Source organism: Eleutherodactylus coqui, chromosome 2, assembly GCF_035609145.1.
Source record: "Eleutherodactylus coqui strain aEleCoq1 chromosome 2, aEleCoq1.hap1, whole genome shotgun sequence".
NCBI classification, from domain to species: Eukaryota; Metazoa; Chordata; class Amphibia; order Anura; family Eleutherodactylidae; genus Eleutherodactylus; species Eleutherodactylus coqui.
The window spans coordinates 100,800,021-101,088,378 of NC_089838.1; positions in this window are offsets into that span (position 1 = coordinate 100,800,021).

The window sequence follows — 288,358 nt, forward strand, 5'->3', positions numbered from 1 at the left end:
ATTTTGTCCAGATAGGACCTATAAATCTTAATTTGCACCGAACGATACACGTTCGATGCGAATAGATACCTGTCTAATACGCTTCTTCACAGAGACAGAGTGGAGCTTAGAGATTCTAAAAAACTCTATCCGGGCTCTGGTACTACCACAATTAAATGAGCCCGTTTAACTTCCACTCTTGCTCTGTTGGGGTCTTTTAGATTCCTGTCCTAGTGGAGTGTTCGTAAACACTCATCGAGTGTCATAATCCAGGTCGCTACGGGTACCACTATTTGTTTCGTGGTCTACCTCACCTGGTTCCTTGTTTTTGTATGTTTGTCAGTGTTGTGCCCTTTCTTCGTTTTTTAATCGTATCTTATTAAAAATTTGAGTTTTAATATAAGTCACGTCTGTGAATTGGGCTTTAAATCTACCTAGTCTGACTTCAACTGCCTACCCTCTGTGAATCCTTGACCTGTGAACTTGAGATGCAGCCCAACATGTAGCCCCTCGCCTGCCCTATCCGTTGCTGTGTCGTTCCCATCACTTTCTTGAATTGCCCAGATTTTCACACATGAAAACCTTAGCGAGCATCGGCGAAATACAAAAATGCTCCGGTCGCCCATTGACTTCAATGGGGTTCGTTATTCGAAACGAACCCTCGAACATCGCGGGAAGTTCGTTTCGAATAACGAACACCCGAGCATTTTGGTGTTCGCTCATCTCTAATCTGGAACTGATTAGACTAATTAGCCTCTTCAATTGGAGCGTCTTTGTTTGCCATGCGTAAATGAACATGCCTTACACGCAGAAATATTATAGTAAATATGCTGATGCATGTGCAAAATAGCATAGTTCATTCTGCAAATTATGCATACGCTCATGAGAAGACGACCATAGGACACAAAATTTCAACCAATGAACCTAGAGCACTTCCAGTACCTACTGCAAGCCTTGCATGCAAAGTATCAGAAAAGCCCTTTCATTCTTTAGCCAAGAACAATCATGATTTTCTGGATCTGAAGTCTTAATTTGTTTCTGAGCAAAGATAAAAAGAGTTCTATGAAATATTTGCCTTGAAGCTTATTCAGAGTTGTTAGCGAAAAATAAAAGCACACAGTGCTGTCATTTATGAGTATGTTCATATGTGTTGGGGCAGGTAGAAAATGCTATGTACATATTACTATCTCTGTGGAGGTACGATGTTCTGTCCTTGGGAAATGTTCTTGTCAGGAGCTTCATTAATTGTAACACTCAAAATGTCATTTACGTAAGTTTACACAGAATAGATGTCTGAAGCAATATTTAGGCTTAACTTCATGTTCACTTAAGGAATGAAGCTGTAAATATAATAACACAGTTAGTAAAATGTATTTTCACCAGCTACTAAATATTTCTTCACTTGTCATAATAGCGATGTCATTTTATTAACCTTTCCAAGAATTGGGGATGTTATCCTAGATTGCATTTTCTAGCTACAGTTCCAGACTTGATTATATGATTTATGGCAGCCCGATTTTTCATTTTTATAAGCTATTTAGGGTCAGGTGGATGAAATCATTCAATACAGGTAAAAACACTCATTTCAAGGGGAAGAATCTAAATTGCATGGATTGTGTTTCAGCAGTAAGTAGTCTAAAAATATAATTAAATAACAGTTACTATTTTTTGTAGCACAATATCTTCTTGCTATAAAGCAAAATAATTTACTCCAAAAATATTAGGCCACTCTCACATATGCACTTTTTATTGCGATTACTGCAGCGTTTTGAATGTCGTGCTAATAGCGCTACAACGCTCCAATTGATTTCAATGGGGCCTCACAAACCTGAGCTTGAATGTAGCATTTTCTAACGCTCTATATGTAAGCGTTTTCGTGCTTTTTAATGCATCTCATCACCAAGCACAATGATAGGGAGCGTTAAAATATGTCAAACACAGTAACCTGCGTTCAAAAATGCTGATGAACATCGTGGTAAAATGCCGAATTAATTGAATGAATGGCCAAGCGCTGCCTGTGATTGGCTGAGTGCTGTGACAAATCACAGGCAGCACTCAGCTGTCATTCAATGAATGGCTGAGTGCTGCCTGTCATTGGCTGAACACTCAGCCAATCAGATACAGACCTTTCAGAGCAGTGCAGGGAGAAGGCAGGCTGAACGTGCCTGAGCCCCGGCAGCTGTGGAGAGGTATATATATATATATATATATATATATATATATATATATATATATATATTTTTTATTTTTTTTTTACACATTCTAGGGATGATTTTCAGGGAAGGTCTTATATTTAAAGCCCTTCCCTGAAAATCCCTGTAGGGGATGCCGGCAGCCCATTTCTATCAATGAGGCTGCAGAAGTGCCCGTCCCATTGAAAGCAATGGGAGAACATCGCAATCCTCTGCGACAGCTGTGACAGCTGTGGCAGGTGAATTCTTCAGCCCCGCAGAAATGAAGAAATCGTCTACCACAGCTGTCATAGCCATGGTTTGGGATTCTTTACTCCCTGCGGGGATGAAGAAATCCTCTGCCACAGCTGTGACAGCAGTAGCAGGGGATTCTTTTCCCCGCCGCGGGGAGTCCACTTGTCACTGAACACTGTGACAGTGTTGTTACAGTGTTCAGTGACAAGGAGATTCTCTGCTGGGGAATATTGACACACACCACAGACCTATGGTGCACGCATTTATATCTTTTTAACATTTAAAAAATATTTAATGTTCCATAGGTGACTTGAACTTGTGATCATTTAATCACTTTTACAATATACTGTTATATTGTGATCAGCAGCACTGACCATGGTATTTAAAGAGTTAACAACTCGGATCTCTGATTTAAACCATTGCCACTAAGTGTCAGTTGTATTTGATAGCTGGCACCTACAGCTTATGGAGTGGGCTCGATGCACATCCACTGTTTATTAACTTCACATTGCATGAAGGGGTTAAAGGGGTTGTCCCGCGAAACAAAGTGGGGGTATACACTTCTGTATGGCCATATTAATGCACTTTGTAATGTACATTGTGCATTAAATATGAGCCATACAGAAGTTATTCACTTACCTGCTCCGTTGCTAGCGTCCCTGTCTCCATGGTGCTGTCTAAACTTCAGCGTCTAATCGCCCGATTAGACGCGCTTGCGCAGTTCGGTCTTCTCCCTTCTGAATGCGGCCGCTCGTGCCAGAGAGCGGCTCCTCGTAGCTCCGCCCCGTCACGTGTGCCGATTCCAGCCAATCAGGAGGCTGGAATCGGCAATGGACCGCACAGAAGACCTGCGGTCCACCGAGGGTGAAGATCCCGGAGGCCATCTTCACAAGGTAAGTAAGAAGTCATGGGAGCGCGGGGATTCGGGTAAGTACTATCCGGTTTTTTTTTTTAAACCCCTGCATCGGGTTTGTCTCGCGCCGAACGGGGGGGTATTGAAAAAAAAAAAAAAAAAAAATGTTTCGGCGCGGGACAACCCCTTTAAGGTATTTAAGATTTTAAAATGTCTTTACGTAAACCATTGTAGCTGATGTGAGCTTTGATTCACTAACCAGAAAAAATGCTAACTTTTTTTGTGTACTACATTTATTCTTCTACTTCATAGTCCTTGGTCAGTTCCTCACATCATGGAAATTCTCAGATGCACAGAAATCGCACGTGAAAAGAATCTATTATTTTAAATGGGTGTACAGATGTGTTTTTCTTTAGCTTGATTCAACGTGATGTGATTTCATTGCATGCCATAAGGGTGCTTTATTAACACTTTCAATTACTTTACAGTGGATTTTGTTGTGTAAAGATAAGAGAACAATACCTTTTTAATGGGCTACAATATCACAATCAAGGTACAGCTTGTCCCATCTGTAATAATACCCCATTTACACTGACAGATGATCGCTCAAAAGTCACTCAAACGACAGTTTAAGTGACAGTTTTGAGTGATCAGCTTTGCATACAGCTATGCAGGCCCAGCAGGACACTGCCGCTATCTCTTGCCGAACACTACAGGTGTTCTGCATGAGCAAACAGCTGTAGTGTTCTCTGAGCTTACAGCCCGTGCCCCGCTGTGAATTCACAGCAGGACACAGGCACAGAGAATCTTATCAGTGCAGCCGGCTGATAATAGCTGATCACTCAATTCTAGCAAGCTAGAAATCAGCGATTAATGACTCGTGCAGGAGAACTCTACGATGTCCCTGCATTTAGACAGAATTGTCTCTCTTGAGCGAATTTTGAGCAATTTTCGTTGTGTCTAAATCAGCCTTCACATGGGCAATTTTTAACTGCTTGCCCTACTTTTGTGTGGTACTGTCCAAGACTCACCCATTCTTTCCTGTGGGAGCCCCCCAAAAAACCAACACACTCTTAAGTAAATCCCAGTTTAGTGCGGGTACAATGTGATTTTTCTTTTTTTAATATTGGAACAATTTCAGGCGGGTTTTCACATGTATGAACATCACAAGTGCTGCGATGTGCTTTTCTCGTAAAATGTTTTGCAATCATTGGTAAACTTGCATGTTTATGAACACAATATCACAATTGCCTGTGTAAATATGGCCTAAGGGTGCATTCACACGAGCGTGTACATATGCGTTCATAGGTGCGCACAAAACCGCTCACCCATGTACGTGCACAAACACATGTGAATGCAGGTCTATGCCCCATTAAAAACTAATTCAAAAATCTCATTTAAAATTCTTGCCTGCTGAAAGGGCTGTATCTGATTGTCTGAGCGCTCACCCAATCACAGGCAGCATTCAGTCATTCATTAAATGACAGCTGAGTGCTGCCTGTGATTGGTCACAGCACTCAGCCAATCACAGGCAGCACTCAGCCATTAATTGAATTCAATGAAGAGGTGAGGTCAGTATATAGCATTTTTAGTATTATTTGTGTATTCATTTAATGTAAGAATTTTACCAGGTTCTGATTTGTTTTGTCCCAAATCCAAATATTTACTTGCATTTGTTGTCTTTTCAATAAAGATCTGAATAAAAATTATACATGTTTTTCTTTTTTTTTTTACAATGGTCCAGGCTAGAAAAAACCTTATCTAAGTGAGCAGCACTGTTTCAGCTGTGGAAAACCTATTTGACTTCAATAAGCTAAAAAAAATTCAATATTAGGCCAGCTGCATACATCAGCCTCCATATTCCACAGTAAATACCGCCCCTAACATGCTATTGAAAAATACTTTTTCCTGCACACAAGCGGAAATCAATTGCGATTTTTCTGCTTTTATTTTTAAGTGGATTCCACATGGATAGATTCCGCTGAAGGCTCCTGGATGTGGAATCCCACCCGGTCGTGTGCAGCCGGCCTTAGGCAGGCAGGGGGTATACAGAAAATAGAGATGAGCGAGCGTACTCGGAAAAGCACTACTCGCTGGAGTAATGTGCTTTATCCGAGTATCGCTGTGCTCAGGTCTGAAGATTCGGGTGCCGCTGCGGCTGACAGGTGAGTCGCAGCGGGGAGCAGGGGAGAGCGAGCAGGAGAGAGGGAGAGAAAGATCTTACCTCCGTTCCTCCCCGCTCTCCCCTGCAGCTCCCCGCTCCATGCCGGCACCCGAATCTTCAGACCCGAGCACAGCGATACTCGAAAAAAGCAAATTACTTGAGCGAGTAGTGCTTTTCCGAGTACGCTCGCTCATCTCTAACAGAAAACAAAAAGAAAAATTGTCAAGTGGTGTACAGGACAAAAAAGTTTGGTAACTTCTAGAGATGAGCGAGCGTACTCGGCCCCGCCCCCTTTTTCGCCCAAGTACCGCGATTTTCGAGTACTTCCGTACTCAGGCGAAAAGATTCGGGGGGCGCCGTGGGTGAGTGGGGGGTTGCAGCAGGGAGTGGGGGGGAGAGGGAGAGAGAGAGTGCTCCCCCCTGTTCCCCGCTGCTATCCCCGCGCTGCCACGCCTCCCCCCGCCCCCCAGCGCCCCCCGAATCTTTTCACCCGAGTACTGAAGTACTCGAAAATCGCGGTGCTCGATCGAGTAATTACTCGAAACGAGTACGTTCGCTCATCTCTAGTAACTTCCCATCTAGGTAGAAAACAGGACAACCAGGCCTAGAAGAAGATAGAAAAAGAATTGTGAGACAGATTTTACTTTGGTCAGTATTTTGTTTCACTATTTTTAAGTTAAAAACAAAAGTAAAACCTACAGAGAGAGAAAGTATATTAACCATCTTAAATATTTTTATATTAACATTTGATTATTAATTTCTAGTTTACAGAACTAACCTGTCATATACTGTACAATACATTGTATGCAAACTTTCTCCTTTAGAGGACTTTGTTAAAGAACTATAATTCAACTTATTAAACTCACGTCCAATAATACCTCTTTTCTTTCTTTAACTTTCTCTTAAAGTTTAATATAAAAGCGTCACAGCTACCGCCAACCTCAAATCCCACAGAGAAAAAGGGACCATTAGAAAATACTTTTTTTTCATGAGGTTAAAGATTTATTTTTAGATTTCATTGCATCCTAGATCTTATTCTTAACTATTATTTCTATTTTCTGATTTAATCGTCAGCTATCAATATACATTTTTTGACCTCTTTAACTTCTTAATGATGCAGCCTTTTTTTTTCCGTTTCGTTCCTTCCTCCCCCTTTTTAAAATTCAAAACTTCTTTATTTACCCATCGACATTACTGTATGAGGGCTTGTTTTTTTGCAGGATGAGTTGTATTTTTCAATGAAACTATGTAATGTACCATATAATGTACTGAAAAACTTTTTTAAAAAAGTGGAGTAAAATGAAAAAAAAAAAACGAACCTCCGCCATCTTTCAGAGCATCTTGTTTCTACGGCGCACAAATTGCAACAAAAATGACATGATAAGTTTATTCTATTAGTCAGTACAATTACTACAATACAAAACATTTTTTTGCTATAGTACTTGTATTTTTTTTCAAGGACATTAATTTGTTTTATTATTTTCTGCCGCCATCTTCTGCACGCAAAAACTTTTTTATTTTTCTGTCAAAACAATTGTGCAAGGGCTCATCTTTTGCAGGACATTCTGTAGTTTGCAATTTATACATTTTTTTTATTCGCCTTTTGATCACTTTTTATTACGATTTTTCTTAAAGACAGGGGGAACAAAAAAGCGCATCTTTGGCGTTCTTTTTTTTCTGATGAAATTAATTGTACGGAGTAAATAATGCATCACTTAGATAGATCTGACTTTTATGGATGCAGTGATACCAAATATGTATTTTTGTTTTATTATTTAGATACTTTAATTGTAAATATAGCAACAGGGGTTTTTATTTTCCTTCCATTACTTTTTTTTGAGCAATCAGTAAAACTTTATTCTTCTTGTTTTTACTTTTTTTTTCCAGTCCCCCTAGAAGACCACACCAGCGATGCTTTGATTGAATGGATAACTAATAGAGATGAGCGAGCACCAAAATGCTCGGGTGCTCGTTACTCAGGACGAAATTATCGCGATGCTCGAGGGTTCGTTTCGAGTAACGAACCCCATTGAAGTCAATGGGCGACCCGAGCATTTTTGTATATCGCCGATGCTCGCTAAGGTTTTCATTTGTGAAAATCTGGGCAATTCAAGAAAGTGATGGGAACGACACAGCAACGGATAGGGCAGGCGAGGGGCTACATGTTGGGCTGCATCTCAAGTTCCCAGGTCCCACTATTAAGCCACAATAGCGGTAAGAGTGCCCCCCCCAACAACTTTTACTTCTGAAAAGCCCTCATTAGCAATGCATACCTTAGCTAAGCACCATACTACCTCCAACAAAGCACAATCACTGCCTGCATGACACTCCGCTGCCACTTCTCCTGGGTTACATGCTGCCCAACCCCCCCGCACGACCCAGTGTCCACAGCGCACACCAAAGTGTCCCTGCGCAGCCTTCAGCTGCACTCATGCCACACCACCCTCATGTCTATTTATAAGTGCATCTGCCATGAAGAGGAACCGGAGGCACACACTGCAGAGGGTTGGCACGGCTAGGCCGCGACCCTCTTTAAAAGGGGCGGGGCGATAGCCCACAATGCTGTACAGAAGCAATGAGAAATATAATCCTGTGCCACCGCCATCAGGAGCTGCACACGTGGGCATAGCAATGGGGAACCTATGTGCCACACACTATTCATTCTGTCAAGGTGTCGGCATGCCCCAGTGAGACCTCTGTTTTTTATAAATAGTCACAGGCAGGTACAACTCCGCAATGGGAATTCCGTGTGCACCCACAGCATGGGTGGCTCCCTGGAACCCACCGGCTGTACATAAATATATCCCATTGCAGTGCCCATCACAGCTGAGGTAACGTCCGATGAAATGCAGGTGGTCTTCGGCCCACACTGCATGCCCCAGTCAGACTGGGATTCTTTAGAAGTGGACACGTGCAGTTACAACTCCCTGTGGACCCACAGCATGGGTGGGTGCCAGGAAGCCACCGGCGGTACATAAATATATCCCATTGCATTGCCCATCACAGCTGATGTAATGTCAGTTTTAATGCAGGTGGGCAAAAAATTAATTGGATTACACTGTAGGCGAGGGCCCCAAAAAATTGGTGTACCAACAGTACTAATGTACCTCTGAAAAATTGCCCATGCCCAACCAAGAGGGCAGGTGAAACCCATTAATCACTTTGGTTAATGTGGCTTAATTGGTAACTAGGCCTGGAGGCAGCCCAGTTAAAATAAAAATTGGTTCAGGTGAAAGTTTCAACTCTTTAATGAGCATTGAAACGTATAAAAATTGTTTACAAAAATTATATGACTGAGCCTTGTGGGCCTAAGAAAAATTGCCCGTTCGGCGTGATTACGTGAGGTTTCAGGAGGAGGAGCAGGAGGAGGAGGATGAATAGAATACACAGATTGATGAAGCAAAAAGGTCCCCGTTTTTGATGATGATAGAGAACAATGCTTCCATCCGCGGGTGCAGCCTACGTATTGCTTAGGTATCGCTGCTGTCCGCTGGTGGAGAAGAGAAGTCTGGGGAAATCCAGGCTTTGTTCATCTTGATGAGTGTAGGCCTGTCGGCACTGTCGGTTGACTGGCGGGTACGCTTATCCGTGATGATTCCCCCAGCCGCACTAAACACCCTCTCTGACAAGACGCTAGCCGCAGGACAAGCAAGCACCTCCAGGGCATAGAGCGCGAGTTCAGGCCACGTGTCCGGCTTTCACACCCAGTAGTTGTAGGGGGCAGAGGCATCACCGAGGACGGTCGTGCGATCGGCTACGTACTCCCTCACCATCCTTTTACAGTGCTCCCGCCAACTCAGCCTTGACTGGGGAGCGGTGACACAGTCTTGCTGGGGGGCCATAAAGCTGGCAAAGGCCTTGGAGAATGTTCCCCTGCCTGCGCTGTACATGCTGCCTGATCTCTGCGCCTCCCCTGCTACCTGGGCCTCGGAACTGCACCTTCTGCCACTAGCGCTGTCGGATGGGAATGTTGCCATCAGTTTGTCCGCCAGGGTCCTGTGGTATAGCATCACTCTCGAACCCCTTTCCTCTTCGGGTATGAGAGTGGAAAGGTTCTCCTTATACCGTGGGTCGAGCAGTGTGTACACCCAGTAATCCATAGTGGCCAGAATGCGTGTAACACGAGGGTCTCGAGAAAGGCATCCTAACATGAAGTCAGCCATGTGTGCCAGGGTACATGTACGCAACACATGGCTGTCTTCACTAGGAAGATCACTTTCAGGATCCTCCCCCTCCTACTCCTCCTCCTCCGGCCATACACGCTGAAAGGATGACAGGCAAGCAGCATGGTTACCCTCAGCAGTGGGCCAAGCTGTCTCTTCCCCCTCCTCCTCATGCTCCTCCCCCTCCTCCTCAACGCGCTGAGATATAGACATGAGGGTGCTCTGACTATCCAGCGACATACTGTCTTCCCACGCCTCCGTTTCCAAGCGCAAAGCATCTGCCTTTATGTTTTGCAGGGAACTTCTCAAGAGGCATAGCAGAGGAATGGTGACGCTAATGATTGCAGCATCCCCACTCACCATCTGGGTAGACTCCTCAAAGTTTCCAAGGACCTGGCAGATGGCTGCCAACCAGGCCCACTCTTCTGTAAAGAATTGAGGAGGCTGACTCCCACTACGCCGCCCATGTTGGAGTTGGTATTCCACTATAGCTCTACGCTGCTCATAGAGTCTGGCCAACATGTGGAGCGTAGAGTTCCACCGTGTGGGCACGACGCACAGCAGTCGGTGCACTGGCAGATTAAACCGATGTTGCAGGGTCCGCAGGGTGGCAGCTTTCGTCTTGGACTTGTGGAAATGTGCGCTGACCCGGCGCACCATTCCGAGCAGGTCTGACAAGTGTGGGTAGCTTTTCAGAAAGCGCTGAACCACCAAATTAAAGACATGGGCCAGGCATGGAACGTGCGTGAGGCTGCCGAGCTGCAGAGCCGCCACCAGGTTACGGCCGTTGTCACACATGACCATGCCCGGTTGGAGGCTCAGCGGTGAAAGCCAGCGGTCGGTCTGCTCTGTCAGACCCTGCAGCAGTTCGTGGGCCATGTGCCTCTTCTCTCCTAAGCTGAGTAGGTTCAATTCGGCCTGCTGACGCTTGCCCACTGCTGTGCTGCCACGCCGCGCGACACTGACTGCTGGCGACGTGCTGCTGCTGCTGACACATCTTGATTGCGAGACAGAGGTTGCGTTGGAGGAGGAGGAGGAGGGTGGTTTAGTGGAGGAAGCATACACCGCCGCAGATACCAGCACCAAGCTGGGGCCCGCAATTCTAGGGGTGGGTAGGACGTGAGCGCTTAAACAGTTGCGCTAGTGACGTCTGGACGCTGCGCTGAGAGACATTGCTGGATGGGGCCGAGGACAGCGGAGGTGAGGGTGTGGGTGCAGGCCGGTAGGCACTCGTGCCTGTGTCCTCAGAGGGGGGTTGGATCTCAGTGGCAGGTTGGAGCACAGGGGGAGAGGCAGTGGTGCAAACCGGAGGTGGTGAACGGCCTTCGTCCCACATTGTGGGGTGCTTGGCCATCATATGCCTGCGCATGCTGGTGGTGGTGGCTCCCCAGCTGATCTTGGCGCGACAAAGGTTGCACACCACTGTTCGTCGTTCGTCAGGTATCTCTGTGAAAAACTGCCACACCTTAGAGCACCTTGGCCTCTGCAGGGTGGCATGGCGCGAGGGGGCGCTTTGGGAAACAGTTGGTGGATTATTCGGTCTGGCCCTGCCTCTACCCCTGGCCACCGCACTGGCTCGGCCTGTGCCCACACCCTGACTTGGGCCTCCGCGTCCTCGCCCGCGTCCACGTCCTCTAGGCCTACCCCTACCCCTTAGCATGCTGTATTACCAGTAGTGCAGAAACAGAACGCTGTAATTAAATGTGCCGCTTATTGGCCTGTGGTTGGAGGCTGACTTCGCTTACGGAACGCACAGCAGAGGCAGGAAAGAATTTTGCGCAAGCCTGCTGTAACACTTAGCTGGCTGCGTATGAATTAGGACAACTACCCCCAGCAGAGACCCAGTACACTTATGGACAGGAATACAGCGGTGATGTAAGAGGCAACACAGAGGCAGAAAAAATTTTGCGCAAGTCTGCTGTAACACTTAGCTGGCTGCGTATGAATTAGGACAACTACCCCCAGCAGAGACCCAGTACACTTGTGGACAGGAATACAGCGGTGATGTAAGAGGCAACACAGAGGCAGGAAAGAATTTTGCGCAAGCCTGCTGTGACACTAAATATGTCTTCTGTCCCTGCCTCACCACTACTGGCCCTGGACAATGTAAAATTACTGCAGGACGCAATGCTCTGCACGGCCGATATACAAAAAAAAAAGTGCAACACTGCAAAAAGCAGCCTCCACACTACTGCACACGGTTAGTTGTGGCCCTAAGAAGGACCGTTGGGGTTCTTGAAGCCTAAAATAACTCCTAACGCTCTCCCTATAGCAGCTCCGGCACCAGCAGCACTGTCCCTGATCTCTGTCAGAATGCATCTGTGGCGAGCCGCGGGAGGGGCCAATTTATATACTCGGGTGACACCTGATCTCGCCAGCCACTCACTGCAGGGGGGTGGTATAGGGCTTGAACGTCGCAGGGGGAAGTTGTAATGCCTTCCCTGTCTTTCTATTGGCCAGAAAAGCGCGCTAACGTCTCAGAGATGAAAGTGAAAGTAACTCGAACATCGCGTGGTACTCGTCTCGAGTAACGAGCATCTCGAATAGCTAATACTCGAGCGAGTATCAAGCTCGGACGAGTACGTTCGCTCATCTCTAGTAATTCTGTATGTATCTTTGTATTTTCCAACTGTTCAGCGATCATGTATGCATTCCCAACTATAGAACTTCATGTATTCGTATATATATATATATATATATACACATATATTTATTCATCATCCTTACAATAACCATTTTAATGGAGCTCTATCTATAGCTGGTATCAGGAATGTATTAATCAAACTATCATGCCAGTATTCTTTCAATTGACAGAATCACATGATCGGAACCACATGACAGGTGCTATGGCAACAGGAAACTGCTTGTTAGCTTAGAATACCTCGTCCAACGCCATCTTAATGGGCGTCACTGACTAATCACGGGTTTTAATGAGGTTTCATTATACACTCCCTTTACCATGTGAGTTATCATCATATAACCTCACATTATCATTGTTTGGCCACCACTTGGAAATCTAGGCGGCCAAGGGATGCGATTTGCATCATAACACATCTGTCTCGTCAATATGCAGCCTCCACATAAAGTTTAACATTATTGAAGGGGTGCGCTCCATGATCAGGTGACATGACACGTCATGAAACCCCACCCCTTCTCCCTCGGCACTGCTGTTAGAGGCTGATCAGATGGCACAATGACGCAGAACGCGTCAGAAACTCCACCTTCACCACCCGGCGACCGGATAGTTTCGGTACCGCTGTTGGGTTTTATAACATCAAACCAGCTACTTCATTTTATACTTACCAGGACGATCCAACCTTGCTCCAAGGAAGCCCCAATATGGGATTATATCACACGGAGACGCTGAACACGTCAGTGAGCACCGCCCCCATACTGCATGACGCCTTTGACGTCATCAGTATACGCCCACCCTTCGAGACGCCGGGAACACGGCACTGACAAGCATGTGAAGGGTATGTCTTTATTTTTTATTATGTATAAAACTATGCACTGTATACCTGTTTTATTTGTATGGCCTTAGAAAGGTGCTTTGCTTTGCACCGAAACGTGTTGCCTGATTAAAGTATTGCCTGATTTAAGCATCTTGTGCAGTACTATGTACCCTGGAACATATCACAGTTATAGACTAAAATGTATATACTTTAATGGAAATTTAACTTAAAAACATGAATGGGCTCACACACATGCGTATCGCATGGACGAACAAAACAACCACACAAAAACACAAAGGTCGCCTCTTCCTTATCTCAGGAAACTTATGGAGGCTAGAAAAATCAATATTGATAAAGGACTACTAATGTTATGTCCTTTTTTTTTTATTTATATCACATAGGAGGTAAGAGGAAGGCTCTATCTGCTGTAGGGCGCCTGTAAGTATAATGCCCCCCGCAGAGTATTTTAGGTAGGGAACCTCTTCCTAACAAAAATTCGCCCCTCTGTGATTACAGTATAGCGCTTAGCGCATGACGAGATGGTTCAAATAGGAGAAACTCCAAGAGAACTAGACCCTTATGCGCAAGAATTACGGCGCAGACCAGGGTTATTCAATTGCAGTATGCTCGGCTCAACGCGTTTCCCCACACGAATGTGGTTCATCAGGAGCACAAATATTTTGAAGAAAGAATGATAAATCAGGATGATAACTGATTCTGCTTTTTGTTGTTTTTTCGTGATAAATAGATATTTTAAAATATTAGAACAGGGTGGCTTGGGAAAGCGCAATTTATGTGCTCGATCATATATAGACTGGATCACAGCATCTGATTTATTCAGGACAATTTCGAGCACTAAATCGCCATGGCGTGTCTCTATAGCCAAGTTCTTGGGAAATCCACACAATGGATAGCTATAGTGACAAATAACAGTACAGCTAGGGCTGAATGCGATTCACCACAAAAAGCCCACAAGTAGATCTTGCCCAGAACTAGGTATTGATTGCCGCAGGCAAAAGAAGTTGTTGCAGAGATAAATGCAACAGCCCCAAAAAGGCTAATAAGCCCTAGAGATTTTTTGACCCTTATTTGGTGTATTAGCTGCAGATGGTGCAGCCAGTTTCAAGAGTCAGCAGCTCATGAACAGCAAATAGTTGTTGCAGAGATAAATGCAACAGCCCCAAAAAGGCTAATAAGCCCTAGAGATTTTTTGACCCTTATTTGGTGTATTAGCTGCAGATGGTGCAGCCAATTTCAAGAGTCAGCAGCTCATGAGCAGCAAATGGTTGTTGCAGAGATAAATGCAACAGCCCCAAAAAGGCTAATAAGCCCTAGAGATTTTTTGACCCTTATTTGGTGTATTAGCTGCAGATGGTGCAGCCAATTTCAAGAGTCAGCAGCTCATGAGCAGCAAATGGTTGTTGCAGAGATAAATGCAACAGCCCCAAAAAGGCTAATAAGCCCTAGAGATTTTTTTGATGATTATTTGGTGTATTAGCTGCAGATGATGCAGCCAGTTTCAAGAGTCAGCAGCTCATGAACAGCAAATAGTTCCTGTTCTAATATTTTAAAATATCTATTTATCACGAAAAAACAACAAAAAGCAGAATCAGTTATCATCCTGATTTATCATTCTTTCTTCAAAATATTTGTGCTCCTGATGAACCACATTCGTGTGGGGAAACGCGTTGAGCCGAGCATACTGCAATTGAATAACCCTGGTCTGCGCCGTAATTCTTGCGCATAAGGGTCTAGTTCTCTTGGAGTTTCTCCTATTTGAACCATCTCGTCATGCGCTAAGCGCTATACTGTAATCACAGAGGGGCGAATTTTTGTTAGGAAGAGGTTCCCTACCTAAAATACTCTGCGGGGGGCATTATACTTACAGGCGCCCTACAGCAGATAGAGCCTTCCTCTTACCTCCTATGTGATATAAATAAAAAATAGAGGACATAACATTAGTAGTCCTTTATCAATATTGATTTTTCTAGCCTCCATAAGTTTCCTGAGATAAGGAAGAGGCGACCTTTGTGTTTTTGTGTGGTTGTTTTGTTCGTCCATGCGATACGCATGTGTGTGAGCCCATTCATGTTTTTAAGTTAAATTTCCATTAAAGTATATACATTTTAGTCTATAACTGTGATAAGGGCCAAATAATTTAGTCTATAGACTTTTTCCGTCTCTGTGACAAGTACCCTGGAACATAGTTCTATATCCTGTGGAAGGCACTCTGAGGAGGGGGCATTTGTGCATCATACCCCCCTCCTTCCAAGTAAGTGTTATACCAAACCATTTCTTATATGTGAAGCTATCCTCAGTTCACTCCAAATTGAGCGCGGATTTTTTTCTGACGTCCCACAGGCCCAACCTGGCGCAGTTGCACTTCCCCCGGGACATAGGCCTCGGCCAGCAGCTTCAGCAATCGTAGGCATGAAGCGGACTTCGATGCTAGTTCATTTGCGACGGGCTCAGTAAATCAGTTACGTTTTCTTTCACTGCTCCAATGACTGGATTAGCCAGGAAAAAGTTCCACAGGCCCAACCTGGCGCAGTTGCAGTTCCCCCGGGACATAGGCCTCGGCCAACAGCTTCAGCAATCGTAGGCATGAAGCAGACTTCGATACTAGTTCATCTGCGACGGGCTCAGTAAATCAGTTACGTTTTCTTTCACCGCTCCAATAACTGCATTAGCCAGGAAAAAGTTCCACAGACCCAACCTGGCGCAGTTGCAGTTCCCCCGGGACATAGGCCTTGGCCAACAGCTTCAGCAATCGTAGGCATGAAGCGGACTTCGATGCTAGTTCATCTGCGACGGGCTCAGTAAATTAGTTACGTTTTCTTTCACCGCTCCAATGACTACATTAGCCAGGAAAAAGTTCCACGGGCCCAACCTGGCGCAGTTGCAGTTCCCCCGAGACATAGGCCTCGACCAACAGCTTTAGCAATCGTAGGCATGAAGCGGACTTCGATGCTAGTTCATCTGCGATGGGCTCAGTAAATCAGTTACATTTTCTTTCACGGCTCCAATGACTGCATTAGCCAGGAAAAAGTTCCACAGGCTCAACCTGGCGCAGTTGCAGTTCCCCCAGGACATAGGCCTCAGTCCACACCCTCAGCAAACTCAGGCATGAAGCGGACTTCGATGCTAGTTCATCTGCGATGGGCTCAGTAAATCAGTTACGTTTTCTTTCACCGCTCCAATGACTGGATTAGCCAGGAAAAAGTTCCACAGGCTCAACCTGGCGCTGTTGCAGTTCCCTCGGGACATAGGCCTCGGCCAACAGCTTCAGCAATCGTAGGCATGAAGCGGACTTCGATGCTAGATCATCTGCGACGGGCTCAGTAAATTAGTTACGTTTTCTTTCACTGCTCCAATGACTGCATTAGCCAGGAAAAAGTTCCACAGGCCCAACCTGGCGCAGTTGCAGTTCCCCCAGGACATAGGCCTCAGCCCACACCCTCAGCAAACTCAGGCATTAAGCGGACTTCGATGCTAGTTCATCTGCGATGGGCTCAGTAAATCAGTTACGTTTTCTTTCACCGCTCCAATGACTGGATTAGCCAGGAAAAAGTTCCACAGGCTCAACCTGGTGCAGTTGCAGTTCCGCCGAGACATAGGCCTTGGCCCACACCCTCAGCAATCGCGGGCATGAAGCGGACTTCGATGCTAGCACAGCATTGAATGTCTCATTAATGCAGTAACGCTCCTCTTCTTTGGCCCAAACCAGTGTATCAGATAACTGTGGTAACACAAGAGAAAATACATGATGCCCGGTGCTGATCCCCTGACCCCAAGCAGGAGGAGGAGGTGTCCTTACAAGGCCAAAAAACCATGACCAGGACCCACTGTAGCCTGTGTGGTAAGTATGTGAGCAGGCCCTTGGTACGGCTTGGTTCCAGCAAACACACTGTGGTACCCAAGGTGCCGCGAGTTACATAGCAATGAGCAATCTGGGTCCCCTCACACTATGCATTCTGTGTTGGTGTCGGATAGCTCAACTGACACCGCAAGGGGAAAGCCATCTGCACTCTGCACCCTACTCAAGTCAGTCAGTGACTTTGTACCAGACAGGTAAAACATCGCAATGGGAAGTCTCTGTGCACCCACAGCATGGGCGAGCAGAAGGAACCAAAAGAAAGTAATAAACATGAAGCAATTACAGTGCCCAAACATGGCAGACTTTCACTCCGCCGAGGACATAGGCCACTGCGCACACACTCAGCAAACGCGGGCATAGAGCGGACTCCGATGCTAGTACAGCTGTGAACATCTCATTAAGGCAGTAACACTCCTCTTCAGTGGCCCAAACGAGTTTCACAGATAACTGGGGTAACACGAGAGAAAATACATATTGGCCTCAACCCACATTTATGCCCTAGTCAGTCAGGGTTTTGGGCCAGATAGGTAAAACACTGCGATGGGAAGTCTGTGTGCACCCATAGTATAAACAGACCCCTGTAACTTTCCAGTAGAAAAGGTATAAGCAGACCCCAGTAACATTTCGGTTGCAGTAGTATAGGCAGACCCCAGTACTATTTCTTTAGTAGAAGTAAAGGCAGACGCCTGTAACATTTTGGTAGAAGGAGTATAGGCAGACCCCTGTAACATTTCGGTAGCATGAGTAAAGGCAGACCCCAGTAGTACCATTTCTGTACAAGTATAGGCAGACCCCTGTAACATTTAAGTGGCAGCAGTATAGGCAGACCCCTGTAACATTTCTGTAGCAGAAGTATAGGCAGACCCCTGTAACATTTACGTGGCAGAATTATTGGCAGACCCCTGTAACATTTATGTAGCAGCAGTATAGGCAGACTCCTGTAACATTTACATGGCAGTAGTATAGGCAGACCCCAGTAACTTTCTCGTAGCAGCAGTATAGGCAGACCCCAGCACCATTTCTGTAGTAGAAGTATAGGCAGACCCCAGTAACATTTACGTGGCAGAAGTATAGGCAGACCCCTGTAACATTTACGTGGCAGAAGTATAGGCAGAACCCTGTAACATTATTGTAGCAGAAGTATTGGCAGACCCCTGTAACATTTACGTTGCAGAAGTATAGGCAGACCCCTGTAACATTTACGTGGCAGAAGTATAGGCAGACCCCTGTAACATTTACGTGGCAGAAGTATAGGCAGACCCCTGTTACATTTACGTGGCAGCAGTATAGGCAGACCCCAGTAACATTCTTGAAGCAGAAGTATAGGCAGATCCCTGTAACATTTAAGTGGCAGCAGTATAGGCAGACCCCTGTAACATTTATGGAGCAGCAGTATAGGCAGACCCCTGTAACGTTTACGTGACAGAAGTATAGGCAGACCCCAGTAACATTCTTGTAGCAGCAGTATAGGCAGACCCCTGTAACATTTACATGGCAGAATTATAGGCAGACCCTAGTAACATTTATGTAGCAGAAGTATAGGCAGACCCCAGTATCAGTTCTGTAGCAACAGTATAGGCAGAACCCAGCACCATTTCTGTAGTAGAAGTATAGGCAGACCCTTGTAACATTTACGTGGCAGCAGTATAGGCAGACCCCAGTAGCATTCTTGTAGCAGCAGTATAGGCAGACCCCAGTAACATTCTTGTAACTATACTGGCAGCAGTATAGGTAGACCCCATATAACATGTACGTGGCAGCAGTAAGGCAGACCCGAGTAACATTTTTGTAACAGAAGTATAGGCAGACCCCTGTAACATTTAAGTAGCAGCAGTATACGCAGACCCCTGTAACATTCTTGTAACAGAAGTATAGGCAGACCCCTGTAACATTTAAGTGTCAGCAGTATAGGCAGACCCCTGTAACATTTATGGAGCAGCAGTATGGGCAGACCATTGTAACATTTATGTAGCAGAAGTATAGGCAGACCCCAGTAACCTTTTTGTTGCAGAAGTGTAGGCAGACCTCTGTAACATTTACGTGGCAGAAGTATAGGAAGACCCCTGTAACATTTTTGTAGTAGCAGTATAGGCAGACCCCTGTAACATTTACGTGGCAAAAATATAGGCAGACCCCTGTAACGTTTACGTGACAGAAGTATAGGCAGACCCCAGTAACATTCTTGTAGCAGCAGTATAGGCAGACCCCTGTAACATTTACATGGCAGAATTATAGGCAGACCCTAGTAACATTTATGTAGCAGAAGTATAGGCAGACCCCAGTATCAGTTCTGTAGCAACAGTATAGGCAGAACCCAGCACCATTTCTGTAGTAGAAGTATAGGCAGACCCTTGTAACATTTACGTGGCAGCAGTATAGGCAGACCCCAGTAGCATTCTTGTAGCAGCAGTATAGGCAGACCCCAGTAACATTCTTGTAACTATACTGGCAGCAGTATAGGTAGACCCCATATAACATGTACGTGGCAGCAGTAAGGCAGACCCGAGTAACATTTTTGTAACAGAAGTATAGGCAGACCCCTGTAACATTTAAGTAGCAGCAGTATACGCAGACCCCTGTAACATTCTTGTAACAGAAGTATAGGCAGACCCCTGTAACATTTAAGTGTCAGCAGTATAGGCAGACCCCTGTAACATTTATGGAGCAGCAGTATGGGCAGACCACTGTAACATTTATGTAGCAGAAGTATAGGCAGACCCCAGTAACATTCTTGTAGCAGAAGTGTAGGCAGACCTCTGTAACATTTACGTGGCAGAAGTATAGGAAGACCCCTGTAACATTTTTGTAGTAGCAGTATAGGCAGACCCCTGTAACATTTACGTGGCAAAAATATAGGCAGACCCCTGTAACGTTTACGTGACAGAAGTATAGGCAGACCCCAGTAACATTCTTGTAGCAGCAGTATAGGCAGACCCCTGTAACATTTACATGGCAGAATTATAGGCAGACCCTAGTAACATTTATGTAGCAGAAGTATAGGCAGACCCCAGTATCAGTTCTGTAGCAACAGTATAGGCAGAACCCAGCACCATTTCTGTAGTAGAAGTATAGGCAGACAAATGGTTGTTGCAGAGATAAATGCAACAGCCCCAAAAAGGCTAATAAGCCCTAGAGATTTTTTGACCCTTATTTGGTGTATTAGCTGCAGATGGTGCAGCCAATTTCAAGAGTCAGCAGCTCATGAGCAGCAAATGGTTGTTGCAGAGATAAATGCAACAGCCCCAAAAAGGCTAATAAGCCCTAGAGATTTTTTTGATGATTATTTGGTGTATTAGCTGCAGATGATGCAGCCAGTTTCAAGAGTCAGCAGCTCATGAACAGCAAATAGTTCCTGTTCTAATATTTTAAAATATCTATTTATCACGAAAAAACAACAAAAAGCAGAATCAGTTATCATCCTGATTTATCATTCTTTCTTCAAAATATTTGTGCTCCTGATGAACCACATTCGTGTGGGGAAACGCGTTGAGCCGAGCATACTGCAATTGAATAACCCTGGTCTGCGCCGTAATTCTTGCGCATAAGGGTCTAGTTCTCTTGGAGTTTCTCCTATTTGAACCATCTCGTCATGCGCTAAGCGCTATACTGTAATCACAGAGGGGCGAATTTTTGTTAGGAAGAGGTTCCCTACCTAAAATACTCTGCGGGGGGCATTATACTTACAGGCGCCCTACAGCAGATAGAGCCTTCCTCTTACCTCCTATGTGATATAAATAAAAAATAGAGGACATAACATTAGTAGTCCTTTATCAATATTGATTTTTCTAGCCTCCATAAGTTTCCTGAGATAAGGAAGAGGCGACCTTTGTGTTTTTGTGTGGTTGTTTTGTTCGTCCATGCGATACGCATGTGTGTGAGCCCATTCATGTTTTTAAGTTAAATTTCCATTAAAGTATATACATTTTAGTCTATAACTGTGATAAGGGCCAAATAATTTAGTCTATAGACTTTTTCCGTCTCTGTGACAAGTACCCTGGAACATAGTTCTATATCCTGTGGAAGGCACTCTGAGGAGGGGGCATTTGTGCATCATACCCCCCTCCTTCCAAGTAAGTGTTATACCAAACCATTTCTTATATGTGAAGCTATCCTCAGTTCACTCCAAATTGAGCGCGGATTTTTTTCTGACGTCCCACAGGCCCAACCTGGCGCAGTTGCACTTCCCCCGGGACATAGGCCTCGGCCAGCAGCTTCAGCAATCGTAGGCATGAAGCGGACTTCGATGCTAGTTCATTTGCGACGGGCTCAGTAAATCAGTTACGTTTTCTTTCACCACTCCAATGACTGCATTAGGCAGGAAAAAGTTCCATAGGCCCAACCTGGCGCAGTTGCAGTTCCCCCGGGACATATGCCTCGGCCAACAGCTTCAGCAATTGTAGGCATGAAGCAGACTTCGATGCTAGTTCATCTGTGACGGGCTCAGTAAATCAGTTACGTTTTCTTTCACTGCTCCAATGACTGGATTAGCCAGGAAAAAGTTCCACAGGCCCAACCTGGCGCAGTTGCAGTTCCCCCGGGACATAGGCCTCGGCCAACAGCTTCAGCAATCGTAGGCATGAAGCGGACTTCGATACTAGTTCATCTGCGACGGGCTCAGTAAATCAGTTACGTTTTCTTTCACCGCTCCAATAACTGCATTAGCCAGGAAAAAGTTCCACAGACCCAACCTGGCGCAGTTGCAGTTCCCCCGGGACATAGGCCTTGGCCAACAGCTTCAGCAATCGTAGGCATGAAGCGGACTTCGATGCTAGTTCATCTGCGACGGGCTCAGTAAATTAGTTACGTTTTCTTTCACCGCTCCAATGACTACATTAGCCAGGAAAAAGTTCCACGGGCCCAACCTGGCGCAGTTGCAGTTCCCCCGAGACATAGGCCTCGACCAACAGCTTTAGCAATCGTAGGCATGAAGCGGACTTCGATGCTAGTTCATCTGCGATGGGCTCAGTAAATCAGTTACATTTTCTTTCACGGCTCCAATGACTGCATTAGCCAGGAAAAAGTTCCACAGGCTCAACCTGGCGCAGTTGCAGTTCCCCCAGGACATAGGCCTCAGTCCACACCCTCAGCAAACTCAGGCATGAAGCGGACTTCGATGCTAGTTCATCTGCGATGGGCTCAGTAAATCAGTTACGTTTTCTTTCACCGCTCCAATGACTGGATTAGCCAGGAAAAAGTTCCACAGGCTCAACCTGGCGCTGTTGCAGTTCCCCCGGGACATAGGCCTCGGCCAACAGCTTCAGCAATCGTAGGCATGAAGCGGACTTCGATGCTAGATCATCTGCGACGGGCTCAGTAAATCAGTTACGTTTTCTTTCACTGCTCCAATGACTGCATTAGCCAGGAAAAAGTTCCACAGGCCCAACCTGGCGCAGTTGCAGTTCCCCCAGGACATAGGCCTCAGCCCACACCCTCAGCAAACTCAGGCATTAAGCGGACTTCGATGCTAGTTCATCTGCGATGGGCTCAGTAAATCAGTTACGTTTTCTTTCACCGCTCCAATGACTGGATTAGCCAGGAAAAAGTTCCACAGGCCCAACCTGGCGCAGTTGCAGTTCCCCCGGGACATAGGCCTCGGCCAACAGCTTCAGCAATCGTAGGCATGAAGCGGACTTCGATACTAGTTCATCTGCGACGGGCTCAGTAAATCAGTTACGTTTTCTTTCACCGCTCCAATAACTGCATTAGCCAGGAAAAAGTTCCACAGACCCAACCTGGCGCAGTTGCAGTTCCCCCGGGACATAGGCCTTGGCCAACAGCTTCAGCAATCGTAGGCATGAAGCGGACTTCGATGCTAGTTCATCTGCGACAGGCTCAGTAAATTAGTTACGTTTTCTTTCACCGCTCCAATGACTACATTAGCCAGGAAAAAGTTCCACGGGCCCAACCTGGCGCAGTTGCAGTTCCCCCGAGACATAGGCCTCGACCAACAGCTTTAGCAATCGTAGGCATGAAGCGGACTTCGATGCTAGTTCATCTGCGATGGGCTCAGTAAATCAGTTACATTTTCTTTCACGGCTCCAATGACTGGATTAGCCAGGAAAAAGTTCCACAGGCTCAACCTGGTGCAGTTGCAGTTCCGCCGAGACATAGGCCTTGGCCCACACCCTCAGCAATCGCGGGCATGAAGCGGACTTCGATGCTAGCACAGCATTGAATGTCTCATTAATGCAGTAACGCTCCTCTTCTTTGGCCCAAACCAGTGTATCAGATAACTGTGGTAACACAAGAGAAAATACATGATGCCCGGTGCTGATCCCCTGACCCCAAGCAGGAGGAGGAGGTGTCCTTACAAGGCCAAAAAACCATGACCAGGACCCACTGTAGCCTGTGTGGTAAGTATGTGAGCAGGCCCTTGGTACGGCTTGGTTCCAGCAAACACACTGTGGTACCCAAGGTGCCGCGAGTTACATAGCAATGAGCAATCTGGGTCCCCTCACACTATGCATTCTGTGTTGGTGTCGGATAGCTCAACTGACACCGCAAGGGGAAAGCCATCTGCACTCTGCACCCTACTCAAGTCAGTCAGTGACTTTGTACCAGACAGGTAAAACATCGCAATGGGAAGTCTCTGTGCACCCACAGCATGGGCGAGCAGAAGGAACCAAAAGAAAGTAATAAACATGAAGCAATTACAGTGCCCAAACATGGCAGACTTTCACTCCGCCGAGGACATAGGCCACTGCGCACACACTCAGCAAACGCGGGCATAGAGCGGACTCCGATGCTAGTACAGCTGTGAACATCTCATTAAGGCAGTAACACTCCTCTTCAGTGGCCCAAACGAGTTTCACAGATAACTGGGGTAACACGAGAGAAAATACATATTGGCCTCAACCCACATTTATGCCCTAGTCAGTCAGGGTTTTGGGCCAGATAGGTAAAACACTGCGATGGGAAGTCTGTGTGCACCCATAGTATAAACAGACCCCTGTAACTTTCCAGTAGAAAAGGTATAAGCAGACCCCAGTAACATTTCGGTTGCAGTAGTATAGGCAGACCCCAGTACTATTTCTTTAGTAGAAGTAAAGGCAGACGCCTGTAACATTTTGGTAGAAGGAGTATAGGCAGACCCCTGTAACATTTCGGTAGCATGAGTAAAGGCAGACCCCAGTAGTACCATTTCTGTACAAGTATAGGCAGACCCCTGTAACATTTAAGTGGCAGCAGTATAGGCAGACCCCTGTAACATTTCTGTAGCAGAAGTATAGGCAGACCCCTGTAACATTTACGTGGCAGAATTATTGGCAGACCCCTGTAACATTTATGTAGCAGCAGTATAGGCAGACTCCTGTAACATTTACATGGCAGTAGTATAGGCAGACCCCAGTAACTTTCTCGTAGCAGCAGTATAGGCAGACCCCAGCACCATTTCTGTAGTAGAAGTATAGGCAGACCCCTGTAACATTTACGTGGCAGAAGTATAGGCAGACCCCTGTAACATTTACGTGGCAGAAGTATAGGCAGAACCCTGTAACATTATTGTAGCAGAAGTATTGGCAGACCCCTGTAACATTTACGTTGCAGAAGTATAGGCAGACCCCTGTAACATTTACGTGGCAGAAGTATAGGCAGACCCCTGTAACATTTACGTGGCAGAAGTATAGGCAGACCCCTGTTACATTTACGTGGCAGCAGTATAGGCAGACCCCAGTAACATTCTTGTAGCAGAAGTATAGGCAGATCCCTGTAACATTTAAGTGGCAGCAGTATAGGCAGACCCCTGTAACATTTATGGAGCAGCAGTATAGGCAGACCCCTGTAACGTTTACGTGACAGAAGTATAGGCAGACCCCAGTAACATTCTTGTAGCAGCAGTATAGGCAGACCCCTGTAACATTTACATGGCAGAATTATAGGCAGACCCTAGTAACATTTATGTAGCAGAAGTATAGGCAGACCCCAGTATCAGTTCTGTAGCAACAGTATAGGCAGAACCCAGCACCATTTCTGTAGTAGAAGTATAGGCAGACCCTTGTAACATTTACGTGGCAGCAGTATAGGCAGACCCCAGTAGCATTCTTGTAGCAGCAGTATAGGCAGACCCCAGTAACATTCTTGTAACTATACTGGCAGCAGTATAGGTAGACCCCATATAACATGTACGTGGCAGCAGTAAGGCAGACCCGAGTAACATTTTTGTAACAGAAGTATAGGCAGACCCCTGTAACATTTAAGTAGCAGCAGTATACGCAGACCCCTGTAACATTCTTGTAACAGAAGTATAGGCAGACCCCTGTAACATTTAAGTGTCAGCAGTATAGGCAGACCCCTGTAACATTTATGGAGCAGCAGTATGGGCAGACCACTGTAACATTTATGTAGCAGAAGTATAGGCAGACCCCAGTAACATTCTTGTAGCAGAAGTGTAGGCAGACCTCTGTAACATTTACGTGGCAGAAGTATAGGAAGACCCCTGTAACATTTTTGTAGTAGCAGTATAGGCAGACCCCTGTAACATTTACGTGGCAAAAATATAGGCAGACCCCTGTAACGTTTACGTGACAGAAGTATAGGCAGACCCCAGTAACATTCTTGTAGCAGCAGTATAGCAGACCCCTGTAACATTTACATGGCAGAATTATAGGCAGACCCTAGTAACATTTATGTAGCAGAAGTATAGGCAGACCCCAGTATCAGTTCTGTAGCAACAGTATAGGCAGAACCCAGCACCATTTCTGTAGTAGAAGTATAGGCAGACCCTTGTAACATTTACGTGGCAGCAGTATAGGCAGACCCCAGTAGCATTCTTGTAGCAGCAGTATAGGCAGACCCCAGTAACATTCTTGTAACTATACTGGCAGCAGTATAGGTAGACCCCATATAACATGTACGTGGCAGCAGTAAGGCAGACCCGAGTAACATTTTTGTAACAGAAGTATAGGCAGACCCCTGTAACATTTAAGTAGCAGCAGTATACGCAGACCCCTGTAACATTCTTGTAACAGAAGTATAGGCAGACCCCTGTAACATTTAAGTGTCAGCAGTATAGGCAGACCCCTGTAACATTTATGGAGCAGCAGTATGGGCAGACCACTGTAACATTTATGTAGCAGAAGTATAGGCAGACCCCAGTAACATTCTTGTAGCAGAAGTGTAGGCAGACCTCTGTAACATTTACGTGGCAGAAGTATAGGAAGACCCCTGTAACATTTTTGTAGTAGCAGTATAGGCAGACCCCTGTAACATTTACGTGGCAAAAATATAGGCAGACCCCTGTAACGTTTACGTGACAGAAGTATAGGCAGACCCCAGTAACATTCTTGTAGCAGCAGTATAGGCAGACCCCTGTAACATTTACATGGCAGAATTATAGGCAGACCCTAGTAACATTTATGTAGCAGAAGTATAGGCAGACCCCAGTATCAGTTCTGTAGCAACAGTATAGGCAGAACCCAGCACCATTTCTGTAGTAGAAGTATAGGCAGACCCTTGTAACATTTACGTGGCAGCAGTATAGGCAGACCCCAGTAGCATTCTTGTAGCAGCAGTATAGGCAGACCCCAGTAACATTCTTGTAACTATACTGGCAGCAGTATAGGTAGACCCCATATAACATGTACGTGGCAGCAGTAAGGCAGACCCGAGTAACATTTTTGTAACAGAAGTATAGGCAGACCCCTGTAACATTTAAGTAGCAGCAGTATACGCAGACCCCTGTAACATTCTTGTAACAGAAGTATAGGCAGACCCCTGTAACATTTAAGTGTCAGCAGTATAGGCAGACCCCTGTAACATTTATGGAGCAGCAGTATGGGCAGACCACTGTAACATTTATGTAGCAGAAGTATAGGCAGACCCCAGTAACATTCTTGTAGCAGAAGTGTAGGCAGACCTCTGTAACATTTACGTGGCAGAAGTATAGGAAGACCCCTGTAACATTTTTGTAGTAGCAGTATAGGCAGACCCCTGTAATATTTACGTGGCAAAAATATAGGCAGACCCCTGTAACGTTTACGTGACAGAAGTATAGGCAGACCCCAGTAACATTCTTGTAGCAGCAGTATAGGCAGACCCCTGTAACATTTACATGGCAGAATTATAGGCAGACCCTAGTAACATTTATGTAGCAGAAGTATAGGCAGACCCCAGTATCAGTTCTGTAGCAACAATATAGGCAGAACCCAGCACCATTTCTGTAGTAGAAGTATAGGCAGACCCTTGTAACATTTACGTGGCAGCAGTATAGGCAGACCCCAGTAGCATTCTTGTAGCAGCAGTATAGGCAGACCCCAATAACATTCTTGTAACTATACTGGCAGCAGTATAGGTAGACCCCATATAACATGTACGTGGCAGCAGTAAGGCAGACCCGAGTAACATTTTTGTAACAGAAGTATAGGCAGACCCCTGTAACATTTAAGTAGCAGCAGTATACGCAGACCCCTGTAACATTCTTGTAACAGAAGTATAGGCAGACCCCTGTAACATTTAAGTGTCAGCAGTATAGGCAGACCCCTGTAACATTTATGGAGCAGCAGTATGGGCAGACCACTGTAACATTTATGTAGCAGAAGTATAGGCAGACCCCAGTAACATTCTTGTAGCAGAAGTGTAGGCAGACCTCTGTAACATTTACGTGGCAGAAGTATAGGAAGACCCCTGTAACATTTTTGTAGTAGCAGTATAGGCAGACCCCTGTAACATTTACGTGGCAAAAATATAGGCAGACCCCTGTAACGTTTACGTGACAGAAGTATAGGCAGACCCCAGTAACATTCTTGTAGCAGCAGTATAGGCAGACCCCTGTAACATTTACATGGCAGAATTATAGGCAGACCCTAGTAACATTTATGTAGCAGAAGTATAGGCAGACCCCAGTATCAGTTCTGTAGCAACAGTATAGGCAGAACCCAGCACCATTTCTGTAGTAGAAGTATAGGCAGACCCTTGTAACATTTACGTGGCAGCAGTATAGGCAGACCCCAGTAGCATTCTTGTAGCAGCAGTATAGGCAGACCCCAGTAACATTCTTGTAACTATACTGGCAGCAGTATAGGTAGACCCCATATAACATGTACGTGGCAGCAGTAAGGCAGACCCGAGTAACATTTTTGTAACAGAAGTATAGGCAGACCCCTGTAACATTTAAGTAGCAGCAGTATACGCAGACCCCTGTAACATTCTTGTAACAGAAGTATAGGCAGACCCCTGTAACATTTAAGTGTCAGCAGTATAGGCAGACCCCTGTAACATTTATGGAGCAGCAGTATGGGCAGACCACTGTAACATTTATGTAGCAGAAGTATAGGCAGACCCCAGTAACATTCTTGTAGCAGAAGTGTAGGCAGACCTCTGTAACATTTACGTGGCAGAAGTATAGGAAGACCCCTGTAACATTTTTGTAGTAGCAGTATAGGCAGACCCCTGTAACATTTACGTGGCAAAAATATAGGCAGACCCCTGTAACGTTTACGTGACAGAAGTATAGGCAGACCCCAGTAACATTCTTGTAGCAGCAGTATAGGCAGACCCCTGTAACATTTACATGGCAGAATTATAGGCAGACCCTAGTAACATTTATGTAGCAGAAGTATAGGCAGACCCCAGTATCAGTTCTGTAGCAACAGTATAGGCAGAACCCAGCACCATTTCTGTAGTAGAAGTATAGGCAGACAAATGGTTGTTGCAGAGATAAATGCAACAGCCCCAAAAAGGCTAATAAGCCCTAGAGATTTTTTGACCCTTATTTGGTGTATTAGCTGCAGATGGTGCAGCCAATTTCAAGAGTCAGCAGCTCATGAGCAGCAAATGGTTGTTGCAGAGATAAATGCAACAGCCCCAAAAAGGCTAATAAGCCCTAGAGATTTTTTTGATGATTATTTGGTGTATTAGCTGCAGATGATGCAGCCAGTTTCAAGAGTCAGCAGCTCATGAACAGCAAATAGTTCCTGTTCTAATATTTTAAAATATCTATTTATCACGAAAAAACAACAAAAAGCAGAATCAGTTATCATCCTGATTTATCATTCTTTCTTCAAAATATTTGTGCTCCTGATGAACCACATTCGTGTGGGGAAACGCGTTGAGCCGAGCATACTGCAATTGAATAACCCTGGTCTGCGCCGTAATTCTTGCGCATAAGGGTCTAGTTCTCTTGGAGTTTCTCCTATTTGAACCACCTCGTCATGCGCTAAGCGCTATACTGTAATCACAGAGGGGCGAATTTTTGTTAGGAAGAGGTTCCCTACCTAAAATACTCTGCGGGGGGCATTATACTTACAGGCGCCCTACAGCAGATAGAGCCTTCCTCTTACCTCCTATGTGATATAAATAAAAAATAGAGGACATAACATTAGTAGTCCTTTATCAATATTGATTTTTCTAGCCTCCATAAGTTTCCTGAGATAAGGAAGAGGCGACCTTTGTGTTTTTGTGTGGTTGTTTTGTTCGTCCATGCGTACGCAGACCCCTGTAACATTCTTGTAACAGAAGTATAGGCAGACCCCTGTAACATTTAAGTGTCAGCAGTATAGGCAGACCCCTGTAACATTTATGGAGCAGCAGTATGGGCAGACCACTGTAACATTTATGTAGCAGAAGTATAGGCAGACCCCAGTAACATTCTTGTAGCAGAAGTGTAGGCAGACCTCTGTAACATTTACGTGGCAGAAGTATAGGAAGACCCCTGTAACATTTTTGTAGTAGCAGTATAGGCAGACCCCTGTAACATTTACGTGGCAAAAATATAGGCAGACCCCTGTAACAATCTTGTAGCAGAGGTATTGGCAGGCAGACCCCAGTAAAATTTCTGTAGTAATAGTATAGGCCAACCTCTGAAACATTGGGGTACCATGAGTGTAGGCAAAGGCCGTACAAATTAGTTGGATAAGAGTGTAGGCGTGGGCCCGAAAAATTAGGGTACCAAGAGTACAAGTGTACCTCTCAAAAATTTATCAACCGACAGGGCAGGTGAAACCCATAAATATTTTTGGAAAGATACAGCTCGCTGTTGCTTAATTTGTAACAGAGCCTGGAGGCAGCCCTGTTGAAAAAAATTGGTTCATGTTAAAGTATCAGTACTTTTGAAACTTTTAAAAATTGTAAAAACATTGCTAGATGAGCCTTTTGGGCCACAGAAACATTGGCAGTTCAGCACGATGACATGTTGTTTCTGGAGGTGGAGTAGCAGGAGGAGGACTAATATCAGAGACAGATTGACAAAGCTAAATGCCCGATTTTTCCGGTGATTGAGAAGAGTGCTTTTATCTGCGGTTGCAGCGAAAAGAATCTTTAGGTTCCGCTGCTCTCCGCCGGTGGAGAAGAGAAGTCTGGGGAAATCCAGGCTTTGTTCATCTTTATGAGTGTAAGCATGTCAGCACTGGCAGTTGACAGGCAGGTACGCTTGTCCGTGATTATTCCCCCAGTGGCACTAAACACCCTCTCTGACAAGACGCTAGCGGCAGGGCAGGCCAGCACTTCCAGGGCATACAGCGCAAGTTCGTGCCATGTGTCCAGCTTTGACACCCAATAGTTGTAGGGAGGCATCACGGAGGACGGTGGTACAATCGGCTATGTACTCCCTCACCATATTTCTATAGTGCTCCTTCCGACTCAGCCTTGACTGGGGAGTGGTGATGCAGTCTTGCTGGGGAGCCATAAAGCTGGCAAAGGCCTTGGAGAGTGTTCCCCTGCCTGCGCTGAACATGCTGCCTGATCTCCGCGCCTCCCCTGCTACTTGGCCCTCGGAACTGCGCCTTCTGCCGCTAGCACTGTCAGATGGGAAGTTTAGCATCACTTTGTCCACCAGGGCCCTGTGGTATTGCATCACTCTCATACCCCTTTCCTCTTCTGGAATGAGAGTGGGTCGAGAAGGGTGTACACCCAGTAATCCGTGTTGGCCAGAATGTGTCTAACGCGAGGGTCACGAGAAAGGCATCCTAACATGAAGTCAGCCATGTGTGCCAGGGTGCCAGTATGCAAGACATGGCTGCCCTCGCTAGCAAGATGACTTTCAGGATCCTCCTCCTCTTCCACAGTCTATACACGCTGAACAGATGAGGCGCAAGCAGCATGGGTACCATCTGCAGTGTGCCCAGCTGTCTCTTCCCCCTCCTCCTGCTCCTCCTCCTGCTCCTCCTCCTGCTCCTCCCCATCCTCCAAAACGCGCTCAGATATAGACATGAGGGTGGTCTGGCTATCAAGCGACATACTGTCATCACCCGTCTCCTGTTCCAACCGCAAAGCGTCTGCCTTTTTGCCTTGCAGTGAACTTCTCAGCAGGCATAGCAGAGGAATGGTAACGCTAATGATTGCAGCGTCGCCGCTCACCATCTGGGTGGACTCCTCAAAGTTTCTGAGGACGTGGCACATGTCTGCCATCCAGGCCCACTCCTTGGTAAAGAATTGGGGAGGCTGACTACCACTATGCCGCCCATGTTGGAGTTGGTATTCCACTATTGCTCTACGCTGCTCATACAGCCTGGCCAACATGTGCAGCGTAGAATTCCACCGTGTGGGCACGTCGCACAGCAGTCGGTGGTCTGGCAGAATAAACCGATGTTGCAGGGTCCTAAGGGTGGCAGTGTCCGTGGTGGACTTGCGGAAATGTGCACAGATGCCGAGCAGGTCAGATAAGTGCGGGTACCCTGTTTCCCCGAAAATAAGACGCGTCTTATATTAATTTTTGCTCCCAAATATGCGCTACGTCTTATTTTCAGGGGGTGTCTTATTTCACCGTGGCAAATCCGTCTGTGGCCGCTAATCCCTCAATTGGCCAGCTTTGTGGACGAAATTTCTCAGAAATCTCGTCCACATGGGACAGCAAATCTGTCACGGCAAAGCTGGGAGAAGCCGGTGTTGTGGTGCGGATTCACCGGCCACAGAAACAGAAAAGCGTGCGGCCTGGTCGCTTCAAAACAAGCGGCTGAGTGCCGTGGGTTTTGAAGCAGCGCTTTCCCGGCGGAAATCTCGCTGTTTATCGCTGTGGCCAAACTGTGAGATTTCCACTGGAAATACGCTCTGTGAGAACCCAGCCTTAAGAATCACTCACAGGTTGCCTGACTAACACATAGAGCCATAAAAAAAAAATAAGGGCTGTAAAGTAACGTACCTGTCTGCAGACAGAAGTTCCTGTACCACTTGTAAGCAGGGATGGTATTGCAGCTTCCGGCCACCGGGGGGAGCTCATCACAGAAGACATGTACAGCAGGAACAGAACGTATAGTATGGACTTTTCCAGCCAGCAAGGGGAGCTCACAACAGCACACTCGTACAGTACAGCAGGGACAGGATAACAGCAGACTGTCTGCAGATCTACCTATACATCTGGAGGTAGGAGACAACGGGGATGGCAGCAGGGGACAGGCCTCTTGACTTGCCTGCACACTTTACTATGCCTTACTATCGGGGGTGCCTTATATTTGGGACTTCAGCAAATTTCAGGGGGTGCCTTATTTTCAGGGTGTGCCTTATTTTCGGGGAAACACAGTAGTTTTTCAGAAACCGCTGAACCACCAGATTGAAGACGTGGGCCAGGCATGGCACGTGTGTGAGGCTGCCGAGCTGCAGAGCCGGCACCAGGTTACGGCCATTGTCACACACGACCATGCCCGGTTGAAGGCTCAGCGGCGAAAGCCAGAGGTTGGTCTGCTCTGTCAGACCCTGCAACAGTTCGGGGGCCGTGTGCCTCTTGTCACCTAGGCTGAGTAGTTACAGCACGGCCTGCTGACGTTTGCCCAGCACTGTGGTGCCGTGCCTCCCCACACCGACTGCTGGCGACGTGCTGCTCACATTTCTTAATTGGGAGGTAGAGGTTGCGTAGTAGGAGGAGGAGGGGGAGGGTTTAGAGGAGGTGGCGTAGACCGCCACAGATACCAGAACCAAGGAAGGACCCGCTATTCTGAGTGTGGGTAGGACGTGTGCGGTCCCTGGCTCTGACTCGGTCCCAGCCTCCACCAAATTCACCCAATGTGCCGTCAGGGAGATACAGTGGCCCTGCCCACCAGTACTTGTCCACGTGTCCATGGTTAAGTGGACCTTCCCAGTAACCGCGTTGGTGAGGGTGCGATTGATGTTGCGGGAGACGTGCTGGTGTAGGGCTGGGACGGCACACCGGGAAAAATAGTGGCGACTTGGGACTGAGTAGCGTGGGACCACCGTCGCCATCATGTTTTTGAAAGCCTCCGTTTCCACAAGCCTGTACGGTAGCATCTCCAGGCTGATGAATTTTACAATGTGCACGTTTAAACCTTGAGCGTGCGTGTGCATGGTGGCATATTTGCACTTTCACTCCAATGCTTGCGCTAGTGACAGCTGGACGCTGTGCTGAGAGACATTGCTGGATGGGCTCGAGGACAGCGGAGGTGAGGGTGTGGGTGCAGGCCGGGAGGCGCTTGTGCCTGTGTCCTGAGAGGGGGGTTGGATCTGAGTGGCAGGTTGGGGCATAGGGTGAGAGGCAGTGGTGCTACCCGGAGGCAGTGCTTGGCCATCATATGCCTGCGCATACTGGTGGTGGTGAGGCTGGTAGTGGTGGCTCCCAGGCTGATCTTTACGTGACACATTTTGCACACCACTGTTCGGTTGTCCGCGCTCTCACTGAAAAACATCCACACCTTTGAACACCTAGGCCTCTTCACGGTGGCTTAGCATGAGGGGGTGCTTTGGGAAACAGTTGGGGGATTCTTCGTTCTGGCCCTGCCTCTACCCCTGGCCACCCCACTGCCTCTACCAACCTGTCCTGCTGCTGCACTTGCCTCCGCCTCACCCACTGAAAGCTCTTGAGACAGTTGCCGGAAGTCCCCAGCCTCATCACCCGGACCCCTGGAACTTTCCAAAGGTTGGGCATCGGTCACGACAAACTCCTCAGCTGAGAGAGGAACCATTTTTTCCCAATCAAGGCAGGGACCTGAGAACAGTTCCTGGGTGTCTGCCTGCTCATCAGAATGTGTCATTTTCATGAAGTGAGGAGGCTGGGAAGAAGAAGGAGCAGCAGCGAGAGGATTCAGAGTTGCAGCAGTGGACGGCGTAGAAGACTGGGTGGTCAATACATTGCTGGATGCATTTTCTGCCATCCACGACAGGACCTGCTCACACTGCTCTGTTTGTAATAAAGGTCTACCACGTGGACCCATAAATTGTGATATGAAGCTGGGGACCCCAGAAACTTGCCTCTCTCCTAATCCCGCAGCAGCCAGCTGCGATTCACCTGGACCAGAAACTCGGCCTGTGCCCACACCCTCACTTGGACCTCAGTGTCCTTGCCCACGTCCACGTCCTCGAGCCCTACCCCTACCCCTACCCCTCAGCATGGTGGATTACGAATAGAGCAGACACAGAGTGGTGTAAATAATTATGGAATTATTTGCGTACACTTTCACGCTGACAGCGGTATTGTAGCGCTAACTCCAGGCAGAAACAAAGAATACGGAAGGCTGCTAACAGGCCTAGCTGTGCAATAGTGATGCACTGTAACTCTCACCAGACACCCAGTAAATTGCAGACGGTCAGAGGTAGCCCAACGATGGATTTTTTTTTCTTTTTGAAAAAGAATACAGGCTATATAGTGTATATATGACTCTCCCTCTATCAGTGACTGTGGCCGTACGCTGTGCGTTAAGTTCACTGCAGACACAGACTGGTGTAAATAATTATGGAATTATTGGCATACAGTTTGACGCTGAGAGCCATATTGTAACGCAAACTGCAGCCAGAAAAAAATTATATGGAAGGCTGCAAACAGGCCTAGCTGTGCAATAGTGATGCACTGCAACTCCCACCAGACACCCTGTAAATTTCAGACGGTCAGAGGTAGCCCAACAAAGGAGCTTTTATTTAAATTTTTTGAAAAAGAATACAGGCTATATAGCGTGTATATGACTTTCCCTCTATCAGTGACTGTGGCCGTACGCTGTGCGTTAAGTTCACTGCAGACACAGATGGGTGTAAGAAATTTTGGAATTATTGGCAGACAGTTAGACGCTGAGAGCCGTACTGTAACGCTAACTCCAGGCAGAAACAAAGAATACAGAAGGCTGCAAACAGGCCTAGCTGTGCAATACTGATGCACTGCAACTCCCACCAGACACCCAGTAAATTGCAGATGGTCAGAGGTAGCCCAACGAAGGAGCTTTTATTTTAATTTTTTTGAAAAAGAATACAGGCTATATAGCGTGTATATGACTTTCCCTCTATCAGTGATTGTGGCCGTACGCTGTGCGTGAAGTTCACGGCAGACGCATACCGGTGTAAAAAATATGGAATTATTGGCGTACAGTTGGAGGCTGACAGCGGTATTGTAACGCAAACTGCAGGCAGAGAAAAATTATACGGAAGGCTGCAAACAGGCCTAGCTGTGCAATAGTGATGCACTACAACTCTCACCAGACAACCTGTAAAATGCAGACGGTCAGAGGTAGCCCTAAGAAGGAGCTTTTTTTAAACAAAATTTTGAAAAAGAATACAGGCTACATGGCGTGTAAATGACTTTCCCTCTATCAGTGACTGTGGTCGTACGCTGTGCGTTAAGTTCACTCCAGACACAGACCGGTGTAAAAAATTATGGATTTATTGGCGTACAGTTGGAGGCTGACAGCGGTATTGTAACGCAAACTGCAGGCAGAAAAAAATTATATGGAAGGCTGCAAACAGGCCTAGCTGTGCAATAGTGATGGGGTTCTTGTAGACAGGATCTTACACTACCACTGTTCCTGTCTCAGCACCACTTTCCTTACACTCTGTATTACAGACTGCAGACTTAGAACGCTATAGCTGTAATAGCCTGCACAGCCCTAGATGAAAAAAAAAATTTTTGGTGTAAAATTGCTCCCAGCAGCCACAACAGTAATGCACACGGTCAGATGTGGCCCTAAGAAGGACCGTTGGGTTTCTTGAGGACAGGATCCTACACTAACACTCTCCCTGTAGCAGCAGCAGCACTTTCCCTAATCTCTCCCAGTGTGTGTCTGAGGCGAGCCGCGGGCGGAACCGCTTTAAGTACTCGGCGATCACTTGATGTCAACAGCCACTCACTGCAGGGGGGTGGGATAGGGCTGGCACGTCACAGGAGGAAGTGGTAATGCCTTCCCTGCATGTCTATTGGCTAAAAAATGGTGCTAAACATGCAGGGAAGGAAATGGAATTGACTCGAGTACCGCGTGGTGCTCGTCTCGAGTAACGAGCATCTCGAACACCCTAATGCTCGAACGAGCATCAAGCTCGGACGAGTGTGCTTGCTCATTTCTAATTTCTAACACTTTGCATTGACATAGGTATTCAGTCTGTACTAATGAGTTAGTTGAAGCACCTTTGGCAGCAATGACAATCCCCAGTCTTCTTGGGTATCATGCCAAGGTTTACACACCTGGAGTTGTAGATTTTCTGTCATTCTTCCGTTGTTTTTTTTTCTTATTTTCACAAGGCCACAACATAACAAAATGTAAAACAGTGAAAGGGTCTAAAAATTTTCCGGACCCATTGTATGCGTTTATAGACTGTATAACAAAGCGTGTTGAATTTTTGCACTTCGGTAAGTTTACCTGCAGTCATATGTAAAAACAATTGATAATAACTGCGTAATATGAATGGTATATTTCCATCTAATTAAGTGCTAGCCCTGGAACACTCACTGCCAAAAAAGAAGGGGCAGCAGCACTGAATCAGTGCTGCAGCCTTTTTGCAGTCTTTACCTATAAAGCACATGGCCAGTTGCAATTCCCTGCATACTCAGCTGGCCAGGGTGTGTCCCTATATAGTCTGACAGTGTCCAATCATCATAGCTATAAGCTGCTTATAAATCTTATTGTCAAGGGAAATGGTAGCACCCATTTATCAATTAACCCTTTCCAATCCACTGTCTGACGTCTGAAGACATTATGACTTAAGGCTGTACAGCTCCTATAATGGAAGATGCCCGTCGGGGTTCTCTTACTGTATATTGCCAGCCTCTCTGCTGTTGGAGCCTTTCCAATGTGTCACCTCATGCATTACTGGCTTTAGCCAGCATATAGCGCCATTGTATAATGGCAGAAAAAGAGTAAGCCTCCTAGGCAAACCAGGATGCAAATTGGATTGGAAAGCGTTAAGGATGGTTTTGATGACTACTCCTGAAAAATGCAGAGTTTGATGCTCTGACGATGGTCCATCACTTCTGCAGCCATTCCTGCCCTCTATAGCAACACAAATATATTCAGAGCCCGTACCAAACTCTTAAATAAATACAGACCCCCTATATGAGAAAAAATATTATTAACATGCTGTTATTGAACAAAACTCAGCATACTAAGGCAAATATTACCAGTAATACCAATAAAACCAAGCCCCCAATGTATCCAGATCCATTGACAACTGTATTCTGTCGTTTATTGTTTTGTGTAATCTGCAAATATTAATATTTTACTGTACAACCCTTCTACCAGATCATTAATAAATATGTTAAAAAGAATAGGACCCAGGGGGCATGGCCTAGGCAGCAGAGGGAGCGGACGCACAGAGACCTCGCTCCTGCAACAGAGACAGGAAAACCAGATTATCGGTGCCCCTGTCACCTGGTTACCCCGCTCAACACAAGCCACAGCTTCTCCACAAGCTAGGGAGCAGATAGCGACGCTCCGGACCTCTCTAGACCGCGGAAGACTGTGGGGGCCTAGTGCCGCGGGAAAAGCCGGGACCTTGATTTTGGCACCAGTTCGGAGGTGCGCGGCGGCTCGGTGCCCAGACAGGCAAGAACAAGCGGCAGCAGTCCGGCAACCCCCAGAGGAACCCCCTACCAAGGTCTGACCAGAAGGGGCTGCGTGCAGAATGGTACTGCGCAGCGCTGCAGCAGCGGCTCTCACAGAAGCGGTAGACAAGGAGGGGGGCTTGCATAGCAGGGCTGAGAGGAGGCCTGGAAGATCTCTGCCCATACGGAACTGTTAAAACAGGGCATACCAGAGCCCACCACGAACTGACACCGCTGAGCCGACCGTGCAAATCGGCCCACAACCCCTCCGCATTATACCTCCCCCACCCCACCAAAACAGACTGCGCACCCTCCCAAGAGAGACCGCTGCTCCATCTGCCCCCCACCAACAACATCAGGCCCCGCGGCCCATGCACTGAGAGGAGCAGACTTAGAAGGACTTTTGGGTAAAAGAGCCTGACCCCCGCTCCCCCTCTCTCAGCCCTTATTTCCACCCTGAGAGGGCAGACACAGGGGCAATACCCACTGTTTGACAACTTAACAATTTTTCACAGGCTCTGCCTGAATTTTTTCATTGGGCTCCGGTCACGGAGCTCCCACGAACTGCCTTTTCTACTGGACACTTCTGGTGCTCCAGCCGCATTGCCCCTGCGCTACATCTGTGACCCACCGCTGCACCCCCTTGCGGCCCCCAAAAGAAAGAATCCAGCCACCACCAACGACCATTCTACAGTGGGGATATAGAGCCACAGTTAATTAATGGCCCCCTAAGAAGGCACACCAGGGGACGGGCCTCATCGTATGACTAAAACCGTAAGCCAACTCCAACGCGTTATGGGGAAACACAACAGAGACAGAAGTAGCGACATCTTGAGCACACCCCGACCAGCTAAGGGTCAGTCTGATATGCAAAAATTCCTTAAAAAAAGGGTTTCCAGATCCCCGCACCCCTCCTGCAAGAAGTCTCTGAATTTAACAGCTCCAACACCCCTGATCTCAGAAAGAGATGAGGAGGCCTTGTCGAAAGGAGAAGGAAACAAGCAAGTTTCTAGAAGTTTCATGAGGGACTTGATTACCAGGGCACTGCAACCGATTGTTTCAGACCTCTCTGAGATCAAAGAAGAAATCAAGTCCATGGGAAGGAGGATTGAGGATCTGGAATCCTCCTCAACCAATCTTATCTCACACTTAACATCGCTCGCGCAGGCGGTCAGAGAACACCCCACCAAATAAATCGCGCTCTGACCATGCAAGAAGATCTTGAAAATCGCAACAGGTGAAATAATAAAAGAATTAAAGGTCTTCCGGAAACATGGGCGACGGAGGCTCTGCCTAAGATTGCTGCAGAACTGTTTGCCCTCCTCCTAGGCCAAGAAAGAGCCTCACATGTTTCCATCGAGCGCATCCACAGATCCCTGAGACCACCACCCTCTGGGTCGGACCCGCCGAGAGATGTAATGATGCGATGCCTTCAAATCGAAAAATTGAAAAACTGAAACTGTTCTAGATGACCCCAACATCTACCAATGTTTGTTCTTTGAGTTGGCAATCCATTCGAATCAATCATAAGCCTCTCATAAATCATTTCTGCGATGGGGCCTGACCTTATGGGCCAGGTTCAACCAAATTTGTTACTGACTGTTAACCTTTTCTGGTTCTCCTTCAATTGAAGGACTACAGGGGCTCCGGTTGGACACTTCCCGTGCTTGCCCTCCTGAGACAGGACCGTGCGGACTGCGACCTTCCGGACATCCCCTTTGTGTGTTTCTGCACACTCTCCCCTGCTTTAACCTCATATTGTCCACCATACCCCTTCCTCCTCTCCCCTCACTTTACCCTCTCCCTCTTTTACCGTTACAAAAGTCTCCAACCCAAAAGCTTGCATAAGCAGAACAGGGCTCTTGTACCTCCTGGAAGCTAGATATCTCACTCTCTCTCTCTCCTCGCTTGAATTCATAGGCCCAGAACACTGCTCGTGGGACCGGTGTCGTTATGGTTCCTATATGTCTCACGTCGTTCAACATTCGAGGTCTAAACTCCCCGGGTAAGAGACACAACATGCAAGACCAAAACATTGATGCTACAAGAGACACACTTCAAAAATGACAAATATTTCCCCCTCCAGGGGCAAGGTTTCCTGCAATACTTTCACAATACCCACCCAAGCTCAGCCTCCAAGGGGGTAGCTATAGTATTCCACAAGTCAATCCCATTTAAACAGACACACAATTTCAGGATGGTGAAGGAAGAGTACTCTTTCTCAGAGGCTCAATCAACAACATTAAACTGACAATTGCTAATCTCTACGCACCCGACTCAGATCAAGTCCCCTGGCTAGTTAAGCAGCTAGAGATTCTTAAGCAGTTCGCCAAAGGACACATTATACTGGGGGGGGGGGGGGGTCTGAATGTTACCTTGAACCCATCGCTGGATTCCTCCATAGGTCGCTCCCAGGTCTCCCAGACAAAACTAAAAAGATTAGGTCGCTCCATGAAGAAACTGGGGGTCATGGACGCTTGGCGTTTCCTACACCCCTCCTCTAAAGACTTTTCCTACTTCTCTCAGGTGCACTCCTCTTTCCAAAGACTTGACTACCTCCTCATTTCGTCCGGCCTCTTAACTTACTTGAAAAAAGCCAGCATAGACCCTATTACTGTCTCGGACCATGCTCCTATTCATGTTGACATTTGCCTGTCCCAGCCTGCCCCCAGTGAATGGAGATGGTGTCTAAATGACTCTCTACTGGACTCCCCAGAAGAAAGATCCAACAAAGGGGATCTTTTGAAGGAATACTTCAAAAATAATTCTGATGGAAAAGTTGGGCTGCCCATGGTATGGGAGGCACACAAGGCCTTTGTGAGGGGCCTACTGATAGCTCTCGATTCGAGGGTAAAAAAAACAAAATCAGAAAGAAATTGATAAATTATTAGCCCAAATAGCAAAGCTAGAATACGTAGCAAAACTCTCACAGACAAAAAGCAACCTAAAAGAACTAGCCCCCCTAAGGCAACAACTCCGATGCTACCTTGTGGACAAATTTGCTGAGGCTCTTTTTAGACCATGGAATAAATAAAGGTTGTATCACTTTCTTTTTCCTATTTGCTGTGGATTGTGCTGCCTTACTTTGCATATTCTTGGATTGATTTTTGGACTCTCTGGATCCAGTCCCTTGGTTTAAGGCGTGCATTAAAAAAGCTTTTGTTGAAGCTTAGTAAGAGTATGAGCACTGCTGACACCCTAAATTTTTGCGAACATTGTGGACAAATTTAATAAGAAACACATGCACCTTAAACAGGTATCCTATGCCCATGGTAACCGAGGTAGTAAACTTATAACCTCACTTCTAAAGAAGGCAAGGACCAGGAACGCTATTCTCTCAATGAAAATGCAGACGGGAACTTTGGTCTCTTCCACCTTAGACATAGCCAAGGAGTTCCAGTTGTTTTACTCCCAGCTATATAACTTAAAGGAATTAGAGAACCCTCTATCTCGACAGAACACTAAGGATAAGATTGACGCATTCTTGAGATCCCTAAAATTGACCGAACTAGATGCAACAGAGGCATCTTCCCTACTAACCCCAATCACAGAAAGGGAAGTAGAGGAAGTCCTGAATTCCTTCCCACAAGGTAAAAGCCCAGGGCCTGATGGCTTGACACTAACTTATTATAAAGTTTTCAGGACACAACTAGTTCCCCAACTAACGGAAACGTTCAATGCCTTATTAAATAGAGCCGACCTCCCCAAACAAGCCCAAGAAGCACATATCACCCTCATCCTGAAAGAGAGTAAATACCCGGAACAATGCAGCAGCTATAGGCCAATATCGCTCATCAATCAGGATGTAAAAATCTGGGCCAAACTCCTGGCCAGGAGAGTGGGAGAGTTCATCCCTGCTCTAATAGACCCTGAGCAGACAGGCTTTGTTAGGTGCAGAGAGGGTAGAGAAAATTGCCTCAGATTACTCCATGCTGCCAAATATGCTCAAACCAGAAAAATACCAATGGCCTTCGTAAGCACGGATGCCGAGAAGTCCTACGATAGGGTGGACTGGATCTTCATGGAAAGGGTACTACTCCGATTTAACTTCCCCCCTGCTCTCATCTCAGCCATATTTTCTCTTTACTCAAAACCCCTCGCTAGATTAAAAATTAACGAATCTCTCTCCCCCCCATTTGACATCAGAAATGGGACACGCCAGGGCTGCCCTCTCTCCCCACCCTTTTCATCCTCACTATGGAACCCCTCCTCCAGTGGGTAAGACAAGACCCGGTCATTAAGGGCTTGAGCGTCCACTCACGCACATTATCAGTCAAAGAATCATTGGCTACAGCCCCATCCTTACTGACACCAACCCGAAGTCTACACAGGTTGCTAGAGATCCGCCCTGATCCTGGCTCCCTAAGCATTTGGAAGCAATTAAGAGGCAGTAAGGCGGGGGACATTCAGACCCAAGCCCATAAGACTCCGGAGGATATCCTGACTACACTGGCCCCCAACAATACCCTTTCCGTTTTACAACTAGCACACGTCAAAAAAGTCTTAAGCGAATTTCTGGTCAAGTACACATCTACCAGGCCTAAGACAAACTTCGAAAACACCATAGAAGTGAACAACTCGAATTCCAGAAAAATTTCTAATATTCGGAGGAGCTTCATAGCTCCCCCCCCATTAGCCAAACCCACTTTCCTAATCTCCTGGGAAAAGGAGCTAAAGGTCTCTCTGTCTACGGCAGACACCAAACTAATCCTAAGACTGGCATACGACCTATCTCCCTGTGTTCTTATGCAGGAAAGCCACTACAAATTACTAATTAGATGGTACAAAACCCCCCAGTGGCTCCACAACTATAAATTAGCCCCCCATGACAGATGTTGGAGATGCGATGCTGCAACAGGGTCCTATCTCCACATTTGGTGGGAGTGCAAACTTCCACCCCTGCAGAAACAAACTAATAGCCTACCTGATAGATGCCGCCAAAGCTCTAATCCCCTTGAATTGGCTCCAACAAGCCCTGCCCTCTCTAACCCAATGAAGAGAAAAAGCTGACTTGATCTGCAACCTCGAGGAGCTGACGAGCTGGTTGAGGGGCTCCCATGAAGACGTCACCTTAACCTGGTTCCCCTGGAGGGAACTGAGAAAGAAGAATTAGTATCAAGTGCTTTCCTACCCCTGTCGCAAAGAATTATGGCAAGAATCCCCCCCTGCTTGGGAGTTGTTGTCTCTACCGGATACCTAAAGGTGTGGGCGGTCGGATTGGACCCCGAACAGTGAACACGGATGCAGAATTTCCCTCCATGAGTAAGGCAGTCGTATTTACCTATTCTCAACTTACAATTTTTGCTATTTCTCATGATTCACCTCACTATATTCAATGTAGTGTACACTTGCCAAACTATTGCCTGAGGGCTTCCCCCTCATAGTACTAGCAGGTGCTTTGTTTGTTAGTGGCAAGGAGGCGCTCCCTGTGCTTTTGCTTACACGTCTCTTGGCCTCCCTTTTCACAGTTACTTATATTCACTCTTTATTCCTTCCTGCTTGGAGTGGGCTGAGGCCATAGAGAAATGATGATCAGCAAATAGAGGGACGTGACTTGACCCACCAGTTGTATGTTATATGTTAGAAGAAGTGCTTAATAGAGATGAGCGAACGCGTTCGTCCGAGCTTGATATTCGTGCGAATATTAGGGTGTTCGGGATGTTCGTTATTCGTAACGAACACCATGCGGTGTTCTGGTTACTTTCACTTCCTTCCCTGAGACGTTAGCGCGCTTTTCTGGCCAATTGAAAGACAGGGAAGGCATTACAACTTCCCCCTGCAACGTTTAAGCCCTATACCACCCCCCTGCTGTGAGTGGCTGGCGAGATCAGGTGTTCGCCTAATATAAAAGTCGGCCCCTCCCGCGGCTCGCCTCAGATGCGGTGTGAGTTAGATGAGGGACAGTGCTGTTTATACCGGAGCTGCTGTAGGGAAAGAATTGGTAGTTAGTGTAGGCTTCAAGACCCCCAAAGGTCCTTATTAGGGCCACTGATAGCTGTGTGTTGGCTGCTGTTAGCAGTGGAATTTTTTTTTTTCTCAAAATCGGCTCTGCAGAGCGTTGCACCTGGCATTAGGGACAGAAGTGCTGCATAGGCAGGGAGAGTGTTAGGAGTGCGTGTAGCCTTCAAGAACCTCAACGGTCCTTTCTAGGGCCATATTTATCCGTGTGCAGTACTGTCCAGGCTGCTGTTAGCTGTGCTGCATTTTTTTTGGGCTTCTCAAAATCGCCTCTGCAGAGCATTCCACCCTCCATTGATACTGCAGGGAAAGAATTGTATAGGCAGGGCCACAACACAGTTATTATTCATAGAATATACGCAGTGCTGCCTTTTGGTGGAAAAACAAGTGGAAACAAATCTATTTGTCCAGCCTGTGTCCGTCCTTACGGGCGGTGGACACGTGTGAGCTGCGTGAAAAACATTGCTAAATCATACGCACCCAGCTACGCTTTACTGCTGGCTTCGCCATTTGCTTTCCTTAATTGGGAAAAAAAATACCTGCTCTGCCAGAGTTATAATAACTCTGCTACCCTCACGTTCTGTGACACATAAGCAGGGACACAGCACAGTTATTACACTTCTCATGTTCATTGAATATACGCAGTGCTGCCTTTTGGTGGGAAAAAACTGAAAACAAATCTATTTGTCCAGCCTCTGTCCGTCCTAACGCCTGTGGACACGTGTGAGCTGCGTGAAAAACATTGCTAAATCATACGCACCCAGCTACGCTTTACTGCTGGCTTCGCCATTTGCTTTCCTTAATTGGGAAAAAAAATACCTGCTCTGCCAGAGTTATAATAACTCTGCTACCCTCACGTTCTGTGACACATAAGCAGGGACACAGCACAGTTATTACACTTCTCATGTTCATTGAATATACGCAGTGCTGCCTTTTGGTGGGAAAAAACTGAAAACAAATCTATTTGTCCAGCCTTTGTCCGTCCTAACGCCTGTGGACACGTGTGAGCTGCGTGAAAAACATTGCTAAATCATACGCACCCAGCTACGCTTTACTGCTGGCTTCGCCATTTGCTTTCCTTAATTGGGAAAAAAAATACCTGCTCTGCCAGAGTTATAATAACTCTGCTACCCTCACGTTCTGTGACACATTAGCAGGGACACAGCACAGTTATTAAACTTCTCATGTTCATTGAATATACGCAGTGCTGCCTTTTGGTGGAAAAACAAGTGAAAACAAATCTATTTGTCCAGCCTCTGTCCGTCCTAACGCCTGTGGACACGTGTGAGCTGCGTGAAAAACATTGCTAAATCATACGCACCCAGCTACGCTTTACTGCTGGCTTCGCCATTTGCTTTCCTTAATTGGGAAAAAAAATACCTGCTCTGCCAGAGTTATAATAACTCTGCTACCCTCACGTTCTGTGACACATAAGCAGGGACACAGCACAGTTATTACACTTCTCATGTTCATTGAATATACGCAGTGCTGCCTTTTGGTGGGAAAACAAGTGAAAACAAATCTATTTGTCCAGCCTCTGTCCGTCCTAACGCCTGTGGACACGTGTGAGCTGCGTGAAAAACATTGCTAAATCATACGCACCCAGCTACGCTTTACTGCTGGCTTCGCCATTTGCTTTCCTTAATTGGGAAAAAAAATACCTGCTCTGCCAGAGTTTTAATAACTCTGCTACCCTCACGTTCTGTGACACAAAAGCAGGGACACAGCACAGTTATTACACTTCTCATGTTCATTGAATATACGCAGTGCTGCCTTTTGGTGGGAAAAAACTGAAAACAAATCTATTTGTCCAGCCTCTGTCCGTCCTAACGCCTGTGGACACGTGTGAGCTGCGTGAAGAACATTGCTAAATCATACGCACCCAGCTACGCTTTACTGCTGGCTTCGCCATTTGCTTTCCTTAATTGGGAAAAAAAATACCTGCTCTGCCAGAGTTATAATAACTCTGCTACCCTCACGTTCTGTGACACATAAGCAGGGACACAGCACAGTTATTACACTTCTCATGTTCATTGAATATACGCAGTGCTGCCTTTTGGTGGGAAAAAACTGAAAACAAATCTATTTGTCCAGCCTTTGTCCGTCCTAACGCCTGTGGACACGTGTGAGCTGCGTGAAAAACATTGCTAAATCATACGCACCCAGCTACGCTTTACTGCTGGCTTCGCCATTTGCTTTCCTTAATTGGGAAAAAAAATACCTGCTCTGCCAGAGTTATAATAACTCTGCTACCCTCACGTTCTGTGACACATTAGCAGGGACACAGCACAGTTATTAAACTTCTCATGTTCATTGAATATACGCAGTGCTGCCTTTTGGTGGAAAAACAAGTGAAAACAAATCTATTTGTCCAGCCTCTGTCCGTCCTAACGTCTGTGGACACGTGTGAGCTGCGTGAAAAACATTGCTAAATCATACGCACCCAGCTACGCTTTACTGCTGGCTTCGCCATTTGCTTTCCTTAATTGGGAAAAAAAATACCTGCTCTGCCAGAGTTATAATAACTCTGCTACCCTCACGTTCTGTGACACATAAGCAGGGACACAGCACAGTTATTACACTTCTCATGTTCATTGAATATACGCAGTGCTGCCTTTTGGTGGGAAAACAAGTGAAAACAAATCTATTTGTCCAGCCTCTGTCCGTCCTAACGCCTGTGGACACGTGTGAGCTGCGTGAAAAACATTGCTAAATCATACGCACCCAGCTACGCTTTACTGCTGGCTTCGCCATTTGCTTTCCTTAATTGGGAAAAAAAATACCTGCTCTGCCAGAGTTATAATAACTCTGCTACCCTCACGTTCTGTGACACATAAGCAGGGACACAGCACAGTTATTAAACTTAGATTATTCATTCACTAGAGGCAGTGGGGCCTTTCGTTTTCCCAAAAGGGCAAAAATTATATTTGGCCTGCAGTCTTGCGCCAATTTATTTCCTGCCTGTTAAATCAAATCACTGGTAATACAGCATGCTGAGGGGTAGGGGTAGGCCTAGAGGACGTGGACGCGGCCGAGGACGCGGAGGGCCAAGTCAGGGTGTGGGCACAGGCCGAGCTCCTGATCCCGGTGTGTCGCAGCCGACTGCTGCGCGATTAGGAGAGAGGCACGTTTCTGGCGTCCCCACATTCATCGCCCAATTAATGGGTCCACGCGGGAGACGGTTATTAGAAAATGAGCAGTGTGAGCAGGTCCTGTCCTGGATGGCAGAAAGTGCTTCGAGCAACCTATCGTCAACACGCAGTTCTGCGCCGTCCACTGCTGCAAATCCGAATCCTCTGTCTGCTGCTCCTCCTTCCTCCCAGCCTCCTCACTCCACTACAATGACACCTGCTCAGGAGCGGGAACACTCCCAGGAACTGTTCTCGGGCCCCTGCTTAGATTGAGCAGCAGCGGTTCCTCTCCCACCAGAGGAGTTTATCGTCACTGATGCCCAACCATTCGAAAGTTCCCGGGGTCCGAGGGAAGAGGCTGGGGACTTCCGCCAACTGTCTCAACAACTTTCTGTGGGTGAGGAGGATGATGACGATCAGACACAGTTGTCTTGCAGTGAGGTAGTAGTAAGGGCAGTAAGTCCAAGGGAGCAGCGCACAGAGGATTCGGAGGAAGAGCAGCAGGACGATGAGGTGACTGACCCCACCTGGTGTGCAACGCTTACTCAGGAGGACAGGTCTTCAGAGGGGGAGTCAAGGGCATCAGCAGGGCAGGTTGCAAGAGGCAGTGCGGTGTCCAGGGGTAGAGGCAGGGCCAGACCGAATAATCCACCAAGTGTTTCCCAAAGCGCCCCCTCGCGCCATGCCACCTTGCAGAGGCCGAGGTGCTCTAAGGTCTGGCAGTTTTTCACAGAGACGCCTGACGACCGACGAACAGTGGTGTGCAACCTTTGTTGCGCAAAGCTCAGCCGGGGAGCCAACACCAACAGCCTCACCACCACCACCATGCGCAGACATATGATGGCCAAGCACCCCACAAGGTGGGACGAAGGCCGTTCACCGCCTCCGGTTTGCACCCCTGCCTCTCCCCCTGTGCCCCAACCTGCCACTGAGATGCAACCCCCCTCTCAGGACACAGGCACTACCGCCTCATGGCCTGCACCCACACCCTCATCTCCGCTGTCCTCGGCCCCATCCAGCAGTGTAGTTCAGCGCACCGTTCAGCCGTCGCTTGCGCAAGTGTTCGAGCGCAAGCGCAAGTACGCCGCCACGCACCCGCACGCTCAAACGTTAACCGTCCGCATAGCAAAATTCATCAGCCTTGAGATGCTGCCGTATAGGGTTGTGGAAACTGAGTCCTTCAAAAGTATCATGGAGGCGGCGGCCCCGCGCTACTCAGTTCCCAGTCGCCACTACTTTTCCCGATGTGCCGTCCCAGCCCTGCACGACCACGTCTCCCGCAACATTGTGCGCGCCCTCACCAACGCGGTTACTGCCACGGTCCACTTAACTACGGACACGTGGACAAGCACAGGCGGGCAGGGCCACTACATCTCCCTGACGGCACATTGGGTGAATTTAGTGGAGGCTGGGACAGAGTCAGAGCCTGGGACCGCTCACGTCCTACCCACCCCCAGAATTGCGGGCCCCAGCTCGGTGGTGGTATCTGCGGAGGTGTATGCTTCCTCCACTAAAGCACCCTCCTCCTCCTCCTCCTCCTCCTCTGTCTCGCAATCAAGATGTGTTAGCAGCAGCATGTCGCCAGCAGTCGGTGTCGCGCGGTGTGGCAGCACAGCGGTGGGCAAGCGTCAGCAGGCCGTGCTGAAACTACTCAGCTTAGGCGATAAGAGGCACACGGCCCACGAACTGCTGCAGGGTCTGACAGAGCAGACCGACCGCTGGCTTGCGCCGCTGAGCCTCCAACCGGGCATGGTCGTGTGTGACAACGGGCGTAACCTGGTGGCGGCTCTGCAGCTTGGCAGCCTCACGCACGTGCCATGCCTGGCCCACGTCTTTAATTTGGTGGTTCAGCGGTTTCTGAAAAGCTACCCACGCTTGTCAGACCTGCTCGTAAAGGCGCGCCGGCTCTGCGCACATTTCCGCAAGTCCCACACGGACGCTGCCACCCTGCGCACCCTGCAACATCACTTTAAGCTGCCAGTGCACCGACTGCTGTGCGACGTGCCCACACGGTGGAACTCTACGCTCCACATGTTGGCTAGGCTCTATGAGCAGCGTAGAGCAATAGTGGAATACCAACTCCAACATGGGCGGCGCAGTGGGAGTCAGCCTCCTCAATTCCTTTCAGAAGAGTGGGCCTGGTTGGCAGACATCTGCCATGTCCTTGGTAATTTTGAGGAGTCTACCCAGGTGGTGAGCGGCGATGCTACAATCATTAGCGTCACCATTCCTCTGCTATGCATCTTGAGAAATTCCCTGCAAACCATAAAGGCAGCTGCTTTGCGCTCGGAAACGGGGGCGGGGGAAGACAGTATGCCGCTGGATAGTCAGGGCACCCTCCTGTCTATTTCTCAGCGCGTACAGGAGGAGGAGGAGGAGCATGAGGAGGATGAGGAGGAGGGGGAAGAGACAGCTTGGGCCGCTGCTGACGGTACACCGGCTGATTGCCTGTCATCCTTTCAGCGTGTATGGCCTGAGGAGGAGGAGGAGGAGGAGGAGGATCCTGAAAGTGATCTTCCTAGTGAAGACAGCCATGTGTTGCGTACAGGTACCCTGGCACACATGGCTGACTTCATGTTAGGATGCCTTTCTCGTGACCCTCCCGTTGCACGCATTCTGGCCACTACGGATTACTGGGTGTACACACTGCTCGATCCACGGTATAAGGAGAACCTGCCCACTCTGATTCCCGAAGAGGAAAGGGGTTCGAGAGTGTTGCTATACCACAGGACCCTTGCGGACAAGCTGATGGTAAAATTCCCAGCCGACAGCGCTAGTGGCAGAAGGCGCAGTACCGAGGGCAAGGTAGCAGGGGATGTGCGTAGATCGAGCAGCATGTACATCCCAGGCAGTGCAACAGTCTTTAAGGGCCTGGCCAGCTTTATGGCTCCCCACCAAGACTGTGTCACCGCTCCCCAGTCACGGCTGAGTCGGCGGGAGCACTGTAAAAGGATGGTGAGGGAGTGCGTAGCGGATCGCACGACCATCCTTGGTGATGCCTCTGCCCCCTACAACTACTGGGTGTCGAAGCTGGACATGTGGCCTGAACTAGCGCTGTATGCCCTGGAGGTGCTTGCTTGTCCTGCGGCTAGCGTCTTGTCGGAGAGGGTGTTTAGTGCGGCTGGGGGAATCATCACAGATAAGCGTAGCCACTTGTCAACCGACAGTGCCGACAGGCTAACACTCATCAAGATGAACAAAGGCTGGATTTCCCCAGACTTCTGTTCTCCACCAGCGGACAGCAGCGATACGTAAGCAATACGTAGGCTGCACCCGCGGATGGAAGCTACGTTCTCTCTCACCATCCAAAACGGGGACATTTCTGCTTCATCAATCTGTGTCTAATATTCCTCCTCCTCCTCCTCCTGCTCCTCCTCCTGAAACCTCACGTAATCACGCTGAACGGGCAATTTTTCTTAGGGCCACAAGGCTCACTCAAATAATTTTTCAGAACAATTTTTATAAGTTTCAATGCGCTTAAAAGCATTGGAACTTTAACTTGAACCAATTTTTCGTTACACTGGGCTGCCTCCAGGCCTAGTTACCACTTAAGCCACATTAACCAAAGCGATTAATGGGTTTCACCTGCCCTCTTGGCTGGCCATGGCCAATTTTTGGGATGTACATTAGTACTGTTGATACAGCAATTTTTGTGGGCCCTCGCCTACAGTGTAATCAAATTAATTTTTAGGCCACCTGCATTACAGCTGACGTTACCTCAGCTGTGTTGGGCAATGCAATGGGATATTTTTATGTACCGCCGGTGGGTTCCAGGGAGCCACCCATGCTGTAGGTGCACACTGAGTTTTTAATACATCTGTACACTTCTAAAGAACCCGTCTGACTGGGGCATGCAGTGTGGGCCGAAGCCCACCTGTATTACGCACGACATTACTACCTCAGCTGTGTTGGGCAATGCAATGGGATATTTCTATGTACCGCCGGTGGCTTCCTGGCACCCACCCAGGCAGTGGGTCAACAGGGAGTTTAACCTACATGTGTCCACTTGTAAAGAACCCCAGTCTGACTGGGGCATGCAGTGTGGGCCGAAGCCCACCTGCATTAAGCACGACATTACTACCTCAGCTGTGTTGGGCAATGCAATGGGATATTTCTATGTACCGCCGGTGGCTTCCTGGCACCCACCCAGGCAGTGGGTCCACAGGGAGTTTAACCTACATGTGTCCACTTGTAAAGAACCCCAGTCTGACTGGGGCATGCAGTGTGGGCCGAAACCCACCTGCATTAACCCTTTCCAGTCCACTGTGTGACCTGTGAAGACATTAGGGTTTAAGGCTGTACAGCTCCGTTGTTGGTAGACGTCCGTCGGGGTTCTCTTACTGTATATTGCCAGCCTCTCTGCTGTCGGAGCCTATCCTACGTGTCAGCTCATGCAGTACTGGCTTTAGCCAGCATATAGCGCCGTTGTATAACAGCAGAAAAAGAGTAAGCCCCCTAGGAAAACCATATACAAATTGGATTGGAAAGGGTTAAGCACAACATTACTACCTCAGCTGTGTGGGGCAATGCAATGGGATATTTCTATGTACCGCCGGTGGCTTCCTGGCACCCACCCATGCTGTAGGTGCACACAGAGTTTTTACTACATCTGTACACTTATAAAGAACCCCAGTCAGACTGGGGCATGCAGTGTGGGCCGAAGCCCACCTGCATTAAAGGAGATGTCCCGCGCCGAAACGGGTTTTTTTTTTTTTAACCCCCCCCCCCGTTCGGCGCGAGACAACCCCGATGCAGGGGTTAAAAAAACCACCCGCACAGCGCTTACCTGAATCCCGGCGGTCCGGCGTCTTCATACTCACCTGCTGAAGATGGCCGCCGGGATCCTCTGCCTTCGTGGACCGCAGCTCTTCTGTGCGGTCCACTGCCGATTCCAGCCTCCTGATTGGCTGGAATCGGCACGTGACGGGGCGGAGCTACACGGAGCCGCTCTCTGGCACGAGCGGCTCCATAGAAGACTACAGAAGACCCGGACTGCGCAAGCGCGGCTAATTTGGCCATCGGAGGCCGAAAATTAGTCGGCACCATGGAGACGAGGACGCTAGCAACGGAGCAGGTAAGTATAAAACTTTTTATAACTTCTGTATGGCTCATAATTAATGCACAATGTATATTACAAAGTGCATTATTATGGCCATACAGAAGTGTATAACCCCACTTGCTGCCTCGGGACATCTCCTTTAAGCACGACATTACTACCTCAGCTGTGTTGGGCAATGCAATGGGATATTTCTGTGTACCGCCGGTGGGTTCCAGGGAGCCACCCATGCTGTGGGTCGACAGGGACTTCACAATAGGGAGTTGTACCTGCCTGTGTCTATGAATTAAAAAGCCCGGTCTGACTGGGGCATGCAGACACCTTGACAGAATGAATAGTGTGTGGCACATAGGTTTCCCATTGCTATGCCCACGTGTGCAGCTCCTGATGGCGGTGGCACAGGATTCTATTTCTCATTGCTTCTGTACAGCATTGTGGGCTATCGCTCCGCCACTTTTAAAGAGGGTCGCTGCCTAGTCGTGCCAACCTCTGCAGTGTGTGCCTGCGGTCCCTCGTCATGGCAGACGCAATTCTAAATAGACATGAGCGTGGTGTGGCATGAGGGCAGCTGAAGGCTGCCCAGGGACACTTTGGTGTGCGCTGTGGGGGGGGAGGGGGGGGCGGTTGGGCAGCATGTAACCCAGGAGAAGTGTCAGTGGAGTGTCATGCAGGCAGTGATTGTGCTTTGTTGGAGGTAGTGTGGTGCTTAGCAAAGGTATGCCATGCTAATGAGGGCTTTTCAGAAGTAAAAGTTGTTGGGAGGGGGGGGGCCCACTCTTGCCGGTATTGTGGCTTAATAGTGGGACCTGTGAACTTGAGATGCAGCCCAACACGTAGCCCCTCGCCTGCCCTATCCGTCACTGTGTCATTCCCATCACTTTCCTGAATTGCCCAGATTTTCACACATGAAAACCTTAGCGAGCATCGGCGAAATACAAAAATGTTCTGGTCGCCCATTGACTTCAATGGGGTTCGTTGTTCGAAACGAACCCTCGAGCATCACGGGAAGTTCGTTCCGAATAACGAACACCCGAACATTTTGGTGTTCGCTCATCTCTAGTGCTTAACCTTTTTCATGCAATGAAACTTGGAAATTAATATGAAAAAATTTAATAAAATTTGATAAAAAAAAAAAAGAATAGGACCCAGTACCGCCCCCTGTGGTACCCCACTAGTAATGATGATCCAATCAGAGGATGTACCATTTATAACCACACTCTGCTTTCTATCACTGAGCCAGTTACTTACCCACTTACACACATTCTCGCCCAGACCAAGCATTCTCATTTTATATACCAACCTTTTATGCAGTACAATGTCAAACGCTTTGGAAAAGCCAAGATCCTGTGTCCAGTCTAGAACTTACCTCCTCATAGAAGCTGAGCTGAACAACTTCTCATAAACCCATGCTGATATGGAGTTATACAGCTATTTTCCTTGAGGTACTCCAGGATAGCATTTCTTATATACCTATCAAACATTTTACACACAATAGAAGTATTTTATGCATACTCTTTCTTTACCCCACTAATGCCCTCTTTGTGTCAATGAAAATTATAATGATCTAACCCCCTTCCCATGATAAATGACTGAATCACTTTGCTGCTGCCTGCTCTCTGCAGCTGGGTGTACATGGCCAGCTAGGCCACCATGACGGCCATGTATGCTGCATTCAATGCTATGTTTTTGCAGCGCCTTGTAGGGTAACCCTGGACACATGGCATTCACTGAGCAGCTGAGGGGGCAAGATGCTGGCTTTTCATGGCAGCACTTACCATGCTTCTCCCTGGAGGGACGCACGTGGTCAAGGCCAGAGCATTGCTGGGCCTCTTCCGAAAACCCCTGGGACAGGGATGCCCAATAGATAGTAGAAAAGGGAAAGAGTTTGTCACGGGTGACACAACCATTCCGCTACCCACCGTCATGAACATCGGCTGAAAAATAATTGAACCACAGACATAGATATAGTACCTCAGGTCCCTGGGAACAGTCAGGGCCTGGAATAAACTTTACTTGGCAAACTCCAACATTACAAGGCACGATTTAGAGAAATGACAGCACAGGAAATTAATCCTTTCCAATCCACTGTCTGACCTGTGAAGACATTATGACTTAAGGCTGTGCAGCTCCGATGTTGAAAGACGTCCGTCGGGGTTCTCTTACTGTATATTGCCAGCCTCTCTGCTGTCGGAGCCTATCCAACGTGTCACCTCATGCAGTACCGGCATTAGCCAGCATATAGCGCCATTGTATGATGGCAGAAAAAGAGTAAGCCCCCTAGGAAAACCAGGATACAAATTGGATTGGAAAGGATTAATTGACTTGACCAATAGTACCTCCACACGGTGATCCAGACTTCAGAACAGCCGGGTGTGAAAGACAAAATGGGTCTTCTTCTATGCAGTGATCCTCAAGCTCCGGATGGCTGCGTAGGAAATTATATACTTAGACAGTACGTCTGACTGGGCCTTGGCAAGCACTCACTCATGGTTGCTCTTACTCTGTTTAGGTGGAGCTCACTCCTTCCTCCTCACATGTACATCCAAGCTGGGAAAACCTCTCTTCCTCCTCCATGCTTCACTACATGAGGGCTAAATGTGCCCCCATGTAGCTGGACCTACTGACTACGAAGTCCAGAAGACATGGACTCCTTTCACGCTCTCAAACAATCACTTCTATGATCTCTCTCATACCACATGACAGGACATAAATTGTTACATTTACGGACAGTCAGCTCACACTTTGCAGACATTTAACCCGTCACACGCTGCAGCTGTGCAATACACATAACAGAATGACAATACAGTTTTGCACGAGCATCTACATAAGACATACATGTATGACATTATGGAGGGGGCCAGGAAAGCATGTACTGGACCACTACATTTGCAGCCTGATCGTAGTGCTTCTGAGCACCTCCTGCCACATTCACTAGGACACGATAAACTGGCTCGATTCCATTGAGGCACTGTTCTCAGTGTGAGAAGGAGGAAATGAGGAGACAACCCATGGATAATAAGTTGAATACATCTTATGCCACTTACTTTTGTAGGCCACAAGCCTAAAAAGCGGTCTGTGGTTTACATGAATTACTGGCATGTTAGGGAACCAATGGCTCATTGCTCTGCCATAGTTTCCAACTGGATCCACTACCTGAAGATGCAAAAACAGTGGCACTTACCACTATTGGTTGATTGTAAATATTGTTGCAGCAATCAAAGGGATGTGATTAGTTCCTTCATTCCTGCTAAATCTGCCTCTGGTCATATGGAAGAGCTCAGTGACTGCCATATGATGCCATATTTGCCACATGTCAATTCCCTGCAATTTCTGATCTATTGGATTAGTCCCAATAAACTCAAAGTACTATTATTGTGAAGTGGAAGCATACTGGAGTTAAAACTGCTCAATCATGAAACACTGGATTATGCAAACTCACAGGAAGGGGGGGGGACTTGATGTTTGTACAGCACCAACTTATTCTGCAGCGCTTTCAGATAATTTGTTTATTACTCCCCAGCAAGCTGGGTACTCATTTAACGACCTCGGAAGTATGGAAGGCTGAGTCAACCTTGAGCCGGCTATCTGAACCATGCCAGAATCACTGAGTGCGGAACATCTATACTCTGTTGCACCAATCACTACAGAGTTCTAAATTGCCTCTAGCACATCAGCACAAGCTAAGCATCAGAAGCTTCAAGAAATGGGTTTCTATGCACACAAGCCTAGGATCACTATATGCAATGCCAAATGTTGGTTAAAGTGTTGTAAACCTTGCTGCCACTGGACGCTGAGCAGTTTGCAGTCTGATAAAAATCTTGGCTTGATGGATACATTGTGAATGCTAGCTAACAAAATGCATATTACATGCAGTAAAATTTGGTGGAGGCGGGATAATGGTTTGAGGCTGTTTTTCAGGATATTTCTACTGCATGCAAAGACTTTTTTGATAACTGCATGCTTCAAATTCTGAGACCACAGTTTCTGAAAGGTCCTTTCTACAGATGAGCGAGCACAAAATGCTCGGGTGCTCGTTACTCGAGTCGAACTTTCAGTGATGCTCGAGAGTTCGTTTCGAGTAACGAACCCCATTGAAGTCAATGGGCGACTCAAGCATTTTTGTATATAAATGGTGCTCCGCTAAGGTTTTCATTTGTGAAAATCTTAGCAAATCACCAAAGTCATGTAAAAAACACAGAAATGGATAGGGCAGGCGAGGAGCAACATGCAGGGCTGCATTTCGGGCTCCGAGGTCTCACTATTAAGCCACAATAGAGGCAAGAGTGAGCCCCCCCCCCACTGTCAGCATAACGATCGTTCTCCTCTGCCACAGCTGTAACAGCTTTTTCCCTGAAAAAGAATTCAGGTGTGCCAGTGGACAATTGTCTTCAATGGAGTTGCCGGCAGCAGCAGTGGCTCCATTGAAGAGAATGCCTGCATTTTTATTCTTTTTTACACTAAAATCTTTCTTTTTCAGGTAAGGGCTTATATATTTAAGCCCTTCCCGACAATTCATCCCGCGATCGCCGGCAGCCCATTGCTTTCAATGGAGCCGGCTGTATTGCCGGCTCCATTGAATTCAATGGTCACTGCTCGTTTAATCGAGACGAGTACCGCGTGGTGCTCGTCTCGAGTAACGAGCATCTCGAGCACCCTAATACTCGAACGAGCATCAAGCTCGGACGAGTATGCTCGCTCATCTCTAGTCCTTTCCTGTTGAAGTATGACTGTGCAAAATTGTGGTCCATGAATACTACATATAGTTTGATGAGTTTGGTGTGAATGAACCTGAGTGGCCTGCACAGAACACTAACCTCAACTTCATCAAACACCTTTGGGATGAATTAGTGCACTAATTGCAAGCCACACCTTCTTATCCAAGATCAGTACCTGACCTCTCATTTTTTTTCTTCTGAATGGGTAAAATTTTCCATAGACACCCATCAAAATGTTGGAGACCTTAGAAGAGTTAAGTCTGTTATAAATGCAAAAAGGTCCTAACTCCATATTAACACCCATGGCTTTGGGGTTAAAACAAATTAGTGTGTTTTTGACCCATTATGCATTCATGATTATCACGGCCACATAACAGGACAAAACAAGCCCATTGATTCCAATGGTTTCGTTTTCACTAGCAGTATTCTTGCCGGCTAATAGTACGGGCGAGAGAAGATAGGATTTGCCCTATTTTACCCGCATGGACTTAATACTACATGTGTGAAAGATAGGGCAGGACCTATCTTCCTGCTGTTTTTTTAAAACTCCAGCAAACCATCTGGCGCAAAGTTTGAACGTCCTGAGAAGGTAAAAAGAAAACCCGTTCATGCGCAACTAGTTGTGCATACGGCAGTAAAGCTGCACTTAGAATGAGACAACAATCTCATATATGTTTGAAGGGTCAAGGGTCTGCATACTTTGGATCATATAGTATATGTCTACACTGTAGTTCAGAATACTGATATTAACACATTGGCAAAATTTGCTGTCAAACACGAAGGAAAAACATGAAAGATCGTGGTTATGGTTTACTTAGCAGTACGCCAGAATAGTTCTCCAATAAAGCAACTCTAGGAACATGTTGCAGCAGAGGTGCAGTATTGTGCTGCATCAATGCCTAAAGCTTCTAAATGATTTGTTTCATTGCCATCAGGTTTTATGTATTCTTGTAGTGGCTGTCAGATTCAAAATACTTGCAATATCTGTTTGTGCACTCAAACACATTTAATGCAGGTATAGTTTTACTAGTTTCCCAACCTTAAAAAAATGTTATTTTCTAAAATTCTTTAACATTTATACCAGAACAATTGGGGTCACTAGCATGCAATCAGTTAAACAAATCCTGCATGCAATTTGTCTTGCTGAAAAGCTGGAAAAAAAAATTAAACGGAACATCTGTTACTAAAGTATGTAGACCAAAGCTAAATACCAGGCAATGGAACGTTTTATCAGTCCAGGGAGATTATGCTTCAAATCAAATGAAGAGCTGTAAAGTTCTGACTAGCTCTAAATGTTCACATTGGTTGATTTGAATTACATTATTGCTTGCCTACAGGTACTGTATGGCCATCTCCTAAACATATATCACAGCAATTGATTTATAAACATGGTGCCCATAACTGGATATGATGAATGCATGCTCTCACTCAGACCTGTCTTGCCTATGTTTCTGTGCTGCTGAAAGGGCTAACCTGTATTGAGTTTGAATGGGTTGCACTGTGCCCTAATTAAATGTTACAGAAAATTTTGGTGCAAACAAGAATGTTTACTTTTCTCACAAAGAGGCACTGGAAACTTGATGGTTACTGTTACTTAAAGCATTACACATGTATTTTGGTTTCAGTTTCTACATGAGGTATAAGGCTTCGTGGTTACACTCACGATTCTGGGCACAGTCTTTTGAACAACAGAATAATGGAACGGCTGCAGAATAGTTGTAAAGTCACTTGTGGGCCTCTAGGTCAGGTTGCACCACAAGATGACTGACTGCTTTTATCCACTGATGTGCAACTATAGGATCAAGAGAGGCTACACCCCACCACAGCATACCAATCTACGCAAAATAACAGGGTTGCACCAGTCTCTAATACGTTGATGCCCAGGTGCCCCCAAGGGTGTCTATGATGGCCAAGTTACTACCTGTTTTCAGAATTACCTTAAGCAGCCTAATGCAAGCCTATAGTGTGCATAACTGCAACAATACTTATAGACGAACAGAAGGGGGTCTATTTAATTCAATCTATGGTCTGTAATTGGGACACCACTAAAACTACCTCTTTAAGTACCTCTACCTTAGTGACCAAGCATTTTTTTTCCATTTTCGTCTTTTCCTGCCCCCTTTTTAAAAAAGCGTAACTCCTTTATTTCTTCATTTATATGGCTGTATGCAGGCTTGTTTTTTGCCAGACTAGTTGTATTTTTCAATGGTACTATTTAATATACCATATAATGTACTTAAGAGCTTATTCAGACAGGCGTATACTGGTCGGGTCTTCACACCTGGCCGATATACGCTGTCCCTCTTTGCAAGAGGAGGAGGCGAGCCTGACCTGGAGCTAGTGCACTGAGCTCCCGCCCCCTCTCTGCCCCTTGCTACTGCTTGCAATGGGAGGGGCGGGGAAGAACTGAGCTCCGCCCCTTGCCACTGCTTGCAATGAAAGGGTGGGACAGGGGCGGAGCTCAGTTCTTCCCCGCCCCTCCCATTGCAAGCAGTAGCAAGGGGCAGAGAGGGGGCGGGAGCTCAGTGCACTAGCTCCAGGTCAGGCTCGCCTCCTCCCCTTGCAGAGAGGAACAGCGTATATCGGCCGGGCATGAAAACCTGACCCATATGTGCCTCTCTGAATAAGCCCTAAAAATGTGAAAAATGGAGAGAAAAAAATTCTGAGATTCTGCCATCTATCGGTGTCTTGTTTCTATGGCGCACAAACTGCAATGAAAATGATATAACTTTATTCTATGGGTCAGTACGATACCAAACTTGTTGTTTTTTTTTTTGCTGTACTACTCATATTTGTTTTTTCAAAGATATATTTTTTTCAATAATTTTCTGCCGCCATCTGCTCAGCACAATAACTTTTTTTTATTTTTCCATCGATGTAGTTGTGCAAGGACTCATTTTTCGTGGGATATCCTGTTGGTATCATTTTGGAATACATACGATGTTTTAATTACTTTTAATTGAATTCTTTCTTGGAGACAGACTGATCAAAAATGCGCATTTCTGGTGTTCTTAATTTTTTTTTTGAACGACGTTCACTGTGCGGAGTAAATAATGTATTACTTTGATAGATTGGATTTTTATGAATGCAGCCATACTAAATATGTATTTTTGCTTCATTATTTAGATTATTTTATTATAAATATTGAAAAGGTTTTTTTTTTTATCTTATTATATTTTTTCTTTTTTTAATAATTAGTAAAACTTTATTAATTTTAGTTTTACTTTTTTTTTTTTAGTCCCCCTAGGGGACAACAACTTGCAGTACTTTGATTGCTCCTGCAGTATAATGTAATGCCATAGCATCGGGCATGGCTTGATAGGCATTCTGCCATGACAGCCCTGGGGGCCATTCAGAAGGCCCCTGGCTGCCATGACATCTGCACTGCTCCCTGGGATCCCTGAACATCGATAGGGGGTTTTTAAATGCCACTGTCGGAATTGACAGCGGCATTTGAAGGGTTAACAGCCCTGAAAAGCCGCACAAGAAACATATGGCACCCGCGGTGTATGGAGGGAGATATCTGCGCAATCTCTCTCCATACACGCTTTGCAACAGCAGGACGAAAAAACAGTATAGGGCGGTCACTAAAGGGTTAACAGCACACAAAAAAACTTAACAGTAACTTATTCATGAATGGGTGAGTGCTGCCTCTGATTGGCTGAGCACAGGGACCAATCAGAGGCAGCTCTCAGAGAGCTGCTCTGATTGATTATAGTGCTCAGCCAATCAGAGGCAGCTCATTCAGCAGGGGGGGGGGGATTCAAATCCCCGCCTGCTGAATACTCCTCAGAGCAGTGCAGGAGAAGAGCCAACTGGACGCAGCTGAGCCCCGGCAGCTGAAGAAAGGTGAGTATTTTTTTTTATCACCATTTTTTCTTGTTTTTCAGTGACGGGCTTATATTTAAAGCCCTTCCCTGAAAAACAATTACAGGATCCCGGCAGCTGGATCCCCTACCGCAGCTGTCATCTGTGACATCTGTGGTAAGAAATTCTTTATTCTCCGCAGGGATAAAGAATTTCTTTGCTGCATCTGTCAGAGATGTGGCAGGTGCAGGAGGGAATTCTTTTTCATCGTGAGGATGAAGGATGCGTTCTTCATCCCCGCGGGGGTCACGGCAGCGGTGGACAGGTAAGTATTTTTTTTTGCACTAAAATTCTTATTTTTCAGGGAAGGGCTTATATGTAAAGCCCTTCCCTGAAAACCAATGACGGGGTGTCGGCAGACCATTGTCTTCAATGGAGCCGCCGGCAGCAGCCGCGGATCCATTAAAGGTAATGCACGGACCTTCATACACGTGTGTTTTTGCACGTACATAGGAGGGTACCTATATACGCACAAAAACACACTCGTGTGAAGCCACCCTTAGGTTTAAATACCGATCATTCAGTCATTCTCATTCACTGGTACAGTGAATGTAAAGGACAGAACAATTTACAAGTGAATAAGCAAACTATTTATCTGTCTATATAAACAGGCTGCCCAAACGAACTCTGACATAGTTCACTTGTTTGTTTGTACAAACGAAAAAGCATGCTGACTTCCCGATGCAATCAGGTGCAGAAATGATTCTTCCATTCACAGCACATGTACTGTTTCCTAATCTTGCAAGTTGTTAGAAATTAAAGTTGAACCTGGTGCTGGTAAGAAGTTTGTAACAAGTGATAGCATATTACCTTTTTGAAGTCGATTAGAACTAAAAATATGTCAAATTGAGTTCTTGTGTAAGTGGAGGGGCTGTGTTTGAATAGACACACGTATTTGAGTAGTAGCTGAAAATGTGGCTATTCTCCAAAGCATACCTAACAGATAGGATTGTGGAATGTAACAGGTTGTGCTTGATGGACTGAAAAATATGATGGAACTCTGTTTACAAGTGCTAGTGTTCAACGGAAAATTTCTGACATCAATATGAATAATTTATTAAGACCTTCATTGAAGGCTAATATTAATGGCTGGAAGTATAAGAGTCAAATCATATTTTTCTGTTTAAAGGAACACTTTATAAAAGGAAAAAAATATATATCCCAGCAATTGCTTCCTTAATCTTAAACTTTCACTTTGCCCTAACCTGTCCCATATTGCAATATTGAATTCTGTCAAAAATGTATTCAAGATGATCAGCCATTTCTCACCTCCTTCTGCAATCCTGTGAATGTGTTTGTTTCTTAATTCAATTCTCATTCATTTCTAAATTTAGAGATGAATTTTTGTTCCATAAATTATTAATGCAGTACAGTAACATTTAAAAAAGGAAAGCACCTAGGCCATGTTAACCATAAAGCTGAAATATGAGAGGTGCAAACTATAAGGTGCAAAATAATCAGCCCACTATTTGGAGTTTTTTACACTTATCTATTTCACTTTTTAATTGTCTATTCCAAGTCAAATATGTTATAATGCACAGGGGTTATAGTGTGTGTCCATTCCTCTATGAATGTAGCTCAGTTGTAAGTGTAGTGGCCTGAAGTCTATATATCTGGCCCCTCAATAATAATCATACATATCATGTCTTCATTGTGGATGCACTGTGTAAATTGTCTTGTCTCTAATTATGTGTATTGCACAGCTGCAGTATATAAGAGGTTAATGTCTGAGAGTGGCTGGGAAATGTCTGGAAAATGTAACAAGTTTGTCTAGTCACATGATGTTGCCTTATATATGTGTTTGCAAAGAGTGAGTCTGGGTCAATTCATCTTTTTCAATGGTTGAGAGTGGAGTGAAAGTTCCAGCCACATGGGGGTATCTTCAACCCTCATGTGGTGAAGGGAGAGAAGCTGAGGAGAGGTACCCTGATGTTCCCAATTCCAGGAAACCCCTTTGAGGAGTGAGAGAAGAGATGGAGACTGCTGTGCAGCAATTAAGCTACTAATTTCCAAGTGAATGTCTGTGGAGTGTTATGTCCCCCTCCGGAATTATTCTGCATTCCGAAGTGTGTGTGTCCAGGAGCGAAGTCATACAGAGAACAGCTGTAGGCCCAGATTCATCCCGTGTCCTCCTCCCTGACCGTCTTCTAAACTGTCTTTTCTGCACTGGCATGTAAAGCTGTATTCTACAAGCGAAAAGTAAAGTTTTCCAGTCACTGTACGTTCCCACTGATTGAGTTTCCAAAAATAACCATGTGTGGACTCTATTATTTCTACTGCCGAAGAATCAACAGTGTTAAGGAATGGTAGCAACACAAGAGACAACTTCTTCAGTCCATTACACCACTATACAGGTAACCGCATTCCCAGCGTTGCATTGAAGAAGCCTAGCGGTGCCTTCGCCGAGGTTACATGCATCCCTCTGGGAAGGAGTCTGGTAAAGCCACCGTGGCAAATGCCATCTCTACCCCCACCTGCTCCTCGGTCACTTCATAAACACTGTTGGCTTTTAGTGCTAGGGTTCTAGGTTCAAATACCATCTACAAGGACTTTGAAAAACTCCATCCAGATGTTACCTTATCACTACACCTGTCCTTCCTGCTCCAGAGGATGAGAACAGAAAGAATAAGTACAAAGAGAACATAAAAACTCCATCCAGATGTTGCCCGGATTTGAACCATAAACTAAAGTACTGCAAGACAGCAACACTAACACTGAGCAATCAGCTGTCCCGATTCATGGTTCTTTTTTGAAAATCTGATCAGGCACTCACTTTAATAATGGTTCAACACTAGAGATGAGCGAACGTACTCATCCGATCTTGATACGCGTTCGAGTATTAGCGTGTTCGAGATGCTCGTTACTAGAGGCGAGTACCACGCGATGTTCGAGTTACTTTCACTTTCATCTCTGAGACGTTAGCGCGCTTTTCTGGCCAATAGAAAGACAGGGAAGGCATTACAACTTCCCCCTGCGACGTTCAAGCCCTATACCACCCCGCTGCAGTGAGTGGCTGGCGAGATCAGGTGTCACCCGAGTATATAAATCGGCCCCTCCCGCGGCTCGCCACAGATGCATTCTGACAGAGATCAGGGAAAGTGCTGCTGATGCCGGAGCTGCTATAGGGAGAGTGTTAGGATTGATTTTAGGCTTCAAGAACCCCAACGGTCCTTCTTAGGGCCACATCTGACTGTGTGCAGTACTGTTGAGGCTGCTTTTTGCAGTGTTGCACATTTTATTTATTTTTTGTATATCGGCCGTGCAGAGCATTGCGTCCTGCAGTAATTTTACATAGTCCAGGGCCAGTAGTGGTGGTGAGGCAGGGACAGTGAAAGACATATACAATCTATATAGGCAGTGGGCTTTTCCAAAAAAATTTGGGGAAAAAAATCTATTTGGGCTGCCTGTGACCGTCCTGACTGTACTGCGTCTCTGCTGGGGGTAGTTGTCCTAATTCATACGCAGCCAGCTAAGTGTTACAGCAGGCTTGCACAAAATTCTTTCCTGGCTCTGCGTTGCCTCTTACATCACCGCTGTCATCCTGTCCAGAGTGAAACAGTCTGCAGTAATTTTACATAGTCCAGGGCCAGTAGTGGTGGTGAGGCAGGGACAGTGAAAGACATATACAGTCTATATAGGCAGTGGGCTTTTCCAAAAAAATTTGGGGAAAAAAATCTATTTGAGCTGCCTGTGACCGTCCTGACTGTACTTCGTCTCTGCTGGGGGTAGTTGTCCTAATTCATACACAGCCAGCTAAGTGTTGCAGCAGGCTTGCGCAAAATTCTTTCCTGGCTCTGCTGTGCGTTCCGTAAGCAAAGTCGGCCTCCAACCACAGGCCAATAAGCGGCACATTTAATTACAGCGTTCTGTTTCTGCACTACTGGTAATACAGCATGCTGAGGGGTAGGGGTAGGCCTAGAGGACGTGGACGCGGGCGAGGACGCGGAGGCCCAAGTTAGGATGTGGGCACAGGCCGAGCTCCTGATCCAGGTGTATCGCAGCCGACTACTGCGGGATTAGGAGAGAGGCACGTTTCTGGCGTCCCCACATTCATCTCACAATTAATGGGTCCACGCGGTAGACCTTTATTAGAAAATGAGCAGTGTGAGCAGGTCCTGTCGTGGATGGCAGAAAGTGCATCCAACAATCTATCGACCACCCAGAGTTCTGCGCCTTCCACTGCTGCAACTCTGAATCCGCTGGCTGCTGCTCCTCCTTCATCCCAGCCTCCTCACTCCATTACAATGACACATTCTGAGGAGCAGGCAGACTCCCAGGAACTGTTCTCGAGCCCCTGCCCAGAATGGGCAGCAATGGTTCCGAATCCTCTCCCACTGGAGGAGTTTGTCGTGACCGATGCCCAACCTTTGGAAAGTTCCCGGGCTCCGGTGGAGGATGAGGCTGGGGACTTCCGGCAACTGTCTCAAGAGCTTTCAGTGGGTGAGGAGTACGATGACGATGAGGCACAGTTGTCTATCACTCAGGTAGTAGTAATTGGAGTAAGTTCGAGGGAGGAGCGCACAGAGGATTCGGAGGAAGAGCAGCAGGACGATGAGGTGACTGACCCCACCTGGTTTGCTACGCCTACGGAGGACAGGTTTTCAGAAGGGGAGGCAAGTGCAGCAGCAGGGCATTTTGGAAGAGGCAGTGCGGTGTCCAGGGGTAGAGGCAGGGCCAGACCGAATAATCCACCAACTGTTTCCCAAAGCGCCGCCTCGCGCCATGCCACCCTGCAGAGGCCGAGGTGCTCAAAGGTCTGGCAGTTTTTCACTGAGAGTGCAGACGACCGATGAACACTGGTGTGCAACCTTTGTCGCGCCAAGATCAGCCGGGGAGTCACCACCACCAGCCTCACCACCACCAGCATGCACAGACATATGATGGCCAAGCACCCCACAAGGTGGGACGAAGGCCGTTCACCGCCTCCGGTTTGCACCGCTGCCTCTCCCCCTGTGCCCCAACCTGCCACTGAGATCCAACCCCCCTCTCAGGACACAGGCACTACCGTCTCCTGGCCTGCACCCACACCCTCACCTACGCTGTCCTCAGCCCCATCCACCAAAGTCTCTCAGCGCACCGTCCAGCCGTCGCTTCTGCAAGTGTTGGAGTGCAAGCGCGCCGCCACGCACCCGCACGCTCAAGCGTTAAACGTGCACATAGCCAAATTTGTCAGCCTGGAGATGCTGCCGTATAGGGTTGTGGAAACGGAGGCTTCCAAAGGTATGATGGCGGCGGCAGCCCCGCGCTACTCAGTTCCCAGTCGCCACTACTTTTCCCGATGTGCCGTCCCAGCCCTGCACGACCACGTCTCCCGCAACATTGTACGCGCCCTCACCAACGCGGTTACTGTCAAGGTTCACTTAACAACGGACACGTGGACAAGCACAGGCGGGCAGGGCCACTATATCTCCCTGACGGCACATTGGGTGAATTTAGTGGAGGCTGGGACAGAGTCAGAGCCTGGGACCGCTCACGTCCTACCCACCCCCAGAATTGCAGGCCCCAGCTCGGTGGTGGTATCTGCGGCGGTGTATGCTTCCTCCACTAAACCACCCTCCTCCTCCTCCCCCTCCTACGCAAGCTCTGTCTCGCAATCAAGATGTGTCAGCAGCAGCACATCGCCAGCAGTCGGTGTCGCGCGGCACGGCAGCACAGCGGTGGGCAAGCGTCAGCAGGCCGTGCTGAAACTACTCAGCTTAGGAGAGAAGAGGCACACGGCCCATGAACTGCTGCAGGGTCTGACAGAGCAGACCGACCTCTGGCTTGCGCCGCTGAGCCTCCAACCGGGCATGGTTGTGTGTGACAACGGCCGTAACATAGTGGTGGCTCTGCAGCTCGGCAGCCTCACGCACGTGCCATGCCTGGCCCACGTCTTTAATTTGGTGGTTCAGCGCTTTCTGAAAAGCTACCCACGCTTGTTAGACCTGCTCGGAAAGGTGCGTCGGCTCTGCGCACATTTCCGCAAGTCCCACATGGACGCTGCCACCCTGCGCACCCTGCAACATCGGTTTCATCTGCCAGTGCACCGACTGCTGTGCGACGTGCCCACACGGTGGAACTGTACGCTCCACATGTTGGCCAGGCTCTATGAGCAGCGTAGAGCTATAGTGGAATACCAACTCCAACATGGGCAGCGCAGTGGGAGTCAGCCTCCTCAATTCTTTACAGAAGAGTGGGCCTGGTTGGCAGACATCTGCCAGGTCCTTGGAAACTTTGAGGAGTCTACCCAGATGGTGAGCGGCGATGCTGCAATCATTAGCGTCACCATTCCTCTGCTATGCCTCTTGAGAAGTTCCCTGCAAAGCATAAAGGCAGACGCTTTGCGCTCGGAAACAGAGGCGGGGGAAGACAGTATGTCGCTGGATAGTCAGAGCACCCTTCTGTCTATATCTCAGTGCGTTGAGGAGGAGGAGGAGGAGCATGAGGAGGATGAGGAGGAGGGGGAAGAGACAGCTTGGCCCACTGCTGAGGGTACCCATGCTGCTTGCCTGTCATCCTTTCAGGGGGAATCATCACAGATAAGCGTACCCGTCTGTCAACCGACAGTGCCGACAGGCCTACACTCATCAAGATGAAAAAAGCCTGGATTTCCCCAGACTTCTCTTCTCCACCAGCGGACAGCAGCGATACCTAAACAATACGTAGGCTGCACCCGCGGATGGAAGCATTGTTCTCTATCACCATCAAAAACGTGGACCTTTTAGCTTCATCAATCTGTGTATAATATTCATCCTCCTCGTCCTGCTCCTCCTCCTGAAACCTGACGTAATCACGCCGAACGGGCAATTTTTCTTAGGCCCACGAGGCTCAGTCATATAATTTTTGTAAACAATTTTTATACGTTTCAATGCTCATTAAAGCGTTGAAATTTGCACCTGAACCAATTTTTATTTTAACTGGGCTGCCTCCAGGCCTAGTTACAAATTAAGCCACATTAACCAAAGCGATTAATGGGTTTCACCTGCCCTCTTGGTTGGGCATGGGCTATTTTTCTGACGTACATTAGTACTGTTGGTACACCAATTTTTTGGGGCCCTTGCCTACAGTGTAATCCAATTAATTTTTTGCCCACCTGCATTAAAGCTGACGTTACATCAGCTGTGTTGGGCACTGCAATGGGATATATTTATGTACCGCCGGTGGGTTCCAGGGAGCCACCCATGCTGTGGGTCCACAGGGAGTTGTAACTGCATGTGTCTACTTCTAAAGAACCCCAGTCTGACTGGGGCATGCAGTGTGGGCCGAAGCCCACCTGCATTTAATCGGACATTACCTGAGCTGTGATGGGCACTGCAATGGGATACATTTATGTACAGCCGGTGGGTTCCAGGGAGCCACCCATGCTGTGGGTGCACACGGAATTCCCATTGCGGAGTTGTACCTGCCTGTGACTATTTATAAAAAAACGCGGTCTGACTGGGGCATGCAGACACCTTGACAGAATGAATAGTGTGTGGCACATAGGTTCCCCATTGCTATGCCCACGTGTGCAGCTCCTGATGGCGGTGGCACAGGATTATATTTCCCATTGCTTCTGTACAGCATTGTGGGATATCGCCCCGCCCCTTTTAAAGAGGGTCGCTGCCTAGCCGTGCCAACCCTCTGCAGTGTGTGCCTGCGGTTCCACCTTATGGCAGATGTACTTATAAATAGACATGAGGGAGGTGTGGCATGAGGGCAGCTGAAGGCTGCGCAGGGACACTTTGGTGTGCGCTGTGGACACTTAGTCGTGCGGGGGGGGGGGGTGGGGGGGGGTTGGGCAGCATGTAACCCAGGAGAAGTGGCAGCGGAGTGTCATGCAGGCAGTGATTGTGCTTTGTTGGAGGTAGTGTGGTGCTTAGCTAAGGTATGCATTGCTAATGAGGGCTTTTCAGAAGTAAAAATTGTTGGGAGGAGGGGGCACTCTTGCCGCTATTGTGGCCTAATAGTGGGACCTGGGAACTTGAGATGCAGCCCAGCATGTAGCCCCTCGCCTGCCCTATCCGTTGCTGTGTCGTTCCCATCACTTTCTTGAATTGCCCAGATTTTCACAAATGGAAACCTTAGCGAGCATCGGCGATATACAAAAATACTCGGGTCGCCCATTGACTTCAATGGGGTTCGTTATTCGAAACGAACCCTCGAGCATTGCGAAAATTTCGTCCCGAGTAACGAGCACCCGAGCATTTTGGTGCTCGCTCATGTCTATTCAACACTACATCCACTCCCTAGTTGAACTTGGTAATATGTTTTTTTCAACAATAATATCTTACTGCACCATGGCTAGAATGTTAGCATAAGCCAATATACTCACTTGTATAGACAACTGCATTAGGCTCATCACCATCAGCTGTTGCGTTGGGAACTTCAGTTTGGTCTTCAAAAACCATCTGCTTTAGACAGTTGAAGGCCTGTTGCTGACCTGCCACGTTCCAGACTTTAAGCTAAGTACCGGTTCATAGGTAATGAAAATATTGTTATCCTATACCAGTTTATCAGAATTTCCATATAATAATGCGCTGGATGAAAGGAATTTTACTATTTAAAAAATTGTCTGAATTCCCTTATACTAAGAGCATACTAGGGTCATTTTGTTGAATCTAAGTATTCCTTTTTAGCACAATTTGGGATTTTTGTAGTGGGTCTAATATGCATCGTAGCTGCTATCTTTGCAACACAGAATGCTGTCAATTATCTTAAGTATAACTTCTATAATGTCTATAAAATAAGCATAGTAAATTGCAGAAAAAAATATAATAGTAAAAATATGCATTTATCTACAAGAAATGTTGCTAACATTTATATTTAATGCATTCATAAATTTTAACTTTTAGTGAAATATTTTGGGCGAATATGCTAATCAACGATTTTTATTCAAATGGCATGTAAAACCTAGAGCGTAGAATCATTTTTCTAGCTAAAATAAGTAATTCCATATCTGAATAATCTGACTTATAACAAGCAGACCATTTTACTTGAATTTATTGTTTGTATTTAAAGTGATCCCACACCTTGGTCCAAAAGACATAGATTTGTTTAAGGCAAATATTTGCACTCATATCTCTACTCTCAGGGAGCTAGTAAAGCAGACTTTCTATAATTTATTTAGATGGCTTCATCCAGCATGTTTCTCATTTACTTATATATTTTCCTTCATTGTTTGACCTAGTTGCTTCCTGGGAAATTACACAAAAGAGTACAACATTAAAGATTTTGGACTTTCTATTTCACTTAGATGATTTTCAGTTAAATCATTTGAAAACTTTGCATGGCAAATAATAGTATATTTTACTAAAGTATTCAAGTTGAAATTAAATATAGCTATTGCATATTGCTTGTGCCGATATTAAAGGGGTTGTCCCGCGCCGAAACAGTTTTTTTTTTTTTTTCAACCCCCCCCCCCCCCCCCCCCCCGTTCGGCGCGAGACAATCCTGATGCAGGGGTTAAAAAAGAACACCGGACAGCGCTTACCTGAATCCCCGCGCTCCGGTGACTTCTTACTTACCTGCTGAAGATGGCCGCCGGCATCTTCTCCCTCGGTGGACCGCAGGGCTTCTGTGCGGTCCATTGCCGATTCCAGCCTCCTGATTGGCTGGAATCGGCACGTGACGGGGTGGAGCTACACGGAGCTACACGGAGCCCCATTGAGAAAAGGAGAAGACCCGGACTGCGCAAGCGCGTCTAATCCGGCCATTAGACGGCGAAAATTAGACGGCAACCATGGAGACGAGGACGCCAGCAACGGAACAGGTAAGTGAATAACTTTTGATAACTTCTGTATGGCTCATAATTAATGCACAATGTACATTACAAAGTGCATTAATATGGCCATACAGAAGTGTATAGACCCACTTGCTGCCGCGGGACAACCCCTTTAATGCTGAGTTTGTGCTAGATTGTAAAAGTCTTAAGTAAATTTTCCCATAGAGTTTGTAAAGGGTTACCAGTCAATTTGTCGATAGAGTTGCATGAGATTATGTTTGGTAGTGACAGGAACGTACACATGTAGCAAAGTTTAATTTGACTCTTTCTGTGCTGCAGTTTATTTGCCTTTTAAATATGTTTTGCTGTGCTACAATAACAATAGCAATAGCTTTTCAATGGCTTAAGATAAGATGACTTGTCTCAGTCAAATTAAACTTAGCTACATCTGTAAGTACTTGCATAGTATCTATAGAGGCTGCTAGAAGGCCCATAGTGCATAGTGTTCTGGGGGCTGTCATGTGTGACAGCTGCGGTAGAGAATTGAAGAATTCCTCTGCTGCATCTGTCACAGATGTGACAGATGTAGCAGCAGGGAATTCTTTTTACTAGCGGGGATGAAGGAAACATCTGCCACATGCGGCAGAAGTATTCTTCATCCCCGCGGGGGACACGGCAACGGCTGACAGGTAATTTTATTTTTCATTTTTTTACACTAAAATTTTTGTTTTTCAGGGAAGGGCTTATATGTAAAGCCCTTCCCTGAAAAACAATGCAGGGGTGCCGGCAGACCATTGTTTTCAAAGGACCTGCCAGCATTCTTTGCATTATTTTCCTGCAGGTCAGTGAAAGCCATGTCCCTGTGACATAGCCTTCACTGGCTAGGAAGGTATGCTGATGTATTACAGAGACAACACGCATGAGCAGTCTCTGCAATAGCTCAGCACTCCGTGCTGGGCTGTGAACTGTGACGTGATGTACATTGCTGGGCAGGAAGGAGACTGCCTGTGAATGTATGTAACCTCACAGGAAGCAAGAGAATCAGGCAGCTAGAGGTGAGGTGATTCGGGGGTGAGACTGCAGGAGCAGGAGAAGATACGGTAAGTAGACTGAGAGGGGAGCAATAAGTAAGTATAGATTTTTTTTTTTTTTTAATGACAACCGCTTTATCCACATAACAGTGACATTATGCTGATGGAAAAAAAATATATATATATATACTAGGATAGGCATTGTGTTTCTCCTGGGGAATAATACAATATAGTAAAAATAAATACCTAACAGAAACTCCTGTATACCAAGGGTTGCCTTAAAATAAAAATGTTTCTTCAAGAACCTCCTTAGTGGAAGAATTTATTGCAGGTAAAGCAGTAACACCTCAACACATTTTGGGAGCAGGTCAGAAGAAGCTGATGGATTCTAGCAGTATTCTACTGCACAAACAATGTAACTCTATGTTTGCTTGACAAAGGAGAACGTTTTCTCCAAAACACATTGCAGCTGTACCTGATTTCTGTGTATCTATAATTATAATAAATAAACTCTACACCATATGGATTGAGACCTCTGATATTGGTTTACAGTTCCTATTTTAGCGGACCGGGACATCAGGGGTTTTTCAGGTTGTCTTTGAAGCCCTCATTGCAGTAAGTACCCTATATTCAACTGACTACATATTCTATCTGTGCCTGTACTTGGTGCGCTGGAATTTATTAGTTCTTGGTAATGGTAGGGGAGCAATCGGATGAACCCTCACAATCTATGGTTTTTCACTGATAGTCATAAAACATTATGGTGCAAAAATTCCCACTGCTAAAACTCTAATAAAACAGTAACAAAGTCAGGAATATATCACACTGTGCTTCTACAGTGAAAATGCCAGGGTTACAGCCAATTAAGTAATGTAACTTAGCAGTAACTACACTATTAGCTAGCATAACAGACTAGAAAGAAATCTGAAAACTTTTAATTGCATTTCTCACATCCTTGGCCCCATCTTCAAATGTGTATTTGTGATCTGTATTACGTGCATATCATTTATGCGTTTAAGGGCTTATTCCCATTAGGGTAGGCGCAACTACGCTTGGCGGCACGGAGCATAGTTGCACCTGAACAAGGGGAATCCCTTCCCCTTTGCCAGCTTTTAAACTCTATGCCTGAGTGCAGGAGTTTGAAAATTACCATGGGAAGACAGGTGCTGCCCGATCTTCCCCGCATGTAGTTTAACTATGTGCGGGAAAGATAGGGCACATCCTATCTTTTCTCAGCCATTCAATTATCGGCCAAGAAAAAAGGTAATAAAAACAAAACCACTAAAATCCCATAGAGATCAGTGTTCCGTCTTGTCCTGTTATTCGGTTGTAATTATCACAGCCGAATAATTGGAGAAAACCACGCTCATCTGAATCCTCTCTAATACAGATAGCATAAATCCAGATTGCTAATTAAAGTCAATGGGATCATGTGAATATGCATAATACATGCATATGCAGTACATATTTATTAATGAAGGCTGGAAAAATCGGGGTTTTTTTTGCACACTTGAAAAATGCAGTGCATATGTGTGCAAAAAAGAACGCAAAAAGGACCAAATACACAGTAAATACATGCAGTTTTCGTCTGTGAAATGCTGCATATTTTACAAAACAAAACTGACTATGTCTGTGTGAATGCGGCCTGAGTCTTGGGTAGATATGCTACATTTATAGTCTACTAGTCAAAAAAATAATGTAAAAGTGCACTGGTCTTTTTGAGAAACTTTCCAGTGCTAGAACTTAATACAGCACATTATAAGAATTAGGGTGCATTCAGACGACCGTATATCAGCCGAGTATTCACGCCGGCCGATATACGGCATCTCTCTCTGCAGAGGGAGGAGGCTGGAAGAGCCGGGAGCAGTGCTCTGAGCTCCCGCCCCCTCTCTGCCTCCTCTCCGCATCCTATTCACGACCTCTCCGCCCCTCTGCACTATTTGTAATGAGAGGAGGCGGAACGGGGGCGGGGCTAAGCTTCAGGAATTAGCCCCGTCCTCACCTCTCCTCGTTGAAAATAGTGCAGGTGGGTGGAGAGGAGGCAGAGAGGGGGCGGGAGCTCAGAGCACTGTTCCCGGCTCTTCCAGCCTCCTCCCTCTGCAGAGAGAGATGCCGTATATCGGCTGGCGTGAATACACGGCCGACATACAATCATCTGAATGCGCCCTAAGAGCCTTAAGGACCAGACAATTGTTAGCCTTCAGGACCACATAAAATTTTACTGCCATCGCCTTGATGTAATAGTACAGATGTGTCGACTCTTACCTTTACTCAAATTTCCCTAAAGACTCTGATTTCTTATTATGTAGATGAAGTACAATATTGCAACAATCTAGCAAAACCATTAACTGCAATGTGCATAATAGCCACTGGATGGCCACACCTAGATAAACATTGCATATATATCTCCCAACTGAGTATCACAAAATCCTGTTCTTTTTTATTTTTCTAAGCCAGTCATCTTGTGTCACACATCTCAGGATATGTCAAACCCAAAAGAAAGGTGAGGCAGAACACACCTGTGAGTCCAAGTGCCTCAACTATCTGAAGCCATGGATATACTGCATTAATGTGAGAGAACAGGTTAAAACAAACCTTTATTTATTGTAATAGTATTAAAACATTTTATAGTGCTGTAATAGATTTATATATTTTATTATCTCCACCAGGGCTCACAATTAAAATTGTTACCTATTTTTTTTTTAATCTTTTTATGAAAGACCCAGCAGTATTCAAAGAACTAAAAACCCAGTACAGCTGGCATCTGGGCTGTGGGAGAATGAAGAAGGGTGGAATTATTGAGTACAATTCAAATTTAGATTGTTTTGTGTAATAGACTGCAGTAATGAGGTTTAAAAAAAAAAATCAAGTGTAGACAACCATTAAAAAAATTAGTTACATTGGTATGGCTGATTGTCATTTTGGCCTGTACTCAAAGCTTGCATTTTTTTCCATAGCATGGGTAGAGCATCCTTCCAGATAATTGGTATATCAGTGCTCTGTGCAGGAAGAAATCCAGGTTGTTCTTCCAATCTTTGACACATTCAGGGTATAGTTTTTAAGTTTACTTTTGGAGTTGTTGAGGTTTTGTTAAATCTATTTGCCTATTTTAGGGCTCGATAAGTTATTTTATTATGTGGTGATTATTTAGAAACAAATGTAACTAGTTACTTTGTAATGCCAAGGTGTCTGTTTTGATACACGTATAGCTAAACTAAACTGTGTAGGATACAAATAGCTGATATCCACAGAAATAAGTGTGCTACCTATAGATCTCTGACTAACATTCCATGTAGTTATAAGATGTTGTTTCTTATCTGTGTGGTAGCAGATCGTTGATGGCAATCAGTCTTATCCTCTAAGCAAGCCATACGTTTTCTGTGGTCATGCTATTTCGGATTTGTGTTGCCTTTTTAAAAACACCATCATATAAACCTATGTATAGATAGAGGCAGGTGAACTTTCGTACTGATAAAAAATAATGATATTTGGCTTGAAGAATTGATCTGGTAGCATTATTGGTGGAGAGGCAGTTGAGCAGGTTCTTGCTGGTATATAATAAGAAAAAACAGTCAGCTCAACCTTATAAGACATAAACAAACTGGAGCAAGTTCATAGGAGAGCTACCAGGATGGTGAGTGGTCTGTAAATCATGTCCTATGAGGTACGGTTAAAGGATCTGGGAATGTTTTGCTCGCAAAAAAGAAGGCTGAGAGGTGACTTAATAGCTGTCTACAAATATCTAAAGGGCTGTCACATTGCAGAGGGATCTGCCCTATTCTCATTTGCACTAGAAGAAATGGGATGAAACTGAAAGGGAGGAGACCCAGATTAGATATTAGAAAAACAATTCTGCCAGTGAGGGTGATGAATGAGTGGAACAGGTTACCATGGGAGGTTGTGAGTTTTCCTTCAATGGAAATCTTCAAACAAAGGCTCGACAAATAATATGTCTGGGATGATTTAGTGATCCTGCACTGAGCAGGGGGTTGGAACCGATGACCCTGGAGGTCCCTTCCAACTCTACCATTCTAGGATTCATATGAGGAAAACACTCATGTATGGACAATATATAAACTCTGTGCAAGGACTAATCTGGGACAATTCAAAAGGATATCCAAAACAGCAAAAATGTTCAGCAACAAGAAATGTAACTTGTATAAAGTAAGCACTTTATTAATCCATTAAAAACTCACAAACAAATTCTGAGCACTACAGAAATCATGTAGTTATGAGTATGGATTCTCATCCAAAACACAAACAGAACCTTCTCCAATATGTGACCCTTTTATTCAGTTTTTAATGCATTAATTAAGTGCCTATTTTTATGCACTTCATATTTATTGTTGCTGGGTATTTTTGCTTTTTGCTTGTTGGTATATGTAACATAGATCAGGCATACACTTCTGGTTATAGAACTTAGAGATGATTTTGTAGTATATGCTATGCTCTTTTAGATGGTACTTTCAGGTCTTGACTTTTTTTCAGAAAGATTCAAAACACGGTGTCTACTTGAAGACTGAGCAGCATTGTGGGACATTCTTTAGCTGTATTGTAGGCTGTGTACAAATATAGTGCTGGAGCTGCTCCATCCAGTACTTGTCCACTGTGACAAAGGAGATTGTTCATGCACTTGGAAATACCAGCTTTTCACAAAAGATGTCTCTTCCCTTGTCATGCGCGGCCTGTCACTTCAGGGACAGACTGGAGACAGGAACCCAGGAGCCCGGAAGCTAAAAAGGGAATCTCCCACTTCTTTTTAACAAGGCTTCTCGGGTGGAGCATATTGAAGCTGCTCCACATAAGACAGCCCTTCTTTACTGATCCTTTTCCAATACTATTGCCCTCTAGAGACTAAAAATCTACATTACAGTGTCTACACTACCGCACCACATTTAGACATTTTTATTTTGTCATCTTGGAAACCATTTTAGACAGTGAAACGGGGCCTCAGCCACTGTTTCAGGATGAGCATGGCTTTTCCGGGGAGGTGGGCTAGCTGAGCATGCTGGCCAAATACTCTATGACACATCCTCGCCCCCATCGACTCACCTACACCCCCAGGGCTTGAGCCCTGGCAAGCACTTGCTGAAGGCTCAGTCAGAGGGGCGTTTTTTGCGCGATTTGCGCATGCGCATGCGTCCGGCGATTTTATAAAACCATTGCTTTGCAATGGTATCGGACACATGAGCACTTTTTATGCGCTCGTCCGATAAATCATAGAACAGAAATCGCAGATCGCACCTATCTGCGATCTGCGATTCCTGTTCTCTTCTCTATATGCGCTCAATGGGGCCGGCGGCAGCAGCGCCGACCCCATTGAGAACACATAGTAGACAAATCATTCTCCTCTGCCACAGCTGTAACAGCTGTGGCAGAGAAGAATGATGTTTGCCCATTGAATTCAATGGAGCCGGCAATACAGCCAGCTCCATTGAAAGCAATGGGTGCCGGCGAGCGCAAGGGGTCACATATTGGAGAAGGTTCTGTTTGTGTTTTGGATGAGAATTAGAGATGAGCGAACACCAAAATGTTCAGGTGTTCGTTATTCGGAACGAACTTCCCGCGATGCTCGAGGGTTCGTTTCGAACAACGAACCCCATTGAAGTCAATGGGCGACCAGAGCATTTTTGTATTTCGCCGATGCTCGCTAAGGTTTTCATGTGTGAAAATCTGGGCAATTCAACAAAGTGATGGGAACGACACAGCAACGGATAGGGCAGGCGAGGGGCTACATGTTGGGCTGCATCTCAAGTTCACAGGTCCCACTATTAAGCCACAATACCGGCAAGAGTGCCCCCCCCCCCCTCCCAACAACTTTTACTTCTGAAAAGCCCTCATTAGCATGGCATACCTTTGCTAAGCACCACACTAGCTACAACAAAGCACAATCACTGCCTGGATGACACTCCACTGCCACTTCTCCTGGGTTACATGCTGCCCAACCGCCCCCCCTCCCCCCCCCCCCCACAGCGCACACCAAAGTGTCCCTGGGCAGCCTTCAGCTGCCTCATGCCACACCACGCTCATGTCTATTTAGAATTGCGTCTGCCATGACAAGGGACCGCAGGCACACACTGCAGAGGTTGGCACGGCTAGGCAGCGACCCTCTTTAAAAGTGGCGGAGCGATAGCCCACAATGCTGTACAGAAGCAATGAGAAATAGAATCCTGTGCCCACCTCCATCAGGAGCTGCACACGTGGGCATAGCAATGGGGAACCTATGTGCCACACACTATTCATTCTGTCAAGGTGTCTGCATGCCCCAGTCAGACCGGGCTTTTAATTCATAGACACAGGCAGGTACAACTCCCTATTGTGAAGTCCCTGTCGACCCACAGCATGGGTGGCTCCCTGGAACCCACCGGCGGTACACAGAAATATCCCATTGCATTGCCCAACACAGCTGAGGTAGTAATGTCGTGCTTAATGCAGGTGGGCTTCGGCCCACACTGCATGCCCCAGTCTGACTGGGGTTCTTTATAAGTGTACAGATGTTGTAAAAACTCCGTGTGCACCTACAGCATGGGTGGGTGCCAGGAAGCCACCGGCGGTACATAGAAATATCCCATTGCATTGCCAACACAGCTGAGGTAGTAATGTTGTGCTTAACTCTTTCCAATCCAATTTGTATATGGTTTTCCTAGGGGGCTTACTCTTTTTCTGCTGTTATACAACGGCGCTATATGCTGGCTAAAGCCAGTACTGCATGAGCTGACACGTAGGATAGGCTCCGACAGCAGAGAGGCTGGCAATATACAGTAAGAGAACCCCGACGGACGTCTACCAACAACGGAGCTGTACAGCCTTAAACCCTAATGTCTTCACAGGTCACACAGTGGACTGGAAAGGGTTAATGCAGGTGGGTTTCCGGCCCACACTGCATGCCCCAGTCAGACTGGGGTTCTTTACAAGTGGACACATGTAGGTTAAACTCCCTGTGGACCCACTGCCTGGGGTGGGTGCCAGGAAGCCACCGGCGGTACATAGAAATATCCCGTTGCATTGCCCAACACAGCTGAGGTAGTAATGTCGTGCGTAATACAGGTGGGCTTCGGCCCACACTGCATGGCCCAGTCAGACGGGTTCTTTAGAAGTGTACAGATGTATTAAAAACTCAGTGTGCACCTACAGCATGGGTGGCTCCCTGGAACCCACCGGCGGTACATAAAAATATCCCATTGCATTGCCCAACACAGCTGAGGTAACGTCAGCTGTAATGCAGGTGGGCTAAAAATTAATTTGATTACACTGTAGGCGAGGGCCCACAAAAATTGCTGTATCAACAGTACTAATGTACATCCCAAAAATTGGCCATGGCCAGCCAAGAGGGCAGGTGAAACCCATTAATCGCTTTGGTTAATGTGGCTTAAGTGGTAACTAGGCCTGGAGGCAGCCCAGTGTAACGAAAAATTGGTTCAAGTTAAAGTTCCAATGCTTTTTAAGCGCATTGAAACTTATAAAAATTGTTCTGAAAAATTATTTGAGTGAGCCTTGTGGCCCTAAGAAAAATTGCCCGTTCAGCGTGATTACGTCAGGTTTCAGGAGGAGGAGCAGGAGGAGGAGGAGGAGGAATATTAGACACAGATTGATGAAGCAGAAATGTCCCCGTTTTGGATGGTGAGAGAGAACGTAGCTTCCATCCGCGGGTGCAGCCTACGTATTGCTTACGTATCGCTGCTGTCCGCTGGTGGAGAACAGAAGTCTTGGGGAAAATCCAGCCTTTGTTCATCTTGATGAGTGTTAGCCTGTCGGCACTGTCGGTTGACAAGCGGGCTACGCTTATCTGTGATGATTCCCCCAGCCGCACTAAACACCCTCTCCGACAAGACGCTAGCCGCAGGACAAGCAAGCACCTCCAGGGCATACAGCGCTAGTTCAGGCCACATGTCCAGCTTCGACACCCAGTAGTTGTAGGGGGCAGAGGCGTCACCAAGGATGGTCGTGCGATCCGCTACGTACTCCCTCACCATCCTTTACAGTGCTCCCGCCGACTCAGCCGTGACTGGGGAGCGGTGACACAGTCTTGGTGGGGAGCCATAAAGCTGGCCAGGTCCTTAAAGACTGTTGCACTGCCTGGGATGTACATGCTGCTCGATCTACGCACATCCCCTGCTACCTTGCCCTCGGTACTGCGCCTTCTGCCACTAGCGCTGTCGGCTGGGAATTTTACCATCAGCTTGTCCGCAAGGGTCCTGTAGAGATGAGCGAACGCGTTCGTCCCGAGCTTGATATTCGTGCGGAATATTAGGGTGTTCGGATGTTCGTTATTCGTGACGAACACCATGCGGTGTTCTGGTTACTTTCACTTCCTTCCCTGAGACGTTAGCGCGCTTTTCTGGCCAATTGAAAGACAGGGAAGGCATTACAACTTCCCCCTGCAACGTTTAAGCCCTATACCACCCCCCTGCTGTGAGTGGCTGGCGAGATCAGGTGTTCGCCTATATAAAGTCGGCCCCTCCCGCGGCTCGCCTCAGATGCGGTGTGAGTTAGATGAGGGACAGTGCTGTTTATACCGGAGCTGCTGTAGGGAAAGAATTGGTAGTTAGTGTAGGCTTCAAGACCCCCAAAGGTCCTTATTAGGGCCACTGATAGCTGTGTGTTGGCTGCTGTTAGCAGTGGGATTTTTTTTTTTTTCTCAAAATCGCCTCTGCAGACCGTTGCACCTGGCATTAGGGACAGAAGTGCTGCATAGGCAGGGAGAGTGTTAGGAGTGAGTGTAGCCTTCAAGAACCTCAACGGTCCTTTCTAGGGCCATATTTATCCGTGTGCAGTACTGTCCAGGCTGCTGTTGGCTGTGCTGCATTTTTTTTTGGGCTTCTCAAAATCGCCTCTGCAGAGCATTGCACCCTCCATTGATACTGCAGGGAAAGAATTGTATAGGCAGGGCCACAACACAGTTATTATTCATAGAATATACGCAGTGCTGCCTGTTGGTGGGAAAAAACTGAAAACAAATCTATTTGTCCAGCCTGTGTCCGTCCTTACGCCTGTGTAGACGTGTGAGCTGCGTGAAAAACATTGCTAAATCATACGCACCCAGCTACGCTTTACTGCTGGGTTCGCCATTTGCTTTCCTTAATTGGGAAAAAAAATACCTGCTCTCCAAGAGTTATAATAACTCTGCTACCCTCACGTTCTGTGACACATAAGCAGGGACACAGCGCAGTTATTAAACTTCGCAGGTTCATTGAATATACGCAGTGCTGCCTGTTGGTGGGAAAAAACTGAAAACAAATCTATTTGTCCAGCCTGTGTCCGTCCTTACGCCTGTGTAGACGTGTGAGCTGCGTGAAAAACATTGCTAAATCATACGCACCCAGCTACGCTTTACTGCTGGGTTCGCCATTTGCTTTCCTTAATTGGGAAAAAAAATACCTGCTCTCCAAGAGTTATAATAACTCTGCTACCCTCACGTTCTGTGACACATAAGCAGGGACACAGCGCAGTTATTAAACTTCGCAGGTTCATTGAATATACGCAGTGCTGCCTGTTGGTGGGAAAAAACTGAAAACAAATCTATTTGTCCAGCCTGTGTCCGTCCTTACGCCTGTGTAGACGTGTGAGCTGCGTGAAAAACATTGCTAAATCATACGCAGCCAGCTACGCTTTACTGCTGGGTTCGCCATTTGCTTTCCTTAATTGGGAAAAAAAAATACCTGCTCTCCAAGAGTTATAATAACTCTGCTACCCTCACGTTCTGTGACACATAAGCAGGGACACAGCGCAGTTATTAAACTTCGCAGGTTCATTGAATATACGCAGTGCTGCCTGTTGGTGGGAAAAAACTGAAAACAAATCTATTTGTCCAGCCTGTGTCCGTCCTTACGCCTGTGTAGACGTGTGAGCTGCGTGAAAAACATTGCTAAATCATACGCACCCAGCTACGCTTTACTGCTGGGTTCGCCATTTGCTTTCCTTAATTGGGAAAAAAAATACCTGCTCTCCAAGAGTTATAATAACTCTGCTACCCTCACGTTCTGTGACACATAAGCAGGGACACAGCACAGTTATTAAACTTAGATAATTCATTCACTAGAGGCAGTGGGGCCTTTCGTTTTCCAAAAAGGGCAAAAATTATATTTGGCCTGCAGTCTTGCGCCAATTTATTTCCTGCCTGGGAAATCTAATCACTGGTAATACAGCATGCTGAGGGGTAGGGGTAAGCCTAGAGGACGTGGACGTGGACGTGGCCGAGGACGCGGAGGGCCAAGTGAGGGTGTGGGCACAGGCCAAGCTCCTGATCCAGGTGTGTCGCAGCTGTCTGCTGCGCGATTAGGAGAGAGGCACGTTTCTGGCGTCCCCACATTCATCGCCCAATTAATGGGTCCACGCGGGAGACGGTTATTAGAAAATGAGCAGTGTGAGCAGGTCCTGTCCTGGATGGCAGAAAGTGCTTCGAGCAACCTATCGTCTACCCGCAGTTCTGCGCCGTCCACTGCTGCCAATCCGAATCCTCTGTCTGCTGCTCCTCCTTCCTCCCAGCCTCCTCAGTCCACTACAATGACACCTGCTCAGGAGCGGGAACACTCCCAGGAACTGTTCTCGGGCCCCTGCTTAGATTGGGCAGCAGCGGTTCCTCTCCCACCAGAGGAGTTTATCGTCACTGATGCCCAACCATTCGAAAGTTCCCGGGGTCCGGGGGAAGAGGCTGGGGACTTCCGCCAACTGTCTCAACAACTTTCTGTGGGTGAGGAGGACGATGACGATCAGACACAGTTGTCTTGCAGTGAGGTAGTAGTAAGGGCAGTAAGTCCCAGGGAGCAGCGCACAGAGGATTCGGAGGAAGAGCAGCAGGACGATGAGGTGACTGACCCCACCTGGTGTGCAACGCTTACTCAGGAGGACAGGTCTTCAGAGGGGGAGTCAAGGGCATCAGCAGGGCAGGTTGCAAGAGGCAGTGCGGTGGCCAGGGGTAGAGGCAGGGCCAGACCGAATAATCCACCAAGTGTTTCCCAAAGCGCCCCCTCGCGCCATGCCACCCTGCGTAGGCCGAGGTGCTCTAAGGTCTGGCAGTTTTTCACAGAGACGCCTGACGACCGACGAACAGTGGTGTGCAACCTTTGTCGCGCAAAGCTCAGCCGGGGAGCCAACACCAACAGCCTCACCACCACCACCATGCGCAGACATATGATGGCCAAGCACCCCGCAAGGTGGGACAAAGGCCGTTCACCGTCTCCGGTTTGCACCCCTGCCTCTCCCCCTGTGCCCCAACCTGCCACTGAGATGCAACCCCCCTCTCAGGACACAGGCACTACCGCCTCATGGCCTGCACCCACACCCTCATCTCCGCTGTCCTCGGCCCCATCCAGCAGTGTAGTTCAGCGCACCGTTCAGCCGTCGCTTGCGCAAGTGTTCGAGCGCAAGCGCAAGTACGCCGCCACGCACCCGCACGCTCAAACGTTAACCGTCCGCATCGCAAAATTCATCAGCCTTGAGATGCTGCCGTATAGGGTTGTGGAAACGGAGTCCTTCAAAAGTATCATGGAGGCGGCGGCCCCGCGCTACTCAGTTCCCAGTCGCCACTACTTTTCCCGATGTGCCGTCCCAGCCCTGCACGACCACGTCTCCCGCAACATTGTGCGCGCCCTCACCAACGCGGTTACTGCCACGGTCCACTTAACTACGGACACGTGGACAAGCACAGGCGGGCAGGGCCACTACATCTCCCTGACGGCACATTGGGTGAATTTAGTGGAGGCTGGGACAGAGTCAGAGCCTGGGACCGCTCACGTCCTACCCACCCCCAGAATTGCGGGCCCCAGCTCGGTGCTGGTATCTGCGGAGGTGTATGCTTCCTCCACTAAAGCACCCTCCTCCTCCTCCTCCTCCTCTGTCTCACAATCAAGATGTGTTAGCAGCAGCATGTCGCCAGCAGTCGGTGTCGCGCGGTGTGGCAGCACAGCGGTGGGCAAGCGTCAGCAGGCCGTGCTGAAACTACTCAGCTTAGGCGATAAGAGGCACACGGCCCACGAACTGCTGCAGGGTCTGACACAGCAGACCGACCGCTGGCTTGCGCCGCTGAGCCTCCAACCGGGCATGGTCGTGTGTGACAACGGCCGTAACCTGGTGGCGGCTCTGCAGCTTGGCAGCCTCACGCACGTGCCATGCCTGGCCCACGTCTTTAATTTGGTGGTTCAGCGGTTTCTGAAAAGCTACCCACGCTTGTCAGACCTGCTCGTAAAGGCGCGCCGGCTCTGCGCACATTTCCGCAAGTCCCACACGGACGCTGCCACCCTGCGCACCCTGCAACATCACTTTAAGCTGCCAGTGCACCGACTGCTGTGCGACGTGCCCACACGGTGGAACTCTACGCTCCACATGTTGGCCAGGCTCTATGAACAACGGAGAGCTATAGTCGAATACCAACTCCAACATGGGCGGCGCAGTGGGAGTCAGCCTCCTCAATTCCTTTCAGAAGAGTGGGCCTGGTTGGCAGACATCTGCCATGTCCTTGGTAATTTTGAGGAGTCTACCCAGGTGGTGAGCGGCGATGCTACAATCATTAGCGTCACCATTCCTCTGCTATGCATCTTGAGAAATTCCCTGCAAACCATAAAGGCAGCTGCTTTGCGCTCGGAAACGGGGGCGGGGGAAGACAGTATGCCGCTGGATAGTCAGGGCACCCTCCTGTCTATTTCTCAGCGCGTACAGGAGGAGGAGGAGGAGCATGAGGAGGATGAGGAGGAGGGGGAAGAGACAGCTTGGCCCGCTGCTGACGGTACACCGGCTGATTGCCTGTCATCCTTTCAGCGTGTATGGCCTGAGGAGGAGGAGGAGGAGGAGGAGGATCCTGAAAGTGATCTTCCTAGTGAAGACAGCCATGTGTTGCGTACAGGTACCCTGGCACACATGGCTGACTTCATGTTAGGATGCCTTTCTCGTGACCCTCGCGTTGCACGCATTCTGGCCACGACGGATTACTGGGTGTACACACTGCTCGATCCACGGTATAAGGAGAACCTGCCCACTCTGATTCCCGAAGAGGAAAGGGGTTCGAGAGTGTTGCTATACCACAGGACCCTTGCGGACAAGCTGATGGTAAAATTCCCAGCCGACAGCGCTAGTGGCAGAAGGCGCAGTTCCGAGGGCCATGTTGCAGGGGATGTGCGTAGATCGAGCAGCATGTACATCCCAGGCAGTGCAACAGTCTTTAAGGGCCTGGCCAGCTTTATGGCTCCCCACCAAGACTGTGTCACCGCTCCCCAGTCACGGCTGAGTCGGCGGGAGCACTGCAAAAGGATGGTGAGGGAGTACGTAGCGGATCGCACGACCATCCTTGGTGACGCCTCTGCCCCCTACAACTACTGGGTGTCGAAGCTGGACACGTGGCCTGAACTAGCCCTGTATGCCCTTGAGGTGCTTGCTTGTCCTGCGGCTAGCGTGTTGTCGGAGAGGGTGTTTAGTGCGGCTGGGGGAATCATCACAGATAAGCGTAGCCGCTTGTCAACCGACAGTGCCGACAGGCTAACACTCATCAAGATGAACAAAGGCTGGATTTCCCCAGACTTCTGTTCTCCACCAGCGGACAGCAGCGATACGTAAGCAATACGTAGGCTGCACCCGCGGATGGAAGCTACGTTCTCTCTCACCATCCAAAACGGGGACATTTCTGCTTCATCAATCTGTGTCTAATATTCCTCCTCCTCCTCCTCCTGCTCCACCTCCTGAAACCTCACGTAATCACGCTGAACGGGCAATTTTTCTTAGGGCCACAAGGCTCACTCAAATAATTTTTCAGAACAATTTTTATAAGTTTCAATGCGCTTAAAAGCATTGGAACTTTAACTTGAACCAATTTTTCGTTACACTGGGCTGCCTCCAGGCCTAGTTACCACTTAAGCCACATTAACCAAAGCGATTAATGGGTTTCACCTGCCCTCTTGGCTGGCCATGGCCAATTTTTGGGATGTACATTAGTACTGTTGATACAGCAATTTGTGTGGGCCCTCGCCTACAGTGTAATCAAATTAATTTTTAGCCCACCTGCATTACAGCTGACGTTACCTCAGCTGTGTTGGGCAATGCAATGGGATATTTTTGTGTACCGCCGGTGGGTTCCAGGGAGCCACCCATGCTGTAGGTGCACACTGAGTTTTTAATACATCTGTACACTTCTAAAGAACCCGTCTGACCGGGGCATGCAGTGTGGGCCGAAGCCCACCTGTATTACGCACGACATTACTACCTCAGCTGTGTTGGGCAATGCAATGGGATATTTCTATGTACCGCCGGTGGCTTCCTGGCACCCACCCAGGCAGTGGGTCCACAGGGAGTTAAACCTACATGTGTCCACTTGTAAAGAATCCCAGTCTGACTGGGGCATGCAGTGTGGGCCGAAGCACACCTGTATTACGCACGACATTACTACCTCAGCTGTGTTGGGCAATGCAATGGGATATTTCTATGTACCGCCGGTGGCTTCCTGGCACCCACCCAGGCAGTGGGTCCACAGGGAGTTAAACCTACATGTGTCCACTTGTAAAGAATCCCAGTCTGACTGGGGCATGCAGTGTGGGCCGAAGCCCACCTGTATTACGCACGACATTACTACCTCAGCTGTGTTGGGCAATGCAATGGGATATTTTTGTGTACCGCCGGTGGGTTCCAGGGAGCCACCCATGCTGTGGGTCGACAGGGACTTCACAATAGGGAGTTGTACCTGCCTGTGTCTATGAATTAAAAAGCCCGGTCTGACTGGGGCATGCAGACACCTTGACAGAATGAATAGTGTGTGGCACATAGGTTCCCCATTGCTATGCCCACGTGTGCAGCTCCAGATGGCGGTGGCACAGGATTCTATTTCTCATTGCTTCTGTACAGCATTGTGGGCTATCGCTCCGCCACTTTTAAAGAGGGTCGCTGCCTAGCCGTGCCAACCTCTGCAGTGTATGCCTGCGGTCCCTCGTCATGGCAGACGCAATTCTAAATAGACATGAGCGTGGTGTGGCATGAGGGCAGCTGAAGGCTGCGCAGGGACACTTTGGTGTGCGCTGTGGGGGGGAGGGGGTGCGGTTGGGCAGCATGTAACTCAGGAGAAGTGGCAGTGGAGTGTCATGCAGGCAGTGATTGTGCTTTGTTGGAGGTAGTGTGGTGCTTAGCAAAGGTATGCCATGCTAATGAGCGCTTTTCAGAAGTAAAAGTTGTTGGGAGGGGGGGGGGGGGCCACTCTTGCCGCTATTGTGGCTTAATAGTGGGACCTGTGAACTTAGGATGCAGCCCAACATGTAGCCCCTCGCCTGCCCTATCCGTCACTGTGTCATTCCCATCACTTTCCTGAATTGCCCAGATTTTCACACATGAAAACCTTAGCGAGCATCGGCAAAATACAAAAATGTTCTGGTCGCCCATTGACTTCAATGGGGTTCGTTGTTCGAAACGAACCCTCGAGCATCACGGGAAGTTCGTTACGAATAACGAACACCCGAACATTTTGGTGTTCGCTCATCTCTAGTCCTGTGGTATAGCAACACTCTCGAACCCCTTTCCTCTTCGGGAATCAGAGTGGGCAGGTTCTCCTTATACCGTGGATCGAGCAGTGTGTACACCCAGTAATCCGTCGTGGCCAGAATGCGTGCAACGCGAGGGTCACGAGAAAGGCATCCTAACATGAAGTCAGCCATGTGTGCCAGGGTACCTGTACGCAACACATGGCTGTCTTCACTAGGAAGATCACTATCAGGATCCTCCTCCTCCTCCTCCTCCTCCTCCTCAGGCCATACACGCTGAAAGGATGACAGGCAATCAGCCGGTGTACCGTCAGCAGCGGGCCAAGCTGTCTCTTCCCCCTCCTCCTCATCCTCCTCATGCTCCTCCTCCTCCTCCTGTACGCGCTGAGAAATAGACAGGAGGGTGCCCTGACTATCCAGCGGCATACTGTCTTCCCCCGCCCCCGTTTCCGAGCGCAAAGCAGCTGCCTTTATGGTTTGCAGGGAATTTCTCAAGATGCATAGCAGAGGAATGGTGACGCTAATGATTGTAGCATCGCCGCTCACCACCTGGGTAGACTCCTCAAAATTACCAAGGACATGGCAGATGTCTGCCAACCAGGCCCACTCTTCTGAAAGGAATTGAGGAGGCTGACTCCCACTGCGCCGCCCATGTTGGAGTTGGTATTCGACTATAGCTCTACGTTGTTCATAGAGCCTGGCCAACATGTGGAGCGTAGAGTTCCACCGTGTGGGCACGTCGCACAGCAGTCGGTGCACTGGCAGCTTAAAGTGATGTTGCAGGGTGCGCAGGGTGGCAGCGTCCGTGTGGGACTTGCGGAAATGTGCGCAGAGCCGGCGCGCCTTTACGAGCAGGTCTGACAAGCGTGGGTAGCTTTTCAGAAATCGCTGAACCACCAAATTAAAGACGTGGGCCAGGCATGGCACGTGCGTGAGGCTGCCGAGCTGCAGAGCCGCCACCAGGTTACGGCCGTTGTCACACACGACCATGCCCGGTTGGAGGCTCAGCGGCGCAAGCCAGCGGTCGGTCTGCTCTGTCAGACCCTGCAGCAGTTCGTGGGCCGTGTGCCTCTTCTCTCCTAAGCTGAGTAGTTTCAGCACGGCCTGCTGACGCTTGCCCACCGCTGTGCTGCCACACCGCGCGACACCGACTGCTGGCGACATGCTGCTGCTAACACATCTTGATTGCGAGACAGAGGAGGAGGAGGAGGGTGCTTTAGTGGAGGAAGCATACACCTCCGCAGATACCAGCACCGAGCTGGGGCCCGCAATTCTGGGGGTGGGTAGGACGTGAGCGGTCCCAGGCTCTGACTCTGTCCCAGCCTCCACTAAATTCACCCAATGTGCCGTCAGGGAGATGTAGTGGCCCTGCCCGCCTGTGCTTGTCCACGTGTCCGTAGTTAAGTGGACCGTGGCAGTAACCGCGTTGGTGAGGGCGCACACAATGTTGCGGGAGACGTGGTCGTGCAGGGCTGGGACGGCACATCGGGAAAAGTAGTGGCGACTGGGAACTGAGTAGCGCGGGGCTGCCGCCTCCATGATACTTTTGAAGGACTCAGTTTCCACAACCCTATACGGCAGCATCTCAAGGCTGATGAATTTTGCTATGCGGACGGTTAACGTTTGAGCGTGCGGGTGCGTGGCGGCGTACTTGCGCTTGCGCTCGAACACTTGCGCAAGCGACGGCTGAACGGTGCGCTGAACTACACTGCTGGATGGGGCCGAGGACAGCGGAGATGAGGGTGTGGGTGCAGGCCATGAGGCGGTAGTGCCTGTGTCCTGAGAGGGGGGTTGCATCTCAGTGGCAGGTTGGGGCACAGGGGGAGAGGCAGGGGTGCAAACCGGAGGCGGTGAACGGCCTTCGTCCCACCTTGTGGGGTGCTTGGCCATCATATGTCTGCGCATGGTGGTGGTGGTGAGGCTGTTGGTGTTGGCTCCCCGGCTGAGCTTTGCGCAACAAAGGTTGCACACCACTGTTCGTCGGTCGTCAGGCGTCTCTGTGAAAAACTGCCAGACCTTAGAGCACCTCGGCCTCTGCAGGGTGGCATGGCGCGAGGGTGCGCTTTGGGAAACACTTGGTGGATTATTCGGTCTGGCCCTGCCTCTACCCCTGGCCACCGCACTGCCTCTTGCAACCTGCCCTGCTGATGCCCTTGACTCCCCCTCTGAAGACCTGTCCTCCTGAGTAAGCGTTGCACACCAGGTGGGGTCAGTCACCTCATCGTCCTGCTGCTCTTCCTCCGAATCCTCTGTGCGCTGCTCCCTCGGACTTACTGCCCTTACTACTACCTCACTGCAAGACAACTGTGTCTGATCGTCATCGTCCTCCTCACCCACAGAAAGTTGTTGAGACAGTTGGCGGAAGTCCCCAGCCTCTTCCCCCGGACCCCGGGAACTTTCGAATGGTTGGGCATCAGTGACGATAAACTCCCCTGATGGGAGAGGAACCGCTGCTGCCCAATCTAAGCAGGGGCCCGAGAACAGTTCCTGGGAGTGTTCCCGCTCCGGAGCAGGTGTTATTGTAGTGGAGTGAGGAGGCTGGGAGGAAGGAGGAGCAGCAGACAGAGGATTCGGATTGGCAGCAGTGGACGGCGCAGAACTGCGGGTAGACGATAGGTTGCTCGAAGCACTTTCTGCCATCCAGGACAGGACCTGCTCACACTGCTCATTTTCTAATAACCGTCTCCCGCGTGGACCCATTAATTGGGCGATGAATGTGGGGACGCCAGAAACGTGCCTCTCTCCTAATCGCGCAGCAGTCGGCTGCGACACACCAGGATCAGGAGCTCGGGCTGTGCCCACACCCTGACTTGGCCCTCCGCGTCCTCGGCCGCGTCCACGTCCTCTAGGCCTACCCCTACCCCTCAGCATGCTGTATTACCAGTGATTTGATTTCACAGGCAGGAAATAAATTGGCGCAAGACTGCAGGCCAAATATAATTTTTGCCCTTTTTGGAAAACGAAAGGCCCCACTGCCTCTAGTAAATGAATTATCTAAGTTTAATAACTGTGCTGTGTCCCTGCTAATGTGTCACAGAACGTGAGGGTAGCAGAGTTATTAACTCTGGCAGAGCAGGTATTTTTTTCCCAATTAAGGAAAGCAAATGGCGAAGCCAGCAGTAAAGCGTAGCTGGGTGCGTCTGATTTAGCAATGTTGTTCACGCAGCTCACACGTGTCCACCGCCCTTAGGAAGGACAGAGGCTGGACAAATAGATTTGTTTTCAGTTTTTTTCCACCAAAAGGCAGCACTGCGTATATTCAATGAACATGAGAAGTTTAATAACTGTGCTGTGTCCCTGCTTATGTGTCACAGAACGTGAGGGTAGCAGAGTTATTATAACTCTTGGAGAGCAGGTATTTTTTTCCCAATTAAGGAAAGCAAATGGCGACGCCAGCAGTAAAGCGTAGCTGGGTGCGTCTGATTTAGCAATGTTGTTCACGCAGCTCACACGTCTCCACCGCCCTTAGGACGGACAGAGGCTGGACAAATAGATTTGTTTTCAGTTTTTTTCCACCAAAAGGCAGCACTGCGTATATTCAATGAACATGAGAAGTTTAATAACTGTGCTGTGTCCCTGCTTATGTGTCACAGAACGTGAGGGTAGCAGAGTTATTATAACTCTTGGAGAGCAGGTATTTTTTTCCCAATTAAGGAAAGCAAATGGCGAAGCCAGCAGTAAAGCGTAGCTGGGTGCGTCTGATTTAGCAATGTTGTTCACGCAGCTCACACGTCTCCATCGCCCTTAGGACGGACAGAGGCTGGACAAATAGATTTGTTTTCAGTTTTTTTCCACCAAAAGGCAGCACTGCGTATATTCAATGAACATGAGAAGTTTAATAACTGTGCTGTGTCCCTGCTTATGTGTCACAGAACGTGAGGGTAGCAGAGTTATTATAACTCTTGGAGAGCAGGTATTTTTTTCCCAATTAAGGAAAGCAAATGGCGAAGCCAGCAGTAAAGCGTAGCTGGGTGCGTCTGATTTAGCAATGTTGTTCACGCAGCTCACACGTCTCCACCGCCCTTAGGACGGACAGAGGCAGGACAAATAGATTTGTTTTCAGTTTTTTTCCACCAAAAGGCAGCACTGCGTATATTCAATGAACATGAGAAGTTTAATAACTGTGCTGTGTCCCTGCTTATGTGTCACAGAACGTGAGGGTAGCAGAGTTATTATAGCTCTTGGAGAGCAGGTATTTTTTTCCCAATTAAGGAAAGCAAATGGCGAAGCCAGCAGTAAAGCGTAGCTGGGTGCGTCTGATTTAGCAATGTTGTTCACGCAGCTCACACGTGTCCACAGCCCTTAGGACGGACAGAGGCTGGACAAATAGATTTGTTTTCAGTTTTTTTCCACCAAAAGGCAGCATTGCGTATATTCAATGAACATGAGAAGTTTAATAACTGTGCTGTGTCCCTGCTTATGTGTCACAGAACGTGAGGGTAGCAGAGTTATTATAACTCTTGGAGAGCAGGTATTTTTTTCCCAATTAAGGAAAGCAAATGGCGAAGCCAGCAGTAAAGCGTAGCTGGGTGCGTCTGATTTAGCAATGTTGTTCACGCAGCTCACACGTCTCCACCGCCCTTAGGACGGACAGAGGCTGGACAAATAGATTTGTTTTCAGTTTTTTTCCACCAAAAGGCAGCACTGCGTATATTCAATGAACATGAGAAGTTTAATAACTGTGCTGTGTCCCTGCTTATGTGTCACAGAACGTGAGGGTAGCAGAGTTATTATAACTCTTGGAGAGCAGGTATTTTTTTCCCAATTAAGGAAAGCAAATGGCGAAGCCAGCAGTAAAGCGTAGCTGGGTGCGTCTGATTTAGCAATGTTGTTCACGCAGCTCACACGTCTCCACCGCCCTTAGGACGGACAGAGGCAGGACAAATAGATTTGTTTTCAGTTTTTTTCCACCAAAAGGCAGCACTGCGTATATTCAATGAACATGAGAAGTTTAATAACTGTGCTGTGTCCCTGCTTATGTGTCACAGAACGTGAGGGTAGCAGAGTTATTATAACTCTTGGAGAGCAGGTATTTTTTTCCCAATTAAGGAAAGCAAATGGCGAAGCCAGCAGTAAAGCGTAGCTGGGTGCGTCTGATTTAGCAATGTTGTTCACGCAGCTCACACGTGTCCACAGCCCTTAGGACGGACAGAGGCTGGACAAATAGATTTGTTTTCAGTTTTTTGGCACCAAAAGGCAGCACTGCGTATATTCAATGAATAACAACTGTGTTGTCGCCCTGCCTATACAATTCTTTCCCTGCAGTATCAATGGAGGGTGCAATGGTCTGCAGAGGCGATTTTGAGAAGCAAAAAAAAAATGCAGCACAGCTAACAGCAGCCTGGACAGTACTGCACACGGATAAATATGGCCCTAGAAAGGACCGTTGAGGTTCTTGAAGGCTACACTCACTCCTAACACTCTCCCTGCCTATGCAGCACTTCTGTCCCTAATGCCAGGTGCAACGGTCTGCAGAGGCGATTTTGAGAAAAAAAAATTTGCCACTGCTAACAGCAGCCAACACACAGCTATCAGTGGCCCTAATAAGGACCTTTGGGGGGTCTTGAAGCCTACACTAACTACCAATTCTTTCCCTACAGCAGCTCCGGTACAAACAGCACTGTCCCTCATCTAACTCACACCGCATCTGAGGCGAACCGCGGGAGGGGCCGACTTTTATGTTCGGGTGACACCTGATCTTCCCAGCCACTCACAGCAGGGGGGTGGTATAGGGCTTGAACGTCACAGGGGGAAGTTGTAATGCCTTCCCTGTCTTTCAATTGGCCAGAAAAGCGCGCTAACGTCTCAGGGAAGGAAGTGAAAATAACCAGAACACCGCATGGTGTTCGTTACGAATAACGAACATCCCGAACACCCTAATATTCGCACGAATATCAAGCTCGGAAGAACACGTTCGCTCATCTCTAATGAGAATCCATACTCATAACTACATGATTTCTGTAGTGCTCAGAATTTGTTTGTGAGTTTTTAATGGATTAATAAAGTGCTTACTTTATACAAGTTACATTTCTTGTTGCTGAACATTTTTGCTGTTTTGGATATCCTTTTGAATTGTCCCAGATTAGTCCTTGCACAGAGTTTATATATTGTCCATACATGAGTGTTTTCCTCATATGAATCATAGAATAGTAGAGTTGGAAGGGACCTCCAGGGTATTGGTTCCAACCCCCTGCTCAGTGCAGGATCACTAAATCATCCCAGACATATTATTTGTCGAGCCTTTGTTTGAAGATTTCCATTGAAGGAAAACTCACAACCTCCCATGGTAACCTGTTCCACTCATTCATCACCCTCACTGGCAGAATTGTTTTTCTAATATCTAATCTGGGTCTCCTCCCTTTCAGTTTCATCCCATTTCTTCTAGTGCAAATGAGAATAGGGCAGATCCCTCTGCAATGTGACAGCCCTTTAGATATTTGTAGACATCTATTAAGTCACCTCTCAGCCTTCTTTTTTGCGAGCAAAACATTCCCAGATCCTTTAACCGTACCTCATAGGACATGATTTACAGACCACTCACCATCCCGGCGGCAGTTCTCCTGAACTGCTCTCTGTAGTATTCAGCAGCCGGGGATTTAAAATCCCCGCCTGCTGAATGAGCTGCCTCTGATTGGTCACAGCCTGACCAATCAGAGGCAGCTCTGACTCACACCCATTCATGAATTCTCTGAATGACAGCTGAGAGCTGCCCCTGATTTGTCCCTGCGCTGAGCCAATCAGAGGCAGCACTCACTCACCCATTCATGAATTCATGAATGGGTGTGAGTGAGAGCTGCCTCTGATTGGTCAGGCTGTGACCAATCAGAGCAGTTCATTCAGCAGGCGGGGATTTTAAATCCCCGGCTGCTGAATACTACAGAGAGCAGTTCAGGAGAACTGCCGCCGGCCGCAGCTGAACTCCGTCTGCCGGGACCAGGTGAGTATATATATATTTTTTATTTTTACACATTTCTGGATGAATTGCAGGGAAGGGCTTATATATTTAAGCCCTTCCCGAAAATTCATCGTGAGATTGCCCGCAGTGCATTGCTTTCAATGGAGCCGGCTGTATTGCTGGCTCCATTGAATTCAATGCGCTGGACAGCGCTGCACTGCTCCAGCCCGTTTCTATTGAAATGCGGCTAGTAGCAGTTTTTTCGGGCGATTTTTCAGCCCCGGTCACGCGATTTGCGGATGCGCATCCGTCATGCGATCCGCAAATCGCGGGAAAAAACGCCCGTGTGACTAAGGCCTAAGAAGGAGGAATAAATCCAGTCCAGTGGTTGCATGTTCGTGAATTAGGAAACTATAATTTTCCTAAAAAATGTAATAGTTTAAGTATCTCCGATGTGGTCTCCAAAGCCCAATTCATCAACAACAAAGAAACATTTCAGCAGGCACAACCTCAAGCCTCAGGCTTTGGGCAAAACCAATGCAGCAGTATTCATAAGATGGCACAGTCTATGAATAAACCTCTGATCCCGTGGGCAATGTGGCGCAAAGTGGCGATGCTCAGCCTGTTATTGCAATGCGAGGGAGCATCACTCTAGAATTAGCCTAAAACCCTTCTTTACAGTCCAGTCTTTTGCAGTTTCTTTTCCTTCTCCTGATTCGGCATTCTTTTAGCTAAACCACCGATTCCTCATAGAATTACCAGTGTCACCAGTGCGGAACGGGAGTAACGCGAAGCATGTCTGCCCCATGTGATCTTCTCTTGTACTCTGATTCACAACATGGTACAGCTTCCTCTTCTGCTACACATCCAAATGAGTCTCCACCCTCTTATAGTAATAAAAAACATATGTATACAGCAAATTTTTATTACAAAACAGTGGGGTGGATATTGCATATGTAAGGGGAGGTCGGAGGGCACCTCCATCTTAACTGTACTGTATGGTTTCTTAATATACGGTTTCTAATTTAATAGATGCTTACAGGCTAGCAATACAAATGCTTTCTGCCTGATAGGTTCTTCTTGTGGTTCCTTGATTGCTTGTACTGTATATTTTAATGCTGATTATGCAAGATGTCAATAAAGACCTTTAAGTCAACTGCCCTGTTGTTTAAAGTTAACAGGCTGTCTATATATGGTAAGTAATCCACGTGAAGACATTTATACATAATATATTTGGTTGTTTCCACTCGATTTGATAGTAGATTATTTATCGGTGCATCAATAAAAGAAGCAGATAAGAATTTCCTTATCTCATCTTTTAGGAGAATAAAAGTATCTGCAAAGCACTGACCCATAGATTTCAGCTCTCGTGTGTATGTGGCACTTGTTTTCATTCCAGATTCTATATTTAGTATTGTACTGATGCATTTGGCTCTAAGCAGACCTCAGCTGCAGGATCCTTGCACTGGCTGGTCTAGCAGTATTCCTTAGCTAATGAACTCATGATTCATCCTTGCATTTCCACTACTTGCATCACTTGAGGGCCCTTAAGGCCGTCTTTGCTAAGGTGACTCCACAAAGACAGCCGGCTGATCTGAATTTACATTCACACGATTAGAAAAAAATGCTTATGCTAAACAGCTCTCTTGATTGGATTGTTATTTCTCATCATGCTAGACAGTGGTAGAAAAATCTAATCTGCTCTGAAAATATGCGTTGTGGAACATCCAACAGTTGAACTGTATTTTTCTTCTTTTGTTTGACATGTTTTTACGGAACACTACCCCTAGTGCTGCCGGCAAGAAAAGAGTCGCTGCTATTTTTCATTCGATTTTCAAGGTTCACAACCACAAGAACAGTTTTGCAGCATTTTAAGATCAGGGACATTAAACAAACCTTTTTATCTAATCCCTGTTAACTCTTCAGATGGATAACTATGTGTATCCTACCGTACATCCTGGAACTATCATTTGTTTCATTGACTACTTGAATTCATTGACTTCTTGGTGACTATATGTAAGCTGCATATTGCTTTGTCATATTTGTTGTTAAAAAAGCCCTAGGGTGTGCTCGTGTGAAAAGTTATATTTCCAAAGTAGTACTCCTCAGCGAACGGGAAGTCAGCTTGAAGCTGCAAGTAATATTTTAAGAAACAAATAATACAACTCTCTGGTACCGCCATTAAAGAATGTGAATGTGTACTGACTACACCGACCTGATACTAAATTATTAATTTTCCTCAGTTGTGATGAAGTAAGCAGTTTTGTATTTAACAGTCTGTTTCAAATTATCTTTACAATTTAACCCCCAAAACTCAGTATTGGTGATGCTAAGCACATCTATCTCTGTATCAATACTATGGGCTAACATAATGTACTTGATCTGTGAAACTGTAAGCATCTTACCGGCGCTAGATTGGAGCCCAGGTGTAGTAGCCAAAGCAGTCACTGGAGGGTAGTCAGAATAGCCAGGAGTCGTTATCAGGAAGTCACAGAATGCGGTACAAATGGATGAGATAGAAGCGTAGTCAATGGGAGCCAAAGGTCAGCAGCAGGAGGTATCGGTATGCGGTACAAATGGATGAGATGGAAGCGTAGTCAATGGAAGCCAAAGGTCAGCAGCAGGAGATATTGATATGCAGTAGAGGAGCAGGAGGACCAGGAACTTGATCACAGTGGTGAAATAAAATAATCACACATTGAGGGAGTGGCATAGCCAGGCTTTTCAAGAAAGTGTAATTAGGAACAGGGGAGTGGTAAGGAGGAGGGGGCAGGTAAGTTGAGGAATACACAACAAGGCTAGGTTTCAGCAAGGGAATTGTCCAAGTGCTAACTTAGCCTATCGGAGAGAGCTGCTGACAGAAACATTACTGCATATAAGAAACGTGCTTTCAACAGTAACATTTATAGCACAAAGCAGCATAGATAATAAATGTAATGATCATATAGTATTTTACTGAATTAATTTAGTCAAACCACTCAAAAAGAGTTTGCTTCGAAAAAGTGATTGATGAGTATATTGTAACTGCAGTCGGACAATTGGAATTCTTTAACATACCAAACCATGGACACTATAGAGCATGTGCGGTTAAACAGTAGACCAGACAATCAAATAATCCCTTCCCAGCTGCTATATATGTCCTAACTGCATATACCCCGTGCAGTTAGGTCGTATATAGATGTCCAGAGCATGTGCTACATATGGACCTGGCTTAGGAGCTGAGCCCGCACCATACACGGCAAGCCAACAAACGCCTTCTACAGCTATGATTAGAGATAATAGCAATCACAGTTGTTAACCTTTTGAATTCCACTGTCAATTCTGACAGCATCATTTAAATGTCCTGATCAATTGGGATTTACGTTTCCCAAATGGCCTGATCATGATAAAATCACAGGGGTGCATTACAAGGTGTCATGGCAGCCTAGGACCTTCTCAACGCCGCCAGAGCTCACATAACTGTTTTCCTATTGAGCTTGACCCATCTATTTGGGATTGCACTTGCACAGCCTTCTTAAAAGAGAAGCACTTGCTGTCTGTGCACTAACTTTGTTGGGGGACACCCTAGGAACAGAGGACCAGGTGAGTATGAAAAGAGGCTCCGCAGACTCAATGTCACCTAAACTATAAGCACCATAACAGTTTCCCTTTAACAATTTCCCTAGGATCGGCAGTAATGCAGTTGTATGATAAATGAAAAGCTTGACCAGGATTAAAAAAAGGGTCAACACCACTCTTGACCATGTTCTGTGTCCAGTAGTGAACTTTAGTCTCACTGAACTCATTTGGACTGAGTTGCCATATCAGATATAGCTCATGGATATTATTTCTTAAATTTCTGCACAATGCTTTGCTGCTGTTATAAATTATGGATATATATGCATTTTCAAACAATGACATCGGAGACAATATAGAAGCAGGAGCTTAAAGTATGAAAGGAATGTGTTCTAAATTTGGAGCAGCGAATTTCAGCTAACATGCAGACATGTTAGGGACATTTCACACAGAATGGAATAGACTACACAACACACCGTAAACTGTGGTCAATTCCACACCAAAATCTATAGGCTACTGCAGATTTTGATATTAAATTGAAAATAGACTAAAACCTGCCTGCAATTCTGCATCAAAATCCGCAGTTAAACCTGTGTGGAATTCCAACACTGCAGATTTGGTTGCCTTCTACAGTGTGATTCCATCCCATGTGAAGGTCCCTTACAATCCCATACATGAGGAAATGCGTTCACCTGGTGGATAAAAAAAATGGTGTGAGTTTCGCCCTTTGTAATTGACTCACTGTGCTTAGAAACCTAGTTTCTACATATACAGCATATTAATCTTTGTTAGCTACTGGTTGTTTTTTCCTATAATGTAACATGGCTCTTGGCTTGGGAAGTGCAACTGTGACCTCATTTGTCTCAATCTATTTCTGGTGCTTGTATTCGAAAGAAATTCTCAACAGACTTAACACCATTTAATTATTTAGTTTTATTCCTTTTGCTTTCTTCCGTTTCAAAAGATGCAAACACAATCCAGAAATAAACAAGATGTACGGGGAAGCCATTATGTGTTGTAGGGTAATAAATTAGGAAAGATGTTCTATCGTCACTCAGCCTCTGTGAGAGGACTGGCTTGTATTGATAGATGAAATGTAGGCTACGTAATCCCATCAGGATTAGCTTCTGCATGCCGACATGATGCGATTTACTATGTAAGAGAGTATATTTTATTAAGGTGATCCAGCATTTGAACTGCTGCACACTTAATACTAGTTATAAAAAGGTAAAGGATTCTCAAGGCACTTCCAAAAAAGTTATGGTACACTGAAAACCAAGACTGTGTAAAGAGGCAGAAATTGGCACACGTAGAAGAGTTTCATCACTTGTAAATATAAACTTCCGTATTTTACCCATTCTGAACATTTGTTTTAGATGCTGGGTCAACTGTAATACGTGAAAACACACCTGTCACGATTTAATCCTGCATGCCCTTGTGTTGATTACGTACAGACCTTGGTTTCTTCTCAATCGATTTTTGAGTTCAATTAACATCTCTTTCGAGAAATACTTCCAAAAAGTGTAATACATGTCACAGCATAACCCTGAAAGATAATGACAATTAAAGTGGATAAAAGAATTTCCTATTGTCAAACATCAGCAAATTGGTTCATATGGATAATTTATGAGGCAGTCGTAAATTAAATTTTTTTGGCTTAGTTTGCTCTGGATTGTGACTGAGCTCCACGCTACTGATGTGTATGGGGGGAATGTAAGGGATTGAGTTCCCTTTAATGTGCTTGCTTGTACATGGGTAGGACCTTCAGAAACAGAGGTTGTTAAGAAAATTGTAGATCAATGTATCAGTTAATTATTCTATATTGCATTGTAGAGCATGATACTAGTATGAGTAGTGAAAGGGTTAAATATAACCCTTCTTTAGGCCTCCATGTCTTCTCAGGAAAGATGAGAGTCTACTAGACCCCCCATGTATGCATATCTATAGACAGGAAACTATAGATTACAGGGGGTAGGTCTGTAAAGCATTACATGCATTCCTTTCTCCTGAATTCATAATGGTCTCATTGTATGTAATAGATACACCCTAGAAGGTGTAACTTATGTTAATCATTTTTTGTCTTAGCCAATTATAAATCTTATTCATCTTGAAGGTATATACTTTTTGCTGTGATGTCATTTAGGATATATATACTTTGTCCACCTCAGAATAAAGTAGAAATCATCTGATACAGCAAAGGCTGGTGTGATGTGTTTCTCCTGGGCCCAGACTTCTGCACGGGATCTGGGATCGTCTTCTCTTTGATAAACACATAAATTCTCCTTACATTTTTGGTCCTTCGAGCCGGAATCACTCACTGCAGAGGGAGAGGACAGCCTGGCTGTGAAAAGGTGGGTCTGAAGTACTCTCCGATCATTAAAAGACCTCCGTCTTGCTAAGACGTAATTAGAGGCCAGTCGGGCATCCTGTCTGAAACAGTGACGTTTTTTCGAACTAGCCGGAGAATTTAGAAGCCTCCCAGATAACGTGTAGTAAGTATAACAATGGTTAAACTTTTCTTCTCTCTTCTTCTTCTTCTTCTGTATACTTTAGTGTTAGTAGAATTTACAATGTGTATTGTAAATGAGAGGCAAGTATAGACGAAGGGACAATAGCAGTAGTCTATGTGAAATGTGTAAGGTAAATGAGAAGTATAGACGAATGGGTTGCCAAAGGGGCAATAGCAGTAGTCTATGTGAGACCATAGCCATTGTGAGAAGGCTACAGGAAAGAATTAACTCCGTGCGACACGTAAAAAAGTGGTTAGATGACGTCATGGGACACAGGGGTGTCCAGGAACTTTACTTCTTATCTTTCTATTACTTTCTCTTTGATATTGTGTTATAGAGTAACTAAGAATATGAAGAGGGCGGCCGCCTACTAACATAATGTACTATTTGTATTGCTGTCTTATATTGCATGAAGCGAATGTGTGAGTGATTGAGATGAGTGGAATAAATAAATAAATTAAAAGTCCTAGTTGTAAAGAATTATGTGATAAAATACGGACAAAATCAGCTAAAAGATCAGCAGAAATACAGATTATCCGCTGCTGAAGTCTGGTTAAAAGAAGCCCCAAACTGTCACGCCCATATAAAAATAGACGCCCGACAGTTTGATGAACAATTCAAAGGGTTAATGAGGAGTTCCAATTGAATGAAAAATAGAGAGAGCAGATAGAAGAATTCTATGGCTAGATTGGAGTTCTGTAGAAGGAATTTAGAATGGGAGGGGAGGAGATGGTGGACCCCTTCCATAGTATAATCAGAAGGGAATAGGAGGTTATATAGTGAGATACATGGTTACCATGAGGATGGGATCGTTGCAGGATGTTTTGCAATATGCAAAACATGTAGAAAAGTGTTACAAAGAAAAGGGTGAGAAAGTGGGGTTTTTTATATGAGAAGAATGTGATATGATGGTTCAAGAAAGTCAGAGAGGTCATTGGACAGCGAGAGGATGTGAAAGTAGAGACAGAGGAAGAAGCAGAGGTGGGATGCAGCTCGGGGATTTAAATGTGTGTTTGAATAATGGAAGTCTAGTGATTTTACCCAAGAGTGCCCTGAGAAACAATGTTCTCAGCCACCTTGGGGAAAAATGACTAGGAGGGGTCGATGTACAACACTTGGAGGATCTCATGGCAATCTCCACTGCCTGAGATAGATCTCCAGGTGAATGGGCGGATGATTACTTTCCTGGTGGGCTCAGGAGCGACCAGGGCATTAATACATCCCAATATGTACCCAATGTAAAATGTAGTAATAGTCATATCCTGGTAAGAGGGGTTAATGGCCGGACCCACAGGGAATCCCTCTCTGAACCAGTTATAAGAGTCCTAGAGACAAATAAGCCTGTGAATGTCAGATTATATAGTCTTGAATATGTCCAGTAAATGTGTTGTGATGAGATATTATAATAGAATTAGGTATACCTTCACCAGAGTACCTCAGGGCTGCTGTGAACCTCCAACAATTTTCTCCCAGGCTATGTCAGCACACTTAGCGCAGTTCCAGCCTCTTAGAGGTAGTCAGCTACTACTGTATGTTGGTAGCCAGCAGCAGACAGTGGAGAGAATTGTGGGGGGACACAGTCGCACTCTTGAGGTTTCTTTATGAGCAAGGCCATAAAGTAAACATGTAGAAACTCCAATACGGTCAGCAAACGGTTAAATATTTGGGGTATAACCTGTCAGATGAAGGTAGGCAAGCAACTCTGGAGGTCCCAAAACTATGAGCAAATGATGTCCTCTTTGGGAATGACAATGTTACGTGTGCTGCTGGGATTTGTTGTTCTATTGTGTTTCCAGCAGCACAGCACTCACAGGGTTAATGATTGAGCTGGCTGGGTGTGGTACTGTCTGCTAGCCAATCCCCTGGTCAGTCTATATGGCTCCTCAGGCGAGCAGTTATGAATGCTTGTCTGGTGAGGGTTGCAGTGTGATCAGGTTCATGTCCATTTGTACGTTTATATTCTGTCAGTTTTGTGTTAGTTTGCTGTGTGTCCTGCTATCTGTGTTCTGTCCTGTTGCAGCGTTCTGTGTGAACAGTGTCCGGTTCTGCTGGACTCCTGGTTAGTGTAGGGACTAGCAGGATAACCAGGAGCTGTGAAGTGGCCTGCTAGCTTTCAACATCTTGTACAACATGTCAACTAATACCTGGTATTTATATTCAGCTTCCAATCTGTTACTAGTGGTTGCATGTTGTATGCAGTGTATTCTGGGTCTGTCATGTGGCATGTGTATGTCTCCTGTTCTGGTGTGTGGCTCCTAGGATCAGCTAGGGCCCAGATCCGAAGACCGCTGGGCTGCCCTTATTAGGGCAATGTCCCCGCTTAGGTAGGGCCACTGTCATCCTCCCTTGTAGCACAGGGTCAGTTGCCTGAAACCGGTGTGAGTCCCGTGTGACCCTGGTGATACCCGTGTGCGTCCCCTTTGGTCATGATCATGTGGGTTCCGTGCTTTGCCTGCCCACACGATCGTAACAGACAAACTTCTACAGCTCCTGGATCTCAAATTCTGCATCTCTGACAGCGCTTCTTACCAGACTCATCTGTGATGAACTTCTGGCTGCAGTTGACCGGATCCAGTGAGATGGGCCTCTGAGGAAGCCTTTGTCAGGTTAAAACAGACTCTGGTGGGCACATCAGTCTGGGGGGATGCTGAACTAGAGCATGCCCTTTGTGCTAACTGTTGACTCAGGAGAAGGATATATCACCTCTGTGTTAACTCAGGAACACGGTGGGAAGCAGACTAGATCCAGTGGCCGAGCGCTCCCAGCCTGTGTACAAGCGGTAGTCAGACCTTCTGCCACTATAGTGCTGTCCCCCCACACACTGAGTACCGCACGCAGTTAGTTATACTCATATCTTAGTCCTTCTAGACCTCCCCCTGCAGGACACTACTGCTCACAGCCACACCTGACAACCTTGGGATGTACTACGCTCCATCCATCTACCTTACTGCCTATTTCTTCAGACGTTCCTCCATACAACTGTCTAGGAGAGATGGCACATAAGGTGTTACTCAGACCAGATCTGCAGGAGGTAACTCTTGTAGATGCTGAATACACTCTTGTAGATGGACTGTACATCTCCGTTAAAAAAAAAAAAAGCTATCTTACCTAAATTGTTCTTCAGATGTGCAGCAGTTTTGAGCCATGGCCTGTGTCATGTCTCAACAGGGGGGATGGTGGCACTCATATGGGAAGTATTCACAGCCTAGGGGTTTACAAACTACTCTAAAAAAAATTTTTTGTCTTGTATTATTTGTGCTAAACAATGCAGAAGGGAGTATAAGACCAGGAGGGGGCGCCGTCCGACACATGGGGGATGCTGGGAGAGCTCTGAGTGTAACTTCTATAGAAGGAGTGACGAGCGCCATACTGGTAGATCTGCTCCCTGACTTATTGACTGCAATCCCTGCTAGCCATCATAAACCGCTCATGCAGTCACACAGTTTCTGCCGTCACACGGCTAAATGTCTGACCATTTGTCTATGTGTATAGCATCCCTCACTCTTCACCCCGCCATACCGTGCACATCTCCACCCCGCCATACTGTGCACATCTCCAGCCCTTTACCCTCTGTATCACCCCATTACTTGTAGTATGTAAGCTCGTTGGAGCCGGACCCTCACTCCTATTGTCTCCATCAGCTGATTACTATGTAACCGTAGTTCTGTAATGTTTGTCCTTTTGTCTTTCTGTATCCCCCCTGTCTATGTAAGCGCTGCGGGATATGTTGGCGCTATACACAAAGATTATTATAGATGTGTGTCAGATGAGGGACTTGTTGGCATTGCACACAAAGGGGTAAGGCGTGGCTAGATGCTTGCCTGGCTTGATAGTACTCCTAGTCAGGCCACGTCCCTGGCGGCCATCTTAGTGCTAGTCATGGCCTGCGGCCATTTTAGTACCTGCTGTAATACCTTCGGCCGCCGCCCAGACGCCATCTTGGCTCCTTACATCCCATAGCTGTACCTTCTACCTGGCATCCCAATGCTTGCACTTGTAGTACACAACACCAGTGATTAGTGCCTTCTCTGAATTGCATAGGAATAGTCAGAAGCCTCCATCACTGTCCTCTGTGTGTTGATGATATGTTGTCTATCTTATTAAGGGTGTGCTATAAGATGGGGTCAGTATGATACTGTGGGATATTTAGTCGTAGCAGAGGAATATGTAAGGTCTCCTTCAGATAAGTGTCAGAGGGGACAGGTTGCTATGGGTGACGGTAGTGAGGGGACAGGTTGCTATGGGTGACGGTAGTGAGGGGACAGGTTGCTATGGGTGACGGTGTTGCTGACAAGGACCAGGGATAGTAGGCAGCAGGACAGAAGGGATGATTACATGATGCAGACAGTCCAGGGATCACACAGTGAAGGAATGAAGGTTTACAGCAGTATTAGATGAAGATGACAACGGCCTGAGTGCTGCTCTGTGTGGTGGGGTCAGCTCACAAATGGTTAAATCGTCTGTTACATGGGAATGCTTCTTTCACCCTCACCCCCACCTTTTAGCTTTAGAGTTCAGTGAGAAAAAGGGAGGGGGGGAGTGTGACTGACTCTAGCCATGCTCTGCTTGCTTGATATGAATAGACCTGTAATGAAGATGATCAGGAATGAAGTTTAGTATAAACCTGTGTGAATAGGGAACGTCCATTCTTGCTGTTATTTGTGTACATGTCAGTTCTGTGATTGGTTTGCAGTGATTTTGATTGTTAAATGGTGTTTTCAATGTGATAATGTCATGTAAGATATAATAATAATGAAGTTGTTGATAATGTGAGAGCTGAGTGTCCCTATTATGGGAAGGATAGCACAAGGATGCTGCAGTTATCTGTAGTAGTCCAGCCACAGCTAAAGCTCTGTTTATCTTACTCCATCACCTCTCCCTGATAAGAGAAATTCCTGAGGGGGGTTGTTAAGGTTGGAGGATCAAGCGACTGCAGATGATTGAAGTAGTAGTAGTTGTGAATCTTAATGTTATGCAGTAAATATTGTGTATAGAGAATGTTAATAATTATAGGAGATAGAAAGACTTGACCCCACGATAGATAAAAGTTAATGACAAGTCTTCAAGCTGTGATGAACGTAAAATGTGTGATTAAGCTTCTTAACTGTACCTACCCCCCACAGATAAGTGATCCATGTTATACATTGAGTTTGCTGTTTCCACCTGTGGGCGGGGACCAAATACCTGCTGTTGCCTCTGATCCTGGGGTTAGACTTGCTTCGCGCTACCTGGTAATGGGACTGAGGCAGACTACGGGAGACTGCCTGAGGGATGCTGTGCGGAGAGGAGAACCGTAAAGGGCACGCTGTCTCTGGGATATGGCCTGAGCTACAGAGAGCACGCACAGACGTGTGATGGTTGTGTGGTGACCGGGCCTAGAACAGGTGCCAGGTACGGCCCCTAACGGGATTGTGCTTGGTACAACTGATAATGCCTATGCACCTCATGACCTCCGAGGGCAACAGCAAGGGCCGTGTCTGGAGAACTAGGAACACCTCTCCCAAAGGTTCCTCTGACCCATCGGGGTCCCAAGGGGGGTACCGGACGAGTATGGGACGAGAAATCGGATGGCTGCAGGGGGTTTGAGTCTCTTCTTGTATGGTGGGTAACAGTGAATAAAGATGTAGACCGGATTAATTACACATACTATAACCAACAGAGATTTGTTAATTATACAAGAGATGCAATCAAGGGCCTAGAGGAACAACTAGGACATACCTTACACTCATTGCATGGTAACATAGAATGGCTCTTGTTATATGTTACTAGCAGAGTTTGTAAAATGATTGGAGGATATTGTTGTACTATCATTCCTAATAACACAGCACCAGATGATACCTGAGCACTGGAAGGGTTAAATGCATAATAAAATGAACTAGCTGATAACTCTGGAATAGACGATCCATTCACAGACTGGTTGGAAAACTTGTTCGGACACTGGTCACAAGTCATATACTCCACATTAGTCTCTATGTCAGTATTTGCCTCCATTCTAGTACTCTGCGGTTGCTGCTGTATCCGAGGACTGTTACAAAACCTTATTATTAACACTTCCGTCACCAAAACTATGTTCCAAAATATACAAGATGACGAAGAACAAGATGGCTTACTGGGTCAGGTGACCACCTCTGTCTGACAAGTGATGGGTAAAAGTTGTATGAAGGAAGCGCCATTTTACTTTGATGATTTTGAAGTGTGACATTTTGATTCCAGTGTGTTTTGATTGTACCGGAGGATTGCTCTAAATAACTGATGGACACTTCGATAAGTAAGATTTTATATCATGATGGACAATCATTTATATATGAAGAAAGGAGCATCAATCTCATAATAAATCAAGGCCAAGCTTCTCTTGGGGGCGGGCCTAATTGTGGGTACAATTGGTGGAATGACTTTATATATATATATCAATGTAATGCTTTTATATGAAATAATTATATACTTAGTCTTGAAGTGTAAACCCAGGCGTCCTGGTAATAAAGTTTCGGGCCTCAGCCAGGGGGTCTGTGGTAGAGTCATTATATATGTGTATTTACTATTATACTGTGTTGATGTATTGATCTAAAGTGGGGAATGTTAAGAAAATTGTAGATCAATGTATCAGTTAATTATTCTATATTGCATTGTAGAGCATGATACTAGTATGAGTAGTGAAAGGGTTAAATATAACCCTTCTTTAGGCCTCCATGTCTTCTCAGGAAAGATGAGAGTCTACTAGACCCCCCATGTATGCATATCTATAGACAGGAAACTATAGATTACAGGGGGTAGGTCTGTAAAGCATTACATGCATTCCTTTCTCCTGAATTCATAATGGTCTCATTGTATGTAATAGATACACCCTAGAAGGTGTAACTTATGTTAATCATTTTTTGTCTTAGCCAATTATAAATCTTATTCATCTTGAAGGTATATACTTTTTGCTGTGATGTCATTTAGGATATATATACTTTGTCCACCTCAGAATAAAGTAGAAATCATCTGATACAGCAAAGGCTGGTGTGATGTGTTTCTCCTGGGCCCAGACTTCTGCACGGGATCTGGGATCGTCTTCTCTTTGATAAACACATAAATTCTCCTTACAGAGGTCACATTACTAAAATCTGGAAGTCGCTACGACTAGCGTTGTGTGCTAAGGCTAGGGTTGCCACTGGCTGGTGCAAAATAACTGTCAACCAAGAATAGGGCCAGACAGCAACCCCACAACATCTAGTATTTCACTCACCCTCTCTGAAGCTCCTGTTCAGCCACCATTATCAGAGCTGTGATCCCTAACCTCTCTTCTTGGTGTCCTTCTGTGCATGGCAGACACCGGCAGGAGAGGTCAGGGGTCACAGCTCTGATTACAATGACTGGATGGGAGCTAAAGAAATAGAGGGAGGGCAAGCAGCCCTATTATTATTGAGGCCACCTGCGGAGTCACTATTACTATTGGCACCACTACTGGAGGCACTATTAACATTGAGGTCACTGAGGGGTGCATAATTACTATTGAGGCCAATACTGGGGTATTATTACTATTTGTGGCCACAACAAAAGCGCTATTACTATTTCAGCTACTGTTAAGGACACTATTACTATTGAGGCCACAACTGGGGGCATTACTACCACTGGGGGCAATGTTACTATTGGTGTCACTACTGGGGGCACAGTTACTAGTTGTGGCCACTAGAATAACTGAAGTAAAGACATATGTTGTGGTGACCCCAACACCTAAGCACACCCCCTTTCACCTTGACCAGCATTTTTTGTAACAAGGGTGGCGATTTTAGCTGTGGCTGTGTATGAAGACTAACCCTCACCCCAAGGTCATGTGTCAGTGGCCATCTTGGCCATATAAAGGATTATTAGAACTGCATAACACGAGAAGACAGAGAGCAGCAGCATGTGAGAGCATGCAGCAGTAGACAGTGTAAGGCAGCCCAGCAGCAGAAGCAGCGGTGCAGAAGAACATGTACAATAGATGCTAAAGGCAAATCAAGCAGCAAAAGGTGTATCAAGAAAGTGTATGTAGACTATTACCACCAGTACTGACAAAATGAAATCCCTGGCAAGAGAGGAGGTGATGCACTCAAGGAAACTGGAATTTATGGCACCATAGATGGGGAATGAAAAACCTTGCAAGGGTTAATTGCTGAATATTAATGTTTTATAGTTACAGTGTGAAGGGATGTTATGTATAGCATTGATATTGATGTAATGTTATGGAATGTAATGTATATAATGAGTTCATGACGCAGTGAGGCACATGGCATAGAGTGTAATACAGATTTGAATACAATAATGTATGAATTGTGATTTAAAGAGCACGTCTATGACGTGTTTAAGTGTTGTGCTTACAGGACGCTGGTCCTATGGGGGATTTGAGCCAACAGCCATAGATGATGCAGATAGCAGTTATGCCACAAATAAGTTAGAGGAGACACTGATATCAATGTGAAGTCATGTGACTTACTACTGCCAAGGAGGACAGACAGTCTGCAAGAAGATTACTCCCCATTCCCAACTGAGGTCATCTGCAAGCTCGACCAAGTGGAATGTGCAGGTGTAATGAGTGAGGTTGGGAGCAATCGCTGTTGGCCATCAGCTAACTGAGGTGTATGGTAGGTTTTAGACTTCATGCAAATAGCTAAGCCAATATGGTGGAGAACAGGTTCCTCATGGCTCTGCACTCACTCTATTTTTCGTATGGTGGTGCTGGAAGGCACTGTCCACTTTAGTCATCATAGTAATCACTGGAGTCCTAATATCAGAGTATGATTGATGTTAAAATACACTCACTAAAAGCGGCCATACTTACTGATAGAAAGGTACAAGGGCAGGTACAAAAATCAGTTCTTAGCAGCATTGCAAAATGTTATATGGGAGAGATAGCACAGGTGCAAAAAAACTGATGAACAACCACTTACACACCTACAATGTATTCAGCAGATGGCTGCTTATTATTATACTTGCACATAGATAAGGCTTGTATAGGGTGCCAGGTCTGTGTAGTGCACCATGCAGGCTTACACAGGGGTATAACTATAGCGGATGCAGTTGCATCCAGGCCCAGGACGCTTAGGGAACCCATAAGGCCTATCTTCTCCATATAGGGAGCCTAGTACCCTTAGGGGACCCATAAGGCCTATCTTCTCCATATGGGGAGCCTAGTACCCTTAGGGGACCCATAAGGCCTATCTTCTCAATATAGGGAGCCTAGTACCCTTAGGGGATCCATAAGGCCTATCTTCTCCATATAGGGAGCCTAATACCCTAAGGAGACCCATAAGACCTATCTTCTCCATATAGGGAGCCTAGTAGTATGAATAAAGCATTACAGTTGGGGGGCCCTGTTACAGATTTTGCATTGGGGCCCCAAATCTTCAAGTTATGCTTCGGGGCTTACATGTTGCTGGGAACTCATGTTTGTACCTGCCCTTTTAACTCTGTATTAGTACGTATGGCTGCTTTCTAGTGATTTTTGTATGGATTTTAGCCCTTTTTGAGGAATTGTATGATCGATAAAAGAATGGTGTGCATTCAGTAAAAAAAATGACAGATGTAAGCACATTTTGTACAATTGTTTGCAAACTTGAATAACTGAGGCCTTATATGTAAAGGGGCCTTTTGCCTCTCTAAAAAAAATATTGTATGTGGGGAACTGGGCTCATGAATTTCACAGCTTTCAGTTATATCAAAGGGTTGTATTACATGAAAGAAGTTGTATCAGTAAGTAAGGCCTGAGGGAGGGACTCTGATAAACTGTTGACAAGCAATAGGCTAATATTCCATTGCTGACTGTGTCCTTAAGTCATTTGTTCATTATAGTTGCTCTAAGATATACTAAGAAAACGTTTATCTTCTCAAGACTCATTAACCTTGACCTATGTTTACCTATTCCAGACTAGAAACCAGTAATTAAAGTCCTCCAGGGAAGTCTCCTCAGCTAAAAAGGCAATTGATTAAAGCTGTGAGTTTGATTACAGCTTAAATTCCAGTGTGGGCCATGGTCTGGTTGTCACAGACAGGTCCCAATAAAGGGAACTGAAAGAATCCATATACCATGGTGTTAAATTGTCGATTCCATTTTAAATCATGCTGTGTCTCGCATTTTGTCCTCATTGACTTTGATGGACAAAAACTTGAATTGAAATAAATACATAAAAAAAAATACTTATTTGTGACTTTATACTTTATCTCAAGAGGTAGATAACCTCTGATTAAAATTATAGACTTGATCATTTTATCTAATACAGTCTTTTCAATTATTAATTTAAAAAAATAGGTAATTTTTGAACTTTTTAAAAACTATTTTCAAAAAATGTTTATAGGGAAGGAAAAGACCGAGGATATGTCTTGAAGAAGCAAGTAAAAAAAGATTGGTGACAGTGACAGATGTCAGAAATTGTAATTTAACTTCCCTAGTGAAATAGACAAAGACTTGGAAACGTGTAAATTTGCTAAAGCATTCTTATTAATGGAACTTGCTAAATACCAAGATTTCCCACAGGTCCCTTCTCTTACCACATTCACAGACATAAGGAGTGTTAAGAAATTATTAAGAAAAATGTACAAATTTATAAATTCAGATGAGCGATTTTTAGCTGCGTGAAAAAATTGTGCCAGAAATAACAGGACATCGGCTACCGAAAACGGTGACCGATTTTATACGGTATGTGAAAAGATAGGTCTTGTCCTATCTTTTGCCGAGATACACTGGAGGCTGCTATAGGCTTTTATGGGAGCTGAAAAAAAAGAGAGGGGGATGGAGTTTAGCTGCGCCCATCGCTGGGAAACGAAGACAGCTGGCTCTTTTTAAGCATTAGTAGTCATTCTGAGGATTTCTGCCGACTAAGAAATTTCCACGCTGCAGTGTATTTTTTTGCCAATACACCACAGGCGCCCATATGAATAGATGAGAAAAATCGGCTAAAGCTCGTGACTTGATCTCGGCTATTCTTCATTTATCTTGATGCTGAGAATTCTCCCTGCTCACTTTTTCTGTGCTATGCTAACACTCTCGTGATGCATCAACACAGCATCACATGACCAGATAGAGTCAGTACCATCTCTGCCTGCAGAGAGTACACTGCCATTACCTAATATTCTGTATTTACCTAAATAAACTACAGACCATAAGTATACAGTCAGGAGGATGAGCTGTGATCTCCTCTACTATAACAGTGTGACAGTTGTGTGATCAACACCAGTAGCTGTGATAGGAGTGTCTGTGCACCCTTCTAAAGAGTATGTGTGATAACGTCCATCTCAGGAATTACGCAGACTGCAAAACTGACTGATTTGAGAATACATAAATCCAAATAAATTTCAGCGAGTCAGAACTGAGATCCCATGATCACTTGAGGAGAAAGAGGCCAGGCATTTCAAATAGAAAAGAATAAGTAACCAAGCTAATACTAGCTGACAGACTGTATATACTAGGGAAGTAGCTACATAATGAATGGGGGGAAAAAATTACCGGAGTGCCTCTTTAAGAGTAACATAATGATATATTTCCACTGATAAAATGTAACTCAGTCAGAAATCTTTCTAAAACCACAAATCAGGCAGAATTTTTCTTTTTCTTCATAATGATATGAACATGTTGTGACAGAATCATCTTATAAGATTTGCAGACCAAATTTGCTATTAACATTATATCAGGTAAATGTTTACTGTGCATTTGTCAGAATACATTTATGGTGATACCAGTAAAAAAAAAACGTTAATTAGCAGCCAAGATCATGCATCACTTGTCCTGCTTTACATAATTGCTCCTGATATCATCCACATTGCTCTTTTCTTCATAGACAAGAAATCATGTAAATGACCAATGGTAATTATTTCTCAGACACCTCAAGGTTTTCACAGGAGTTCACTTGTACTCAGAGCTAAGAATTATGATAATTAACTAGGGCTCCTTAAAGGACTATTAATTGCAGATATAACAGCAATAAAATTCTATATAAAATTGTGGAATTGCATTTTTATGAGTATACTAGCTGATATACCCAGCTTCGCCTGAGTTAATTTGATGCAGGTATTTAGCTGTTGTTCACACAGAAAATTTTATGAAGTTGTGGTTACTTCAGATGAACCAAGAAATAAAATATGTACACACATAAAGGAGCATTAGATTCTTCTCAGGCTGCATGTACTGATGTCCCTCTGCAGAATGTGCCACCCCTCCCACTCTCTTCACTTTTTATCCTTAAATGTAACACCTCCTTTATTCAAATTTAACCCCAAACAGGTGGTTGTAGTCCTTTCTTAGTCTTAAACGCATGCTCCATCCCTGCAGTCCATGGCCGCTTCCTTATGTAATTTACAACCTTTCAGTATAGACACATAGAGGTGAAGTAGAGTGTTCTCAGTATACACACATAAAGGTGAGGTAGATTCTCCTCAATATATACACATAAAGGTCAGTTAGATTCTCCTCAGTAAATACACATAGAGGGGAGGTAGGTTCTCCTCAGTATATGCAGACAAAGGTCAGTTAGATTGCTGTGCCAAATTTCACGCTTGTACGACACTGGGAAGTTACATTGCATAGGGGTGCACTTACTTTTGCTCCTAGCATTGAATAATCGAGTAGTGACCCCATTACGTATCCTATTTGGGACCTAAGGAATGCTTGTGCCAAATTTCACACTTGTATAACACCGAAAAGTTACATTACATATGGATGCACTTACTTTTCCAATAAGCATTGAGTAGTTGAGTTCTGATTTTACCTCAGGAGTATAACAAGTGAAAGCTGAACTGTGATTGGTTGCTATTGGCAACAAAAATTACAGGGGAAGTTGGTGAGTTTTAAATTTTTAATTACGCCAGTATTACACAGGCCTCCTGATCCTCAGATACTAATACCTTACACAGACAACTTCCTCCTCCTCAAATACTAATATTATGCAGACGACCTCCTCCTCATACAGTAAAATATTACACAGACGACCTCCTCCTCATGCAGTAAGATATTACACAGACGACTTCCTCCTCATACACTAATACATTAAATCAGTACACACATATATCTACACACACACACATATATTTAAATTCTTTTTGTGTCTAAAAATAAAATACACGGGCAACGCTGGGTAATCGGCTCGTAAGTTTATACAATCTGCAAGCATGGTGATATCAGCGCCATTTTCTGAGTTGATGCTTTTGCTGAAACTTCACTTTGGTTATGAAAGAGTGAACATCTAGTAAATACTTCCTTTGCGTCTTCCTGATCTTTGATCAGGGCACAATAACATTGGTGCCACCTGAGAACTTAGTTCCCCAATAATCTATCCACACAGACTCTGGTAAAAAGGCCACGAGTTCCCAAGACATGCGTTAGCCAATTGCTGACAATGAGACATGGCTGAGCGAACCGGAAAATCAAGGTTAGTGAAATATTAGGGGAGCAACATTCCTTGCCTGTAGGAGTTTTCCTGCAAGTTATACCTTGGGTCTGAAGGCTATTTCAGCACAATGAGTTCTCCACCTCCCATTCCTAATCCTTAGTGGTAGTTTTACTTTAGTTTGGTTCTAGCCCTGCCTTGTTATGTTGACAAAGAAAAAATACCCCTAAAGGAACCGCCGTCCAACAGTTGAAAAAAGGCAGAAAACCCTTTTAAGCCACAAGTGTACCAATCTATGCCAGGGATGTCCTCTGTCTTAACGCCATTGCAACAGCGGGGTCCAGGGCCAAAGCCTAAATGTGTATTTTTAAAAAATTATTTATCATTTCTTTTAGGTCAGACTATACTTGTGCCTAGGCCGAGATCTGTGCAGAGAGATCATGGAAGACCTTTCACCAGTGATGGACATCAAAGAGACGGAAATACTGTTATTGAGAGGAGAAGGAGATGGGCTAGAGTTTCTTCTTCATCCTCAGTCAGCTACAAAGAATGGGTGTGATGACAACACCACCACAGGTTTAGTCACCTGCACAAAATTTACATCTGCAGAAGAGATGGAGGCATAGGCAAAGTAGGAGAGCAAAGCAAAAATTTAAAATCTCCCAACAAAGGGTATGTCATCACGGGAGGAGGCCCAGTCATGTGTTATCTGCATGATTGAGTATGAGATTGGGATGTTATATGGCCCAAAGCCTATATATCTGCCCCCTTCATAATTTTCATACATGTCATGTCTTTCATGTGGATGCTCTATGCAAATTGTCCTGTCACTAGCTATGTGTATTGCACAGCTGTAGCATGTAAGAGGTTAATGTCTATGAATGTCTGGGATATATCTGGAAATTGTAACCAATTGTCATGTCACATGGGTATGTAAGATATAAATATGAGTGAAAGGTGAAAGAAAGGGGTCCATTGCTTTAATGGATGAGTGTGGAGGGAGAGTACAGGCCACATGGGGGTACCTTCGAACCTCATGTGGTGGATGGAAGAGGAAGAGAGGTACCCGGATGACTTAGTCCCTGAATCCCCATCCTAAGAAAGAGAGAGAGAAAGAGACCCCGTGCAGTGTTCAGCAGCCTGCTTAAACGTGAGTGTCAGTGGAGTGTGTTGTGCTCCTTCACTGTGTGCATCCAGGAGTTGAGTCATACAGATAACCTGGACTGTAGGCCCGATTTCATCCAGTGTTTTCCTCCCTGACCTTCGTAATTTGACTTTCCTGCACGAGTGTGAGAATTTGCCTATTCTTCAAGTAAAGTTCCGGTCACTGACTGTTTCTAGCGACTGAGGTTGTCAAGTACTGTAGTGGCCCAATACATGCTTTCCTGGCCTCCTCAATAATGTCATACATGTATGTCTTATGTAGATGCTCTGTGCAAAACTGTCTTGTTATTCTGTTTTGTGTATTGCACAGCTGCAGCAAGTGAGAGGTTAATGTCTGCAAAGTGTGAGATGACAGTCTGTAAATGTATTAATTCTATCCTGTCACGTGGTTTGAGAGAGGATATAAATGTGAATGTATTTTTCCATTTTCTGGAGTTGAGAGAGCAAAGCACAGAGGCACATGGGGGTACCTTCAGCCCTCATGTGTTGAAGATGGAGGAGGAGGACAGATTTCTTGAGCGCAAGGATCAGCATGAGCAGTAAGTGAGCCCCACAGAGAGACAGAGAGAGCATGAGCCAATACTAAGGTTTTTCTAACTCAAGGCCGAGTGCAGAGGTAGTCTTCTTCTCAACTGTTCACGCCCAAGCGTCCTGAAGCCTGGCATCGCTGTGTGAAGGTATTCATCTTCAAGTCTGTCTATATATATTTCTAATTCTGCCTGCACTTGGAACACTGTCTATTTTTGCCTTGTATCATTGGAGTGTCTATTCAAGTAAAGTTTTTGCAGGCCCTGACCGTTCCTGGGGACCTGAGGCACTATACTCCTATCTGTGGCTTGTTTATTTCTCCACCGATGTTCATGCTAGGAGGTAACAGAACGATGGCATCACCCGTGACAAACTCTGCACCTGTTCTAATGTTTATTGGGCATCCTTATCCTAGGGGTGTCCAGAAGAAGGCCAGCGCTGCCCTGGCCTTGGCTGCGTGCATCCCCCTGGGAGGGAGTGTGGTAAGTGCTGCCGTGACAAGCCAGCATCTTGCCTTCCCAGCTCCTCAGCATATGCCATGTGTCCAGGGACACCCTACGGGTGCAGTATTTATGTGTCGACTGTGCTATTCTTCTTCCCGTCTGACATCCTGTGTAGTAAGTAGAGATGAGCGAGCACCAAAATGCTCGGGTGCTCGTTACTCGGGACAAACTTTTCGCGATGCTCGAGGGTTCGTTTCGAGTAACGAACCCCATTGAAGTCAATGGGCGACCCGAGCATTTTTGTATATCGCCGATGCTCGCTAAGGTTTTCATTTGTGAAAATCTGGGCAATTCAAGAAAGTGATGGGAACGACACAGAAACGGATAGGGCAGGCGAGGGGCTACATGTTGGGCTGCATCTCAAGTTCCCAGGTCCCACTATTAAGCCACAATTGCGGCAAGAGTGGGCCCCCCCCCTCCCAACAACTTTTACTTCTGAAAAGCCCTCATTAGCAATGCATACCTTAGCTAAGCACCACACTACCTCCAACAAAGCACAATCACTGCCTGCATGACACTCCGCTGCCACTTCTCCTGGGTTACATGCTGCCCAACCCCTCCCCCCACGACCCAGTGTCCACAGCGCACACCAAACTGTCCCTGCCCAGCCTTCAGCTGCCCTCATGCCACGCCACCCTAATGTCTATTTATAAGTGGGTCTGCCAGAGAAAAAGCAGGCACACACTGCAGAGGGTTGGCACGGCTAGGCAGCGACCCTCTTTAAAAGGGGCGGGGCGATAGTCCACAATGCTGTACAGAAGCAATGAGAAATCCAATCCTGTGCCACCTCCATCTGGAGCTGCACACGTGGGCATAGCAATGGGGAACCTATGTGCCACACACTATTCATTCTGTCAAGGTGTCTGCATGCCCCAGTCAGACCGCGTTTTTTTATAAATAGTCACAGGCAGGTACAACTCCGCAATGGGAATTCCGTGTGCACCCACAGCATGGGTGGCTCCCTGGAACCCACCGGCTGTACATAAATGTATCCCATTGCAGTGCCCTGGACAGCAGAGCTAACGTCAGATTAAATGCAGGTGGGCTTCGGCCCACACTGCATGCCCCAACCTGACCGGGGTTTTTATTCATAGACACAGGCAGGTACAACTCCCTATTGTGAAGTCCCTGTGGACCGACAGCATGGGTGGGTGCCAGGAAGCCACCGGCGGTACATAAATATATCCCATTGCATTGCCCATCACAGCTGAGGTAATATCATGTTTAATGCAGGTGGGCTTCGGCCCACACTGCATGCCCCAGTCAGACTGGGGTTCTTTAGAAGTGGACACATGCAGTTACAACTCCCTGTGGACCGACAGCATGGGTGGGTGCCAGGAAGCCACCGGCGGTACATAAATATATCCCATTGCAGTGCCCAACACAGCTGATGTAACGTCAGCTGTAATGCAGGTGGGCTAAAAATTAATTTGATTACACTGTAGGCGAGGGCCCCCAAAAATTGGTGTACCAACAGTACTAATGTACCTGAGAAAAATTGCCCATGCCCAACCAAGAGGGCAGGTGAAACCCATTAATCGCTTTGGTTAATGTGGCTTAATTGGTAACTAGGCCTGGAGGCAGCCCAGTTAAAATAAAAATTGGTTGACGTGAAAGTTTCAACGCTTTAATGAGCATTGAAACGTATAAAAATTGTTTACAAAAATTATATGACTGAGCCTTGTGGGCCTAAGAAAAATTGACCGTTCGGCGTGATTATGTGAGGTTTCAGGAGGAGGAGCAGGAGGAGGAGGAGGAGGAATATTATACACAGATTGATGAAGCAAAAAGGTCCCCATTTTTGATGGTGATAGAGAACGATGCTTCCATCCGCCGGTACAGCCTACGTATTGCTTACGTATCGCTGCTGTCCGCTGGTGAAGAAGAGAAGTCTGGGGAAATCCAGGCTTTGTTCATCTTGATGAGTGTAAGCCTGTCGGCACTGTCGGTTGACAGGTGGGTACGCTTATCCGTGATGATTCCCCCAGCCACACTAAACACACTCTCTGACAAGACACTAGCCGAAGGACAAGCAAGCACCTCCAGGGCATACAGCGAGAGTTCAGGCCACGTGTCCAGCTTCGACACCCAGTAGTTGTAGGGGGCAGAGGCGTCACCGAGGACGGTCGTGCGATCGGCTACGTACTCCCTCACCATCCTTTTACAGTGCTCCCGCCAACTCAGCCTTGACTGGGGACCGGTGACACAGTCTTGCTGAGGAGCCATAAAGCTGGCAAAGGCCTTGGAGAATGGTCCCCTGGCTGCGCTGTACATGCTGCCTGATCTCTGCGCCTCCCCTGCTACCTGGCCCTCGGAAATGCGCCTTCGGCCACTAGCGCTGTCGGATGGGAAGTTTACCATCAGTTTGTCCGCCAGCGCCCTGTGGTATAGCATCATTCTCGAACCCCTTTCCTCTTCGGGAATGAGAGTGGAAAGGTTCTCCTTATACCGTGGGTCGAGCAGTGTGTACACCCAGTAATCCGTAGTGGCCAGAATGCGTGTAACGCGAGGGTCACGAGAAAGGCATCCTAACATGAAGTCAGCCATGTGTTCCAGGGTAACTGTACGCAACACATGGCTGTCCTCACTAGGAAGATCACTTTCAGGATCCTCCTCCTCCTCCTCCTCCTCCTCCTCCTCTGGCCATACACGCTGAAAGGATGACAGGCAAGCAGCATGTGTACCCTCAGCAGTGGGCCAAGCTGTCTCTTCCCCCTCCTACTCATGCTCCTCCCCCTCCTCCTCCTCTGGCCATACACGCTGAAAGGATGACAGGCAAGCAGCATGTGTACCCTCAGCAGTGGGCCAAGCTGTCTCTTCCCCCTCCTCCTCATGCTCCTCCCCCTCCTCCTCCTCCTCCTCCTCAACGCGCTGAGATATAGACATGAGGGTGCTCTGCCTATCCAGCGACATACTGTCTTCCCCCGCCTCCGTTTCCGAGTGCAAAGCGTCTGCCTTTATGCTTTGCAGGGAACTTCTCAAGAGGCATAGCAGAGGAATGGTGACGCTAATGATTGCAGCATCCCCGCTCAGCATCTGGGTAGACTCCTCAAAGTTTCCAAGGACCTGGCAGATGGCTGCCAACCAGGCCCACTCTTCTGTAAATAATAGAGGAGTCTGACTCACACTACGCCGCCCCCAGTTTGGAGTTGGTATTCCGCAATAGCTCTACGCTGCTCATAGAGCCTGGCCAACATGTGGAGCGTAGAGTTCCACTGTGTGGGCACGTCGCACAGCAATCGGTGCACTGGCAGATGAAACCGATGTTGCAGGGTGCGCAGGGTGGCAGCGTCCGTCTTGGAGTTGCGGAAATGTGCGCTGACCCGGCGCAGCTTTCCGAGCAGGTATGACAAGTGTGCGTAGCTTTTCAGAAAGCGCTGAGCCACCAAATTAAAGACATGGGCCAGGCATGGCACGTGCGTGAGGCTGCCGAGCTTCAGAGCCGCCACCAGGTTACGGCCGTTGTCACACACGACCATGCCCGGTTAGAGGCTCAGCGGCGCAAGCCAGCGGTCGGTCTGCTCTGTCAGACCCTGCAGCAGTTCGTGGGCGATCTGCCTCTTCTCTCCTAAGCTGAGTAGTTTCAGCACGGCCTGCTGACGCTTGCCCACCGCTGTGCTGCCATGCCGCGCAACACCGACTGCTGGCGACGTGCTGCTGCTGACACATCTTGATTGCGAGACAGAGGTTGCGTAGGAGGAGGAGGAGGGTGCTTTAGTGGAGGAAGCATACACCGCCGCAGATACCACCACCGAGCTTAGGCACGCAATTCTGGGGGTGGGTAGGACGTGAGCGGTCCCAGGCTCTGACTCTGTCCCAGCCTCCACTAAATTCACCCAATGTGCCGTCAGGGAGATATAGTGGCCCTGCCCGCCTGTGCTTGTCCACGTGTCTGTTGTTAAGTGAACCTTGGCAGTAACTGCGTTGGTGAGGGCGCGTACAATGTTGCGGGAGACGTGGTCGTGCAGGGCTGGGACAGCACATCGGGAAAAGTAGTGGCGACTGGGAACCGAGTAGCACGGGGCTGCCGCCGCCATCATGCTTTTGAAAGCCTCCGTTTCCACAAGCCTATACGGCAGCATCTCCAGGCTGATCAATTTGGCAATGTGCACGTTTAACGCTTGAGCGTGCGGGTGCGTGGCGGCGTACTTGCGCTCGCGCTCAAACAGTGGCGCTAGCGACGTCTGGACGCTGCGCTGAGAGACATTGCTGGATGGGGCCGAGGACAGCGGAGGTGAGGGTGTGGGTGCAGGCCAGGAGACGGTAGTGCCTGTGTCCTCAGAGGGGGGTTGGATCTCAGTGGCAGGTTGGGGCACAGGGGGAGAGGCAGTGGTGCAAACCGGAGGTGGTGAACGGCCTTCGTCCCACCTTGTGGGGTGCTTGGCCATCATATGCCTGCGCATGCTGGTGGTGGTGCCTCCCCAGCTGATCTTGGCGCGACAAAGGTTGCACACCACTGTTCGTCGGTTGTCAGGCGTCTCTGTGAAAAACTGCCACACCGTAGAGCACCTTGACCTCTGCAGGGTGGCATGGCGCGAGGGGGCGCTTTGGGAAACAGTTGGTAGATTATTCGGTCTGGCCCTGCCTCTACCCCTGGCCACCGCACTGGCTCGGCCTGTGCCCACACCCTGACTTGGGCCTCCGCATCCTCGCCCGCATCCACGTCCTCTAGGCCTACCCCTACCCCTCAGCATGGTGTATTACCAGTAGTGCAGAAGGCCCTGGAGTATGTCAAAGAACTGCAGAGTGTTGCACTGTGAACTGCAATACAGCGGTGATTTCACAGCCCAGACAGAGCCAGGAAAGAATTTTGCGCAAGCCTGCTGTAACACTTAGCTGGCTGCGTATGACTTTGGAGAACTACTACACCCAGCAGAGACCCAGAACACTGAGGACAGTGACAGGCAGCCCAAATAGATTTTTTTCCCCAAATTTTTTTGCAAAGGCCCACTGCCTATATTCAATCAATATGTCTTCTGTCCCTGCCTAAGCGCTTCTGGCCCTGGATTATGTTAAAGAACTGCAGAGTGTTGCACTGTGAACTGCAATACAGCGGTGATTTCACAGCCCAGACAGAGCCAGGAAAGAATTTTGCGCAAGCCTGCTGTAACACTTAGCTGGCTGCGTATGAATTTGGAGAACTACTACACCCAGCAGAGACCCAGAACACTGAGTACAGTCACAGGCAGCCCAAATAGATTTTTTTCCCCAAATTTTTTTGCAAAGGCCCACTGCCTATATTCAATCAATATGTCTTCTGTCCCTGCCTAAGCGCTTCTGGCCCTGGAGTATGTCAAAGAACTGCAGAGTGTTGCACTGTGAACTGCAATACAGCGGTGATTTCACAGCCCAGACAGAGCCAGGAAAGAATTTTGCGCAAGCCTGCTGTAACACTTAGCTGGCTGCGTATGAATTTGGAGAACTACTACACCCAACAGAGACCCAGTACACAGAGGACGGTCACAGGCAGCCCAAATAGATTTTTTCCCCCAAATTTGTTTGCAAAGGCCCACTGCCTATATTCAATCAATATGTCTTCTGTCCCTGCCTAAGCGCTTCTTGCCCTGGAGTATTACTGCAGGGCGCAATGCTCTGCACGGCCGATATACCAAAAAAAAAAATGTGCAACACTGCAAAAAGCAGCCCCCACAGTACTGCACATGGTTAGATGTGGCCCTAAGAAGGACCGTTGGGGTTCTTGAAGCCTAAAATACTCCTAACACTCTCCCTATAGCAGCTCCACCAAGATAGCACTTTCCCTCCTCTATGTCAGAACGCATCTGTGGCGAGCCGCGGGAGGGGCCGATTTTTATACTCGGGTGACACCTGATCTCGCCAGCCACTCACTGCAGGGGGGTGGTATAGGGCTTGAACGTCGCAGTGGGAAGTTGTAATGCCTTCCCTGTCTTTCTATTGGCCAGAAAAGCGCGCTAACGTCTCAGAGATGAAAGTGAAAGTAACCCGAACATCGCGTGGTACTCGTTACTAGTAACGAGCATCTCGAACACGCTAATACTCGAACGAGTATCAAGCTCGGACGAGTACGTTCGCTCATCTCTAGTAGTAAGGAATGGTGGCATCACCAGTGACATAATTCTTCAGGTCCACCACACTGTTTATTTAGGTAACTGCTGCCTGGAAGTGGCCTTGCAGCATCTTGGCAAAGATCGCATGCGTCCCTCCGGGAGGAGTTGGTAGAGCCGCTGTGACAAGTGCCATCTCTACCCCCATCTCCTCAGCGTTGGGCCTTGCATCTGCATGACTGAGTATGAGATCGGGGAGCAGGTAATCCTGCTACCATGCAACCACAACTTCCATCAGGGTTGCATCTCCACTTGGCTCCGCTCGAACCCTTGTAGCCCATTATGCCACAGTTACTGCTTCCATTGAAGCAGTAAAAGAAGCTTTTTGGGAGAATTAAGAAGGAAATAAAAATTATGGAGCTGACAGGGAAAGAGAATATCTTATATTCCAGGTAAAGAATTTGCACTAATACTAAAGCAGCATTATTTTCCAAGCTGGAAAAATAATTCCCTTTTATCTCCCTGCCATTCCCACCTTAGTTTACCATCAGCTTTAACATCTCACCAAACATGAAGGACATTGCATGGTAAGTCATCTATTATTCCCTTGTGTCCATCAGCTCTGTGAATTGTTTATTACTAGAGATGAGCGAGCATCAAAATGCTCAGGTGCTCGTTGCTCGAGTCAAACTTTTCGTAATGCTTGAGAGCTCGTTTCGAGTAACGAAACCCTATTGAAGTCAAAGGGCAACTCGAGCATTTTTGTAAGGGACCGATGCTTCGCATAGATGATGACTTGTGAAACACCAGAAAACATCGGAAAGTCATGGAAACACCACAGAAACGGATAGGGAAGGGTGAGGACAGCATGCATGGCTGCATCTGAAGCTCCCAGGTCCCACTATTCAGCCAAAATGGGGGCCACAGCCTGGCAGTCACCCCCCTAACAATTTACTTGAGACAAACCCTCATTAGCAAGGCACACCCGCTGGCACATTTTAGCTAAGCACCACACTACCTGCAACCAAGAACAATCACTGCCTGCGGGTGACACTGCTGCCTCTTCTCCTGGGTTACATGCTGGCATTGCTGTCCACCCCCCCCCCCCCCCGCATGACCCTGCGTCCACAGTGCACCCAAAATTTTCCCTGCACAGCATTCAGCAAGAGTATAGGTGAACCCCAGTAACATTTCTGTAGCAAGAGCATATGCGGACCCCAGTAACATTTATGTAGCAAGAGTATAGGCGAACCGCTGTAACATTTCTGTAGTAAGAGTATAGGCGGACCCCAGTGACATTTCTGTAGCAAGAGTATAGGCAGACCCCAGTAACATTTCTGTAGCATGAGTATAGGCGGACCCCAGTAACATATATGTAGCAAGAGTATAGGCGGACCCCTGTAACATGTCTGTAGCAAGAGTATAGGTGGACCCCTCTAACATTTCTGTAGCAAGAGTATAGGCGGACCCCTGTAACATTTCTGTAGCAAGAGTGTAGGCAGACCCCAATAACATTTCTGTAGCAAGAGTATAAGCGGACTCCAGTAACATTTCTGTACCAAGAGTATAAGCGGACCCCAGTAGCATTTCTGTACCAAGACTATAGGTGAACCCCTCAAATCTTTCAGTACCAAGTGTATAGGCGGACCCCTGTAACAATTCTGTAGCAAGAGTATAGGCAGACCCCAGTAACATTTCTGTAGCAAAAGTATAGGCAGACACCTGTAACATTTCTGTAGCAAGAGTATAGGCGGACCCCTTTAACATTTCTGTAGCAAGAGTGTAGGCGAACCCATCAAACATTGGTGTACTAAGAGTATAGGCGAACACCTGAAAAAATTTGGTTACCAAGAGTGTAGGCAAAGGTGGAAAAATTGGTGCACCAAGAGTACAAGTGTACCCCTGAAAAATTGCTCAACCGTGAGGGCAGGTGAAGGCCATAAACATTTTTTAAAGATACAGCTCGCTGTTGCTTAATTTGTAACAGGGCCTGGAGGCAGCCCTGTGAAAAAAAATGGTTTCTGTTAAAGTATAAATACTTTTAAAACTTTGAAAAATTGTAAAAAACTTTTAAACAGAGCCTTTGGGCTGCAGAAATATTGCCAGTTCTGCGTGATGACATGATGTATTAAGAGGAGGGGTAGGAGGAGTAATAATATCTGAGAGCAGAGGTGTAACTTGAAGCTTCTGGGCCCCAATGCAAAACCTGTAACAGGGCCACCAACTATAATGCTTTATTCATACTACTTGGTTCCCTATATGGAGAAGAGAGGCCTTATGGGACCCCTAAGGCTCCTGGGCCCGGGTGCAACCGCACCCCCTGCACCCTCTATAGTAACGCCCCTTTCTGAGAGTGATTGACAAAGCAAATTCCACCTTTTTTTGTGGTGATAGAGGATGCATTTTTCTCCTATTGCAGCAAAAAGAATCATTAGGTTCCGCTGCTTTCCGCCAGTTGGAGAAGAGAAGTCTGGGGAAATGTAGCTTTTGTTCATCTTTATGAGTGTAAGCATGTCGGCACTGGCAGTTGACAGGCGGGTATGCTTATCCGTGATGATTACCCCAGCTGCACTAAACACCCTCTCTAACAAGACACTAGCGGCAGGGAAGGCCAGCACCTCCAGGGCATACAGCGCAAGTTTGTGCCACGCGTCCAGCTTTGACACCCAATAGTTGTATGGAGCAGAGGCATCACGGTGGATGGTGGTATGATCAGCTACGTACTGCCTCATAACCTTTTTACAGTGCTCCATCTGACTCAGCCTTGACTGGGGAGTGGTGACACAGTCTTTCTGGGAAGCCATAAAGCTGGCAAAGGCCTTGGAGAGTGTTCCCCTGCCTGCGCTGGACATGCTGCCTGAGCCCCGTGCCTTGCCCACTACTTGGCCCTCGGAACTGCGTCTTCTGCCACTAGCGCTGTCAGATGGGAACTTTAGCATCAATTTTTTCACCAGGGCCCTGTGGTATTGCATCACTCTTGTACCCCTGAGAGTGAAAAGGTTCTGCTTTACCGTGTGTCGAGAAGGGTGTGCACCCAGTAATCCATGTTGGCCAGAATGCATCTAACGCGAGGGTCACGGGAAGGGCAGCCTAACATGAAGTCAGCCATGTGTGCCGGGGTCCAAGTACGCAACACATTGCTGTCCTCACTAGGAGGATGACTTTCAGGATCCTCATCCTCCTCCTCCTCCACAGCCCATACATGTTGAACAGATGAGAGGCAAGCAGCATGGGTACCCTCTGCAGTGTGGCCAGCTGTCTCTTCCCCCTCCTCCTCCCCCTCCTCCTGCTCCTCCAAAACACGCTGAGTATAGACATGAGGGTGGTCTGGGTATTAAGCGACATACTGTCATGCCTGTCTCCTGTTCCAACCGCAAAGCGTCAGCCTTTATGCTTAGCAGCGAACTTTTCAGCAGGCAAGGCAGTGGGATGGTAACGCTAATGATTGCCGCATCTCTGCTCACCATCTGGGTAGACTCTTAAAAGTTTCCGAGGACCTGGCAGATATCTGCCATCCATGTCCACTCCTCAGTAAAGAATTGCGGAGGCTGACTACCACTCCGCCGCCCATGTTGCAGCTGGTATTCAACTATTGCAATACGCTGCTCATAGAGCCTGGCCAACATGTACAGCGTAGAATTCCACCGTGTGAGCACGTCGCACAGCAGTCGGTGCTCTGGCAGCTGAAACCAACATTGCAGGGTCCTCAGGGTGGCAGCGTCCGTAGTGGACTTGCGGAAATGTGTGCAGATGCGGCGCACCTTGCCAAGCAGGTCAGACAAGGGGGGGGGGGTAGTTTTTCAGAAGCCGCTGAACCACCAGATTGAAGACGTGGGCTAGGCATGGCACATGTGTGAGGCTGCCGAGCTGCAGAGCCACCACCAGGTTACGGCCGTTGTCACACATGACCATGCCCGGTTGGAGGCTCAGCGGCGAAAGCCAGAGGTCGGTCTGCTCTATCAGACCCTGCAGCAGCTCGGGGGCCATGTGCCTCTTGTCACCTAAGCTGATTAGTTTCAGCACGGCTTGCTGACGCTTGCCCACCGCAGTGCTGCCGCGCTGCGCGCTACTGACTGCTGGCGACGTGCTCACACTTCTCAATTGAGAGGTAGAGGTGGCAGCGGAGGAGGAGGGGGAGGGTTTGGAGGAGGTGGCATAAAACGCCACAGATACCAGCATCGAGTTAGGACCCGCTATTCTGGGTGTGAGTAGGACGTGAGCGGTCCCAGGCTCTGACTCGGTCCCAGCCTCCACCAAGTTCACCCAATGTGCCGTCAGGGAAATACAGTTGCCCTGCCCACCAGTACTTGTCCACGTGTCCTTGGTTAAGTGAACTTTCCCAGTAACCGCGTTGGTGAGGGCATGATGTGTTGTAGAAGATGTGCTGGTGTAGGGCTGGGACGGCACACCGGGAAAAATAGTGTCGACTGGGGACCAATTAGCGTGGGACAGCCGCCGCCATCAGGTTTTTGAAAGCCTCCATTTCCACAAGCCAGTACGGCAGCATCTCCAGGCTGATTAATTTGGCAATGTGCACGTTTAAAGCTTGTGCATGCAGATGGGCGTATTTCCTCTTGCGATCCAACGCTTGTGTTAGCGACAGCTGAACGTTGCACTGAGAGACATTGCTGGATGGAGTGAAGGACGATGGAGGTAGGGTGTGGGTGCAGGTCGGGAGGCGCTCGTGCCTGTGTCCTAGGAGGGGGATTTGATCTGTGTGGCAGGTTGTGGTACAGGGGAAGAGGCAGTGGTGTGACCCGGAGGTGGTGAATGTCCTTTATTCCACCTTGTGGGGTGCTTGGCCATCATATGCCTGCGCATGCTGCTGGTGGTGAGGCTGGTAGTGGTGGCTCCCCGGCTGATCTTGGTGTGACACAGGTTGCACACCACTGTTCTACGGTCGTCCGCGCTCTCACTAAAAAACAACCACATCTTTGAACACCTAGCCCTCTGCAGGGTGGCATGGCGCGAGGGGGTGCTTTGGGAAACAGTTGGGGGATTCTTCGCTCTAGCCCTGCCTCTTCCCCTGGCCACTCCACAACGTCTTCCAACCTGTCCTGCTGCTGCACTTGCCTCCCCCTCTGAAGCCCTGTCCTCAGTAGGATTAGCAAACCAGGTGGGGTCAGTCACTTCATCGTCCAAAAGCTCTTCCTCCGAATCCTCTGTGCGCTCCCCCCTTGGACTTACCGCCCTTACTACTACCTCACTGAGAGACAACTGTGTCTCATCATCCTCATCCACAAAAAGCTCTTGAGACAGTTGCCGGAAGTCCCCAGCGTCATCACCTGGACTCCGGGAACTTTCCAAAGATTGGGCATCGGTCACGACAAACTCTTCAGTTGAGAGAGGAACCTTTTTTTCCCACTGAGGGCAGGGACCCAAGAACAGTTCCTGGGAGTCTGCCTGCTCAGAATATGTCATTTTCATGGAGTGAGAAGGCTGGGAGGAAGGAGGAGCAGCCAGAGGATTTAGAGTTGCAGTCCCTAGGCGGGGTGTAGTGGACTGCGTAGAAGACTGGGTGGTCGGTACATTGCTGGATGCATTTTCTGCCATCCACGACAGCACCTGCTCGCACTGCTCTGTTTGTAATAAAGGTCTACCACGCGGATCCGTAAATTGTGATATGAAGCTGGGGTGGCCAGAAACTTGCCTCTCCCCTAATCCCTCAGCAGCCAGCTGTGATTCACCATGCCCAGGAACTGTGCCCACACCCTTATTTGGACACCCGCATCCATGTCCTTGACCCTTACCCCTACTCCTCATCATGGTGGATTAAGAATAGAGCAGGGCCCAAATAATTTACCCCACTGTACAGCGCTTAAAACTGTGGCTAATTCACCGCACACAGAGACTTGTAGATGCCAGAGGCTCTATGCTGTGGATTTAAAAAATTAACCCGCTGTCTTGCGCTGATACCTAGGGGTAATTTACCACTCGTAGAGACTTGTAGATAATAGAGGCTGTGTGGAGTGGGAGAAGACTCTAAAGCCAGTGGATAGTGCTGGTAACTTCGGCTATCTCAACTACCCCAAGGAAAGGGTATTGTGAGATGCTCTGCACAGTGGCAGAGCTGAAATAGTTTGGTGTTAAATTACCTCGGTGTAATGCACTGCAGCCTGAGAACGCTATAACTGAACAGGCCTAGATGCGTAATATAAAAGTTGGTGCACTACTGCTCCCAGCCAGCCACAACTATAATGCACACGGTGAGATGTAGCTCTAAGAAGGACCGTTGGGGTTCTTGTACAGAGGATCTGGAGGACTGTATAACTTTCCCTATAGTAGTCGCTGTATCCCTACACTCTGCGTTATGCACTGCACATACAGAACGGTATAAGTGAAATAATTTGCAATAGCCTAGGAAATTTTAGAGTGCAGATTCACCGTTAGAGCTCGTTGTAAGGCACTGCAGGCTGAGAACGCTATAACTGAACGGGTGGGAACAGGCCTAGGTGCGTAATACAAAAGTTGGTGCACTACTGCTCCCTGCCAGCCACAACTATAATGCACACGGTGAGATGTAACCCTAAGAAGAACCTTTGGGGTTCTTCTACAGAGGATCAGGAGGACTGTAAAACTTTTCCTATATAAGTAGCTGTGTCCCTACACTCTGCCTTATGCACTGCACACACAGTACAGTATAACTGAAATACTTTGTAGTAGCCTAGGAAATTTTAGAGTGCAGTTTCACGGTGAGAGCTGGTTGTACGGTACTGTAGGCTGAGAACGCTATAAATGAAAGGGTGGGAACAGGCCCATATGTGCACTGCAAACACAGAACGGTATAGCTGAAATGGCCTGCACAGCCCTAGGTACTTAAAAAAAAATTGGTGCACTACTGCTCCCAGCCAGCCACAACATTAATCCACACTATGAGGAGTAGCCCTAGGAAGGTGTGTTGGGGTCCTTGACGACAGGATCCTACTCTAACACTGTCCCATGAATTCATGAATGGGTGTGAGTGAGACCTGCCTCTGATTGGCTCAGCGCTGAGCCAATCAGGGGCAAGTCTGACTCACACCCCCTTCACACCCACTGCAGGCCGGCCGCGCTGAACTCCATCTCACAAGGTGAGTATATATATTTTTTTTATTTTTACACTTTTCTGGATGAATTGCAGGGAAGGGCTTATATATTTAAGCCCTTTCCGACAATTCATCCTGCGCTCGCCGGCAGCCCATTGCTTTCAATGGAGCCGGCTGTATTGCTGGCTCCATTGAATTCAATGGGCAAACATCGTTCTTCTCTGCCACAGCTGTTAGAGCTGTGGCAGAGAAGAATGATTTGTCTTCTATATGTTCTCAATGGGGTCGGCGCTGCTGCCGCGGGCCCCATTGAGCGCATATACAGAAGAGAACAGGAATCGCAGATCGCAGATAGGTGCGATCTGCGATTTCTGTTCTATAATTTATTGGACAAGCGCATAAAAAGCGCTCATGTGTCCGATACCATTGCAAAGCTATGGTTTTAAAAAATCGCCTGACGCATGCGCATGCGCAAATCGCGCGAAAAAACGCCCCTTCTGACTAAGGCCTAACAGTGCCACATGTCACAGTTTTACTGGAAGAGAGTCTTTGGAATATGGGAACACTGGTGTAAACATTATCCATGTAGAGGTGGTAACCCTGGTCCAGTAGTTAATGCACCAATTCGCATACAAAGTTTCCTGTAAGTCCTAGCAGGAAGGGGGGGGGGGGGGGGCGTTCTGGTGCTTAATTGTGGTGTCCTTTCTTTCATAAATCCAGAACGTATGGGTGTACCTTGATGTACTCTCGCACAGCTTGTACATTTTCATGCCATACCATGCCATCTTACTGGGCAGTTGCTGGCAGAACCGAAATCTCCCTTTGAACTACCAGGGACTCATCTTCAACAGTAATTTTCTCAGGGATGTATGCCTGGGCAAACTTAGCATTAAAATGCTATAGTACTGGCCTGATTTTATAGAAATGATCATAGTTGGTGTCATCCCTAGGTGGGCACTGTGCCCACCAAGTGCTAATGCAGGAATTTTATGATTGCTTCAGAACAAGCCTTTGCCATAGCCATGTGGAACATTGGGATGTGGTATAAAGTATCCCTACTCCAGTAGGCCCTAATGCTCGGCTTCTTTAATAGTCCCATACATAATAAAATGACCCCAAATGTTGTGATTTCTGGTGCATCCACAGGGGTCCATTTGTGAGGTTTTTTTTTAAACTGGAGTTGGGTTTTTTTTGGATGGAATGCTAGGTATATAAATTAGTTGGGTAACAACATGGGTAATAAAATCATCTGCAGATAAAAAAACTTTAAAAAGTCCACCTCTCGGAGCTCTTTTGTATTAAAGTGTATCCCTGTGTTTCCAGTAAAGTCAAGGAACTGGGATATGAAATTTTCTGGTGTAATCCACTTTTTTTGTGCTTTTTTTTTTTTTTTACACTGACAGGATCAGACAATACAATAAATATGCTGACTAAACTAACTCTACGACTAATTACACTTTACTAATATATTGACAGCTCACTCTACACTAGCATTACACTGACTGACACACTGATCACACTTTACGAACTACACTAGAATATTAATCACACTATATTAATATACAGATCACACTGAACCTACACTAAAGGCCCATTTACATGCAAAGATAATCTTTCAAATGATCATCTTTTTGCATAAAGTGTTAATGGCCAGTAATGTTTATTAACACTTTATAATCTTCATTTGCATGTAAAAGGGCCTCCATGAGCTGTTTGCAGAGCCCAGCATGGTATTAATCATACGCCTAGCTGTGCAAACAGCTGCATTGTTTTCCCATGGAGAACACAGCATGCGGTCTGTTGATAGATACTTTATCTCTCTGTGGCTGAATGATGGATTTTAAGTTCACCTAAAATCATTCAAATGAAAAGTGCACAATGGCAGCGTTTGCATGTAGCTATTATCAGTCAGTTCTCTCTCTCCAACCACTGATAACACACTGTGGTAGTTGGAGAGAGAGATTACGTCCTTCTCACAAACTTCCTGTCTGCTGCTGCTACTACATTTCCCACAATTCTCTTGGCTCCATCTCAGATAGTATTCAGCTCCTACACCTCAGGACTGCCGAACCTCACCCATGATCTACACACATGATCATTCTGCTCTCCAGTTTGGTCCCACTGTAGTTTATGATAATGATGACAGCTGGACATGTCTATGCTGAGATGACAAACTCCCAGTGTGAAATCAAATTAAGTCATCTGAGATGTTATGTATTATGAGCTATACGTGGAGCTCCTTTGCCATGCCCACCATGTGCCATCCTGAAACAGATCAGTGTAACCGCTGCACAGAAGTCCTTGAAATTTGTGTCTAAATCTCCTCTATCCAATCCAAATAACATGACTATGAAAAGTAAATATTCGCTCAGGAAAGAGATAAGGACTTCCCTGTTATAGATTTCCATTCCTGGAACACAATAGCCAAGTTTGGGCCTTCTTCAAGGAACAGCTGTAAAGCTAGAGCTGTTTCTTGTGCTTTAGAAAATGTTTGTTTTGGTGGAATAAGGAGGAAGAAACATGGCAGAAGTAGGAAAGGAAGCGCAGGAGTAGTTCCACCAGTAGCAGCACCTTGAGGGCACAATATGGCCTTTAATATAAATCTATACTCAGTCATATGTGACCAAAACCTTCTAGCGAGCTAACTAATCAGTGGAATCTGCCATAGGGGTGCAGAAATCAGGTAAAATCGAAGTCTCGTTCATCTTTATAAACATCAGGTAATCCACATTGTCTGTGGACAGTTGAATGCTTCTGTCAATTATCTACCCCCAGCTGTGCTGAACACCCTTTTTGATATCAAACTGGTAGTGGGTAAAGCAAGCACCTCTAAAGCATGTTGTGCAAGCTCTGGCCACTTATTCAGCTTAGACACCCAGAAATCAAACTGGCCAATGCCATGTCTGAGTACATCCACATGGGAGCTGACATACTCTTGAACAATCATGGATACGTGCTGCCTGTGACTGTGAGTCTTACCCTGTACTTTTGCTGCAGGCTGCAACAGGAAGAAAAAACCATGTCACACCTCTGTTAAGGCCCTTTTAACAGGATGATCATCATTCTGGTTATTCAAAACCCATAATCCCGCAGAGTTTTGAATGATAATCGTCCCATGTAAAAGCATGCAGAAACTGAATTACTGAACGAGAATCGTCCAGTCGTTTAGTTTTAAACATGCTTAAAATCTGAATGACCATCGTTCAGTGTAAGCAGCAGCCTTCAATACTGAACAGCTGCTGCTTCCAGTGCATGGAGAGGGGCAGGAGGAAAGCAGGGAGGAAACTCTCAAGGGAGATGAAACCTGCGAATCTCACATGGGTGATAATTATCTTTAATTGTTCTCAAGAACCTATCTTACTCAACTTGTATAGGAGCCAACTAGAGGGAGGGCCATTCTGGACTTATTATTAACCAACAGACTAGACAGAATAATGGGGGTGCAAGTTGAGGGACACTTGGGAAATAGTGCCCAAAATATAATTAATTTCCTGTTGTCATTTAATAGGAAGCATTATCAGGGAGTGACAAAAAAAAACAAAAAAACAAATAAACTTTAGTAAAGCTACCTTTGATCAGCTCAGAATTACTCTCGGCAACATTAATTGGGACAATGTCCTGAAAAATAACAGTATAGGCGACAAGTGGGAAAAGTTTAAAAATGTACTAAATACCTCCAGTGAGCAGTTCAAAATTAAAAGAACTACGAATAGAAGGAAACAATGTGGCTCAACAAGACTATAATGGGGGCAATAAGTGAAAAAAAGAAAGCGTTCACATTACTAAAACAGGAAGGCAGTGAAGAAGCACTAAAAACACACAGGGAAAAAAAAAATTATGTAAGAAAAAGATAAAACCTGGAACAGAGGAGGCAGAGAGACTCATTGCCAAAGAGAGCAAGAATAACTCTAAACTATTTTTCAATTGTATAAACAGTAAAAGGATTCACACTGAAAGTACTGGCTCTTTATCAAATAATGCAGGAGAAGCAATAGAAGATAATGGGGGGTAGGGAAATCTATTAAATAGTTTTTTCTCCAGTACATTCACTAGAGAAAAAGAAATGTCACATGAGATGCAAGGGGATAAAATGACCCCCCACTTAATATCACCTGCCTAACACAGGAGGAAGTGCAGTGTCAATTAAAAAAGATTAAAACCGACAAATCACTGGCTACAAATGGAATACACCTAAGTATTCTAAGGGAACTAAGTGACGTGATAGACAAACCTCTTTTTGTGGTTTGAATATAAAAAAAGGGGTCAAAAAGAGAGCCTGGTAACTACAGGCTGGTAAGTCTCACTTCAAAAATTGAAAAAATATTCAAGGGGTTTCTGAGAAATGCCATCATGGAATACCTCAAGGAAAACAACCATATAACTCCTTATCAGCATGAGCTTACGAGAGGTCGATCATGTCAAACGAACTTGATCAGATGGTACAACAAAGTAAGTTCTAGGCTAGACTTGGGAGAGTCTATTGAGCTCGTATATTTGGATTTCTCTAAAGCATTTGACACCATGCCGCATAATAGTCTGATAGATAAAATGAGGCAGCCTGCTCTGGGTGAAAACTTATGTATCTGGGTAAATAACTGGCTCAGAGGTAGAAAACAGAAGGTGGTAATAAATGGTTCGTACACTGATTGGGCCAGCGTTGCTAGTGGGGTGCTACAGGGTTCATTATTGGGCCCCATTCTGTTCAATATATTTATCAATGACCTGATAGAGGGGCTGCACAGTAAAATGTCAATATTTTTAGGTGATACAATGGAGGACAATATGCGGCTGCAAATGGACCTAGATAAGCTGGGGGCTTGGGTAGTAATATGGCAAATGAACTTCAACATTGATAAATGTAAGGTTATGCACATAGGCAGGAGAAACAGATGTCACCAATATACACTAATAAGTATAGAAATATGAACAGCAGCAACTGAAGACTCCAAAGGTCTTCTGGTGTTGTACAAGCCTGATTCTCAAGGCAAGGAGAGCAAAATGCAAAGGCCGGTTTGAGGTCAGGATCAAGACCAAAACGTCATCCAGGAAAAATATATACAATCCAGGCAGCAGGAGATTAAGTAAAAAAATTGTATACTTTATTCCTCCATAGTAAAAAAACCCACCAGCGACGTTTCGACCCGTCAATGGGTCTTAATCATGCTAGAACTGCATGAAGGATGATTAAGACCCATTGACGGGTCGAAACGTCGCTGGTGTTTCTTTTACTATGGACGAATAAAGTATTCAAGTTTTTTACCTCATCTCCTACTGCCTGGATTGTATGTATTTTTCCCAATATACACTAATAATGATATTCCTGCTTCTGTGCATTTTTTTTAAGTTTTCGATGTTTGGTGTTTTAGATAACAGTCTCTTTGAGTTGCATTTCTGTGGCATTTTCTACATTGACTTTTATATATAATAAAAAAATTAATGTAAAATTAGAAAATTTGAAAATAGAAATTTCTTTGTAGTAATGTTTTTTATTCAAAAATGTATTATATCTAGAGATGAGCGAGCATACTCGTCCACGCCCCTTTTTCGCCCGAGTACCACGATTTTCGAGTACTTCCGTACTCGGGCGAAAAGATTCGGGGGGCGCCGTGGGGGGGATACAGCGGGAAGTGGGGGGGAGAGGGAGAGAGATAGGGCTCCCCCCTGTTCCCCGCTGCTATCCCCCACGCCGCCACGCCTCCCCCCGCCCCCCGGCGCCCCCCGAATCTTTTCACCTGAGTACTGAAGTACTCGAAAATCGCGGTGCTCGATCGAGTAATTACTCGAAACGAGTACGTTCGCTCATCTCTAATTATATCACATCAGTATTTCAGTGTTAATATTATAGATTTGCAATCTAAAAAAAAAAAAAAGAACGGCGCTCCATAGTGGACCCTGTATACTGAAAAAAACTGTCTTTACAGGTAAATGAAAATGATAATGCGCTCACCTACAAAACGAGTACAATTCTGCTGAAAACTTTGAATATGAAGTACTCCACTGCTACTCTGCCTGCTAATCGGAGTCCTGAGACACATGTTCGTAACGCAGGAATACACAGAAAATAATGAGATAGCAGGTGCTTCAGGCTCTGATGGAAGTAGTTCCCTGAAGTAGGACTGGTTCAATTAGTACATTTATTGATACTATGTATTAAGATGCTGGATCTACACCTTCATCAGATATGTATTACAGATTTAACACCCAAACCATCCTCCCTTCCACGGTTCTACTGAGCTAAACTTATGGTAATTGGTTTGGTTTATTGAAATGTCATGGGGTCCATATGTTGCAGCTATAATGCTGACCTTAAAAATGCAAACTGAGAAAGAAACTAAATGTTGATTTTGAAGAGTGGCTATGCTTGAATAACTGCATATATATTAGCCATTATGTTTCATTTAGTAACAAGAGACTTTCATGTTACTTAGCTTTAGATCTCTATCTTGCATGTTTAGGAACAACTACTATATGATTTAGGCTGCTTTCATAGTTCAGGATTTCCGTCTCTCTGTTCCATTTTTGGAAGAGAGAAGCTGAAATAAAATGAAACAAAATAGATGTTTTTTCCCATTGATTTCAATGATGCTTCAAAAAAGCAGAAAGCAAACAGGCTTCAGTTTACTTCTGTATGGTTCGTTTTCTGCTTCTTTTTAAGGAAAAATAGCACTGTCCACAGCATTATTTTTCCTTTAAAAAAATGGAAATCTAATGGAATCGATGCAAACTGAAGGCTATCTGTTTGGCTTTCATTTTTTTTAAACTCCATTGAGATCAATAGGGAAAAAAAACGGATCTGGGTTTTTTTAGTTTTTTTTAGTTTCTCTCCTCCAAAAATGGTGTAGAGAGACAGAAACCCTGAACTGACCCTAACGCAGTATGAAAGCAGCCTCAGAAAAATTCCAAGCCTATTGTTGCCACAACTTCAAAGCTTGCAATTTAAATGTTTGTGTCTTGCCTTAAACACTATCGCAGAGGAGAAATTTAGAATTGTCTTTTTTTCTCTCTTCTCTCACTGCAAGAATTCCCCGATTTGCAGTATGCTTTTATCTTCCTTTCTATTGCAAGTTGATTTCCTGCTAAGTACGGCTATCAGTGTTCAGCAGTAACTCCCTCCACTACTTTTAATGTCTGATTTTTAAATTATACTCATTAAAAGTTATGTTTTAACTTCCTTTCTTTGAATAAGGAGCATGCTGTAAGAGCTGTCAAGTGTATTAAGATTCCATCTGCTTAATGTGATACCGAGGTGTTACCATTTCCAATGTTTCATAGTTATCTTTCCTTATATTAAACAATGGTGATGTTTACAACTATTTTTGCTTCCTACATATGGTTATATGTGGCTGAGAGTTGCATTGGGAATTGAAGGTTTTATTGAATGCATAGTATAATTCCAGCTTTATATATAAGCGACAAATAAACTAATAGCTAGGAGAATGAATACACAGATTACATCGTTCTCTATTATAATAACAATCTTTTTTTATATAGTGCCAACATTTTCCACAGCACTTTACAATCGGGAAGATACACCACTAAATAAAATAGATGATATGGAGTAACAAACTAATCAACAATAGAAATGAGGGCCCAGCTCACAAGAGCTTAATATGTACTATCTATAGGGGAAAATTGGTGTTCATATGGCATCTAGTTTGGCATGCCATGGACAGGACAAGGACTAGGAAGTGTTGGTGGTTACCTAGGGCACCATCGAGATGATGGGTGTGGGGGTTGGGGGATTTACTGATTTAAAAAAACCTATATGGTCATCATAACACAAGATAAGTTTTCATCCACTAGAAAAAGTGAAAGTATCTGTTGAATGACGGCAATCAGAGATTTTAAAGCCCACGACGAGCTGACTCAGAAAGTACCCTGGAAAACTGTATAAATCTTAATTATTCAAGGGGTTTATTTTCAGAAACTATACTAAGTCATCTACTCTTGAACTAAAGCCATTTGCAGGTACTGATGAAATAAGCATCATTTCTTTGGGAGTTACAGAAACAACATAGAACAGCAAGCATGACTGTTTCCATAATCCCGGCCACAGGCATATGGGCTGATATTCAGCCATGTTTGGCTGAGATGAGAATACCTTTTAAACCCCTTAACACCAAAGGACATAAGTTTACGTCCTAGCAGGGTGGTAGTTAATGCAACAGGACATAATCTTATGTCCTGTGGATGGTGCAGGCTGAGAAATAAGCCTGTGCCATCCCGCAGCGGGAGCCGGCTGTAATTTATAGCTCCTGTTGCAACAGTTGCGATTGATGAGAACACCAATTCCCACTCTTAAGCCCTTACATCAAAGTACATTGCGGCATGTAAAGGGTTCACAGAGGGAGCGTGCTCCCTCTGAGACATCATCGGCCCTCCATAATGTAATCACAGAGAGCCGATGGGTTGCCATAGCAACTAGATACCATATACTAGTGTCCAGGCTTGCCATGATCTGTGATTACTATTGTGAGCGATAATAGGTTATCATAGCGTTCGGTACTTTTATGGTTCAAGTCCCCCACAGAAACATAAAAAATATAAAACTATTGTAAAAGAACACGTAAAAATTTACAAAAAAACCCTTTTATTGCGTACTTTCCCATTTGTATATTAAAAAAAGAAACATCTTTTAAAACCCTACATATTTGGTATTATCCTATCTGTAACAACCTGCACAATTAATTGAACACAGTATTTAACCTGCATGGTAGAATAGGTAAAAAAAAATTACAGCAAAATGCTTATTTTGTTAATTTTACTTCCTAAAAAAACTATAAAAGTAACCAGAAAAGCTGTGTATACCCCAAAATATTACCTAGAAAAACTGTAACTCATCATGCAAAAACAAGTCCTCAAATAGCTCTGTCTATGGAAAAATAAAAAGTTATGGAGCTTTGAATGAAACAATGTAAAAAAAAATATTTCCAAAAAAGGGGTTTACTGTAAAGCAGACAAGTCTAAAAAAAATTATTTTAGTATCATTGTAATCATACCAGGGAGAGTGCACTTTCCTGTTTAACATCCTATGAAAAGAAAAAGATAAATGAAAACTAAATGTATTCTAGCTGTAAGTTCAAAGACTGCATTTCAGATTCCTTCTAAAATGTCAAAATAAATAAAAGAAAAAACTCTACTCTAAGTTATCAAAACCATAATTATAAAGCTCCAAATGGAAAAGCAAAGTTGTGCCTAAGAATCAAGTATATGACATGTCTAATGTTGTCTGTTTTTATAACATATATTAATAGGGAGCTATGAATGTTTCTCACAAGAAAGCAGCTTTTAGATGTGATGTTTGAAAACAAATAATCCTTTGATTTAGAGCTGTGTCCCCAGGGTCCACTCTAGAGGACAGGACTTTTAGAGTATATATAAAAAGTTTGAGCACATCTGAACTTTGCTATTTATGAAATATTGATGCCCTTTAACCCCTTCAGGATGGGTACAATTATAGCCTTTAGGAGAGGCCTGCACAACTTGCAGAAAGTCAGGAACAAAATTAAAATCGGCAAGCCTCTTGGAGCGGCAGATTAGATTTTTAGCTGTTCACTTTGTATAAGTTACTATTTATTGTTATATAATAGGTAGGTATAAGTAGTTTACTACAACTACTTACTACAGCAGTAAGGCTAGGCCTCCAGAATAACTGTTATCATCGGGCAGCATTCAATTCAGAAAAGGCCCCAGGAGTGCTGATGTGCTGAATCTTTATATATGATAAGTATAAATATATTGTGTATCACTTTTAGGGCCTTCTCTGAATTGAACGCTGCCCAATGATTAAAGTTCTGGAGGTCTAACCTTAGCATAAGTGTTATGTTCGTGTGGGCAAACAAGCACCAGGCTCACACAAATGTGACCAAAAAGACACAGATTTAGGAGAAACTAACCCTGTGCTGAAGGGAAAATGGCGAGGCCTTACCTAACAAGTGGAGCTATCGCCTCAATAAAGGCGGCCCCATGCTGGAACCTCGGCACTGGCTGTTCCAGAATAGGTGGTACACGGAACCAGGACAAGTACGGACAAACCAAATGCCCAATCACACTTACTACACAACCTTGTACGCTAAAGCAGATGATAACGCTGAATATAAAGACAAGGTATGGGTTCATGCATTGGCCAATGAATTTAAGCTGCAAGGCCGCGATCAAGGCTCCTCGTGTCTTGCAGTCTCTACTCTAGCAAGACACAAAACAGGCAGCACAGGATACCAAACATACAGCAAGCTGCAAGCTGAAAGACACTACACACACAGCAAGCTGACATGACACAAACACAAACCAACCAGACTGACAAACACCAAACAAAGGAGATACCAGCTTCCTCTTTCAAAGGAGCAGGAGTATATATTTACACCAAGACCCTGGGGATTGGCTGAACTGAGCTAACCACACCCAGCAGCCAAATTATCCCTCCCCTGTGCAGGTGTGCTCCTGTAACCCTGTAGAACAACAAACTCCAGCAGGACAACCTAATAGTACCTCCCCTTTAACAAAGGGACCTCTGGACCCTTAGGGATAAACAAAATGTATGCAACTCCTCCAAACCACCCATGTGAACAGGATTTACAAAGGCCCTGATACAAATGGCAAAGTAAAAAAAAAATGGGATGGAGAAAAGAATAGTGCACCTAAAAACAGGATTACTGCACCTTACACCACCAGCCTTAGTCCCAGTAGCCTGCAAGAAAAAGTGCACCAATCCAGAGGAGAAAAATGGTAACCCTCGCTACTGACATAGTGTGCACAGGACTTATCACTACGGGCCTGATGCAGACGCCAGCTAGTCAGCAGGAGAAGGGATGAAGCACCCAGATACATAGTGCACAGAACTCTGCAGCAACGGTAAAGACTTGTCCTTCATTATGTCTGTTGGGCACACCATGTCGCAGCACGGACGCGGATCCGGTATCGCGATTCTACAGAATGCGCTTGCTGGAACACCACTCAGATGACCTGCTTGCCACCGAAACTGTATGGAGCAACCACAACACCCGCTGTACAAGGGGAAGGAACACCAGAACACCTATCTGGCAAATAAGGAAAATCATGGCCGGCAACACCAGCCCGCACCAAGCACAAGAAATCAGTTGTATGGAGGCCGCACCTGCCAAGGGAAAGTAGAAACCTGCAAGTGGCTGCACCTGTGCGGTCACCATATCACACACTACTGGGTGCACCAGCCCAGAACGCCAGGAGGGGAGGAACAGCAGGTGTCCAAACCATCTTTAGGGAATATGGGGGAACTCGCTTCAACAACCACATGCGACGACACCCCAATCTGAGCACCACCAGGAACAAATGCATAACACCACATACCCACATAGCAGGACCACTGCGCCTTAAAAAAAAAAAAAGGCCACCGAACAGTAGCCTGCAAACATACCATAACATATGCATGCAACATACTCCAACATAATGCCTACCAACACAATATATGCCAACATAATCCATACAACATATGCATACAACATAATGCATGACACCATAATCCACATAATCAACATAGTCCAACATATGAATACAACATAATCCAACACACTCCATAACAACATAATGCATCCCCTTTTGTAACTGGGGGGCATTATGTTACATTCGTGTGGGTAAGAAGCACCAGGCCCACACAAATGTGACTAAAAAGATACAGGTTTAGGAGAAACTGACCCTGTGCTGAAGGGAAGATGACAAGGCCCTACCTAACAAGCGGAGCGATTGCCTCAATAAAGGTGAAACCTCGCCCCTGGCTCTCCCAGAATAGGTGGTACACGGAACCAGGACAAGTACAAACAAACCAAATGCACAAACACACTTACCACACAACCTCGCATTCTAAAGCAGATGGTAAAGGTGAATATAAAGACGAGGTATTGGTTTGTGCATTGGCCAATGAACCTAAGCTGCAAGGATGCGATCAAGGCTCCTCGTGTCTTGCAGTCCCTACTCTAGCAAGACACAAAACAGGCAGCATAGGACACCAAACACCCAGCAAACTGCAAGCTGGCCGGACACTACACACCACAGCAAGATGCAAGCTGGCATGACACAAACACAAACCAACCAGACTGACAAACACCAGACAGAGGAGATACCAGCTTCCTCTTTCACAGGGTCAGGAGTATATATTTACACCAAGACCCTGGGGATTGGCTGAACTGAGCTAACCACACCCAGCAGCCAAATTATTCCTCACCTGTGCAGGTGTGCTCCTGTAACCCTGTAGAACAACAAACTCCAACAGGACAACCTAATAGTACCTCCCCTTTAACAAGGGGGCCTCTGGACTCTTAAGGGATAAACAAAATGTATGCAACTCCTCCAAAACACCCATGTGAACAGGATTTACAAAGGCCCTGATACAAATGGCAAAGTTAAAAAAATGGGATGGAGTAAAGAATAGTGCACCTAAAAACAGGATTACTGCACCTTACACCAGCAGCCTTACTCCCAGTAGCCTGCAAGAAAAAGTGCACCAGTCCAGAGGAGAAAAATGGTAACCCTCGCTACTGACATAGTGTGCACAGGACTTATCACTACGGGCCTGATGCAGACACCAGCTAGTCAGCAGGAGAAGGGATGAAGCACCCAGATACATAGTGCACAGGACTCTGCAGCAACGGTAAAGACTTGTCCTTCATTATGTCTGTTGGGCGCACCACGTCGCAGCACGGACACGGATCCGGTATCGCGATTCTACAGAATGCTCTTGCTGGAACACCACTCAGATGACCTGCTTGCCACCGAAACTGTATGGAGCAACCACAGCAGGAATATATATATATATATATATATATATATATATATATATATATATATATATATATATATATATATATATATACATACATATACATCCAGACCCTGGGGATTGGCTGGACTCAGCTAACCAGACCCAGCAGCCAAATTATCCCTCACCCGCTCCTGCAAACCTGTAGAACAACAAACTCCAGCAGCACAGCCTAAGTACTTGTTGTAAGCTACTTATACTTACTATAAAGATTCTGCATACTGTCTCTCTGCCAGAGCCTTTTCTGAATGCTATAGTTACTACTCTCATAACCTTCTCTAAATGCCATTATTACTACACCCGTAGCCTTCTCTGGATGCCATAGTTGCTACACCCGTAGCCTTCTTTGAATGTCATAGTAACTACTCCCGTAGCCTTCTATGAATGCCGTAGTCACTACTTCTATATCCTTCAATGAATGCTATAGTTACTACTCCCGTAGCCTTCCCTGAATGTCGTAGTTCTCTGAATGCTGTCTTTACTACTCTCAGAGCCTTCTCTGAATGCCATAGTTACTAATCCCGTAGCCTTTTCTGAATGCTGTAGTAACTACTCCTGGAGAGTTTTGTTAAAGCCATAGTTACAACTCATGGAGCGTTCTCTGAATGCCGTAGTTAATACTCCAATAACGACAAAGGAGTGCCAGGAAAACCTTTTTTTTTGCAAAAAACAGAGCGCACCTCTCCTGCAATGCCTCAATGTGCTGGTTAAATATGTAATGGGAGCTGAATAGTCATAGAGCTGTCGGCAAGCAGCAGAAGTACAATAAAGAGCACAGAAAAAAGTGGAAGATAGCTGCAACCATACAACTTCTCCTTTATTAGCAAAAGAGCATTGAACACATGGATGTGAAATGTGAGGGCGCTGAACGCGTATCGACCATCAGGTCTTTCTCAACAGCAATACAATGTTTCACCTTCATCACATATGTAGCAAATGCATAAATTAAAAACAACATACATCTGTGTAACAAAGACACATGAGACATACTAAGGTGGAAGGAAAAACAGGAGGGACAAAAAAACAAAAAGCAAATCTTCTACAGATATTGCTGTTGAGAAAAACCTGATGTAAAATGATATGAAATGCCTCACTAGAGACACATGTCGTTGTTTAGCATCTTTTTGTTGGTGGGGAAGGAGTTTAGCAGTGGAGAGCACCTGTCATTGTTTAGCAGCACTCCCTGCTGCTAAACTTCCTCCCCCTCCCTTTGCCGGATGGCTCCCATAGACTCCCATAGGAAGTAGCGTTCACTGCCTAGCAAGGGATACCGAATCCTCGGCAGTCTGCTTTATCGTGCAGGCTATTGCCACGCCTGCGCATGCTATACTATATGAATACGATGATTCAGCATTCCCGGCTAGGCAGTGAACGCTATGTCACTTCCCTGCATGTAGTGACTTGTAGCAAATGGACGCTACATAGCAGGGAGAAGAGGATCCAGCTGGCTGGAGGTGACCTGTCCCGGGGGACTGGAGGACCCAGGAGAAGATCAGTGAGAAGATAATAATAGCATTAAAAGAATACCTGTTCCATGTAGTCTGCCATTATATTATTTCCTTTTTATTTCTCTCTTAGGTTAGATATATGCTCATCCCAGCCACACTTGAATTCATTTGTTGCTGAGTTTCCATCCACATCTTCTGGATGTTTGTTCTAAGCATCTACTACTCTTTCAGTAAGATAATTTTTTCTGACATTGCTTTTCATCTTCCTCTTTCCAATTATGCGGCTTTGTTCTTAAGTTTAATGTCTCAACAAAAACTTTTTCCTCCTGACCTTTATTTATACCTTTAACATAATTATGATGTAACTTTATATCTATCTTTTAACCAACTGCAAATCCACCAGACTATCAAAGGTTTAAGCCCAATTTTCAATAACCTATCTATGAGCTTTTTATGTGCAGCTGTATCAAAGGCTGAAAAACAGAGAGGTAATATCCATGGCATCACCTTCATGCACCACTTTTGTGACAGTCATAGAATTTACTGAGATTAGTTTGACATGATCTGCCCTCAAAAAAGCAGTACTATTTGGATTCCAAAACGTTGTTATTTTTAAGTGGCCAAATATCCTCTTTTTCAGGAGAGTTTAGCTACTACAGATGCCTGTATTTGCCTTTTACTCACCAGGTCATGCCAAAGCATATAGATATTTGCTATATTTTCTATCAATCCAAGTATTTCTGTAGGAAAGTACCCATGCAACAATGTATTAAGCTGAATGTGGTGGATCATGTTAAGACATTTGCAACAAGCTTTAGCTGCTGGGAACCTTTATAATTGTCTATACTGTTATCCATGTATTAGAGATGCAAAGAATCAAAAAGTTATAGAAAGATTAAAGTAAGTTAATAGTGTTTAGGTCTTTCATAGTATATATAAATATATCATGCTGCAGGGTAAGAACATGTGCCAGCTCATTTTTGAACATTTTCAACTAAAACTAACAGACTTGACTTTTTCTTGAGCAGCAAATAAAAGATAAGAAAGAAATACGGTATAAAGTAAAATTGACTTTGGGGATATGTCCTCCTGAAGCAAGTAGGCAGTGATACAGGTAAAACCAAAAACGGAATGCTGTAAATGGAAAATCTGAATTTCAATCAAAATTTTTTTTGAATTAATCATATTCTAACAATTTATTTAATGTATTAAATCTATTTCTGCTCAGATACATTAAAATTTATATAGTTAAAATTTGGGGTTAACAGAGGAAATTAACTTTCTGTGTTGTTATTGGGCCTCCACCATCCAATTGCGTTGCCATAGGTTGATAGGTTGTCATAGCAATTGAATGCCTTACAATGGCCTCTCGGTCTGACATAGCTTGTAATGCCAAAGAATAGAGATTATACACTGCAGTTCAGAAGTACTGCAGTGTGTTATCTGAATGATCATAGAATTGCAGGCTCCAGTCCCCTATAGGGATGTAGAAAAGGGTAAAAAAAGGACTGGCGAAGGAAATTCCGGTTGAAAAAGCTTCCTTTCTTGCACAATTAGTTTTTAACTTATAAAAAAAAATATAAATGTTCAGTATTGCAACATCTGTACTTGTCTGTACAGTAAAATGAACACACCTTTTATACTGCATGGTAAATGCTATGAAAAAATGAGACAAAATGCTTTTATTTTTTTGCTAATTTTGTCTTCCAAAAAATGAAAATTTGTGATTAAAAACCTCATGTGTAACCCAAGATGGTAGCAATTAAAACTAGCTTGTCATGAAAAAAACAAGCTCTGCATGAAAAAATCAAAATTGATCTTTAAATATAGCGATGCCAAAACAAATTATTTTCCAAAAAAAGGATTTTTTTTGTGGAAAAGACTAAAAAAAATAATAATAATTTTAGTATCAGGATAATTGTACCATTCAACAGAAAAACTTATCATGTGAATTTTCATCACTTAGTGAACAGCATTAAAAAATTATGGCAGAATGTATGTGTTCTTTCACCCTGTCCCCACAAAATCATTAATAAAAGTTATATAATACATTATATATGTATTATATGTACTCATAAAATATGCAGTTTGCCATACAATGAATACGCTCACATACTGCTATATTGACAGAAAAATAAAAAAAAGTTATGACTTTTGAAGAAAATCTGAAAAATGTTGCCATTAAGTACGAAAACTACCGTAGACTGTGTCCTTAAAGGATTAAAGGGCATTGCCATAAAAATGTTTTAATTGTTCACATACAGATTTAGAAATCATCTTCTTGCCTAACAGCATGCTGTGCAATTATTCTTGGTGTATAATATTTTTCTATTGTATGTGTCATATATCTAAAGAGAATATTTTTGTACTAGACACTTTTTGTTAATTTTTATTCCCCTTTCTATATTTGCGTTTCACAAAATCTCACATTTATAGTTTTTAATTATCATTTAGTTCATTTCAGCTTCAACAAATGTACAGTTATTCTTCTACTTTGTTGGTATAATTAATAATAAACTGTTTTGGAACATTCCTCGTGGTTTTGTAATGATTAGCTGTTTCTGCTCAGTAGTTTTGCACATTTATTTAACTTTTAATTAATGTTTTGCAAAATTTCTCGGACTTATAGTGTTCAAAAAGTTTATACTTTTCAGTCTGAACTATTTCCAGAATGGTTTATATCATGCTGTATATTTCTCCTGGACATCCATTTATTTTTTCTAACTACAGCGTGGGGCCACCTAGATGATGGAAATGATGTAATAAATAGAGATGAGTGAGCATACTCGCTAAGGGCAATTACTCGATCGAGCATTGCCCTTAGCGAGTACCTGCCCGCTCAGAAAAAAGGTTCGGCTGCCGGCGGCGGGCGGGGAGCGGCGGGGGAGAGCGAAGAGGAATGGAGGGGAGATCTCTCTCTCCCTCTCCCCCCCCCCCGCTCCCCTCTGCTCACTGCCGCAACTCACCTCTCAACCGCGCCGGCAGCCGAACCTTTTCTTCTGAGCGGGGAGGTACTCGCTAAGGACAATGCTCGATCGAGTAATTGTTCTTAGCAAGTATGCTCACTCATTTCTAGTAAAAAAGTTTTAGTTTTAGAAGTCCCTCTAGCTCTTACATATACCCAAGCTCACAAACAAATTAAAATCCAACAATCCACTTTCTGAAATGTCAAGACCATGAAAAAGGTATGTATTCCAATCTTACTGCACACTGATTAGGGGCAAACACCCTAAGGCCTCATGTCCACGGGGAAAATCAGATCCGCTGCAGATTCTACATGGAGAATCTGCAGCGGGTCCCTCCTGCCCCACGGACATGAGCGCTGAAAATAAGAATTTAAAAGCATTTACCCATCCGTAGCGGGCGGGGAAAGCCTTCTCTTCCTCACGGCCGGATCTTCTTTTCCGGTCGGCGGATGAATTCGTCACGCCGGCGGCACGTCGCCGGCACGTCGGCGACGTGCCGTGCGCATGCGCCGGGCACATCCGCCGAGCCGAAGCAAGAAAGATCCGGCCGTGAGGAAGAGAAGGCTTTCCCCCCCGCTCCGGTTGAGTAATTCTTTTAAATTCCTATTTTAGGTCTCCCGCGGATCCGGACGGCTTCCATAGGCTTCAATAGAAGCCCGCGGGAGCCGTCCCCGCGGGAGACCCGCATGAAAATGGAGCATGGTCCGGATTTTTTCATGCTCCATTTTTTTTTAAATCCCTTTTATTGACCATCCGCGGGTATTTATCTACCCCGTGGGTGGTCAATGCATCCCTATGGGGTGCGGATCCGCGGGCAGAAGAAGAGTTAAAATCCGCTGCGGATTTTAATTCTTATTTTGCCCGTGGACATGAGCCTTAAAACAGCTGTCTGTGTATGGATTCTGGCTTGGTGTTCAATTTCCAATCATTATTCTAAAGACATGTTTAAAGGGTCGGACATTGCTTTACAGGAATGCTGCCATCCAATAGGTGGCGCTGAAGAGGTATTGTTCCATCTTCCTTATTTGCATATATTTCCCAAAGGAGTATGAATGGCCTTATAAGTCTCCTCACTCACATTCTAGGTGCTCTACTTAACTAAGTTAGTTGAAAAAAGACAGAAAGGCAAAATACCAATCCACTTGCCAGTTGTTGCCAGCCAGCCAACATTGCTTCACAGTATATGGACAGCTTCCTTGGAATGATTATGTATAATTTATTGCTTAATTAATTAAAACAATCAATCTCATTTATCATTAACTCTTTTTGAATTATGTGATTATATCTGCCTCTAGTATACCGTAGTTTGATTAATCTAAAGAACCCTTTCCTACATGGATCTTCGAATTGCCTTCTTGGTTGGGTTTCAATAGCTCTAACTATTGGACGTCAAGCCATATAAATGGCTGAATGCAATAAACTAGTATTTAGAAGAAAGCCAAGGATCACATCAAAGAGCTGAAGATAGCCAGGAAATAGCCGGGGAAGGTAAAGTGGTTCTTGTATACTAAGGAATGTTTCTAATCTAACACATATTTGTGACACCATACTTGTGGGATAACCCATAAAGTGCAAGAAACAGCAAGGGACACATTGCAGATAGGATTACAGATTTGATTTACTAATGATGGTGTGCAGCCTTTACCATAAAACCTAATGTCCATGGGTGTCTCGGATTCCGCCTGCGGGAGCCCACAGTGGGAGCCAACCCTACCCACGGCCATGGCTGTTTTTTTTTTTGCCTGTCCGGGTCTTCTCCCTCTTGTCCGGATCTTCTTTCTTCTGCACTGTGGATGCGTGTGGGCGGACTGCGTGCATGCGCAGTACAATTTTTTTCTTTTTTGGAACTCCTTCTTTCCCGGGAATCAGTGGCACATCTGCAGTGTCAGCAGCGGGTGTGCTGTGGATCAAACAGCTTCTATTGACTTTAATAGAAGCTGTCTGTGCGGGTTCAACACAGAAATGAAGCATGCTGCGATTTGTTTTCTGGACCAAAGGGCCACAAATCAAATCTGCATGCTTTAATAAATTTGAGGAAGCCCATGCATCCCTATGGGCTGCTTGATTTGCGAGTGCCCTGCGTAGATTTCGCAAATCAAATCCGCCTGTGGACATAAGGCCTAACTGTAAGACTTCCTCAAGTAAATAATCACCTGTGTTCCTTCATCTTCTGTACAATTTCAATTTCTTTCTCTCCTCTTTCGCATACACTTGTGTCTTCAATGTGTGCATTGTCTTTGTTCATTGGTCATGTGCTCAATGCCTGAAAATATGTCATTAGGAAAAGTAATACTTTATAAACATATGCTGTGATTCATTAGTTATGTAACAATTAGAACAAAGTCTATCCAATTACCTTATCATGAATAATAAGTTTGGAAAGAAGAAAAGTAATGTTTTCACACCCAGGACATGTCCCATTCATACACACCCAGGACATATCTTCTATATTGATCATTTCTATTGCATTTTATTTAAAAATCAAAGCCAAGTGGACTAATGGACTAAACCAGCCTGCTGATTTTTATTTTATGTACCAAATGCCAGTTTTAATTAATCAACAGGCCATGTTTCTACATAATACAATGAAATCAGAGGTGACAGATTTTTGCTGAAGGATAACATTTATTCTAAGGATAGATCCATGCTGTTGAATTCAATTTAGTTGACTAGGTAATGTACAGCAGCAACCCGGGCAGAAGAGTAAAGGGACAAAGTAGATAATGGCTGGCATTCCAAACAAAATATGTAATCAAGATAGTGCTAATATTAAACTTTGTATCGCCATTCAAAAAGTTGTCAATATCACTTATATTTCTCATAGTAAAACTACTTATATTTCTATACGGAAAAGCTTTATCTTTCTCTTCTTCTCTCTCCATATACATATATGTATATACATTACTGTGCAAAAGTTTAAGGTAGGCGTAGAAAAATGCTGCAAAGTAAGAATTCTTTTCAAAAATAGGAGGCGTCTGATTGACCCCAAACTTAAAGCCAATGTCATAAACAACTATCTTCAGTGTAAAGAAGAATAAGAAGTCCTGGAAGCAATGATATGTCCCCCACAGATTATTGATCTCAACATCATTGAGTCTGTCTGGGATTACATGAAGAGATGGAAAGATAAATAAAATAAGTAAATCTTATTTGTATAGCGCCAACTTCTTCCACAGCACTTTTAGGTAATATATTTATTACTCCCCCACCAAACTGGGTACTCATTTTTCCAACCTCTGAAGGATGGAAGGCTGAGTCAACCTTGAGCGGGCTACCTGAGCCATTTGGGTATTGAACTCGCAACCTTCAGGTCGTGCATGAGAGCTTAGGACTGCATTTTTGCTGCCTTAGTACTCTGCACCACATGAGGTTCTATTTGAACAAGAGTAAATCCACAGAAGACCTGTGGTTATTTCTCCAAAGATTTTGAAAAAGTGCCAAGCCAAGTTCCTTCAGAAACGATGTGCAAGTGTATCCAGACTAGAGATGAGCGAGCATACTTGTCCGAGCTTGATGCTCGTTCGAGTATTAGGGTGCTCGAGATGCTCGTTACTCGAGATGAGCACCACGCGGTACTTGTCTCGATTAAACGAGCACTGACCATTGAATTCAATGGAGCCGGCAATACAGCCGGCTCCATTGAAAGCAATGGGCTGCCGGCGAGCGCGGGATGAATTTTCGGGAAGGGCTTAAATATATAAGCCCTTACCTGAAAATCATCCTAAAATCTGTAAAAATAAAAAAAAAATAAAATGTCAGCATAAAGATCGTTCTCCTCTGCCACAGCTGTAACAGCTGTGGCAGAGAAGAACGATGTTAGCCCATTGAATTCAATGGAGCCGGCAATACAGCCGGCTCCATTGAAAGCAATGGACTGCCGGCGAGCGCGGGATGAATTTTCGGGAAGGGCTTAAAAATATAAGCCCTTACCTGAAAATCATCCTAAAATGTGTAAAAAAAAAGAAAAAAATGTATACTCACCTTTCCGCTGAAGCCGGAGTTCAGCCGCGTCTGGCCGGCAGTTCTGAACTGCTTTCTGTAGTATTCAGCAGGTGGGGATTTAAAATCCCTGCCTGCTGAATGAGCTGCCTCTGATTGGTCACAGCCTCACCAATCAGAGGCAGCTCTCACACCCATTCATGAATTCAGGGCTGTGACCAATCAGAGGCAGCTCATTCAGCAGCCGGGGATTTTAAATCCCCGGCTGCTGAATACTACAGAGAGCAGTTCAGGAGAATTGCCGGCCAGACGCGGCTGAACTCCGGCTTCAGCGGAAAGGTGAGTATACATTGTTTTTTTATTTTTACACATTTTAGGATGATTTTCAGGTAAGGGCTTATATTTTTAAGCCCTTCCCGAAAATTCATCCCGCGCCTGCGGCAGCCCATTGCTTTCAATGGAGCCGGCTGTATTGCCGGCTCCATTGAATTCAATGGGCTAACATCGTTCTTCTCTGCCACAGGTGTTACAGCTGTGGCAGAGGAGAATGATCTTTATGCTGACAGTGCGGGGGGGGGGGGCACTCTTGCAGCTATTGTGGTTAATAGTGGGACCTGGGAACTTGCGATGCAGCCCAACATGTAGGCCCTCGCCTGCCGTATCCGTTTCTGTGTCGTTCCCATCACTTTCGTGAATTTCCCAGATTTTCACAAATGAAAACCTTAGCGAGCATCGGCGATATACAAAAATGCTCGAGTCGCCCATTGACTTTAATGGGGTTCGTTACTCGAAACGAACCCTCGAGCATTGCGGGAAGTTCGACTCGAGTAACGAGCACCCGAGCATTTTGGTGCTCGCTCATCTCTAATCCAGACGAATTGATGCCATTCTGAATGCATCTCTTTTGCAATTCACTTTGCATTTTGTAAATTGACCAAAGAGCTAGTAAGATTTCTATTTTTAAAGGCATCCTTACATTGCAACATTTTTTCCACATCTGCCTAAAACATTTACACAGTACTGTTTATATATATCCCATATAACTAGCTGGTAACACTTGTTTAGTGTTCTAATAGTATAGAAATGGATGCTAGTTTATTATATGAATGATACTAAATTATGAAGACTGCTTTAATCAAACCATACAGTCTGTTGAAGTTCACACTGTAATTGCATATATTACTAAAGAAGATTTTTCTGCATTACAGTAGAATCATCAGAATCTGGGCTACAGTCATGGTGAGCTGATACTTCTAACTATTCTGTTATAGTAAATGGAGATACTGCTGTGGCTATTTGAGTTTGAGACATGAAAAAAAATCAGTGATTCTCATCTTAAGGGGCCTTTCACGAGTGTATTTCGGCCGCCGTTTTCACAGCCGGCTGATACACCGTACGATTTGATGGGTAAAAACTTGTGACCGGGCGCACAAATGTAACGATGGGCCCGGTGCATATATGCCGAGGCCGCCATGCTGTTGCCCCTTCCCTCCCCTCCTCCGGCTGTTTGCAATAGGAGGGGGCGGCGCTAAGCTCCCGCCCCTTGTCTGCAGCCAGCAATGGGAGGAGGTGGGATGGGGCGGAGCTTAGCTTTCCCCCATCCCGCCCTCTCCCATAGCAAACAGCCGGAGGGGAGGAGAGAAGGGGGAGGGAGTTTAGCAGTCACTCTGCTAATCTCCCTCCCACCTCCCTTCTCCTGCTGCTGTCATTGGCTCCCATAGGAGTCAATGAAGCGGCCGACATATTCCGGGTCAAAAGTTAGTTCCAGGACTATCTTTTCAGGCCGACATAAAAGCGCCAGGCACTATATTGGCTGAACAGGCGCTCCTACGTCATGGGAGTACGACCATGCGATCTGATGCATTAGAATCCAATGCATCAGATCGTAGCTAGAGATGAGCGAGCATACTCACTAAGGACAATTACTCGAGCGAGCATTGTCCTTAGCGAGTACCTGCCCGCTCGGAAGAAAAGGTTCGGGTGCCGGCGGGGAGTGGGGAGCGGCGGGGAGAGCAGGGGGGAACTGAGGGGAGATCTCTCTCTCCCTCTCTCACCCCCCCTTTCCCCTGCTCACTCCTGTAAGTCACTGCTCACCCGTGCCGGCACCCGAACCTTTTCTTCCGAGCAGGCAGGTACTCACTAAGGACAATGCTCGCTCGAGCAATTGTCCTTAGCGAGTATGCTCGCTCATCTCTAATAATAGCGTATATCGGCCAATATACACTCATGTGAAAGAGCCCTTAGTTCGTTTTACAGGGTTCAATTTGAGCTGTGTTGCAAGCGCTTATCAACTAGATCAGTTTAAAAGGCTTTTAGACAGGCCAATGCATTCTGCATTGTGGGGGAATAAACTTTAATGCAATTGTTTGTTCCCAGCAGAGTATAATCGCTGTCGGCAGCACATCCACCATTCACATGGAAAGATGGACTGCTGATGATAATTTTTTGACTGCTCTACAGATGCATTAGCTTGTTTATTGGCTGACTGGATACAGCTTCATATGGCCTTATGATTGGGGGGAACAAAATGTCCCTACAAAGGTTTTTTCCCAATCATCGACCCATAAAAATTGGCCTTTAGATAGGAAAAAAACGTCTGGATGACAAGTAAGGAGGGCAGCTGCAGATAAGTGAATTCTCTATAAAATGAATGCACTGAACTAAGTGTCATATACCGTGGTCCCTGTGTGTGTGGATCGAGAGGATGAAACAATGTGTCACATAAGTAGTGTAGTATTAGTTTTCTTCCTTATACAGTAGATGTCCTTTTGTAGATGTTCATTCATTTGACAGCTAAATCTATTTATCTGTCAATCAAATGAGCAGCCACATGGTGCCAAGGAAGCTAACTCAAACCACACTAGCCGCATTGCCTGATGTGGCCTAAGCCATTTGTTTGACTGTTCTGGAGATGATGTAAGAACATACGTGACTCCTGGACTTTGAGACTTTAACATAAGAGCTGAGACACATCAAATTTTCTCTTATAAATGCCTTTTGGTTTTGTTCCTGTATTGAGGAGGATCAAACCCCACAATTTTAAAGAGAAATAATGGACAAAAGCATTATTGGTACTGCTTTTATGGTTTGCAATGTCTTATTTAGCTCCTGAATACTCCTGTAGAGAAATGTCATTAAAAAAAGATGCAACGAGAGGTAATAGGCCATGACCAATCGGGAGCCAAGTAAACTATATAATATCTTCTTGAGAGGATAATCGCCTGGTGGCTGTAGGTCATTGGCAGAGACAGACAATGTGACCCTACAGGTGATTTGCTAACTATAGGAAATAATCCTGGATTCTGGGCATTTGTTAGGAGAAGACTTTTTTTCAAATTTGGCGCAGTGCAGGCTTTCTTGTGTTTGTCTCTGTAATTTCTATTATTTTCCTACTAGAAAATCAGACTTTAAAGATGTCAAAAGGTCTACTGAGTTTGTTATCCTACTAACATCTACTAGTGGCTCGATGGCCAAGTTTTACCCCTAACCACAGTGTTCTCGAAGCTGAGAATTTCACATAATCTGGCCATAGCAATCTAAAAACAGTATTTCTCCGAATACTGTTTTAAGGTCTTTAAAAAGGAAAAATTGTCATTGATTTGAGGGTAGAGAAGTAGATATAGGTAAACTTTCTGCTATTCTTGCTAATATGAAAGAGGACAGATGAGAGATGCTATTAATATTGTTAAGCCTTCGAAAATAGTGGTAACAATCAAAAAAGATCTCAGAGGTCTAGAAATTCAATTGAAAAATTGCTGTATCACAGGATTGGGCCTAAGGCCTCCCTCACACATGCATTGCAGAAATCGCCGTGATTTAAATCGCGGTGCTTTGCCACGTTTTACTTTCAGCTTTGGCCGCAGCTATGCACTAAAGGCTGTAAAAAGCGGTGTGTGAGAGAGGCCTAAAACATTTATTTAATAATTTCTAAAAACAATGTGTATATATATATATATATATTAGAGATGAGCGAGCACACTCGTCCGAGCTTGATGCTCGATCGGGTATTAGGCTATTTGAGATGCTCACTACTCGAGTTGAGCACCACACGGTACTCGAGTACATTTTTGTTTCCCCTCCGCGCATGTTTAGCGCCATTTTTTAGCCACTAAACATGCAGGGAAGGCATTACTACTTCCTGCTGTGACGTGCCAACCCTGTGCATGTCTATAGCAGTGAGTGGTTGGCGGGATCAGGTGACTGCCAAGTACTTAAACTGGTGCCACCGGTGGCTCTCCTCAGATGCATGCTGGCAGAGGTTAGGGAAAGAGCTGCTGCTGAGATAGGGAAAGTGTTAGAGTAGAGATCCTGTCTTCAAGAACCCAACAGTCTTTCTTAGGGCTACTCCTCATTGTGTGCATTACTTTTTTGGCTGGCTGGGAGCAGTAGAGCACCAATTTTTTTTTCAAGCATCTAGGCCTGTGCAGAGCATCTCACATCTACTATTCTCTGTGTGCGGTGAATTAGCCGTAGTTTTTATCGCTAAACAGTCAGTTAATTTTTGGCTGGACCAGTGCAGAGAATCTCACATCTCCCATTTGCTGTGTGCGGTGAATTTGCCATAGTTCTCATCGCTAAACAGTCGGTTAATTTTTCCTGGGGCTGTGTAGAGCATCTCACATCTCCCATTCACTGTGTGCAGTGAATTAGCCGTAATTCTCATAGCTAAACAGTGGGTTTATTTTTTTCTGGGGCTGTGCAGAGCATTTCACATTCTTTGTGTGGGGTGAAGTAGCCACAGTTATCAGCACTATCCACTGGGTTAATTATTTGTGCCCCTGTGCAGAGCATTTCACATCTACCATTCTCTGTGTGGGGTGAAGTAGCCGCAGTTATCAGCACTATCCACTGGGTTAATTATTTGTGCCCCTGTGCAGAGTATCTCACATCTACCATTCTCTGTGTGGGGTGAAGAAGCCGCAGTTATCAGCACTATCAAGTGGGTTATTTTTTCTGCCCCTGTGCAGAGCATCTCACATCTAACGTTCTCTGTGTGGGGTGAATTAGCCTCAGTTCTCAGCACTATACAGTGGGTTAATTTTTTCTGCCACTCCATACAGCCTCTCTTATCTACAAGTCTCTGTGAGTGGTGAATTACCCATAGGTATCAGCGCAAGACAGCGGTTTAATTTTTTCAGTCATAGCATAGAGCCTCTGGCATCTACAAATCTGTGTGCGGTGAATTAGCCACAGTTGTCAGTGCTGTACAGTGGGGTAATATCTTTTATCCGACATGATGAAGAGTAGGAGTAAGGGTCGAGGTTGAAGACGTGGATGTGGACGTTGGCGTCCAAGTTGGTGTGTGGGCAGAGGCCAAAGTCCTGGGCGGGGTGAATCAGAGCCTGCTGCTGAGGGATTAGGAGAGCACCACGTCTCTCCACTCCCCAGCTTCATGTCCCATTTTGCGGGTCCGTGTGGTAGACCTTTATTACGAGCACAATAGTGAGATCAGGTGCTGACGTATATCGCGGAATAACGCGTCCAGCAATTTATCCAACACCCAGTCTTCCACGCAGTCCACTCCTACCGGCCAAGGGACTGCACCTCTGAATCCTCAAGCTGCTCCTGCTTCCTCCTAGGCTGCTCACTCCAGGAAAATGGGAGATTCTGAACAAGCATACTCCCAGGAACTGTTCTTGGGTCCCTGACCTGAGTCAGAAAAAATGGTTCATCAGCCACCTGAGTAGCTTGTCATGACCAATGCCCAACATTCGGAAATTTCCCTAAGTCCGTATGATGAGGCTTGGGACTTCCAGCAACTGTCTCAAGAGCTTTTTGTGGATGAGGATGATGAGACACACTTGTCTGTCAGTGACGTTGTTGTAAGGGCAGTAAGTCCGAGGGAGGAGCAGACAGAGGATTCAGAGGAAGAGCTGCTGGACGATGAGGTGACTGACCCCACCTGGCTTGCTAAGCTTACAGAGGACAGGGCTTCAGAGGGGGAGGCAAGTGCAGTTGCAGGACAGGTTGGAAGAGGCAGACTCGGCAGACTTTTTCATCTCGGCCTGTGCAGGCTATTACAGCTATAGCGTTCTAAGTCTGCAGTCTGTAATACAGAGTATAAGGAAAATGGTGCTGAGACAGGGACAGTGGTAGTGTAGGATCCTGTCTACAAAAATCCCAACGGTCCTTCTTAGGGCTACCTTTGACCGTCTGCATTTTACAGGGTATCTGGTGGGAGTTGTAGTGCATCACTATTACACAGCCAGCCCTTTTTGCAGCCTTCCGTTTAATTTTTTTCTGGCTGCAGTTTGCATTACAATACGGCTCTCAGCCTCAAAGTGTACGCCAATAATTCCATAATTCTTTACACCGGTCTGTGTCTGCAGTGAACTTAACGCACAGCATGCGGCCACAGCCACTGATAGAGGGAAAGTCATATACATGCTATATAGCCTGTATTCTTTTTCAAAAAAATTAAAAAAAAGCCCCATCGTTGGCTACCTCTGACCGTCTAGAATTTACAGGGTGTCTGGTGGGAGTTGTAGTGAATCACTGTTGCACAGCTAGGCCTGTTTGCAGCCTTCCGTATAATTTTTTTCTGGCTGCAGTTTGCGTTACAATACCGCTGTCAGCCACAAAGTGCACGCCGATAATTCCATAATTTTTTACACCGGTCTGTGTCTGCTCTATTCGTAATCCACCATGCTGAGGGATAGGGGTAGGGCTCAAGGACGTGGACATGGATGCAGGCGAGGACGCGGAGGTCCAAGTGAGGGTGTGGGCACAGGCCGAGTTCCTGGTCCAGGTGAATCACAGCCGGCTGATGCGGGATTAGGAGAGAGGCAAGTTTCTGGGGTCCCCAGCTTCATATCACAATTTATGGGTCCACATGGTAGACCTTTATTACAAACAAAGCAGTGTGAGCAGGAACTGTCGTGGATGGCAGAAAATGCATCCAGCAATGTATCGACCACCCAGTCTTCTACAACGTTAACTGCTGCAACTCTGAATCCTCTCACTGCTGCTCCTCCTTCCTTCCAGCCTCCTCACTCAATGAAAATGACACATTCTGATGAGCAGGCAGATTCCCAGGAACTGTTCTCAGGTCCCTGCCTTGATTGGGAAAAAATGGTTCCTCTCTCACCTGAGGAGTTTGTCATGACCGATGCCCAACCTTTGGAAAGTTCCCGGGGTCCGGGTGATGAGGCTGGGGACTTACAGCAACTGTCTCAAGAGCTTTCAGTGGGTGAGGAGGACGATGATGATAAGACACAGTTGTCTATCAGTGAGGTAGTAGTAAGGGCAGTAAGTCCGAGGGAGGAGCACACAGAGGATTCGGAGGAAGAGCCGCTGGACGATGAGGTGACTGACCCCACCTGGTTTGCTAAGCCAACTGAGAACAGGTCTTCAGAGGGGGAGGCAAGTGCAGCAGCAGGACAGTTTGGAAGAGGCAGTGGGGTGGCCAGGGGTAGAGGCAGGGCCAGAGTGAAGAATCCCCCAACTGTTTCCCAAAGCACCCCCTCGCACGAAGTCACCGTGCAGAGGCCTAGGTGTTCAAAGGTGTGGATGTTTTTCAGTGAGAGCGCGGACGACCGACGAACAGTGGTGTGCAACCTGTGTCATTCCAAGATCAGCCGGGGAGCCACCACTACCAGCCTCACCACCACCAGCATGGGTTGGCATATGATGGCCAAGCACCCCGCAAGGTGGGATGAAGGCCGTTCACTGCCTCCGGGTCGCACCACGGCCTCTCACCCTGTGCCCCAACCTGCCACTCAGATCCAACCCCCCTCTCAGGACACAGGCACGAGCGCCTCCCGGCCTGCACCCACACCCTTACCTCCGCTGTCCTCGACCCCATCCAGCAATATCTCTCAGCGCAGCATCCAGCTGTCGCTAGCGTAAGCGTTGGAGTGAAAGCGCAAATACGCTGACACGCACCTGCACGCTCAAGCTTTAAACGTGCACATTGCGAAATTAATCAGCCTGGAGATGCTGCCGTACAGGCTTGTGGAAATGGAGGCTTTCAAAAACATGATGGCGGCGGCGGTCCCACGCTACTCGGTCTCCAGTCACCACTATTTTTAATGGTGTGCCGTCCCTGCCCTACACCAGCACGTCTCCCACAACATCAATCGTGCCCTCACCAACGCGGTTACTGGGAAGGTCCACTTAACCACGGACACGTGGACAAGTACTGATGGGCAGGGCCACTATGTCTCGCTGACGGCACATTGGTTGAATTTGGTGGAGGCTGGGACCGAGTCAGAGCCTGGGACGGCACACGTTCTACCCACACCCGGAATAGCGGGTCCATCCTTGGTTCTGGTATCTGCGGCGGTCTATGCCACCTCCTCTAAACCCTCCCTCTCCTCCTCCTCCTACGCAACCTCTACCTCTCAATTAAGAAATGTGAGCAGCATGTCGCCAGCAGTCGGTGTGGCGCGGCGCGACAGCACTGCGGTGGGCAAGCGTCAGCAGGCCGTGCTGAAACTACTCAGCCTAGGTGACAAGAGGCACACAGCTCCTGAAATGTTGCAGGGTCTGACAGAGCAGACCCACCTCTGGCTTTCGCAGCTGAATCTCCAACCGTGCATAGTCATGTGTGACAATGGCCGTAACCTGGTGGCGGCTATGCAGCTCGGCAGCCTCACACACACGTGCCATGCCTGGCCCACGTCTTCAATCTGGTGGGTCAGCGGTTTTTGAAAAACTACCCACACTTATCTGACCTGCTTGGCAAGGTCCGCTGCGTCTGCGCACATTTCCGCAAGTCCACCACGGACGCTGCCACCCTGAGTACCCTGGAACATCGGTTTAATCTGCCAGAGCACCGACTGCTGCGCGACATGCCCACACGGTGAAATTCTACCCTGCACATGTTGGCCAGGCTCTATGAGCAGCGTAGAGCAATAGTGGAATACCAACTCTAACATGGGTGGCGTAGTGGTAGTCATCCTCCCCAATTCTTTACCGAGGAGTGGGCCTGGATGGCAGACATCTGCCAGGTCCTCCGTAACTTTGAGAAGTCTACCCAGATGGTGAGCGGCAACGCTGCAATCATTAGCGTTACCATCCTGCTGCTATGCCTGCTGAGAAGTTTGTTGCAAGGCATAAAGGCCGATGCTTTCCAGTTGGAACAGGAGACGGGGGGTGGCAGTATGTCGCTTCATAGCCAGACCACCCTCATGTCTATATCTCAGTGCGTTTTGGAGGAGGAGGAGGAGGAGGGGGAAGAGACAGCTGGGCAAACTGCAGAGGGTACCCATGCTGCTTGCCTCCTATCTGTTCAGCGTGTATGGGCTATGGAGGTGGAGGAGGTGGGGGAGGATCCTGAAAGTCATCTTGCTAGCGAGGACAGCCATGTCTTGCGTACTGGCACCCTGGCACACATAGCTGACTCCATGTTAGGCTGCCTTTCTCATGACCCCTGCGTTAGATGCATTCTGGCCACTACGGATTACTGGGTGTACACCCTTCTCGACCCACGTTACAAGGAGAACCTTTCCACTCTCATTCCAGAAGAAGAAAGGGGTACGAGAGTGATGCAATACCACAGGGCCCTGGTGGACAAAGTGATGCTAAACTTCCCATCTGACAGCGCTAGCGGCAGAAGGCACAGTTCCGAGGGCCAAATAGCAGGGGAGGCACGGAGAACAGGCAGCATGTTCAGCGCAGGCAGGGGAACACTCTCCAAGGCCTTTGCCAGCTTTATGGCTCCCCAGCAAGACTGCGTCACCACTCCCCAGTCAAGGCTGAGTTGGAGGGAGCACTGTAAAAAGATGGTGAGGGAGTACGTAGTCGATCGTACCACCATCCTCCGTGATGCCTCTGCTCCATACAACTATTGGGTGTCAAAGCTGGACAAGTGGCACGAACTTGCGCTGTATGCCCTGGAGGTGCTGGCTTGCCCTGCTGCTAGCGTCTTGTCAGAGAGGGTGTTTAGTGCAGCTGGGGGAATCATCACGGACAAGCGTACCCACTTGTCAACTGCCAGTGCCGACATGCTTACACTCATAAAGATGAACAAAGCCTGGATTTCCCCAGATTTCTCTTCTACAGCGGAGGAGAGCAGCGGAACCTAAAGATTATTTTCGCTGCAACCACAGATAAAAGCACTCTTCGCAATCACTGGAAAAACGGGGCATTTAACTTTGTCAATCTGTCTCTGATATTAGTCCTCCTCCTGCTACTCCTCCTCCAGAAACAACACGTCATCGCGCTGAACTGCCAATTTTTCTGCGGCCCAAATGGCTCATCTAACAATGTTTTTAACATTTTTTAAATTTTCAAAAGTATTAATACTTTAACATGAACCAATTTTCTCAACAGGGCTGCCTCCAGGCTCTGTTACAAATTAAGCAACAGGGAGCAGTATCTTTCAAAAAATATTTATGGGTTTCACCTGCCCTCTCGGTTAATACATTTTTCAGAGGTACACTTGTACTCTTGGTACACTAATTTTTCTGGCCCTCGCCTATACTCTTATCCAACTAATTTTTTCGGCCTTCGCCTACACTCATGGTACCCCAATGTTTCAGAGGTTGGCCTATACTATTACTACAGAAATTTTACTGGGGTCTGCCTTCCTACCCTTCTGCTACAAGATTGTTACTTTGGTCTGCCTATACTTCTGCCACGTAAATGTTACAGAGGTCTGACTATACTGCTGCTCCATAAATGTTACAGGGGTGTGCCTATACTTCTGCCATGTAAATGTTACAGGCGTCTGCCTATACTTCTACTACAGAAATGGTGCTGGGGTCTGCCTATACTGCTGCTACAGAACTGATATTATGGTCTGCCTATACCGCTGCTACATTAATGTTACGGGATCTGCCTGTACTTCTGCCACGTAAATGTTAGAGGGGTCTGCCTATACTGCTGCTCCATAAATGTTACAGGGGCTTGCCTATACTTCTGTCACATAAATGTTACAGGGGTCTGCCTATACTTTTGCTACAAGAATGTTACTGGGGTCTGCCTATACTGCTGCTACAGAAATGATACTGGGGTCTGCCTATACTGCTGCTACATAACTGTTACTGGGGTCTGCCTATACTTCTGCCACGTAAATGTTACAGGGGTCTGTCTATACTGCTGCTCCATAAATGTTACTGGGATCTGCCTATACTTCTGCCACGTAAATGTTACAGGGGTCTGCCCATACTTCTGCCACGTAAATGTTACAGGGGTTTGCCTATACTGCTGCTACAAAAATGTTACATGGGTCTGCCTATACTTCTACTACAGAAATGGTGCTGGGGTCTGCCTATACTGCTGCTACAAAACTGATATTGTGGTCTGCCTATACCGCTGCTACATTAATGTTACCGGGGTCTGCCTATACTGCTGCTCCATAAATGTTACAGGGGTTTGCCTATACTTCTGCCACGTAAATGTTACAGGGGTCTGCCTATACTTCTGCTACAAGAATGTTACTGGGGTCTGCCTATACTGCTGCTACAGAAATGATACTGGGGTCTGCCTATACTGCTGCTACATAACTGTTATGGGGGTCTGCCTATACTTCTGCCACATAAATATTACAGGGGTCTGTCTATACTGCTGCTCCATAAATGTTACAGGGGTCTGCCTATACTTCTGCCATGTAAATGTTACAGGGGTCTGCCTATACTGCTGCTACAGAAATGATACTGGGGTCTGCCTATACTGCTGCTACATAACTGTTACTGGGGTCTGCCTATACTTCTGCCACGTAAATGTTACAGGGGTCTGTCTATACTGCTGCTCCATAAATGTTACTGGGATCTGCCTATACTTCTGCCACGTAAATGTTACAGGGGTCTGCCCATACTTCTGCCACGTAAATGTTACAGGGGTTTGCCTATACTGCTGCTACAAAAATGTTACATGGGTCTGCCTATACTTCTACTACAGAAATGGTGCTGGGGTCTGCCTATACTGCTGCTACAAAACTGATATTGTGGTCTGCCTATACCGCTGCTACATTAATGTTACCGGGGTCTGCCTATACTGCTGCTCCATAAATGTTACAGGGGTTTGCCTATACTTCTGCCACGTAAATGTTACAGGGGTCTGCCTATACTTCTGCTACAAGAATGTTACTGGGGTCTGCCTATACTGCTGCTACAGAAATGATACTGGGGTCTGCCTATACTGCTGCTACATAACTGTTATGGGGGTCTGCCTATACTTCTGCCACATAAATATTACAGGGGTCTGTCTATACTGCTGCTCCATAAATGTTACAGGGGTCTGCCTATACTTCTGCCATGTAAATGTTACAGGGGTCTGCCTATACTGCTGCTACAAAACTGATACAGGGGTCTGCCTATACTTCTACAGAAATGGTACTGGGGTCTGCCTATACTCCTGCTACCGAAATGTTACAGGGGTCTGCCTATACTCCTGCTACCAAAATGTTACAGGGGTCTGCCTATATGTCTACTAAAGAAATGGTACTGGGGTCTGCCTATACTCCTGCTACCGAAATGTTACAGGGGTCTGCCTATACTCCTGCTACCAAAATGTTACAGGGGTCTGCCTATACTTCTACTAAAGAAATGGTACTGGTGTCTGCCTATACTACTGCAACCAAAATGTTACTGGGGTCTGCTTATATCTTTTCTTCTGGAATGTTACACGGGTCTGTTTATACTATGGGTGCACACAGAGTTCCCATCGCGGTGTTTTACCTATCTGGCCCAAAAACACTCACTGATTAGGGCATGAATTGTGGGCCGAGACCAATATGTATTTTCTCTTGTGTTACCACAGTTATCTGTGAAACTCGTTTGCGCCACTGAAGAGAAGCGTTACTGCCCTAATGAGACGTTCACAGCTGTACTAGCATCGGAGTCCGCTCTGAGGGTCTTGCTGAGGGTGTGTGCAGTGGCCTATGTCCTCAGCGGAGTTAAAGTCTGCCGTGTTTGGGCACTGTAATTTCTTCATGTTTACTACTGTCTTTTGGTTCCTTCTGCTCACCTATGCTGTGGGTGCACACAGACTTCCCATTGCGGTGTTTTACCTGTCTGGCACAAAGTTACTGACTGACTTGGGTAGGGTGCAGAGTGCAGATGGCTTTACCCTTGCGGTGTCGATTGAGCTATCCGAAAGCAACACAGAATGAATAGTGTGAGGGGACCCGGATTGCCCATTGCTGTGTAACTCGCGGCACCTTGGGTACCACAGTGTGTTTGCTGGGACCGAGCCAGACCAAGGGCCTGCTCACATACTTCCCACACAAGCTACAGTGGGTCCTGGTCATGATTTCTTGGCCTTGTAAGGCCACCTCCTCCTCTTGCTTGGGGTCAGGTGATCAGCACTGGGCATCATGTATTTGCTCTCGTGTTACCACAGTTATCTGATACGCTGGTTTGGGCCAAAGAAGAGGAGCGTTACTGCATTAATGAGACGTTCAATGCTGTGCTAGCATCGACGTCCGATTCATGCCCGCGTTTGCTGAGGGTGTGGGCTGAGGCCTATGTCCCAGGGGAACTGCAACTACGCCTGGTTGGGCCTGTGGAACTTTTTCCTGCTAATCCAGTCATTGGAGCGGTGAAAGAAAACCTAACTGATTTACTGAGCCCGTCGCAGATGAACTAGCATCGAAGTTCGCTTCATGCCCGCGATTGCTGAAGCTGTTGGCCGAGGCCTATGTCCTGGGGGAACTGCAACTGCGCCAGGTTGGGCCTGTGGAACTTTTTCCTGGCTAATCCAGTCATTGGAGCGGTGAAAGAAAACGTAACTGATTTACTGAGACCTTCGTAGCTGAAGTAGCATCGAAGTTCGCTTCATGCCCGCGATTGCTGATGGTGTGGACTGAGGCCTATGTCCTCGGTGCAGTGAAAGTCTGCCATGTTTGGGCACTCTGATTTCTTCAAGGTTCATGTCTTGGGTCGCCTAGGACCCACCTATGCTGTGGGTACACACAGACTTCCCATTGCGGTGATTTACCTGTCTGGCACAAAGACACTGACTGACTTGGTTAGGGGGCAGAGTGCAGATGGCTTTCTCCTTGCGGTGTCGATTGAGGTATCCGACACCAACACAGAATGAATCGTGTGTGGGCACATGGATTCCCCATTGCTATGTAACTCGCGGCACCTTGGGTCACACAAGATGGAGGCTGGGAATGAGCTTGACCCTGGGCCGGCTTACGTGAAGATCGAACATCAATTTCTCATCAATTCTTAACAGCATTGTGGGCTATTGCACCCCCTTTCGAAGAGGGTCACTGCCTGGCCCTGCCAACCCTCTGCAGTGTGTGCCTCCGGTTGCTCCTCATCGCAGACGCACTTAGAAATAGACATTAGGGTGGTGTAGCTATGAAGCGAGTGTGTGGCATGAGGGCAGCTGAAGGCTGGGCAGGGAAACTTTTGTGTGCGCTGTGGACGCAGAGTCAGGCGGGGGGTTAGGCAGCATGTAACCCAGGAGAAGAGGTAGTGGTGTGACCCGCAGGCTGTGATTGTGCTTGGTTGCAGGTAGTGTGGTGGTTTGCTAAGGTGTGCCTTGCTAATGAGGGTTTGTCCAAAGTAAAAAATGTTGGGGGGGGGGGGCAGACTCTTGCCGCTATTGTGGCTTAATAATGGGACCTGAGAGCCTGAGATGCAGCCCCGCATGCTGCCCCTGCCCTGCCCTATCCGTTTCTGTGGTGTTTCCATGGATTTTGGATGTTTTCTGGTTTTTCACAAGTAAATACTAGAGATGAGCGAGCACCAAAATGCTCGGGTGCTCGTTACTCGAGACGAAATTTTCGCGATGCTCGAGGGTTCGTTTCAAATAACGAACCCCATTGAAGTCAATGGGCAACTCGAGCATTTTTGTATATCGCCGATGCTCGCTAAGGTTTCCATTTGTGAAAATCTGGGCAATTCAAGAAAGTGATGGGAACGACACAGCAACGGATAACAATAAACTGTTAAAAAAACTCTGCGCTGCCAGAGATGGTGAGAATAAAAAGATTTTTTTGTCTCTATTTCATAAGTAAGATGGTAAACAAACACTTACTCTATAGGAGGGGGGTATATGATGCAGAATCCCCCTCCTTGTAGTGAAGACTCCGAATGATAAACCAATCTTCCTACGACCAATGTATAAGAAAGATTCTTCACAGGTTTACTATCCTTCTCCAAACACAGATGCCGTATGTGTGCAACACACACGTGTAGAGCGGACAAACACAAATACCGTATGCGTGCAACACACACGTGTAGAGCGGACAACGCGTTTCAGTACCTCCTTGGTACCTTTCTCAAGTCCAGTAAAAGCAGCAACGGATAGGGCAGGAGAGGGGCTACATGTTGGGCTGCATCTCAAGTTCCCAGGTCCCACTATTAAGCCACAATAGCGGCAAGAGTGCCCCCCCCAACACTTTTTACTTCTGAAAAACCCTCATTAGCAATGCATACCTTAACTAAGCACCACACTACCTCCAACAAAGCACAATCACTGCCTGCATGACACTCCGCTGCCACTTCTCCTGGGTTACATGCTGCCCAACCCCCTCCGCATGACCCAGTGTCCACAGCGCACACCAAAGTATCCCTGCGCAGCCTTCAGCTGCCCTCATGCCACACCACCCTCATGTCTATTTATAAGCGCGTCTGCGATGAGGAGGAACCGCAGGCACACACTGCAGAGGATTGGCACGGCCAGGTAGCGACCCTCTTTAAAAGGGGCGGGGCGATAGCCCATAATGCTGTACAGAAGCAATGAGAAATCCAATCCTGTGCCACCGCCATCAGGAGCTGCACACGTGGGCATAGCAATGGGAAACCCATGTGCCACACACTATTCATTCTGTCAAGGTGTCTGCATGCCCCAGTCAGACTGGGGTTTTTTATAAATAGTCACAGGCAGGTACAACTCCGCAATGGGAATTCCGTGTGCACCCACAGCATGGGTGGCTCCCTGGAACCCACCGGCTGTACATAAATAAATCCCATTGCATTGCCCATCACAGCTGAGGTAACGTCAGGTTTAATGCAGGTGGGCTACGGCCCACACCGCATGCCCCAGTCAGACTGGGGTTCTTTAGAAGTGGACACATGCAGTTACAACTCCGTGTGGACCGACAGCATGGGTGGGTCCCAGGAAGCCACCGGCGGTACATAAATATATCCCATTGCAGTGCCCAGCACAGCTGAGGTAACGTCAGGTTTAATGCAGGTGGTCTTCGGCCCACACTGCATGCCCCAGTCTGAGCGGGGTTTTTAATACATAGACACTGGCAGGTACAAATCCCTAATGTGAAGTCCCTGTGGACCCACAGCATGGGTGGCTCACTGGAACCCACCGGCGGTACATAAATATATCCCATTGCAGTGCCCAGCACAGCTTAGGTAACGTCAGCTTTAATGCAGGTGGGCTAAAAATTACTAGGATTACAATGTAGGCGAGGGCCCAAAAAAATTGGTGTACCAACAGTACAAATGTACTTCAGAAAAATTGCCCATGCCCAACCAAGAGGGCAGGTGAAACCCATTAATCGCTTTGGTTAATGTGGCTTAATTTGTAACTAGGCCTGTAGGCAGCCCAGTTAAAATAAAAATTGGTTCAGGTGCAAGTTTCAATGCTTTATTGAATTGAGAATTGAAACGTATAAACATTGTTTACAAAAGTTATATGACTGAGCCTTGTGGGCCTCAGAAAAATTGCCCGTTCGGCGTGATTACGTGAGGCTTCAGGAGGAGGAGGAGGAGCAGGAGGAGGATGAATATAATACACAGATTGATGAAGCTAAAAGGTCCCCGTTTTTGATGGTGATAGAGAATGATGCTTCCATCCGCGGGTGCAGCCTACGTATCGTTTAGGTACCGCTGCTGTCCGCTGGTGGAGAAGAGAAGTCTGGGGAAATCCAGGCTTTGTTCATCTTTATGATTGTAAGCCTGTCGGCACTGTCGGTTGACGGGCGGGTACGCTTATCCGTGATGATTCCCAAGCAACCACCTCCATGGCATACAGCGCAAGTTCAGGCCACGTGTCCAGCTTCGACATCCAGTAGTTGTAGGGGGCAGAGGCGTCACAGAGGATGGTCGTGCGATCGGCTACGTACTCCCTCACCATCCTTTTACAGTGCTACCGCCGACTCAGCCTTGACTGGGGAGCGGTGACACAGTCTTGCTGGGGAGCCATAAAGCTGTCAAAGGCCTTGGACAGTGTTCCCCTGCCTGTGCTGTACATGCTGCCTGATCTCTGCATCTCCCCTGCTACCTGGCCCTCAGAACTGCGTCTTCTGCCACAAGCGCTGTCGGATGGGAATTTTACCATCAGTTTGTCCGCCAGGGTCCTGTGGTATAGCATCACTCTCGAACCCCTTTCCTCTTCGGGTATGAGAGTGGAAAGGTTCTCCTTATACCGTGGGTCGAGCAGTGTGTACACCCAGTAATCCGTAGTGGCCAGAATGCGTGTAACGCGAGGGTCACGAGAAAGGCATCCTAACATGAAGTCAGCCATGTGTGCCAGGGTACCTGTACGCAACACATGGCTGTCCTCACTAGGAAGATCACTTTCAGGATCCTCCTCCTCCTCCTCCTCCTCCTGCTCCTCAGGCCATGCACGCTGAAAGGATGACAGACAAGCAGCATGGGTACCCTCAGCAGTGGGCCAAGCTGTCTCTCCCCCTCCTCCTCATGCTCCTCCCCCTCCTCCTCCTCCTCCTCCTCCTCAACGCGCTGAGATATAGACAGGAGGGTGCTCTGACTATCCAGCGACATACTGTCTTCCCCCGCCTCCGAGCGCAAAGCGTCTGCCTTTATGCTTTGCAGGGAACTTCTCAAGAGGCATAGCAGAGGAATGGTGATGCTAATGATTGCAGCATCGCCGCTCACCATCTGAGTAGACTCCTCAAAGTTTCCAAGGACCTGGCAGATGTCTGCCAACCAAGCCCACTCTTCTGTAAAGAATTGAGGAGGCTGACTCCAACTACGCCGCCCATGTTGGAGTTGGTATTCCACTATAGCTCTATGCTGCTCATAGAGCCTGGCCAACATGTGGAGCGTAGAGTTCCACCGTGTGGGCACGTCGCACAGCAGTCGGTGCACTGGCAGATTAAACCGATGTTGCAGGGTGCGCAGGGTGGCAGCATCCATGTTGGAATTGCGGTAATGTGCGCTGAGCCGGCGCACCTTTCCGAGCAGGTCTGACAAGCGTGGGTAGCTTTTCAGAAAGCGCTGAACCACCAAATTAAAGACGTGGGCCAGGCATGGCACGTGCGTGAGGCTGCCGAGCTGCAGAGCCGCCACCAGGTTACGGCCGTTGTCACACACGACCATGCCCGGTTGGAGGCTCAGCAGCGAAAGTCAGCGGTCGGTCTGCTCTTTCAGACCCTGCAGCAGTTCGTGGGCCGTGTGCCTCTTCTTTACTAAGCTGAGTAGTTTCAGCACGGCCTGCTGACGCTTGGCCACCGCTGTGCTGCCACGCCGCGCGACACCGACTGCTGGCGACGTGCTGCTGCTGACACATCTTGATTGCGAGACAGAGGTTGCGTAGGAGGAGGAGGAGGGTGGTTTAGTGGAGGATGCATACACCGCCGCAGATACCAGCACCGAGCTGGGGCCCGCAATTCTGGGGGTGGGTAGGACGTGAGCGGTCCCCGGCTTTGACTCGGTCCCAGCCTCCACTAAATTCACCCAATGTGCCGTCAGGGAGATATAGTGGCCCTGCCCGCCTGTGCTTGTCCACGTGTCCGTTGTTAAGTGGACCTTGGCAGTAACCGCATTGGTGAGGGCGCGTACAATGTTGTGGGAGACGTGGTCGTGCAGGGCTGGGATGGCACATCGGGAAAAGTAGTGGCGACTGGGAACCAAATAGCACGGGGCCGCCGCCGCCATCATGTTTTTGAAAGCCTCCGTTTCCACAAGCCTATACGGCAGCATCTCCAGGCTGATCAATTTGGCTATGTGCACGTTTAAAGCTTGAGCGTGCGGGTGCTTGGCGGCGTACTTGCGCTTGCGCTCAAACACTTGCGCTAGCGACGGCTGGACGGTGCGCTGACAGACATTGGTGGATGGGGCCGAGGACAGCGGAGGTGAGGGTGTGGGTGCAGGCCAGGAGATGGTCGTGTCTGTGTCCTGAGAGGGGAGTTGGATCTCAGTGGCAGGTTGGGGCACAGGGGGAGAGGAAGTGGTGCAAACCGTAGGTAGTGAACGGCCTTCGTCCCACCTTGTGGGGTGCTTGGCCATCATATGCCTGCGCATGCTGGTGGTGGTGAGGCTGGTGGTGGTGGCTCCCCGGCTGATCTTGGCGCGCCAAAGGTTGCACACCACTGTTCGACGGTCGTCTGCACTCTCAGTGAAAAACTGCCAGACCTTTGAGCACCTCGGCCTCTGCAATTACTACTACCTGAGTGATAGACAACTGTGTCTCATCGTCGTCGTCCTCCTCACCCACTGAAAGCTCTTGAGACAGTTGCCGGAAGTGCACAGCCTCATCCCCCGGACCCCAGGAACTTTCCAAAGGTTGAGCATCGGTCACGACAAACTCCTCCGGTGGGATAGGAATCATTGCTGCCCATTCTGGGCAGGGGCCCGAGAACAGTTCCTGAGAGTCTGCCTGCTCCTCAGCATATGTCATTGTAATGGAGTGAGGAGGCTGGGAGGAAGGAGGAGCAGCAGCCGGAGGATTCAGAGTTGCAGCAGTGGACGGCGCAGAACTCTGGGTGGTCGATAGATTGCTGGATGCACTTTCTGCCATTCACGACAGGACCTGCTCACACTGCTCATTTTCTAATAAAGGTCTACCGCGTGGACCCATTAATTGTGAGATTAATCTTGGGACGCCAGAAACGTGCCTCTCTCCTAATCCCACAGCAGTCGGCTGCGATACACCTGGATCAGGAGCTCGGCCTGTGCCCACATCCTGACTTGGGCCTCCGCGTCCTCGCCCGCGTCCACGTCCTCTAGGCCTACCCCTACCCCTCAGCATGGTGTATTACCAGTAGTGCAGAAACAGAACGCTGTAATTAAATGTGCCGCTTATTGGCCTGTGGTTGGAGGCTGACTTCGCTTACGGAACGCACAGCAGAGCCAGGAAAGAATTTTGCGCAAGCCTGTAGTGAGACGTAGGTGCGTATGACTGAGCTAGTGGAATTCACAGCGCAGAAGCAGTCAAGTGTCCAAAGGCCACTAGTAGGCCTTAAGTGTTTTGCTTCTATTTTTTTAAAGGCTGAGCTGAGACAGCAGACAGATACTGTAGGCAGCGTATATATGTATACTGTTTCCCTCTGGATGGGATGACGGCGGTGATGTAATGGGCAACGCAGAGCCAGAAGAGAATTTTGTGCAATCCTGCTGTAACACTTAGCTGCGTATTAATTAGGTCTACTACCCCCAGCAGAGACGCAGTACACTCAAGACGGTCACAGGCAGCCCAAAGATAGTATTTTTCCCAAATTTTTTTGAAAAAGCCCACTGCCTATATAGACAGTATATGTCTTTCACCTTTCCCACTGTCCCTGCCTCACCACTACTGGCCCTATACTATGTAAAATTACTGCAGACTGTTTCCCTCTGGACGGGATGACGGCGGTGATGTAACGGGCAACGCAGAGCCAGGAAAGAATTTTGCGCAAGCCTGCTGTAACACATAGCTGCGTATTAATTAGGACTACCACTCCCAGCAGAGACGCAGTACACTCAAGACGGTCACAGGCAGCCCAAAGATAGTATTTTTCCCAAATTTTTTTGAAAAAGCCCACTGCCTATATAGACAGTATATCTCTTTCACCTTTACCACTGTCCCTGCCTCACCAGTACTGGCCCTATACTATGTACAATGACTGCAGACTGAGGATGCAATGCTCTGCACGGCCGATATACAAAAAAAAAAATGCGCAACACTGCTAAAAGCAGCCTCAACAGTACTGCACACAGTCAGATGTGGCCCTAAGAAGGACCGTTGGGGTTCTTGAAGCCTAAAATAACTCCTAACACTCTCCCTATAGCAGCTCCAGCATCAGCAGCACTTTCCCTGATCTATGTCAGAATGCATCTGTGGCGAGCCGCGGGAGGGGCCGATTTAAATATTCGGGTGACACCTGATCTCGCCAGCCACTCACTGCAGGGGGGTGGTATAGGGCTTGAACGTCGCAGGGGGAAGTTGTAATGCCTTCTCTGTCTTTCTATTGGCCAGAAAAGCGCGCTAACGTCTCAGAGATGAAAGTGAAAGTAACTCGAACATCGCGTGGTGCTCGCCTCGAGTAACGAGCATCTCGAACATGCTAATACTCGAACGAGTATCAAGCTCGGACGAGTACGTTCGCTCATCTCTAGTAAATACCTATCCGGAGCATCGGTCATATTCAAAAATGCTCGAGTCGCCCATTGGCTTCAATGGGGTTCGTTACTCGTAACGAACCCTCAAGCATCGCGAAAAGTTCGACTCGAGCAACGAGCACCCGAGCATTTTGGTGCTCGCTCATCTCTACTCGTTAACCCTTCAATCATGCGGGGTTTAGGAGAGAGGTGGTGGGGTACAGTCGACTCCTTATTTTTTAATATTTTATATATTTATGTTCTCTGTTTTTAGAAATTATCAAAAAAAAATGTTAACGTAATCAGGATCGTTCATATGTATGAAAAGGAAGCTCTGAGATTGTTACAAAATACATCTTCCTACCATAAAAAAATCAATTTCTTTGTTTCAAAGATTTTTACAAATAGAGTATTATCAAAAGCTAAAAAGAATGAGATTATCGCACAAAAAAACAAAGCTGGGTTTTTACATTATAGAGAACTTAATAGTAGCAACATTTTACATGCTACCTAAGATTCAGAAATCTTCAATGTACCCATCAGGGTACCCAACTACTTCAGAGGTCAATGATTTTTGTACGCCTGTCTGTAGACCTCATGAGGGGTGTAGGTAGGTATAGGCGGCACAGAGGTAGTAGTTCCTACAGGATCCTAGAGCGTTCGGTTGGCTTCTCACGAGCATAGTAGCGGAATAAACAATGCCTCTTTGTGCGAGCATCAGTGTATTTAACTATACGTTTTGCCCCCGCCAGGCATGTTCATTTGTATGCAGCAAGTAAACACACCACTTTGAAATGGCTACTTAGTCCGGCGCAATTACACAATGTTTCACGCATCTCCTTGCATATTGCGTGTTTTTGCACACCCTCATTCACTTTTATGGGGTCCTTTGGTGCGCAAATATGCAAAAAAAAAGAACATGCTCTCTTTTTTGTGCAACTGAAATGCGCAAGACAAATATGTGCATAAATATGCCAGCCCTAGGGGGCCCAAAGGCCTCCATCACATAAGCAGACACCAGTTTTATAAATGCATATGCTAGGTAGGGGACTCTATTACAGAATTTGCATGGAATCCCAAGAGCTTCTAGTTAGGCCTCTGCATCCCCTATTTAAAGGCCAATTAAGACACAACGGTTATCGCTTGGAATTCGCTCAAAAGCCATCTTTTGAGCAAAAATAGCTGCGTCTAAACGCCCGTCGTACACAATTCGCTCAACACTGACTCCAGCTTGAAAACCGTCATTCCTACTTGTCAGGACCGTATGCTGAGTTCTCTGCGGGATAGCGCTGATAGTATTCTTTCAGCTGCAGACCCACTGAAGAATAATGGAACTGATTGCAGATAACAGACCTCCAGCTGTTATCTGCATTCAGCAAAAGGCTTCATTTGCACGCTAATAAGCTATTAAGTAGCTGAGTAGCTACTTAGTAGTTTATGCAAAATGATTGCTCAAAGCTGTCACTCAAACTATCGTTTGAGCGATTTTTGAGCAATGATCGTTGTGTCTAAATGGACCTTAAGCCATTACATTATATCACAAAGATAACGGTGGCATTCTACGAAAGAAGGATGGCATCCAACTTCAGCATGGCATGACACTTGTGGCCTGTCATGCTGAATCTCTATATCTCACATATTCTGAAGGCTTTACTGCTGTTCGCATCTTCCAGATGATGTCGGAGTTGGACAACAACGTAACTGAGTTTATTTTGGAATTGTTAGTGCTTCTTCTGTGGAACAATTTATTTTTATTCAGGGAGTCCTTTAAGCTGCAGTACCAGGGGACTGCAATTAGGACGAGTAGTATATGCAAATCTTTTCCTGGGGCTGTGAGATAAGAAAACTTTCCTTACAGGTACACTGCAAGTGATTGGAAGTACTAACTATTATGCTGATATACAGAGGTTACTGTCTTTAAGTTTCATCTTGGCTCAGCATATCCCGAGATAAGGAGTGTGCAATGACCTGATTTGAAAAATAAAAATGACTTCGCATCACTCTATTGCAGAATTTGTATGCTACTTTTTTATATTTTAATATCATGCATATTACAGCCTGTCAAGGATTTTGCTAGCATGTCACGAGAATATACTGAACTTTTATTATGAGGATTTGTAGTTCTTAATGCTGTTTTCAGAAGGTAAGGGTGGGCTCATCTGTATAAAAGCTGTGATTATGATCTGGCAGGGATTGGCAGAAGACTTTACATCTATGCACCCTCTGAGCCAGAATAATCTGAGCACACTTTGAAATCATGCTCCTCTTACATGAATATCTATCTATATCAGGATGGATATATGAGATAGATAGATAGATAGATAGATAGATAGATAGATAGATAGATAGATAGATAGATAGATAGATAGATAGATAGATAGATAGATAGATAGATAGATATGCTTTTGGTGGTGATGACAACCATCAATGCACCATGATTTGGCACTCCGTTCAGACATTATCTTGAAAGCATGTTCTGAAACGCCAAAGTATTTCAATAATAGTGAAATATGCTGTCACACAACATAAAATTAGGTTTATAGGCCTAAATAAAATTATATATTACATACTGTATCCTTAGTATATGTGCATTCACCATTTTATCATATTAGCTTCATTATCTGCAGTATTTTCTTTATTATTTATCATTACCTATGTTATTATTTATTAATATGGTTTCTTCTTCATTCCTAGAGACATTTTCTCATTGTGCTCTTGGGACTTGTAGTTCTGTGGGTTTCCAAGAGCATCACTGCTGCAGGTATGGTTGATTTGACTGGCTTATGATATGGAGTTCTCCAGCTAATCACCATTGGTCTGTGCATATAAATACCAGCCCCTCTTATTAGAGGGTGCTGGTCACTTTATTCCTTTCCCACTCAGTACTTGATGGCATGCATGCTGCTTGTTTGAGTTGCTTTCTCCACCTTCCCTGTAGATGGTCTGGACACCTGATCTCCTTGTCTGCATGTTTTATGGGCCCCTGTTACCTTTACTTTTATCCCTTTTATCAGGTGCAACCTCTAGACATTTTGATGTCCAGTACATGTCAGATGGGTGATATCTGACAACATCTTCCTCTTACGTTAGTTTGGTGTCTCTATCCCTTTTCTTGGTGTGTGGAAACTTGAACTAGCTCCTGTTTTATCTATATATGCATGAGGTTTTGGGTGGGGTTTCCTTCTGTCTATCAGGTGATCCGACTTTAGGTGTGTACAATGACTTGTTCAGTGTATGCCTGAAGCTGTGGACTACACTTGCAGTGAAGGAGGTTCTGTTCAGTGTATATCTAAAGGTGTGGACTACACTAAGTGTGAACTATGACTTGTGTGGTGTTCCCTTTATGTTGCAGTAATTTGGTGGGAACAGGGTTGTGTTCTGTGTATGTCTGTAGGTGTTTACTACGCTTGGTGTAAACTGTCCTGTTCAGTGTGTATGTTATATTTCACTTGTCTAGTGTTCCTGCCTGTTACCATCTGGGGTGAGCCAGGCCCCTAGATCACATCTTGGGTCTGTTACTAATGGGACAATTGACCCACTTGTAGACAGGGTTCTCTTTTTGTGGTTCTAATTCTCTCATTAGTGTAGGAACTCACAAGACAATGAGTACCCTTGATGTGGGCTTGTGAGCTTACATATTCTGGCCAAAATACAAACCAATACCTCATATGTACGTATACATATTTCCATCTTTGAGTTAGTACATTTAGTAGGTATTTTGGCATCTGTTGTCTTTGTGATTGTTTGTATGCACATTTGGTTTATGTTTGTTGTTGATTTCCGGTCCTATATGCATGTCCCTATTCTTTTTTTTTTTCTTTTCAGCTTATAGTTAGGTAGCATTCGTGTAGGTCGCTGTTCCCACGGCCTGCATGGGCGTAATAGGTATGAGTACTAATGTTATCTTTGACATTTATAAGCCTTGAATTGTAAAGGTTTTCTACATTGAAAAAGATAAGAACAATAGAACACCGTAATGAAAATGTTGGCATTGTGATAAAGAAAGCTTCTTGCACTGTTTTCCCTTATCTTGGCTCATGTTTTAAAGCAAAAGTTATTTGGCGAGTTAATTCTTACACTTCTTGTGGTTTACATTATTCATTAGTTGTCGTTTTGCCATAGTTCCACTCCTCAGTTTTTGCACCTACTGTATTTAAACAGCTATGTAAAGAAGACACTTAAACAGCATGTTGTGAATTATTGATGAGCATGTTGGATTCTGAATTCACTGATGATGATTGGCTGACTAAGCATGAAATCTATTACTTCTTACATCCACCAGGCAAAGCACTGTAAACCTCTTACGTTGCACTGTTTATTGAAGAAAAATCGTAAAAGGTTATTTATTCAAACATTATTAGAGTGCCTTTCAAAGTACAGGTAGCATAGTGAACTTACCCTACTTTATAGAGCTGCTGCTCCAACACTTCTAATGGGATTTTTAAAAAAAACACAAGATTTACCAAGTTATGAAGTCATATTAACGACATTTTCCAGACCTCAAATATTGATGACCTATTAATTGAATAGGTCATCAATATCAGATCAGTGAATTTCCAACTTCTGTCAGACCCACTGATCAGCTGTTTGAAAGAGCCACAATGCTCTAGTGAGCCACTTCTCGGCCTCTGATATTGCGTTCCTTGATCACATGGCCTATGTGCACCTTAGTCCCACACAAGGCAGTGAGATTAAGCTGCAATACCAGGCACAGACACTATGCAATGTACAGCACAATACCTGCTTTACAATGAGGAGGCTGCAGCACTCAACCGAATGCTGCAGACCCTTCAAACAGCTGATTGGTGGGGGTGCTGAGTGTTGGACTCCACTTGATCCATTTGATATGCCTATCCTACAGATAACCCATCATTATTTAAGTCCTGGAGAACCCATTTAAGTAAACTACGTCATCAATTAATTTGCTAATTTCTTTCTAACCTTATTTACCTACATTTTGAAAATATACAAGTATAATCTGACATTACAAGTGTATACGCTTTGTCTATACGTCTTAACTTTGAAGTCTTCTTCGTATTTACTCATTACTGCAGCTTGTTGATGGTTTCTTTTTTTTCCTTACTTCATTAGGTTTTTTTATTTAAAGCAGAATTTAAAGCAGAGTGATACATAACAGCAAAAGTAATCACATTTTAGTAATATTACAGTATTAACCAACCGTACACTCCATTAACCACTTGAAACATTTTCCATACTGTTTTATCTGGCAATACAAATATTAATCTTTATTGCATGTAATCTGTTCTATATATATGAAATATATGATTGTCAACTGTTTTCTAGTTTCACATGAATTGTCTATATGTGTTATAATATATATAAAAAAAGAGATTAAAAAAAAGGAAGAGAAAACATCAACTAGTTAACTTGGCATCTGTGCATTAAGCATTTATATCACAAATTTGAATAGTTTCTTCACGTGTCCCAAGATTCATTAACCCCTTAACGACCAGCCCATAGTGTTTTTATGTCCTCCCGAAGTGGGCTCTATTCTCTGAGGACGTAAAAACATGCTTCCTGCAGAGAATAATGCCCCTCGGGCTGTGGACGTGACAGCTCCATGCTGTCGGTGTCCGCAGGTAGCTGACAGCATGGAGCTGTCATCCCGGGCTGTTCGGACACCCCCCCGGCATTGCGATCGGCGCTATGCAATGGATAGCGCCGATCGCAAAAAAAGTAAATAAAAGTACACAAAAGTTAAAGATTCAGCTGCTCTGATGGATCGGATCCATCGGAGCAGCTGAAATTACTCACCCAGGTCCGGCACGCTGCTCCCCGCTCTCCTGCCGCTCCGGGGCCCGAAGCCGGTCTTCTGCGCATGCGCGCCAGGCGGCATTACGTCAGCCGCATGCGCAGAAGGCCCGGCGGCGCGGGAGATTTAAAATCTCCTGGCTCCCGGCTCCTGTAGGTAGCCGGGAGGCAGGAGATGTCAGCGGGGACTGCGGTGAGCGGTCCCCGGTACCGCGATCGCCGTTATCCAATGGTTAGCGGCGATCGCGAAAAAGTTTAAAAAAAGTTTTAAAAAAGTCAGTTTCACCTCCCCTCATGGATTGGATCCATGAGGGGAGCTGAAAATACTCACCCCCAGTCCTCAGCGGTGTCCCGATGTCCCGGGACCCGAATCCCCGTCTGCGCATGCGCGCCCGATGATTGACATCGGGCGCGTGCACAGACGGGCTCGAGCCCCGGGGAATTTAAAATCCCTCTGCTCTTGGCTGCCATGTGTAGCTAGGAGCAGAGAGATTATACCGGGGACATGATCACTGTCATCCAATGGATGACAGGATCATGTAAAGTGAAAAAAAAGTGTAAAAAAGTTAAAAAAAAAAAAAGTAAAAAAAAGTTTTTAAAAGTTTAAAAAGCGTATGTTTCATCTCCCCTCATGGATCATATCCATGAGGGAGGATGAAAGTACGTACCTAAGGCCCCCAGATTTATCCGCGGACCTTACCACAGCTTCTGTACACGCGCCCATCGCCAAAATGGCGGGCGCATGCGCAAAAGCTGTGGATTGCCAGGATAATTTAAATTCTCCCTGCTCCTGGCTACAAAACGTAGCCAAGAGCATGGAGATTTAATGGGGGTCCGCGGTGAGCGGTTCCTGGTCACGTGTTCGCCATTATCCAATAATGCCGATCACGTAAAAGTAAAAAAAAAATTTGAAGTTTCATCTCCCCTCACTGATGCGATCGGTGAGAGGAGATGAAACTTTTTACCGGAGGCCTGCGTATTTGAATCCCGACGCGATCTTCCTCCGTGGACCTTCCAGGATTCTGCACATGCGATTGCCGGCAAAAAGCCGGACACATGCGCAGGAGTCAGGGAGCCCAGGAAACTTAAAATCTCCTTGCTCCCAGCGACCAACGGTCACAGAGAGCCTGGAGCAGTGACGGGTGGCCTCGTTGAGCGGTCCCCGGTCACGTGATAAAAAGGTAGCGATCTACCTTAGGCCGGTCTCACATGACCGGATAGGAATTATGGATTCTGCATGCTTCTGATCCACGGTATTACGCAGATCAATCGCATTGGATTACACAATTCCGCTCACATTAGCGGGTCGGAATTGCGTAATCCACTCGCAGAAAAGAGAACGCAGCAGGTTCTATTTTACTGCGGATATCGGCAACATAGAGCCCATTGTGCTCCATGGTCGCGGATATACCCACAGCCCATACGCAACTACGTTGTATACGGGCTGCGGGTACCCGCGTCATCGCTAAGCGATGGTGCGGGAAATACAAACAAAGGTGTACTGTGCATGACCGCCTGTGTGAGTAGGCAGTTATGCGCAGTACATTACGCAGCCGTACGCAGGGTCACAGCCAGGCTCACAGATGGGATCCGCTGTGGGCCTCCGCAAGCGGATTCCGCCTGCACCCGCGTGAGCCCGGCGTTATTCAAACCGCTACCTGTGATACGTATTTTACAAGAAGCCCCGGGAACGCTCGCCTTCCTGCAGTTCCAGGAGCACCTTGTTGAACGCCTTCTGTGTGAGACCGCCGCACCTCATCAAGCTTACGGAGACTCACGGAACGCCACTTTTTACACCCCATACCCGCCACTGAGGTCATGAAATACCCCCAAAAAGCATGAGAGGAGGGGGGGGATACCCGGTTTTATAGCCCCATGGGCCCATTCCAACCAGCCTCCATAATTACCCCTGTCTTCGGAAATACTACACAGTTCACATTTTTACTTTTATCTAAGATTTGCGAACGCCAAAAAGGGCGCGGAGGGGGAGGGGGGAATTTTTAGGGAGTCAATCTTTATTCTGTACAAATAAGCAATGGGGCCTGGAATTTATTCAGTTGTGCCCTAAAATCCAACAGGTGTTCCGTCCTTTATAGGCCTTGCCATGCGTCCTGTAAGTAGATTAGGGCCACAATGGGTATGTTTCTGAACTCGGGACAAACGGGGGGATCCATTTTTGGGTGAAGGTCTTCATTCCTATGTGCACTGTACAAAAAAACTGTTTTTAAATTGAAAAAATTGCCAAAAAAATTGAAAATCGTAACTTTTTCCTTCTGCTTTGCTTAGATTCATTCAAATACTGTGGGGTCAAAATAAGCAGTATACCCCTAGATGAATTCGTTAAGGGGTCTAGTTTTCAAAATGGGGTCATTTGAGGGGGTTCTTTATAGTTTTGGCCGCTCAATGGCTCTATAAGTGGGCAATGGGGCCTGAAATTTATTCAGTGGTACCCTGAAATCCAACGGGTATTCCTTTCATTGTAGGCCTAGCCATGGGTCCTGTAAGTCTATTAGGGCCACAATGGGTATGTTTCTGAACATGGGACAAACAGGGGTATCCATTTTGGGGTGAAAGCCTTCATTTATATGTGTGCTGTACAAAAAAAACTGTTTTTAAATTGACACAATAGCCCAAAAAATGAAAATCCTATTTTTTTCCTTTTGCTTTGCTTGAATTTATTCAAAAACTGTGGGGTCAAAATATGCAGTACATCCCTAGATAAATTCGTTAAGGGGTCTAGTTTTCAAAATGGGGTCATTTGTGGGGGTTCTATATGGTTTTGGGCGCTCAAGAACTCTACAAGTGGGCAATGGGACCTAAAAGGACTTCAAGCAAAATCTATGTTCTGAAAGCCACCGATTACTCCTTTTATTTTGGGCCCCGTTGTGCATGCGGACATAAGATTAGGGCCACAATGGGTATATTTCTGAAAACAGCACAAACAGGGGTATCCATTTTGGGGTGTAAGTCTTCCTTCATATGTGTGCTGTACAAAAAAGCTGTTTTTAAAATGACAGAATTGCCAAAAAAACAAAAATCCTAATTTTTTCCTTTTGCTTTGCTTGAATTTATTCAAAAACTGTGGGGTCAAAATACGCAGTACACCCCTAGATAAATTCGTTAAGGAGTCTAGTTTTCAAAATGGGGTCATTTGTGGGCGTTCTCTATGGTTTTGGGCGCTCAAGAACTCTACAAGTGGGCAATGGGGCCTAAAAGGACTTCAAGCAAAATTTGTGTTCCGAAAGCCACCGGTCGCTCCTTTCATTTTGGGCTCCGTTGTGTATCCAGACATAAGATTAGGGCCACAATGGGTATGTCTCTGAACACGGGACAAACAGGGGTATCCATTTTTGGGTGCAAGTCTTCCTTCATATGTGTGCTGTACAAAAAAAGCTGTTTTTAAAATGACAGAATTGCCGAAAAAACGAAAATCACAATTTTTTCCTTTTGCTTGGTTTGAATTCATTCAAAAACTGTGGGGTCAAAATATGCAGTACACCCCTAGATAAATTCCTTAAGGGGTCTAGTTTTCAAAATGGGGTCATTTGTGGGGGTTTTCTATGGTTTTGGGCACTCAAGAACTCTACATGTGTGCTATGGGGCCTAAAAGGACTTCAAGCAAAATTTCTGTTTTGAAAGACACTGACTACTCCTTTCATTCTGGGCCCCGTTGTGGACTCAGATATAACAATAGGGCCACAATGGGTATATTTCTGAACACGGGAGAAATAGGGGTATCCATTTTGGGGTGTAAATCCTGATTTTCATGTAAACTATAGGAAAAAAATATGTCTTTAAAATGACAGATTTGCAAAAATATGAAATTTTACTTTTTCTCCTCTAAATTGAATTAATTCCTGAAAAAAAACTGTGGGGTCAAAATACTCATGACACCCCTCAGTGAATACATTAAGGGGTGTAGTTTTTAAAATGAGGTCATTTGCGGGGGTACCTATTATTCTGACACTCATGAGCCTTTCCAATCTCGGCTTGGTATAGGAAAACAAAGTGTTCCTCAAAATGCTAAAAAGTAATGTTAAATTTGTACGTCTCCTAAATAGTTAAAAAAACAAAAGTTTTTCCAATGTGCACCCAAAATAAAGTAAACGGGTGGAAATATAAATCTTAGCAAAAATTTCTATATTATGTTTGCACATATTTAAGATATTGCAGTTGGAAATGTGAAAAAATGACGATTTTTTCAAAATGTTCCCAATTTTGGCGCTTTTAATAAATAAACACAATTTCTATCGGTCTATTTTTTCCGCCTAAATGAAGCACAACATGTGGCGAAAAAACAATGTCAGAATCGCTTGGATATGCAAAACCTTTCTGGTGTTTTTCCATGTTAAAGTGACACATGTCAGATTTGCAAAATTTGGCCTGGTCATTAAGGCGCAAACAGGCTTGGTCACTAAGGGGTTAAATTGAGTTGCTACGAAGAACTAACCATTTTTCAAATAAATATTGTTCTGCCATACGGTTCTTGAACTCGCCCAATTCCGGGGGAAAGAGATCCTCCAGTACTTTGCAATGATTGTTTTAGCTGTCATTAAAGAGTATGCTAATAGGTATCTGACTTTTTTTGGGAAATTTTCCAAATCTATTACTGGTAGAATTAGTTTGGCCTCTCTAGGTATGTGGAATCGTATTATATCTTGTAGAAGTTTAAGTGTGTTTCCCAGAAACATTTAAGCTTAGGACATGACCAGAATATATGTGACAGGGAGCCCCCTTGTCCGCATTCCTCTCCAGCACAAGCTATCGCCAATATTTGATCTATTAATTAGCAGTGAGGGAGTGTAATACCATCTCAGTTATAGTTTTGTTTGGGTTTCTAGTATAGCTATTCCTCTAGTGGATTTTGATATTGACCTAAACGCCCTAGCCCAAGAATCCACAGGTATCTTCTCTTTCAATTCAATTTCGAAGCTCATCATATACGATTTTTTCACCATATTTGTGTTGTTAGTCAGAATATCGTAGAAGAGTCTTGTGTCTGATTTGCCTATAGTAGGTTCTGAGATTGCTTTTGTTATTGATTGTAATGGGAAGGTTTAGTTTGTGGATAGGAGATGTCTGCAGAAAGGATCTAATTCTAAAGTATTTGAAAATTTCATTAAGGGGTAGATTAAATTTGAATTCTAATTCATCAAATGGTCTGATACCCTCTGAAGACAACGGGTCCCCTAACCATTTCACTCCCCCCTGCCTTCCACAATCTCATCTCTAAATCAGGTAAGAGGAGGCTTAAGACTTCAATGGGCAGTGAGGTTTCTTTGTAACCCCAGACAAATCCACTTTTTGTGAGAGATCTCTCCAAGCTTGGACTGAAGCTAGTGTAAGGGGAAACGCCTCTGGAATTTGCAGTTTTATTTCTATGGGATTTGATAGGCACTCCATTGATACTATGTATAATAGTGCTTGTCCAGAAATACCTTCTATACAGCTTCTCTCCATGCCTGTCCAACCTACAACATTCTCTCCAATTACCAATTGTCTGGTTTGGTTTAATAAAATGGCTTTGTGATACATTTTCAAATTAGGGACGTCAGCGCCACTACTTTTACGATGCAACACTAGTACTTACAAAGCTAAGTATGGTCTCTCCCCCCCCCCCCCCCCCCAATGTAATTATTAGAGATGAGCGAGCACCAAAATGCTCGGGTGCTCGTTATTCGGGATGAACTTTTCGCGATGCTCGAGGGTTCGTTTCGAGTAACGAACCCCATTAAAGTCAATGGGCGACCCGAGCATTTTTGTATTTCGCCGATGCTCGCTAAGGTTTCCTTGTGTGAAAATCTGGGCAATTCAAGAAAGTGATGGGAACGACACAGCAACGGATAGGGCAGGCGAGGGGCTACATGTTGGGCTGCATCTCAAGTTCACAGGTCCCACTATTAAGCCACAATACCGGCAAGAGTGGGCCCCCCCCTCCCAACAACTTTTACTTCTGAAAAGCCCTCATTAGCAATGCACACCTTAGCTAAGCACCACACTACCTCCAACAAAGCACAATCACTGTGCGTCCACAGCGCACACCAAACTGTCCCTGCCCAGCCTTCAGCTGCCCTCATGCCACACCACCCTCATGTCTATGTATACGTGCGTCTGCCACAGGAAAAGCAGACACACACTGCAGAGGGTTGGCATGGCTAGGCAGCGACCCCCCCATAAAAGGGGCGGGCTGATAGTCCACAATGCTGTACAGAAGCAATGAGAAATCCAATCCTGTGCCACCTTCATCTGGAGCTGCACACGTGGGCATAGCAATGGGGAACCTATGTGCAACACACTATTCATTCTGTCAAGGTGTCTGCACGCCCCAGTCAGACCGCGGTTTTTTATAAATAGTCACAGACAGGTACAACTCCGCAATAGGAATTCCGTGTGCACCCACAGCATGGGTGGGTGCCAGGAAGCCACCGGCGGTAAATAGAAATATCCCATTGCATTGGCCAACACAGCTGAGGTAGCAATGTCGTGCTTAATGCAGGTGGGCTTCGGCCCACACTGCATGCCCCAGTCTGACTGGGGTTCTTTTCAAGTGTACAGATGTAGTAAAAACTCTGTGTGCACCTACAGCATGGGTGGCTCCCTGGAACCCACCAGCGGTACATAGAAATATCCCATTGCATTGCCCAACACAGCTGAGGTAGTAATGTCGTGCTTAATGCAGGTGGGCTTCGGCCCACACTGCATGCCCCAGTCTGACTGGGGTTCTTTTCAAGTGTACAGATGTAGTAAAAACTTCGTGTGCACCTACAGCATGGGTGGGTGCCAGGAAGCCACTGGCGGTACATAGAAATATCCCATTGCATTGCCCAACACAGCTGAGGTAGTAATGTCGTGCTTAATGCAGGTGGGCTTCGGCCCACACTGCATGCCCCAGTCTGACTGGGGTTCTTTTCAAGTGTACAGATGTAGTAAAAACTCCGTGTGCACCTACAGCATGGGTGGCTCCCTGGAACCCACCGGCGGTACATAGAAATATCCCATTGCATTGCCCAACACAGCTGAGGTAGTAATGTCGTGCTTAATGCAGGTGGGCTTCGGCCCACACTGCATGCCCCAGTCAGACTGGGGTTCTTTTCAAGTGTACAGATGTAGTAAAAACTCTGTGTGCACCTACAGCATGGGTGGGTGCCAGGAAGCCACCGGCGGTACATAGAAATATCCCATTGCATTGCCCAACACAGCTGAGGTAGTAATGTCGTGCTTAATGCAGGTGGGCTAAAAATTTATTTGATTACACTGTAGGCGAGGGCCCACAAAAATTGCTGTATCAACAGTACTAATGTACCTGAAAAAAATTGGCCATGGCCAACCAAGAGGGCAGGTGAAACCCATTAATCGCTTTGGTTAATGTGGCTTAAGTGGTAACTAGGCCTGGAGGCAGCCCAGTTTAACGAAAAATTGGTTCAAGTTAAAGTTCCAACGCTTTTCAGAGCATTGAAACATCTAAAAATTGTTTAGAAAAATTATGAGTGAGCCTTGTGGCCCTAAGAAAAATTGCCCGTTCAGCGTGATTACGTGAGGTTTCAGGAGGAGGAGCAGGAGGAGGAGGAGGAATATTAGACACAGATTGATGAAGCAGAAATGTCCCCGTTTTGGATGGTGAGAGAGAACGTAGCTTCGATCCGCGAGTGCAGCCTACGTATTGCTTACGTATCGCTGCTGTCCACTGGTGGAGAAGAGAAGTCTGGGGAAATCCAGGCTTTGTTCATCTTGATGAGTGTTAGCCTCTCGGCACTGTCGGTTGACAGGTGGGTACGCTTATCTGTGATTCCCCCAGCCGCACTAAACACCCTCTCCGACAAGACGCTAGCCGCAGGACAAGCAAGCACCTCCAGGGCATACAGCGCTAGTTCAGGTCACGTGTCCAGCTTCGACACCCAGTAGTTGTAGGGGGCAGAGGCGTCACCGAGGATGGTCGTGCGATTGGCTACGTACTCCCTCACCATCCTTTTACAGTGCTCCCGCCGACTCAGCCTTGACTGGGGAGCGGTGACATAGTCTTGCTGGGGAGCCATAAAGCTGGCCAGGCCCTTAAAGACTGTTGCACTGTCTGGGCTGTACATGCTGCTCGATCTACGCACCTCCCCTGCTACATGGCCCTCGGAACTGCGCCTTCTGCCACTAGCGCTGTCGGATGGGAATTTTACAAGCAGCTTGTCCGCCAGGGTCCTGTGGTATAGCAACACTCTCGAACCCCTTTCCTCTTCGGGAATGAGACTGGGAAGGTTCTCCTTATAGCGTGGGTCGAGCAGTGTGTACACCCAGTAATCCGTAGTGGCCAGAATGCGTTGAATGCGAGGGTCACGAGAAAGGCATCCTAACATGAAGTCAACCATGTGTGCCAGGGTACCTGTACGCAACACATGGCTGTCCGCACTAGGAAGATCACTTTCAGGATCCTTCTCCTCCTCCTCCTCCTCCTCCTCCTCCTCCTCAGGCCATACACGCTGAAATGATGACAGGCAAGCAGCATGGGTACCGTCAGCAGTGGGCCAAGCTGTCTCTTCCCCCTCCTCCTCATCCTCCTCATCCTCCTCCTCCTCCTCCTGAACGCGCTGAGATATAGACAGGAGGGTGCTCTGACTATCCAGCGACATGCTGTCTTCCCTCGGCTCTGTTTCCGAGCGCAAAGCGGCTGCCTTTATGGTTTGCAGGGAACTTCTCAAGATGCATAGCAGAGGAATGGTGACGCTAATGATTGCAGCATCGCCGCTCACCACCTGGGTAGACTGATCAAAGTTTCGAAGGACCTGGCAGATGTCTGCCAACCAGGCCCACTCTTCTGAAAAGAATTGAGGAGGCTGACTCCCACTGCGCCGCCCATGTTGGAGTTGGTATTCCACTATAGCTCTACGCTGCTCATAGAGCCTAGCCAACATGTGGAGCGTAGAGTTCCACCGTGTGGGCACGTCGCACAGCAGTCGGTGCACTGGCAGATTATAGCGATGTTGCAGGATGCGCAGGGTGGCAGCGTCCGTGTGGGACTTGCGGAAATGTGCGCAGAGCCGGCGCACCTTTACGAGCAGATCTGACAAGCGTGGGTAGCTTTTCAGAAAGCGCTGAACCACCAAATTAAAGACGTGGGTCAGGCATGGCACGTGCGTGAGGCTGCCGAGCTGCAGAGCCGCCACCAGGTTACGGCCGTTGCAACACACGACCATGCCCGGTTGGAGGCTCAGCGGCGCAAGCCAACGGTCGGTCTGCTCTGTCAGACCCTGCAGCAGTTCGTGGGCCATGTGCCTCCTATCTCCTAAGCTGAGTAGTTTCAGCACGGCCTGCTGACGCTTGCCCACCGCTGTGCTGCCACGCCGCGCGACACCGACTGCTGGCGACGTCCTGCTGCTGCTGACACATCTAGATTGCGAGACAGAGGTTGAGGAGGAGGAGGAGGAGGAGGGTGCTTTAGTGGAAGAAGCATACACCGCCGCAGATACCACCACCGAGCTGGGGCCCGCAATTCTGGGGGTGGGTAGGACGTGAGCGGTCCCAGGCTCTGACTCTGTCCCAGCCTCCACTAAATTCACCCAATGTGCCGTCAGGGAGATGTAGTGGCCCTGCCCGCCTGTGCTTGTCCACGTGTCCCTAGTTAAGTGGACCTTGCCACTAACCGCATTGGTGAGGGCGCGTACAATGTTGCGGGAGACGTGGTCGTGCAGGGCTGGGACGGCACATCGGGAAAAGTAGTGGCGACTGGGAACAGAGTAGCGCGGGGCCGCCGCCGCCATCATAGCTTTGAAGGACTCCGTTTCCACAACCCTATACGGCAGCATCTCAAGGCTGATAAATTTGGCTATGTGGACGGTTAACGATTGAGCGTGCGGGTGCGTGGTGGCGTACTTGCGCTTGCGCTCCAACACTTGCGCTAGCGACGGCTGGACTGTGCGGTGCGAGACATTGGTGGATGGGGCCGAGGACAGCGGAGGTGAGGCTGTGGGTGCAGGCCATGAGACGGTTGTGCCTGTGTCCTGAGAGGGAGGTTGGATCTCAGTGGCAGGTTGGGGCACAGGGGGAGAGGCAGCGGTGCAAACCGGAGGCGCTGAACGGCCTTCGTCCCACCTTGTGGGGTGCTTGGCCATCATATGTCTGCGCATGCTGGTGGTGGTGAGGCTATTGGTGGTGGCTCCCCGGCTGATCTTGGCGCGACAAAGGTTGCACACCACTGTTCGTCGGTCGTCAGGCGTCTCTGTGAAAAACTGTCAGACCTTAGAGCACCTCGGCCTCTGCAGGGTGGCATGGCGCGAGGGTGTGCTTTGGGAAACACTTGGTGGATTATTCGGTCTGGCCCTGCCTCTACCCCTGGCCACCGCACTGCCTCTTGCAACCTGCCCTGCTGATGCCCTTGCCTCCCCCTCTGAAGACCTGTCCTGAGTAGGCGTTGCACACCAGGTGGGGTCAGTCACCTCATCGTCCTGCTGCTCTTCCTCCGAATCCTCTGTGCGCTGCTCCCTTGGACTTACTGCCCTTACTACTACCTCACTGCAAGACAACTGTGTCTCATCGTCATCGTCCTCCTCACCCACAGAAAGTTCTTGAGACAGTTGGCGGAAGTCCCCAGCCTCTTCCCCCGGACCCCGGGAACTTTCGAATGGTTGGGCATCAGTGATGATAAACTCCTCTGGTGGGAGAGGAACCACTGCTGCCCAATCTAAGCAGGGGCCCGAGAACAGTTCCTGGGAGTGTTCCCGCTCCTGAGCAGGTGTCATTGTAGTGGAGTGAGGAGGCTGGGAGGAAGGAGGAGCAGCAGACAGAGGATTCGGATTTGCAGCACTGGACGGCGCAGAACTGTGGGTGGATGATAGCTTGCTCGAAGCACTTTCTGCCATCCAGGACAGGACCTGCTCACACTGCTCATTTTCTAATAAAGGTCTCCCGCGTGGACCCATTAATTGGGCGATGAATGTGGGGACGCCAGAAACGTGCCTCTCTCCTAATCGCGCAGCAGTCGGCTGCGACACACCTGGATCAGGAGCTCGGCCTGTGCCCACACCCTCACTTGGCCCTCCGCGTCCTCGGCCACGTCCACGTCCACGTCCTCTAGGCTTACCCCTACCCCTCAGCATGCTGTATTACCAGTGATTTGATTTCCCAGGCAGGAAATAAATTGGCGCAAGCCTGCAGGCCAAATATAATGTTTTCGCTTTTTTGCAAAGGGAAGACCCCACTGCGTATATTCAATGAACAAGAAGTTTAATATCTGTGGTGTGGCCCTCAAAAAGTGTCACACAAGTATAGTGTAGCAGAGTTATTAACTCTAGCAGAGCAGGTATTTGCCAGTCAGGAAAGACAATGGCGCTAGGCTGCAGTAAAGCGCAGCTGGTTGCGTCTGATTTTTGTACGTTGTACACGCAGCACACATGTACACGGAGACCTTAGGACTGACACAGGCAGGCAAAATATAATTTTTTTCCTTTTTAGCTTAGGGAAGACCCCACTGCGTATATTCAATGAACAAGAAGTTTAATATCTGTGGTGTGGCCCTCAAAAAGTGTCACACAACTATAGTGTAGCAGAGTTATTAACTCTAGCAGAGCAGGTATTTGCCAGTCAGGAAAGACAATGGCGCTAGGCTGCAGTAAAGCGTAGCTGGTTGCGTCTGATTTTTGTACGTTGTACACGTAGCACACACGTACACGGAGACCTTAGGACTGACACAGGCAGGCAAAATATAATTTTTTTCCTTTTTAGCTTAGGGAAGACCCCACTGCGTATATTCAATGAACAAGAAGTTTAATATCTGTGGTGTGGCCCTCAAAAAGTGTCACACAACTATAGTGTAGCAGAGTTATTAACTCTAGCAGAGCAGGTATTTGCCAGTCAGGAAAGACAATGGCGCTAGGCTGCAGTAAAGCGTAGCTGGTTGCGTCTGATTTTTGTACGTTGTACACGCAGCACACACGTACACGGAGACCTTAGGACTGACACAGGCAGGCAAAATATAATTTTTTTCCTTTTTAGCTTAGGGAAGACCCCACTGCGTATATTCAATGAACAAGAAGTTTAATATCTGTGGTGTGGCCCTCAAAAAGTGTCACACAACTATAGTGTAGCAGAGTTATTAACTCTAGCAGAGCAGGTATTTGCCAGTCAGGAAAGACAATGGCGCTAGGCTGCAGTAAAGCGTAGCTGGTTGCGTCTGATTTTTGTACGTTGTACACGCAGCACACACGTACACGGAGACCTTAGGACTGACACAGGCAGGCAAAATATAATTTTTTTCCTTTTTAGCAAAGGAAAGACCCCACTGCGTGTATTCAATGAATAATAAATGTCTTCTGGCCCTGCCTACACAATTCTATCCCTGTAGTATTAATGCCAGGTGCAATGGTCTGCACAGCCGGTTTTGAGAAAAAAAAAAAAAAATGCAACACTGCTAACAGCAGCCTGGACAGTACTGCACACGGATAAAAGTGGCCCTAGAAAGGACCGTTGGGGTTCTTGAAGCCTACACTAACTCCTAACACTCTCCCTGCCTAACCCCCACTTCTGTCCCTATTGCAGGGCGCAATGCTCTGCAGATCCAATTTTGGACAAAAAAAATAAAAAAATACTGTGCTAACACAGTACTGCACACTAGTAGATGTGGCCCTGAGAAGGGCCGTTGGGGTTCTTGAAGCCTACACTGACTCCTAACGCTCTCCCTACAGCAGCACCAGCAGCAGCACTTTCCCTCAGCTAAGTCACAAGGCATGTGTGGCGAGCCGCGGGAGGGGCCGATTTTTATACTCGGGTGACATCTGATCGCCCCAGCCACTCACAGCAGGGGGGTGGTATAGGGCTTGAACGTCACAGGGGGAAGTTGTAATGCCTTCCCTGTCTTTCAATTGGCCAGAAAAGCGCGCTAACGTCTCAGAGAGGAAACTGAAAGTAACCGGAACACCGCGTGGTGCTCATTACGAGTAACGAGCATCCCGAACACCCTAATATTCGCACGAATATCAAGCTCGGACGAGTACGTTCGCTCATCTCTAGTAATTATTCATTTGTCTCTGTGGTTTAGTAAGAGTGAAATTGGAAATTGAAATCAGCAAGACTCTAAAATAGTACAGTATTTTTGGTAGAATCTTTATCTTGTAGGACATGATCCTACCAAACCATGTTAAATTCAACCTGGACAAATGATCAATCTCCTTCTGGGCAGAGTTTAGCAGTGTTGGGAAGTTTTCATGTTCTATTTCTTTAATAGTAGATGTCATAGCTATTTCCAAGTATTGTATGTTTTTTTTCCCCACCCGGATTGCGGCTCCTAGATTGTTCGGAACATTTACACAAAGAATAAGAGACTTATCCACATTTAATTATACAAGGAGACTTTACTGAAGTGCTCCAAAATTTTACAAGCAGATCTCAGAGACTCCAGATGCTGGGACAACGTCAGAATTATTTCGTCAGCAAAGAGTCCTATTTTATACTGTCAGAAATTCATGGGAACACCTCTCACATCAGAAGTTCGAATTAGTTCTGCCAGTGGTTTCACTGTTAGTACATATAGGATCGGAGAGAGAGTGGACAGCCCTGTTTTGTACCGTTTGTTATCACTAAAGGGGTCAATAGCGTTCCATCTACCAACACCCTAGCTGTAGGAGATGAATATAGGGCCCGGATGGCACAGATCACGCCTTCCCCAAATCCGAATTTTTTTTAATGTTTCAAAGGCATAGCCCCAATGAGCTCTGTCAAATGCCTTTTCAGTGTCTAGGGCCAACATGATTGTTGGCATCCGAGAGATCTCAACTAAGTGTAACAGGTTTAAGAGTTTCTGCGTGCCATCCAAGGCCTGTCTACCCCTGACAAATCCTATCTGGTCTGAATGGACTATACCTGGGAGGATTTTCAGCAGTCTGCGAGCAAGTGTTTTGGCGTAACTTTTTACGTCTGTGTTAAGCAGCAATATTGGTCTGAAATTTGCCAGAATATTTGGTTCTTTCCCAGGTTTGGGCAAAACCACTATCGTGGCCTGAAGCATCTCCTCGGGAAAAGTACCCCTCCACATAGCTGCATTAAACATATTAGTTACATATGTTGTTATAAAGGCTTTATAATATTCCGCAGAGTACCCATCAGGTCCTGGGGCTTTTTTGTTTTTTAATGATATAGCTTCTACTATCTCAGGAATTGATATCGGTGTATCTAGAGATTCAGCTTGAGAAGGGTCTAAAGATGGAAGGTTTACTTTCTGTAAGAATTCCTGTATTGAGGCACTGTTTGGTTGTTCTGTATGAGTCTCACCTTTCAAGTTGTATAACTTACTATAATAGGAATGAAACGTATCTGCTATTTGCTTTGGGTGTGTTAGTTTGTATTTTTTATCTTGCGGGTTCCATAAGTAGGGTATATTAGCTCTTATGTTTTTCTTTTTTAGTAAATTAGCCATCCACCTCGAGGGTTTATTATGAGACAAGTAAATGTTTGCGCCCTGGGCATTCACCTCTCTATCAAAATCACCCAATATCACTTTACGTAGTTCTAGTCTCAATTTGTGTAGTTCATCATGGGTTTTTAATGAGGGGGATTTTTGTAGTTCAGTTTCTTTAAAGCATAATTGGGAGAAGGCATCATCTACTTTTTTAGTTTTGTTTTTTTTTATATTTAGCTCCTAGTTTAATGAGGATACCTCTCATGTAAGCTTTGTGGGCGTTCCAAAGACTCATAGGGTCTATATCCGGAGTGGCATTGAATTTAAAGTATTCTAACAAAACTCCATGAGTTTCTTTCTTGTAGTTTGGTAGGCTCAACAGATACGTATTGTTCCTCCATGTTCTATTTGGTTGTCGAGTTCCCTCAAAACTTAATGACGTTATAACCAGGGCATGATCAGACCATGTAGCAGTACCTATCTCTGCTTTAGATACCGAAGTAAGTAGGCTTCTCTCCATCAAACACAGGTCTATTTGAGAGAATGTCTTGTGCCTTGGCGAATAATACGAGTATTCCCTTGCAGAAGCGTTGACACAACTGAAAATGTCGTATAGTGCAGTTCTAGGCATCCACTTCCCCAGAGTGGCCCCCCCTTTTGTTCTTTGGTCAAAATTATGTAATGTCCCTAGGGGTCAAAAACTTGTTTGTCTATAGTGAATAAAACATTTTCCCTGAGCGCTATCATTACCCCTGCATGTTTTTTTTTTTTTTGTGCACAAGCAAATATAGTTTGTGGAAAAGAACATCCTTTTACAGTCTACTTCTAATAAATGAGGCTCCTGGATACATACAACATCCTCCAGGTGGAACGCCCCTAAATGCAGAGTTCAAGCCGTTGGCATTTAGAGAAAGGAGTTTCGTAGCCATTGCAATAGTATCTGCAGATAGCTCCAAGGACACAGGAGATATTGGAGAATGTTGATGTCTGTAAAAACATAACAGTCTAAAGAAACAATAGCCTCCTTCAATGCTACCCTCCAAGGCAAGGGCAAGTCAGATACGGGATCTAAATGGTGGAGAAGAGAGGCACCATCTAACTTAAGAAAAAAAAAAGCAAGACATTGCTTGCATATTCAGTGGGAGGTGAAAGGTCCAGCTGTATCGGGCAGGCAGTCCATCTAGTATTGTCACTTACTCAGCAGAGATAAGATGGTAAAACTTATTTCAAGGTGGAGGTGTTACAATCTTCATTTTGTTGTCGCCTCTTGGGTCCGGCATTCGCGTGAGGTTGAGAGACATCTTGTATTAGTATTCCTCAGGATTCCAGAGCACTTGTTGCAATCTCTGGGTTTTGAAAGATGTGGTTTTCACTATCTTTAGTAGCTATTACTTTTGTAGGAAACCACCATCTGTATGGGATAGTCGCCTTCCTCAAGGCTGCGGTTACTCCTGCAAAGCCTCTTCTCGTCTCCAAGGTTGCTTGTGAAAGGTCGACGAAGAGTTGTATATCGGTATATGGGCTCGGCAAGGGGTGCGATTTCCTGGCCACATTCATAAGAGTTTCTTTGGTGCGATAATAATGGATGCGTACAATGATATCCCTGGAGCTGTCTTCTTTAAGAAACTGTGGACGTGGTAACCTGTGAGCTCTATCCATTTTTAGCTCTTGAACAGGTGTATTTGGAAGGAGTGTTTGCATGAAACGCGTAACATAGTTTAAAATTTCATTATTTGAGATTTTTTTGAGGAAAACCGTGCATCTTAACGTTATTGTGCCTGTTCCTATCTTCTAGGTCTGTTAGCTTATTTTGTAGTTTGGCGACTTTTTTCCAACTCATAGTGAGCATCAATCAGTGAATTATGCGACCCAACTACTTCTTCCATTTTCTTTTCAGTTTTATCCAATTTGTTATTAATATGAAGAACTGAGAAATTTACTTAAAACTAAGAAGTCATTCTGAATAGTGTCTCTGAGAACCATTATCGCCTCCGTTATGTATAACTCAGTCACTGGCTTATTAGATGCAACGAGATTATCTAAACCTCCTTCTCCAGCTTTCTTAAGTGCAGGAGCAGTGGCAATTTCTGCTCCTTCTGCAGTTGACATCCTCTGCCTTTGTGTCTCTGAGCTTCTAGTTGGTGATTTGCAGCTCTGTGATAGCGTGGCTGACGCCATCTTGGATATTGGGAGCCCTGTGTTAGTGTCCCCCTTACTCACCGACCTCTCTTTGTCTGGTGATTTTACATCTTACTGGGCATTGCCGCTGGCTCTGCTGACCCCTCCGGTGTCTCCTTTCTCTCTCGCCTCTTCAATAACATGCTGTGTGCAGCTGCTGTGTTCTTTCTTCAGGGAGCCGGAAGTGAGAGCTTCTCCCGCGGCCATTGCAGATGAGGACCCGCGCGCTACAAAGAAGGTCTCCAGCCTTGTCGGAGTGGGTCTGGAAGCTCTTCTCCTGGACATAGCCATGATCCTGAGTGCCTCCTGGACCCCTTGAGCAGCTATAACTCTCTGGTGAGTGCTTTACACGCCGAGGAGGGCCCTTGCCGAGCGGAGCTTAGAATGCCGCTCCAAGCCATGCCCCCCCCTTTTTTTGAACTTTCAATTTTTATTGAAAAGGTTTCTCAATGAAGTTACAGGAATAATAAACAAATAACAGAACCTCGTTAAATTAGTCACCTTACAATTTCTTATATAGAGGTAGAAGTAAGACAAAAACAAAACTTTGATCAAGTCATCGGTCAGCACATTGAAGAAGAAAACAGGAGTAGAGAGCAATCAGAACAGATAGGATCCTGGCATGTAGCAGAAATTACTTTTAATCCAGACTTCCCAATTCTTCATGAATTTTGCCTTTCTGTTAGTTGCGCAGAAGTACATGTATTCGAACCAGCCATTATTGTTCACTACCTTATTTATGTCTGTTATAGAAGGGATAGAGTTACCATGCCAGGATTGAGCTACAGATAATCTGCCAGCTACCAGAACATGTAGCAAGGGGGTATGCACATTATGAGTCATGATCGGAATTTAGGTTTAATCGGGCCATAGCTGGGTTTGGGGATATCTGTATACCACAAAGAGTAGTCATTAATTGGAAAGTCTGGGTCCACAAACCTGAAATGTATGGGTGGTTTCTTTTATATTCTTAAAAGGAATTGGTCACTCTGCCAAACAAATAATGCTGGTGAAAAAGTTTGTGCCTTGTCTTTCTCTTAAATGAGGCAGTGATAACTATTTTCATGTAACCAGACCAGCCTTTAAACATGTGTAGGTTTAAATGTGTTGCAGACTTTAACACCCCCCCCCCCCCCAACAGTCACATTTAAATAGGAAAAACCCTCTTGAAAATGTCTTATTTTAAATTGTAGATTTTGTATCTCTCATGTAGATATATTTGACATAGAAATCACTTGCCTTAAATGCATTTTTAAACCCTTAGGGCTTATTCACATGAGTGTATATCGGCCGGCGTTTTCACAGCTAGCCAATATACGCTACCATTAGAGATGAGCGAGCATGCTCGTCCGAGCTTGATGCTCGTTCGAGCATAAGCATATTGGAAGTACTCGTTACTCGGGCTAAGTACCACGCGGTGCTTGAGAAAATTTTGTCCCTCTCCTCCCCACGTGTTTTCAATGGAGCCGCGGCTTCGGACGGCGGCACCACTGAAAACAATGGTCTGCCAGCACCCCTAATTGTTTTCATGAAAGGGCTTTACATATAAGCCCTTCCCTGAAAACCAATAATTTTAGTGAAAAAGGATGTTTCCTTCATCCCTGCTAGTAAAAATAATTCCCTGCTGCTAGATCTGCCACATCTGTGACAGATGCAGCAGAGGAATTCTTCAATTTCCTACCGCAGCTGTCACACATGACAACTGTGGTATAGGATCCTACTGCCAGCACCCATCAATGGATTTCTGGGGGTCCATATAGACCACTTTTGAACCCTCTGTTTTAGACCTATAGCTGTCATTAGCTTGCTTATTACTAGGCTGGTGGGCTGATATCATCCTGGTCATAATCGAGGGTTACTGTTATAGTTAGGACTCTTAAACTGTTCTATGCCCTTTCTATTCGCGACTCTCTCCTATATATTAACTAAGTGGAATATTGACATTCATCTAATATTTTTGTTCTACATTATATTAGGGGTATGAGGGTCTTTCAGAGATTTCATTGCCTCTGATATTGGGTACACTCTTATATAAGAGTCCTTTTGGATGCATGTGGGTGGTTTTATTAAACTATGGTCACCCCCTTACATGATCTGGGACCTTTTATGTTCTATTATCTCTAACATCCTTTCACTAGAACCTACTACTAGAACTACACTAGAACTAACTCTCCATCACCTTCTATGTGTTAATTTATTTTGTTGGGTTTTTTTTGTATGATTGTTTGGGGTTCATAAAAGTTGGTGTTTCCTTTTGACCTCCTTTTAAATTTTGTCTTTAATAAAAGTTATGCAGAAGAATGCAGAACATACATTTTCACACAACAGATGAAGGAAAGACACAATACAATACGCAATTGAGAACACACAATGTATTAATAGCCATGGTATTGCTAACATACAGTAGCACATTTCTTTATTACCTATATATCAATTTAAGTTTACTTAAAGCCAACTTATCCATAATAGACAAGTAATAATGGCTTCATTCTAAGAGCAGTTCTAATTTTGTACTAGCAATACATAAACTCTAAACAGAAGTACTGAACATTTTTATACATATAGATTGGCCTTGAGCATTTTTTGTACTCTGAAATTTCAGTGCATCAGCTAGAGAGTGGCAGTCTGTCAAGTAAATTAACATCAGTTTATATGTATGATCCCTATTTTTTTAATTGGAACATCTGGGGAAGTATAAATGGAGGAAACAATACCACTATTTATTATACCTCTACAATAGGAAATCTATTGACTAATCAACATTTATAATTTACTGTACAGAGAACCTTAGGCACAACAAATTATTTAATTAGCACTTTATTTACTTGGCCTATCAATCAAAAGTTTATATTATGGTAATCAAACCTACCCATAATACTAAGGTGAATACCATCAAAAGGGCTAAAAATTAGTAATAAGTAGAGATGAGCGAGCATACTCGTCCGAGCTTGATGCTCGTTCGAGTATTAGGGTGCTCGAGATGCTCGTTACTCGAGACGAGCACCACGCGGTACTCGTCTCGATTAAACGAGCACTGACCATTGAATTCAATGGAGCCGGCAATACAGCCGGCTCCATTGAAAGCAATGGGCTGCCGGCGAGCGCGGGATGAATTGTCGGTAAGGGCTTAAATATATGAGCCCTTCCCTACAATTCATCCAGAAATGTGTAAAAAGTTAAAAAATATATACTCACCTTGTCCCGGCAGAACGATGTTAGCCCATTGAATTCAATGGAGCCAATAATACAGCCGGCTCCATTGAAAGCAATGGGCTGCTGGCTAGCGCGGGATGAATTTTCGGGAAGGGCTTAAATATATAAGCCCTTACCTGAAAATCATCCTAAAATGTGTAAAAATAAAAAAAATATGTACTCACCTGGTCCCGGCAGACGGAGTTCAGCTGCGGCCAGCTGGCAGTTCTCCTGAACTGCTCTCTGTAGTATTCAGCAGCTGGGGATTTAAAATCCCCGCCTGCTGAATGAGCTGCCTCTGATTGGTCACAGCCTGACCAATCAGAGGCAGATCTCACTCACACCAATTCATGAATTCATGAATGGGTGAGTGAATACTGCCTCTGATTGGCTCAGCGCAGCTCTCAGCTGAATGACAGCAGTTCAGCACCACAGTGCAGGGGACAGCAGGAGAAGATGCGGCTGTGCCCCGGCAGCTGAAGGGAGGTGAGTATCTATTTTTTTTGTTTTTTAAATCACTTTTAATTCATTTCCAGGGAATGGCTCATATGTTAAGCCCTTCCCTGAAAAAGAATTCAGGTGTGCCAGCGGACCATTGTCTTCAATGGAGTCGCCTGCAGCAGCAGCGGCTCCATTGAAGAGAATGCCTGCATTTTTATTCTTTTTTACACTAAAATCTTTCTTTTTCAGGTAAGGGCTTATATTTTTAAGCCCTTCCCGAAAATTCATCCCGCGCTCGCCGGTAGCCCATTGCTTTCAATGGAGCCGGCTGTATTGCCGGCTCCATTGAATTCAATGGGCTAACATCGTTCTTCTCTGCCTCAACAGCTGTGGCAGAGGAGAACGATCGTTATGCTGACAGTGGGGGGGGGGGGGCTCACTCTTGCCACTATTGTGGCTTAATAGTGAGACCTCGGAGCCCGAAATGCAGCCCTGCATGTTGCTCCTCGCCTGCCCTATCCATTTCTGTGTTTTTTACATGACTTTGGTGATTTTCACAAATGAAAACCTTAGCGGAGCACCAGTCATATATAAAAATGCTCGAGTCGCCCATTGACTTCAATGGGGTTTGTTACTCGAAACGAACTCTCGAGCAACACTGAAAGTTGGACTCGAGTAACGAGCACTCGAGCATTTTGGTGCTTGCTCATCTCTAGTAATAAGATATTCTTGGAATAATTGGTCAGGAGCAATTTTCCCAAACAATTGGAAATCAGGAAGACACAATCCCAATTACCGTTGAAGTCAATCGGAGTACAAATTAGGTTTATTATTTTGACTTACAGAAAGTCCGTAATGCAGCCAAATGGCCAGGAATTACATGGGAATACAACCACATATCAGGGGGAAACTATGCTCATCAAAACATTTGGTAAAAATAGTTTACAGTGGTGTGGGGATCACTCAGAGAAAAGGGGTGCCACAGAATTTGTCTGTGTCCATTAGCCTGAAGAACAACATTTCCATCACCACCAGCTACGCAATGCTTCAGGCTCTATGTTCAGGAGTTGGGGTTATACTTTTTGTTTGCTCCCATAGCTTGGGGATAGAGGGCTTGATAATGACCTGGGACATCTGTAATATGGGGTATATGGCAATGTTTGGGAAAATGGTGGAGGTCAAGGATACACATCTGCTCTCTGTTTCTAACTCCAGACTCTGAAGCTTGCAGCCTGATTGTCAGTGCTGGAGAAGAATCCTGAACTTGCCCTGCTACTGCTAGTAGACAAGACTGATTGTCAGTGCTGGAGGAGAAGCCTGAACTTGCCATGCTGCTGCTTGTAGACAAGACTGCCTCACTGTGCTCAGAGGCTACTGCATGAACAGGAAGGGAGATGGCTGGTCAACCAGCTGGAAGCCTAGCTCCACCAGTTTTGCCATGTTCGCTCATGCAGTGCAAGCGGAGGTGTTGTCTTGCAGGAACAAGATTCCTTTGGACAGCTTGCCGCGCCTTTTGGCCTTCAGGGTTGCCTTCAATTGGTCCAAAAGCTCAATGTAATACTTTGCTTTCATGATGAAACCATTTTGAAGGTACTCCACTAGCAGCACGCCCTCCTTATCCCAGAACACAGACGCCATCACCTTAGTGGCTGATTTTTGCACCCTGAACTTCTTTAAGCGAGGAGAACCACTGTGCCTCCACTCTTTTGACTGCTCCTTGGTTTCATAAAAATAATTCCAGGTTCCATCCATAGTGACCAGTCAATCCAGGAAGTACTTATCAGTCCGGAAACGTTGACAAATGGACCGGGAAGTTTTCACTTGCATGCTTTTCTGATCTGTTGTCAGACATTTGGGGACCCACTTTGCAGATTGCTTCTTCATGTTCAAATGTTCATGGATAATGACTCGAGATGAGCGAGTATACCCGCTAAAGGCAATTGCTTGAGCGAGCATTGCCTTTATTGAGTACCTGCCCGCTCGAGACAAAAGGTTCGGGTGCCGGCGTGAGGGAGCGGTGAGTAGTGGCAGTCAGCAGGAGGAAGCGGGGGGGGGGGAGGGAGAGGGAGAGAGAGACCTCCCCTCCGTTCCTCCCTGCTCTCCCCCGCAGCTCCCTGCCTGCCGCCGGCACCCGAACCTTTCATCTCGAGCGGGCAGGTACTCGCTAAAGGCAATGCTCGCTCGAGCAATTGCCTTTAGCGAGTATACTCGCTCATCTCTAATAAGGACACAAACACGTTCACGAGAAATCCCCATGATATCTGCTATTCCTTTAGCTGAAATTCGCTGATTCTCCAGTATGAGGTTATGCACAGCATCGACGATCTCCGGAACAACAACCTCTCTCGGTCGTCCAGGCCGTTCCTCATCATTGGTGCTGAAGTGGCCCATTTTAATTTGGCAACCCAGTTCTTAACTGTAGAATATAAAATATAAAATAGAATATAAAACAGATATGTGGCCAATGTCTGCCACATATCACCATGAATATCCTTTGTGGAGTTTCCTTGCAGAAACAAGAATTTTATCACTCCTCTTCTCTCATTTGCTGTGAATATCGCCTTAGACTCTGCCATTTTGTTTTCCCGCATGCCTAGATCACTGTTGCCATAAGCTACAAACACAAAATTTATATATTAGACACATAAGGCTTTCATGTGATGTAACATTCGTTACCATAGAAACAAAAAAAGAACACAAAGCCAAAGACTTATCAGGAGCCCCTCCTATATGGAACTTTTTAGCAAATGATTGTTCATGTCTCTTCCAGAATGAATTTACACATTTGAAACTTGTATGAGGTGATATACTAATTGCCTTCAAAAATGATCAAATCATGACTGATAGAATAACATTTCTTTTTATTACCTTTTTACAAATTGTTAAATGTTTTACTTTTCAGCCATTTTAAGTGGCTTGATTATTCCTAAACTATACTTACAGGATAGGTATATGTCCTTGAATGGTTTCTTAAAAAGTAACTGACATATTACCATGTGCTAATTACATTACATCTTAAGCTAGGCTGAGGTCTGTGATTTGTAAAGGGGCCAAACTCGGCAATGAGCCTCATCCATTACAAAACTCTTCATCGACTTTTAAAAGTACATTGCAGGGCAAATTACTTCTTTTAGAATTAAGTTTAGAGTTATTGCATTCCTTCAGCCTGCTTGAGGACAGTACTATAAAAACTTTAAAAGGTCATTTATCCAGTTATCAAATATAGGGAAAAATGACAAAAGTAATCAGATATGTTATAGGTTTTCTGCTAAAGTTCTCATGAAAGCATACGCATCAGCATGATAGAAAAATGTTCACTTCTTTCATTTATAAAAGAAAAAGAATAGCAGGCTTTTAGTTCAGCTCAAAATACAGAAATCTGGTATTTATAACAGAAGACATTCTTAGTTTAAGTGATTGGTAGCTAATTACTTTAAAATATTGATGATTGTCGAATAATCTAATTGGCTAGTAATCTAGCCAACACTCTTTCACAAAATTATACCCCACTGTCTAAATTTCTATCAAGCAAGGTATAATTGGCTTCATTTTGTCCAGTAACCTTCGAACAGTTCTGAAACTAATACCGAGTCCTCCTGACAGCCGCCAAATGGATTTTTGAGGACTTTGTAACATCAATGCCCGTAAGTCAGCAGCCTTTTCTTCTGTAGGTGCTGAACTCATCTTACTGATCTTTTGGCATCAAATTTTTACACAACAAATGAGCAGTTGCTGCTCCATTGCACCTTCACACGCTGTTCCCTTGTTAGTCGATGGCCATTTAACTTCAGGGAACCTAGAACACAAAAGATTACTAAAGTTACTCAGACATTTTAGTTTATACCATGCTACTTAAAAAAAGGTTGTTACTTCTGCCAGATCCTGTAGTTCTACAGATAGCTATATATGTGTATAATCATTGGTATAGAGTAAGACTGGCCATACATTTTAGATAGCTGTCACATGGTCAGCTATTTCATCTGACACCCACATGCACATGGTCCAGGCAAGTGTGCAGGTTCTCTGTATGATAAGAGAGAATAAAACTACTGTTAGACTACTCTGGCAACAGCTTATCTCCCCAAGAACAAGTCTCAGGGACTGTGTGTGTGTCCAAGCATAGCTTAAAAGGAAAAGAGTGTAAAATTATTTTATCATTCCATAAGTGGGAAAGGAGCCTTTTAATGGCACAAAGGACCACAGGCAGGTTTGAATCTAAGGGACTGGTGATAACATGACATTCTATGTTGAGTCTGCTGAGACTGCCAATGGCGAGATGGACTTTCGACCCAAGGGATGGTTTCTAATGTGGCAGCATGTGGACCTCACTGTAGGCCATATCACACATAAAATGTCCAGTAGCAAGGCTGTAGAAGAGTGGCCAAGGGCTTGCGACAATAACCAAACACTGGCACGTGTTTCCTCGCAAACTTTGCTGAACAATATAACTGGAAAGTCTGGCACATAAAGCATGGTTAACAGAAATGTCTCACCAAACCGATGTATTTGGCTCAGTAAAGTCAGGCAGTGAAGATGGAGTCTATGCTTAGTCTTTAACCGGGTGCCATTTCCAGTAATAGAGTCACTCTTGCTGAGGATAAACCCCGTTCCCCATGCTTGTTACCAATCCATGGTACCAAGGTGTGGTGCCAACTGGTGTACAGTGAGACTAATGTAGTACTCCACTGTCACCATCTGCTGGCTTAGACTGACTCTAGAAGCATCTACACGTATCTGAGAGCTAAGTGGACTCAGTGGAACTACTGACCTAGATAAACCTACAGAACTTTAAACATTAGACAAAGAGCTACCCATAATCATAATTAGTTGTAATGTTTGCTCTTTGTTTTTCTTTAAGAATAATTTTTGGACAACACTTTTTAAAGGTCTAATTACAGACTTATTAGAGAATTTAGTTCAGCAGCCTTTATTGAATGAAGCTGAATTTTGCAACCTAAAACAGACAATGGTATATATTATAACAGGACCAGATCTTACATTACTTCTAATTAGTGCTAATCAACTGCAGTTTTAGAGACAATTATTTCAAAGTAATTAGAAACCAATAAGTTCAACAGAAAAAAAATAATTGTGGAAAACATAATAAAGAGGAAAATTATTTTTGTATTCATTCTCTTGACAAGGGTAAAACTACTAATAGTAATTAAGTTTTTTCTACAGGTCACAAAATCTGTAAACTAATTAGCTATAAAGAAAACATAATATAATTTATTAATACTGATGTCATTACTATGCAGGTCTGTGGGGATTACTGCTGTATGTCAGTCGGTTCTTTCATGTCTTACTTATATGTAATGTTTTTACATTTAATTGCTAAGCTGCAGTGACCAATATGTCTTTTTATAGAAGTTTGTAGCTTATATCACAGCATGCAAAAGTTTAATTATAATACAAAACTGACATTTTTTTCTCTGTAAGCCTTCAAAAAGATATCCTAAATGACAATTTCAGAACACTGTAAGGGGGTGCTCGGAGCACATAACTGCCCCTTTTCAACAAACCATATGCTTGAACTGTAACCACTAGAGATGAGCGAGCGCACTCGTCCGAGCTTGATACTCATCCTCCTGTGATGTTCCAGCCCTATCCCACCCCCCTGCAGTGAGTGGCTGGCGAGATCAAGTGACCCCCGAGTCTTTAAATCAGCCCCGCCCGCGGCTCGCCACAGACACACGCTAAGAGAGATCAGGGAAAGTGCTGCTGCTGCTGTTGCGATAGGGACAGTGTTAGCGTCTTCAAGAACCACAACGGTCCTTCTTAGGGCCACAGTTCACCTAGTGCATTACTGTTGTGGCTGCTCTGAGCAGTTTTGCACATTTATTTTTTTTTATGTATATCGGACGTGCAGGCTATAGTGTTCTCAGGCTGCAGGCTGTACTTGAGTATAGGGGCAGTATTGGTCAGGCAGGGACAGTGGTAGTGTACAATCCTGTCTACAAGAACCCCAACGGTTCTTCTTAGGGCAACCTGTTACCGTGTGCATTAAACTCCGTGGTTGCTGGGAGTTGTACCTGTAGTGGCTGCTGTGAGCACTTTTGCACTATTTTTTTTTTATGTATATCGGGCGTGCAGGCTATAGCGTTCTCAGGCTGCAGCCTGTACTTGAGTATAGGGGCAGTATTGGTCAGGCAGGGACAGCGGTAGTGTAGAATCCTGTCTACAAGAACCCCAACGGTTCTTCTTCGGGCAACCTGTGACCGTGTGCATTAAACTCCGTGGTTGGTGGGAGTTGTAGTACCTCAGTATTGCACAGTAGAGCCTGCGTGCAACCTTCATTTAAATATTTTTCTGTCCGCACTTTGCGTTGCGTCAGCTCAGTCTGCCTCTAAGTGTACACCAAGAAACCACAAATTTTCTACGCCGCTCTGTGTTATACGCGTGCTGTCTTGTCTGACAATTGCAGGGTGTGTCAGGCGCCCATACATTGAAAGTGCAATACACACTGCAGAGCCTCAGCCTGCATTGCCTAGAAAAAACAGGAGATTTAAAAAAGAAATCCTTTTTACGGCTACCGGTGACCCAGTGCATTTGCCTGCGTGGCTTGTGGGACTTCACGTCCATCCAAACTGCATAGTGCACAGCAAGGCCTAAGTGCAGCCTTCATTTAAATATTTTTCTGTCCGCACTTTGCGTTGCCTCAGCTCAGTCTGCCTCTAAGTGTACGCCAAGCAACCACAAATTTTCTACGCCGCTCTGTGTTATACGCGTGCTGTCTTGTCTGACAATTGCAGGGTGTGTCAGGCGCCCATACATTGAAAGTGCAATACACACTGCAGAGCCTCAGCCTGCATTGCCTAGAAAAAACAGGAGATTTAAAAAAGAAATCCTTTTTACGGCTACCGGTGACCCAGTGCATTTGCCTGCGTGGCCTGTGGAACTTCACGTCCATCCAAACTGCATAGTGCACAGCAAGGCCTAAGTGCAGCCTTCATTTAAATATTTTTCTGTCCGCACTTTGCGTTGCCTCAGCTCAGTCTGCCTCTAAGTGTACGCCAAGAAACCACAAATTTTCTTAATTCACAAACATTTTTACACCGCTCTGTCTCTGCTCGATTCTTAATCTAGCATGCTGAGGGGTAGGGGTAGGGGTACAGGATGTGGACGCGGTCGCGGTAGAGGACGCGGAGTCCAAAGTCAGGGTGTGGGCATAGGATGAGTTCCTGGTCCAGGTGAATCGCAGCCGGCTGCTGCGGGAGTAGGAGAGAGGACAGTTTCTGTGGTCCCCAGCTTCATATCGCAATTTTTGGGTCCACGTCGTAGACCTTTATTAAAAAATGTGCAGTGTGAGCAGGTCCTGTCGTGGATGGCAGAAAGTGCATCCAGCAATCTATCGACCACCCAGTCTTCTACGCCGTCCACTGCTGCAACTCTGAATCCTCTGGCTGCTGCTCCTCCTTCCTCCCAGCCTCCTCACTCCATGAAAATTACACATTCTGAGGAGCAGGTAGACTCCCAGGAACTGCTCTCGGGCCCCTGCCCAGATTGGGCAGCAATGGTTCCTCTCCCACTGGAGGAGTTTGTTGTGACAGATGCCCAACCTTTGAAAGGTTCCCGGGATCCGGGGGATGAGGCTGGGGACTTCGGCAACTGTCTCGAGAGCTTTTTAGTGGGTGAGGAGGACGATGACGATGAGACACAGTTGTCTATCAGTGACAGAGTAGTAAGGGCAGTAAGTCCGAGGGAGGAGCGCACAGAGGATTCAGAGGAAGAGCCGCTGGACGATGAGGTGACTGACCCCACCTGGTGCGATAAGCCAACTGAGGACAGGTCTTCAGAGAGAGAGGCAATTGCAGCCGCAGGACAGGTTGGAAGAGGCTGTGGGGTGGCCAGGGGTAGAGGCAGGGCCAGAGTAAATAATCCACCTGCTGTTTCCCAAAGCACCCCCTCGCGCCAAGCCACCGTGCAGAGGCCACCACCACCAGCATGCGCAGGCATATGATGGCCAAGCACCCCACAAGGTGGAACGAAGGCCGTTCACCGCCTCCAGCTTGCGCCACTGCCTCTCCCCCTGGGCCCCAACCTGCAACTGAGATCCAACCCACCTCTCACGACACAGGCACGACCGTCTCCTGGCCTGGACCCACACCCTCACCTCCACTGTCCTTGGCCCCATCCAGCAATGTCTCTCAGTGCAGCGTCCAGCTGTCGCTAAGAGAATCATTGGAGCAAAAGCGCAAATACGCCGCCACGCACCTGCACGCTCAAGCTTTAAATGTCCACATAGCCAAATTGATCAGCCTGGAGATGCTCCCCTACAGGCTGGTTGAAACTGAGGCTTTTAAAAACATGATGGCGGCAGCAGCCCCGCGCTACTCTGTCCCCAGTCGCCACTATTTTTCACGGTGTGCCGTCCCAGCCCTGCACGACCACATCTCCCGCAACATTGTACGCGCCCTCACCAACTCAGTTACTGGCAGGGTCCACTTAACAACGGACACGTGGAAAAGCACAGGTGGGCAGGGCTACTATATCTCCCTGATGGCGCATGGGTGAATTTAGTGGAGGCTGGGACAGAGTCAGAGCCTGGGACCGCTCATGTACTACCCACCCCCAGAACTGCGGGCCCCAGCTCGGTGCTGGTATCTGCGGCGGTGTATGCCACCTCCACTAAACCTTCGTCCTCCTCCAACACAACCTGTACCTCGCAATCAAGACTTGTCAGCAGCAGCACGTCGTCAGCAGTCGGTGTCGCGCGGCATGGCAGCACAGCAGTGGGCAAGCGTCAGCAGGCCATGCTGAAACTACTCAGCTTAGGAGAGAAGAGGCACACGGCCCACAAACTGTTGCACGGTCTGACAGAGCAGACCGACCGCTGGCTTTCGCCGCTGAGCCTCCAACCGGGCATGGTCGTGTGTGACAACGGCCGTAACCTGGTGGCGGCTCTGCAGCTCGGCAGCCTCACGCACGTGCCATGCCTGGCCCACATCTTTAATTTGGTGGTTCAGCGGTTTCTGAAAGGCTACCCACACTTGTCAGACCTCCTCGGCAAGGTGCGCCGGGTCTGCGCACATTTCCGCAAGTCCAACACGGGTGCTGCCACCCTGCGCACCCTGCAACATCGATTTAATCTGCCAGTGCACCGACTGCTTTGTGACGTGCCCACACGGTGGAACTCTACGCTTCACGTGTTGTCCCGGTTGTATGAGCAGCGTAGAGCTATAGTGGAATACCAACTCCAACATGGGCGGCGAAGTGGGAGTCAGCCTCCTCAATTCTTTACAGAGGAGTGGGCCTGGATGGCAGATATCTGCCAGGTCCTTGGAAACTTTGAGGAGTCCACCCTGATGGTGAGCGGTGATGCTGCAATCATTAGCATCACCATTCCCTTGCTATGGCTGTTGAGAAGTTCCCTGCAAAGCATAAAGGCTGATGCTTTGCGCTCGGAAACGGAGGCGGGGGAAGACAGTATGTCGCTGGATAGTTAGAGCACCCTCATGTCTATATCTCAGCGTGTGGGGGAGGAGGGGGAGGAGCCTAAGGAGGAAGAGACAGCTTGGCCGACTGCAGTGGGTACCCATGCTGCTTGCCTCTCAGTCATTCAGCATGTATGGCCTGAGGAGGAGGAGGAGGAAGATCCTCAAAGTGATCTTCCTAGTGAGAACAGCCATATGTTGCGTACAGGTACCCTGGCACACATGGCTGATTTTATGTTAGCATGCCTTTCTCGTGACCCTCGCGTTAGACGCATTCTGGCCACTACGGATTACTGGGTGTACACACTGCTTGACCCACGGTATAAGGAGAACCTTTCCACTCTCATTCCCGAAGAGGAAAGGGGTTTGAGAGTGATGCAATACCACAGGGTATTTGTTGTATTGTTTTGCATTTATCCATGCCTGAAAGCGCTGCGGAATAAGTTGGCGCTATACAAATAAAGTTTATTATTATATATTATTATTATTACAGGGCCCTGGTGGACAAACTGATGGTAAACTTCCCATCTGACAACGCTAGTGGCAGAAGGCGCAGGTCCGAGGGCCGAGTAGAAGGGGAGGCGCGGAGATCAGGCAGCATGTACAGCGCAGGCAGGGGAACACTCTCCAAGGCCTTTGCCAGCTTTATGGCTCCCCAGCAAGACTGTGTCACACCTTCCCAGTCCAGGCTGAGTCGGAGGGAGCACTGTAAGAAGATGGTGAGGGAGTACGTAGCCAATCGTACCACCGTCCTCCGTGACGCCTCTGCTCCGTACAACTACTGGGTGTCAAAGCTGGACACTTGGCCCGAACTCGCGCTGTATGCCCTGGAGGTGTTGGCTTGCCATGCGGCTAGCGTCTTGTCAGAGAGGGTGTTTAGTGCAGCTGGGGGAATCATCACGGACAAGTGTACCCGCCTGTCAACTGACAGTGCCGACAGGCTTACACTCATAAAGATGAACAACGCCTGGATTTCCCCAGACTTCTCTTCTCCAACAGCGGACAGCAGCGCTACCTAAAGACCTTTGTCAATCTGTGTATGATATTCGTCCTCCTCCTCCGGCTCCTCCTCCTGAAACCTCTCGTAATCACCGCGAACGGGCAATTTTTCTGTGGGCCAAAAGGCTCATATAACTTTTCTAAATAATATTTATCTGCTTCAATTCTCATTAAAGCATTGAAACTTCCAACTGAACCAATTTTTATTTTGACTGGGCTGCCTCCAGGCCTAGTTAAAAATTAAGCCACAGTACGCTAAGCGATTAATGGGTTTCACCTGCCCTCTGGGTGGGGCATGGGCAATTTTTCTGGGGTACATTTGTACTGTCGGTACACCAATTTTTCGGGCCCTCGCCTACAATGTAATCCGAGTAATTTTTTTGGGCTTCGCCTGCACTCATGGTACACCACTGTGTCTGGGGTTGGCCTACACTTTTGCTACAGAAATGTTCTGCCTACCTATACTTCTGCCACAGTAATGCTACAGGGGTCTGACTATACTTCAGCAACAGAAATGTTACTTCGGTCTGCCGATACTTCTGCTCCTGAAATGTTACCTTGGTTGGTGTATACTGTTACTACTATAATTTTACTAATACTGGGCTCTGCCCATAATGCTTCAACGGAAAAGTTACTGGGGCATGTCTATACTGCTATAACAGAAATGTAACTAATAGTGGGCTCTGCCCATACTGCTTCTACATAACTGTTACTGGGGTCTGACTATACTGCTACTACTGAAATGTTACAAATACTATGCTCTCCCTACACTGCTGCCAGGGAAATGTGAATCTGCTGCTTTGCCCATAATGCTTCTACGTAACTGTTACTGGGGTCTGACTATACTGTTACTACTGAAATGTTGCAAATGCTGTGCTCTCCCTACACTGCTTCCAGGGAAATGTGAATCTGCTGCTTTGCCCATACTGCTTCTACGTAACTGTTACTGGGGTCTGACTATACTGCTACTACTGAAATGTTACAAATGCTGTGCTCTCCCTACACTGCTGCCAGGGAAATGTGAATCTGCTGCTTTGCCCATACTGCTTCTACGTAACTGTTACTGGGGTCTGACTATACTGCTACTACTGAAATGTTACAAATGCTGTGCTCTCCCTACAATGCTGCCAGGGAAATGTGAATCTGCTGCTTTGCCCATACTGCTTCTACGTAACTGTTACTGGGGTCTGACTATACTGCTACTGCTATGTTACAGGGTTGTGGAAATGGAGGCTTCCCAAAGACATGATGGTGGCGAGGCCGTGCTAATAGGTCCACAGTCGCGACAACTTTTTAGCGACGCGGTCACTGGGAAGGTGCATATAACCACAGACACAGGGACAGGACACATACTGCCTCAAAAACATCCCCGTCCTCCTCCTCCAAGAATGAAAACATTCATGGCAAATGCTTTCGCAGTTGTCCGTCTGGCGGCAGTCCAAGAATTTCACCTTAAACGACACAATAAAAAAGCCCCCCCACCACGGCCCACTTAATCCTGGCCACATTCTGAAAACCACCTAAATAAAACCGCACTAATAGGTCCACAGTCGTGACCACTATCCCACCAACGCGGTTACTGGTAAGGTGCATATAACCACTGACACGGAGATAGGACACGTACTGCCTCAAAAACATCCCCGTCCTCCTCCTCCAACAATGAAAACATTCTTGGCAAATGCTTTTGCAGTGGTAAGTCTGGCGGCAGTCCAAGAATTTCCCCTTAAACGACACAATAAGAAAGCCCCCCACCACGGCCCACTTAATCCTGGCCACATTCCGAAAACCAACTAAATAAAACCTCGCTACTATATCCACAGTCGCGACCACTATCCCACCAACGCGGTTACTGGTAAGTTGCATATAACCACGGACACGGGGACACGACACGTACTGCCTCAAAAACATCCCCCTCCTCCTCCAACAATGAAAACATTCTTGGCCGAAGCCCACCTGTATGTAATCAGACGTTAGCTTTGCTGTCCAGGGCACTGCAATGGGATATATTTATGTACCGCCAGTGGGTTCCAGGGAGCCACCAATGCTGTGGGTCCACAGTGACTTCACAGAGTTGTTCCTGCCTGTGTCTATGTATTAAAAACCCCGGTCAGACTGGGGCATGCAGTGTGGGCCGAAGCCCACCTGCATTTAATCTGACGTTACCTCAGCTGTACTGGGCAATGCAATGGGATTTATTTATGTACCGCCGGTGGCTTCCTGGGACCCACCCATGCTGTGGGTGCACACGGAATCCCCATTGCGGAGTTGTACCTGCCTGTGTATACTTATAAAAAACCCAGTCTGACTGGGGCATGCAGTGTGGGCCGAAGCCCACCTGCATTGAATCTGACGTTAGCTCTGCTGTCCAGGGCACTGCAATGGGATATATTTATGTACCGCCGGTGGGTTCCAGGGAGCCACCCCTGCTGTGGGTCCACAGGGACTTCACATAGGGGAGTTGTACCTACCTGTGTCTACTTATAAAAAACCCCTGGCTGACTGGGGCATGCAGTGTGGGCCGAAGCCCACCTGTATTTTATCTGACGTTAGCTCTGCTGTGCAGGGCACTGCAATGGGATTTATTTATGTACCGCCGGTGGCTTCCTGTGACCCACCCATGCTGTCGGTCCACACGGACTTCACATTAGGGAGTTGTAACTGCCTGTGTCTACTTATAAAGAACCCCAGTCTGACTGGGGCATGCAGTGTGGACCGAAGCCCAACTGTATTTAATCTGACGTTAGCTCTGCTGTCCAGGGCACTGCAATGGGATATATTTATGTACCGCCGGTGGATTCCAGGGAGCCACCCATGTTGTGGGTCCACAGGGACTTCACATAGGGGAGTTGTTCCTCCTGTGTCTATGTATTAAAAACCCCGGTCAGACTGGGGCATGCAGTGTGGGCCGAAGCCCACCTGCATTTAATCTGACATTACCTCAGCTGTGCTGGGCAATGCAATGGGATTTATTGATGTACCGCCGGTGGATTCCTGGGATCCACCCATGCTGTGGGTGCACACGGAATTCCCATTGCAGAGTTGTACACGCCTGTGACTACTTATAGAAAACCCCAGTCTGACTGGGTCATGCAGTGTGGGCCGAAGCCCACCTGTATTTAATCTGACGTTAGCTGTACTATCCGGGGCACTGCATTGGGACAAACTTCAGGAGCAATACAGCGCTAATGAGACGTGCACAGCTACGCTAGCATTGCAGTCCGCTGTAGGCCCACGATTGCTGAGGGTTTGTGCAGAGGCCTTTGTCCTGGGTGCAGTGAAAGTCCGCTTCCTGCCTAGGATTTCTGAAGCTGTGGGCCAAGGCCTATGTCGTGGACGCGGTGCAAGTCTGCCATGTCTGTCCGCTCAGATCAATTTTTGGTTCATGTCTTGGGTTTCCTAGGACCAACCTATGCTGTTGGTGCAAACTTAGTTCCCATCGCGGTGTTTGACCTGTCTGGCACAAAGACACTGACTGACTTGGGTAGGTGGCAGAGCGCAGACGGCTTTCCCCTTGCAGTGTCGATTGAGCTATGCGACACCTTGACAGAATGAATACTGTGTGGCACATGGATTCCCCATTGCTATGCCCACGTTTGCAGCTCCTGACGGAGGTGGCACAGGATTGCATTTCTCATTGCTTCTGTACAGCATTGTGGGCTATCACCCTGCCCCTTTTAAAGAGGGTCCCTGGCCCTGCCAACCCTCTGCAGTGTGTGCCTCTGGTTCCTCCTCATGGCAGATGCACTTATAAATAGACATGAGAGTGGTGTGGCTATGAGGCCAGCGTGTGGCATGAGGGCAGCTGCAGGTTGTGAACGGACACTTTTGTGTGCGCTGTGGACACTGGGTCGTGCGGGGGGGGGGGGGGGTTGGGCAGCATGTAACCCAGGAGAAGAGGCAGCGGTGTGTCCCACAGGCAGTGCTTGTGCTTAGTTGGAGGTAGTGTGCTTAGCTAAGGTGTGCCTTGCTAATGAGGGTTTTTCCGAAGTAAAAATTGTTAGGGGGGGGGCCCACTCTTGCCGCTATTGTGGGTTAATAGTGGGACCTGGAAACCTGAGATGCAGCCCAGCATGTTGCCCCTCGCCTGCCCTATCCGTTTCTGTGTCGTTTCCATCACTTTCTTGGGTTTTCCAGATTTTCACCAATGAAAACCTTAGCGGAGCATGGGTCATATACAAAAATGCTCGAGTCGCCCATTGACTTCAATGGGGTTCGTTACTCGAAACGAACCCTCGAGCATCGCGGAAAGTTCGACTCGAGCAACGAGCACCCGAGCATTTTGGTGCTTGCTCATCTCTAGTAAGCACCAGTGATGTAATCAATGACTAATGTCACATAATATTGTACTATGTTATGCTGTGTTAGGCCATATTATGATGTGGCTTTGGACATAGGAATGTGTTTGATAGCAAGCATGCAATTTATTGCCGGCATTGTACTATATATCTGAATTGTTGAATTAATATGAACTGTGGCTTTAAGGCACTAATGCTGTGTAGCAATAGGCACTCAGGTTGGTTTAGAGCAGAGCTCACAGGTGCAGGATATATAAATGCTGTAGTGTTGTGCCATGTTGGCTGCGTCCTAGAAGGAGCTAGGTCAGCTTAGAGCAGTTAGAGAGTGCAAGGGAAGAGTGTGGCTGACTTTAGGCACACTTGCTGGGAGCTTGTTTGCATTGAAGAGCACCTGCGGTTAGACCTGCGCCTCCTGAGAAGAATGGTGACCTTGAGATCTGACAATGCAGTTTTGGACAGTTGCTTATGTTATGGATCTGTTCTAGACTGTTGATGCTGATTAGGCCTGCTTGAGTGCATATCTGTTCAATTACTAAAGACCACCCTGGATATCACAAGTGGTTCCAGACCACTTCTGGCCTAGAGACTGCAATGTGTTCATACATTTCTAGGAGGAACAACAGAAGAATGTCATACCACAGAATCCTAAGTAAGGATGCTCCAGAATTGTTGTGTCATGGGCACCACAAGGATCAGTAAAACAGACAAGCCAGGAGAGCCAACAGGTCCTCCATGCATCCAGTGACTCACAGGTGATTGTAAATGCTCCTACTGTTTGTTCTCCAACTGGCTCAAACCACAATTATGGCTTTTCCTGATGACTGCAGAGTTTGCTGCAAATAAATCTTTGCTCTCCACCCTCCCTGTTCCTGCAGCCATCCTCAACCTACCTTTGAATAAATTCAGACTCCAGACTCCCAAATTATTTAAAAACTCTAAGTTAATTTAGACACCAGGGTAGACCGCTATATAAATTCAAACCTCAGACCAGACCACCAATTCAGACTTCCGACCAGACCCCCAAATTAATTAATACGCCCAACCTGACTGTTAATTACTTCAGACTTTAGAAAACTGAAAAAAAATTAGACCCATAAATTAATGCAGACCCCCATACTCCTAAATAAATGTAGACGCCAGACCACATTTTTCTTTATATTTGTCCTTATTCCTCTTGGACTCCTCTTTATCTCCAGATGTCACAACAAACATGGTCCTATGGTCTTAATGTTGACACCTGTGGGATGTTGTGTTCATCTCGGCTCACTATGTCCTAACACTGGATAGCATCAGGACCTACTATAGCAACTTGTGGAGGAATATGTGAGCGAGGAAGAAAAAAAAAAAATCAGCGCAGTGGTCTCAGGGCGAAAGGGGCATTGGGGGCGGGAATCAAACTCCTCCCAAATCCACTTTTGAGCCTGTGTATTCAATAAAAAGCCATCAGAACAAATTCCTCTGATGGGCTCAATGTATCTGTTCATCACTATCCTACAACCTATTACGGTTATTAAAAAATAGTTGCAAAGATTTGTGATTTATTATTTTGACTATAATTTCCTTTTGAAGCCTGTAAAATTGTTAACCTTTCTTTTACTATCTGCAATATATTAAAGAATAGATATGTTAACACATCTACACCAGTTGAACAGTATATAACTATCTGCCTGAAGGAATACCGTTATACAATCCATTCAAGGCTTTGGTACTTTAGGAGACATCTTCTGTTTTTAATTTAAACTTTCCTTATAATTCAACTTTTCTTCACAGCTAGAAACTGTTTACAGTTCAACTAAGGATCAAATAGCTTAAGCACTTGCATTCAAAATTTATTATTGTTTGCCATTTGATCTTCCATTTTCTTAGTGAAAGATGTATCCCCAAGCACTGTGTAAAAAAATGCTAACATTAAAAAGAACAGCGGCACATTGCAACTCAAAAAATATGTTGGCTGCTATTCTCCCCAGCATACATTGTGCTGGTGCTAAGTATTCAGCGCATATTTTTTGACAAGATGCTATTTCTCACATAGAAAGTGATACACTATGTTTAAAGATGCCATTTGTGTTGAATGACAAAAGGGAACCAGTACATTTTGGTTTATCACCATGAAAAATTAGTTGCCATCCATAATAAATTTTTCGTATACCATGTACTATATTATAACATATAGTGAGTGCATTCCAATAAATGTTGCATTCAGCATCCCCATGTTAACTCCAGTGTCTGGCAATAAGTGGTTAGGGCATTCACTGGCTTATTCGGACATACCGCAGACAGCCAGTAAAAGTAAATTAAAAAAACTATTTAGAAATATAAAGGATAATGAAAGTTTAAAAACCTTTTTCCCATATTTGTAAGCAAAAAAAAACCCAAACCCCAAAACATTTTTAATTGGTGCATCCATAAAAGTCCTACCTATCAAAGATCTGCATTATATATCCTGCACAGTAAACATTATTTAAAAAAAACACACAATGCCAAAATTGTAGTTTTTCTTTGGTCACCTTGTCTCCAAGTTGTATGTACTGCAAAATGGTACTAATAGAAACTCCAAGATGTCCCGCAAAAAAATGAGCTCTCACACAGGTATTTCTATAAAAAATGTTAAAAATGTCCCTTTAAAGAATGTGCCACCCCTCCCACTCTCCTCACTTAGGACCTAAAGAATGCTCGTGTCAAATTTCACACTTGTACAAAACCGGGAAGTTACATCACATAGGGGTGCACTTTTGCAATTAGCATTGAAAAATCAAGTTGTGACCCCATTACTTTTCTTATTTAGGGCCTAAAGAATGCTCGTGCCAAATTTCATGTTTGTACGACACTGGGAATTTAGAGAATTAAATTAGGTACATTACATAACGGTGCCAATACTTTTGCACTAAGCACTGAATAATCAAATTGTGACCCCTTTACTTTTCCTATTTAGGACCAAAAGATTGGTTGTGCCAAATGTTTATGTTTGTATGACACCGAGAAGTTAGAGAATTAGTGGCGAGTCAGTGAGGGCTTTCACCTTTGTATATATACAGTGGGGAAAAAAGTATTTAGTCAGATCCCAATTGTGCAAGTTCTCCCACTTAAAAGGATGTGAGGCCTGTAATTGACATTATAGGTAGACCTCAACTATGAGAGACAACATGAGAAAACACATCCAGAAAATCACATTATCTGATTTTTAACAAGTTTATTTGCAAATTATGGTGAAAAATAAGTATTTAGTCAATAACAAAAGTTCATCTCAATAATTTGTTATATATCCTTTATTGGCAATGACAGAAGTCAAACGTTTTCTGTAAGTCCTCACAAGGTTGGCACAGACTGTTGCTGGTATGCTGGTCCATTCCACCATGCAGATCTCCTCAAGAGCAGTGATGTTTTGGGGCTGTCATCTGGCAACATGGACTTTCAACTCCCTCCAAAGGTTTTCTATAGGCTTGAGATCTGGAGACTTGCTAGGCCACTCCAAGACCTTGAAATGCTTCTTACGAAGCCACTCCTCCGTTGCCCTGGCGGTGTGCTTGGGATCATTGTCATGCTGAAAGACCCAGCCACGTTTCATTTTCAGTGCCCTTGCTGATGGAAGGAGGTTTGCACTCAAAATCTCACGATACATGGCCCCATTCATTCTTTCATGTATACGGATAAGTCGTCCTGGTCCCTTTGCAGAGAAACAGCCCCAAAGCATGATGTTGCCACCATTCTTCACAGTAGCTATGGTGTTCTTTGGATGCAACTCAGCATTCTTTCTCCTCTAAACATGATGAGTTGTGTTTCTGCCAAACAGTTCCACTTTGGTTTCATCTGACCATATGACATACTCCCAATACTTTTCTGGATCAACCAAATGCTCTCTAGCAAACTTCACTCAGCCCCGGACATGTACTGGCTTAAGCAGGGGGACACGTCTGGCACTGCAGGATCTGAGTCCCTGGCGGCGTAGTGTGTTACTGATGGTAGCCTTTGTTACATTGGTCCCAGCTCTCTGCAGGTCATTCACTAGGTTCCCCCGTATGGTTCTGGGATTTTTGTTCACTGTTCTTGTGATCATTTTGACCCCACGGGGTGAGATCTTGCATGGAGCCCCAGATCGAGGGAGATTATCAGTGGTCTTGTATCTCTTCCATTTTCTAATTATTACTCCCCCAGTTGATTTCTTCACACCGAGCTGCTTGCCTATTGCAGATTCAGTCTTCCCAGTCTGGTGCAGGGCTACAATTTTGTTTCTGGTGTCCTTCGACAGCTCTTTGGTCTTCACCATAGTGGAGTTTGGAGTGGGACTGCTTGAGGTTGTGGACAGGTGTCTTTTATAATGATGACAAGTTCAAACAGGTGCCATTACTATAGGTAATGAGTGGAGGACAGAGGAGCCTCCTAAAGAAGAAGTTACAGGTCTGTGAGACCCTGAAATCTTGCTTGTTTGTAGGTGACCAAATACTTATTTTCCACCATAATTTGCAAATAAATTGGTTAAAAATCAAACAATGTGATTTTCTGGATATGTTTTCTCATGTTGTCTCTCATAGTTGAGGTCTACCTATGATGTCAATTACAGGCCTCTCTCATCCTTTTAAGTGGGAGAACTTGTACAATTGGTATCTGACTAAATACTTTTTTTCCCCACTGTATGTGAATGCTTGAAAAAGAGAAAGGTGGAACTAACTGTTGTGGTTTTTCTTAGTAAGCTGAGTACCAATGGCTGGGATTTATTGGTGGTGGATGTACATATGTGAAAGTGTTGCCAACCAGTCTAAACCTGTGAACAGCAGGTCAAGCAACATATTGTATGGGAGTTGGTGAAAGATCTGGCACTAGGCACAACACTCTGGTGAGGAGAGGTAATAATTAGAGATGAGCGAACGTACTCGTCCGAGCTTGATACTCGTTCGAGTATTAGCGTGTTCGAGATGCTCGTTACTAGAGGCGAGCACCATGCGATGTTCGAGTTACTTTTCACTTAGATCTCTGAGATGTTAGCGCGCTTTTCTGGCCAATAGAAAGACAGGGAAGGCATTACAACTTCCCCCTGCGACGTTCAAGCCCTATACCACCCCCCTGCAGTGAGTGGCCGGCGAGATCAGGTGACACCCGAGTATATAAATCGGCCCCTCATGCGGCTCGCCACAGATGCATTCTGACAGAGATCAGGGAAAGTGCTGCTGATGTCGGAGCTGCTATAGGGAGAGTGTTAGGAGTTATTTTAGGCTTCAAGAACCCCAACGGTCCTTCTTAGGGCCACATCTGACCGTGTGCAGTACTGTTGAGGCTGCTTTTTGCAGTGTTGCACATTTTTATTTTTTTTTGTATATCGGCCGTGCAGAGCATTGCGTCCAGAGCATTGCGTCCTGCAGTAATTTTACATAGTCCAGGGCCAGTAGTGGTGGTAAGGCAGGGACAGTGAAAGACATATCCAGTCTATATAGGCAGTGGGCTTTTCCAAAAAAATTTGTGAAAAAAAAATCTATTTGGGCTGCCTGTGACCGTCCTGACTGTACTGCGTCTCTGCTGGGGGTAGTTGTCCTAATTCATACGCAGCCAGCTAAGTGTTACAGCAGGCTTGCGCAAAATTCTTTCCTGGCTCTGCGTTGCCTCTTACATCACCGCTGTCATCCTGTCCAGAGTGAAACAGTCTGCAGTAATTTTACATAGTCCAGGGCCAGTAGTGGTGGTGAGGCAGGGACAGTGAAAGACATATCCAGTCTATATAGGCAGTGGGCTTTTCCAAAAAAATTTTGGAAAAAAAATCTATTTGGGCTGGCTGTGACCGTCCTGACTGTACTGCGTCTCTGCTGGGGGTAGTTGTCCTAATTCATACGCAGCCAGCTAAGTGTTACAGCTGGCTTGCGCAAAATTCTTTCCTGGCTCTGCGTTGCCTCTTACATCACCGCTGTCATCCTGTCCAGAGTGAAACAGTCTGCAGTAATTTTACATAGTCCAGGGCCAGTAGTGGTGGTGAGGCAGGGACAGTGAAAGACATATCCAGTCTATATAGGCAGTGGGCTTTTCCGAAAAAATTTGGGAAAAAAAATCTATTTGGGCTGCCTGTGACCGTCCTGACTGTACTGCGTCTCTGCTGGGGGTAGTTGTCCTAATTCATACGCAGCCAGCTAAGTGTTACAGCAGGCTTGCGCAAAATTCTTTCCTGGCTCTGCGTTGCCTCTTACATCACCGCTGTCATCCTGTCCAGAGTGAAACAGTCTGCAGTAATTTTACATAGTCCAGGGCCAGTAGTGGTGGTGAGGCAGGGACAGTGAATGACATATCCAGTCTATATAGGCAGTGGGCTTTTCCAAAAAAAATTGGGAAAAAAAATCTATTTGGGCTGCCTGTGACCGTCCTGACTGTACTGCGTCTCTGCTGGGGGTAGTTGTCCTAATTCATACGCAGCCAGCTAAGTGTTACAGCAGGCTTGCGCAAAATTCTTTCCTGCCTCTGCTGTGCGTTCCGTAAGCGAAGTCAGCCTCCAACCACAGGCCAATAAGCGGCACATTTAATTACAGCGTTCTGTTTCTGCACTACTGGTAATACAGCATGCTGAGGGGTAGGGGTAGGCCTAGAGGATGTGGACGCGGGCGAGGACGCGGAGGCCCAAGTCAGGGTGTGGGCACAGGCCGAGCTCCTGATCCAGGTGTATCGCAGCCAACTGCTGCGGGATTAGGAGAGAGGCACGTTTCTGGCGTCCCCACATTCATCTCACAATTAATGGGTCCACGCGGTAGACCTTTATTAGAAAATGAGCAGTGTGAGCAGTTCCTGTCGTGGATGGCAGAAAGTGCATCCAGCAATCTATCGACCACCCAGAATTCTGCGCCGTCCACTGCTGCAACTCTGAATCCTCTGGCTGCTGCTCCTCCTTCCTCCCAGCCTCCTCACTCCATTACAATGACACATTCTGAGGAGCCCCGCGCTACTCTGTCCCCAGTCGCCACTATTTTTCACGGTGTGCCGCCCCAGCCCTGCACGACCACATCTCCCGCAACATTGTACGCGCCCTCACCAACGCGGTTACTGCCAAGGTCCACTTAACAACGGACACGTGGACAAGCACAGGCGGGCAGGGCCACTATATCTCCCTGACGGCACATTGGGTGAATTTAGTGGAGGCTGGGACAGAGTCAGAGCCTGGGACCGCTCACGTCCTACCCACCCCCAGAATTGCGGGCCCCAGCTCGGTGGTGGTATCTGCGGCGGTGTATGCTTCCTCCACTAAACCACCCTCCTCCTTCTCCTCCTCCTACGCAACCTCTGTCTCGCAATCAAGATGTGTCAGCAGCACGTCGCCAGCAGTCGGTGTCGCGCGGCACAACAGCACAGTGGTGGGAAAGCGTCAGCAAGACATGCTGAAACTACTCAGCTTAGGAGAGAAGAGACACACGGCCCACGAACTGCTGCAGAGTCTGACAGAGCAGACCGACCGCTGGCTTGCGCCGCTGAGCCTCCAACCGGGCATGGTCGTGTGTGACAACGGCCGTAACCTGGTGGCGGCTCTGCAGCTCGGCGGCCTCACGCACGTGCCATGCCTGGCCCACGTCTTTAATTTGGTGGTTCAGCGCTTTCTGAAAAGCTACCCACGCTTGTCAGACCTGCTCGGAAAGGTGTGCCGGCTCTGCGCACATTTCCGCAAGTCCCACATGGACGCTGCCACCCTGCGCACCCTGCAATATCGGTTTCATCTGCCAGTGCACCGACTGCTGTGCGACGTGCCCACATGGTGGAACTCTACGCTCCACATGTTGGCCAGGCTCTATGAGCAGCGTAGAGCTATAGTGGAATACCAACTCCAACATGGGCGGCGCAGTGGGAGTCAGCCTCCTCAATTATTTACAGAAGAGTGGGCCTGGTTGGCAGACATCTGCCAGGTCCTTGGAAACTTTGAGGAGTCTACCAAGATGGTGAGCGGCGATGCTGCAATCATTAGCGTCACCATTCCTCTGCTATGCCTCTTGAGAAGTTCCCTGCAAAGCATAAAGGCAGACGCTTTGCGCTCGGAAACAGAGGCGGGGAAGACAGTATGTCGCTGGATAGTCAGAGCACCCTTCTGTCTATATCTCAGCGCGTTGAGGAGGAGGAGGAGGGGCATGAGGAGGATGAGGAGGAGGGAGAACAGACAGCTTGGCCCACTGCTGAGGGTACCCATGCTGCTTGCCTGTCATCCTTTCAGCGTGTATGGCCAGAGGAGGAGGAGAAGGATCCTGAAAGTGATCTTCCTAGTGAGGACAGCCATGTGTTGCGTACAGGTACCCTGGCACACTTGGCTGACTTCATGTTAGGATGCCTTTCTCGTGACCCTCGCGTTACACGCATTCTGGCCACTACGGATTACTGGGTGTACACACTGCTCGACCCACGGTATAAGGAGAACCTTTCCACTCTCATACCCGAAGAGGAAAGGGGTTCGAGAGTGATGCTATACCACAGGACCCTGGCGGACAAACTGATGGTAAAATTCCTATCCGACAGCGCTAGTGGCCGCAGGCGCAGTTCCGAGGGCCAGGTAGCAGGGGAGGCATGGCGATCAGGCAATATGTACAGCACAGGCAGGGGAACACTCTCGAAGGCCTTTGACAGCTTTCTGGCTCCCCAGCAAGACTGTGTCACCGCTCCCCAGTCAAGGCTGAGTCAGCGGGAGCACTGTAAAAGGATGGTGAGGGAGTACATAGCTGATCGCACGACCGTCCTCCGTGACTCCTCTCCCCCTACAACTACTGGGTGTCGAAGCTGGACACGTGGCCTGAACTCGCGCTGTATGCCCTGGAGGTGCTTGCTTGTCCTGCGGCTAGCGTCTTGTCAGAGAGGGTGTTTAGTGCGGCTGGGGGAATCATCACAGATAAGCGTACCCGCCTGTCAACCGACAGTGCCGACAGGCTTACACTCATCAAGATGAACAAAGCCTGGATTTCCCCAGACTTCTCTTCTCCACCAGCGGACAGCAGCGATACCTAAACAATACGTAGGCTGCACCCGCGGATGGAAGCATTGTTCTCTATCACCATCAAAAGCGTGGACCTTTTAGCTTCATCAATCTGTGTCTAATATTCCTCCTCCTCCTCCTCCTGCTCCTCCTCCTGAAACCTGACGTAATCACGCCGAACGGACAATTTTTCTTAGGCCCACAAGGCTCAGTCATATAATTTTTGTAAACAATTTTTATACGTTTCAATGCTCATTAAAGCGTTGAAACTTGCACCTGAACCAATTTTTATTTTAACTGGGCTACCTCCAGGCCTAGTTACAAATTAAGCCACATTAACCAAAGCGATTAATGGGTTTCACCTGCCCTCTTGGTTGGGCATGGGCAATTTTTCTGACGTACCTTAGTACTGTTAGTACACCAATTTTTTGGGGCCCTCGCCTACAGTGTAATCCAATTAATTTTTTGCCCACCTGCATTAAAGCTGACGTTACATCAGCTGTGCTGGGCACTGCAATGGGATATATTTATGTACCGCCGGTGGCTTCCTGGCACCCACCCATGCTGTCGGTCCACACGGAGTTGTAACTGCATGTGTCCACTTCTAAGGAACCCCAGTCTGACTGGCGCATGCAGTGTGGGCCGAAGCCCACCTGCATTAAACATGACATTACCTCAGCTGTGCTGGGCACTGCAATGGAATATATTTATGTACCGTCGGTGAGTTCCAGGGAGCCACCCATGCTGTCGGTCCACACGGAGTTGTAACTGCATGTGTCCACTTCTAAAGAACCCCAGTCTCACTGGGGCAGGCAGTGTGGGCCGAAGCCCACCTGCATTAAACATGACATTACCTCAGCTGTGATGGGCAATGCAATGGGATATATTTATGTACCGCCGGTGGGTTCCAGGGAGCCACCCATGTTGTCGGTCCACACAGAGTTGTAACTGCATGTGTCCACTTCTAAAGAACCCCAGTCTGACTGGCGCATGCAGTGTGGGCCGAAGCCCACCTGCATTAAACATGACATTACCTCAGCTGTGCTGGGCAATGCAATGGGATATATTTATGTACCGTCGGTGAGTTCCAGGGAGCCACCCATGCTGTCGGTCCACACGGAGTTGTAACTGCATGTGTCCACTTCTAAAGAACCCCAGTCTCACTGGGGCATGCAGTGTGGGCCGAAGCCCACCTGCATTAAACATGACATTACCTCAGCTGTGATGGGCAATGCAATGGGATATATTTATGTACCGCCGGTGGCTTCCTGGCACCCACCCATGCTGTCGGTCCACAGGGACTTCACAATAGGGAGTTGTACCTGCCTGTGTCTATGAATTAAAAACCCCGGTCATGCAGTGTGGGCCGAAGCCCACCTGCATTTAATCTGACGTTAGCTCTGCTGTCCAGGGCACTGCAATGGGTTACATTTATGCACCGCCAGTGGGTTCCAGGGAGCCACCCATGCTGTGGGTGCACACGGAATTCCCATTGCGGAGTTGTACCTGCCTGTGACTATTTATAAAAAAACGCGGTCTGACTGGGGCATGCAGACACCTTGACAGAATGAATAGTGTGTGGCACATAGATTCCCCATTGCTATGCCCATGTGTGCAGCTCCTGATGGCTGTGGCACAGGATTATATTTCTCATTGCTTCTGTACAGCATTGTGGGCTATCGCCCTGCCCCTTTTAAAGAGGGTCGCTGCCCAGCCATGCCAACCCTTTGCAGTGTGTGCCTGCGGTTCCTCCTCATGGCAGACGCACTTATAAAACGACATGAGGGTGGTGTGGCATGAGGGCAGCTGAAGGCTGCGCAGGGACACTTTGGTGTGCGCTGTGGACACTGGGTCGTGCGGGGGCGGGGGTTGGGCAGCATTTAACCCAGGAGAAGTGGCAGCGGAGTGTCATGCAGGCAGTGATTATGCTTTGTTGGAGGTAGTGTGGTGCTTAGCTAAGGTATGCATTGCTAATGAGGGCTTTTCAGAAGTAAAAATTGTTGGGGGGGGGCCCACTCTTGCCGCTATTGTGGCTTAATAGTGGGACCTGGGAACTTGAGATGCAGCCCAACATGTAGCCCCTCGCCTGCCCTATCCGTTGCTGTGTCGTTCCCATCACTTTATTGAATTGCCCAGATTTTCACAAATGGAAACCTTAGCGAGCATCGGCGATATACAAAAATGCTCGGGTCGCCCATTGACTTCAATGGGGTTCGTTACTTGAAACGAACCGTCGAGCATCGCGAAAATTTCGTCCCGAGTAACAAGCACCCGTGCATTTTGGTGCTCGCTCATCTCTAGTAATAATATTGTTTATTATAAAAACTTAAAAAACCATCAACCTCTTCTTCATTTAAGCTGGGTGCTACCATAAAAATGATATGTAAAAATCAGTGTAAGAAATTGGAGGAATTGACTTACCAACCTGAAATATCAAAGTAAAATGTCTTATACTAAGCAATATGTATATATAGACATCTATTGGTATATGACCCTGGTCTATATGCGACTAAAGATTGTGTATAGACTTCAGTAGTGTAAAAAATATTGGACAAATTGACTTACCAACCAGCTATTGATTGGATAATTGGTTGTGCCTATTTAACCAACATGGTAGAACATCTGAAATGGCAATGTAAAAGGACTTGTACTAAGTAATGTGCAATATGTATATATAGACGTCTATTGGTTTATGCCCCTAGCGTATATGGGACTAAAGATTGTGTACTGTGGATGGATGGTGTGTACACTGTATGAACTAAAAGGACAGTAAGTATGTCTCCGGGATGATGTTGAGGCATACAAGATAGAGTGGAGTGGAAGGGTTAAAAGCTGGTGGAGGGAAAGGGTTTTATGGGTGGCTAATGGTAGATATAGCGTGGCAGAGGACTATGGTGTGTTAAAGAGTAGTGGTCAGAGAGGGATTAACACAGACTGATGTGGGAATGTGGCTGGATAAGGGAACCATTACACTTACCGTCAAAGTAGAAGGAAAGGGTTCAGAAGAGCGGAATCACGGGTGTTTCCTACTCCAGAATCTAGGCTGTCATGAGGCTGGCAGCCTGTAATATAGCCAGACAAGGCGGAAAAAAGGCACTGTGTCCATGTCAGCATACTAGGCTGGAGAGCTGCACCTAGCTCTAGTTTTTTAACGATTTCCCATACTTTTTATTAAAGAAGTATGTGTATCTTAGCAAGAAGTAAATACTGTTTACTCTTAGGCCTCGGTCACACGGGCGATTTTCCATGCGATCTGCGCATGCACATGCGAAGTGCGATTTTAGAAAACCATTGCTTTGCAATGGTTTTATAAAATCGCACATCGTCACATTATAAAACCATTGCTTTGCAATGGTATCGGACACATGAGCGCTTTTTATGCGCTCGTCTGATAAATTATAGAACAGAAATCGCAGATCGCACCTATCTGCGATCTGCGATTCCTGTTCTCTTCTGTATATGCGCTCAATGGGGCCGGCGGCAGCAGCGCCGACCCCATTGAGAACATATACTAGACAAATCATTCTCCTCTGCCACAGCTGTAACAGAGAAGAATGATGTTTGCCCATTGAATTCAATGGAGCCGGCAATACAGCCGGCTCCATTGAAAGCAATGGGCTGCCGGCGATCGCACGATGAATTTTCGGGAAGGGCTTAAAAATATAAGCCCTTCCCTGAAATTCATCCAGAAATGTGTAAAAAGTAAAAAAAACAATATACTCACCTTCTCCCAGCAGACGGAGTTCAGCCGCGGCCGGCCGGCGGTTCTCCTGAACTGCTGTGAGTAGTATTCAGCAGCCGGGGATTTAAAATCCCCGCCTGCTGAATGAGCTGCCTCTGATTGGTCACAGCCTCACCAATCAGAGGCAGCTCTCACTCACCCATTCATGAATTCCTCTGATTGGCTCAGCGCGGCTAGGAGCAGATTTTTAGGGCGATTTTTCGGCCTTGGTCACGCGAATTGCGGATGCGCATCCGTCATGCGATCCGCAAATTGCGGGAAAAAACGCCCGTGTGACCGAGGCCTGAACCTGCATAATCTTTTTTGTTTCAGCTTCTTTTTCTCATAGTAAGCTCATTCCTTGTGGACCCTGGAGGCATATTGTTCTTTTTCCTTGAAACAAAGTATGGAAATCTTCCAATACTTCAAGGGTCATGCTGTACTCCTATTCTATTTCCCTCTACAATCTTCCATCCGTAATTTGGATTTTAAATCAGTTTAATCTAAGATTGAAATGGGTAATACAAAAATCAGGGGAAATATATTGTTAAATTCTTTCTAGGAAGAACAATATATAATTTGGTTAACAGGAAAATTGCCCAGAGTGTACTCCATCTAATCTACAGGCTTTGACGTGAATGTAGAAAGTGTCATTTCAAGATATTTCACTGTCAAGCTTTATACCTAACATTTATTCACAAAGACAGCAACAAATAATTTGCTTGAACAACTAGAGATGCACGGTACATTCAAAAAAAATTTCTTACATAAGTTCAAATCCAACACCTGTGTGTATGGACGATTGGTAGAACTAGAGACCAAGTATATCACAACATGAGAAATAGCCTTACCCTCCTATTGGTGTTCCTACCACGAGAGTGGTTACAGGTGGATCGCTTAATACCAATTTCTCTGTAACCAACCACAGCATGAATGATGAAGGGGATCCACCCCAAAACATGTTTTGGATACCACGTCTACTTTTGCGTTTGCTCTGTAACACCAGTTTTTTTGTGCACCCATATATTTTGCAATGGATGTAGATCAGTATATATATTTTATATATATATATATATATATATATATATATATATATATATATATATATATATATATATGTGTAAAATATGTGAAGAAACTAATAGTGTACACAGCCCTTTGTCAATAGGTTATGTCCCTACACAGCCTAACACTGGAAGCACTGATTCATTCAGGCCAGATTGTTGTGTATATATATATATATGGAAAAGTTGCTACTCACACAGTCAAGTTTCTCCATATATTTTATAAGGGTACAGTACCATCAAAAATGATAGTACTGAAGTGAATCGGACTCAGCCTACAACGCAAGCCCGGTACACTATGCAATATACAAAGCTGTCTGTTTCAGACAGTAAGACAGCTCTGTACACTAAAACACTGGCCCAGGAAATGGCTCATTGCCAGGAGTCTGGGGCAGAGGATGCCCACCAATCTGCTATTATGGAAGAAGTGAGACAACCCCTTTAATGAACTCACTATTACAACATTCTTGAACAGAGAGTTCAACTGGTATAATTGTTGCTACTATAATGGGGTCTATCTGGCTTCTGTTCTGCCTTCTGTCATTTTCCAGATGAAATAATGTAGCATACTGCACTTTTTTGGTCTGGAATTTTAAGACAGAGGTCCTGAATGGAATCTCTGGTACATATGCAAACAGGGGCGTAACTATAGGGTATGTAGTTGCCCAGGAGCCTTAGGGGGCCTATAAGGCCTATTTTTTTCATATAGTAGGCCTAGTACTATGAATAAATCATTATAGTTGGGGCCCTGTTACAAATTTTGCATTGGGGCCCAGAAGCTTCAAGTTATGTCTCAGTTAGGCCTTGTTTTTGTGGCAAGAGGTGTAGTTTTTATTTGTACCGTGGGGTATATGTGACTTTTGGATTGTTTTATTGCATTTTTTGGGAGGTAAACAAAACAAAAATAGTAGTTCTAGCATTATTTTTATAAGATAAATAATGCATTTTTATCTGGGTCATTACCAAAGCGGTAAGACCGGTTAGTTGTTGCTTTTTAAAAACTGGTTTTGGTATTTTATCCATTTAAAATGTTTTTTTTTTGTGGGAAAATGTGTATTTTTAATGGACTTTTTTCCTTTAAATTAAACTTCTTTGCACTTCTTTGACACTACCTTTTAGTCCCTCAAGGGGACCTGAAGATGTGATCCTTTGATGGCTAGGATAGTACACTGCAATACTTGTAATGACAGTAACCTATAAGATTCTTCCAGAAGCAGTGGCTAATTTACATGGCAGACATGGAAGCCTTTGTCTGGCTAGCAGCTGCCATAGAAAGCCATTGGTACCTTGCAATCATACTGTGGGGTGCCGACTGGTGACAGAAAGAGGCCCCTTCTCCTGCCATCTGCTTACATGCTGCTGTTGCTATGGATTGTGTCATGCAAGGAATGAAATTGCCCTGCTGCGAGGTTTCTTCTTTCCTAGGGGCTAAAGCAGGAGCCTGGCTGTCAGCAGTCAGCCAAACCACCCTCTTAAAAAGATGTATAGATATAGGCGCAGGTTAAAAGCCCATTAGTAAAGTTAGTAAAATCTGTATTGGCCGTAACTAAGGGGTTAACAAGTCTCCACCACAGTCTCTCCTGTAAAATAGGGTTTATGGACTGAGACCAGAGCTATTTTTCTTTAAAAAATCCCTTTGTGGCTAAATATTATCATATTCCATAGTGATGACGGAGTATGTTTTGTTGGAAATAATATGGGTCACATTACACAGAGGATAAAGTCGAAAACAACAAGGCTGGATTAAATAAAATCTACCAGTTCCTAACATTTTTGTTTTGAATCTAGGACATGTTTCCCTTTTGTGATAAGATATGTTCTAACTCATCCTCTTCTGTCGCTAAAGAGAAATCAATGGCTGTGCATACTCAATGTCTGATGAAAAGAGCTGATCGAGCGAAGTGGAACACAATAAGAAATTTGACTTGTTTACATATTCATTTCTGTGGCAGAGACTTCATGGTAAATAAGTGTCAAGACAAAGAAGCACTACTTAAGGCCTTTTAGTTTATAAAGAGAGCATAAAGCACTTTTTTTCGCAGCCAGTGAAATGTTGCTTTCTTTTCACTGTCATTATAGGATTTTTCATTCTGATGGTCCATTTGTTTCAGCAACACCTCAACAAAATAGTAAGCTTGAGGCTATCAAAGTACACTACATAGCTGAAACAAATCGGAAAAATAATGGTATCCGTAATGGAGGTTTGATTCTTTGTTAACCGTGCATTTCAGAGTCTGCTTTTCAGATATAAAAATAAAATTTAAAAAAAAAAACACTTTACAATTTTTCATATAAAAAAAGTAGAAAATAAACAAAATGAATACCACTGTCTGTAAAAGACTAATTTAGTAAAATATTGCAATATATTTATTCCATGCAGTGAACACTGTAAGCAAATAAAGCTTGAAATGTGTTTTTCGAACACACCCGTCTCCTAAAATAATTGAATAAAAAGTGCTCACAATGGTGTGTATACTCAAAAATGGTACAAATAAAACTATAGCTTGCCCCACAAAAAACAAGCCTACATATACTCCAATAGATGGAAAAATAAAAAGTTGTGGGTCTCAGAGAATGCACTATTTATCCTGCATACTGAACACCGTGAGGAATAAAATTTGCAACGTCAGATGTGTATATTGGACACCCTGTCTCCTTAAAAATCCTGAATAAAAAGTGATCAAAAGCTGTTCGCACTCAAAAATGGTACCAATGTAAACTACAGCTTGTCTTGCAAAAAAAAAAACAAGCCTCCATGCAGCCCAAATGAAATAAATGAATTTTTAAAAAGAGTAAAACATTAAAAAAACATTCTAGGTATCTTTGTAAGCATACAGACCCTTAGAATATAGTGTACATGTCAATTTTACTACACTATGAACACCATACAAATTAACCCCTCCCCCCAAAATCGTCCAGTTGCATTTTTTTTATTTCACCTCACTAAAGTGTTTTAAAGGGAATCAGTCATCGCCAATGAGCCCAAAGACTAAGTTATGGTGCTCATAGGACAAGTTTTAAGGAGTCCAGGGATGTAGCTTTCGTAAGGCGCATTTACATGTAGCGATTATCATTCAAAATTTGTTTAAAGGACCAAAAATGAGTGATAATTATTACATGTAACAATTGTGCACTTTTCATTTAAGGTGAACTTAAAATCCATCTTTCATCTACGGAGAGATAAAGCAAACACATTTATTTCTCAGTAGACTGCTTGCTGTTATCTCCATGGGAGTTGGCAGATAACAATGTGAGTTGTGAGCAGAACAATGCAGCTGTTTGCACAGCTGGGCGTGTGATTAATCCCACACTGGGCTCTGCAAACAGCTCCTGGAGGCCCTTTCACATGCAAATGAAAATAATAAAGTGTTAATGGCCATTACTAGAGATGAGCGAGCACCAAAATGCTCGGGTGCTCGTTACTCGGGATGAATTTTTCGCGATGCTCGAGGGTTCGTTTCGAGTAACGAACCCCATTGAAGTCAATGGGCGACCCGAGCATTTTTGTATATCGCCGATGCTCGCTAAGGTTTCCATTTGTGAAAATCTGGGCAATTCAAGAAAGTGATGGGAACGACACAGCAACGGATAGGGCAGGCAAGGGGCTACATGTTGGGCTGCATCTCAAGTTCCCAGGTCCCACTATTAAGCCACAATAGCGGCAAGAGTGGGCCACCCCCCCTCCCAACAATTTTTACTTCTGAAAAGAACTCATTAGCAATGCATACCTTAGCTAAGCACCACACTACCTCCAACAAAGCACAATCACTGCCTGCATGACACTCTGCTGCCACTTCTCATGCTGCCCAACCCCCCCCCACACACACACACGACCCAGTGTCCACAGCGCACACAAAAGTGTCCGTGCACAGCCTGCAGCTGCCCTCATGCCACACGCTGGCCTCATAGCCACACCACCCTCATGTCTATTTATAAGTGCGTCTGCCATGAGGAGGAACCAGAGGCACACACTGCAGAGGGTTGGCAGGGTTACATGCTGCCCAACCCCCCCCCCCCCGCACGACCCAGTGTCCACAGCGCACACCAAAGTGTCCCTGCGCAGCCTTCAGCTGCCCTAACGCCACACCACCCTCATGTCTATTTATAAGTGCGTCTGCCATGAGGAGGAACCGCAGGCACACACTGCAGAGGGTTGGCATGGCTACGCAGCGACCCTCTTTAAAGGGTGCGGGGCGATAGCCCACAATGCTGTACAGAAGCAATGAGAAATATAATCCTGTGCCACCACCATCAGGAGCTGCACACGTGGGCATAGCAATGGGGAACCTATGTGCCACACACTATTCATTCTGTCATGGTGTCTGCATGCCCCAGTCAGACCGCGTTTTTTTATAAATAGTCACAGGCAGGTACAACTCCGCAATGGGAATTCCGTGTGCACCCACAGCATGGGTGGCTCCCTGGAACCCACCGGCGGTACATAAAAATATCCCATTGCATTGCCCATCATGCTGTGGGTGGCTCCCTGGAACCGGCTGTACATAAATGTATCCCATTGCAGTGCCCTGGACAGCAGAGCTAACGTCAGATTAAATGCAGGTGGGCTTCGGCCCACACTGCATGCCCCAACCTGACCGGGGTTTTCAATTCATAGACATAGGCAGGTACAACTCCCTATTGTGAAGTCCCTGTGGACCGACAGCATAGGTGGGTGCCAGGAAGCCACCGGCGGTACATAAATATATCCCATTGCATTGCCCATCATAGCTGAGGTAATGTCATGTTTAATGCAGGTGGGCTTCGGCCCACACTGCATGCCCCAGTCAGACTGGGGTTCTTTATAAGTAGACACAGGCAGGTACAACTCCCTATTGTGAAGTCCGTGTGGACCGACAGCATGGGAGGGTCCCAGGAAGCCACAGGCGGTACATAAATAAATCCCATTGCATTGCCCAGCACAGCTGAGGTAATGTCATGTTTAATGCAGGTGGGCTTCGGCCCACGCTGCATGCCCCAGTCACACTGGGGTTCTTTAGAAGTGGACACATGCAGTTACAACTCCGTGTGGACCGACAACATGGGTGGATGCCAGGAAGCCACCGGCGGTACATAAATATATCCCATTGCAGTGCCCAGCACAGCTGATGTAACGTCAGCTTTAATGCAGGTGGGCAAAAAATTAATTGGATTACACTGTAGGCGAGAGCCCCAAAAAATTGGTGTACCAACAGTACTAATGTACTTCAGAAAAATTGCCCATGCCCAACCAAGAGGGCAGGTAAAACCCATTAATCGCTTTGGTTAATGTGGCTTAATTTGTAACTAGGCCTGGAGGCAGCCCAGTTAAAATAAAAATTGGTTCAGGTGCAAGTTTCAATGCTTTAATGAGCATTGAAACGTATAAAAATTGTTTACAAAAATTATATGACTGAGCAAAATTATTGCCCGTTCAGCGTGATTACGTCAGGTTTCAGGAGGAGGAGCAGCAGGAGGAGGATGAATATTATACACAGATTGATGAAGCTAAAAGGTCCACGTTTTTGATGGTGATAGAGAACAATGCTTCCATCCGCGGGTGCAGCCTACGTATTGTTTAGGTATCGCTGCTGTCCGCTGGTGGAGAAGAAAAGTCTGGGGAAATCCAGACTTTGTTCATCTTGATGAGTGTAAGCCTGTCGGCACTGTCGGTTGATAGGCGGGTACGCTTATCTGTGATGATTCCCCCAGCCGCACTAAACACCCTCTCTGACAAGACGCTAGCCGCAGGACAAGCAAGCACCTCCAGGGCATACAGCGCGAGTTCATGCCACGTGTCCAGCTTCGACACCCAGTAGTTGTAGGGGGCAGAGGCGTCACGGAGGACGGTCGTGCGATCGGCTACGTACTCCCTCACCATCCTTTTACAGTGCTCCTGCCGACTCAGCCTTGACTGGGGAGCGGTGCACAGTCTTGCTGGGGAGCCATAAAGCTGTCACAGGCCTTAGAGAGTGTTCCCCTGCCTGTGCTGTACATGCTGCCTGATCTCTGCGCCTCCCCTGCTACCTGGCCCACGGAACTGGCGCTGTCGGATGGGAATTTTACCATCAGTTTGTCCGCCATATTCCTGTGGTATAGCATCACTCTCGAACCCCTTTCCTCTTCGGGTATGAGAGTGGAAAGGTTCTCCTTATACCGTGGGTCGAGCAGTGTGTACACCCAGTAAGCCGTAGTGGCCAGAATGCGTGTAACGTGAGGGTCACGAGAAAGGCATCCTAACATGAAGTCAGCCATGTGTGCCAGGGTACCTGTACGCAACACATGGCTGTCCTCACTAGGAAGATCACTTTCAGGATCCTCCTCCTCCTCAGGCCATACACGCTGAAAGGATGACAGGCAAGCAGCATGGATACCCTCAGCAGTGGGCCAAGCTGTCTCTTCCCCCTCCTCCTCATCCTCCTCATGCTCCTCCTCCTCCTCCTCAACGCACTGAGATATAGACAGGAGGGTGCTCTGACTATCCAGCGACATACTGTCTTCACCTGCCTCTGTTTCCGAGCGCAAAGCGTCTGTCTTTATGCTTTGCAGGGAACTTCTCAAAAGGCATAGCAGAGGAATGGTGATGCTAATGATTGCAGCATCGCCGCTCACCATCTGGGTAGACTCCTCAAAGTTTCCAAGGACCTGGCAGATGTCTGCCAACCAGGCCCACTCTTCTGTAAAGAATTGAGGAGGCTGACTCCCACTGCGCCGCCCATGTTGGAGTTGGTATTCCACTATAGCTCTACGCTGCTCATAGAGCCTGGCCAACATGTGGAGCGTAGAGTTCCACCGTGTGGGCACGTCGCACAGCAGTCGGTGCACTGGCAGATGAAACCGATGTTGCAGGGTGCGCAGGGTGGCAGCGTCCGTGTGGGACTTGCGGAAATGTGTGCAGAGCCGGCGCACCTTTCCGAGCAGGTCTGACAAGCGTGGGTAGCTTTTCAGAAAGCGCTGAACCACCAAATTAAAGACGTGGGCCAGGCATGGCACGTGCGTGAGGCTGCCGAGCTGCAGAGCCGCCACCAGGTTACGGCCGTTGTCACACACGACCATGCCCGATTGGAGGTGATGTAAGAGGCAACGCAGAGCCAGGAAAGAATTTTGTGCAAGCCTGCTGTAATACTTAGCTGGCTGCGTATGAATTAGGACAACTACCCCCAGCAGAGACGCAGTACAGTCAGGATGGTCACAGGCAGCCCAAATAGATTTTTTTTCCCAATTTTTTTTTGAAAAAGCCCACTGCCTGTATAGACTGGATATGTCTTTCACTGTCCCTGCCTCACCACCACTACTGGCCCTGGACTATGTAAAATTACTGCAGACTGTTTCACTCTGGACAGGATGACAGCGGTGATGTAATAGGCAACGCAGAGCCAGGAAAGAATTTTGCGCAAGCCTGCTGTAACACTTAGCTGGCTGCGTATGAATTAGGACAACTACCCCCAGCAGAGACGCAGTACAGTCAGGACGGTCACAGGCAGCCCAAATAGATTTTTTTTCCCAAATTTTTTGGGAAAAGCCCACTGCCTATATAGACTGGATATGTCTTTCACTGTCCCTGCCTCACCACCACTACTGGCCCTGGACTATGTAAAATTACTGCAGGACGCAATGCTCTGGACGCAATGCTCTGCACGGCCGATATACAAAAAAAAATGTGCAACACTGCAAAAAGCAGCCTCCACACTACTGCACACGGTTAGATGTGGCCCTAGGTAGGACCGTTGGGGTTCTTGAAGCCTAAATTACTCCTAACACTCTCCCTATATCAGTTCCGGCACCAACAGCACTTTCCCTGATCTCTGTCAGAATGCATCTGTGGCGAGCCGCGGGAGGGGCCGATTTTTATATTCGGGTGACACCTGATCTCGCCAGCCACTCACTGCAGGGGGGTGGTATAGGGCTTGAACGTCGCAGGGGGAAGTTGTAATGCCTTCCCTGTCTTTCTATTGGCCAGAAAAGCGCGCTAACATCTCAGAGATGAAAGTGAAAGTAACTTGAACATCGCGTGGTACTCGTCACGAGTAACGAGCATCTCGAACACGCTAATACTCGAATGAGTATCAAGCTCGGACGAGTACGTTCGCTCATCTCTAACTGTCTTATATTAATTTTTGCCCCAATAGATGCACAGTGTCTTATTTTCAGGTGGTGTCTTAATACTTACCTTGCCAGTGCCGTCCCTCTTGCTGCTCTCCAGGAGCGCCATCATTCTTCCTTGTCATCCTCAGTGCTGAAAGAGCATTCTCTTCCTGGTAATGTGGGTTGAATACCCCGCCTCCTGCAAGACATTGCTGTGATTTGCTCAGGACCGCTTGATGAGCCAATCACAGCCATTCAATGAATGGCATCAGGATGTTAGGGGTGTAGTTATACCGTAGTTATGGCTTTTTTGAATGTCAATATTTTCTAAAATCCATTATATATGGATATGGGTATTTAATAAAAATAATCTTTATTTGTAGAGCGCCAACTTATTCCACGGCACTTTCAAAACACAGGGGAACACAAATGATACAAGTTACATGTAGTATTCAATTATTAGAAAAACAATAGGGTGGGGGGTCTGCACGAAGCAGCTTACACACAAAAAGGAGTAGGGCATGCAGGAGGCACAGGGGCAGGAGATGTACGTGGTAGGCAAAGTGGAGCATGTAGGGTGCCATAGGTAGGCAATAGTCAAGGTGTGCAGTGGGAGAGGTAGAAGGTGTGTTGCAGTGGGTGAGGTGGATTAGTTCAGGAGATTTTATATGCTTCCTTGAAGAGCTGCATTTTTAAGGCGCGTCTAAAATTCTGTGCGTCGGGGATTGTCTGCATGTTTTGGTTTAGTGCTTTCCAGAGAACTGGTACTGCTCTGGATAGGAGATGACAGCATTCCAGGCATATCCAATCAAAATATAGAATTTATTCCTGCATAGACATGACGTTTCGACCCGCTCGGAGTCTTTGTCAAGCAAAGACCCCGAGCGGGTCGAACGTCGTGTCTATGGAGGAATAAATTCTATATTTTGATTTGATATGCCTGGAATGCTGTCATCCTCTCTATGTATACTAGATTATCCATAGGAGTCTTGGGCTCAGACTCCCAACCTTGACATGCATTCATAGACCTGAAGGTCTGAACGTATGATTGATAATCCCTGAAGTGTGCTGTGAATTACTTGTGTTTTATTACTGCTCTGGATAACTCCTGGAGGTGAGAATGTGAGGTTTGTATTAGGGTGGTGTTTATCTGAATGTGTTGGCTGATTGGAGTGTGCCAGCTGGGTGATGTATGAACAGCAGGGAAGTGATGTATGGTGGTGCAGTGCCATGGAGATCTCTGTGGGTGAGGGTGGTGAGTTTGAGTTGAGTTCTGCAGTGTATGGGCAGCCAATGCAGTGATTGGCAGAGTGCAGAGGCATCCGAGAAGCAGCTGGATAGGATTTATTAAACATTCAGATATGTTTATGGCTCTAGAGATAAAATATAATTGTCTGGTCTGCTGCTGTAGATACTGCAATTCAATTGTGAACACCAATACAACATCATCATTTTCTGCGAAACATATTTAAATATTAAAAAGATTGTTACAAACATAGCGCTAAGTTTGGGTTAACCTTCAATATATGCAAAGTCGATCATCATCGCCAAAGTTATAGCAATATTTTCAGCAAGGTAAATATTTGAAAATAAATGTAATGTGTTGTTATTAGAGATGAGCGAGCATACTCGTCCGAGCTTGATGCTCATTCGAGTATTAGGGTGCTCGAGATGCTCGTTACTCGAGACGAGCACCACGCAGTGCTCGTCTCGATTAAAGGAGCACTGACCATTGAATTCAATGGAGCCGGCAATACAGCCGGCTCCATTGAAAGCAATGGGCTGCCGGCTAGCGCGAGATGAATTTTCGGGAAGGGCTTAAAAATATAAACCCTTACCTGAAATTCATCCAGAAATGTGTAAAAAGTAAAAAAAAAATACATACTCACCTTGTCCCGGCAGAACGATGTTAGCCCATTGAATTCAATAGAGCCGGCAATACAGCCGGCTCCATTGAAAGCAATGGGCTGCCGCGAGCGCGGGATGAATTTTTGGGAAGGGCTTAAAAATATAAGCCCTTACCTGAAAATCATCCTAAAGGGCTCGTTCAGACGAGCGTGTTTTGGTGCGTGCATACGCACGCACAAAAACACGCTTGTATTTACAACACTGCATTCCCTATGGTGTGTGCACATGTCCGTACTTTGCAGGTGCGTGCCTGCAAAGATAGGACATGCGTGCACCATAGGGAATGCACGCATTGTTTTCAATGAATGACAGCTGAGCTGAGCCAATCAGTGGCAGCACTCACTCACCCATTCATGAATTCATGAATGGGTGTGAGTGAGAGCTGCCTCTGATTGGTCAGGCTGTGACCAATCAGAGGCAGCTCATTCAGCTGGTGGGGATTTTAAATCCTTGGCTGCTGAATACTACAGAGAGCAGCTCAGGAGAACTGCCAGCTGGCCGCAGCTGAACTCCTTCTGCCGGGACAAGGTGAGTATATATATATTTTTTTATTTTTACACATTTCTGGATGAATTGCAGGGAAGGGCTTATATATTTAAGCCCTTCCCGAAAATTCATTGTGCGATCGCCGACAGCCCATTGCTTTCAATGGAGCCGGCTGTATTGCCGGCTCCATTGAATTCAATGGGCTAACGTCGTTCTGCTCTGCCACAGCTGTTACAGCTGTGGCAGAGGAGAACGATCGTTATGCTGACAGTGTGGGGGGGTGTCTCACTCTTGCCACTATTGTGGCTTAATAGTGAGACCTTGGAGCCCGAAATGCAGCCCTGCATGTTGCTCCTCGCCTGCCCTATCCATTTCTGTGTTTTTTACATGACTTTGATGATTTGCTAAGATTTTCACAAATGAAAACCTTAGCGGAGCACCAGTCATATACAAAAATGCTCGAGTCGCCCATTGACTTCAATGGGGTTCGTTACTTGAAACGAACTCTCGAGCATCACTGAAAGTTCGACTTGAGTAACGAGCACTCAAGCATTTTGGTGCTCGCTCATCTCTAGTTGTTATCCAACTATTTATCTTTTGACAACATTTTTAATTTATGGATCATTGTGTTATGTCATTTTTATTATTGTGCATATCATTATGAATAAGTCAATGTAATAAATACAAAGAGCTTTATGCAATTAGTTAATGATGACCTAAGTATGACTTAGTCTAATTGTGTCACCCCTAGTGCCTATTAACAACTCACATACTTGGATTATATTTGCAATTTCAAAAGTTCAGTATCTGTGTTTTTAGTTTCTCTTGCATTATAAGATATACTGGCTGAGGGCTTATGTACACATTGCATATGGTACTATCTATTTATTAGTGTTTTGCTTTCATTTTATGTTAGCTTACAAAGTTCTGTGTCACAGGATTGTAGAAAACCACCCTGATAAGGGTACTTTGTTATACATGAAAATGTGAATGTTCTAAAATATTTTATTTTTTAGTAGTCCTGCCAGGCAATAGTGGTCATGGACACCATGCTACTATAGTTATACTACCCATGGTGCACCCTAAAAAAAATAGCTGGGACACACAGCACCGCTAAAAATATTTTGCCCAGAATGTACATGAAAATATTAGCCCTACCTATAATGTCCTGAAAATATTTGTGCCTTACAAATAAACGTTGAAAACTTCATTGCCACCCATAATGTCCTCTGAACATGTGTGTCCTCATTGTTCCCCTGTAAATAGTGCAACAGATAATGCCCCCTTAAAATAAGTCCTGCCCAGTGTGCACCCTATAAATATTAAGCATAAATAAACCTCCTATATTGACCCCTAAAAGAAAAGTGAATCCTATAATGCCCCTTATAAATATTAATGCCACAGATTTTGCTCCTGAAAATAACTGTGCCATGCATATTGTCCCCTGATAAAAAGAATGCCAATCCCTTATGTGAACTATACTTATCAATCCCATGTTCCCATACTGTCTTATACTTTTGCAGGCCAGTTCTCCAAGGAATGGTGCAGGTGATGTGATAATAGCTGGACTGCTTCTGTTCAGTTCCACAAACTGTCTCTGTTTTTAACCAGGGAGAACCTGTTGGATACCACCCACGATCTCACCCCTGTGCTTGATTCACAGCTACACTGCTCAGTACTGCTGCATAATGTTTTCTATGGTTGATGATTCTGAATGTGTACTACAGAGAACTAGGAAATTTCCTCTGCATCTGCTGTGTATGGGAGACATCACAACCACTAGTGTCTACCCTGTAGCTCAGAAAAATCTAAACAATTGTGAAAAAAACCCTGAAAACTAGTTCAAAATTTGATATGCGAGTAATCCAATGGCATGAAATAGTGCTACTGCTTATGTACTCATATGACAAATTATTCTGAAGTCACCTGAAATGGCAGTTACAGTATATATTGTAACAGGGTGAGAGGTGTGGTCTGGAGTGGAAGGTATATGTCACAGAGGTTATTAGCCTCTGTGATGTAGACCAGTCCTCTTTTACTCCAGGCCAGATCTTACAACTCAACCAGCATGCTATTTAAGGAGACAGTTGGAAGTGAGAGGCAGAGGTGTGTGTCTGTGAGATCCAGGCTCAGTTTAAACGTGACTTTTCTTGTGAGCAGAGTAGCACTGTGGTCGAAGCGCTACGTGGTTCCAGCAGGACCCCTGGGGTAAGCCTGCCCTTGGACTAAGGGTCTGAAGATACTAAAGACTTAAGGACCAGTTGCACTCTGGACATCCGCAGGTCTGTGCAAACCAACGGACTTGCTACTGTTTCCTCAGCTGAGGATTTACTTGTTCCTCCTGCAGACTGTGGAGGGTTAAAATTGAAAAGAGACTTTGTTGTTGCAAACGTTTATTATTTCTCTGGAGACCCAGTTGTCTATGTTTCTGTTAAAGATTGTGTGAATAAACCAACCAAGAAGCAAAAGTGACCGTTTGGCGTGCTCTTTAACCCCCGTGTTGCTACAATATCTTAAAAGGGGTTTGTCCCCTTAAGCATTATTAGGGTACCTTCACACAGGATAGAATATCCATAGTACCCTGCAGAATATTCCACTGTCAAAATCTGCAGATCTAAATGCAGATTTTGACCCAGGATTGCTCACAGAATTCTACCACGTTAGACATGCAGATTGTACAGCGGATATTTTTGCATGGTAGAATATTTCACAGTGCCCAACGAAATATTCCACCTTGTGTGAATGCGGTCTTATCAGACAAGCTCTTAAAAGAAACCTTTCACCATTTTAATGTAGACTACCTGTAAAAAGCTGTAGTAAGGCTATCTTTTTTAAAAGAGGTATTATAGGGCATTAGATGTCATAGAATTGCACGAGGCTTGTACTCTAAATCTACATGCCTAAATTACATGTGGGAGCATGCATCTGATTCCATATGAAAGATGTATTATATATATATATATATATATATATATATATATATATATATATATATATTGTATATCTTCTTTACTTCTATGACCACTAGGAATTAACACCATGCATCATGTCAGGGTATATATTCTATGCTTCATTGTCCATGTAAGTATATACATTCTGAATTTCACTAAGTTTTTCTCATTATTGTTTCAAATTTTAGAAATAAAATCCTGAAAATGCATTTTTTTTCTGTTTAATACGGTATAATTTCCTGTTTAAAATCCTGTTTAAGAGAGGATAATACTAATTGGCCTGCAGTTTTGAAACTGTGTTTTTGGCCAAGCAACATGGCAGCTGTGCAGAAATCCGAGCCAGAGGACATTTACTTTGCAAATTGCCTGCAGGAATATAGTCAAACACAAATATGAACATGTCAGATGAAGACCTTTGTAAAAATTCCATTTAGATAGCATACAGTATGTATGGAATACATAAATCTAAATACCAAAGTCAAGGCATTAAATCAGAAAATATGTGCCTAAGGAAATATTTTTTATTGCATTTCATACATTAATGGTCCGCAGTATGCAGTGTAGAATACATAAAATCTTTATATATGTAACAGGTAACATTATACAGTTTTTTAAACTCTTTTCACGTTTGTATTGGAGCCTTGGTCACACATTCCATCATATTTAATGGGAAAATAATGCTGCATTTGGCCTCATTAAAACCTGCCGGCGTCCATTATGAATTAATGGGGTCTGTTGGGCACCAGTGGTATCTATTGTATGATAGATCCAGCCAAGCGGTGTGACTTTGGTTATGAACCGAAGTCTCAACAGTTGTGTATCTATCTATCTATCTATCTATCTATCTATCTATCTATCTATCTATCTATCTATCTATCTAATACCTATCTATATACTATCTATCTATCTGTCTCATACCTATCTATCTATCTATCTATCTATCTATCTATCTATCTATCTATCTATTGCATCCCCAAATCATATACTGTAAATCTTGGAAGGATTGTGAAATTGTGGTCTTTGACTTAATAGCCTGAGTGGGGAGGTAACTTTTATCATCCGTTCTGCATTTTAATCTAGTAAACCAGCAGTACTGGTAGGCTATAAAATTCATTAAAATGAATATTTGAGGAGTTTGATGGGGGTAGAAACACCTTGGGAGAGCTGAATTTCACATCTCATCACTAAGAAAGTAAATTCTTGTCTGTCTGAAACTTGGTGAGAATTATGCATTTTCAGATGTGCAGGCCGAAATGAAGATGATTTGTGTTGCCGCTTTTTTCTGATGAAGGAATCACATGACCGCTGCCATCTTGCATCCTATAGATATGAAGGATACCAGTCTTCACTATTTACATTGTTAATACCCCAATGCCAGTACAGCCAAGAGCCTTCAGTGTCCCTAACATTACAATGTTATACTCTGGCATAAAATTGTAGAAGGTTTTGGACTTTGACCAACCTCTTTAGCCGTCTGTACATCACTAGTAAAATGCTATTTTTTAACTACTATTCCATGGCTCATATAATAACAAAAATTGCATAAATTCAATTTAGAATAAATAGTAGAAAATATTTTTCATGGGGTTTTTTTTAGGAAAGGAAGAGTTAGTGCATTGTACTGTTCATTATCTGTTGTCTTATCCAGTTGTATTATGAGTTATTTCAACTGGAAGGATCAGTTTAATGAATTGATATTGGGTTTCCCAGCTGGAAGTATGTAGACGGTATCTCATTTTTGGCAGCTATGCTCATTTGTATATCATATATTTATAGAGGGTGATAGAGCATGATAATAAAACATAGTTATAAACATTACACCAGATCCCCTGTGATTTATCTCAGAAGAGTCATTTTTCTTTCCTTAAAACAACATACGAGAGCCACATATCTATATTAGAAATACTGGTTTAGAACTTGTCAGTGATGTCTCATTATACTTTATAATTTTATGAGTTTTATGTCATTTTTAAACCATTTGAAAAAAAGATAAACACATGGTTACAAAATACACTTATTTAGGGATGTCAAGATGTTCTAGATAAGGAAACTGATTTTGAACGTATGGCACATGATTTTTCTCATGAAGCATTTACATAATATCTGTCTAAAGAGATATTTTAAATTTCAAGCATTGAAAGCAAGTTTTGTACAAACAGGACATAAAACTTTATACTGCAATTATGCAATATTGGGTTGTTTGTTAGAGATGAGCGAACACCAAAATGTTCGGGTGTTCGTTATTCGGAACGAACTTCCCGCGATGTTCGAGGGTTCGTTTCGAACAACGAACCCCATTGAAGTCAATGGGCGACCAGAACATTTTTGTATTTCGCCGATGCTCGCTAAGGTTTTCATGTGTGAAAATCTGGGCAATTCAAGAAAGTGATGGGAACAACACAGCAACGGATAGGGCAGGCGAGGGGCTACATGTTGGGCTGCATCTCAAGTTCCCAGGTCCCACTATTAAGCCACAATACCGGCAAGAGTGGCCCCCCCCCCTCCCAACAACTTTTACTTCTGAAAAGCCCTCATTAGCATGGCATACCTTTGCTAAGCACCACACTAGCTACAACAAAGCACAATCACTGCCTGGATGACACTCCGCTGCCACTTCTCCTGGGTTACATGCTGCCCAACCGCCCCCCTCCCCCCCACAGCGCACACCAAAGTGTCCCTGCGCAGCCTTCAGCTGCCCTCATGCCACGCCACACTCATGTCTATTTAGAAGTGCGTCTGCCATGAGGAGGAACTGCAGGCACACACTGCAGAGGGTTGGCACGGCTAGGCAGCGACCCTCTTTAAAAGGGGCGGGACGATAGCCCACAATGCTGTACAGAAGCAATGAGAAATAGAATCCTGTGCCACCGCCATCAGGAGCTGCACACGTGGGCATAGCAATGGGGAACCTATGTGCCACACACTATTCCTTCTGTCAAGGTGTCTGCATGCCCCAGTCAGACTGGTAATATGCACCTTAACAGTAGCCGCGTTGGTGGTAATGTGGTGGTGACTGCGGACCTAGTAGCACGGTTGTATTTTGTTGGTTTTCGGAATGCGGCCAGGATTAAGTGGGCCGTGGCGGGGGGATGGTGTGGGGGCTGTCTTGTAGTGTCGGTAAAGGTGAAATTCTTGGACTGCCACCAGACGAACCAATGCAAAGGCATTTGCCAAGAATGTTTTCCCTGTTGGAGGAGGAGGGGGATGTTTTTGAGGCACTACGTGTCCTCTCCACGTGTCCGTGGTAATATGCACCTTAACAGTAACCGCGTCGGTGGGAAATGGCCTCGCCGCCATCATGTCTTTGGGAAGCCTCTGTTTCCACACCCCAGAGACATACCATTAGCAGCGGTATAGGCAGAGCCCAGAATTCGTAACATTTCAGCCGTAGCATTAGGACAGGCCCCACTAACATATCAGTAGCAGCATTATAGGAGGAGCGCAGTCTTCATTCCATGTCAGCAATAGTAGCACTCAAGACAGGCCCCAGTAACAATTCCGAAGCAGCAGTATAGCGGGAGCGCAGTCTTCGTTCCATGTCAGCAATAGTAGCACTCAAGACAGGCCCCAGTAACAATTCCGAAGCAGCAGTATAGCGGGAGCGCAGTCTTCGTTCCATGTCAGCAATAGTAGCACTCAAAACAGGCCCCAGTAACAATTCCGAAGCAGCAGTATAGCGGGAGCGCAGTCTTCGTTCCATGTCAGCAATAGTAGCACTCAAGACAGGCCCCAGTAACAATTCCGAAGCAGCAGTATAGCGGGAGCGCAGTCTTCGTTCCATGTCAGCAATAGTAGCACTCAAGACAGGCCCCAGTAACAATTCCGAAGCAGCAGTATAGCGGGAGCGCAGTCTTCGTTCCATGTCAGCAATAGTAGCACTCAAGACAGGCCCCAGTAACAATTCCGAAGCAGCAGTATAGCGGGAGCGCAGTCTTCGTTCCATGTCAGCAATAGTAGCACTCAAGACAGGCCCCAGTAACAATTCCGAAGCAGCAGTATAGCGGGAGCGCAGTCTTCGTTCCATGTCAGCAATAGTAGCACTCAAGACAGGCCCCAGTAACAATTCCGAAGCAGCAGTATAGCGGGAGCGCAGTCTTCGTTCCATGTCAGCAATAGTAGCACTCAATACAGGCCCCAGTAACAATTCTGAAGCAGCAGTATAGTGGGAGCGCAGTCTTAGTTCCATTTCAGTAGCCTTAGTATAGCCAAGGCACAAGTTACATTTATGTAGCTAAAGTGTAGGCCAACCCCACACACCTTTCTGTACCATGAGTGCAGGCGAAGAACATAGAAATTACTATGATTACACTGTAGGTGAGGGCCCCAAAAAATTGGTGTACCAACAGTACTAATGTACCTCAGTAAAAATTGGCCATGCCCAACCAAGATGGCAGGTGAATCGCTTTGGTTAATGTGGCTTAAGTGGTAACTAGGCCTGGAGGCAGCCCAGTGTAACGAAAAATTGGTTCAAGTTAAAGCTCCAACGCTTTTAAGCGCATTGAAACTTATAAAAATTGTTCAGAAAAATTATTTGAGTGAGCCTTGTGGCCCTAAGAAAAATTGCCCGTTCAGCGTGATTATGTGAGGTTTCAGGAGGAGGAGCAGGAGGAGGAGGAGGAATATTAGACACAGATTGATGAAGCAGAAATGTCCCCGTTTTGGATGGTGAGAGAGAACGTAGCTTCCATCCGCGGGTGCAGCCTACGTATTGCTTACGTATCGCTGCTGTCCGCTGGTGGAGAACAGAAGTCTGGGGAAATCCAGCCTTTGTTCATCTTGATGAGTGTTAGCCTGTCGGCACTGTCGGTTGACAAGCGGCTACGCTTATCTGTGATGATTCCCCCAGCCGCACTAAACACCCTCTCCGACAACACGCTAGCCGCAGGACAAGCAAGCACCTCCAGGGCATACAGCGCTAGTTCAGGCCACATGTCCAGCTTCGACACCCAGTAGTTGTAGGGGGCAGAGGCGTCACCGAGGATGGTCGTGCGATCGGCTACGTACTCCCTCACCATCCTTTTACAGTGCTCCCACCGACTCAGCCTTGACTGGGGAGCGGTGACACAGTCTTGGTGGGGAGCCATAAAGCTGGCCAGGCCCTTAAAGACTGTTGCACTGCCTGGGATGTACATGCTGCTCGATCTCCGCACCTCCCCTGCTACCTTGCCCTCGGTACTGCGCCTTATGCCACTAGCGCTGTCGGCTGGGAATTTTACCATCAAGGGTCCTGTGGTATAGCAACACTCTCGAACCCCTTTCCTCTTCGGGAATGAGAGTGGGCAGGTTCTCCTTATAGCGTGGGTCGAGCAGTGTGTACACCCAGTAATCCGTTGTGGCCAGAATGCGTGCAACGCGAGGGTCACGAGAAAGGCATCCTAACATGAAGTCAGCCATGTGTGCCAGGGTACCAGTATGCAACACATGGCTGTCTTCACTTGGAAGATCACTTTCAGGATCCTCCTCCTCCTCCTCCTCCTCCTCAGGCCATACACGCTGAAAGGATGACAGGCAATCAGCCGGTGTACCGTCAGCAGCGGGCCAAGCTGTCTCTTCCCCCTCCTCCTCATCCTCCTCATGCTCCTCCTCCTCCTCCTGTACGCGCTGAGAAATAGACAGGAGGGTGCCCTGACTATCCACCGGCATACTGTCTTCCCCCGCCCCCGTTTCCGAGCGCAAAGCAGCTGCCTTTATGGTTTGCAGGGAATTTCTCAAGATGCATAGCAGAGGAATGGTGACGCTAATGATTGTAGCATCGCCGCTCACCACCTGGGTAGACTCCTCAAAATTACCAAGGACATGGCAGATGTCTGCCAACCAGGCCCACTCTTCTGAAAGGAATTGAGGAGGCTGACTCCCACTGCGCCGCCCATGTTGGAGTTGGTATTCGACTATAGCTCTACGTTGTTCATAGAGCCTGGCCAACATGTGGAGCGTAGAGTTCCACCGTGTGGGCACGTCGCACAGCAGTCGGTGCAGCTTAAAGTGATGTTGCAGGGTGCGCAGGGTGGCAGCGTCCGTGTGGGACTTGCGGAAATGTGCGCAGAGCCGGCGCGCCTTTACGAGCAGGTCTGACAAGCGTGGGTAGCTTTTCAGAAAGCGGTGAACCACCCAATTAAAGACGTGGGCCAGGCATGGCACGTGCGTGAGGCTGCCGAGCTGCAGAGCCGCCACCAGGTTACGGCCGTTGTCACACACGACCATGCCCGGTTGGAGGCTCAGCGGCGCAAGCCAGCGGTCGGTCTGCTGTGTCAGACCCTGCAGCAGTTCGTGGGCTGTGTGCCTCTTATCGCCTAAGCTGAGTAGTTTCAGCACGGCCTGCTGACGCTTGCCCACCGCTGTGCTGCCACACCGCGCGACACCGACTGCTGGCGACATGCTGCTGCTAACACATCTTGATTGCGAGACAGAGGAGGAGGAGGAGGAGGAGGGTGCTTTAGTGGAGGAAGCATACACCTCCGCAGATACCAGCACCGAGCTGGGGCCCGCAATTCTGGGGGTGGGTAGGACGTGAGCGGTCCCAGGCTCTGACTCTGTCCCAGCCTCCACTAAATTCACCCAATGTGCCGTCAGGGAGATGTAGTGGCCCTGCCCGCCTGTGCTTGTCCACGTGTCCGTTGTTAAGTGGACCGTGGCAGTAACCGCGTTGGTGAGGGCGCGTACAATGTTGCGGGAGACGTGGTCGTGCAGGGCTGGGACGGCACATCGGGAAAAGTAGTGGCGACTGGGAACTGAGTAGCGCGGGGCCGCCGCCTCCATGATACTTTTGAAGGACTCAGTTTCCACAACCCTATACGGCAGCATCTCAAGGCTGATGAATTTTGCTATGCGGACGGATAACGTTTGAGCATGCGGGTGCGTGGCGGCGTACTTGCGCTTGCGCTCGAACACTTGCGCAAGCGAGGGCTGGACGGTGCGCTGAACTACACTGCTGGATGGGGCCGAGGACAGCGGAGATGAGGGTGTGGGTGCAGGCCATGAGGCGGTAGTGCCTGTGTCCTGAGAGGGGGGTTGCATCTCAGTGGCAGGTTGGGGCACAGGGGGAGAGGCAGGGGTGCAAACCGGAGGCGCTGAACGGCCTTCTTTCCACCTTGTGGGGTGCTTGGCCATCATATGTCTGCGCATGGTGGTGGTGGTGAGGCTGTTGGTGTTGGCTCCCCGGCTGAGCTTTGCGCGACAAAGGTTGCACACCACTGTTCGTCGGTCGTCAGGCGTCTCTGTGACAAACTGCCAGACCTTAGAGCACCTCGGCCTCTGCAGGGTGGCATGGCGCGAGGGTGCGCTTTGGGAAACAGTTGGTGGATTATTCGGTCTGGCCCTGCCTCTACCCCTGGCCACCGCACTGCCTCTTGCAACCTGCCCTGCTGATGCTCTTGACTCCCCCTCTGAAGACCTGTCCTCCTGAGTAAGCGTTGCACACCAGGTGGGGTCAGTCACCTCATCGTCCTGCTGCTCTTCCTCCGAATCCTCTGTGCGCTGCTCCCTCGGACTTACTGCCCTTACTACTACCTCACTGCAAGACAACTGTGTCTGATCGTCATCGTCCTCCTCACCCACAGAAAGTTGTTGAGACAGTTGGCGGAAGTCCCCAGCCTCTTCCCCCGGACCCCGGGAACTTTCAAATGGTTGGGCATCAGTGACGATAAACTCCTCTGGTGGGAGAGGAACCGCTGCTGCCCAATCTAAGCAGGGGCCCGAGAACAGTTCCTGGGAGTGTTCCCGCTCCTGAGCAGGTGTCATTGTAGTGGAGTGAGGAGGCTGGGAGGAAGGAGGAGCAGCAGACAGAGGATTCGGATTTGCAGCAGTGGACGGCGCAGAACTGCGGGTTGACGATAGGTTGCTCGAAGCACTTTCTGCCATCCAGGACAGGACCTGCTCACACTGCTCATTTTCTAATAACCGTCTCCGGCGTGGACCCATTAATTGGGCGATGAATGTGGGGACGCCAGAAACGTGCCTCTCTCCTAATCGCGCAGCAGTCGGCTGCGACACACCTGGATCAGGAGCTCGGCCTGTGCCCACACCCTGACTTGGCCCTCCGCGTCCTCGGCCGCGTCCACGTCCTCTAGGCCTACCCCTACCCCTCAGCATGCTGTATTACCAGTGATTTGATTTCACAGGCAGCTAATAAATTGGCGCAAGACTGCAGGCCAAATATAATTTTTTCCCTTTTTTGAAAACGAAAGGCCCCACTGCCTCCAGTGAATGTATAATCTAAGTTTAATAACTGTGCTGTTTTCCTGCTAATGTGTCACAGAACGTGAGGGTAGCAGAGTTATTAACTGTGGCAGAGCAGGTATTTTTTTTCCCAATTAAGGAAAGCAAATGGCGAAGCCAGCAGTAAACCGTAGCTGGGTGCGTCTGATTTTTAAAGGTTGCACACGCAGCCGACACGTGTCCACCGCCCTTAGGACGGACAGAGGCAGGACAAATAGAAATATTTTCCGTTTTTTTCCACCAAAAGGCAGCACTGCGTATATTCAATGAATAATAACTGTGTTGTGGCCCTGCCTACACAATTCTTTCCCTGCAGTATCAATGGAGGGTGCAATGCTCTGCAGAGGCGATTTTGAGAAGTAAAAAAAAAATGCAGCACAGCTAACAGCAGCCTGGACAGTACTGCAGACGGTTAAATATGGCCCTAGAAAGGACCGTTGAGGTTCTTGAAGGCTACACTCACTCCTAACACTCTCCCTGCCTATGCAGCACTTCTGTCCCTAATGCCGGGTGCAACGCTCTGCAGAGGCGATTTTGAGGAAAAAAAAATTGCCACTGCTAACAGCAGCCAACACACAGCTATCAGTGGCCCTAATAAGGACCTTTGGGGGGTCTTGAAGCCTACACTAACTACAAATTCTTTCCCTACAGCAGCTCCGGTACAAACAGCACTGTCCCTCATCTAACTCACACGGCATCTGAGGCGAGCCGCGGGAGGGGCCGACTTTTATATTCGGCGGACACCTGATCTTCCCAGCCACTCACTGCAGGGGGGTGGTATAGGGCTTGAACGTCACAGGGGGAAGTTGTAATGCCTTCCCTGTCTTTCAATTGGCCAGAAAAGCGCGCTAACGTCTCAGGGAAGGAAGTGAAAGTAACCCGAACACCGCATGGTGTTCGTTACGAATAACGAACATCACGAACACCCTAATATTCGCACGAATATCAAGCTCGGAAGAACACGTTCGCTCATCTCTATTGTTTGTTACTCCATGGTGAAAAATTAATTAAAATAGTCTTATATCAGCCTGCAATCTAAGTGTTAAACACCAGACTAAATAAAAACATAACAGTTCATCTTCACTCCATCCCAATTATTCCCCCTCCTCATACTCAGACAGACGATGGTCATAATTGGACACAACGACTTACTGTACATTACCGACACATTTCTTTAAATAAATTGTTTTAGCTGAAGCACGAGGGACTTAAAATGAGTATCTGTAGCAATTAAGTAGGGATGATAACTTAAAGGCTGTGTCGCATCAAGACAATACTTGCCCATATACCTTATTATTGCACATAGTCATTATAAATGGGGCAATCTCTCTTGCAAATGTAAATAAATTCCAATTCCAGTGGACCTGATCTGGACATGATGGGGCCATGATTTACATGTGACACTATATTTACAAGTGTTTGGCTATAACCTACCTAGCCATAACCCGTGATCACCTTCCTAGAAGCTCTTCTATGAACTTGTTCCAGTTTGTCTATGTCTCTTTTAAATTATGGTGCGTAGAAGTGGGCACAGTATTCCAGATGAGGTCTGACTAAGGAAGAGTAGGGGGGGGTAATGACCTCACATGATCTAGACTCTATGCTTCTCTTAATACATCCGAGAATTGTGTTTGCTTATTTTGCTGCTGCTGCATCACAGTGTTAATTGTTAAATTCAGCTCTTAAAACTTAAAATATTCGACCAGCTACCCTTTTCTTTAACAATACAGTAATATTTTAAAAAGAAAAGTAAAAGTATGCAATTTTCTGTTTTTCTTGCATTTTTTTACTTGCTGTACTGGCAAAGAATGAACTAGAGAAGATGTGCAGACATATGATTCTTCTGAAGAGCCTATCCAGTGTTAATGGATCCAAAATGGTAGCATGATTAAGATAGATGTATTTATGGATATGGTTTATGAAAAAAAATGTAATTTATCGATTAATGTAAAGAGTAAATGTCCAAAAATTTGGCAAACTTAGCTCAACTGTGTAAAATTAAGGGCACATGCAGAGAGTGCCTTTAATTCTATCTACATTGCTCTGTATGCCTAGTTATGTGTGTCTTGTAGTTTACATTTTTCTACAGATTATAGATACAGCACTGATATCCAATTCAGCAATTGCTTGACTGACATGTTAGTGTTAACAGGAAAGTGTAGAATGTCTTCAGACAAAAGAAGATAGTTTGAAATAATGGTAAACACATTCTAAAAAGTCATTTGGTCACGTTGAGCAAACATTTCAGTTCTTACCTCTACCATGGTAACACCTCAGGATACACATAGTTATCAGCTTAGAGGGCACAGGATTAATCCTCTGAGGAACACCTGCTAAGCTACCATCAAAATACACATAATAACAGGCTGAAAATAGACAAGTTAAGTTCTACCTCTCAAGTCTAGGCCAACCAAAACACATGGAAAACAATGTAGTATTTTAGAAAACAAATGTGTCACCAATTCTCCGAAACTCTAATATGATATTGCATTATATAATGGAAAATATTTGCATTTGTACCTTATTTTCTATATTTTAGACATGTTTGCTTGACTGTTTATGACTATCTTCTGTCCAGATGAGAAAATAAAGAGAAGAGTTTGGGATAGAAGCGTAGAATGGGAACGCTATGTTGGACTATAGATATACGAGCCCAACACAATACTCATACTTCCCAATATTTTGCTGATCCTAATTATAAATAAAAGTCTAAATTAATTAAATCAATTGTATTACATTTTTTTACGGTAACAGGGGTTGCCAATATGGAATGCAGCTCTTCCTGGAATTACCTTCATAGCAGTAATCGCTCATGCAGTAAGTAAGGAACCAGTCATTGAAAGTTTTTAATGTTGTCCATAACATAGTGGCCCAATCTGGCATTGCAGATATGTTTAGATATTGATGTGAATGGGAGAGCTGCACTACCAAACCAGGCCATTGCACTATGAGCAGTGTTTTTATAGTTTCAGACGTTCTTAGTGGCTTCACATTGTTGCGTCAGCATGGTGATACCTAATGAAATCCTCTTACAGATATTTAAGTTTGGAATATATTGGAACAATTCGAGGGAAATTTAATCCTCTGGATGAGTTCCATGGGTTTTTGCTTGGTTGTGAAATATTTTCCACAAATTTTAATGAAGTGTGAGTTAATGGTGAAATATTGGATGGTGTACATAATTGCCATAAAAGTAGTAAAAGCAAAGATTTGATTGAAACAGAGCCCAACAAAAGCAACAGCAAGTGCATGCATAGTGTTGCAGAATATGTGTGTCAGATCAATAATTGTATGACTTGATGTCATTGTATGAATTAGGGAAATACTATGGTAAAAATGCGACATATCATTTATAATTGTGAAAAATGGAAAAATAAGATAACTATGGGGAGAATCATTAATAGGGTTACAATAAAGACAAATAGAGTTGCAGACAGCACCACCTTAACCCAATAAGGGATGAACTGGTAAATTGCAATCGCCACAAGGAAATTGATCAAAATAATTTCCAAAGTAATCCAAGTATGTAGAGAAAAGTATGGCAGCAAACCAGGTGCAGATAAATGATGCAGAGCTTTATTCCTCCTCAAGTCACAGATACATGACGTTTCGACACAAAGTCTGAATTGTAAACAAAGTCTGATTTGAAAAAGACTTTGTGTCGAAACGTCATGTATCTGTGACTTGAGGAGGAATAAAGCTCTGCATCATTTATCTGCACCTGGTTTGCTGCCATACTTTTCTCTACTTAATAGGGTTACATACAAATCATATGTCACTGTTTTTGAAAAACATAAAATAACAGTTGGTTCATGTATATAATAATAAATGTGATGACCTTAGCACTAATATATGAAAATTATTATTTTTTCTGTCTAAGGGAAACATTGATATGTACATGATAAATAACACTGTTTATGACATTATATGCTTTACATGTGGATTTTCTAACCATGTTTCTGCCTTTTCAGGCTCTATATCTAATTTTCAGTTTTTCCTGAAACTACTTGCTATGATGTCTCCCTCCTCAAGAAGCGTAGAGGAAATGTTGCGATCCTATCTTAATTTGTCATATACAGATAAACAGCTGCAGCATGTAAGATATTGTACAGCAGCACTAAGCAGTGTAGGTGTGAATTTGGGTCTGACATGAAATAAAGCACATACTAGAAGCCGCAGCTATGTCTCTATGTGAATCTATTTGTCTCTGCCTCCCTCCAAAAGCTTCCTTCTCTTCACCTCTCATCTCTACCTAGACTTCTATGGGCAGCATTAGACAGCAACAAGCTGTTATCTGTTTCAGTTTTTCTGCTGCTAGAGACAAATTTCATATGACAATAAGCAATGGTCAGCAACTTATAAGATAGTGAGCCCCCCGTGAACAGCACTTTAGAGTTGTTTTTCAAAATCAAAATCGCCCTATTAGTTAAATAAAGTGATTTGTTCTTTTGTTATCCCACTGCCCATTATCATATAGTGACTAGAGATGAGCGAACGTACTCAGTAAGGCCGATTTCGCAATCGAGCACCGCGATTTTCGAGTACTTCACTACTCGGGTGAAAAGTACTCAGGGGCGCTGTGGGTGAGCGGGGGGTTGCAGAGGGGAGTGGGGGGGGGAGAGAGAGAGAGAGAGCTCCCACCTGTTCCGCGCTGCTACCCCTCGCTCCACCGTGCCACGCCCCGCCCCACAGCGCCCCCGAGTACTTTTCACCCGAGTAGTGAAGTACTTGAAAATCGCGGTGTTCGATTGCGAAATCGGCCTTACCGAGTACATTCGCTCATCTCCAATAGTGACCATTTAAAAGTGGAAACATTTAGGCCTTATGTCCATGGGGAAAATCAGGCCCGCCGCGGATTCTTCATGGAGAATGGTCCCTCCTGCCCCGCGGACATGAGGCTAAAAATAAGAATAAACTCACCTGTCCGGACGCTGCGGATCTTCCCTCCGTCGCGGCCGCATCTTCTTTTCCCCGTGGACATGAGGCCTTAATGTTTAAAATAACATTTTGTCACAAAGTTGATAATATATTTCCAGTATAAAAATGACAAGACTGTGTGTAGTTTTCTATCTTGCTGAATGAGATGCAGCTTTTAACCAAAATGTCTTTGTTTATGATTTGTTAAATTTGCAGACACAATTTCTGTTAAAAGAAAGCCTTAAATAGTGAACTATTCATCATTAAATTGGAACTTGGGTTTGCAAGAACTGACAGCTTCAGATGGCTAACAACTTCAGCTGTTGAGGAATCTGACACTGTTGCACATCTCATGCTATAAATGAGAATTGAAACAGTAATTATTTTATATATTCCTAAAGAAAAGACCCGCAGGCTGTAAATGAGCTAGCTAGGCTACATTTCTAGGAAAAATGTTCAACAATACCTTGATGCTCACATTCATCTTCTTTTCAGCAATGTACTCCTCATTGACTCTAAACTTCCTTGGCAATTATCGAACTATGGCTGTATGCCCACGGACGTACACACTGGCCCCTACACAAGGGTTAAAGCATAATCATGACTTTTTGGTCTTTGTTAAACTACTATAAAATGTGTCTGCCAGCAGCCGCTGCTGGGTGTGTATAACTTTTATCAGTTTTTTAGGGAAGGTGGAAAAAAACAGCAACTTTCCTATTGATTCGTAGCTTTTATTTTTCAGTATACAGTATAAATGGTATAATCTTTTTTTTGCTACCATTATAAATTTATATATAAAGTCATTTATGTCAGGAAAGCAGGAGTTGGGGGTCCCTGCAACGTATCCCACAACCCCTGTCCCTGCCTACTTGCCTCCACTCCTGGCTAACCCCAGACAGGCAACTGGGCGACGGTCCCTACACTGGCTAGGGGAATGCTGGGGAAATCCACAATCCCTGGAGACAGAAAACAAATGAACAGACAAACAGACAATCAGAGCGAAGGACAAAGGGAAAACTGCAAACCAGTCCAGGAGCAAGCCAAGGTCAAGCACTAAAAATCAGTCTGGAGAAACGCAGTACAGAAGGAGGAGACGAAGTCAGGTCAGGGGAAAAGCCGAGGTCACAACACTAATAATCAGGAATACAAGATAACGCTGGTGAGTGCAAGGAAGCCTATACAAACACTGGCAGTGTCAGGAAGCAACTGAGGGGTTTGAATGCTGTCAGAGCTCCCGCCCTAGCAGCTGATTGGGGCGGAACACCTGACAGCAGCAGGATGATTAGAAAGTGCTGGGAGAACCTCCCTCAGCACTAGCAGACCAGACTAGGTCAGTGGGGATGCAGCAGGCTGCCATGGAAACAGGAACACGGCGCCGGGCAGCAGCCGCCATGCTCCTAGCACCTCTGCACCATGTAGGAGCCGGGCGGCCAGGAGTGATGACCAGCGTAGGAGTCCCCCTGCGACATGCACTCGGGGTGACAGCGTCTGCCGTGCGGGTACGGCAACCCTGATAGCCGCCCATCCTGACAATTTATTTTTTAATACTTTTGAATAGAGATGAGCGAGCACCCAAATGCTCAAGTCCGCCTTATTCGAGTCGAGCTTTTCGTAAAATTCAAGAGCTCTACTCAAGTAATGAACCCCATTGACTACAATGGGAGACTCGAGCATTTTTGTATGTGGGACGCCGGGTGCCGAGCTTTTTTTTTTTTTTCCTAGGTTCTCTCTCTCTCTCGCCAGCCAGCCAAAAAAATTGCCAATGATGCGTGCTGCGTTGCGGCGGGGAGGGGCCAAAACAGGCACGTCACAGCGGGGAGGAGCCAAAAACTGGGGCTGGGTCGAACACGGCTTGATGCTCGTTCGAGTAACGAGCACCATCGAGTATGCTAATACTCGAACGAGCATCAAGCTCGGCAGAGTATGTTCACTCAACTCTACTTTTGAACACTAAAAATACTTTTTTGAAAAAAAAAGTTTTTTCTGGAGCTTTAACATTTTAATTTTTAACATCAACAAACGTTTGTAAGGTACGTTCCTTGTGTTCTTACAGCATGAGCTGTATTATTCATTGCTACCATTTATTATTCACTTTTTAATCTGTTTGGAATCAGAATGAACAAAAAAACAGCAATTCTGTCATTGGCTATTTATAGAGCTCACAATACGGAATAAATAACATGATCGCTTTACAGTTTCAGCAGCTACAACTGTTTTGCTTTTACTTGGGATTTTTTACTTTTTGAAGCAATTTGTTTACTTATTTTTTTTTACAGTTTTTGTATTTCAACACAGGGATTTGACCATGCCATTATGTGGTTGCTCGTGTCATATACTGCAATATTTACTTAGTGCAGGTTATTATGCCTCTTAGGTTGCCTATCAGTATATCACTATCAAATGCTGTCTTAGACAGGGGCTAATAAGCCCATGTCGATGGCAGGACAAGGGGCCCATGTTAGGCTCCCAGTTGTCATGGAAACCCATCATCACTGCATGAACATGTTGCATGGATGTTGATGAGCTTATAGGGATAGCTCCCGCGCTATGTAAATCCCTTAGATACTGCAGTCACCAATGACCTTGGCATTTAATGAATTCAACAATTTGGATCAGAGTTGGCTTCAATATTGCTTATTGCAACATTATAGCTGACACCCACTGCACTGTATACAGTTTGGTGTTAACTACCACTCTTTAGAGCAGTAAATGCAGTGCGCAGGGAGAGAAAGTATTAAACAAAATGACAGTGAGACTACTAATTGACCAACCATTGACTATCCATTTTATTGCATTAGATCACAGTAGATTACAATATACTACAACATTGCACTACTATTTCTGTGAGGCACTATGCTTGAACTGTTTAACCCATTTAGGACCAGCCACAGTAAATTTATGGCAGCTGGTCCTGGGCTTAGAGCACCGCAGATTGTAAAATTACGGCGGTGCTTTAGGTCTCCTGCTCTGCAATCAATCAAAGGCAGGAACGGATTATCAGCTGTTAGTAACTGCTGATAACCCGGAGCAGAAGGCAGGAGGGGTTCTTTAACTCTTTCTGCCTTCTGCTTCCCCGATATACAGTGCTTAATGAGCACTGTGTGGGGAAAGTGAAAGTAACATGCACTTTCCCTACAGGACCCCAGGGGGTTCATGTGACCTCCCGGGATTCCCTGCTACTGCAAAGCTGGAGGGTCAAACTAGACTCTGGCAGCTCTGCAAGTGACTAATGTCACTACAGGGGTTGCTTTCCCCTGTAACTGGGGTTCCTATGGATGCCCCAGCTACAGTAGGAAAGTGTCAAATAAAGAAAATAAATGTCCCCCAGAAGTCTTACATGACGTCATGGGGGACATAGATAGTAAAATACACAATTACATACATAAGTAAAATAAAATTACATAATAAAACAACAATATATACATAAGAAAGAAAATAACACAAAGCAGACGCCAACAAAAACCGTAGCCGTATGCGCCCTGTAAACCAAAACCATACATATTATATATCAAAATGTCCAAAACAAATAGAGGAACCCGTTCCCATACTTTATTTTAGTATAAATATAAAAATAATTTTTTTAAAAAACTATAAATGTTAAAAAAATTCATTTTTTTTAGCTTTTTACCCCTAATAAAACTAAAAAACGGAAAAAAAAGTTAGTGAAAAAAAATAGTGCTATATGTCACTGAAAAAAAAACACAACAAAAATAATTTTGGTAGCTAAAGGAAAAAAATAAAGCAGTAAAACCACCACATGGGTAAAATCCCTAAAAAGTGTCTGGTCCTTAAGGTACAAAACAACATGGTCCTTAAGGGGTTAAAAGGGGCCCCTGCAAGTATTACTGTTTATAGAGGTGCGCTGACCTGGCACTAATCACAAGAGGCACTTTTCTGGCACTACTGTTTATGTACATATGCTATTGTGTGACAGTACTGCAGCATTATGCATATGCACTGTATAGTGCTGGCATTAGTTATGTGTACAGTATGACAGAATAATCTGCAAAAACTATGAAGAGACATTATTCATTTTCAAATAAGGAAACTGGCTTTCCTCAGCTAGCTGTATTTTTCACAAATGTTTGCTTCTGTTGCAGTGGCATAAAAAAGAATTTCATTTGGCATAGGCATTAAAAATATTGCTTGGCATTCTTTATTATCTTGCAGACTGTGCTGGGCAGTATCCAGGTTATGCTAATTACATGCTTGGAAAACAACAATGGTTTCCTTAATCGACCAGGCTGGCAAAATAAGGAAAAACTTTTACAAACTTCAACACATTTTTATGGCCTTAGGAAACAACTTTTGCCTGTGGGAATGAATCTCAAACTTGGTTTTAATAGGGTAAACTTTAACCAATAATTGGAAATCTCCTGCAGTGTCTCTCAATGATCAGTTTATCAATTTAATATTTTTGATAGGTTTATCAATCTAAATATTGTTACAATGTCTCCTTTAAGGAAAATGATGAAATTATCTTTTGACTGCATATTATTGTTCTCCAAAACTGTTGCGGTAGAATAGAACTTCATTTCACCTTTTATCACACCTTACAGTTGAAAGAGAAATGTTGTGCACTTTCCTGTTTGATCATCTTACCATTGTACCTCTATACCAAAGTGATGAACACAGTCCACTTTTGTCATAAATTCACAGACACCTAGATCATGACATCCTACCATTACATGCGCTTCATTTACTTTGTCCTCAGAGTATTTGAAAAAAGAGCAAAGGCTAGATAATCTTTAGATTTGTTTTTCAATTTTTATTCTGCGTTGCTCAATAGAGTCAAAACGCTCATGCAATTTCTAAATGAATTCTATATATTCATTCCTTCTCTTATGAGACGTTACCTCCAAGCTAACATATATATATATATATATATATATATATATATATATATATATATATATATATAGTGTAGATATTACCATATTTATAACATAAAGTATATATAAGCATATTTATTGCTCTTTTTTTTCCACTTTAAATTTTTCCATCTGTTTCAACTGTTAGGTGGATTAACAACTGGCTGAGTGATCGTACTCAAAGAGTGGTCATAAATGGCTGCACATCCAAGTGGAAGAATGTATCAAGTGGGGTACCACAAGGCTCTGTGCTAGGCCCAGTGGTGTTCAACATTTTTTATAAATGATCTGGAGGAGGGAATTGAGGGAAATTGATCAAATTTACCTACAACACAAAGCTAGGAGGGATACCTAACACTAGGGAAGAGAGAGTATTCAAAAAGATCTAGAAAAGCTCGCACAGTGGGCAACGGCTAACAGAATGGTATTTAACAAGGAGAAATGCAAAGTCCTACATCTGGGCAAGAAAAATTAAAAAAGCACATACAGAATGGGAGGAACGAATAAAATGCTAGAGCTGCAGTGAAGACTGACACTTAAAATATGCACAGGCGTAGATAATAGGAAGCAGAAGTGGTGCTGATAACCCCAAGCTCACAGAGGAATTTCTGCAAATTTAGGGCGCCCACCCACTGGCGTTTGCGATTTTCGTGCGCCCACCCACTGGCGATTTTTTTTTCTTTGCGTTTTGCGTTTTTTCTCAAGAGCAATTAGAATTGAATGTACTCCTGTCCACTGGCGGTTTTTTTTGCGTTGCGTTGCGTTTTTTAACATAGGAACTGTCAGTTGCATATGTGTCCTTATTTTTCTCCTAATGCACCCATGAAAGTCAATGGAAATTAATGGAAAAGCCGCGAAAACGCGGCAAAAAACGCCGCGAAAACGCTGCGTTTTTCACGCACGAAAATCGCAAACGCCAGTGGGTGGGCGCCCTGAGTGTGCTGACCAAGGACAGTGATTATTTGCCCGTATTTAATCAGTCTAGTTCTGCAGCTTCCACTTGTTTATCATAAGCATTAGGATAAATTAAAAATATACTGAAAAACGTCTTTTCTTGCCCCCTGTCAACCACATGGGGTTTATCATCGGGTTTTTTGTCTATTATCTACTACCCACTTAAAAGAGTGAGTGCTTAAGGGGCTCATGTATGAGAAATCATCATATGAAGCATGAACATGACATGTGAATATATTACCTTTTTGTATTTATTGAAAGCCATTTGTATGCCCTAGCTCTGCACAATGTAGATATCTGGATGCATAACTACTAGAGATGAGCGAACGCGTTCGTCCGAGCTTGATATTCGTGCGAATATTAGGGTGTTCGGGATGTTCGTTATTCGTAACGAACACCATGCGGTGTTCTGGTTACTTTCAATTCCTTCCCTGAGACGTTAGCGCGCTTTTCTGGCCAATTGAAAGACAGGGAAGGCATTACAACTTCCCCCTGCAACGTTTAAGCCCTATACCACCCCCCTGCTGTGAGTGGCTGGCGAGATCAGGTGTTCGCCTAATATAAAAGTCGGCCCCTCCCGCGGCTCGCCTCAGATGCGGTGTGAGTTAGATGAGGGACAGTGCTGTTTATACCGGAGCTGCTGTAGGGAAAGAATTGGTAGTTAGTGTAGGCTTCAAGACCCCCCAAAGGTCCTTGTTAGGGCCACTGATAGCTGTGTGTTGGCTGCTGTTAGCAGTGGAATTTTTTTTTTTCTCAAAATCGGCTCTGCAGAGCGTTGCACCTGGCATTAGGGACAGAAGTGCTGCATAGGCAGGGAGAGTGTTAGGAGTGCGTGTAGCCTTCAAGAACCTCAACGGTCCTTTCTAGGGCCATATTTATCCGTGTGCAGTACTGTCCAGGCTGCTGTTAGCTGTGCTGCATTTTTTTTGGGCTTCTCAAAATCGCCTCTGCAGAGCATTCCACCCTCCATTGATACTGCAGGGAAAGAATTGTATAGGCAGGGCCACAACACAGTTATTATTCATAGAATATACGCAGTGCTGCCTTTTGGTGGAAAAACAAGTGGAAACAAATCTATTTGTCCAGCCTGTGTCCGTCCTTACGGGCGGTGGACACGTGTGAGCTGCGTGAAAAACATTGCTAAATCATACGCACCCAGCTACGCTTTACTGCTGGCTTCGCCATTTGCTTTCCTTAATTGGGAAAAAAAATACCTGCTCTGCCAGAGTTATAATAACTCTGCTACCCTCACGTTCTGTGACACATAAGCAGGGACACAGCACAGTTATTACACTTAGATTATTCATTCACTAGAGGCAGTGGGGCCTTTCGTTTTCCCAAAAGGGCAAAAATTATATTTGGCCTGCAGTCTTGCGCCAATTAATTTCCTGCCTGTTAAATCAAATCACTGGTAATACAGCATGCTGAGGGGTAGGGGTAGGCCTAGAGGACGTGGACGCGGCCGAGGACGCGGAGGGCCAAGTCAGGGTGTGGGCACAGGCCGAGCTCCTGATCCCGGTGTGTCGCAGCCGACTGCTGCGCGATTAGGAGAGAGGCACGTTTCTGGCGTCCCCACATTCATCGCCCAATTAATGGGTCCACGCGGGAGACGGTTATTAGAAAATGAGCAGTGTGAGCAGGTCCTGTCCTGGATGGCAGAAAGTGCTTCGAGCAACCTATCGTCAACACGCAGTTCTGCGCCGTCCACTGCTGCAAATCCGAATCCTCTGTCTGCTGCTCCTCCTTCCTCCCAGCCTCCTCACTCCACTACAATGACACCTGCTCAGGAGCGGGAACACTCCCAGGAACTGTTCTCGGGCCCCTGCTTAGATTGGGCAGCAGCGGTTCCCCTCCCACCAGAGGAGTTTATCGTCACTGATGCCCAACCATTCGAAAGTTCCCGGGGTCCGAGGGAAGAGGCTGGGGACTTCCGCCAACTGTCTCAACAACTTTCTGTGGGTGAGGAGGATGATGACGATCAGACACAGTTGTCTTGCAGTGAGGTAGTTGTAAGGGCAGTAAGTCCAAGGGAGCAGCGCACAGAGGATTCGGAGGAAGAGCAGCAGGACGATGAGGTGACTGACCCCACCTGGTGTGCAACGCTTACTCAGGAGGACAGGTCTTCAGAGGGGGAGTCAAGGGCATCAGCAGGGCAGGTTGCAAGAGGCAGTGCGGTGTCCAGGGGTAGAGGCAGGGCCAGACCGAATAATCCACCAAGTGTTTCCCAAAGCGCCCCCTCGCGCCATGCCACCCTGCAGAGGCCGAGGTGCTCTAAGGTCTGGCAGTTTTTCACAGAGACGCCTGACGACCGACGAACAGTGGTGTGCAACCTTTGTTGCGCAAAGCTCAGCCGGGGAGCCAACACCAACAGCCTCACCACCACCACCATGCGCAGACATATGATGGCCAAGCACCCCACAAGGTGGGACGAAGGCCGTTCACCGCCTCCGGTTTGCACCCCTGCCTCTCCCCCTGTGCCCCAACCTGCCACTGAGATGCAACCCCCCTCTCAGGACACAGGCACTACCGCCTCATGGCCTGCACCCACACCCTCATCTCCGCTGTCCTCGGCCCCATCCAGCAGTGTAGTTCAGCGCACCGTTCAGCCGTCGCTTGCGCAAGTGTTCGAGCGCAAGCGCAAGTACGCCGCCACGCACCCGCACGCTCAAACGTTAACCGTCCGCATAGCAAAATTCATCAGCCTTGAGATGCTGCCGTATAGGGTTGTGGAAACTGAGTCCTTCAAAAGTATCATGGAGGCGGCGGCCCCGCGCTACTCAGTTCCCAGTCGCCACTACTTTTCCCGATGTGCCGTCCCAGCCCTGCACGACCACGTCTCCCGCAACATTGTGCGCGCCCTCACCAACACGGTTACTGCCACGGTCCACTTAACTACGGACACGTGGACAAGCACAGGCGGGCAGGGCCACTACATCTCCCTGACGGCACATTGGGTGAATTTAGTGGAGGCTGGGACAGAGTCAGAGCCTGGGACCGCTCACGTCCTACCCACCCCCAGAATTGCGGGCCCCAGCTCGGTGGTGGTATCTGCGGAGGTGTATGCTTCCTCCACTAAAGCACCCTCCTCCTCCTCCTCCTCCTCCTCCTCTGTCTCGCAATCAAGATGTGTTAGCAGCAGCATGTCGCCAGCAGTCGGTGTCGCGCGGTGTGGCAGCACAGCGGTGGGCAAGCGTCAGCAGGCCGTGCTGAAACTACTCAGCTTAGGCGATAAGAGGCACACGGCCCACGAACTGCTGCAGGGTCTGACACAGCAGACCGACCGCTGGCTTGCGCCGCTGAGCCTCCAACCGGGCATGGTCGTGTGTGACAACGGGCGTAACCTGGTGGCGGCTCTGCAGCTTGGCAGCCTCACGCACGTGCCATGCCTGGCCCACGTCTTTAATTTGGTGGTTCAGCGGTTTCTGAAAAGCTACCCACGCTTGTCAGACCTGCTCGTAAAGGCGCGCCGGCTCTGCGCACATTTCCGCAAGTCCCACACGGACGCTGCCACCCTGCGCACCCTGCAACATCACTTTAAGCTGCCAGTGCACCGACTGCTGTGCGACGTGCCCACACGGTGGAACTCTACGCTCCACATGTTGGCTAGGCTCTATGAGCAGCGTAGAGCAATAGTGGAATACCAACTCCAACATGGGCGGCGCAGTGGGAGTCAGCCTCCTCAATTCCTTTCAGAAGAGTGGGCCTGGTTGGCAGACATCTGCCATGTCCTTGGTAATTTTGAGGAGTCTACCCAGGTGGTGAGCGGCGATGCTACAATCATTAGCGTCACCATTCCTCTGCTATGCATCTTGAGAAATTCCCTGCAAACCATAAAGGCAGCTGCTTTGCGCTCGGAACTGGGGGCGGGGGAAGACAGTATGCCGCTGGATAGTCAGGGCACCCTCCTGTCTATTTCTCAGCGCGTACAGGAGGAGGAGGAGGAGCATGAGGAGGAGGGGGAAGAGACAGCTTGGGCCGCTGCTGACGGTACACCGGCTGATTGCCTGTCATCCTTTCAGCGTGTATGGCCTGAGGAGGAGGAGGAGGAGGATCCTGAAAGTGATCTTCCTAGTGAAGACAGCCATGTGTTGCGTACAGGTACCCTGGCACACATGGCTGACTTCATGTTAGGATGCCTTTCTCGTGACCCTCGCGTTGCACGCATTCTGGCCACTACGGATTACTGGGTGTACACACTGCTCGATCCACGGTATAAGGAGAACCTGCCCACTCTGATTCCCGAAGAGGAAAGGGGTTTGAGAGTGTTGCTATACCACAGGACCCTTGCGGACAAGCTGATGGTAAAATTCCCATCCGACAGCGCTAGTGGCAGAAGGCGCAGTACCGAGGGCAAGGTAGCAGGGGATGTGCGTAGATCGAGCAGCATGTACATCCCAGGCAGTGCAACAGTCTTTAAGGGCCTGGCCAGCTTTATGGCTCCCCACCAAGACTGTGTCACCGCTCCCCAGTCACGGCTGAGTCGGCGGGAGCACTGTAAAAGGATGGTGAGGGAGTACGTAGCGGATCGCACGACCATCCTTGGTGATGCCTCTGCCCCCTACAACTACTGGGTGTCGAAGCTGGACATGTGGCCTGAACTAGCGCTGTATGCCCTGGAGGTGCTTGCTTGTCCTGCGGCTAGCGTCTTGTCGGAGAGGGTGTTTAGTGCGGCTGGGGGAATCATCACAGATAAGCGTAGCCGCTTGTCAACCGACAGTGCCGACAGGCTAACACTCATCAAGATGAACAAAGGCTGGATTTCCCCAGACTTCTGTTCTCCACCAGCGGACAGCAGCGATACGTAAGCAATACGTAGGCTGCACCCGCGGATGGAAGCTACGTTCTCTCTCACCATCCAAAACGGGGACATTTCTGCTTCATCAATCTGTGTCTAATATTCCTCCTCCTCCTCCTCCTGCTCCTCCTCCTGAAACCTCACGTAATCACGCTGAACGGGCAATTTTTCTTAGGGCCACAAGGCTCACTCAAATAATTTTTCAGAACAATTTTTATAAGTTTCAATGCGCTTAAAAGCATTGGAACTTTAACTTGAACCAATTTTTCGTTACACTGGGCTGCCTCCAGGCCTAGTTACCACTTAAGCCACATTAACCAAAGCGATTAATGGGTTTCACCTGCCCTCTTGGCTGGCCATGGCCAATTTTTGGGATGTACATTAGTACTGTTGATACAGCAATTTTTGTGGGCCCTCGCCTACAGTGTAATCAAATTAATTTTTAGGCCACCTGCATTACAGCTGACGTTACCTCAGCTGTGTTGGGCAATGCAATGGGATATTTTTATGTACCGCCGGTGGGTTCCAGGGAGCCACCCATGCTGTAGGTGCACACTGAGTTTTTAATACATCTGTACACTTCTAAAGAACCCGTCTGACTGGGGCATGCAGTGTGGGCCGAAGCCCACCTGTATTACGCACGACATTACTACCTCAGCTGTGTTGGGCAATGCAATGGGATATTTTTTATGTACCGCCGGTGGCTTCCTGGCACCCACCCAGGCAGTGGGTCCACAGGGAGTTTAACCTACATGTGTCCACTTGTAAAGAACCCCAGTCTGACTGGGGCATGCAGTGTGGGCCGAAACCCACCTGCATTAACCCTTTCCAGTCCACTGTGTGACCTGTGAAGACATTAGGGTTTAAGGCTGTACAGCTCCGTTGTTGGTAGACGTCCGTCGGGGTTCTCTTACTGTATATTGCCAGCCTCTCTGCTGTCGGAGCCTATCCTACGTGTCAGCTCATGCAGTACTGGCTTTAGCCAGCATATAGCGCCGTTGTATAACAGCAGAAAAAGAGTAAGCCCCCTAGGAAAACCATATACAAATTGGATTGGAAAGGGTTAAGCACAACATTACTACCTCAGCTGTGTTGGGCAATGCAATGGGATATTTCTATGTACCGCCGGTGGCTTCCTGGCACCCACCCATGCTGTAGGTGCACACAGAGTTTTTACTACATCTGTACACTTATAAAGAACCCCAGTCAGACTGGGGCATGCAGTGTGGGCCGAAGCCCACCTGCATTAAGCACGACATTACTACCTCAGCTGTGTTGGGCAATGCAATGGGATATTTCTGTGTACCGCCGGTGGGTTCCAGGGAGCCACCCATGCTGTGGGTCGACAGGGACTTCACAATAGGGAGTTGTACCTGCCTGTGTCTATGAATTAAAAAGCCCGGTCTGACTGGGGCATGCAGACACCTTGACAGAATGAATAGTGTGTGGCACATAGGTTCCCCATTGCTATGCCCACGTGTGCAGCTCCTGATGGCGGTGGCACAGGATTCTATTTCTCATTGCTTCTGTACAGCATTGTGGGCTATCGCTCCGCCACTTTTAAAGAGGGTCGCTGCCTAGCCGTGCCAACCTCTGCAGTGTGTGCCTGCGGTCCCTCGTCATGGCAGACGCAATTCTAAATAGACATGAGCGTGGTGTGGCATGAGGGCAGCTGAAGGCTGCCCAGGGACACTTTGGTGTGCGCTGTGGGGGGGAGGGGGGGCGGTTGGGCAGCATGTAACCCAGGAGAAGTGTCAGTGGAGTGTCATGCAGGCAGTGATTGTGCTTTGTTGGAGGTAGTGTGGTGCTTAGCAAAGGTATGCCATGCTAATGAGGGCTTTTCAGAAGTAAAAGTTGTTGGGAGGGGGGGGGGGCCCACTCTTGCCGGTATTGTGGCTTAATAGTGGGACCTGTGAACTTGAGATGCAGCCCAACACGTAGCCCCTCGCCTGCCCTATCCGTCACTGTGTCATTCCCATCACTTTCCTGAATTGCCCAGATTTTCACACATGAAAACCTTAGCGAGCATCGGCGAAATACAAAAATGTTCTGGTCGCCCATTGACTTCAATGGGGTTCGTTGTTCGAAACGAACCCTCGAGCATCACGGGAAGTTCGTTCCGAATAACGAACACCCGAACATTTTGGTGTTCGCTCATCTCTAATAACTACTAGAGATGAGCGAGCACCAAAATGCTCGGGTGCTCGGTACTCGAGTCGAACTTCCCGCGATGCTCGAGGGTTCGTTTCGAGTAACGAACCCCATTGAAGTCAATGGGCGACCTGAGCGTTTTTGTATGGGAGCTATGCTCCGCTAAGGTTTTCATTTGTGAAAATCTGGGAAATTCAAGAAAGTGATGGGAACGACACAGAAACAGATAGGGCAGGCGAGGGGCTACATGTTGGGCTGCATCTCAAGTTCACAGGTCCCACTATTAAGCCACAATAGCGGCAAGTGTGCCCCCCCCCCAACAATTTCTACTTCTGAAAAACCCTCATTAGCAAGGCCTACCTTAGCTAAGCACCACACTACCTCCAACAAAGCATAATCACTGCCTGCATGACACTCCGCTGCCACTTCTCCTGGGTAACATGCTGCCCAACCGCCCATTTCAGCAATAGTAGCAGTCAAGACAGGACCCAGTAACAATTCCAAAGCAGCAGTATAGGGGGAGCACAGTATTAGTTCCATTTCAGTAGTAGTTTCAGTCTAGACAGGCCCCAGTAGCATATCACTAGTAGCAGTATAGGGGGAGCACAGTATTAGTTCCATTTCAGTAGTAGCAGTCTAGACAGGCCCCAGTAACAATTCCAAAGCAGCAGTATAGGGGGAGCACAGTATTAGTTCCATTTCAGTAGTAGTAGCAGTCTAGACAGGCCCCAGTAACATATCACTAGTAGCAGTATAGGGGGAGCACAGTCTTAGTTCCATTTCAGTAATAGTAGCAGTCTAGACAGGCCCCAGTAACAATTCCGAAGCAGCAGTATAGGGGGAGCACAGTATTAGTTCCATTTCAGTAGTAGTAGCAGTCAAGATAGGCCACAGTAACATTCCCGTTGCAGCAGTTTAGGGAGATAACAGTCTCTTTCACATTTCAGTAGTTGCAGTATAGACAAGGCCCCAGTTACATTTATGTAGCAAAAGTGTAGGCCAACCCCATACACCTTGCTGTACCATGAGTGCAGACGAAGCCCATAAAAATTACTAGGATTACACTGTAGGCGAGGGCCCAAACAAATTGGTGTACCAACAGTACTAATGTACCTCAGAAAAATTGCCCATGCCCAACCAAGAGGGCAGGTGAAACCCATTAATCGCTTTGGTTACTGTGGCTTAATTTGTAACTAGGCCTGGAGGCAGCCCAGTTAAAATAAAAATTGGTTCAAGTGAAAGTTTCAACGCTTTAATGAGCATTGAAACGTATAAAAATTGTTTACAAAAGTAATATGACTGAGCCTTGTGGGTCTAAGAAAAATTGCCCGTTCGGCGTGATTACGTGAGGTTTCAGGAGGAGCAAGAGGAGGAGGATGAATATAATACACAGATTGATGAAGCTAAAAGGTCCCCTTTTTTTTGGTGATAGAGAACGATGCTTCCATCCGTGGGTGCAGCCTACGTATTGTTTAGGTACCGACTAAGCCTTGACTGGGGAGCGGTGACACAGTCTTGCTGGGGAGCCATAAAGCTGGCAAAGACCTTGGAGAGTGTTCCCCCGCCTGTGCTGTGCATGCTGCCTGATCTCCGCGCCTCCCCTTTTACCTGGCCCTCAGAACTACGCCTTCTGCCACTAGCGCTGTCGGATGGGAATTTTACCATCAGTTTGTCCACCAGGGTCCTGTGGTATAGCATCACTCTCGAACCCCTTTCCTCTTTGGGTATGAGAGTGGAAAGGTTCTCCTTATACCGTGGGTCGAGCAGTGTGTACACCCAGTAATCCATAGTGGCCAGAATGCGTGTAACGCGAGGGTCACGAGAAAGGCATCCTAACATGAAGTCAGCCATGTGTGCCAGGGTACCTGTACGCAACACATGGCTGTCCTCACTAGGAAGATCACTTTCAGGATCCTCCTCCTCCTCCTCCTCCTTCTCAGGCCATACACGCTGAAAGGATGACAGGTGAGCAGCATGGGTACCCTCAGCAGTGGGCCAAGCTGTCTCTTCCCCCTCCTCCTCCTCCTCCTCAACGTGCTGAGATATAGACATGAGGGTGCTCTGATTATCCAGCGACATACTGTCTTCCCCCGCTCCGTTTCCGAGCGCAAAGCGTCTGCCTTTATGCTTTGCAGGGAACTTCTCAAAAGGCATAGCAGAGAAATGGTGACGCTAATGATTGCAGCATCGCCGCTCACCATCTGGGTAGACTCCTCAAAGTTTCCAAGGACCTGGCAGATGTCTGCCAACCAGGCCCACTCTTCTGAAAAGAATTGAGGAGGCTGACTCCCACTATGCAGCCCATGTTGGAGTTGGTATTCCACTATAGCTCTACGCTGCTCATAGAGCCTGGCCAACATGTGGAGCGTAGAGTTCCACCGTGTGGGCACGTCGCACAGCAATCGGTGCACTGGCAGATTAAACCAATGTTGCAGGGTCCGCAGGGTGGCAGCGTCCGTGTGGGACTTGCAGAAATGTGCGCTGACCCGGCGCACCTTTCCGAGCAGGTCTGACAAGCGTGGGTAGCTTTTCAGAAACCGCTAAACCACCAAATTAAAGACGTGGGCCAGGCATGGCACGTGCGTGAGGCTGCCGAGCTGCAGAGCCGCCACCAGGTTACGGCCGTTGTCACACACGACCATGCCCGGTTGGAGGCTCAGCGGCAAAAGCCAGCGGTCGGTTTGCTCTGTCAGACCCTGCAGCAGTTCGTGGGCCATGTGCCTCTTCTCTCCTAAGCTGAGTAGTTTCAGCATGGCCTGCTGGCGCTTGCCCACCGCTGTGCTGCCACGCTGCGCGACACCGACTGCTGGCGACGTGCTGCTGCTGACACATCTTGATTGCGAGACAGAGGCTGTGTAGGAGGAGGAGAAGGGTGGTTTAGTGGAGGAAGCATACACTGCCGCAGATACCACCACCGAGCTGGGGCCCGCAATTCTGGGGGTGGGTAGAACGTGAGCGGTCCCAGGCTCTGACTCGGTCCCAGCCTCCACTAAATTCACCCAATGTGCCGTCAGGGAGATATAGTGGCCCTGCCCGCCTGTGCTTGTCCACGTGTCCGTTGTTAAGTGGACCTTGGCAGTAACCGCATTGGTGAGGGCGCGTACAATGTTGCGGGAGACGTGGTTGTGCAGGGCTTGGACGGCACATCAGGAAAAGTAGTGGCGACTGGGAACTGAGTAGCATGGGGCTGCTGCCGCCATCATGTTTTTGAAAGCCTCTGTTTCCACAAGCCTATACGGCAGCATCTCCAGGCTGATGAATTTGGCTATGTGCACGTTTAACACTTGAGCGTGCGGGTGCGTGGCGCTAGGGGGCGCTTTGGGAAACAGTTGGTGGATTATTCGGTCTGGCCCTGCCTCTACCCCTGGCCACCGCACTGCCTCTTGCAACCTGCCCTGCTGCTGCACTTGCCTCCCCCTCTGAAGACCTGTCCTCAGTAGGCTTAGCAAACCAGGTGGGGTCAGTCACCTCATCGTCCAGCTGCTCTTCCTCCGAATCCTCTGTGCGCTCCTCCCTCGGACTTACTGCCCTTACTACTACCTCACTGATAGACAACTGTGTCTCATCGTCATCGTCCTCCTCACCCACTGAAAGCTCTTGAGACAGTTGCCGGAAGTGCCCAGCCTCATCCCCCGAACCCTGGGAATTTTCCAAAGGTTGGGCATCCGTCACGACAAACTCCTCCGGTGGGAGAGGAACCATTGCTGCCCAATTTGGGCAGGGGCCCGAGAACAGTTCCTGGGAGTCTGCCTGTTCCTCAGAATGTCTCATTTTCATTGAGTGAGGAGGCTGAGAGGAAGGAGGAGCAGCAGCCAGAGGTCTCAGAGTTGCAGCTGTGAACGGCGTAGAAGACTGCGTGGTCGATAGATTGCTGGATGCACTTTCTGCCATCCACGACAGGACCTGCTCACACTGCTCAGTTTCTAATAAAGGTCTACCGAGTGGACCCATTAATTGTGAGATGAATCTGGGGACCCCTGAAACCTGCCTCTCTCCTAATCCCGCAGCAGTCGGCTGCGATACACCTGGACCCGGAGCTCGGCCTGTGCCCACACCCTGACTTGGGCCTCCGCGTCCTTGCCTGCGTCCACGTCCTCTAGGCCTACCCCTACCCCTCAGCATGGTGTATTACGAGTAGAGCAGAAACAGAACACTGTAATTAAATGTGCCGCTTATTGGCCTGTGGTTGGAGGCTGACTTCGCTTACGGAACGCACAGCAGAGCCAGGAAACAATTATGCGCAAGCCTGTAGTGAGACCTAGGTGTGTATGACTGAGCTACTGGAATTCACATCGCAGAACCAGTCAAGTGGCCAAAGGCCAGTGGTAGGCCTTAAGTATTTTGCTTCAATTTTTTTAAATGGTGAGGTGAAAAACCAGACAGACACCGTATGCAGCGTATATATGTATACTCTTTCCCTCTGGCCGGATGACGGCGATCATGTAACGGACACAGCAGAGCCAGGAAACAATTATGCGCAAGCCTGTAGTGAGACCTAGGTGCGTATGACTGAGCTGCTGGAATTCACAGCGCAGAACCAGTCAAGTGGCCAAAGGCCAGTGGTAGGCCTTAAGTATTTTGCTTCAATTTTTTAAAATGGTGAGGTGAAAAACCAGACAGACACCGTATGCAGCGTATATATGTATACTCTTTCCCTCTGGCGGTGTCAGGGTAAATCTAAGTACAGCACCAATCAGGCCCACTCCACTTGCCCCGCTGCCGGCCGTAAAGAAAGAAACACCACACGGAGGTCTGGTATCGTTCCTCACACGGGGACATGGCTGCGCTTTGCCCTTTATTACAGATTACATGAGATCTTATACCCTTTTTCTCATCACCAGGAATGGGTGATGGGTTCATAACCATATATGGGAAGTCGTTATCTTGATATGGCGCCTCTGGCTTATGTACAGAAAATCACGTATTCAATTAACTCCAGTGCAAAGAATCACCCACTCAATTCTAAGAAAGCGGGCAAGCATGCATTCTCCATATATGGGAAGTCCGGATTTCCGGCCTGAGACAGTGAAAGTTATGTACATGGTTGAACATCTTGATATGGGCTTCTGGGAAAACAGCCAAGTACACGCGGCCTTGTCCGATTCTTCTTGTGTTCAAGATACATTTTGTCTTCGCCTGGCAAGGCCTTTGGCATATCTGATGTAAGGCGACATATAAGTTTTTTCTCATTTGGAATTGAATAGAACTTGCATATAGGTATAAAGCATAAAAAACATATGGCAATATATATATATATACCCTCACAAACCCCCCTAAAAAACTTAATATGGAGATCAAGCATCAGACCTTGCACTCTTCCTCGGTCGTCTCTCCCTTGCGTCAGGGTTTCTCCACTGCCGTAAGTCCCTACTCCTAAAAGGGAGGGATCCCTACCTCACCTCAGAAGGAGGCCATGGATTCCCTGGGCTTATTTCGGGGCATCCATACCCTCTATCTGTACGAGTTAACACCCCGCAGGGTGTGCCCTCGCCGGAACCTAAGGTCTTCTGCACTTTCCCTAGGCAAATGGGACGTCCACTGACAGTCCATCTTATGAGACCGGGGCAGACACAGTACTAGTACATTTCTCCATTTTTCTGGTAACGTATCTGGTTGGCATTATCGGAACTGGCTCTTCATCTTTTTCAAACAAGGGAAATTTTGGTGTCACATTGTCCAGTCCCTTACTCATACTCTTTTTGATCAAAGGGATAATACACATACAGGAAATTACATACCCCACCTCTTTCTGGTAAAATCATATCCAGGGCCACTCTATTTTGGAACGCCATGGATGCAGTGGGCCCTAACTGGTCAGCTAACCCTTGCAAAGCATCTCTGTTGTAGTTTACAAACCTCTGCTGATTGTAATAGATATAATTCATCCAATCTACATTATTATTAACAGTGACAAAAGCAAATAAGGACTCAAAACCAGCTTTAACCTGATCTCTAGAATTAAATTCATCTGGCACCCCCCTTGGCACTCCTATTGCATCTATGTGTACATGTGGATCAAAGTTACCACCTGGAGCGTCAACGTCTCTCTTAGCACGATGCGGTGTTGGATTCTCACCCTCAGTGTAGTCTTCATATTGCACATTTGATTGTATTAATTTGTTCTGAAACAGGGGGCTAGTGTACAGTAGTCAAAGGTGTGTGTTAGAGGAATTGTACCACATTATAGCACGTAAAGGATATACAGGGCCATGAGTTCTTTCAGTGCAAAGTGTGGATCCAAGTGGGCTTTCCTTCGAGCTTGACTGCAGTTGGGGTGGTGAACGACATCTGGTAGGGACATTAAAACAGGGTTTCTCTCAAACTTTTTTACATAGACCCTGTCACCTGGTTTCAGATTGTGACACTCATCTGTAGGACCTGGGAGAAAAGCAGAGACTACAGAATGCATTATTGACAATTCCTTAGAGAGGCTTATGACAAAATTAACAAGAAAATCATTTCCCAAGCTCAGCTACTGTGGCATGTACCCTCCAGAGAAAAAGAAAAACTAATAGAAGACACTCAATTCAAGATTTACCCGTTTCCTTCATTGCCTTTTGTATCTACTTTCCCACTACTCCGCGGACGGTAGTGTGTGTGAAAAGCCTGGAATATACCCAAAGCAGACATGATGTATTGCATTATTTCACCTGTGAAGTGTGTACCTTTGTTTGACTCAATCACTTCCGGTACCCCATATCTGCAGATTACCTCATTCATGAGCTTCTGTGCGGTTACCTGCTTATTTACTTTGGTAACAGAGTAGGTCTCCAACCTGAAAAGACATCAACAACAACAAGCACATATTCATGCTTCCCAACAAGTAGGAGCTGAGTGTAGCCAATTTGCAATCCCTGAAATGGGTATAGTGGTCTAGGCAAGTGTTATGTGGCAAATTTACTTCTGCCCCTGTTGCTTACGGCAAAGATCATGCAAAATTGGACAAATGATGCAGCAGCTACAGAAAACCAAGGAGCCACCCGTCCTTGTTCAAGCGTTGACATCATTGCTGCTTTGAGAGGTGCGTCCTTTCGTGCGTCAGCTGGGCCATCATGGGGCACAGGGATCGTGGTAGGCAAGTGCTGTTGACTGTTCGCCATACGCTGTCCCTTTTTAGTCCATGTTTCCTTTTCTTCCTTGCTGGCTTGTAACTGTAAATTCTTTAGCATATCAAAGTTCAAAGTTTAGTCAAAGTCCAAGTTTTTATCAAAGTCCAAGTTTTTATCAAAGTCCAAAGTTATTGTTAAATTCTTCTTTTCTTCTTTTCTTCCACGGCTTGAGGGCCGCTGCTTTTGCTGTGTGGTCTGTGATGGCGTTGCCTCTCGCTTCTCCGGTGTAGGAATTGGTGTGAGCTTTCCACCTTGTCAGGTAGAAGTAGGGCCTCCATGAGACCGCTGCATCATTCTTAATTGGCTGTCCTGCTGTGGTAAAAAACTGTCTGGCCTTCCATGTTGGGCCGTAATCATGAGCTGTGCCAAATGCATACCGGGAATCAGTGTAAATGTTTGCCGTCTTACCTTCTACCACTCTACACGCCCCAGTGAGTGCCTTTAGTTCCGCTTCTTGTACTGCGACATGCGGAGACATTCTGCTTTTAGGACATCTTGTTGTGTAACCACTGTATATCCAGTGTGGAGTCGTCAATCACCCTGGGTACCATCTATAAAAAACAACTCAAAATATGCATTATTAGCAAGGGCTTTCAGTAACTTTTTTAAAACTTAAATTTTCTTGTTGCATCACTGCTAGACAATCAGGCTGATATTCTATTTGAAAAAGATCAGAATCTTGTTGCAAAAAATTTAAAAATTTAAAAATGGCTTGCAAAAAAATTTTAAAAATGGCTGACTCGCAATACCTAGATCACCTATGCCTTCTCCTCCCCCCCCTTTGAACCCGGGTACGCAATTGGAAGAAATAGTAGCCGGGTTCAAGTTAGTACAACATTGTAAAAAGATTTGATGGATGCAGATAAGGCCTGTAAAATGTTAGCACCAATAGCAGAGACATGAGTTACACCGGGGAAGAATAATATACAAAACATCTACTAATATTGGAAATGTGAGATCCCTTTAAGTGAATTCATTATTAGTCTGATCCTGCCTGCAATGTCTTATCAAATTTGAGACAGGAGAAAAAACAAAACAAAAACTTTTACTAGCTGCTCAAGATCCTCACCCCCTCCCTTGCCGAGAAGAGGGATGAAACATTACGTACTATTACATCATCTAGCTCCACCCCTTCGATATTGGCTCCGTGCGTCTTTTTTCACAGCTCATTTCAGCTTAACAGTCTACACGTCCACATCTCAACCAAGCAAAGTCCCATGCATGGGGAGGACTTTCATCCCCAGTCATTATCTGCATCACACACTCACCACAGCCCGAACACGGGTCACTAACTCTCATCCATCCATGCGCTCAAGTTTGCTCCGTCACCCCCTTTGAAGGTGTACCAGTACATACAGATGCACAGACAAAAAAAGTTTGACAAACATACATACATCAGTTGAAAAACATTGAGGTGAGTGCTATAATCTTATAAAGTGCATGATTCTATTGAGATGAGATTGTGAATGAGCGCTATTTTTGACAAATTATGTGAAAAAGTTTGCTGAGTGACTGAGACATTCTATCTTTCTTATTTACTGAAGCTATTATATGCTGTATTAAACACTGAAGCATTTTGGAATGCGTGACCCTGAGCTTAGAGTGAATCTGAAAGCCCCCACCTTTTTAAAACATGTGTTATCTCTCTACGAATATGAAACACAGACTGAATAAGTTGTTTTAGCTTAACTATTGCCTGCATTTGAACTCATAATTAACACATATGCTGGGACCTTGCAACATTCATTTTCAACCCCTGTATAAGTAAGAATATACCTTAGAAATTGCTATATTTCCTGCCTACTAAGACAGTATAATTAATTAAATTCATTTCAAGCCTTCATTCCTTTACAGCAAGCAGAGATATTATCCAGGGTTATTATTGCATTTTCTCTCGCTTTGTTATCTTCTTGACCTTGAAAACTAAACACAAGCTCGCAGCTACATGTCAACAAAACCTTCTCTTCTAAAAGCAAGCTCAGTTAACCGTTTGCACATACAGTATATACATATATACACACATATATATCCACCTAGTATGGATTATACATATTATACACCTTTCCCTCTCTCTTAATCACTTACTGTACTTTTCAACATTTCACTTACGGATACTTTCTTAAACAAATAATGTGTACATACTTAACTTTCTCTGACTGTCTCTCTCTCTCCTCCTCCTCCAGCACTTTCTAGCAAACCTTGATCTTCCAAGGCACCTCTCGGTCCTAAAAACCTCCTCCCAGACACCATTTTTGTAATCTACCGTGCGGGTCGATGTCACACATTTTCATTAGAGTTTTCTTACAGTTTACAAGTTCATCCGCACGGCGGCGGCCCTTGAGGGGCTCTGTCTACTTTAATAAGGTCTTACGCATATTACAACAACAACAACAATAATAATAATAACACGCTCCATAGAGGGCATCCTTCTGACCCGAATTGTCAGCCCCTTATATTTGGCAAAACAACCGAAGGCATCTTCTTCTATGGAACCAGTCCCAAAGAGTGCATCCCTCTCCTCAGCTAAACCATCAACAACTAAACTAAACTAAAACGGAGGGTTCCTTCGTCTATGGGACCTGTCTCACAGAGTGCATCCCTCTCCTCAGCTAAACCATCAACAACTAAAATAACCGAGGGTTCCTTCTTCTGTGAGACCAAATGAAAAGTAAGAGAAAAAAAAATTGTGCAGATACAACAAACAACCTCCACTATTGCTAAAACACTACGGACTTCAAAGTACAAATAAACTACAGACTAGTTTCTGGGTGACCGATTGGTGTGCATATCACGGTCAGTGGTCCGTGACGGCAAACCCGGAGCCCACATGAGTTACCGTGTAGAACTCTTAATCCAACCCGTCCGGTCACAAAACACAGATAGTCAGTCCCGCTGCAAGACTCTCAGCGTAAAACACAACATAAATATATGCTGGTCTTACCTGGAGTTCTGTGAGTTGATCAGGCTCGGTTTACAGCAGGACGGCTTCTCAGTGGCGTGGATCCGGGTGGAATGCGTTGTAGGCTCTGGCTTTGTCGCCCCACAGTTGGTTGCGCCATATTGTCAGGGTAAATCTAAGTACAGCACCAATCAGGCCCACCCCACTTGCCCTGCTGCCGGCCGTAAAGAAAGAAACACCACACGGAGGTCTGGTATCGTTCCTCACACGGGGACATGGCTGCGCTTTGCCCTTTATTACACATTACATGAGATCTTATACCCTTTGTCTCATCACCAGGAATGGGTGATGGGTTCATAACCATATATGGGAATTCCGGATTTCCGGCCTGAGACAGTGAAAACAGTCGTTATCTTGATATGGCGCCTCTGGCTTATGTACAGAAAATCACGTATTCAATTAACTCCAGTGCAAAGAATCACCCACTCAATTCTAAGAAAGCGGCCAAGCATGCATTCTCCATATATGGGAAGTCCGGATTTCCGGCCTGAGACAGTGAAAGTTATGTACATGGTTGAACATCTTGATATGGGCTTCTGGGAAAACAGCCAAGTACACGCGGCCTTGTCCGATTCTTCTTGTGTTCAAGATACATTTTGTCTTCGCCTGGCAAGGCCTTTGGCATATCTGATGTAAGGCGACATATCAGTTTTTTCTCATTTGGAATTGAATAGAACTTGCATATAGGTATAAAGCATAAAAAACATATGGCAATATATATATATACCCTCACAGCGGGATGACGGTGATCATGTAACGGACACAGCAGAGCCAGGAAACAATTATGCGCAAGCCTGTTGTGAGACCTAGGTGCGTATGACTGAGCTACTGGAATTCACAGCGCAGAACCAGTCAAGTGGCCAAAGGCCAGTGGTAGGCCTTAAGTATTTTGCTTCAATTTTTTAAAATGGTGAGGTGAAAAACCAGACAGACACCGTATGCAGCGTATATATGTATACTCTTTCCCTCTGGCGGGATGACGGCGATCATGTAACGGACACAGCAGAGCCAGGAAACAATTATGCGCAAGCCTGCTGTAACGCTTAGCTGGGTAATAATGAGCGACCACTACCCCCAGCAGACACGCAGTAAACTGAAGACGGTCACAGGCAGCCCAAATATAGTATTTTTTTCCAATTTTTGGGAAAAAGCCCACTGCCTATATAGCCTGTATATGGATTTCCCTGTTGGAGGATGACTGTGGTTATTGAAAGCACAGTGCAGCCAGAAAAAATTATGCACAAGGCTGGGTATTAATGAGCGACTACTTCCCCCAGCAAACACGCAGTAAACTGAACACGGTCACAGGCAGCCCGAGGATTTTTTTTTCCAATTTTTTTGAAAAAGCCCACTGCCTATATAGCCAGTATATCTCTTTCCCTGTACCACTGTCCCTGCCTCACCAGTACTGCCCCTATACTCAGTAAAATGACGGCAGACTGAGGACGCTATTGTCTGCACTAGAGATGAGCGAACGTACTCGTCCGAGCTTGATACTCGTTCGAGTATTAGCGTCTTCGAGATGCTCGTTACTCGTGACGAGTACCACGCGATGTTCGAGTTACTTTCACTTTCATCTCTGAGACGTTAGCGCGCTTTTCTGGCCAATAGAAAGACAGGGAAGGCATTACAACTTCCCCCTGCGACGTTCAAGCCCTATACTACCCCCCTGCAGTGAGTGGCTGGCGAGATCAGGTGTCACCTGAGTATAAAAACCGGCCCCTCCCGCGGCTTGCCCCAGATTTGTTCTGACATAGAGGAGGGAAAGTGCTGTTGGTGCCGGAGCTGCTATAGGGAGAGTGTTACGAGTATTTTAGGCTTCAAGAACCCCAACGGTCCTTCTTAGGGCCACATCTAACCGTGTGCAGTACTGTGGAGGCTGCTTTTTGCAGTGTTGCACATTTTTTTTTTTGTATATCGGCCGTGCATAGCATTGCGCCCTGCAGTAATTATTCATACTCCAGGGCCAGAAGTGGTGGTTAGGCAGGGACAGAAGACATATATTGTGAGGCAGGAACAGAAGACATATATTGTGAGGCAGGGACAGAAGACATATTTATTGAATATAGGCAGTGGGCCTTAGCAAAAACATTTGGGGAAAAAAATCTATTTGGGCTGCCTGTGACTGTCCTCAGTGTACTGGGTCTGTGCTGGGTGTAGTTGTCCTCCAAATTCATACACAGCCAGCTAAGTGTTACAGCAGGCTTGCGCAAAATTATTTCCTGGCTCTGTGTTGGCTGTTAAATCACCGCTGTATTCCAGCCCACAGTGCAACAGTCAGCAGTTATTTGACATACTCCAGGGCCAGTAGTGGTGACGCAGGGACAGAAGACATATACAGTGTATATAGGCAGTGGGCCTTTGCAAAAACATTTTGGGAAAAAAATCTATTTGGGCTGCCTGTGACTGTCCTCAGTGTTCTGGGTCTGTGCTGGGTGTAGTTGTCCTCCTAATTCATACGCAGCCAGCTAAGTGTTACAGCAGGCTTGCGCAAAATTATTTCCTGGCGTTCCATAAGCGAAGTCAGCCTCCAACCACAGGCCAATAAGCGGCACATTTAATTACAGCATTCTGTTTCTGCACTACTGGTAATACACCATGCTGAGGGGTAGGGGTAGGCCTAGAGGACGTGGACGCGGGCGAGGACGCGGAGGCCCAAGTCAGGGTTTGGGCACAGGCCGAGCCAGTGCGGTGGCCAGGGGTAGAGGCAGGGCCAGACCGAATAATCCACCAACTGTTTCCCAAAGCGCCCCCTCGCGCCATGCCACCCTGCAGAGGTCAAGGTGCTCTACGGTGTGGCAGTTTTTCATAGAGACGCCTGACGACCGACGAACAGTGGTGTGCAACCTTTGACGCGCCAAGATCAGCTGGGGAGCCACCACCACCAGCATGCGCAGGCATATGATGGCCAAGCACCCCACAAGGTGGGACAAAGGCCATTCACCGCCTCCGGTTTGCAGCACTACCTCTCCCCCTGTGCCCCAACCTGCCACTGAGATCCAACCCCCCTCTCAGGACACAGGCATGACGGTCTCCCGGCCTGCACCCACACCCTCACCTCCGCTGTCCTCGGCCCCATCCAGCAATGTCTCTCAGCGCAGCGTCCAGACGTCGCTAGCGCCACTGTTTGAGCGCAAGCGCAAGCACGCTGCCACGCACCCGCAAGTTCAAGCGTTAAACGTGCACATTGCCAAATTGATCAGCCTGGAGATGCTGCCGTATAGGCTTGTGGAAACGGAGGCTTTCAAAAGCATGATGGCGGCGGCGGCCCCGCGCTACTCGGTTCCCAGTTGCCACTACTTTTCCCGATGTGCCGTCCCAGCCCTGCACGACCACGTCTCCCGCAACATTGTACGCGCCCTCACCAACGCGGTTACTGCCAAGGTCCACTTAACAACAGACACGTGGACAAGCACAGGCGGGCAAGGCCATTATATCTCCCTGACGGCACATTGGGTGAATTTAGTGCAGGCTGGGACAGAGTCAGAGCCTGGGACAGCTCACGTCCTACCCACCCCCCGAATTGCGTGCCCCAGCTCGGTGGTGGTATCTGCGGCGGTGTATGCTTCCTCCACTAAACCACCCTCCTCCTCCTCCTACGCAACCTCTGTCTCGCAATCAAGATGTGTCAGCAGCAGCACGTCGCCAGCAGTCGGTGTCGCGCGGCGTGGCAGCACAGCGGTGGGCAAGCGTCAGCAGGCTGTGCTGAAACTACTCAGCTTAGGAGAGAAGAGGCACATGGCCCACGAACTGCTGCAGGGTCTGACAGAGCAGACCGACCGCTGGCTTGCGCCGCTGAGCCTCCAACCGGGCATGGTCGTGTGTGACAACGGCTGTAATCTGGTGGAGGCTCTGCAGCTCGCCAGCCTCACGCACGTGCCATGCCTGGCCCATGTCTTTAATTTGGTGGTTCAGTGCTTTCTGAAAAGCTACCCCCACTTGTCATACCTGCTCGGAAAGGTGCGCCGGGTCAGCGCACATTTCCGCAACTCCAAGACGGATGCTGCCACCCTGCGGACCCTGCAACATCGGTTTAATCTGCCAGTGCACCGATTGCTGTGCGACGTGCCCACACGGTGGAACTCTACGCTCCACATGTTGGCCAGGCTCTATGAGCAGCGTAGAGCTATTGTGGAATACCAACTCCAACATGGGCGGCGTAGTGGGAGTCAGCCTCCTCAATTCTTTACAGAAGAGTGGGCCTGGTTGGCAGCCATCTGCCAGGTCCTTGGAGACTTTGAGGAGTCTACCCAGATGCTGAGCGGGGATGCTGCAATCATTAGCGTCACCATTCCTCTGCTATGCCTCTTGAGAAGTTCCCTGCAAAGCATAAAGGCAGACGCTTTGCACTCGGAAACGGAGGCAGGGGAAGACAGTATGTCGCTGGATAATCAGAGCACCCTCATGTCTATATCTCAGCGCGTTGAGGAGGAGGAGGAGGGGGAGGAGCATGAGGAGGAGGGAGAAGAGACAGCTTGGCCCACTGCTGAGGGTACACATGCTGCTTGCCTGTCATCCTTTCAGCGTGTATGGCCAGAGGAGGAGGAGGAGGAGGAGGAGGATCCTGAAAGTGATCTTCCTAGTGAGGACAGCCATGTGTTGCGTACAGGTACCCTGGCACACATGGCTGACTTCATGTTAGGATGCCTTTCTCGTGACCCTCGCGTTACACACATTCTGGCCACTACGGATTACTGGGTGTACACACCGCTCGACCCACGGTATAAGGAGAACCTTTCCACTCTCATTCCTGAAGAGGAAAGGGGTTCCAGAATGATGCTATACCACAGGGCGCTGGTGGACAAACTGATGGTAAACTTCCCATCCGACAGCGCTAGTGGCCGAAGGCGCAGTTCCGAGGGCCAGGTAGCAGGGGAGGCGCAGAGATCAGGCAGCATGTACAGCGCAGGCAGGGGACTATTATCCAAGGCCTTTGCCAGCTTTCTGGCTCCCCAGCAAGACTGTGTCACCGGTCCCCAGTCAAGGCTGAATTGGCGGGAGCACTGTAAAAGGATGGTGAGGGAGTACGTAGCCGATTGCACGACCGTCCTCGGTGACGCCTCTGCCCCCTACAACTACTGGGTGTCGAAGCTGGACACGTGGCCTGAACTCGCGCTGTATGCCCTGGAGGTGCTTGCTTGTCCTGCGGCTAGCGTCTTGTCAGAGAGGGTGTTTAGTGCGGCTGGGGGAATCATCACAGATAAGCGTACCCACCTGTCAACCGACAGTGCCGACAGGCTTACACTCATCAAGATGAACAAAGCCTGGATTTCCCCAGACTTCTCTTCTTCACCAGCGGACAGCAGCGATACCTAAGCAATACGTAGGCTGCACCCGCGGATGGAAGCATCGTTCTCTATCACCATCAAAAACAGGGACCTTTTTGCTTCATCAATCTGTGTATAATATTCCTCCTGCTCCTCCTGCTCCTCCTCCTGAAACCTCACATAATCACGCCGAACGGGCAATTTTTCTTAGGCCCACAAGGCTCAGTCATATAATTTTTGTAAACAATTTTTATACGTTTCAATGCTCATTAATGCGTTGAAACTTTCACCTCAACCAATTTTTATTTTAACTGGGCTGCCTCCAGGCCTAGTTACCAATTAAGCCACATTAACCAAAGCGATTAATGTGTTTCACCTGCCCTCTTGGTTGGGCATGGGCAATTTTTCTGAGGTACATTAGTACTGTTGGTACACCAATTTTTGGGGGCCCTCGCCTACAGTGTAATCCAATTAATTTTTAGCCCACCTGCATTACAGCTGACGTTACATCAGCTGTGTTAGGCACTGCAATGGGATATATTTTTGTACCACCGGTGGGTTCCAGGGAGCCACCCATGCCGTGGGTCCACACGGAGTTGTAACTGCATGTGTCCACTTCTAAAGAACCCCAGTCTGACTGGGGTATGCAGTGTGGGCCGAAGCCCACCTGCATTAAGCACGACATTACCTCAGCTGTGATGGGCAATGCAATGGGATATATTTATGTACCGCTGGTGGCTTCCTGGCACCCACCCATGCTGTCGGTCCACACGGAGTTGTAACTGCATGTGTCCACTTCTAAAGAACCCCAGTCTGACTGGGGTATGCAGTGTGGGCCGAAGTCCACCTGCATTAAGCATGACATTACCTCAGCTGTGATGGGCAATGCAATGGGATATATTTATGTACCGCCGGTGGCTTCCTGGCACCCACCCATGCTGTCGGTCCACACGGAGTTGTAACTGCATGTGTCCACTTCTAAAGAACCCCAGTCTGACTGGAGCATGCAGTGTGGGCCGAAGCCCACCTGCATTTAATCGGACGTTACCTCAGCTGTGATGGGCACTGCAATGGGATACATTTATGTACAGCCGGTGGGTTCCAGGGAGCCACCCATGCTGTGGGTGCACACGGAATTCCCATTCTGGAGTTGTACCTGCCTGTGACTATTTATAAAAAACCGCGGTCTGACTGGGGCATGCAGACACCTTGACAGAATGAATAGTGTGTGGCACATAGGTCCCCCATTGCTATGCCCACGTGTGCAGCTCCAGATGGAGGTGGCACAGGATTGGATTTCTCATTGCTTCTGTACAGCATTGTGGACTATCGCCCCGCCCCTTTTAAAGAGGGTCGCTGCCTAGCCATGCCAACCCTCTGCAGTGTGTGCCTGCTTTTCCTCTGGCAGACGCACTTATAAATAGACATGAGGGTGGCGTGGCATGAGGGCAGCTGAAGGCTGGGCAGGGACAGTTTGGTGTGCGCTGTGGACACTGGGTCGTGGGGGAGGGGGGGTTGGGCAGCATGTAACCCAGGAGAAGTGGCAGCGGAGTGTCATGCAGGCAGTGATTGTGCTTTGTTGGAGGTAGTGTGGTGCTTAGCTAAGGTATGCATTGCTAATGAGGGCTTTTCAGAAGTAAAAGTTGTTGGGAGGGGGGGGGGGCACTCTTGCCGGTATTGTGGCTTAATAGTGGGACCTGTGAACTTGAGATGCAGCCCAACATGTAGCCCCTCGCCTGCCCTATCCGTTGCTGTGTCGTTCCCATAACTTTCTTGAATTGCCCCGATTTTATACAAAAATGCTCGGGTCGCCCATTGAATTCAATGGGGTTCGTTACTCGAAACGAACCCTCGAGCATCGCGATAATTTCGTCCCGAGTAACGAGCACCCGAGCATTTTGGTGCTCGCTCATCTCTAGTCTGCACGCCTGATATACAAAAAAATAAAAAATTTGCAAAACTGCTAAAAGCAGCCTCAACAGTACTGCACACGGTCAGATGTGGCCCTAAGAAGGACCGTTGGGGTTCTTGAAGACGAAGATAACAGCCTAACACTCTCCCTTTAGCAGCTACAGCAAGACGGCACTTTCCCTAATGTCTCTCAGCGTGCATCTGTGGTGAGCCGCGGCCGGCCCCAGTTTATATACTCGGGTGTCACCTGATCTCCCTAGCCACTCACTGCAGGGGGGTGGGATAGGGCTGGAACTTCACAGGAGGAAGTTGTAATGCCTTCCCTGTGTTTCTATTGGCCAGAAAACGGCCCAAACTTTTCTGGGAAGAAAATGGAAGTGACTTGAACACCGCGTGGTGCTCGTCTCAAGTAACGAGCATTTCGAGTACCCTAATACTCGAACGAGCATCAAGCTCGGACGAGTACGCTCTCTCATCTCTAATAACTACAATGTTATTATTTGGGATGCGCATCATCCAATTACTTTCTGGATTCCTATTCTTCCAGAATGATCTCTACCATTATAAACCTATAAAATGAATTTTATATGTCATTCCAGAAACATCTAATAATCCAGAAGTTAGAGGCCACACTCACAGACCTTCCAATGGTCTGTGGAAGTGGTTCACAGCCTCCATAGACATGTCAATGGCTTCCATTAAACTTGTCACAGACTTCTATTACTCCTGTGATCAAGACAACCTGGAAAATAGAAAAGAATATCAGCAGATACTTTTGTAGATATTTTATTTTTATAATTTTAAAATTCCCTTGACGCATCCTCATATCTGCCCACACAATCATCCTATATGGGCTATGCCCACTTCTAACAAGCAAATTAACTGTTCGACTCCCTTAGAATCGAGGTTACAAAACACTCAGGTGAGAAGTGAACAATCTGTAGCATATTTGCAGTGCTGCTAAATAGGAGCTGTGTCAGAATCTTATGCAAGAGGGAGACAATTGTGCAACAGTAGTTGATATCTGCCTTAGGGTGACTTCACCCGAGCGTGTTTTTGTGCGTACATAGGTGCGCACCTATGTATATGTAAAAACTCACGGGCTTTACATATAAGCCCGTCCCTGAAAAAGAAAAATTTTAATGTAAAAAAATATATACTTAACTGTCCGCCGCTGCCATGCCCCCCGCGGGGGTGAAGAACAAATCTGAATGAATGAATGACGGGCGAGAGCTGCCTGTGATTGGCTGAGTACCTCAGCCAATCACATTCAGCTCTTTCAGCAGGCGGGGATTTTAAATCCCCACCTGCCAATAGATTAGCACTAGAGATGAGCGAGCACCAAAAGGCTCGGGTGCTCGTTACTCGAGATGAACTTTTCGCAATGCTCGAGGGTTCGTTTCGAGTAACGAACCCCATTGAAGTCAATGGGCGACCCGAGCATTTTTGTATTTCGCCGATGCTCACTAAGGTTTTCGTTTGTGAAAATCTGGGCAATTCAAGAAAGTGATGGGAACGACACAGCAACAGATAGGGCAGGTGAGGGGCTACATGTTGGGCTGCATCTCAAGTTCCCAGGTCCCACTATTAAGCCACAATACCGGCAAGAGTGGGCGCCCCCCCCTCCCAACAACTTTTACTTCTGAAAAGCCCTCATTAGCAATGCATACCTTAGCTAAGCACCACACTACCTCCAACAAAGCACAATCACTGCCTGCATGACACTCCGCTGCCACTTCTCCTGGGTTACATGCTGCCCAACCCCCCCTCCCCCACGACCCAGTGTCCACAGCGCACACCAAAGGAGGAGGAGGAGGAATATTATACACAGATTGATGAAGCAAAAAGGTCCCCGTTTTGGATGGTGATAGAGAACGATGCTTCCATCCGCGGGTGCAGCCTACGTATTGTTTAGGTATCGCTGCTGTCCGCTGGTGAAGAAGAGAAGTCTGGAGAAATCCAGGCTTTGTTCATCTTGATGAGTGTAAGCCTGTCGGCACTGTCGGTTGACAGGTGGGTACGCTTATCCGTGATGATTCCCCCAGCCACACTAAACACACTCTCTGACAAGACGCTAGCCGCAGGACAAGCAAGCACCTCCAGGGCATACAGCGCAAGATCAGGTCACGTGTCCAGCTTCGGCACCCAGTAGTTGTAGGGGGCAGAGGCGTCACCGAGGACGGTCTTGCGATCTGCTACGTACTCCCTCACCATCCTTTTACAGTACTCCCGCCAACTCAGCCTTGACTGGGGACCGGTGACACAGTATTGCTGGGGTGCCAGAAAGCTGGCAAAGGCCTTGTATAATGGTCCCCTGCCTGCGCTGTACATGCTGCCTGATCTCTGCACCTCCCTTGCTACCTCGGCCGCGGAAATGCGCCTTCGGCCACTAGCGCTGTCGGATGGGAAGTTTACCATCAGTTTGTCCACCAGCGCCCTGTGGTATAGCATCATTCTCGAAGCCCTTTCCTCTTCGGGAATGAGAGTGGAAAGGTTCTCCTTATACCATGGGTCGAGCAGTGTGTACACCCAGTAACCGTAGTGGCCAGAATGCGTGTAACGCGAGGGTCACGAGAAAGGCATCCTAACATGAAGTCAGCCATGTGTGCCAGGGTACCTGTATGCTGACTATCCAGCGACATACTGTCTTCCCCCGCCTCCGTTTCCGAGTGCAAAGCGTCTGCCTTTATGCTTTGCAGGGAACTTCTCAAGAGGCATAGCAGAGGAATGGTGACGCTAATGATTGCAGCATCCCCGCTCAGCATCTGGGTAGACTCCTCAAAGTTTCCAAGGACCTGGCAGATGGCTGCCAACCAGGCCCACTCTTCTGTAAATAATTGAGGAGGCTGACTCCCACTACAATGCCCATGTTGGAGTTGGTATTCCGCAATAGCTCTACACTGCTCATAGAGCCTGGCCAACATGTGGAGCGTAGAGTTCCACTGTGTGGGCACGTCGCACAGCAATCGGTGCACTGGCAGATGAAACCGATGTTGCAGGGTCCGCAGGGTGGCAGCGTCCGTCTTAGAGTTGCGGAAATGTGCGCTGACCCGGCGCACCTTTCCGAGCAGGTATGACAAGTGTGGGTAGCTTTTCAGAAAGCGCTGAACCACCAAATTAAAGACATGGGCCAAGCATGGCACGTGCGTGAGGCTGCCAAGTTGCAGAGACGCCACCAGGTTACGGCTGTTGTCACACACGACCATGCCCGGTTGGAGGCTCAGCGGCGCAAGCCAGCGGTCGGTCTGCTCTGTCAGACCCTGCAGCAGTTCGTGGGCCGTCTGACTCTTCTCTCCTAAGCTGAGTAGTTTCAGCACGGCCTGCTGACGCTTGCCCACCGCTGTGCTGCCACGCCGCGCGACACCGACTGCTGGCGACGTGCTGCTGCTGACACATCTTGATTGCGAGACAGAGGTTGCGTAGGAGGAGGAGGAGGAGGGTGGTTTAGTGGAGGAAGCATACACCGCCGCAGATACCACCACCGAGCTGGGGCACGCAATTCGGGGGGGTGGGTAGGACGTGAGCGATCCCAGGCTCTGACTCTGTCCCAGCCTGCACTAAATTCACCCAATGTGCCGTCAGGGAGATATATTGGCCCTGCCCGCCTGTGCTTGTCCACGTGTCTGTTGTTAAGTGGACCTTGGCAGTAACCGCGTTGGTGAGGGCGCGTACAATGTTGCGGGAGACGTGGTCGTGCAGGCCTGGGACGGCACATCGGGAAAAGTAGTGGCGACTGGGAACCGAGTAGCGCGGGGCTGCCGCCGCCATCATGCTTTTGAAAGCCTCCGTTTCCACAAGCCTATACGGCAGCATCTCCAGGCTGATCAATTTGGCAATGTGCACGTTTAACGCTTGAGCGTGCTGGTGCGTGGCGTCGTACTTGCGCTCGCGCTCAAACAGTGGCGCTAGCGACGTCTGGACGCTGTGCTGAGAGTCATTGCTGGATGGGGCCGAGGACAGCGGAGGTGAGGGTGTGGGTGCAGGCCAGGAGACGGTAGTGCCTGTGTCCTGAGAGGGGGGTTGGATCTCAGTGGCAGGTTGGGGCACAGGGGGAGAGGCAGTGGTGCAAACCAGAGGCGGTGAACGGCCTTCGTCCCACCTTGTGGGGTGCTTGGCCATCATATGCCTGCACATGCTGGTGGGGGTGCCTCCCCAGCTGATCTTGGCGCGACAAAGGTTGCACATGACTGTTCGTCGGTCGTCAGGCGTCTCTATGAAAAACTGCCACACCGTAGAGCACCTTGACCTCTGCAGGGTGGCATGGCGCGAGGGGGCGCTTTGGGAAACAGTTGGTGGATTATTCGGTCTGGCCCTGCCTCTACCCCTGGCCACCACACTGGCTCGGCCTGTGCCCACACCCTGACTTGGGCCTCCGCGTCCTCGCCCGCGTCCACGTCCTCTAGGCCTACCCCTACCCCTCAGCATGGTGTATTACCAGTAGTGCAGAAACAGAACGCTGTAATTAAATGTGCCGCTTATTGGCCTGTGGTTGGAGACTGACTTCGCTTACGGAACGCCAGGAAATAATTTTGCGCAAGCCTGCTGTAACACTTTGCTGGCTGCGTATGAATTTGGAGAACTACTACACCCAGCACAGACCCAGAACACTGAGGACAGTCACAGGCAGCCCAAATAGATTTTTTTCCCAAAATTTTTTTGCAAAGGCCCACTGCCTATATTCAATCAATATGTTTTCTGTCCCTGCCTAAGCGCTTCTGGCCCTGGAGTATGTCAAAGAACTGCAGAGTGTTGCACTGTGAACTGCAATACAGCGGTGATTTCACAGCCCAGACAGAGCCAGGAAATAATTTTGCGCAAGCCTGCTGTAACACTTAGCTGGCTGCGTATGAATTTGGAGAACTACTTCACCCAGCACAGACCCAGAACACTGAGGACAGTCACAGGCAGCCCAAATAGATTTTTTTCCCCAAATTTTTTTGCAAAGGCCCACTGCCTATATTCAATCAATATGTCTTCTGGCCCTGGAGTATTACTGCAGGGCGCAATGCTCTGCACGGCCGATATACCAAAAAAAAAAAAGTGCAACACTGGAAAAAGCAGCCTCCACAGTACTGCACACGGTTAGATGTGGCCCTAAGAAGGACCATTGGGGTTCTTGAAGCCTAAAATACTCCTAACACTCTCCCTATAGCAGCTCCACCAAGATACCACTTTCCCTCCTCTATGTCAGAATGCATCTGTGGCGAGCCGCGGGAGGGGCCGATTTTTATACTCAGGTGACACCTGATCTCGCCAGCCACTCACTGCAGGGGGGTGGTATAGGGCTTGAACATCGCAGGGGGAAGTTGTAATGCCTTCCCTGTCTTTCTATTGGCCAGAAAAGCTCGCTAAAGTCTCAGAGATGAAAGTGAAAGTAACCCGAACATCGCGTGGTACTCGTTACGAGTAACGAGCATCTCGAACACGCTAATACTCGAACGAGTATCAAGCTCGGACGAGTACGTTCGCTCATCTCTAATTAGCACCACAGTGCAGGTGACAGCAGGAGAAGATGCAGCTGAGCCCTGGCAGCTGAAGCAAGGTGAGTATCTATTTTTTGTTTTCTAAACCCCTTTTACTTGATTTTCATGGAAGGGCTTATATTTAAAGCCCTTCCCTGAAATCAATTGCCGGCAGCAGAATCCTCTACCGCAGCTGACATGTGTGACAGCTGCGGTACAGAATTGAAGAATTCCTCTGCTGCATCCGTCAGAGATGTGGCAGATGTAGCAGCAGGGAATTATTTTAACTAGGGGGGATGAAAGAAACATCTGTCGCATGTGGTAGATGTGTTCTTAATCCCCGCGGGGGTCACGGCAGCGGCAGACAGGTAAGTATATATATATTTGTTTTTACACTAAAATTTTTCTTTTTCAGGAAAGGGCTTATATGTTAAGCCCTTCCCTGAAAAAGAATGCAGGGGTGCCGGCAGAGCATTGTTTTCAATGGAGCCGTCGGCAGCAGCCGCGGCTCCACTGAAAACAATGCGTGCATTCCCTATGGTGCACGCATGTCCTATCTTTGCAGGCACACGCCTGTAAAGCACGGACATGGGAACACACCATATGGAATGCATTGATGCAAATAGAAGCACGATTTTGTGTGTGTGTGTATGCACGCACAAAAACACGCTTGTTTGAAGCCACCCTTAGATATGAGAGTTTAACCAACACATATTTTTTCCCAAAAAACCCCAGCTAGTTTCACTGCCCCTTATTTTAATTGCTTCTTAAATTTGCTGTGTAAGCATACTTTGCAGGTATGCAAAAATTAAAAATTAAGATAGAACATTTGTTGCTTGGTCTCAACAGATTATATCTGATCACGGGGGCCAATCAGGGCAACCCGCGGTCAGCTTATTGTCTGGGGACTTTTGTAACTAAAAAGGTATTTTCCAAGTCAACTATATTCCACACTGCAGAATGAAAAATGCAGAAAATTAAAATCCATATACTTCATTTTTGAATTCAGAATGTTCAAAATGCTATTGTGTCATCATTAACCAATAATTTAAACCCATTTTTCTTTCCTGTCTGATTCCCCATGAATACATCAGAAGATATTATCATACCCCAACCAGCACTCTATCAGGGATATTAGAGATACTAACGAGAGCACAGAGTGTATAGTCACATAGCTGCAAGGATTCATTGCTAAGCTTAAGTAGCACACATTGTTCCCCCCTTTCCAAATTTTGGGTGAAAGAATGTAGCTGAATTTGGAACTATGGAAATATTTTAATTGTAAGGGTTTCATTCACTTAACAAGTGAAAAAGCTATAATAAGGCAAAAAATCCACAGAAATCTACTCCCATTGGAAATGTGATATCCTTTAAGCAAATTCATTATTGATTATAGATTCTGTTTGCACTGCCCTCATCAGATTTGTCAAGCATAAAAATTTCTTTATCCACCCAGCTTTTCCTGACAGCCCCTTTGCTGAGGAGAGGGTTGACCCATTGTGTATCCTTACATCTTCTAAGTGCACCCACACAAGCCCTTACAAACCCCCCTTTTGATTAGAAGCCCCTTGTTTTTTTCCCCACCACTCACGGCACAGATCTGTACCTAGGAAAGACTC